Source organism: Thamnophis sirtalis, unplaced genomic scaffold, assembly GCF_051295495.1.
Source record: "Thamnophis sirtalis isolate CommonGarterSnake01/CBP01778 unplaced genomic scaffold, rThaSir2_p1.2 scaffold_8, whole genome shotgun sequence".
Lineage (NCBI taxonomy): Eukaryota > Metazoa > Chordata > Lepidosauria > Squamata > Natricidae > Thamnophis > Thamnophis sirtalis.
This window is the reverse complement of record NW_028261388.1, coordinates 49,001,619-49,268,586: the sequence shown is the minus strand read 5'-3', so window position 1 is coordinate 49,268,586 and position 266,968 is coordinate 49,001,619. Positions and strand designations below refer to the sequence as shown.

Here is a 266,968-nt window from a genome sequence, read left to right as displayed (position 1 = left end):
CTGTGAATTCTTAATCAAAATTCAAAGTAGACCTTAATTCACATTTATAAAATAAGATTATTACCCTTCCTTGGCCTGTTTTGAGTAGGCAGTTCTAGTGCTTCACTTTCTTCCTTTAAAGCAAATAGAAAAAGCAATTGAAAGCTCATGTAAAATGGTCAGATATTCTTTCATTAAACATGTTTAATGACAGTCTGTAAGGTATTTAATTCAGAACATCAAATATATTCCAGCTGCTCTAGCTTTTCAAGATAAACTAATATTGTTGAACTATTATAGAAACAATTAGGACTCTGCAACATTCTGAAGAGATATGTCAGGTTTTATTTCCTTTCTTTGATAATTTTATTTTTCTTTTGTTATTGTTTTGTATTTCGTTAATAAAAGGGAGAGGAGAAAGAAAGCGCAGGAATACAAATACATAACTTTTGTATGTTTCTTTAAAGCTGCAGTGCCTGTTCCCAGGACTCTATATCCCATGCAGGAAAAATAATCTCAAGGGAAAAACAGGTAGTGAGTTTCAATCAGGCACTGCACTCCAACTCATAATCAGTAGATCTTTCAAACTGAGCCCTAGTCATTGCAAAACCCTAGGCATAAGATTAGAGGTAGTCCTTGACTTAGAACTGTTTGTTTAGTGACCAAATTTACAATGGTACTGAAAAAAGAGACTAGTGACTGTTTTTCATACTTATGACAGTTGCAGCATCCCCATGGTCATGTGATCAACATTCAGATGTTTGGCAACAGATATACATATTTATGATGATGTCAGTGTCCAGGGATCAGGTGATCATCTTTTGTAACCTTCTGACAAGCAAAGTCAATGGGGAAGCCAAATTAATTTAACAACTGTGTTACTAACTTAACAACAGCAGTGATTCACTTAACAACTATGGCAAGAAAAGTCATGAAATGGAGAAAAATTCACTTAACAAATGTCTTAGCAACAGAAATGTTGGGCTCAATTGTGGTCATAAATTGAGGACTACCTGTAAATATTTGTGCAAAAGTTCTGTTCTAATGCAGAAATAGGGTGTGTTTTCAGACTACAGAGTGGCGCAGTGGTTAGAATGCAGCATTGCAGGCTAATTTTGCTCTGCCGATTGCCAGCAGCTCAGCAATTCGATCCTGACCGGCTTAAGGTTGACTCAGCCTTCCATCTTTCCAAGGTTGGTAAAATGTGGATCCAGATTATTGGGGGCAATATGACTCTGTAAACCACTTAGAGAGGTCTGTAAAGTATTGTGAAGCCGTATATAAGTCTAAGTGCTAGTGCTAGTGCTACTTTTGGAATTTTGGTATGAGTTGTTGAAGAACAAACCAAATTGCGGCCATATTAAGTTTGCCTACAATTGCCACAGCATGACCTCCACTTTAAATTGCATCCAAAAACTCCCTAAAGCTTTTTATTACCACAATTAGCTTTGTGTTCTTTTTTAAGGGAAAAGCATAGGCCTCTGTTCCAAAATCATCCCATCAATGTTCGAAATGTGCACATTGATTTAGTAGTGTTGACTCCTGGTGACTGCCTGTACAAGCCCCAGCAGGTTTCTTTTGGCAATATTTCAGAAGTGTCTTGTCTTCTTCCTAGGACTAAGAGACTGTCACTGCCCCAAAGTTGCCTTTGTGTGTAATACAAAACTAAAACCAATAGTTCAGAAATCAGTCTTCTGTTTTATAACCTTAATCACTGTACCATATTGGCTGTCTCTTGCAAATAAAGTTAGAGAGGGAAAACTGGTGAATGCTACTGGAACTGCATTTCTATATTCCTTCAAATGTTTTCAGAAAAACTGCAGAAGTTCATTCACATAATTCAAGCAATTAGTAGAACTTATTTCTTTCCTATGTAAAAAAAAAAAGAGATCAGTATCTAATCTTATGTTATGTGCAACGTTGTCTTTTCATTTTTATTCAGAAATAGCCAAACCAGAAAAGGAATGTGGAAAGATTTGGTTTTTTTCTGTCCTTCAGATAAGACTCTCTTAAAACAATTATTTCATGGGTAAGAGATACCATTATCAAAATTTCCAATGAGTGCCAATGGGGTTATGAAAAAAGCTAACTTTGTCACACAAAGTAATGGGAAATTCTGTTTTTATGAGTTTGGATCTTAGTAGATAGCATATTCCTTTTGATCATTAAAAATTCTAAATGTAATATCATGCAAATGATGAAAATATAATGGAAAAAATTATCAGTTCACCAACATTCTTCGGTGCTATTAGCAAGATGTCTTCTAGATCAAAGAAATGTAATTTTAAAAGTAGCCCTTGGACTTTAAAAATGAGCTGTTACATTTATGCTTCATATTTTTCATTTATATTTTAGATCTACCGTATCTTAAACATTTTAATAGAGAATTTTATACTTTAAAGGTAGAAGGAGCCCACCTTTGTTCACCTGTTTTCTGAGTGTATGATAAAAAGCATCATTTTAAACAACTGATAATTTATTATGTCATTTCTACTGTCTATCTAAAGATTTATAAACTTGATATCTTTAATAGAGCATCTGCTGGATAAAAAAAAATCCAGGGGGCCTAGACATTCTCTGAGCTTGGTTGTGTTCATGCAGACGTTTCATTACCTAAGCTCGGTAACATCATTTTATCAGTTACAAAAATGTCATTGTTATTATCAAAATTATTTCCCACCCATCTTGTGGTTCAAGGTGACTCTGACACTTTTTTTAAATCCTAAAAAAGCCTGCAGGTTCTAAGATAACAATTCAGATATAACTGTAACAAACAAAAAGGACAAGCACTGGGTTTTAAAAAGATGATCCATTTTTTTCTGAAAATGAAAAAAAAAATCTTTTAGTCATCATATGATAAACTTACAGAATATTAAACATACTCATAAATATTTTGTTTGGGGAAAATGGTTTTGAAAAAATTAAAAATGCTGGCTCTGTGTGTGTGTGTGTGTGTGTGTGTTGTGCGTGTGTCTGTGTGTCTGTGTGTCTGTGTGTAAAAGGCGGAAAAGGACAGACAGACAGTTTGGGGTAGTGGTTAAGGCACCACGCCAAAAAGCTGGAGACCTTGAGTTTTAGTCCCATCTTAGCCATGAAAGCGAGCTAGGTGACCTTGAGCCAGTCACTTTTCTTCAACCCTAGAAGGAGGTAATGGCAAGCCACTTCCCCCCCCCCCAAAAAAAACCCTTGCCAAGGAAACTGCAAGGATTTGTCCAGGCAGTCACTAGGAATCAAAACTGACTCAAATCAGACACATGTGTACTTACATATGAATTCTTAGTTTGTATGTATGTATACATACATAAAATAGATACAAAACTGGACCTCACAACTGTCATGCTAATGAGACCAAATTCTAACAATTTGCATATCTCCCCACTACTGGTATCCCTCTTGATACTGCTGAATCACAACTTATTACAGCAAATCCTAAATAGCCGAAGCAATAATTAGGGATTTTGAAACTTATAGGTCAGCATCTGGAAGTTAAAGGATTCTGCTCTGAGAGAGAGAAACAATCTCTTCCAAATATTAGTGCATATGGTTCTCCTCAAAGACATCCACAGTAGGGTCAAATCACCAAAATGGTGGATGCTTTTCTAATTGAAGCCCTGCTCAGTGACATCCAGTATGTCATCCAGTATATCAGACCCAAAAAATCAGGACCATTCGTGTAGATTGCAGCATTAAGGATTTATTGAAGCCAATACACAAGAATCTGGTCAGCGAATGGTCAGTATTATTGGAGCTAGATAAGGGTCAATGGAATTCAAGAGCACTGGACTGGATCAGTTGTGGCAATGTAAGGAGTCTAAATTAATGACACTTTTTACTCCTCCCTCCAGCTCTGCCTGGTCTTCTCCTATGTGGTGACACTCACCATTTTGATGTTGTTGGTCCATCATTTCAGCTATTGATATCTGTGGTTTGTCCTATTAAAGCCACACACAAAAAGCTGTTTCTATCGAATGTCCAGTATTTACTTGTTCATTTCTTTTGAGTGTAAAGCAAGCAAAAACAAAACACTAAAGAAATGAACATTTATTTTACACATTTATTTTGTGTTGGATTTTTTACCCTGTTCTTATAATCTTAAACCAATATCCACGGTCCCTGGTTTTACTGCTTTTCATAAATGTATAGCTAAAATTGAATATAATGTTAATTTAATGCTGTTTTTAAAACACAAGTTAAAAACAATGGATCCTATTAATATAAATCTATAGCTTATTTCATATGCACCAATTATACTGACAGAAGTTGGCAAAGCAAGATTATCGCTACTAAATGTCTGTCACAATTAAATCATGCTAAATGGCTTTTATGTAAGGAGCAATATGTTGCTAAATAGCAATTCTGCTTCATTTTAACTGCATGAATATATACCACAAAATGTGAAATTAACTTAATTCTGCAACCAGAATGAAAATTTAATAAAATATTGGAAAGTTGGTTTTAAAGTTTTATTTTTACTAAATTTGCTATTGTATAAATAGCTTTATAACTTCTTTTACATCAATAGGCAATATTTTGCACACATGTTATTTCAATAAGAATGGTTCAGAATGGCGTGCTGCAGTCCTTCTTTGCAGCTTCCCACAAGTAAAGTCAATATGAAAGCCAGCTGGGAAAGTTGGCCAAGCCACAATCATGCCATTCTACACAGGTCACCCACACTTCCTCCCCTGACCAGCAGCAGCCACCCTTGGGCCTACTCTGCTCACATTGCATATCACTCCATGCTTACCTGATAGCTGACCTGCTTGCAAGCTGCATGGGACTTGCTTAGCAACCTGCAATACTCACTTAAAAACAGAAATGATTATTTCTGTTACTAAGCAATGAAGCCATGTGACATTGTGCTTTATGGCCACATCATTTAGCAATGGAAATTCTTTTCTCATTTATGCTTGTTAACCAAGAACCATCTGAACTGGACTTCAAATATTGAAAATAGCCTCAAACTAGAGGAAAATTGTTTTAGATACCAGAACACAAGGTCATCCACATAAAGGAAACAATCCTAAAGCAGTTACATGAAATAGCTGTATTAAACCATTCTGGATTAAACAAAAGTATTACATATAATTCTTACTGCTACCTTTCAATTTAGTGTTTTCCATTCTTTCTGCCCATAAAAAATATTTGTCTATGTACAGTATGCTATAGATTAGGATAGGGAGGAAGTCTTTTTATACACATACAGATACACATAAAAAATGAAAATCTAAAAATAATTATAAAAAGGTAAGGATATAAGGCTATATAAATTTAAAAAACCAAAAGTTTTATAAAAAGTGAGAAGCTAAATGAAGTGGTAGAAGCATTAGCTGGTATATAGAAGCATAAAAGTATGTAGAAGCCTATATCTATCAAGTCATAAAGTTCTCTAATATGGCGAACTGAGTGCTCATTAGATCGAGTGAATAAAATTGAGCTCCAAGCAGAAGTCATGATCTGACAAATTTTGAGCAGTGCTTCACAGAACCTGACAGCATTGCATATTGTATCAGGGTTGATATATGAAAGTAACAGGGTGGTGTAAAATCATCTATGCACCCTGGGTATTTACATAATAGTGGCAAGATTAGATTAGCACTGGGGGGGGGTGTCACATGCTTTATTTCTATGTGTCCATAGTCACTGAAATATTATCTTTTCCATTAAGGAATATTCCTATATTGGTCTTCAAGGCCAACTGAGGGGAAGGGAGGGTAAAGGCACTTCTGGGTTTAGCCACCTCAAGTTTACTTCTTTATGCCTCAAGTGGAGGATTGGATTCATTAACAATAAAGACTGGTACGCTGGCTAAACTTGACTGGTGCCTGTGTCTGTTATGCATTATCTAACAAGGTTTCGCCTAATACACTATGCTGAATATAAGAAAGACATGGAGAAAAGCACAAGGATTAGATTTTAGATGCCACTGCTTGTTTCCATGTAGATTGAAAATACTTACTTATTGCTTAATAATTGCAGTGGGTTAAAGCTGACAGTTGAGTATGGCTACCCATACACTTGCTTCCATTTCATGAATCCTGTTTTTAGTCACAAGATGCCATTAGAGACATTATTATGGACTTGAAAGACTGTTTTGAGATATGTGATTGTATAAGCTATAAAAATCCATCACAATCAGAGAAGTTGTGTTAATCGTCTGTCTTCAAATAATTTGAGAACAGCAGGTTTATAGTGGCTACTTCTTAAGGTATTTAAGGATGGCAGTTGAACTCCACTGTGGATTTTCAACAATGACAGTAGTCCCCATGGACACTGAATCTTGTGGCCATCTGTGCTTTAGGAATATTATTTCTGACAATGAATACAAATCAATAATGACTTAGAGAACACAGACCAACCAATGTTTCTCTAATGATATCTTCAGGAAATAAGCCATGTTGATTTTGAAATGGGTCAATATATCGATAATTTGGAGACTTGGCTTGTATGGAAATCAACGGGCATGCAAGTGTATGCTTGTAGGCTTTCTCCTGCAGAATATCACAGTGAATACACAACAACCTGCAGGAAGCAAATGTCATTCAACTGAAGTTGACTGAAGGTTATCCAGTGTGATCCTTTACTGAGCATTTCAGATTATAAATGTCACTTAATAAGGTAAGCATCTCTACTGAGTAATACAAGAATTCCCAAATGGCAAGTGAAAACATGAGCTTTGCTTTATTACTGAAGCTGAGAAGATAAGAGATCCCAGGTACTTCTTAGGAAGACCTTCATTAAATTAAGTAGCAATAATTATACAAGAATCAACATTCTTTGGCTTCTCAAGTGTAGCCTTTCTGTTGTCTGTGAAAAGTTAAAACTGGGAAACTGGTATTAAAAAAGCTAAACTTTTTTCCTTTTTTTAAAAAAGTTTTTTTTTCCAAGTTTATTTCTCTAACCCACTCACAAAAAAGACAAGTTGTGTAATCTTTCATCAAAATAATGTCATTGAAAATTAATCTAAGTGAGAAAATTAACACTCAACAGTAATTATTTGTTCAATACCAGATGGGAGAGGTAAAGTTCATTCTGTTTTTGAAAATGTGCCTTAAGTTGGGCTTTCAAAATTCAAACCAAAGGGATTTAAAACAAGAGAAATTCAAGGGAATTCACTCTATTTAAAAAGATCATCATATTATGTTGTTAAAATGTTTTTATTTTCCATTTTTCATTTTCATACAGTCACATATATACTGTGCATAACCGGGGCCATACAACATTAAACAATAATCACAGCAGTTCCTCTTGTCAACAATACCCCCAGAAATATAAATAAAATAAAACTCAAACTCAAATAGAAACCCAATATACCTCTTCTGCTCTCCATACACCTCTTTCTTCCGCCCCCCTCCAACTTACTATCTTCCCTCCATCATTCCCCTCTACCCTACTTCCCTTCCCCCTCTACCACTCCTCTCTCCCAGTCCACTCCCTCCCTTCCTTCTCACCCTCCCTCCCATCCTCTCTCCCGCCCTCTCTACCCCTCTTCCTTCTATCCCACTCCTCCTCCCCTTGGTGTATTTCTACTATATGTCAATGTATTCAGCTTGTCCTATTTTTACGGAGAAATTAAAGAGAAAACAGTATACATGTGAAATCGCATTACGTTGAAATCTAACACATAGAAAAGATCATCATATTATGGAGGCCAACTAGCATTTTTATCCAAGAACTGTAGATAAATAACTTGGCAAATGACAAATTGGAGACAAGAGACTCAAAGGATTCTAGTTTATGCATTGTGGCAAACTAAAACCACAAAGATTACTGGCTTGTGAACAACCATATTGTGATTAAACAGAATTTTTAAGCCTCGGAACAGACTGATTCAAACAGAGGTGGATTCTTTGCTGGAGGTTTTCAAAAGAGAGTTGGAAGGCTCTCTGTTGAGGATTGTTTATTGGACTTTTTTCAAGGAGCAGGGGGTTGAAGTAGATGACCTGTAAGGTACCTTCCAACATAGGAGTACAGAAAGTCTCTGTCAGATATTCTATTACAAGCCAAAGAAAATAGAAAACCAAGCAATTACAAGATTAAAAGTTTTATTACCATGTCATAAATTTATTGATAACAACCATGAATAAGATGAGCAATTAGCCAGACAACACTTAAGATTTGGAAAGATCACAAAGTCCATAAGTCACCTTAAACTTGAGCCATGAGCAAGTACATGTAGGAGTAGAGCCAGGAAGGTTTTCCATGACAGTCCTGGATTTGACTCCCAGTCAGTACAAATGTTAAATTTAGGGGCCAAATGCAGGGCAAGGAGAAACAGGAGCAGAAAATTTGGAGATTCACAACAGCCAGATTCAGAGAACAATTTCCATTAGAGGGAAAGGCCTGTGGGCTACTGCCATGATTAGACACCTGCTTATCACTTTTGCTCTTTGCTCCATAGCTGTCAATGTGCTGCTGGACCAGGTTCCCCATCAAAAGCTGACTCTTCATTACCTAAATCCAGCCTCACTGGTTCCTGCTTATTGTCTCCTGGAGCTGCAACAAGCATCTGATTATTTGCAGACTCTCCAGGTTAATCTGTCGGGTCCGATTCTTCAGCCTCTGACTCATAGGATTCAGATGAGACCACAACATCATTGATTTGATTAGTGTTACAGTACATTCAAACTCGAATCTCTGATCTGTCCCCTCTTAACAAGCCAAATTCATGAATCAGATTTGGTTGTTTGATTTTAAGTTCTCAGAAGAGGAACAGTCTAGTTATCTGTATCATTCTAGCTCATGACTTGGCAGCCAGCTCAGCTTTGGAACATAAATCAAAAGTTACAAATCTAATTATTAGTTTGAGATTAGCTGTAATAAGAACGGAGATAAATTCTTTCAGTTTACATTTCAACAAAAAGCATACAATTTTAATTCTACAAGTAATTCCTTATTTTATATAACTATACACTGGAATGTAATGATGCTATGTATGATTTGCTAAATCAAATAAAATGTCAAGAGATTGAGTCTTCATTTAAGTCCAAAGGACATGCTGAATTTAAAACCAGTATGCCTTTCACTATTTATTTTATTTATTTATGTATTTTTCTACGTTCTTTGTAAATAGCATACTAAGTTCACAACTCAAGTTGCTTCATATTGCAAATAATCTTGAACATGTAATTGTACCATAGACTGTAACAGCACAATAATCAATCATCTAAATGTCTCCAGTTGTACTCAGTTCCACTAAAACCAGAAAGATATTGCTCTCAATCTAGAAGGCTACAAATCTAGACCAGCACTACTAATTTAGGACATGACATTATCAAAATTTATTAAGATGTTGCTTTTATAGGAAACCTGCTTAACTGCTAATTTCATTAATGCATTTTCTAAGATTAAATGCTTCTCTCCCTTGGGTTTAGCTAACACAGTTAATGAGCTTTTTTGCCAGGTGATTTGTAGCAAGTGTCTGCTGCCATCTATTGTCTAAAGACAGCATGACTGCAAAAAGCCATCTTTTTTGGCTGAAACTAACTACGGTACATAGTATTTCTGTCTGGTTCTAGAAACAATTTATTGTACGTTTGCAATAATTTGGGCCAATGAACATGAAACGTCTCACTTGCTTATAGTAAACTGTATGCTAAACTTTTTAAAAACTGGTTATACATCCTGTTCAAATGAGCAGAGTTGCAAAAGAGGTATGGCAGAAAGGAATATCTGACATCCTTTAATTTACAACCTGCTCTGATTAGTATCAGCTAAACTTTAGGTCGTGTTAATGTGATAGGACCTCATTATTCATGGGGTTCTAGATTAACCACACAGATAAAGAAACTGTGGAAAATAAAAAGCTCAGCAGCACATTTTGTATGTAAGCAAAGACTGCTAACAAATTTATACATATAGAAAATATAGAAAATAACCCAAGTATTCCCCTCTAAACACAATTATATACAAAAGACATGAAATACATAAAATCTTTTTCTATAGGTAATGTGGTCTGTTCTGTATTTATTAATTGTAGATACAGGGAACTGTGGATAATAAAATGTTCAATAATGAGATTCTTTTCTGTAGCTATAGAGAAGCAAATAGGTCTTAATGTCTGTGGAAATTCTCAATCATTCAGGACATATGGTAGTTGTCTCAATGGTGCTTTTTCAAAAGGCAACTGGACTATTTTTTCCTTGAGGAAGAATAACTTTTTCTTCCTCAAGGAAAAAAACAGCCTAATTGCCTTTTGAAGAAACACCTTTGAGACAAGCAGGTCTAAAATTAAATCTGTTCCAAGGCAATCCATGTTACGAGAACCGTCTTTACGAGTACCTGGGAGAGGTACTCTTAACTGAATAAAAGAAATAAATAATTTTTAACTTTAGGAAAAATGTGACATGAAAGAAGAAAACAGTGCAACAAACATATGCATGAAAACATGTGATGTGTAAGCAAATTATACCTAATTCGATCTTTATAGGTTAACAGAGACTCTTTGTGTGCTCTTTGCGCAGTTTGTTACTGTATAAGATCCTGAACTTCTGGTCTCCAAAGAAAGGGTGAATGTATCCACTAATGCAGTGGGTCTCAACCTTCCTAATGCCGTGACCCTTTAATACAGTTCCTCATGTTGTGGTGACCCCCAACCATAAAATTATTTTATGTTTTACGTATTTTTTCAAAAATATGTGTTTTCTGATGGTCTTAGGTGACCCCTGTGAAAGGGTCGTTCGACCCCCAAAGGGGTTGCGACCCACAGGTTGAGAACCGCTGCATTAATGCACTTTTCTATGTCTGTGGTCAGTACTTTGGAAAATTGCACCCTTTGAAGAGATTGGAAGAATTGCGACAGCTTCAAAAGTGCAGCCATTTCAAGAAAGGTGCAAGGCAATTTCTGCAGGAAAGCATTGGCTAGGCCCTCTTTTGGAAAGTTGTTCTTTCAAAGAGATAAGTGAAGCAAGGCATGCTGGGAAGCAAAACAGATCTAAGACCTCTGCAACTAGGCAGAGCAGAAAGGGTGGGGGAGATAAGCAGGTGGGTGTAACTGCAGTGTCCATACAGTTGGTCGTAAGGGTGGGCAGATTGCCAAGCATCTAAATTTTCATCACATGACTATAAAGGCATTGCAGCCATAACTTCAAATACAGGCCTATGTCCCTTTTGTTCAACATTGTTGTAATTTTTAACTGTCACTGAATTATTGTCCATAAATGAAGGATTACCCCAATAATTACAAAAAATTAAAAACATGCAGCATAGCCTCAAAAACAAAAGCAGTTAATAGCAAGATGATTTCAAAAAAGCTAAACCACTCAAGATAATGATTTTGGGCCTCGAGTGAAAACTCGAGTTGTTTGACAATCCTTTTGTTTTCCTGGCTGTCCATGTTATTCTTAAGAATTTTCTTCAACACCAAAGTTCAAAAGCATTAATACTCTTCCTGTCAGAGCCTCCACAATTCTGATCTTTGCGAGTATCAGAATATCTTTTCCAAGGCTTTCATGGCTGCTTCATCAATGGCTAGTTTGCAGTTTATTTCTCAACTATTTATTCCTTTACTTGAGTAGGCTATCTAGCATTTAATATTGTCATTATCAGTTCTAAGACTGTTCTACCTATTGTCAGCTTGGTCTTCTTTGCATTTAATTGTATTTTAATTTTTTCACTTTGTTCCTTGATTTTTATTACTAAAACTCATAATAATATTTAGATGCTGCTGGATGTTGGGCAGTATATGTATTTAATAAATTATTATTATTCATTAAGCATTGTTAAAACACATATTCCCTCAAATATACTGATTAGGTGGAGATGATGAATAGGACAAGAAACAGCATTTTTGTTGTTGTCATTGTTTAACTTGAAGACTGACACCTGATTGGATTTGCTAATTTTTAAACTTGATCTTTCTTTTGCCAGCCTCTCCTTCCATACCAACTCTGGTTACTTTCTGCTTCCAGAGATTTATCCTACTGAAATATAGATTCCGAAGTCTTTTATATAATTTCTGCCCAACAGGAAATGAACAAAAATATCTATTTAAACAGCCACATTTTTAAAATTTGCACTACATCATTTTTAGGAAGATGAACTCCTCTGAATACAGTTCATACAATTGAAGTAAATATTTTTTGTGTAGAACAAAACTCAACAAACCTCATTTCCCATTAGTTGTGTGTGTTTTGAAACACCAAAATGTTATTTCCCTAGTTATTGTTGAAGTATGAGAAATAAATTGTTTTAAAAGTTTAAACTTCTGTGATACCAGCAGATCTAAGAAAAGGTAAGCCTTGGATGCTGCTGATGAAAAATGAATTAGCCTGTTTTCTTACCATGCAACATGTGTCAATTCAGGAAATTCCTTAAGATTTTAGCATTAACTAAAATTATTTTCATACTGTTACTAAAATTATTCTAATACTCATAGTGGCTAAATGCAATTGTGCTTATCTTACCACAAATGGTAAAACATAGCCATAACTTTGTATCTTTTCAAAGCTTGTAAAAATACTAGCTTTTAGAAGCAGCAAAATAATTCAAACTCTAGTTTATATAGACTTCAGATTTAAGTTGCATTAATTTTCTTCAGTATTTGTAAAGCTAAGTAGTAGTACAAAAATCACTTTTGAAAATTTATTAATAGTATGTGTTACCTAATTATCCTTAATCCCTAATTTTCTCCTTACTGATTGAAAACCCCACCATAACTGAGGTCCAAAGATTTAATGTAATGTAAAAAAAATAGTCTCATGTATTTTTAAAATGCAAAAATATTTATCAGCTGTTACCAGATATTTCATTGTTTTACATCAAACTACACCTCAAATATCAAAATTCAGGCTGAATTATTTTGTTTCAAAATTTGTTGTCTCAATAGGTAAATACAGTGTTGTATTTCAACACCTTCAAATATTGTGAAGGTGCTGATTTAGGAGAAGGGAATGGAAACCCAGGTTCTAGTTTAGTCATAAAACCTCAGTCAGTCTCTCTCAGCATAACTAGCTTGCAGGATTGTTGTGGAGAAAAAAGATTGTGCTGGTAACTTCTGGTCTGGATAGAAATGTATAAAATGCCAGAGACCGAACTTGGGGCTAAAATATTATGCAATTATAATGCAAGTGCATGATTCTGGAAACAGCATAATTATATCACCAAAAGTTGGCATAGATCTGCCAAGGGAAAAAATCTTGTCAGATTTTCTTTCCCAGGCACTGGGTACATTAAAGCCATCTATTAGGGATGCTTAAAATTGGACTTCGCACCGAGCAGGAAGTTGGATTCAGTGGCCTAAACAGTCCTTCCAATTCTGTTAGTTCTATCATTGACCAATAAGCCCTTCAAAACTGCTATCCTTTATGATGATTAAGTAGTATGGTTTTTTTTAAAAAAATACTGCTTGCTAAATCTGATCTACAGAAAATGCTATACTATACGATAACTTATATACTGCTTCAATAACTTATATACCATTTCATATGCTTTGCAGCCCTAAGCATTTTATAGAGTCAGCATCAGAGGTGGGTTCCTCCTAGTACAGTACCGTATGCCAGAAGAGGTAGTGAGAATCTGATGTACCGGATAGGATCAGTAGTAATGATGGCTTGGCCACAGCCCCGAATCTGTTCTCCCATCAGAAGCTTCGTCAGAAGCTTTTTTAAAAAAAGTTGTTTTCCCCTGCCAGTTCAGGCAAGGGGGAAAAAGCTTTAAAAGAGAGAGGGGGGAGGGAGGGAGGGAGGGAAAGAAAAAGAAACTCACTTTTTAGCCGGGAGATTCAACAAAGGAGAAAAACATATGCTGTCACTTTAAATCGCAACTGAGCATGCCTGGCTGTGGCATGGCTGTGAAATTCTGGGAATTGAAGTAAAACTGCAAACTTTGCTTTAAATTGAAAAGCTGCTTGGAAGGAGGGTTGCAAAGTGACATTCAGGAGTTATTTTTTTGGTGGGGGGAGGGCTGCTTCCAACAGAGGGAAGGGAGGAAGGAAGGAAGGAAGGAAGGAAGGAAGGAAGGAAGGAAGGAAGGAAGGAAGGAAGGAAGGAAGGAAGGAAGGAAGGAAGGAAGGAAGGAAGGAAGGAAAAACAGTACAGCAATTTAGGGCTAGAAGTCTACTCAGAGGTCATCTAGTCCAACCACCGGCTGCAGCAGGAAACCTTACATTGTCTGGATTATTTTGGTGCCTCTAAGAGAGAGGAAAATTGCCAGAAAGGAGAAGAGGTTTACTAGGAGAAGACTGCCATGCAGAGGAAGGCAGAGATAGTCCTTGACTTATAACAATTGAGCCCAAAATTTTGGTTGCTAAGCAAGTGTTGTTATGTGAGCTTCACCATATTTTACCCAATCCATGACATCTCCTGCTGAGTGACATCAAGTAGGCCACACCCACCCAGTCACATGACCGCCAAGCCATGCCCACAAAATAGGTCACACCCACAGAATAGGTAGTAAAAAGTTTTGAAACCCATCCCTGGTCAGCATATGGTATTTCCCCCAACAATCTGAGTCCTCATTTTACCAACCGCAGCAGGATATAAGGCCGAGTCAACATTGTGCCTGCTGAGATTCAAACTGCCAAATTGCAGGCAGCCAGCAGTCAGCAGAAGTAACCTGCAGTACTGAATTCTAACCACTGCGCCACCACGGCTCTTAGATTGTTATATATAAATTTTGTTATATACCAAACAGAAGGTATATGATAACAATATTTGAAACTTCTGCTTGGCATAACAATATTTCTATGATGGTGTATATTAATTTAAAAGCTATAATATGAAATGATAACACTATATTTTTTGACTAACCAGTTCTGAACCATCTTAACAAGAGTTTAACAGCATAATATAAAAATAAGGTTACGAAACAGCTCAGTCAAAACTTCTAAACAGCAATTTTTCCAAATAAGAGATTGACCAAGTGAAATTACAATTGCTTCTAGCCACTTGTTCAGCTAACACAATTCCACATTGTATGAACAAAATAAATGATTTTTCATTTCTTCTCCAGATATTTCCAATTGTTAAATAAGTCAGGCTCAAAATTGAGGCTTGTAATAAATCAACATGAAATAGTTCTTTTATATCTCACATTGCTCTTAAATATGGAATAAGCAAATCATGATGATCTCAAGTTGAGATGATTTAAAAAACAGTTGTTTCATTAAAAGTATGTCCCAAACTCTTATAACCCCCAAAGAAAACAGTGAAGAAAATGTAAGAAATAAGCATGCTTAGATTTGTGTGTGCACCTCCCTATTTATATGTATTGTATAGTTAAATATTTAACTTCAAATAACCTTTAAAATACCAAATAGCACAATAGACACATTTATTTAAAAAAATGATAACTGCAAAATATGAAAGTAACCTTTTAAAGAGTTTTATTCAAAGTCAATATTTGTTTCTTTAATATATTATATAAATGTATAAATAATGTCATTTCCAGAGTTCTGCTTTAATAGTATGAATCGGTTGGTATGCATCAATTTTACAATGCCAAATTTTTACAAAAATGAAGATATCAGAAAGGATAGTTTTATTGCATTAAAAACACTGGACTATGAAAAGTTTTTTAAAAATCAACTGGAATTAAGGGTTGTTTTTATACAATTTTATGCTTTTATGGTTAGAATTTCTAACATTCTGCCCAAAATATTTAAAACTATTTTAACATGCCTTGATGCAAACATTGTTCAAAGTCAGAACTGAATTCTCAAATTTTACCTGAGTTTCTTATACTGTATATTGTAACTGATGTATTTCAAGTTGATGATTCAGTTTTTCAATGTATGCATGCAAAGCAAAAACTTTACACAATCTCCTAGAGATAACTATTTAGGTGTTAAGCTACCTCAGATTGTCCCACCCCAAAATTAGATAGTAGAAATTAGACTTTGACAAATCCTGTAAAAATGGGAATTAAACCTGGGAGTCCCATTCACAAGCATTGAGGTTTTTAATCAAGATGCAATAAAAGTTCTTTTCATTGCTTTCCTAGTCAGTGATCCATTCTTTCATTTACCTTATCAATACATTTTTGAGGGACAGAAGCCCCAACCACCAGACTATGAATTCAGTCACAAAATTAGCCAACCCAGTTATATAAACATATAATTTAGAATTTACAGCGAATACTTCTTTAGAAACAACTATATCAATTGTTTCAAAAAAGGCTTAAGTTACTTCTCCAGAACAGTTTTTATATTGTATACCCAACAGATTTGGCACTGTTAACTGATTTGTCAAAAAAAAAAAAAAAAAAAAAAAAAGAATGAGGTGGATCTAAAGAATCAAAACGTGATTCTCAGAAAAGAAACACATTTGTACTCTTCAAGAGCAAGTTTCATTAAATGCACACAACATCTATAATGCCAGCTAAAGGCTTTTAAGGACTCATTCCCTATATGATCAAAAGAGAAATGAATACATGCAAAAGAATTCATGCATATTTAGAGGAAACTTCCACAATGAAGTTAAAAGTTTGTAAGCGTTGTAATTCTTAATGCTAGTTTGTGACAAGTATTTGTGAACATCACTGCAGCTTTGAATGATCTTGAAATCACTCTATGAGGTAGTGTAGTTTTCTGTAATACATGCTGGTTGTTAGTAGCACTGTTTGGATGGTGTATTTGGCCAAATATTTACTATATAGATTGACACTATATATTAGAAATACAAACTTACTTTTCTAGAGGCTAAATTGGTTGCTAAATTTAACCAATATCTGAGCATACCAGAGAAGATTGAAGGGTTCTCAAATAGTAAATATGCTAGGCAAAAAGTTGTCACAGAAAGATGATTGTGTTCCAAACATAGTTACAAAAACTTATATGTTCTGAGGTAGGAAACAAAGAATTCCATTGGCTTTTAAATTTTGTAAACCAGAAAAAGTACTTGAGGTTCGGTAGATAAAGCTTCTATTATTAAGAGCACTATACTATTACAGAATTTATACAGACTTTCTGTAATTAATACAATGCAGTACTGGCTACAGTAAAATGTTCTAATTGCTTATTTTAGTAGTTAAAATTATTGAAGCTTTAAAGTGGCTTATTTTTATAACTGAACTATAAGCTACTGAATTTGAACAGCTACAATTAGCTTTACCCATAAAAGTAATTTATTTAAAAGAGGATTTTTCCAACATGCCCAACTTGGTCCCATAATTAATAATAAAAGTTAAAATCCTTCCAGAATATGTGATCATTTCATTTATCCTTATGAAAACCACATCAAACTAAGTAGGAAGCACAAATTAACATAGTCTATTATAAATATTTTCATCTAGAGATCATGGAAGGACAGCAAGCTGTCAAGATTAAGTACATCTCTAGCACAGTGACCTAATATTCTCAAAGATTGGAATTATCAATAAATGTGAAGTAGTGGATGAAACAAATGTTACTGCCTTCCATGGCACTGGATATCTGGAATAATAAAACTACATAGATTTCTTTCTTTTACACTAAGTATATTGCATAATTTTTACATGTCATTAGAGAAAAGCCCATAATTACATTTAGGTTTGTTTGAGGGTGATGATATGAAATGCAAAATTAATGCAGCTGCAGTTCTACCTTCTTACATGACGACTCAAGCCTCAATCATGCTAGGCTGAATTTTAAAAAGGATTATTCATCTGTAGTGCATTTATCAGTCATTTGTTGACAAAAATCTGTGATACCACTTCCACTCTGCACACACTGTTCCAAGCACAGTGTTTTCTCTGATATTCTTACAGGAACTGGGCATAATTCTTGTGCTTGATCATATCCTGCATCATAGCCTCCTTTCATATGTTGATAGCTAGAATGTTGATCATTAGATGATATAACAGAAAGACCAGCAGATAATTCAACACACAATGGTACTGTAGATGAGATATCAGAAGGTGCTGCTTGTTCCCTCTCGGGAACCAAAAATGAAAGTGGACATTCAGAGGCCGAATATTTTGCAAGAATCTGGATTTGCTCATGACTCAATGCTGCTTCCTTGAATACTTGCTGGCAAAGTCCTGTTAGATTCTGTTTTGTCTCAGCCAGTGTGGACAAAATGTGATTTTTTTCCTTCAGTAAGTTCTCCTTTTCATTTTGCTGCAAGAAAACAGAGAAGTTCTGAGTTTAGTACTGAAATATTGGGTTTCCACTAAAGCAGAATTATATTTTAGTTTGTTTTGGATTTGAAAACAGTGATAATAAAGATTGCTTGGAGTACAGGTAGTCCTTGACTTGTGACAATTGAGCAAAAAAATAATGTTGTTAAGTGAGACATTTCTTTAGTGAATTTTGCCCCATTTTATGACCTTTCCTGCCATTGTTGTTAAGTGAATCACTGCAATTAATAAGTTGATAACATGGTTGTTAAGTGAATCTGATTTTGACAAGCATTGATTTTGCTTGTCAAAGGGTTGCAAAAGGTGATCACAAGACCTTGGGGAACAGCAACAGTCATAAGTATGAACTAGTTGCTGAGCAGCTGAATTTTGATCACATGATCATGAGGATGGCTGCAAAGGTTGTTAAGTATGAAAAAGACACTTTTTTCAGTGCCGTTGTAATTTTGAAGAGTCACTAAATGAACTGTTGTAAATCAAGGACCTTGTTCATACCAATTCCTTTTCAACATAGTATTAATCTTACTTAACTGTAAAGTAAGAATATATAATATTAACACAACTAAACCATTTAAAAGGAGTAAATACTAGGCAGTACAAACCATACAGTTCATTGGTCATCAACATTTGGTGACAAGTAAAATAATAATTATTGAACAATCTTTCTCATTTTTCTTCAAAATGTTTAAATTTACTATTAAAAAAGCAAATCCTCCAAATGAGAGAAGGGCTCAAAATTTAGAATACTCTTTCCCATAATATCACTAACAGTCTCTTGCAGACCTTAAATAATGAAATTAGGAAGATTTTTTTTAAAAAGAGTTCAATAAGGTTGTATATCCCTAAATTAGGCATCCAAATTTAGACATCTAAATAATTTTAAAGCAGTAATATTCAGTCCTTAGTACTTCAATAATATTGAACATTGTTATGTATAAAAATGTATAACACCCGAGATAGTTGCTGCCAGTCATGTCAGTAGTATTGGACTACATGGATCCACGCTTATATGAAAATTTCTGAAGCAGTTCTAGAAAGCTTAGCAACCGATCAAATAAAAATGTGTTCATATATTCCGATAGAAATATGATCACTAAAAAGCTACTTACTGAAGTTTTTATATTGAAATACTTTCTCAATAAACCAATGTCATAATATGGAGCAAAGGCACTATTTCTTGTTTATATCATATTTAGTATATTATTTTAAAATGTGATGAAGCTTTTGATTAACAAAAGCACATGAAATGTTAACAATTGCTTCCTTTTTTGAACAGTCTATATTTTAACTTTGATATGGGAATTATGTATCATCAGCACCTCTTTATTTAACAGGTGTCACTTTGCTGTCAACCCCATGGAATCTGTTCCATAAGTGAATATAAAAGTTAAAAGGTAAAGGCAAACGTTCCCCTTGTACATATGTTCTAGTTATTCCCGACTCTAGGGGGCAGTGCTCATCTCTGTTTCAAAGCCGAAGAGCCCGCGCTGTTTGAAGACGTCTCTGTGGTCACATGGCCAGCATGACTAAATGCTGAAGGCACACGGAATGCTGTTACCTTCCCACCAAAGGTGGTCCCTATTTTTCTATTTGCATTTTTAGATGCTTTTGAACTGCTAGGTGGCAGAAGCTGGAACAAGTAACAGGAGCTCTTTCCATTATGCGACGCTAGGGATTCGAACTGCCAAACTGCCAACCTTTCTGATCGACAAGCTCAGCATCTTAGCCACTGAGCCACCGTGTCCCTATATAACATATAAAAGTTATGTAGGCCAAAATCTGTTTTCCCAGAAAATCTTGAAATTTCTTCAAAAATATTAGTAAAAGACAATATTTATTTACCTCAATAAAATAAAAATAAAATTATACATATTATCTAGAGAATCTGCTTTCTTAGAGCAATTTTTTAAAAGATTTTTGTCAATAAATGAATTATAAGTCAAGAAACATTTTGAAAACTCTTGTGCAAATGAAAATAATAAAACAGCAAATGAAATAGGTGCAGATACACTCAGCTAGTGCCAAGTAAGCCAAATATATTCAATATTTTCCTATAGCTTGAGATAGGGGAAGGAGAGGGGAAGGAGGAATCAAAATGTTTACTATAATTAAAGATAACCATATATATAGTCAATATTACACAGAATCAAGGATTCAAATTTTTAAATGTATTTATTTATTTGTTTTATTTTGGCACCTACTAATTCCAGGCCCACTATGGATGGTTCACAATATAAAAAACAATAGAAATACAAGAGAAACAAAACAAATTGGCAAATTCAGAAAACTATGTCAGGACATACATCACATATAACAAACATATCTTAATTGAACAAAACTATCCATACATACCAATTTTTCTATTTCTGTTTCAAGGTTTTGTATACAGTCTAGCTTTCGTTTACGACAACGCTGTGCTGCAATTCTATTTTTACTTCGTCTTCTAATATCATGGATACAATCTAGCTCTTCTGGAGTCAATTTGTGCATTTTCAGAAATGACTGGAAGTCATTTCTAGAGAGTGAAATTATCTTCTGTGGATTAAATGGCAACTTTACCTGGAAAATATAGATATTTGATTACGCTTCACAACTTAGTAGCATTCAAATCTGAAACTCTGAACTCATAATCTTTTGAAATGAGACTCAGTGTGCATCTTTCAAAACATTTTTCCAAAGTCATGCCACTAACATTCCGTAACACAATAATAGTTTTTTTCTTTTTTAAAAAACAATTCTGTTACAGGTAATTAACCCACTAGTACTTTTTTTAAATATTTGATTTGTGAAAATGCATCTCTCTGCCACAGATAAATAATTAAGTCTTGCTTATTAGAATGATCACATTGAATTGCTTCCTAACCTTGGAAGCCAAAACTGGAAAGAAATAATGTTGTTGCTGGTGAAAAAATGTGCCTGCCTCTATTTATATATTTATAAAGTCTATGTGTAAAGTCCTTAGAACAGTCACCACAAATATAAGACCAGTTGCTCCAATTTATAATTATAAATAAAAGGTATACGAATGAGGAGGGTAGACTGTATTCATATTCTTAAAAGAATGATTCAATGAAGAACATAAAATTGAAAAATCATGCAAGGGTAATATGAAAGCTGAATATGTAGCTATGTAGAAAGATTCTAATAACACAACCAATGCATATAATGTACAAGAATTCCCAGCAAAAATATTGAAAAACAGAAATTTTATTCCTTTGGATAGTTTGAGTCATAGAATGTTGCACCCTGCAAAACCATGGTGGAATTGATTTTTTTTTATCTCTGATTTCTTTTTTCATGGTATTTTTTCAATTTCCACTGTGTTGGTTACAATAATGTCAGGGATATCTTTTTTTCGGTTTCAATACATGTCAATAGCACATTTTTAACAAAGAAAAAGAAACTGCAGTCTCACCTCACATTCCTGTTCTCTTGCAGAAAAGGATTCACTGTCGCCCTCTGTATCCGTTTCAGAATCCTCTTCCAAATTTATCACACACGAATAAGGACATTGCTCAGGTTGTTGTTCTGGAATACAGTCTCCACTATTAACTTCAGTGGTGCCTTCAGTACTGAGATTACTGATGAAGGGACAAGTGACAGAGCTCAATGTTGTAAAAGTTCTTGGAGGGCCATTCTCTGGACTGTCAGTGATTCTGATTCCTAACCAAGGACATTCAGTTTTCTTTTCTGAACAGCTTTGTTCTGAAAATTCTTTTGGCAATGCAGGAGATAAACTTTGATATGCTGTATCTGTGTTGTAAACATCACTCCAAAATCCTTTTGCTAACTGTTCTGCTATCTCTCTCTCCACACTGCTTCGATGGCTAGGTGATGTACTGATCACATTTCCCTGCTCATACAAATTAGATTTTGGAGTTGGGTCCTCAGCAGTGTTTTCACTTATGGGTTTGCAATTTTCAGCTCCCACAGCAATGGCATTTTTTTCAACTACTGTATTGCTCTGCATACCATTTAAAGTTAAATTGCAGTATTGATCATATGCGTTTAAGAAAGAAGCAGAATAAAGTCCATGAGTAGCCACAGAAGAATTATGGTGGACAAAGTGAGAATCTGTCTTTTCTGCTAAACATTCAGCACTCTTAACTGGAGGAGCAATTTCATTCATGAAGTCTCCATTTCCATTTTCTTCCATTGCTACCTGAGTATCTTCACATTTTGCATCTGAATGCACAACTGTACATTCAAGATGTTTTTGTATAGCACCAGTAATATTTGATTCAGCCTGATGAATAGTAGTACCAGATGTTACCTGAATTTCATTAATACCAGGACTGGCTTCTACAAGAGGGATTTTATCAGTCTCCAAAGCTTTTTTAAATTTCCTGTATTTGGGACAGAGGGACTCTACATTAAAAATCTGATCCTTTTCTGATAATGGGTCATGGATTTGATTAGAACTGTCTTGCAGTAGGGGCACTGCTGCATTTTGTTCCGTACTGCATGCCTTCAGCTGAGAATTTTTAGCACATTCATTTTGCATGATTTCATCCTCCTCTTCAATTTCTAAATCTCTAGCATCGACACTTTCCATTTTACTGTACTGTTTCTGACAACTTGATTTACAACATTTTGATTTTGGGTATTCCTGCTGTCCTGATTTATGATCCAGAAACTTGAATTTAAGGAACTGAAAACAAGATTCTTCGATGTCATGTATTCCCAAGAACTCAGCACATTTGCAAACTTCAGCCACATTGTCCTTATCTAAAATAAGTTTGGAAGTATAAGCAAATTGCAGTAAAGGTTCAAATCCTTTCAGTGTAACCTGTTCAGTTGAAGAAAAGACATACATATTTATTATGGAAATGATAAAAGATTATGTATAATAATATTTGTACATATAAAAAGATGGAACAAATATAATACAATACAATAATTAATTTTTCCAGAAATAAGGATAGGTTTGGTCTTTCTTGGCCTGTTTTGTATAAGCTTTAAGCATAGCTAAAACTCCTCTTTCATATTGCAGAACTGACCTACGCTTATTTCAGCCAATATTAGTATGGAGAGATCCAAGAAAGTAATCAGAGATGAAAGCTTACAAAAAAAAATGAATGATACATTTTTATAGATTATTCCAATTAGGGATTCTTCTACTCTGACCTGGAAAATGAGTATGTTAATAGCAATAGCAAATAAAAACACTGTATGATTCCATAGCTAAAAATTTGGTTATAATATAAAGTATAAATAATAGGAAAATATGTCAATGAATAGACTCATGAATTTTAATCTAAAAGAAAACTTTTATAAAATGAAGCAATACCTAATTCCTGAGAAACTGTCAAAGATATGCAAAGTTATTTCAAATGTTTGTTACATAAATTGTAAACAATGTACTTGTAATCATGTTAGGTGGACTTGTAACAAAGCATTCTGGACAGATTTATACTTTAATTCAGAAAGTTTTTAAAACATGTATAAAATTGAAACCAGAAGTGTTTCTTTTAGGTTGAAAAAAAGAGAACTTTGTTATTATAAATGTTGAGTGCAGCGAGAATTGTATATATGCAATTTCCATCATGGAAGAATGGATGGAAAAACTGATAGAGTAGCAGAGATAGGAAAAGTGTGTTAATTAAATAAAAGAATGTATCTAGTTTTGTTTCTACTTGGAAACCACTTCTGAACTTTATGTTGGAAACAGAAAAAAAAGGAAACTTTGATTTTGGGTTTTGATGATTAGTTTGTTGTTATAGAAATGGCTGGCAATAAATAAATAAAAAAACAAAAGGCTGGCGATAGATAGATGATAGATAGATAGATAGATAGATAGATAGATAGATAGATAGATAGATAGATAGACAGACAGACAGACAGACAGACAGACAGACAGACAGATATTGTAACTGTACTTTGTATTTTACTGCATTGAAAAAAATTGGAAGGTGCTGCTTTTTTTCCCCTACCTTGCACCTCCTTCTCCTTTCTTTTTCCTTCCCTTATTATCTTTGTTTCTATGCATATGTTACATAATAAACTCTAATAAATATATTACATACATACATACATACATACATACATACATACATACATACATACAAGATACTTCTACTAAAAAAAATCACTGCACTTGTTTCAAGGCTCTTTAGAATAGTTTGCCAAAAAAAATATTCAAACTCTTTCTAAAGCCAATGTAGAATAAACAGTCAAATGATATTTCAAGTTTGTTTCCTTACTAGGTTCCTCCACAACATATGGAGGAGAGCTGAGAAACCTTTTTTTGGAAAAGATTCTATAAATACAGAATACAAATTAACTGTCTTTCAAATAGATAAATTGCACTATCGAAACCCAAAATAAACCTGTGACTGGAGCCTATGTATTTTGATTATATATGAATTCCAAAATACCAGTCATGGATATGCAAAACAAGATTAAAATGGAAACTTTGAGCTAAAACTTTTAAATACAGGTAGTCCTCCCCTTATGAACATAATTGGAATCAGAACTTCTGTTATAAGCAAGACAGTTAAGTGAGTCACACCTGATTTTATTATCTCTTTTGCCACACTTGTTAAGCAAATCACCATTGTTAAGCCCGTCTGGCTTCCCCCATTGAATTTGCTTGTCAGAAGCCAGCTGGGAAGGTTGCAAAAGCAATCACATAACCCTAGGACACGGCAACTGTTGTGAATACATGCTGGTTGCCAAGTGCCTAAATTTTGATCATATGACTGCAACAGTTGTAAGTGCAGGGACCAATTGGAAGTCATTTTTTCAGTGTAGTTGTGACTTTGAACGGTCACTAAATGAACGATTGTAAGTTGAGGACTACATGTAGTCTAAAAAGCCTGACCTAAACATGTTTATTTTAAGTTCGTACTGAGGAAAACTCCATACAAAATATTTATTCAAAATTAGGATTTGCTTTTTAATCCAGACCATTAAAATCTACTAAGAGCTGTCACGGAGTCTACACAACTACACATTAAAACAACTCTTTCTTTTCTAACAGAAATTATAAGTGAAACAGAAATACTCAAACATTAACACCAATAGTCCACATCCATTTTCTTATTAAGAAAAAAAAGTGACTCCAAATATTTGACTGAGGGCAAAAAAAGGAGTTTAATCATTAGTTTTCTAAACATTGAAAACCAGTAAAAGCCTTATGTGACTAAAAATAGCAGCTTATATGGCACAGAATTATGACTATATTTCAGAAGACGAATAGATTCATACATGGCACTCCAAAGTTTTCCCACAAGAACCTATGAGATTGGTTGGGCTAAGAACGTAAGCTTTCATAATTGAAAGTAATCCTGTTGCCCCAATCCTTTAAATAAAAAATGTTGGTACCTAAACAGCTATAGTATATAGGGCCGTGATGGTAAAACTATGGCATGCGTGCCAGAGGTGGCATGCAGAGCCCTCGGTAGGCACGCGCACCATCGTCAGCTGCTCTTCTGGGTTCCAGCGCATGCATGGGCGTGGCCAGAATCCAGAAGACAGCAGCTGGCCAGTGCACATGCACGCGACAGAACCCGGAAGATCAGCTGGCCGCTGCACACATGCACCTGGCCAGCTGTTCTCTTCCAGGTTCCAACTTTATACTGAAATGGTTGGTTTGCTGAGAGTAGGTATGTGGGGTATGTATTTACATTTTATGAATAATAATACCATCTGCAATATTAATTCTTTTCCTTAATTCTGTGTTGGATGGAGAACAGTAGCTTCAAAGGAACATTAATCATGGTTTTGTTAGAAATAGTATTTACCTATGCACTTCAGCCACAATTTGTGAACTTAAGTTACTAATGATATGCATATTATTCTGAGTAACTTTGAATGTAGTACAAAATAAGATTATATATTTACAAGCAAATGTACTTACCTCTTCAGGTAATATTATTACAAGATCTGATTCTAATTGACCCACAATTCTTGAACGAAAATAGACACTGCAGGCTGCAAGCACTGAACGATGGGCTCGAAATCTCTGGTCTTCTACTAAGATAGTAATATCACAAAAAAGATCTTGCTTTCTCTGTTCATCAAGACTAAGGAGAACATTGGTACTGTGTACTGAAGATTCATATGCAAAAACAACACTGTTCCTTTCACTTAAAGGCATTCTGTACAACAAACGTTGATTAAGATCTCAGAGGAAAACATGCTTCGTCTCTTCACATCTGAAATAAATAACATTTACAAATGTTAAATATATTTAAGCCAACAAAGTGTGCGACCAAGTGTTGGTGAAGGCCACTTTGCAAAAGTTTAATATCCCCCAAGTCAAAGCATACCACTTCTATTTTGAACAGTCTGGATAAACATCTCATTATTATTACCACTATTAGAGAAAATATTTTTTCTTTTCTTAGATTGTAGGAATTTGCTAATGTTAACATTTTTTATTTGGAACAGTTTTAATCTTGTTGCCTGTTTGTATATAATCAGATTGTGTCATTTTATTTATTTTAGTGCACTTTTTATTATTCTGTTGCAAGATTTTATATTTAATTATGTGGTGTGCTTTCCTCATAACATTAACCTATTCGTTTAAAAAAAAATCGATGTCATAACTATGTCGTATTTTCTATTTTTAAATCCATCTGAACACAGGCTTGTTTTTTAAACATCTCCAAAGTCTGATCAATTTTCATAAGCCTTTGTTTGCAACCCTACTTGTTTCTGAACTACCTTATCTAATACTATCAGCTGTTCCTGTTTTCACCCTCTGCACTACGTTAGTTGTGTAGCAATAAAGGGTGACATGTGCTTGTATTTATTGCCATACTAAAGATTACACTCACTTTAATACAAACAGATACAGTACTTTATACACAATTCTGAAGTGGTAACTAGAATTAGCAGAACGGAGTAATATTGGTTGAGAATACACTGAGAAGTGAAACAGTCTTTCATATTTAGTTCTACTTCAATACAATTTTACATGAGCAGAATTTTCTAGCCAAAATCGCTAATGCTATATGGGAAATGATAATTCTGTGCAGTGTAGATGCATCATTATTGATAAAATTGATAGAAACAAGCAGGCCAATTGTCATTGTAACAATTCATAAGACAGAACTTCATTTGTACAATGTAACTTAAATGAAACAACAGTAAGCCACTTTAAGGCAATTTCTTCCATCTATTCATCAGGAACAGATATTGCCAGACAGAATTGCAGAACCTAATCAGGAATTGTACCACTTGACGGAACTCTCTAAATCTAAATGAAGATCAGTGAGGCGCAAATCTATCAATAAGCTATCTAATGCCAGATACAGGAAGAGCATTTTTGCTCTATTTTCTAGTGAAGATATAAGATATAAAAGTCATAACCAATCATTTTCTTTCCTGTTCTTTCAAACATAGTTATGAAATAACACTAGTGTTTTTCCCATCAAGAAAAATTTGCACTTGCCTTTTCATCACATGAATTATAAAGACATATTTCAATTTATAGGCAAGTTGAACCACTTTTTCCTTCTGCATCATCCTAGATAAATAAATATTGCTGATACAGAACAAATTGTACAAGTGAAACTACAATGCAATGTTACAAACTGGTTTGTCAAGGGAAAAAAGGGGGGCAGCAAAATGACCTCTCTTAAATAAATGGACAAATAAGCTCAAAAAGAAAATGTTATTCTCTTGCTCTTGACTGATTATTATACTGTATGACTATTTGCAAATACTTTATACTGAAATGGTTGATAAATTTGGCATGTGGGGTATGCATTTGCTTCTTACTGATGCTGAATTTAGGGGTGCATTTAAAAATCTGAAAATACAATTTGTGTTAGTTTAGCTGGGCCCAGGACTTATGGAAACGACACTGGTCAGTACATGTTGGTAAGCTTTTAATAACCTGGTACCCAATGGGAATGTTGTGTTTTTTAATGATGTACTGTCCTACGTGTTAAATGTTTGTTTCCCCCCCCCCTTTTCGAGTTGTAAGCCGCCCTGAGTCCCCCCAGGGAAAAGGGCGGCATATAAATAAACTTCTCAAATCTCAAAACTCAAATGGGAGCAGGTTGCATGCTGTTTCACTATCCATGCTATTTATTCATTGATTCCTTTTCCGAGCCAGCATAGCAATTCCTTTAGAAATGTCAAAAGAAATCCTATATACCATAGAAATGGAAAGAAAAATCATTTGGGAGATGAAAGTCATCTGAACACAGGCTTGGTTTTTAAACAACTGAACAAAGAGAATATAATATAATGTAAACCACTGTGATTCTGTCTCATTCAGTGATAAAAAATATACTGTATTTTTCAGACTATAAGATGCATTCCTCCCAATAAAGGGGGTGAAAATGTCTGTGTGTTTTATAGAGCAAATGTTGCCGAAGCCCCGCCCGCACGCCATCCCCCACCCTTCAGCCTCTGCCCTCCAGCAATTTGCCTCCTTGCAGCAAACAGAAAACAGCCTGGTCAGTTTCAGCACAGCCTGATTTATCACAAGCACCTGATTGGCGGTTGGATTGGCCTCCCAGAATACTGATGATCAGCTGTTCCAGGCTGCAGGGATTGCCACTGCCCATCGCCCCCATCTATCATTGCCTCTGTGCACCCCAATTTTGGCTCCACGTATCCTGTTTTTAACATTTTCAGGTGGTGGTGATTGCTGCTGCCGCCTATCACTGCTGCCATTTGCCAGACTGAAAACAAGATGCATTGAGGCACAAAATGAGGCACGTGGAAGTGGTGATGGGCGGTGGCGATCCTTGCAGCCTGAAACAGCTGATCGACGGTATTCTGGAGGCTGATCCAACCACCCAACAGCTGCTCATGCTAAGTCAGGCTGTGCGGAAGCTGACCAGGCTGTTTGCAATTTTTTTTTTCTTGTTTTCCATCCCAGAAGCTAGGTGCATCTTATAATCCGGAGTGTCTTACAGTCCGAAAAATACAGTAAATAAATTAATTGAACTAGGTTCCATGTCTGAGACTATAGTTCTCTATTCTATCAGTGTTGCCTAGTATTTATGCGACTGAGTATGTTTTTCTTGTTAACTGACCTTTCACCAATTTTTCTGCAATATTACTAGGTGGTATCAGTAGTATGGATTTATAATCATAACACTAAGATTAAAAACAAGTTAGATTGGAATTTCACTGCCCAGAATCTCTAAAGTGTTTCAAGGTTTGTTCTGATAAAACAGAACAAATTCAATGTTTTTAATTTTGTTCCATCACAATGCAGCCCCAACTTGGAGCACTGCAACTTTCATGCTTATCTTCAGATGGACCTTTCATTCCTCCATATTCATTGCCACCATTATTAAAGCATTTGCATTTGTAATGCAAAATCTAGAATCTGCCCCACATCCTGCTTTAAACTGAATATTCAAAGTCTCTTAGATGCGAAAGAGAAACAATCTTGAAGGCTTTGCTAAACCACATATTCTCAAGTGATTTGATGTTTTCTGTATTTTTATATTGCTTCTACTAAGTTACAGAAAATAAAAAAATAAAAGAGAAGGCTAAGAAGAATCCAGAAAAATATGAGATCTTGCAGTTATCATTACTGAGATAAAGAAAAATTCCAAACACAAGATAAATTTTGGATGACCCCTGACAAGAGTAGGAGGAGAGTTGTGAAATTACTTGACCTATTGGCTTTTCATAACATCAAGCAATGGTATCCTTCTGAATTGGCTCAGAAGATTGGAGATGGGAGGCACGTGCTGTGCTAATGTATCCATTGAAGTTGACTGCAATTGGTGGTGACTGGGAAGGAGATATTCCACCCTTAACCTCTGTGTGCAATGCTGCAGGATTTGGTGCTCTATCCTATTTAATATTACATAAAACTGCTGGGTGAATTCATCCATCACCATGGGGTAAGATATCGATACACTGATGATAACCAATTATATGACAAATTAAGCAATTCTGTGAATGTCTTGCCGCAGTGACTGGAGCTGTGAGGGTTTGGATGGCGAACAAGACTTCAGCTGAACCCCATAAAACTGAATGCCTTTGGGTTTTGCAGCCTGATAGTTCTAGGTTTATGTCATCTGTAATGTTGGATAGGGTTGCACTGCCCCGACATATCCAATGCACAATCTGGGGCTTCTGGAGGTTAACTCACAACTCTTGCTCAAACAGCAGGTCGTACTTATGTTTAGAAAAGCCTTTTACACCTTCGTGTGCCACTTGCACCCATTCCTAGTTTGAGATGCTCTATTCACAATCACTTATTTCATAATCATCTCCAGATAGGACTATTGTAATGAACATGGATCTACATAGGCCTGTCCTTTAAGAATATCTGGAAGCTTCAACAAGTGCAGAATGTTGCTGCAGGACAGTTAACCTCCAAAACAGCGCATGCCATATCTCTGCTGTGTAAGATACACGGGCTCCCAGTTTGCTTCTGGTTCCTGTTCAAAGTGCTGGTTTTAAACATTTAAAGCCCTTCATGGCATGAGACCAGGTTATCTGAGGGACTGCCTTTCCTCAATTATAGTTGTTCATCCCATCAGATTTTACAGAGAGGGCATGCTGTAGATTGCATTGGCTAGGGGCTTACACTTGGTGGGTTCCAGGAGGCAGATCTGTCATGGCTAATGGAACATTCTCCCCCAAAGTGAGGCTAATCCCATCCCTGTTAATGTTCTGGAATTCCCTCAAGACTTGGATAGATCATCAGAAGCTCCCATGGGATAAGTAACATAAAGATGATTCCATCACTGAAGTTAATATTTACTCCCTTCTTTGCTTTTAGTTTTTTAATATCTTGATTGTTCTTATATTTTTAATAATGACTGCTTTATATTTATTGTTTTACTTCATTGTTGTATGCTGCCCACTGGCCAGAGTCACTTCTTTGGATGGTGGCCGGCCATATAAATTTTATATTATGATATATTATTATATTATTATTTGATTATAAGTATTGTACATTTTGACTATCTCTGGAAAGCTTAAATATTAGCTTTCTTTTTCGAACAAGCATGTTGCATTGCAAGATTATGCATCTATTCACCATGAATCATTCAGTTCAGAAGAAAATCTCAATCAGATATTCTGTCAAGATTAAACAATTATCAGCAGTTTCACCCTGTTTTTCTGTATAGCAGTTCTCTTTTGTTTATGTTTTACAAAGCTTAGCACATTCTTTTGTAAACTATACTGTTTTTTTAAAAAACTATTCAAATTATATTGTTTGTCCAAAAGTCAGTGGATGTTAACTGTTGATGAATTTTTAGTACTGCTGCGGGGGGGGGGGGGGAGTTCTCTCATTGCCAAACTGTGTAAAACCCAAGAAACTATTGGTCATAAAATCTTACTTAACAGTTGCAAAATTAGTAGAAAAAAGTACTTATTTCAGCAGCTTTTTAAAGTCTAAGATAAAAATATTTTCTTTGTGATACAATTTATGTTCCCAGAGAGACATAGCATATTAATTTTATGATGAGAAAAAAATGCTCATTTTATAAATTCAGATAAACAACAAGCATTAGCCTTAAATGACTGTTGAATATCTAACCCCACCTCCAACCATCTTCCCTTTTATGGACAAATAGATATGTTCCAGTTGAGTGCTAGCAGTAGTTAAGAGTTGCTGATTCATTATGTTATGCTGACACAGCATGAAACAGCATTTTACTAAAAAGAAAAACAGACTTGCCTACTGTACCACCTTAAAGTTTAAATGCAGTCAGCCAATATGACAAATAATTTGAAATAAAAAATATTTTGCTTATTTTTCTCCTTATACATGAAATGTTATAAACATATTTTTAATAAATTCCTTCTGTTACTGGAAGACAGTCACTGCATGACTGCAATCTACATTGTAAAATCTAGAATATACTAATGGATTTAAAATATCTGATTTCTCATTAGACATTACTATCTATATTTCAGATGTGTTCAATTCAAGGGAAAAATGGTGCGATAGAGTAAATAAAAATGTCCAACTCCCTTAAAAGGAAGATAGGATATCATAATTAAGTAGGGAAAAAGCACAGATTAAAATGGCAAAACTGTTATGTTTCTGAAATATAAAAAGAGACAAAATGCAATTTGTTCTTAACTCCCAAATATATATAATAACAATTATTTAAGTGACTGGAGGTCTGACTGACATGAAAAACTAGCTTTCAACTTTCATGTAAAACTCAGTGAATAACACTGGGCTAGTTACTTAACCTCATCTATTACATTGAACTGTTGTAATACAATGTATATAAATGTGGTGGTCTATAAAATATATACCACTTTAAGATCTTTTTAATAAAAGATATATGTGCAATCATAAAAATATCTATAAATTATCTCAAAATATATTAATATTTTCACATATTGGAAACATGCAGAATACTAGAAATTTCATCAGGAAATAAAAGAGTACATATAAACCCCTATTCCAGAACACAACACAGAAATTACCGTAATATAGGAGAAAAATAAGGTTGCCTTTCATATCCTGCTAAACAGTTAATGTGAAATATGGACACACTGAGCATACAATTTAAAGAATTGTAAGCACTAAAGGCCTGAACATAAGTTCTATGCCTAAAATCATTACATAGGAAGACATCATCTCATAAATGGGTAGGGGTTGTATTTTTTTGCCAGTCTCAAAAAACAGCTTTGTGTTTAGAACTGTAGTTGTAAATGTAGAAAAGAAAAAGGAATATCTATAGGAAATGAGAATAATATATAAAATGAAGACAAGATAGTTATCAGAAACTTTAACAATTGATTACATAGGCTAAAGTACAAAATAAAGCTGATGCTGGTAACAAATGCCCAAAGCAATGAAAGTCTTTATTGGATATGTCAAAAGACAAAGAAAACAAAGAGTTGTAAGGTCTATTATGAATAGAAAGGGGTATATAATGAGTAAAGGCAAAAAGGCAGAATGTCTTAACTCCCTACTTCACATTTGTCTTCTCTCAAAAAAGAAATTAAGATCTACCTGGCTGTTACTAGGCCACTGATGGGAAGAGAGAATAGTAGCTTAGGACAGAAAAAAGCATTTAATTTAAACAAATTCAGCTATCCTAAGAGAGAAGATGAACAAGCAGAGTAGAATAAATGCAATTTTTGAGAATGCCTACAAAATGGGTAAGATCCCATAATATAGCACAGAAGAATAAGCATTGTCCCAACAGGCATTAGAACTGGGGAAATTACAAATTTAACAATTTACCATCAATGGTGGGCAAGGTCCTCAAGATTATTAAACAATATATGTAAACTGTTGGATAAGGATGCATTAATTAATAAGCAACACAGATTTGGTGTTCACATATCAAACTAATCCTATCTTATGAAGTTACGAGTTTCATAAGTCGTGAACTTCCAAAGTATTGCATGTTGACCTCAGCAAAGTGCCCCCATTAATAATAAACATAAGCTACATGATTATGTGGAATCATATTTGAAGAAGTATCAAATGATACAAAACTAGGAACAGTAGCTAACATTTTAAAATATTTCAAAAATATCTAGATGGGCTTGAATAGTGGGCTAAAATAGTGAAATTTAATAGGAATAAAAGTAACATTTTGGATGTATAGAAAGAAAAAAATCTCTGGAACAAGTGTAAAAGGAGAAAAATCTAGCTTGGCAGTCATATTTATGAAAAGGATGTGGATAAGTTGAGTATGAACCTACTGTGCGATGCAGATGCAAAAAAGAAAAACAATATTTAAGGATTCATTAACTAAAACAAAAGAGATCATAGGAATTAATTGCCCTATTTCAGTCGCCTTCTGAGAACAAAAGTTTACTCTAAACAAATTAGAGTAATTTCACAGCTACCAAAATAGTGGAGACTAAAGGCAACCTATGAAGAACTATCAAAGGACAAGTTTAGCCTACAGAAAGAATTACTGAGAGAGCCATAGAAGTAGGCGTCATATATCTAGAAAGCTGTGATGCTAGATCTGATACATATTAGCAAATCTGATTGAACAATGTTGGACTAGATGTCCTCTGAAGTACATTCTAATCTAAACTTTCGATTCTACATTCTGCATAAGGATAATCCAGATGGTTAAAATAACATGAAATTCATTAGGAAGTAAGCAACATCAGTTATTAAATGGGTCATTTATTTTTGTATTAAGTAATGATATTTAGTAAAAATACCATTCTTACAAATCTTTTTTTATTAAATATTTTTTTTTATTTTTAAGTCAAACAAAAACAAAACAACACATACAAAAAACTTTCCTCAATTTCGTCAAGCATGTCGTTTGGTTACAAGCTTTTGTGCATCAGTTTTTACAATTAGAAATAAGATCGCTGGTTGTCCATCGAACATAACTAAATACATCACTATCATTGAGCATTATGTGGTCAGGTTACCATTAATATTCCTTCATTTCAAACAAACCTTATTTCCTTAAATCCTTAATTATCTATTAAGTAACAATAAATCTTTATAAAATTATAAAATCACCTATCTCTATCTATTGGCCTTACAAAAAAATAAAAAATAAAAAAAATTCCCATCGACTCATATGGTACATCATTACTTTCAATTAACCACAATGTCACCAATCATCCATAGAGTATACAATACTTATAGTGACTTATTCAAAATCTTAACTGTCATAAGCAGTTCCAGAACTTGTAAAGATTAATTGCTACACTTACATTATCTTTAACCTCACAATTTGTAATTATTTTGCTTTTAAAGAGATAATTAATGTAGCTTTTCTTAACTGATTTTATCGTGAATACTTTATAGCTTGAATTATTAGTAATCACAAATAGGGCATACTTTGAAAATGAATTGTTTCAGACCTTGTGCAAACACAGTACATCCCTGCTATTCATTAACACAACTCAACTTTTTTCAGATGTTCACATAAACCTGAAAAATGTATAGCTGCTTTAAAGAGTTGACTTATTAAATTAAGTACAACCCTTAAAGCATCTAAAACTTATAAAAACTAGTAAATAATCCTAAAAAGTATCCTGGAAGTATTGTTTACTTTATGCAAAATTCAAGTACATGGTCAAAATATCTATTCAAAACATATTCAGTTCTAATCACAGCTTTAAAAAGAAATTGCAAACTACTTTCAAACACCTTTATGTGCACCTTTATAATTTCACCTACAATTCTGTAGGTATGAAATCCCACAGAAATATAGAAATACAGTTTGTCATATTAGATCTTAGTAAAAATATATATTTCTGTGGTTCCAAAATGCACAGGTTCAAACTGAATCCTAAAGTACAGTACATTCACTTGAACCTGATTCTTCTGCAAGAATATAATACCCTCATTCAGTCCAAATTGAAAATCTATTCCACAGTGTTGACCAAATCCCCCTTTCTTATCATGATTAGCTTTCAGTTTATATTTCTCCATACAATATCCCACCATTAATTCTGGTTAATTACAACAAGTGATTTGTGTTTAATGACAGAATTGGAAGCTAATAAAAAATAAATATAGGGACAGATAATATTGGGCCATTACATTCCAAGCAACTACTTCAATTTATTAATGCACACATTGAATCTTATGCATAAAATGTGGAGTCAATTGAAACACAATTTTGCACTGAAACTGATTCTTTGGAATCAGCTTTGAAATTAATCTTCTAATAAGGCTGGTTCCCTGTTCATTCCCTGAACAGTGTCATAAATTTTCTCTCAACCAGGCAGTTTAGAATAATAAACTAATAAATAATTAGTTTATTGTCCAAAAGGCTTTTGAGATATCTAGTAGAGTCAATAGGATTAAATTCTATCTGTCAGATTTCAACATAAACTTAGACCTTTCCGTGTAATATCTGTTTATGTTATATGCAGCATATTTTCTCAAATATAGACTTGGGGAAACTGGATATAATATGGGGGCAAGGAACGGGGTCAGGAGTTTTAAAAAAATCAAACATTTTACTACCTCTTTTTTTGAAGCAGAAAGGAATTGTTGCAATGAGGAACTCACCACTAACCCTATTTATTCAGCCAGTCCACACACCGACTTTTAAAACTAAAGGAGAGCAATGGTCAAATACACATATAATTTTTCTCCAAGAACCTTGAGGGCATATTCCTGTATAAGCAGTAAAATATCAGCTGGACAAGAGAAGCCTAAAATCACATCCTTTTTGTTAATCAGTTGAGGTATTCCCTACAGCAGTGATGGTTAACCTTTTCGGCACCAAGTGCTGAAACTGGAGTGCGCATGCTGGAGTGCCGGAACCCGAAAGAGAGTAGCTGGCTGGCACACATGCGTGCAACGGAACCCAGAAGATCAGCTGGCAATGGCGTGCATGCCCACAGAGGGCTCTGGGTGCCACCTCTGGCACGTATGCCATAGGTTCGCCATCATAGCCCTATAGCATGGATACAAATTATTTAATTACAAAGTGGTATGAAATTTGATAATTATAATAGTTTGAATTTTCTTCTTCTGAGATAAAATATAATAGGATGTTAACTATTGAAAAAGCTCTGAATGACTATTCTATTAGAATGGAAAACATCAATGCCAAAAAATGATTGTAGAACCCTATTTTTTTATTTAGTCCACTGTTAAGCCATGTACTTTACAGTCACCAGTCAAATTTAGTCAGATCAAGTAGAAGAAAGCACTCATGAATTATTGTTAATTACCTGGGGCACTTCTCCATTTTAGAGGTAAACATAAGTGACAAGTAAATCCCCAATAATCAGCAGGAAGCCATTCAAATCCAACAACCTTCTGGGTAAACTATCTTAATTGGTCCTCTTGTAGTTTTGCAAATCTTAGTAAATTCAAAATGATAAAATGATAAGAGTACAAAAAAATTCCTACATATAGAGTTTATTCCTATGCAGACAATGAAGAAAATAAAACACTATGTGTACTCTATGATATGTATTTTGTGCTTTCATGACTGGACCTAGGCTGCCATTGTTTTATTCTATTGCATTTTTGTTTGGTTTTAATACTACATACATCATCCAAATGCGCAATTATGCGATATGCAATATAAGTTGATAGAATAATAGAAGAGACTGACAAATGTTATGAAGTTCATAAAATGCTGGGCAATTCACAAAAGGATTGCTATTTTTTATGTTGAATTACTCAAAGCACATTCTTTGCTTTCAAATTATGCTGTCCAGTTTGGGATGAGAGACGGTTTAATAATAAGGCAGGTAGTGTAACAGCAGACTATGTCTCCAGCACTCACCTTCAGATACACTAATTAAAAATTGGAATATTGGGCACCTGATTAGAATGGAATTATAATATATCTAGAGTAGTCTCACTGTGCAATACACAGCAAATAAATTTAATAAACAAACATTTTGCTGGGCAGATATTTGTGTTATGTACAATCACTTGTTAGAAGTTAGAAGTTATTGGCCCTCCAATATCATCCATTCAAATACAAGCCAAGATGACATGCTAATCCAAGATGAAATCTTGAATCATCTCTCTTTTCACATTTATCAACAGTCAGTACCAATTCAAGAAAACTCTTGCTGTTTTAGGATTCTTTTGTAAACAACAAAGTATTCCTTACATATTGCTTTTCTAAGCAAGATTGTATTTATATTTATTGTTTCAGTAATAATAAAAGATAGGGAACATTCAAAATATAGTTTGTCAGAATTAAATGCTTTTTTGAAACTGCTAAATGTGATATGGAAAAGTGGAGAACTGCAAGGAAGTGGTTCCTACATTTGTTTATCTTGACAAATTTTCCATGAATCTGCTTTTTTTTTTTACAAAACATACTGAAGCTTTGTGACTCAGTGATCATATAAATTAATCTGAGTCCCCACTTACTTATAAATCAACTGATATCTCCATATCATATAGCATCAGATTATTTTAAACAATCACATTTCAGCTAGACCAAACAGATTTTCTCCCACTACAGATACGTTTTGCTATTTTCTTCATAGTTGAATTAAATTGGCACCCAGGTTCTTGAATTAGTTATTGCTATATACCAATTTCTCAGAAAAATCTCCAAGCTCCAATCCCATTGCAGAGTGCTCATCTAGTATGATGGTATTTCATTTCGTTTCTTTTCAAACTTTTAAGAAAACGGCAAATTACTCCCTCTTTGTGTAAAAAAAATAATTTCTTTTCACGACAAATACGCTCACTTGGCAGCAGCCTAATTCTTCTGTCGGAACTGAAATTTAACGCGTTTAGGATCATCATGCCCATCAAAGCTGATTTGATCGTATTCGTCCCAAAGCTAGTTTAAATGGGTTGAATGAAACTTGTTTAGACAGCAATTTGCACTAATCCTCTGTTTATAAGTGGCGGGTTTACTACTTCTTTTCCAGGCTATACACAAAACAGTAGCCGCATCCGCTTCTTTTACAGCCGAAAGGGCTCCCTGTGAATTCCTCCCGCAGTTGTGTTAAGAGGACTCAAAACGGCCATACCCGATAGATATGACCCTCCGCAGTAACAAAGTTAATTTACGCGCGGTAACTCAATCCTGGCACTCAGAGCTTTTTAAAAAAAATATGAACGCGCTGTCCTACAGGTCGCTGGTGTCGTTGCTCCCAGCAGACACCCAAAAGACCACAAGCACACAAAACCTCGGACGCCGCCATCCCATCTGCTGAGAGCCGCCTTTCCCCGCCGCATCTCCCCATTCTTCAGCGGGCCGCAGCGGGGTCGACCTTTCCCTGCCAATCGAGAAGGGAGGGGTGGGAGGCAGAGGGACAGGCAGTGTAATGATCCGATAACATGCACGCCTGCGCTCTCCTCCCCTTCTCTTCCGTCCCTCGGCCATCCAGGGGGCCTGTCCTGCCAGCGCGCCAAAACTCCACGTCCCCCACTCCGGCCCAGCCCGAGTTCTCCAAAGCGAACGTTTCCTACCTTAAAACACTCCTCTTCGGACACCTCCGCCGTGCCTTCGCTCTAGGCTCTCGGTCAACCGACTACAGTCAGGTGACAACATCACAGCCTCCTCCACCCTCTCTGAGCCGATTGGACGCCGATTCCAGCTGACATCACTATTCTCAATTCCCCCCCCCCTTCCTTTCTTTCCTTGCTTCCTTCCCTTCCTTTCTCTGGCGTTAAAATTCCCCGCATGCGCGCATGTCCCTGTTTTTTGCTTTCCGCCTCCCTACGTTGGCCTTCTGGGCGTGGTTGAGACCTCTAGACTTTTTTTCTGAATGGGCGGGGTTACTCGGCCAGTTCTGCGTAAACGCGTCGGTTGGGGTTGTGTGGTTTGACTGCCTTTCCCCTCTGCGGAAAATACAGAACTCCTGGCTACTGTCAGTCAATGCAGGGGAATCAATGAAAGAGCTTTCTTCTGGGTAAACAAAGCCATGGCAGCAGTATTTCCCCCCCCCCCAAAGTTTTGTGCTCTGCGCTGATGTGATGTTCAATATTTCAAGTATTGCCAAAGGGCATTACAATTGTATTTTAGCTTGACTTTCCAACACTGCAGGTTGGTCGAGGCTTGTTCAGATTTCAGGAACTTGAAGACGATCTATATGATGGCAGCAGATCAAGAGGGAGGTTGGTTCCGGTAGGTCCGGATCCAATAAGCTGTTTGCAACGGAACGACGGAAGAATATTAATATTGTAAACAATGTAATATTGTAAACAAGGTTTGTCTGAATATATTTGTCTTAAACTGGGGTTCTAGTTTGCAAAACATGAGTAGCTATTGAAAAATTATACCACTCTGCCCCTGATCAGCTGTCGCAGAAGCTTTAAATATAATTCCAGTTTTCATAGTTATCAAAATTCTATAAAGAAAAATATGCATACAAATGAACAGAATGAATGCAGTAACATTTATTGTTTTGTAGCAGCAGTAAGCTACAAAACCATTAACAAACAGTAAGTTGTTGATGAACAGGCAGTATAATATGTGCAGGATAAATTTTATAGCCCTAGAAAACTATGTTATGACTAATGTAAGTCTCCATGGATCACAGTAGCTCTACTACTGTATAAGCATGCTTAAACTTAATTCTAACTTGAGTGTGTGACTGTGATCCAAGCATAATAAAAGTTTCAACTTGTTCAGGTTTCTGCAAGCTAACAAAAAAATATTATTTGTTGTATTAGAATGCCAATAAAGAGTTTATTGCCAACTACTTTATCAGGAAAACAGTAAAAGTAAGACAGTTGACAAAAAGAGGAAAAGGGTTTCTAAATCCTAAAAGAGAACAAAACTATTGCCAAGCTAATTTTCATTCAGTTATTAACCATATAGGAACAATTTTGTTGGTGAACCTCATTAAAAAGCCATTATCATTTTATTCTAGTATTAAATAATATTTTAATTGATCATCATCAATTTGTCCCCTGAGAGAAATAACACTATCTATAATAACACTATGTTCCCTGTCTTCTACCAGGAAATAACCAATACAAGATTCAATTAGGTCAAAATATCACCAGACTTCAATAGCTTTATGTAGTTAAGAGCTATTACAAAATTGAACAAATTCTAAAGATTATACCTATCTCATCATTAAGTGAACAATGGTTTTTTTTTTAATGCATCTTATTTCTACAGGGTAGGGTGTAGAGTTTTGCAGACAAAAGCAGATTGCTTACTAGTGAATCTTGATATTTAGGTGATATGGTTGTATGGTATAGATGGAACCCATCATAGACAATATAGTAGAATTAATAAAACTTGTTTTCAGTTAGCAATAGCAATAGCACTTAGACTTTTCACAGTGCTTTACAGCCCTCTTTAAGTGGTTTATAGAGTCAGCAGATTGCCCACAACCATCTGGCTCCTCATTTTACTGACCTTGGAAGGATGGAAGGCTGAATCAAATTTGAATCTGGTGAGATTCGAACTGCCTAATTGCAGTCAGCTGGCAGTCAGAAGAAGTAGCCTGCATTACTGCATTCTAACCACACTGCCACCACAGCTCTTTAACACAAATAAATAAAGTAAACAAAGTAAAACAAGAATCTGAGATTTCCATTATAGAAAGAAACAATCTATAAATTTTGGCTAACCTAAGAAACAACTCAATCCATTCTGAAAGATCTATAAACAAACAAAATCTTTTCCTATTAAAAGGCAAAGACCTTTCAGAGGAAAGATAAAGTATTATAATTAGTGACCACTCTATAGTGATTTTTAACTAAAAAGAACCAGGGGACATTGGTAACTGAAATATTTTGAGAATGATACTTCTTTATTCAGAGTTGGTGTACAAAAGCAATATTATCTCTAATTGAGCGATGACATTCTCAATAAATCAGGATAGAGACAAAAATGACACTCTCACTTGCATTCTGACAACTGAAGCAATATATGAGGGGTTCCTTGGTGATCTCTGAGCTTGCTTATTTTCTTGCAGATGTTTCAGTACCAAATTAGGTAACATCATCAGTGTTAGTAAGGAGTGCAGTTTGCTGTCAGTTTATATTCTGGTGGCTTGCCTGGCATGTTGGTTGGGATGGTCTTAGAGATTCTTTGCTTGGGCTCTTTCCCGTTGGTTTCTTTGACAGTTTCTTGATTGGCAACCCTAGGAAAAAACACCAGTCATCCACAGCATACAATGTAAGGACTGCAACAACCACAAGAAACTGTAGAACAAACAGGCAGAAGACTGGCGGAACACATCCACGAAGACCAATTAATAGTCAGAAGACATGATGAGAATTCTTTAATTTCACAACATATAGACAGATTTAACCATAGTTTCAATTGGGAGAATGTAAACATCCTAGACCCATGATGGCGAACCTATGGCACACGTGCCAGAGGTGGCACCCAGAGCATTCTGTAGGAATAAAAGGAAAGGTTACATAAAGACACGCATAGCAAAGTGCCATGATCTCAGTAGCTGGTTACCTTTTAACCTATGAGCTCACCTAGCAGAGACAGGCCGTACCAGGGAGTTATATGAGATTCTACTCTGGGTGGGATGGACTTAGATATTGACAAGCAAAATGTACCAATAAGATGCTGTTGCTACCCCTGCTTTTGCTTTGCTTGTTAAAACTGTATAAAAGTCAAATAAACTGCATAAGGCACACAGACATTTTGGACACAACCTGCTGTGATGGATTTCTGAGACCTACATCTGGTGCCGAAACCCAGGACCAAGACACCCTTCGGGGAAGCAACAGCCAACATACTTATCTCCCATCTGGAACAGACCCCAAAGTACACTCTCGTCCTACGGGACCCCTCAGAGGTAGGTATGGGTTGCAGGCTGTGTCTATACCAGCAACAACATGTGACAGAACTTAAATTCTTGTTACAGAAGTCAGGTGTTGCAGCACCTGAGGCATGCATAAGGAAGCTGGTGGAAGAGATAGGAAAACTTTGTTTGGGTCATCCCAAACGAGGAACGCTTTGTTTACATGATTGAGAAAAAATAGGGCAAACTTTACATCTTGAACCCAGGGCCCCAGTAGAGATATTACAGAGATATTACAACTATGGTTTCAGTGCCGTCATGCAGTGGAAAGATTTGGCTCTAAAGTTTTGGTAGGACAACAATTGACCACAGAGCCTCCACCTGATTGTGATCAAGTAAAAATTCTTCCCCCAAATCATCTTTAATTGGGCTTTCAGCTCCTCGTTGAGAGGTTAATTCTTCTGCTTCTCCACGGTCAGAGAAACAATTAGCAAAAGAGGGGGGGGTATAGAAGATATGTTTTCTGTCTGTTCGCCTAAATTGATTCCACAAGATCATTAAGTAATTGCTTAAAGGATTGTATTTCCTCTATCCCTCTCTGCCCCCCTGATCAGGAAAAGTCCTTCTTCTCTATGCCTGCTGTTTTCTCTCGCCCTCCTGATCAGGAAGAGTCTGTGCCTGTTTCTGGCAAGCCTCAGCAAGCCTTCTCTAATATCAGACAGAAGACTACTGAACCGTATCCTGATTTTGTTAACAGGATGCATTAAAACGATAGATAGACAATCCTAAGGCTCAGATGAAGTTGTTGATGAAATTAGCAATGGAAAATGCTACTTTTGAATGCCGAAGGGCAATTATTGGTCTTGGGAACAATCCTGATTTAGCAGATATGATTAAAGCATCTCAAGATATAGGAACAGATTTTTGTCGAACTAATTTGGACCATCAAAATCCAGGGGGGGTTATGTCTGCAGCTTCTCGCAGCCCTGTCCATCAAGGGTCGAAGCTAAAAGCAAAATGTCCAAAGTTATTTCGTTGGTTGATTTATGAATGATATTTTAATTGGAGCCCCTAATTGGCTTTCAGAAATAAAAAATGATTTAAGTGTTTATGAATTGCAGATTGCTCCAGAAAAAGTACAACTTTATGAAATGTTACAATCTTTTTTTGCTCCAGTTTTTCTTTCTTTAAATGTACATGAAGGTATTTTGCTAATTATTTATGGCAGTTGCTGGGGACCCTTACTTGGATTTGTCGGTATTTTTCTTTGCCGGCACATTTACCGTATATACTCAAGTATAAGCCGAGTTTTTCAGCCCACTTTTTGGGCTGAAAAAAGCCGCCTCGGCTTATACTCGAGTCAGTGAAAAATTTGCCCGAAATGGAGGAGAAAAAGGGGCGGGGCCATGCCACTGGGTGACGCTCGTGAATGGCCCGGCGCCCCTGTGAGTTTCCCCTCCCTCTGTGTCAGTTTGCCGCGCAGCGCGCACCGCACCATCCCCCCTCCTCACGTTCTAATGTAATGCAGGGCTGTCTTACGATTCCCCTTCCTCCCCCTCCTGCCGCTCTGCAACGATGTCCCACCTCCTCCTTGTTATGGCAAGCAGCCACATAGCAATGTCCCACCTCCTCTGGTACAATGATCCAATGATAGGAATCACTGTGCCGTGTGTCATAGGAGGCGGGACATCGCTCCCGCGGCTGCACGGGACATCATTACCGGTAGCTGCTGCATTTCCCACCCTAGGCTTATACTCGAGTCAATAACTTTTCCAGTTTTTTGTGGTAAAATTAGGTGCCTCGGCTTATATTCGGGTCGGCTTATACTCGAGTATATACGGTACTTAAGTTCTTTATTTGATTTATTGACCAAAGGAAACACCCCAAAGATTTGATTTCTTCTGTAGCTCTTGCTGATTAATGAGATTTTGAGCATTCAGTTTGTGGATCGTATAAATTGTTAGCTAACTCTTTTGTTTTCTAAGCTGCCCACAGGAATGTTATCTATATTAGAAGACAAAAAGACCCCATCCAAAAATGTTTTACCATTTATCTAGGTCATTGTTGATTTAATAACTTTGGAACATACCAGGCTTGTCAAAGAAATGGAACCGATTTGACTAATATTGTTCTTCCCATTCCAAAATCTGATTAATTTTATTTTCAGAATAATTTATCTCTTCAGTGTGCTTTAACTGACTATGTGGGCTGTATTTCATATCATTTGCCTAAAGATCTTCGGCTTGCATGTTTAATGACTCCTTCTTTTCCTATTCGTCTATTGCTTTTGTTTCTGCTTTTGCAAGCTTTTACTGTTTTTTCAGATGGAGGGCGAACAAGTGGAGTGATTGCTTACAAGGACTCTCATGAAAGTTTCCTACCCTGCAATACAGTTGTCCTGCAACATTTAAAATTGTTTATTGCTATTTTAGCTTTCTAAATCTTTTCTCAACAAGCTTTTTAACTAAATTTCTGACTTTCATTATGTGTGTCAACTTATTTTTGATTTTCCAGGTGCTTACATCACACCCAGGATTGATTCTTAATCTCATGGCTTTGTTTTTTACTTTGTAGCAACTATTATAAGACTGAAAGCATTTATATTTTGTTTCTCATATACAAAGTCATTTGTCTCTTTTCAGACATCTCTCTGAAGGTTCCATTTAAGCAGATGTTGTTGTTCATGTTTTATCTACTCTCTTTTCAGATCCATTTTTTAATATATATTTTTTACCAGAATGTCAGAGAGCTGGCACAAGCTTGCCATATTCCACTCGACCAGGCCAAGCAGAGTTAATCCCCGTGGTTTGGCCTCTAATCAACTATGGCAAATAGATGTCACCTATGTCACATGGAATGTACATGGGTAGCATTTACTATAGAAATGAACATCACAGATTACATATGTGATGTACATATACATACATACATACATACATACATACATACATACATACATACATACATATATATATATATATATATATATCCTACAATAGAGACAAAGAAAACAAAACTGGAAAACAGAATTTGCAACCTGTTGTTAACTCAGACACCACTTAGGAAAAAAGTGTGTTATAGAGGTGGGGACAAGAAAAGCCAACAGTAGCAGAAACAAATGAAAGCATTGCTGTTAAGAAAGCACTGATTATAGACAGAGCATCTGGAAAGATAATGGCAGAAGAGGTTTGAATTAACAGATGGACAAGAGAAAGTAAATAGAACTGGGGAAAAAATGAAACAGGAGGAAGAAAGGCTTCTAATTTTGATTACAGAAAATCTCCAGACACAACAGTAGAAAATTCAATGGTAAAAGAATCAATACAAGTTTTAGTTGAAGCAGTGGAAGAAAAAAATGTGGGATATTCTAAAAAAGGTAGACTATTAGTCATACAAAGTAGACTAGCCAGCCATAGTTGAGAATATGAAGATGACCACACAATAACTGATTATACATTTTAAACAGAAGGATTTTTTATTGGGTATTTTTAAAGAATTGCTTACAGTTCCAAAAGAACTCATTTCTCAAAAAGATGTTGAGAAATCACTTGAAGTAAAAACAGAAGGAAAAGATGAAGTTGCTACTAAGTTAAGAAAGAAGGAAGATAAAGATGATGTAGAGACAGAAATATTAAGTAAAAACCTTACGTTAAGGAAATAAAATTATGGCTGAAGAAGAAAAGAGTGAAAAACTGATTCAGGATATTCTAAGAATTGGCAAAAGCAATATGGACAGGATATTAAAGAAGTTCAACTTTATTTTGCTTAGGCAAAATTAAATTACTGAGTCCCAAACCTGAGAACTACATCCAAGTTGTTAGTCTGAACTTTGGATTTCATGGTACAAAGCTATGCAGTGGGCAGATATGTATACCTGTCAGAAGGGTTTGGAACATGTAAAACTATAGCATTCCCACATCTCTTGTCAAATTGGAAGAAAGAGGAATCTAGAGAAAGAAGAAGCTCAGCAGTGTAAACCAGAACAGGATGTCAGTGGTGGGAAATAAGATTGCAGAAAAATGTAAGATTTAAAAAAAAAAACAGAAGTGGATATATAGGAAAATTTCTTGATACTTTATTTGCATATAACATTACAGTATTTTCATTACGTTCTGGAAGGATAGAAGTGTTATATTTGGGGTGGAGAGGGGTGTAGAAGAGGAGACATGATGAAAGGATATTTTGCTATAAATAAACGAACAGTTAACTAATGAGCTAACAGGAACCTTAAGCTAGGCTCAGAAAAGATAAACAGAGGGAGGAGTTAGGGCAGAGCACAAAGTGTGAAAAGAAAAAGAAGTACTTGCATTTCCAAAACAAAAATTAGTAGCCTTTACAACAAGGCAAACTTTAATTCTGTAATTAAGCACAGTCTTTCTCTTTAAAGTGAAACAATGTATTATATTCAGCACCATCAATTCATTCACATTTATTATTAAATAAAGTTTTTAGTTGATAAACTTTTGGAAAACAGAATACAATTTTATATTTTCACACCTATGTTTCACATCTTTTCCATGGAAAACAAAATAATGTTCTAGAAAAAAGATGTGACCACTTCAATATAGGATCAAATTTCAGTATATGAAATATAGCTGTATCAGATTTTGGATAAGGGGGAAGAGATTATAATACTTCTGATCAAATCTTTGTTTTGATACATGCACGTACTGCTCATTTTTCCAAACAGCAAGTTGTATTAGTCTAGGAATTTCTGATTTTAAGTACTTCAAAATAAATTTGCTGGAAATAAAAATGTAATCGGTAAGATTTTATTTGTCACCGTATGGTAAACAACTCCTCCCTATCTAATGAAATACATTTTTCCTACTCTACTTAATTGTTACTGTATAGACAAAAAAAACCCCATCTTTCACTGCATTTGGTTTATTTATCACAAGCCTTTGCCAAAATTGTATGTTCTCTGCCCACATAATACAAAACAAAATAAAATGCAATACAGACATTGAGACGTCTTCCCAATTCATACTCTGAAATTTTTGTAGTGGACGACAGATGGAAAACAACTGCAGATGATCCAATTTAGGTTATATACTACTCATTTAATTGTATTGTAAGTTAAATTAATTTGTTAAAATTAATACTTTTAATATGCATCTTGGAGCTGAACTTTTGTTTAATTAAATGAAATCATCAAGATTCTAGTATTTGGAATAATTTAAATTCAAAATTTGCTGGCATTGAATCTACTATACATTGTAACACAAATATTTATTGGTGTCTGTCATCTCAAAATATACCAGAAATAGATTTGACATGCCAGATGATTGTCCAGTAAACCAACAATCTTTCATTTGTCCATACCAAATGTCCCAAGAATGCCACAGTGCAAACAGAAACTTTTTAATTCAATTGTTAACAAAGATGGTTGTCTAATTGGTAAAATGTTGGCCCAGGTTCATTCACTTCAATTTATTCACTCATGAATTTCACTACTGACAGTTTCACTGCTTTTGCCCCATATCCTCAAAATGATTGTGGTGAGGGTGAAAGGAAATGCTTTTTGTTATAGGTGCCAAGCCACGATGTACTATATAGGTGAACAATACCAGCTAAAGCTCACAATCAACCCAAGCCCTACACCGAGTTAAGTTATCCTCAGCAGTGCAGGTGTTAAAGTAGTGTTCTTAACTTTGTCCTGACAAGATTTTAATATAATCGGATGCATTTCATCCAAACATTCTGGCTCAAGATAATCCACTCACTATTGAGGACATGGCTTCATAGTGGAGCCTCCTTGTGGAAAGCAAATAGCTGAGATGCATAAAGAGGGATTAACCCAGTATCTGTTGAACACTTCAGACTAGTACAGAAATATTTTACTTTCCTATCCTTGAGCTGTTCTTCCAAAGCTATTCTGCTTTCAACAGTCAGGCTTTCTGATTCTTTCAAATCATACCTGCCAGATCTCTAAGATGATTCTTGGTTTATAGACCTGGATCATCTGGGAAGCAAATGACCAACAGAAGTAATGGAAGTGGAAAAGAGGGAGGGTGCTGTCCATATAACTGTTAACCCAGCCTATGGGAAACCATAGCCGGTCACAAGCCCGGATAAATGGGGAGTGTTGGTTCCCGTGGCGACGGAACCGTGAAACAAGCTGAGAATCCAATGGCAGGACAACACACAGATAAACAACTCTGTAATCCGTGACGTTCTGCCTTTGGCCTTCACAATGCAATGGTCACTGCCTTGTGGACGTTGACATTTACGAAGATTAAGTCCAAGTCCAAGTAAGTCCATATAACTGTTACCTGTTGTTTAGACTGCTTTTGAACATAGGGGGTGTGCTTTTCTGGAATAGCGATAAACCAGTATCGGAAAGCAGCCCAACTATCAATGGAATGCTTTGAATAGCAATAGTAATAGCATTTAGAGTTATATATCACTTCACAATGCTTTACAGACCTCCCTAAGCGGTTTAGAGAGTCATCATATTGCCCCCCAAAATCTGGGTTCTCAATCTGAATGCTCTTATAAAAATAACCTGTGCAAAACCAAAGTGAATTCTGACAATTTCTAAACCTCCCAATCTGGCCCTCAGTCCAAACTCACCCCCCCTCCATCTTCATCCCAAATTCAGGGATGGAGGATAGGTGATGGGTGGATGTTAAGGAGGAGAGGAAAGGAGTGGAACAAAATTGAGGAATCCATTTACTCCTGCTTATGAAGTGTTATGAGTAATAAGATATTAGTGGCATTATTCATGACAAGAAACCCTAAATATCCACTTTGCCTCACATATTTTTTTAAAAGATAAGGTCTTTCTCATATACAAATTGTGCTAGCTTGGACTATTCATCTTGCTTTGTGGGTTTTTTAAGCAGCAAGAAATAGCAGAACATTGTTTACATTTAGAGAATATATATAGAATATGGTATACTTTTAACCAGATATGAGAGGAATAAAAAAAATACAATTTCCTTTTCATTTTAAAAACAATAGTAAACTGCCAGCGGAGGGAGCTCCAATGCCACTGTGCCATATAATCTGTCCTGCATCATTAGATGTGATACTGAAGTGATAATCCTAAAATAAATGTAACTTTAATGGAAGGCAAAGGGAAAAATATAAACAAATGGAAGTCAGTTACTATTAATGCTGAAAATAAAAGATTTATCATATATATTTTGTCTAGGGATGCAGAAAAATTAGCATATTTTAAGAAATAAATGAAAATTAGGGAAAAAGGTTTGTGATCTCTGACAAGCCTAACTGGTAGTAATTAAAAGCATTTATACTGGATTATCCTGAGCATTATAACACTTGGACAACGGGATGATGATCTGGTCAACAAAAGAAGCAGAGACAACCTATTTATTTTTCTTTATGAAATGATTAATATTGATTTTTGATGTGTCTATAATTTTTTTCATTCTTTATAAAGAATAAAAATGCTAAATTTTGCTGAAGAAATACTATGCTCTAGATTCTAATTTATTTCTGAAATTGCAGATAATTGTGCTTATTCTACCTGACTGAAATCACAATTAGCACCTTACACTTTACACAATTATTTTAGCCTTGAATCTGCAAAGACCAAAAAGAATTGTTTCAGCTGTTATCTGTTTCTTTGGAGTTAATACACCATACCCAGTTTGGAACTGCTGCACTTCGCTTAATCGTGGCTTATATTAAATAACATGAATAGACAGGTAGGAAAAAAACAAGAGAGTATAGAAAACATAACTGAATTATAAACAGACCAAAGAAACAATGAGAATGGTGATTTATAAGTATCTGGTTAGAAAAAGGATATGTGGTTTTAAATATAGTATTTAGTCTAAGTATAAATCTATTTCATATTAACATGTAGAAAAGAAATAAAAAGGATGATTAATTTTCTCTTTATAGTGAAAACCTACATAAGCCATTTATGGTTCCACCACAAAAGCGCGTAGGACAAAATCGCGCTCGACAAAAGCGCGCTGTGACGTCATCACAGCGCGACGAAAAAGTTCAAAAAATGTAAAAATAAAGCGAAAACCTTACCCTAAGCCCCCCAAACCTAACCCTAAACCTAACCCTAACCCTAACCCTTAACCTAACCCTAAACCTAACCCTAAACCTAACCGTTAAAGTAACGAAAAACGTAACGCTAACCCTTAACCTAACCCTAACGCTAACGCTCTAAAGCTAACCCTAACCCTTAACCTAACCCTAACCCTAACCCTAACCCTTACCTTTATGTGAATCGGCTTGCTTTAATTTAATTTTTATTAATTTTTATTTGAATTTTTCGATCTTTTTCGTCGCGCTGTGATGACGTCAAAGGCGCGATTTTGTCGATCGTGCTTTTGTCATCCGCGCTTTTGTCGTCCGCGCTTTTGACGGGTCACGCCATTTATACAATGGTAATGAGAGGTTCTCAATGTGGGGCAAACCTAAGGTGACCAGATTTTAACATTGGTAAAGAGGGACACCATTGACTGGGGGGGTGGTGGTGTTCTTGATTAAAACATTTTTTAAAAAATCCGTATTTTTTAAAACGCCGTGGGATGTGGGACAAATTGTTCAAAAGTGGGATGTCTGGTCACCTTAATTTAGATGCTCCTCAAAGGCAAAACTCAGGGGGCTGAATTCTCTAGGGGGAGGAGTAAAGGGGGGGATTTGAGGGGCAGCCCAAAGCACTGTCTGTCTAAATTTGCATCAGGCAGGCAGTAACATTTTCATAGACCATGATCAGAAGAGCAGCTGATCCTATGGAGAGACTCCTCCTGCATTCAGTCCCAGGCCTACAAGGGGAAGTACCCCTTCCTTCCTTCCTTCCTTCCTTCCCTCCCTCCCTCCCTCCCTCCCTCTTCCTTCTAGCCTTCCTCCCTTTTCATTCTTTCTCCTTCCTTCCTCCCTCTTGCCTATCTACCTTCTGCCTTTCTGCTCTTTAGATCTATCTTCCCCTTCCCTTCCTTCCTCCTTCCATCCTTTCACCTTCCGTCCTTCCTCCCTTTCTTCTTTATTTTTCTGTTCTTCCCCTTCTCTTCCTTTCTTCTTCCATTATTTTCTTCTTTCTTCCCTCCCTCCTTTTTCCTTCCTCCTTCCATCCTTCCTTCTACCTTCCTTCATTCCTCTTGCTTATCTACCTTCACCTTATCTGTCTTCTGCTCTTTACCTCTCTTCCTTCCTTTCTCCTTCCATCCTCTCTTCTTTCCTCACTCACTCCCTTCCTCCTTTTCTCTTCCTTCCTCCTTCCATTATTTCAGCTTCCTTTCTTTTGCCTATCTACCTTCTCTGTCTTTCTGCTCTTTCCATCTCTCTCTTCCCCTTCGCTTCTGTTCCTTCCTCCTTCCATCCTTTCACCTTCCCTCCTTCCTATTTCTTCCTTCTTCCTTCCTTCTGCCTATCTACCTTCACCTTCTCTGTCTTTCTGCTCTTTCCCTGTCTTTCCCTTTCTTCCCTCCCTCCCTTCTTTCCTTTCTAGTTCCATCTTTTCTTCTTTCCTCTCCCCCTCCCTTTTCCTTCCTTCCTTCCTTCCTTCCTTCCTTCCTTCCTTCCTTCCTTCCTTCCTTCATTCCTTCATTCCTTCCTCCTTCCTCTTGCCTATCAACTTCATCCTCTTTGTCTTTCTGCTCTTTCCCTCTCTTCCCCTTCTCTTCCTACCTCCTTCCTTCTTTTCTCCCTCCCTTCCTCTTTTTCTTCCTTCCTTTCTTCTTCCATCTTCCTCCTTCTCCTTCCTCCTTCTTCCTTCTATTCTTTCTCCTTCCTTCCATATTTTCTCCTTCCATCTTCTTCCCTCCCTCTCTTCTTCTTTTCCTTCCCCCCTCCCTCCTTCCTTCCTCTCCTTCCCACTCTCTCCTTGGGAGGGGACAAAACCCAAGGGATAACAGGGTTGGGGGGGGCAGCAGAGACCAAATAAAGTCAGAAGATCTTATTAAAACTTTCCTATTTGTTGGATCGCATTGCTGTGAACATATAAACCAAATCAGGGGAACATTTTGCAACCGAGGGTGCTGCAAGGAAAGGGGGGAGGGAGGCGGCCCTGCCATTTCCCCAGTTTTGCAAGGAATGAGGAATGGTGCTTTAATCCAAAGCAAAGGATGACTGCAATTGGAACCTCAGACAGGGAAAGAAAGAAAGATCCTTCTGGCACAAAACCCACCTTTGCATGGTTGTGAGAACATGGGTAAAACAAAAAGAAAAGCACAGCGTCCCTCCGCCCTATGAATGGGACTCAGCGTGACTCCGATTTGAATACAAGCACACAGAGCCATGCGGGGAGATAAGCACCTTCATTTGCATTCTCTGGGACCACGATGCTTTGCGAGGAACAATCCCCGGGGCTCCCCGTGACTTTTTGCAGATTTTTCCTTTCGTGCTTAAAAAAAATTGGAACTTTTTTAAAACGCCACAGGACGCGGGACAAATTGTTCAAAAGAGGGACTGTCCCGTCAAAAACAGGACGTCTGGTCACCTTAGGCAAACCATTATTAAGATCAGATAGTTTATCAGAATCAGATAATACTCCAACCCACAATCAATTCTTAGCAGGTAGTCAGTTGACTGAAAACATTTACACAGGATTATGTTAACAATAACTTTCCTGGGCAACTTTTAAAATGCATTGAAATAAAATAAATAACTTGTCAAATAAGTTGTCAATCATTTGTCTCCACATATCAGAAAATTAAAAATTATTAAAATTTAGTCCTTTAAAAAGTGACATTATCATTTGAATCTGTGAAAGAATTGTGATATAAAATCTATCTGATCTGTCAGGAACTCTACTACGTAAGAACAGAAGCTATATAAAGCAATATATTTCATCATATAATGGACATTGTAGCAGCAGATAAGAGATAGATTCAACTGCTTCTGAATGTCAGAATTAAACCTTTCAGCAAAAGGAATATATCAGTATCTTCCCTCCAGTAAAGCTGAAGCACTGAATTGAGCTAAGGTGAAACTTTTTATCAAGATTTTGTATCAAATTTTGATAACGAAATATCAAGATTTTTAGCCAGGATGAATTTTGTTTAGGTTTTCTTTTTTAAAACAAAAAGGGAAAGGTTTTAGCATTCTCTATAAATAAATATTATTTATTATATTCTGATTTCTTTAGTCTGGAAACATTCAAAAATGTAAGGCGAATGTAAACATATCACTATTGATTGGTATCTCAAATTCTTGAGTGATGGTATCCAGGAGAAACTGGGCTATGATGTCCTCAGAACAGAACGTCCATTTAAGCCAATAAATGGTCTTGCTTGTTTAGGTTCTACTTCAATAAATTTTGTCTCCAAACATTGAGAACATAACAAGGAATTGTTATACAGTTATATTTGCCATTATATGCACACATGCTTGTGCACATAAACATAAAAATGTAAAAAAAAAAATAGCATTAATTAATTTCCTGGCAACATTCTGGAAATGTCTGTGTAAAGCTTTTTAACAACCATACAGGGTTGTTTTTCTGGGCTGCTCCTACAGCTTTAGAGTTTAATATATAACTACTATAGCATTCTTTAGTGAATTCCCATCTGAGTATTAACCAGGCCCGTCTTCGCTTAGTTCGTAAGCCAGGAGTGTAAGTGAGTTACTGCTACTTGTGAAGACAACTTCATAAACAAATCAAATAATTTATTACTTGCTTCCTTGCTCACAGAACAACCTTAATGATGTTCTGGGAAACTGAACAATTAAAATGCACTGATTTAAAAATGAGGATAAATTGTTTTGATATCTGCCAATTTCTTCTTTAGATCACAATGAAAGATAATTGGATAGTCAGGGTTTTTTAGCACTTTCAAGTTTAATACCACCATCATCTTATATTGTGTGGTAAATATATTACTGTATCAAGGTAGATGTTTCAGTATAAACATTATACCGCTCAGGCATGATTCAGCAGTTACCAGTTGTATCTGGATTAGGCTAATATTTATTATTTTTAAAACTCTGGTCCTTATTGTAAATACTAGAGTGAAATTATTTTACTCTCTGATAATTCTATGAAATAGATGCTAATTTAATTATCTTATTGCATCAGAACAATTAGCTATAGATTTTTAGTGATATTATAATGGCACATACAGTGGTTTGGCAGCCTGAGTCGCTGGAATCAGCAGAGACCAGACCTGCTACGCCCCTGAACCAGTTTCCCGGTCAACACCATTGACGATGCATTCTTGTTTTTTTACTTCTGAACATATGCAGAACAATTTTAATAGTACTGTGTATGCGCGCACAGCATGCATCAAGCTCGCATGCACGAAGCTCGCACAAGAGCGAACCGGCAGTAGTGCCTGCCGGAACCCACCCCTGGAGCAAAGTACTGTAAGAGTAAACTTAGAAACTATTTTGTGTCCTCAAATAAGAATTGTTTTTAATGCTTTCATTTCAGCGACAGATACATTATTCTTTTTCATCTTTTGATTTTTTTTAATGAAGTGTTATTTACTGTATAAGAAACAGTTTTCTTATAAAGACTGGCAGTTTTATTTTGTTCTTATTCAATGCTTTCTAGATTCTTTAACTTTAGCTTGATATTAAATAATGGCAACCCTTAAAATAGGAAAGTGAATAAATAGATAAGCTCCAAGGTTCAAACTGAAATAGTTATTTTTGTTTGTTCAGCTGCATGTATCATGGTAGGTCTGAGCTCATTGCATATTTGGTATATTTATAAGCCACTCCATTTAAAACTTTTTATCTTTCATAACTATGCATTATTTAGTATTGGTGTTCTTTAACAATTGAGAGTGCCTCATTTTTATCACTGTCAGAATGGTACAAAGGAAATTTCTGTAATTATTCTGATAGGAAAAGCACTTCAAAGGAAGACTTCACAGCCATTATGATTTCACTGGTTCCACTATAACTATTTCTAAACTATTTCACAGATGTGGGAGTCTTGATAAATCTAGCCCATGTGAATACTACAAATTATTCCTTCCTTCCTTCCTTCCTTCCTTCCTTCCTTCCTTCCTTCCTTCCTTCCTTCCTCCCTCCCTCCCTCCCTCCCTCCCTCCCTCCCTCCCTCGGCAAGAATTGTAGTTCTTGCTTTCATTTTCAAAAATCTAGGTCATTTTGGTTTCATGTAGATGTCAAAATGGAGTGGAGAGAGAGCCATGAGGCAGGCCACAAGATAGCGGCCAAGGCCTGGACCTGCCCCTATCAACACTGATTCACACAGGGCTTGGAGTGAGGAGGGGAACCAGCACAAAATTGTGCCTCCAGTCCCAACCCCCCCCCCCCCCGTAACTGCCCCAAAAGTATACAATGGTATCAAAAGTCGCTGAGAGAGTGACGGTGGTTGCACCACCCCATCCCATTCTTGCGAAAGATCATCAACAAATGTGACTGATGCAATTTCCATTTTGTAACTGGGCCTGAATCCTGACTGAAAGGATCCAGATAATTTGTTTCATCTAGGACCTTCTAAAGCTGCCAGGCTACCACCTTTCCCAAAAAGGAGAGGTTGGAAACTGGACAAAAGTTTAATTTGCACTTAGCATGTGTGAAACTATTCATAAACAATGGTTTGTGATTATGGTTATATGAGATTTCATTTATTTTCATTTGTTCATGACCAATGATTAAAGAAGCTGTGGCCTACTGCCATCCTCTATTGGCAGATATTCAGTTTATTTAGTTCATTTTTTTATTTGGGATATTTATGTGGCCACCCAACTCAAATAATACTTTAAGTGTCCTTTGAAATGATTGTTGTTGGAGAATAATAGCTCTCATACTAAGAACCAATAAATTAATTATTTTCCACCATCGTACCATTTTTAAAGATCAGAGTTATGTCTATTCTAGATGTTTGGATGATTGGCTATCACAAGATTTTCAGCACTGGAAATTGAAGAACAAGGAGGGCTGCGAAATGCTGGAATAAAAGTTTTAAACATTTTAATTCCTTTTTGTCTTTTGCATACTATCTCTTATTATTAAGTAGGCTCCCCCAAACTATTAAGACAATCTAGTCATCTAAATTGGGGCTTGATAGAAAAAAGAGAATGAAATAATACTTCTCATGAATTTTATAACTTTACATTCCTATAAAGACTGACTGACTTTGGCTTGAGGTTCCTTCAGAATCACTACAGGACCACTTATTCCTAGTAAAATTAAAGTATCTGATATGTTATTATTCATTATATTTATTATCAATAATACTCATTTTCAGAGTATTATTATTAGTATTATTAGTATTATCAGAAAGTAAGGGAAACAGGGAAATATCCAACTCTGGCAGTATTTGAAAAGCTCGGCTCAGCATATTATTATCTCATCCTCATTAAAATCCTGATAAGTTTTGACATCCATGTTTGTGTGAGATAAGTTTCAATGTTTATTTTTAATGTTACTATATGGATAATACTGGAATTTAAATACAATTCTGATCCATGTAGCCATGAAAATTTTATAATATAGAGTAATTCAATTTAAAACTACATTTTAAGTAAAATGTATATTTCACCTTGTTATTCCTTTGAATCAATCAGTTTTAAGGAATCTCTTAAAATTTTTGCAGTTTTTTTTTAAAAAAATGACATTTTCATGTGAATCAAACATGGCAGTATTCTTGCTGGTTTACTTAAATTGAGTAAACTTATTTGATTTATTTTGGCCCAGTGCTTCTGAATTTCCACAATGATAGTATATTTCATGTATACTGGTTGCATAAGAGAATGTTCAGTAAGGCTTGGTTACAATCACTTGGCTTTTGAGACATAACTCAGAAGATGGAACATTAATCCATATGATTTGGTCTTATTCTTCTATTGTTGCATTTTAGACTTATATAAACAAAATGGTTAACATGATTCTGGATCAAATATCATGTTAAAGATGAATATGTACGCTATAGTATTTGAACTCTGTCGAGATACCAAGAATTATGCATTTTGGGGACTGACTAAAACAGGTATTATACAGTGGTAGAAAAGGCTATAAACATCTCTGTTAAGCAATTAATTGCTTATATATGTAGTTTATCAACATTAAGATGATTAAGTTTGCATTGCATTGGTTCTTTAATATTATGTACTGTATGCATCAGTGCTTTTAGATTGTTATTACGGTATTAATATAGTCAAATAAAAACTAAAAGGTTAATATAGGCTGGCATCAAATCATTTGAAATAATAATAGAGCTTAGTACAGTTTAATCTGATTTATTTTTTAAAAAAACACTTCATATTGCAATACATTAAGCCAACTGATATGAATTTAAATGCTGGCTTAATCAATAAAATATGTTAATTTTTATCAATTTTATTTAATATTTATTACAATTGTGTAAGCAAACTATGAGGTTCAATTGGCTCTAGTAGCATCCACAAGGCTAACTAACTTGATTGCAACAATATTAGAAATACACTTCATCTGATGGCTATCTGGGCTCAACTTTGGTAAGCTTTATAAATCTTTATGAATATGCATTATGTGTCTTATCTAGAACCCGCTAGGAGAGTAATGAAATTCAGGAATAAGTTTTTAAAATTGTTTTTAATGAAAAAAATACTGTGCGAATAGAACGGCAATATAACAAAGACATTTTAGCTGATTCAAGGAAAACAAGTTTGTGGAGAAAAAGAAGGAAATGAAACATTTAAAATATTTATCTAAGATCAGCCATTTCTTCTAGAAAGTTCACCAAAATATGGATGTAAGACTAAACCATTTTTTCATCACAAACCTAAACAAATTACCAAAAAGCAAATCCCAACCTGAATTTACTTTCAAGTCATGTGTATAGGGTTGAAATTCCAATGGACAATCATATAATAAAATTATTCACTTCATATCTCTGTGTTACTTTTCTGTTGTTTTTTACAAATAATTTCTAGATTCTTGATCCTAGCCTTATATGTTTAGAAGTAAGGCTAATTTAATAGTACTGAATTTATTTTAAAAATGTGTATTCAGAATCATATACATTTCTAAACAAATTCTGGTTAGGACTAAATCCTCAGCCTAGAATTCTGGAAGGATATGATGGCATAGTGTTTCTGTACCTGACATACACATATGTATCATATTACATTTCTGCAGTTTCTGAAACCTCAGAACAATAGATTTTATAAAGTAAAACACAAACATTCTTAAGTTTGTTATTTTACAGCAACATAAGTTTTAACATCACTATGAACAAAACTGGCAAAAATATTTTCTTCAGTGGTATTTTTTGCCTATTCCAATTGTAATGCTACTTTGTGTAAACCACATTGATAATTCAGTTTATGACAAAATCAGAAAGAAAACAGTTCATAGACTGTGGTGACATACCATACTTGTCATTGGTGGAATAGAGTCCTGGCAATTTGGCTGGCAGGGAAAGGCGGGTGAGAATTTTGAGAATTCTTTCTTTAAGTAGCTAATCTTTAGCCCTATTTGACTGTATGGGGAAGAAATATGGAACAAAACTACTGAAAAAAATTGCTTTTATGAATCTTATTAATTTACTTGCATAAAAATGTATAATTCTTTTTATTATACTGTTGAAATAATTGTGTGCCTTTCATGGTCTGAAAAATAGTTTCAGAGTACAAATTGGATGAATGATCCCTATTCCTTCCAGCATTATAATTCTGATTACTTTGTGGTATTGAAGATACTTTTACAAAAAAGAGAAATGGAAACAAATTGATCCAATGTGGTTTGAACATGCATTTTTTTTGGAAACAGGCTGATTCTCACAACACATTGAGCACTGCTTTTAATTAGGGTGTGATCGCAAGCATATGTCGTTTCAAATGTATAGTGACTTTTGTATGTAGCACGAGTGTTAATAGAGATGACTTATTGTATAAAATCACAACTAAAAGAATTTTTGTTAGCTGTAGCTTGACAATGAAAGTGATTTAGGTACTATGCTGCTAACCTTTAAATATTATTCCATATTTGACTACTCTTTTACCTCTCTTGCTAGGTTTTTCTCCCAGTTTTCTTAGTTCAAATTTAGAAGACAGCATTGCTACAGCCTGTCCCATTTTAACATTCTTCCTGCCATACATCTTAGTGTAATGCACCCTCCAACAGAGATGAGTCATACCAGTTTCTAATGCACTTAAACCTTCTTAAAACTGAAAGAAATATCTTTAGAACTGAAACCTGATCCATTTGCATATATAATAGGGACTGATAAGCCTCTAACTATGCTACTTGAAATAAAATATCCAATATCCATATTTAGCTAGTGGCTGGAAAGCATTACATTAAATATAGATGCCTGTATAGTCTGCAAGTTTAAGTGTTCCAACTCTTTAGAAGGAATCTTTGAGACAGAGAAAGAAAGAAAAATCCATTTACCCAGCAGACTCAAGATTTGCATTTTTTTAATTGGCCCAGATATGTTGATTCAGGTTATGATGATCCCTGTCTCTTTTGATACTGTATTCTAAGCTTTTCCAGCTGTTCGACACATTGTGTCTGGGTCAACTTCAGTGTCCGGTTCTCGTCTGTCAGATCTGCATACTCCTTCGTTAATTGTGCAGCATCTCTGTTCTCTTTTTCAGCTTCATCTAATCTAGTGATCAACTCTTTTCTGAAAAGGAAAACAAAAATTAAGTGACTCCTATTTTTCAAGATTATATTAAAGGTGAACACAGATATCTTGACTTGGATCCAAAGATCCATGAATAAAAGAAGAAAAAGGAGAATTGCTTTCTGAAAATATTAGTTAGGGAAAATGTAGGATTTTTTTCCCCCCTGGGAAAACTCAAGTTGGTGTGTTCAATATAGCAATCAACATGCTCATCATGGTAACATATCCATTGTGTATAATTTCACTAACAGCTGTAGGTAAATCTGAATTAAAAGGAAAAAAATAGCTGTCTTGTAATGTATGTATGTATGTATGTATGTATGTATGTATGTATGTATGTACGTACGTACGTACGTACGTACGTACGTATGTACGTATGTACGTACCAGGGATGGGTTTCAACCGGTTCGCGGCAGTCCCTGCGAACCGGTTGGTCGGCGAACCCGGAAGTAAGTAACTTCCGGGAACGGTGAAGGGCCCACCCGCCCGCCCGCGCTTCTTACCTGGTTTTGACGAGTTCTGCGCTTCCACGCATGCGCAGGACGCATACAGCGCCTGCGCGATCCTCCAGGAGCAGCTGGAGCATCGCACAGACGCTAGTATGCATGCATGCACCGCGCACGTGCACGAGGACGCCGCCGGCCCCGTTCCAACCAAACCGGTTGGAACGGGGCGAGAAACCCACCCCTGGTACGTACGTACAGTATGTATGTATCAGAAGTGGTATTCAGCAGGTTCTAACCAGTTTCTGGAGAACCGGTAGCAGAAATTTTGAATAGTTGAGAGAACCAGTAAATACCACCTCTGACTGGTCCTGCCCCATCTATTCTTTGCCTCCTGAGTCCCAGTTGATCAGGAGGAAATGGGGATTTTGCAGTAACCTTCTCCTGGAGTGGAGAGGGAATGGAGATTTTACAGTATCCTTCCTCTGCCACATCCACCAAGCCACACCCACCAAGCCATGTCCCGCCCACAAAGCCACGCCCACAGAACCAGTAGTAAAATATTTCGAATCCCACCACTGGTATGTATGTATGTATGTATGTATGTATGTATGTATGTATGTGTGTGTATATATATATGTGTGTGTATATATATATATATATATATATATATATATATATATATATATATGTATGTATGTATGTATGTATGTATGTATGTATGTATGTATGTATGTATATGTATATATGTATATATGTATATATGTATATATGTATATATGTATATATGTATATATGTATATATGTATATATGTATATATGTATATATGTATAGTATTTATATACATTCTTTGTATAACCTCTTGATTTTTTCCCTTTCCGATATCTTTGCTGCAGTTGTTATTAATGGAAAGCAACTATGAACAGGTCTGAAGGATCTTTTAATCATTAATTCTAGGTTCTATTTTTAATTAACAACAGTGATAGTATGGTAAGTATTGGTAACAAATTACTCATTTGAAACTTAAGCGTGTAACTTAATATATATATGTGTGTGTGTGTGTTATTTGTGCTGATAAATAAATAAAGGGAACAAAGGCAACAGTAAAAATATTGGGTTTCTGTCGTGATGGACTCTTGTGACGAGCCGATTGACAGATGATGGAGGCAGTTAGCTTCCTCCCATAATTGGGGCTTACCAGGGGTTGTAAAAAAAATCTTATATACATACATACATACATACATACATACATACATACACACACACACACACACACATATATACATATACATATACACACTAAAGAATAAAACTAAACATCTAATGCTGAGTTTACCCAAACTCTCATTAAGAGACACAATGACATTAAAAAAAAGAATACTTATAATAACTGTTCTCCTCCCTTGTAACTAAACATCTAATGCTGAGTTTACCCAAATTCTCATTAGGAGACACAATGACATTTTTTTAAAAAACTGTTTTTATAATAGTTATACTTATAATAACTGTTCTCCTCCCTTGTAATTGTATACTTTTAGTCAGGCTCTTTATCAGAAACAAATAAAACAGGAGCTGAATTTTTATTTCCAGTGCCAACCATGAAAAAGAGAGGCAGAAGAGAAGCACTGAAGCCAGGAATTTTGTGCTGTCTCTCCCTTGCTTGCACACTTGCTCCTTGACACAGGAAAACATTAAGTGCTATGACTTCTTTTTTGTGCTGTCCTGCAAATGGGTTCACCTGTCCCATATGCTTGCATGTATGTATGTGAATAAATGGAAGATGCTCTGTGTATTTGGATTTGTGGTACTGTACTTGAGAAAGGAGGGAAGGAAGCATGCTGAACTATCTCCCACCAGGATTGTCTGCCTTCACTGCACAAGAATGTTTATTCCTACTGCTTAGAGAACAAGTTAGAAAGATAGAAAAACAACTTCACAGCTAAAAGGAGATTTCTAGTCATCTGAAGATTGTGGTGGCTCAGTGGCTAAGATGCTGAGCTTGCCAATCAAAAAGGTCGGCAGTTAGGTTGCTCGAATCCCTAGTGCTGCGCAATAGAGTGAGCTTCTGTTACTTGTCCCAGCTTCTGCCAACCTAGCAGCTTGAAAGCACATAACAATGCAAGTAGAAAAATAGGGACCACCTTGGTGGGAAGGCAACAGCATTCTGTGTGCCTTTGGTGTTCAGTTATGCTGGTCACATGATCAGAGAGAATGTCTTTGGACAGTGCTGGCTCTTCAGCTTTGAAACAGAGATTAGCACCACCCCCTAGAGTCGGGAACGACTAACACATGTGAGGGGAACTTTTACCTTTACCTTTAGTCATCTAAAACTATTTTTGAGGTCAACCTGTGTAAACTACCTCCAGAGTACTGCTGGTTCCATCCAACAACCATGATGACTCCTTCTAATACTAGTAGGTTGAGTACACTTTACCACATATGTCTTACTTTTTTCAAATTTACTGCCCTGTGAATGAGTTCTTATAGCACACAAATTCATATGTGTTTATCAAAAAGAAACACATTTTCATTAAGATTTTATTCATGATATCTCCTCTCCTATGGGTGGAAATTGGAAGACTACTACATTGAACATCATATTTTGTTTTAAATGGTTTCTTCTATATCTTTATAACTGAAAACCCTCCAACAGTCCTACATGTCATAGCATCAGGTTGAAGAAAGCTGGTTTGTCTAATTAATTAAAGCCATGAAAACTTGCTTATTTGCAAAAGCAAATCCAAGTTATTGGATGTAACATTTTTATTTATTGTTAATGTTTTGAATGCCAGCATTTCTCCAGGTTTCTAAAGCACTTTCAAAACTATTGCACTTTAAGTAAAATCAGATTAGGTGCTATCTTGGCAGAGAAACATGAAACATTGGAAAAGTACATATCTTATGTTTATTATTTGTTTAATTTCTACAGCCGGCAATCTCAACAAATGACGCTTACTACTTTCAATGCAAGTCACATGTTCCACCTATTCACAGAGATAAATGCACTGAATTTTTATTTCACCTTAGTTAAATCACTAAATCAGTTTATGACTCCATGACAAACTGAGTATTTGTGAGATGTGGGGGGAAACAAACTTACTTTCTTTCTTCAAGCAGTGCAATTTCTTTTTTGACTTCATAGTATTCTTCTGCTATTTGGCAATGCTGTTTGAACACCTGCATAGATTCCTTTGAGTCATGGCAGGGAGGCAGGGGCTTTATGAAGAAAGAAAAAAAGGTATTTAAATTTAAATAGAATTTAAATGGAGATGCCATTTGAACATAAAGGGGAGATGCTTTATTTGATATTGCTCTTGTTCCCCTTCTCCCTGGGAAAAATGATATATGATCTGTTTTTTTTGTTTAAGGAAAAAGTATTCAGAATAGCATTTTGTGCCTCATTTAACAAATATGAAATAAGCAGCAATGCAATAACCAAAACAGAAAAAAGAGAAAAACTGAATAAAATAATTCATTGTTACAATCACACTTGACACTATTGCATAGAATTTTGAATTCAAAAGTAGTACTTAATAATTTAGTACATTGAGTTAGGTGAAGAATTGTGAGTAAAAGTTTACCATGTGGTTTTTTATTAAAAAAAATATGTACTTAATTTAAAAAGTGGGCACTTTTTTTCACTGTATGTTGTTATTTAGAAAGGTCATATTAAGCATATAGATACCAAATATTCTCTGGTGCCATCCTATTTTTTCTTTTATTTATTTTTCACATTTCGAACTGCCCACCTGCCTCAAAGAGTGAGGAAAAATCCATAATTTCTGTTTGCCCTATTGCCAGTATGGGCCTCTTGTTGCTTCTGGAGGGCAGGAATAGATGGCATACATCCAGAGTCATTGAGATTCAGATGGCAACAAGTTTAATACATAATAATAAATTATAGTTTGTTGCATAGTCAGCCAGATGTTCAGGCTGGATTTGGCATTTTTATCCACCTATCAAGTTTTTCCTAAGGCCCTGACCCTGGGATATACAGAAGGAAATTGATGGTGTTAAATAAGATTTTGTCCATGCTGATAGTGTTCAAGTAGTCCTCCAGATGTTTTGGGATTGCATTAAAGGTGCCAATTACTTTTCATACTACATTTGCTTTCTTTTGCCACAGTTTATCTACTTCTATTTGCAGGTCTTTAAATTTCCTCCAGTCTTTGTCTTCTATTCTGCTATTTCAGATACTACTACTGTATGCCCACTATCCAAACTTTTTTGTCTTTCTTATTGACAATTGTTAAGTCTAGGACTTATGTGGCAGGTGCTTGTCCATTCACAGCTGAAACTGGAGCATCATCTATCTGCTGTGACCAGGGGGGCCTTTGCCCAGGTTCGTCTGGTGCACTAATTGCAGCCCTATTTGGATCGGGAGGCACTTCAAATGGTTACTCACGCCCTTGTCACCTCAAGGCTGGATTATTGCAACGTGCTCTACATGGGGCTACCCTTGAAAAGCGTTCAGAGACTGCAGTTAGTCCAGAATGCGGCCGCGCGAGTGATATTGGGTGCACTGAGGTACACCCATGTTACACCTGTCCTCCGCGAGCTGCACTGGCTACCAATTGGTCTCCAGACACAATTCAAGGTGTTGGTTATCACCTCTAAAGCCCTACATGACTTAGGGCCAGAGTACCTTCGAGACCGCCTACTGCCACATACCTCCCAGCGGCCAGTAAGATCCCACAGATTGGGCCTCCATCAGATGCCATCAGCCAGACAGTGTTGGCTGGCGGCCCCCGGAAGAGCCTTCTCTGTGGCTGCTCCGACTCTTTGGAATCAGCTACCTCCAGAGATCCAGACCATACCCACTCTCATGGCCTTCAGGAAAGCGGTAAAAACTTCCTGTTCCGGCAGGCCTGGGGCTGTTGACCTCACTGTTGAGGTCAAGCCCCGATTAGAATGAATGTATGAGGTGTTGCTATTTTAAACCGTTTTCTTTTGTTATGTGTTCGTTATGTGTCTTTTTTTTTTCCTCTTTATTTTTGTAAGCCGCCCGGAGTCCTTCGGGATTGGGCGGCATATAAATGTGGTTAATTAAATTAAATTTGAATTTTAAAGTCCCAGAACAATTTAGCTTCTTCATGATATTCCAATGCACCATTGTCGCTATTTTATCATGCCGTTGTTTGTAGTCAGTTTGTAAACTCTTCTTGCAAGAGCTAACTTTGTGAACTCTTGTTTCTTCAGCTTCTTTGTAGAAGCAGCAATTGCTGTCTTCTCAATTCTGGTTTTGTATGCATTTGTTCTTAAGTCTTGGTCTTGTGCCATCAGAATTAGTTCCTCTGTCTCTTTCTTCAATTTGTGGCAATGTAGTTACAGGCAGTCTTCAATTAACAACCATTTGTGTAGTGACTGTTTGGAGTTAACGACACTGAAAAAATGACCTATTGTTTTTCACACTTATGACCATTGTAGGTTCCCATACTCATGTGATCAAAATTTGGATACTTGGCAACTGGCATGTATTTATGACAGTTGCAGTGTCCCAGTGTCATTCAATTACCATCTGCAACCTTCTGGCAAGCAAAGTCAATGGGGAAGCCAAATTCACATAACAACACGTGTTACCAATTTAACAACTGCAGTAATTCACTTAGCAACTGTGGTAAGAACAGTCATAAAATGGGACAAAACTCACTTAACTCTGGTCTTGCTTAGCAACAGAAATGTTGGGGTCAATTGTGGTCATAAGTAGCTGTATGGTGGTCCAACAAGGGTAATAAAACAAAATAACAATGAGAGGACTGTATTAGACTCAAGAAAGAGAACGCACGAAGTGAGGGATTCCTCTGTACAAAGATGAAAAGTACAGAAAGAAGGGAGCAGCATCTCAAAGGATAAAGGAGGCAATATTTGACTAAAGCACCAAGACTAAGGCCTTGAGGCATAGATGGAATTTCTACTACAAACAACTGTCAGATGAAAGCAACCTGAGCCCAGGGCAAAACTGAAACCCGAGGGAAAAAATCTCATACAAGACTCTCTTCTAGATCTCACAAAGGTAAAAAGAGGGATTGCATTAAGATAGGCATTAAATGCATTCTGAAAAAGCTTGATGAACAATTCCAAGCACATTCAGACTTGCAAGATTCTGAATGACTTGAGGTATAATAAATTGATTGGATGAGGGGTATCTAATCTAATACAGCAATATTGTTGCATACCACAGCAATTTAATATTTTTGACAAGCACCTATTTTACCACTTTAATAAGTCATTGGCCATCTTCTACATTCTAAAGTGTGATACCATAATGCCTGCTATCTTTCAGTTTTTTTATCATCCCATTTCTTTTTTGTTGTCTTTTGTCATGAAAAAGCTCAAGCCAATTTAAAAATTATTTCTGCCTCTTATTTTGTCCACACAATAGTCCTATGAGATTGTTGGCATTAAGATACACGATTGGCTCCAAGTTACTCAGAAAACTCTTTTTGAGTAGGAGCTTGAGATTGCAATCTGAATCCAACTCTTGTCCCTATGCTACACACCTCTGAGTGCTCAGTCTATCTTCGAACAGAATTTCTAGTCTTGTACTAATTTAAATTACATTTAATCAATAATAAATAAATATCAGCTAGAGGCAAATAGTGTAATTATTGCTACTAAAAATGAACCTTTAATCTTCTGAATATGTCAGACAGAAATGCTATACATCTTGCTAGAGTGTCAGAAAGGCAGCAGCTCTTCTCATCACAACTGTGTCCTGTGTATATCAACAGTGTCTTGGAAGGGTTCATTGATTTAAATGAATAACATATTTTACATTCCAATAACAGAATATTTGGGGATGTGATAGAATGATAACATTCATTGCAGTATCTTGAAGCCATCATTCTGAGGATCCGTTGTAGGATTATTATTATTATTATTATACAATTGTATCACAGCGGCCAGTTGTTTCGCCGGATTTGGCATTCGTTACTAGTCGGGCCCCACCCAGGGGCCTAGGACGTTGTAACGTATTTTCGTAATATGCGTGCAGATCCAAGCAGTGCGGCTTTTTGCATTTGACTGATGGTGATTTTGTCAATTTTTAACTGTTTTAAATGTAATTCCAGTGCTTTTGGAATAGCACCCAGTGTGCCAATTACCACTGGAATTATCACTGCTGGTTTGTGCCATAGTCGTTGAATTTCGATTTTTAAGTCCTGGTATCTTGCGATTTTTTCATGTTCCTTCTCGGCGACCCTGCTATCACCTGGTATTGCGATGTCTATGATTGTGACCTTATTTTTCTCAACCAGTGTTTATTATTATTATTATTATTATTATTATTATTATTATTATTATTATTATTATTATTATTATTAAAAACAATGCCATAAGTTTTTAAATATTTTGTACAAACAATACCTACATGCAGACAATTGCTGACTATTGTGGGTTTTTCTTTTATGTAGTCATACCCTAGATAAAGGTATTTGGAAGATATTCACAATGCTGAAATAAATTTTAGTTTTCATACCTACTGGATAGGAGCCACAATAATATTCTGTTGGAAGAGGGCAGTTTTAGTAGGAAGTTCCATAGTAAGCATTAAAATTCATGCTACACAATCACAAGCGTGCACAGTCCAAGAGTGTTTCAGCTTTACTGAAGAACCTTAATGTAATGTAATTGGTGTGGAATAGAAGATGTTAACATAAGAATGCATTGTCTAATTTTTCTTCTGTTATCTCTTCTGTGTCTTGTTTTGTGATAGGCTTAAATCATGACCTGGGGCAAGAGAAGGTCACCATCATGCAGCCTGAGATAAAGCTAGGCTACTTGGCAAAAAAGTGCTCTGAGTTTTATAAAGCAAAAACAATTATATGATTTCTAATTTATAAAATATATTATATGATTTAGGATATTATGATGAGACTGCTTTCCTCCATAGTGTCTTGCTGGTATTTGCAGATATCCAAATAGTTCTTCCAAATTCTGAAGGTTATACTTTGCTGCTAGGAAGTTATGAATAGATGATAGTTTAGATTCTCATATTAGATTCTCATGGTAGTTATGGGAGAAAGGAGAAATGCAGATACACAGTTGTCTAAAAGGAAGAAGTTTTAAAACCCAGATAATGAGACATTAAGATTAAAAAAGAACATTCTGGGGAAAAAAGCAGGAGCTTTCTTATGGACATGATTGTAGGCAACTAAGGGTTTGATAGTGGTTAAAACTGACTTGGTTCTGATGGATGTGGAATATTATATCTTAATCTAAGAAAAAATATCTAGTGATCCTAAAGTAGATGGATCATGTTTTTTGTACTGCTGAAGGCTTATCTGTTCTTGAGTGGAGTGATGTTCATGAAATATTTGAAGGGGAGACCCAGAGGAAGATTCATGGAGAAAAGTACCATGGGACCTAACATGCCAATTCAGACAGTAAGCCTGTTATGGATGTGCCACAAAACAGACCAAAGAAAGATCAAAGATTTATTTATAGGAGAGTCATCACTAGATCAGGTCAGATGCCTGGAGACAAATGAAAGTTTGCCTATTAGTTCAGTAAGTTATTTTCTTAAATCTACATATGAATAATTTTACAATTTAATACCACAAAGGAGTATCAGGCAGGAGAGGGATTTGTTTGCAAAAGAATGCAAAACAGTCAAGCCAGAAAAGTGAAATGATTTGACTGTTTTCATTGAAGTGTAGCTGAACTTGCTTCTTGGAATCTTTTCTGTGAATAAAAAAGGGGGAAACTGCTCTGGGAACCTGAAGTTTTTAATCAGAAGCCTCAAAGATTTGTATATAGCCATAGCAGGCATCATTTCATAAATTCATTTAGATGACATATTTTTGTTTCATTTGGCTGACCATCTATACTTAGACTCAAATTGATGGATGGGTTATTTTTACCTATAACTATGTATGTAAAACACATTTCTATGATGTTTAAATTAACTTCTTGCCATACTACGTTTTGAGTCAAGTGTAAAGACTTGCTTAATTTCATCTATGGTCCTGTTAATCAGCATCAGCGTTCCTCTGTTATAAGAAAAAAACTATTTCTATCTCCGCAGCCTTGTTTTAGATCCCTCTATTTTTGGAGAAAAATGCTTAGAGTCCTTATGTGGGGAGTGGCACAGAATATTTATACTCATATTGACCCTTTTAAAATGGTGCAATATTATTCTCTAACCTTTAGCATGTCATTTTAGTAAGTTTCAATAAAAGAACAGCTAACAATTTTGACTAATAATTGGCCTCTAACAACAAACACAGATGACATCTGATATCTGCTTATAATTCCCTTTGATCCAAGTTCAGTCTTTGAATTGAAACATCGTTATTGTTTCCATAACATTTATCAGAATATGAAAGTATCTTACTAAAGTCGCTGCTTTTTACAATAACTCTAGGGAGCTGATAAATGTTCTTCTAACCATTTAATGGGTTTAATGGTTTATATGAAATGTCTCATTGTGAAGTTTTGCCTGGGAAATTGTACTGAGACTGCTTTGCCTTGGTGAATGATGTCCTATAATTTAAAATTATCAGATCATAAGAGTAGGATCCTGTTATTGTCAGTACTTCTCAGTAACTTCAAGTAGCATCAAACATGGTATCCTTTTTTGGCTGTTCTAGATGCTTTGGTGTTGGAGGCACAATTTTGAGGTAGAATTGGATGTTCCTGTTGGCACATGCATAGACTAGTGAATGAACTATGGTGGCGAAGAGTTTTATTTTATCTTCTATACTGTTTAGCCTTGGTTCCAGTTGCCCAATGGGCATGATTTAAAGGGGTGGAATTGACTTTTTTTTTAAAAAATGTTGTCAGCTAAATTTAATGGCAGGATAAATTAATAAATGGCATAAGGCTCAATAACCTTTGAGACTGACTTTCACACTGTGAATCTTCCTGGTTAGTTTACATCAGCAGGAAAGACTTTTTGAAGATGGTCCTACTTCCAATTTGAGTACACAGAAAAGAATTTTTCATCAGGAATGAAATGAATACTTACTAAAGAGATACATGTGTCAAAAGCACCGTTTCTGTAAAGTGTTAATAATTATATTTTCATGTTTTACTTTAATTTTGCATTTGGCATCAATTTCATTGGAATATTTTATAGTTCGCATTTTTTATTTTATTTTTGTAACCAATTTAAATAAATAGAATTCCCCCCCCCCAAAAAAAAATCAGCATTGTTTCTTCAGTCTACAGATTTTCCAACCCCAGAAAATGGAAAGAAATAATTACTCTTCTTCCTATTTTTATTTTTTTACAACACATTCTATTTAGTGATTTTTATCTAACTATCCTGAAGTATTTTTTCACCACTGTTGATGTAATTTTGGGTACTTTGGTTGACCCATCACAAGACCCTCACCTGATGTCACCCACACCTGACCTAACCCATCACAAGACTCATCCTCTACCTGACATGACCCTCCCATTCAGGGGTGGGTTGCTCCCGGTGTGCACCGATACACCAGAAGGGGTTCATCAAATTTACTGTACCTTTTAGAACCTGTTTGTCTGATGGGACAGTACCGGAATGCTCCCTCCCACCTGCCCTCCTTGCTCATTCCCCTCGCCTGTCCAGTTGCCGCTCACTCGCTTGCCCCGCCTGTTCTGTCGCCGCTTGCTCGCTCTCCCCACCCGTCCACACCAAGCTTGCCCTGCCCGCCGCTCACTGATTGGCTGGCTCATCAATCACCCCACCTCTAAGAGCCCTATTTAAACCGCGGCACGGGCGGCCCACTTACCTTTTTTCCTGTTTGGCTTTTGCGTGTCGCTCGCTAGCTGATCGGATCCTCGCTTGCCTTCCCTGCTACTATTGCTGCCTCCCTCAGGTAAGTAAGCTGCAACTAAGCGCGGGGCAGGGAGGGTGGCGGCAAGCCAGTTGAAGTGGCCTGCCACGGCCCTGCACTATAACCGAGTCCAGTGATCTTTTGCTATCTTGCAAGGATCCTGGGCTTACTTATAGCACAGGGCCGCATGGCTGCAGTAAGCAGTAAGTATGTATTTGAAGCCTTCTTGATTTTAATTGTCAATTTATTCATTCCTGCACATTCTAATGTTTATTCATTTTCATATCTTTCTTTTTCCACTGTTGTGCAAACACAATTCCAGCAGCTGTTAACATATGTAAAATTAAATATGTACTGTATTCCCTTTTAAATACCCAACAAAATATTACTGGTTTTAAATCCATATCTTGCTTTACCATTGCTTCTAACCATGATACCACTAACTCTTGAATAGCTACTTGGTATGTCTTAAGTACTGAACCTAATTCATATATTCCTGTTTTTTGAACTGAGCAATAAATTTCAGAGAAAGAAATCTGTATTGCTCTGTAAATCTATCTATGGCATTCATTCTTGATCTAACCTCTTAGATGAAAAACTATATCTTTCCTGTTTTGGGGGGAACATCCTTCCTGAAAAGATTGTACATTGTTGGGTGAAAACAGAGGTCTCTTCTGTTACCTGTATTGTAGTCCTCAGCTTATAACCACAATCGAGTCAAATGTTGTTTTATTTCTTTTGCAGTTAGTATCATTTAATAGGATTTAAAGGCAACAGAGTATGACCACTAGGATAGTCATCTTTCCTATGTAAGTAGTTGTTTTATTGCTTTGTGTTCTGGTTTCATCCTTAATGTGGTAGTGCATGCAATTAATGTCTTCCTTTCTGTGTCTCTTTGTGCAGGCCAGTCATTGGAGCAAGGTGGTCAGTTGGTGATGTTGAAGACACACAAAAGGACAGTCATCTTCCTTTTCTATTATTTTGTGTGCTTGTTTCATGCTAATGTAGTGCATGGAATTGAAGAGTTCATTTGTGTGTTTCTTCTTTGTGCAAGCCATTCATTGGAGCAAGGTAGTCAGTGATATTGAAGACTGGCAAGGACAGTCATCTTCCTGCTGTAAGTAGCTCTTTTATTGTTTTGTGTGCTGGTTTCATCCTAATATAGTGCATGCAAATTGAAGAGTTCATTTCTTCTTTGTGCAGCCATTCACTGGAACAAGTGTGGTCAGTGATGTAGAAGACCGGCAAGGCAGTTATCTTCCCTCTTTAAGTAGCAGTTTTATTGTTTTGTGTGCTTGTTTCATCCTAATGCAGTGCATGCAAATTGAAGAGTTCCTTTCTGTGTCTCTTCTTTGTGCAGGCCATTCACTGGAGAAAGTGTAGTTAGTGTTGTAGAAGACCGGCAAGGACAGTCATCTTACTTCTGTAAGTAGCTCTTTTATTGTTTTGTGTACTTATTTTAAGCTTATTTAAGTAGTAAGTACACACAATAATTTCCTTTTTTATATCTTCTTTTTGTAGATCATTCATTGGGGCAAAGAATTCAGTGGCACTGTCTTGGCCACTCCCACCTGGTCACATGACTGTCAAGCCACTCCCTCTCAGTCACATGGCTGGCAAGCCACTCCCACCCGGTCACATGGCTGGCAAGCCACTCCCACCCGGTCACATGGCTGGCAAGCCACTCCCACCCAGTCACGTGGCTGGCAAGCCACTCCCACAAAACAGGCCACACCTACAGAAGAGGTTCTACAAATTTTTGAAACCCATCACTACTCCCATTACAAGACTTACTGATTACATTAAGCCTTTATAAGCAGAAAAACACCAACACTGGGATTCTTTAAATTCCACTGAAGATGTTACCTAGCCTGGTAAAAAATGCTTGGAACCTCCAGCCTCACTTTGTTTGTATAGAGTGAATGAAAGAGGATCAAATTACAAAACTGTATGAAAGAATAGGGATCAGGAAAGTTATGATAGACTGACAGTATCTTTAAAAAGAGAAACACACAGGCACACACATACAACAGTGTGTAGCAGTGTGATGGATGGATTAGATAGAAAAAAAGGATGATTTGCATGCATCGAAAGATAGGAATATGGTATCATTTTCCCTGAGTCTTCACGCCGCCCGGTTTTGGTTGACGATCAGGCTCAGGATCCCAGACAGCATCCCTGAGTTTGGGGGAGCTGGCTGAGGTTTTAAAAGAGATTTGGGTTAATGTCAGGGTTCCAAGTAACACCCCCCCAATGAAAGAAGACTGTGAGACTTGAGTTTTCTCAAAGTTCCATTTTCTTAGAGATGTCATATTGGCACATCTGGGAAAACCCAAATCTGAAAGCTTCCAGGTTTTCTCCACCCAATTGAAAGTTCAAGTCCCTGCCCAGCACCCACATGTCCATCACAGGGGTCCAATCAGATCCCATCCCAACTGGAGATGCCTCCCAGTCATTCCACTGCAGGTGTAGGGCAAGCTGTCCTTGACTCTCTGAGAAATGAATGTTATTTAGACTATATATCTCCCATACACCATATAATCTCCCCTCCCATTTTCCCACAGACTAAATGTGGCAGGCCTGAAGGCTGAAAGCAAAAAATAGCTTCAAGGCCTGACATATGGTATATGATGTTAGTAAAATTACATTTTGTTAGACATAAAAAAATAACTTTATAGGCCATTTGTAGGGCACAGATGTCTATTGAAACAAAGTTGATCAAATTTGAATTTACACAAGGTACATACATTTCTATAAAATGTATGAACATTGTTCATCGTTCTTTGAAAATAATGGGCTTTGTTCTTTATTTGGGAGGGAAAGTGTGAAATCAAATTCAGAATACTGAATTTGCATCTTACCAAATTGGGTTATGGTACAGGAAATCAAGGTCCTACTGCACTGTCTTTTCTTTTCTTCATATCATTCCTTTCATTTATTTTGTTTATTTTCTTACTCTTCTTCCCTACTTTGCATAACACTGCTTACCATGAAAAGATGTTATAAGTCATCACCAAGATGATATTCATAGTATATTTGAATGAGGATTAATATGACAACATATAAAACAAAAGTGTTCAGTTCTCAGAATTGTGAGTTGAAGCAAAGCAACATCTATGGTATCAACTGCAATAATCTTAAAAATATTAAGAAATGTAAATCTTCCAAATAGTTATTAGTTATTTACAAGCAAATTAGAGTCTAGTATTCCAAAACAAATGATCAATTTTCATTTCAAAATATTTATTTAAATTGTACATTAATTATAAATCCTATAAATCAATATTCTATTTTAAAATTTGAACTTTTTTCACTCATGCTTATTTTTTGTCTCAAAATGTAATTCTTTAAGTCTCAACTGCTTAAGACATGAAATCAAGCCAATATTTCTACATGTGCATGGTATTATGTCCACTATTGATATCCATTCACATCTATAATATCTATATCAGGAAACAGTGTTCCAGAAAAGATAGTCAAAATGGAGTTTGAAAGCCAGTAATTTGGATTATTCTATTGCTGCAATCCAAGAAATAGAAAGTGAAACTAACAGAAAAATTCAGAGAAATTTTTGTAAAATGCAGGATTATCTGGATGAATTTTATAAATAGTGAATTCATTACTGAAGAGTTGGTTACTATGGTGCTTAAGAAGATTTAATTATTCTGAGAAAAATCTCTCTGGATGCAAAGGATTATAATAGAAGTCCATGGGTAAATGCCATCTTTTGGAGATGATGATTGCAAACATAGCTGTAACCTAACTATAGAAATTCTGTTAGCATATTGCTTGTCTAAAGATCTGCCTCAAAGCTTTTTAAATTAGTATTATTTAGGGAAAGAATTGGCTTGAATTATCCCAAGGACTATTCTAAATATCTATTGGGTAAGGTCACTTGGATCTGCTCAGAGATAGATTTTGGCTGGGCAGCCTAGAGAATGAAGCTGCTGGGTGAGATCATCTATCAGCAGGGGGGGAGATATCACAAGCATGCTGTTAATACTCAGGTGTACATCTCTGTACTGGATTGTACAAATGATTCAGTAAAAGTGCTTACCAGTGCTAGAAGTGATGAGAGCATAGATAGGGATGAACATTTCAACCCAAGCAGAACTGACTGTCTCCAGGTCTCAGAGTGCCATGTCCTGGAGCTGTTTTATCAATAACTCCCGATAGAGTAGCATTCCCCAGAGTTGTCGCACAATCTGGGAGTCCTCATGGATTTTCAAGTCCTGCCCGAGGAGCAGGTGATGTAATCGTTAGGAGGGTCTTTGTGCAAATCCATCTTGTGTGACAGTTGTGCCCAGTGATGGGATTCAAATAACTTAACAACCAGTCTTCTGCCCTAATGATCAGCTGGGTAGGCATGGCTGGGTGGCGTGACACGGGACGCGTGTGGTGTTAAGGCAGGACTTTCCTGAGACCCTCCCTCACTCTCATTATGTATGTTATCCTCCAGTTAAAAATGTAATACAGCCTGCCAATTACATTTATAACCTGGGGATTCGTTTGATTGAATCACGTTAAATGAACATGATCACTCCCAGCTTTCTCCAATGCATTTGTTAATTTAATATGCAGGTCATCAAATGCACATGAGGTATCTCAGGCTGGGGAACAGCATGTGGGGCCTAATGCTGAAGCAGGCCATCCAAGGCCTCTCCCAATCCACTGAAATACTTCATGCTCCCTTGGGGTCCCCACAATTGTCTCCCCACCATCCTGCCTCATCAGATCTTCACAGGCTGGGTCTGCTTTGCTAGCATACCAGATTCCACTTACTACTCCCCATCCCATTTCCCATGGATTACTTACTTTTTGAAGATCTCCAGATGTCCAGAAGAAGCTGACCCAATGGCAGAGAAGCCAAGGTGTTTTATTCAGATGATAGCAAAGCTGTAGGAACGTGAAAACTAAGGAAAACATTTTCACCAGCTTCTGAGTAAAAGACTTTCACTTGGGGCCATGTGGCCAGCAGGCCTCCTGCTTCAGGACAGATTCAGGGATTGTGATAGCAACAGCAGACAATCAACGAGGAGCTTGATTCCTTTGTCTTGGGCTGAACTGCAAGCCCCTTGTTGATTGGCTGCCGTGGTCCAATCTCTGAAGCTGCTCATTCAAAGTGGGCCCAAACTAAGCCTGCAGGCCCTCATGGCAGAGAAGCTGGTTTTTTATTCAGATGGAGAAAGCTGTTTTCCTTACATCTCGCCTTCTTACAGCTTCACCTGCTTCTCAGTAAAAGACTTTGGCTTCTCTGCCACGTGGCTCAGCCACTTCAGCAGCTCTTCGAAAAATAAGTACATTAAGCCATGGGGAATGGGGTTGGGGATGAATAAGTGGATGCGGCCCATGGAGTCTCCATTTTGGCCTGCAACAGGCCGGAGCAGGCCTCCGGAGGCCTGAACAGGGCCTCAGAGGGTTGCATCGGGCCTACGGAGGCTCCATTTCAGCCAGCAATAGCCCGGCAGAAGGGTGCAGGAGCTGTCCAGGCTAAAAACAGTTGCTCCCGTGGCACGAAACAGTTCTAGCAAGCTCAGGTGGCCAGGAGGCAAGATGAGCCTCCCGATAAGAAGAGCCTGGGGGGGGAGATGCGAAGCTTCAGCTGGTTCAGCAAACTAAGCAAACAGTTAACAACCGGTTCTAGTAAACTGGTGCGAACCGACTGAATCCCACCACTGGTTGTGCCCATTCTTGTATTCAGAGGCTTTGCTCAGGGTCACTCATACAGTATTTTACTTAGATTACTGTAATGGTCTCTACATGGGTCTGCCCTTGGAAATCCTTTGGAAACTTCAACTGATTAAGAATGTGAGGGCTTTAAGGATGGGTTATTAGCACAGCTCAATATATATGAATTTTGGGCTGTAATTTATTTGTAAGTTCCCCCAGCTTTTGTATTTATTATATTTGTTTTTAATTATACATTTTGTATACTTTTACATTGGTTTTGTATTGTTAGCCATCCAGAGTTATTTGCTTAAGTTGGGCAGTTATATAAATTTTCTAAATAACTTGAAAAGAAAGAGAAATTGACACTTTGATTCACACACACACACACACACCAATTTTGCTTTTGATAGTCTTGTTTGGACACAATTATGGAACTCACTCATGAAGCTACTAGCTTCATAGAAGGTTTAGGCTAAAATATTACCATAGCTTAATGATATGCAGTTAAAGAATATACATTAAGAGAACTTGTGCATGATCAGCAATGAGTGCAGCTATGAACTAGGTGCTGAAGATCAATTCCTGGCTCTTTATTTCTTTTTCTTTCTTCTTTTTAAAAAGCACTACAGATGAGGGATTCTCAAACCCTGAATAGGGATAGCTTGGCCCTGCTGATTCATGGTAATAACCTAACTGCTTTAATACAGTCCATGTGATGTCACCCTTGAGATTGCTCCAGAAGCTAGAGCTAGTTCCTTACATGTATTAAAATATCTTCACTGGCTGCTAATTTACTACTGAACCAGACTCGAATGAATGGCAATTTAAATACATCAGCCACCAAGATACCTACAATTTCTGGAGGGATGCATGCTTTTAATATTATAGATTACTGATTGCCAATTGTCTAAAACATAGGAATAGGCCACATCTGTGATGGTTCTGTTCAATGAAAAACAATAAAGGCTGTGAGGGAGACACTAGCCAATTCAACTAGACTAAAGCTACAGATCACTGCCATATTGTCAAGCCCATGATTGGACCAGTTGTAATTCATGATTGTGGAGTTGGGGTCAATATTTTGTGGAATAGATCTGGATACTTGAAAAAGCATCTTGAAAAAGTGAAGTAATTGAAAAAGAGCACAAGATGTTACCAGCAAGCACTCCCAACAACGATGCATAATAATAGAGAAATGATGACTTCCTGAAGAGTCAGAAGCAAATAGGCCCAATTCCCAATGTTCAGGGATAACTGCTTCATATAGTATTTCATTAATTTGATTAATTTTCAGTTCAAATGATCTTTTCCCCAGTGTTTACACTAAATGCATACTTCTGATTTGAACACTATGTTCAGCTTGTCTTACATGTTTAGGCTTTCATGAATGTTTCTATTGTTATCCACCCTGTAAATCCTGTTTCCAAAACTAGAAAACTTTTTTATTCCTGACTTAAGCAGCTCTTATCTCCCCCCCTTTCTATAAAGAGAAAGGCAGCCCATCTGTCTAACAAATCTGTCATTTCCCTCTTTCCATGCTTCTCATTCCCGTAATGTCATTTTTAGTCAACCAGTTGTATGGATTCAGTTTTTAGAATTTTAATAGCTCAAGTTGTCTCCACCAATGTTACATCTCATATCTTTAGAGTTATCCATTTGGTATAGTTTGCCCTCTCTTATGGTCAGAACTTTAATTGAGTTAGAAGATGTATACTCTTGGATCAGATTCCCATCTGTGACAAAACCATCTAAAAAACAAAACCCCCAAGAAGTAATTCCTAAAGCGTTAAACAAAAATTACTTCTAAGCATATAACTTTTTAGCTTTAGCCTTCTAATTTAATTGGTTTTTCATATGAATACATACTGCTCTATTTTCAGAATAACAGTTATCAGATGATTCTGAAGTTAACCTGTGTAAACCAGTGAATAATTCAGTGTCCTTTGTCAAAATTGGACTATAGTTACCTTAGCAGTACCTTTGTCCCTACTTATTCTTTTGTCTTCATTGCAAAACTGTCACATAGCAAAACATGAAAAAATTATACAAGAATGTGATCTTGTTTGTCTCTGAATTAACAGCAAAATAATTATATTCTAGATCTCAAATATGATTATGTACACTGTTCTTTGGCGGAACTGTCTTCAGTGTGATACAAAAAAAATGCCACACATGAAGTAGGCCAAGAATTTTTTAATATTTATTAAGAAATCTGTTTCTAGAAGTTTATACCACATTTGACCATATACGAAATAGACAGTTATAGTGCGGGTGGGTGGGTCGACCAGACATGTAGAGTAATTTAGAACATCCTTTTATTCTAATCCAAGATAAACACATTAGAGAACACTGAATTGTGTAATGAGTTTGAAATAGTAGTCCCTACATAAACTATACATCAGACTGATTTGTATATATAATGTTCCTGCATATTATGCACACCTAGAGAAGGCCAGATACTGCAGTCATCACAACAGCCTTCTTCAAATAATGCTGGTTGGGATTAAGAGCTGAAATCCATTGCATTTGGAGGATAGCAGTTTAAGAATGTAAAAAACAGTTACAATCAAAATAGTTAACTAAGAGGAGAAGAACAAAAGAATGATTCTCTGATTAATTATGCTACCTATTTAGCACCTGAAGAAAAGCAATACTAAACAAAGTGTAATAAGAACAAGCATTAAGAAGGGGAAAAAATCAAATGAATGCAAAACGTATCACCAGAAAGGAGGTGATACTACTGTACTTAAAGACACAGTTGTTGGAAAATGGGAAAATTGATCATAGAATTAAACAAAACTCATACCAGTATTAATGAAAGCCCTATGATAAATGCTTCTTAAACGCCACTTAATACATGCCAAAAGACAGAACAAGCAAAGATTGTTAGAACAGTTTAGAAGCAATCTCATATATTCTTAATTATCATTCTTCCAAATTATTGTGAATGAAGGGCATTGATATGATTATTTTGTAAATATTAACAGAACTTTACATCAAACCCTCCTTTTGCCTTTTCTCTCTTGACACTTCTCCTTATATGAATGAGAAGAAATGTCTAAATCAGTTTTGACATGTCATGATTATCAAAACAACTATTTTTGTTTTGGTTTTAGGTTAATTCTAGCAGTCTTTATCTAACTTTGGGTTGGCAAAATAGACGTCTTTAGCCATTGTGACATATAAAATGGGATAAAATTCCAAATGTGGAATTGAAGCATTTGAGTATATGTCACTTCATCTATACCAGCAGTCCCCAACCTTTGCAGCTTGGCAGCCTGGCTCAGGTGGGAAGGGGAACTGGGCTACATGAATGGAGGGCCGATGCACAAATACATGCACACAGCTCAACTTGTATGAGTAGGCATGCATGCTGCTCTTGCGTCCCAGTTGCAAATAGGCCATGGCCCAGTAGTGAGCCACAGCCCAGAGGATAGGGACCACTGATCTATACTAAACAAAGTTCCTGGTCCTCTTGGAGCTTATAAAATGTATTAATGTGTCAAATCTCAAACTAAAATGTAAACATGATAATGATTGCTTAGAGTACACAAACCCATTTGCCACAAATTATGTTTATATTGTTGGTCAGTATGTCTTGAACATTTTGAGTTGTAACTGCAGTTAAAAACCTGTTTCTTTACTGTACATTTCTTCAAAATCTTTGTCTTTCTTTTTCTCATCTGCCAACACCCAAATAACATGCACAACCCAAATCGACCTCTTTTTTTATATCTCAATGATGTCACATAATTCTCTAATCAAATGGTGCTACACAACTGGAACTAAGAGATTCTAATATCCCTTCCTATATGTCCCCCCTTTCTTCTTGGACTAAATTGTGTATTGCCATTTTTTCTCTTTTTAACCCTGTGGCACCAGAAGCTTTTAGAATTTATTTATTTACTTATCTCTGGAAGAACTCATAATTGTTCTAAGTAAAGTTTATTTATCCTTTGCCCTAGAGCAGGGGTATCAAACTTGCAGCCTGTGGGCCAGATGCATCATGTGCTGGCCATGCCCACCACTGTTTTAGCAAAGGAAAAAAAGTTGTGATATGTCATGTGACGACAATGTGACACCACACGTTTGACACCCCTGCCGTAGAAGAATACAAGGTATTGTCTCTTAAATTATCTTCCTTATTTTTTACCTATTATAAATCCTATTAAGTTATCTTTCAGAACAATTATTTAGACATTCTCCATAATGACTATTCTGTACCAAACACTATCTGAGAATATCTTGATATGTTAATTGCATGTACATATGGATTCCCATTAACAATAGTATATTATTGATAATTTTCAGAAATATGTTCCATATTATAGCTTTGAATATTAAAAACAAAACAAAACAAACAGAGGCACCTGAAGCTGCTGTTCTAGATCTGGAAAAGCCAAAGGAAAGGCATTCTCTGTGGGTGAATCATCTGAAATAAAAACATAAAGATTATGAACTCATCATATAAAGATTAGAGTTTGCTTTTCTTTGTATCCTTATATGTACAGAAATAACATTTTGATTGACATTTTATCACATTTTATAGACTGTCTCCATATCTATACAAAATATATGTATTTTTTAAAATAAAGATATGTACATGTGTCTATCCAATATAATTGATCACTGAAAGTATCATTCTTGGATTTTTTTTACAGCCAGTTATATCCTGAATCTTATATTGGATTCCTCTGTGATATGTGTTGGAAGAATGGTTAGGTACTTCTCCCTTCTCTCTTGTAATGGATATTGCTTATTAATCAAGCTTTCTGTTCCAATTACACAATTGCCAAGCCACTAAAGATGGGCAGAAGAGTGACATGAACCAAGTTCCCCTGTGATGTTACACCTTAGTGGAAAGAGGTTGCCTTTACTGCTTCTTTGTAACAATCATTCCATATTTGAGGATTCACCAAATCTGTCTCCAGTCACAGGAAACCATTTTTGTAACCCCCTTGGTACTAATGTATTTTACAATACAACTCTTAACATTTCTTTACTCCCCAAATGCTAAACACTATAGACTATAGACTATAATGCCAAACATTGCTGCCAGAGGATCAGAAGCCAAGTAGCAGTCTCTAATCCTAAGTATGGTTGGAAATGGAAGCAATGATCAGAGACCAAGAAGTATCAGTAACACAAGATCAAAGGCTTGGAAAATAGGGAGTGGACGAAGGAACAGAGATATAGTGCTTCTGCAATTACCTTAGGTCAGCTTAGTACATAACTAACTCTTAAAGAATAATGTAGCCATAGCCATTCTGAATACGTCTTGGGGTTTAACTTGTTTACATTTTTTGTCTCAAGTAACTGGTGATGGTGCTGTTAGCTGGCTCTAGTTGAAACTTGATTGACTCACCCTCTGCTTCTGTGTTCATGTGTTCTAAGAGAATGGTTTAAATAACCCACAATTGTGTTCAAAACTTGCAAAACTGAATGCAAACAATTATTTGTAAACAAATATTAGCCTGTTGGATAAAACAAAAAATTCTATTTATATATTTTGTAAAGTATGTCTTAAGAGAGAGTATCAAGAGAAGCAGCAGCCATGTAAAAAAAAACAACCAACCACTGGAACATGATATCTGACCAAGGTGATGACTGTAACTTTCCCATTAATATATGTTTTCCTCGTGTTGGGACTGCCTTTGCTCACATTGCAGATAAAGTTGTTTTTCCTGTAAAGGAAGAAACTATAAAGATTCATTAAATGAGGAATGGTGACCTCATATTTGCTTCATTATTTACATTTATTATAAGAAGATGAAGAGCTAAAAATACATATGTGCCCACTTCATACTAAGATATGCAGCAGATGTATTTTCTACTCTGGGATTATGTCGCAATACAAAAAAGCCTTGTCTGAAGGGTCCTAAGAGCTCCAGGAGGACCATGAAAGACTATTGGGATGTCAAGAATGAGCAGCTGGACAATAGTAACATCCTCTTTTTCTTCTGGAATGAGAATGGAATGAGCAGATCTCTGGCAAATTGCCATATGGCAGGCAGCCCGAAACAGTCTGGGTAAGGGGAAAACTTTGATGGATTCAATGATGAGCATTATGCTTACTCTTCCAGTGATTAGTTTGATGTATACCCCAGTGACATGTTTTTTTGCATGTTATGTGGAATTGTATCTAATCAAATCAATTCTGAAAAACCTTGCCAAGAAAACTGCAGGAACTTGCTTTGGCAGTCTTCAAGAATCAGATATGATTGAAGAGGGAAAAAATGTGGAATTGTATCCAATCTTTGGCTAACAAAAACAAGGTATTTTGTTCATCATTCCTTTGGCTTACTAAATTATTTTTATAAATAACAATGATTAGAAAATTCCTCATATATAAGGCAAAAAATATTTTTTCTTACTACCAGTGGCTTTCTGAACAGAGGTAGAAGCTATTAGTTTGTTTGCTCAAAGGAAATCTTGGTGAGTTGAATGTAGTTTATTCCAAATATGTGGATAGGACAGTAATTTGAAAAAATAGCATTTACTTGATTAACTACATCACTGAGCCGCAGTGGCACAGTGGTTAGAATGCAGTACTACAGGCTACTTCTGCTGATCACCAGCTGCCATCATGTTGGCAGATCAAATCTCACCAGGCTCAAGGTTAACTCAGCCTTCCATCCTTCCGAGGTCAGTAAAATAAGGACCCAGATTGTTGGGGGCAATATGCTGATTCTGTAAACCGCTTAGAGAGGGCTGTAAAGCACTCTAAAGTGGTATATAAGTGCTATTACTATTGCTATTGACAAAACATAATAGCAGAGATTTTGACTTAAAAATAAGGCTCCATATTTATTCTCTATGTATGCTCATCATTTTATTATTTATTTATTTATTTATTTATTTATTTATTTATTTATTTATTTATTTATACTTTAAGAATGCTCAACCCTAACTAAAAAATGAGGAGTGAGTAGGATGAGTGGCGGGGGGGGGAGTGGGATTTGTTATTAATCTATCAACCACCTCCAATGTGAAGCTCCCAATTGGAGCCACAAGCCAACTGTCAGAGCCAGGTTTTTAAGCTCTTATGGAAGTTCAGGAGGGTTGGAGCTGACCTCATTCTGGGAGGGTTGGCTCCAACTTTCCTGATCTTCTGCAAGAGCTTAAAGAGTTTTAAGACCTGGCAAGATGTTCCAAAGTGTAGGAGCAACAGCAGAGAAGGCTGTTCTGCTGGACTCTGCAAGCTGAATACCCTGGCCAATGGCGCCCGTAGCATGCCGCCCCTGCTGGGACTGATGGGACATTCCAGTCCAGGTGGGAGGAGATGGTTATCAGCAAGCCTTTTTGGACAGAAAAATAGATAGATAGATAGATAGATAGATAGATAGATAGATGGATGGATGGATGGATGGATGGATGGATGGATGGATGGATGGATGGATGGATGGATGGATGGATGGATGGATAGATAGATAGATAGATAGATAGATAGATAGATAGACAGACAGACAGACAGACGACATATATTAATTCACGACTGCACAATATAGCTCAAAACTGCTGTTTCTCAGGAAGATTCCCATCACATTTACTTTTTCCATATTTAATTATAGATATAGGTGGTGGTTCTGATTTTCAAAAAGATTAAACTCCCTAACTGACATGGACTGACTTAAATTGCCTTCTATGACTGCTGTTAGAAAACCAGTTTCCATTTGGCACCCATATGTTTTGTCTACATCTTTATTTTAGGTTTTGGTGATTATTACATATGTGGCTCTTGCCTAATAATACCTCAAGAAGTGTTTTAATGAACAAAAACATGTCACACTAATGCAGCGTAGTGAACTATCTTATGGAGCCACATCAGAAATAATCATTCATCTCAGAATTTGAGAATTCATCTCAAAAACAGCAACTTTGTCACGTGCCCGGGAAATCAGGAGATTCAGACAGTTCATATGAATATCAAAATTTATTGCAAGCTTAAGTTCTCTAAAAGAATCTGCCAACTGACCATTAAGGGAAATGCAGGAAAGATAAGAGAGGCATTCAAGGTGGGTTGGACTTAGATCTCTTGTGGGCGTGAAGGGATTCATGACTTATGATACATTTGAACCCCTTCCTTGGGCTCAGTCTGGTCATCTCCTATAAGCTTCTGCCAAAAAGTAAAGGTGCTTCAAACTTTGTTCAGGTTTCTGCTAATATTGAGAATAGGATATGTTTCAGTATGTAAGAATTTATGCCAAATTGTATTAGTTATGTCTATAAAATTAACTAACCATCTGGATGAGGAAATGATAATGATATTATTATTGTTAATAAAGATATTTATTGGATTCATAGATAACAACAACAATAATAGCAATATTCTGCTCCGATTGGGACTTGAAGAGTTAGGAGATATGGGTAATATTTAGATTTCAAGAGTCATATTGTCTGAAGGTTGGTATGCACACATTTCCATTATCTGGAAAACAGAAAGAGGAAGACACCCTCTCCCATGTCCATCTATACTTGCAACTGAATAGCAGGCTGCTGTGGTGTATTTCCATAACAGAAGACCATATAAGCAGTGCTTTCCTCACATTTTTTTCCCCTTAGGATAAATATTTTTCACTCGATCATCTGTTTTTCAGGATAGAAGCATTTGTAGCAACAGCTGGACAAGTACAAAAAGGGTATCAGGAGTGGGCTGTAAGGGAGAGACCACAAAAGCTATACATGATCCAGGAATATTTTCCCACTGCCTATGAATTAACATCATGTTTGCTTTGGTCTGCAAAGATATTACTCATATGGAAACTGTGCCTTACAGCTAAGTGTACAGAAGTTGTCTGATTAATCTTAGCAAGTTTAAAGTCTGCTTTGACCAAAAATAGATCTTCAGAACAAACGTGTATTTCCTAATAATAGTATGGAAAAATTCAGCCAGAAGTCTTAAGCATCCTAAGCAAAAAGTGCCTACCACACAAAAAAAATGATGAGTATAATGGTATTTAAATCTCTGCAACTTTTGATATGGAATAATGTAATGAATTATGATGACTAACATCATAGCAAAATTTACAATTATACAGTCTAAATCATGAATGGATATAAAAATAAATGATTTATGGGTGTAGTCTTACACTACCAAGAATTTCTGATTTCTAGAAATGCAAAATTGAGCAACTATACAAAAATATTTTCTTTCCTGAACTGAATTTTTGAATTTTAAAAAAAGTTTGGGGTAGTCAAGAGTACTTTGTTAAATGTATGATCACATTTTTTTAGTGCTCAGATAAATTCTTGGGTTTAGAATTCTGTCATTTTAACTTTTAATAAATAACAGATTAACAGAGTTGGAAGGGACCTTGTTGGTCATCTAGTCGAACCCCTCCGCCCAAGCATTTGTGACAGACGGCAGTCTAGTCTCTTCTTCAAAGTTTCCAGTGATGAAGCTCCCACAATTTCTGAAGGCAAGCTGTTCCATTCGTTGATTGCTCTCACTGTCGGAAAATGTCTCCTTATTTCCAGGTTGAATCTTCTTGCAGTTTCCATCCATTATGCCCTGTCTGGCCTTCAGGTGCTTTGGAAAATAGGTTGAACACCTCCTCTCTGTGCAGCCCCTCAAATATTGGAAAACTGCTATCATGTCTCCACTGGTCCTTTTCTTCTGCACTCTTTCTAAAGTCTCAACATCTTTTTTATAATGTGGTGACCAAAACTGAATGCAGTATTCTAGGTGTGGTCTTACTAAGGCTTTATAGAGTGGTATTAATACCTCATTTGATCTTGATTGTATCTCTCTGTTAATGCAGCTTAGAATTGCATTGGCCTTTTTGGAAGGAACAATGACAATCCCTTTGGGGAGACGTGGGTGTCGAGTGTGCCCTTGAGGGAGGTCAGCCTGAAGGAATTCAAACCACCATCCATCTCTATTCTGGTGATGACCTGGGAAGGCAAAGTCAGCTTCCCACCGTTGCGTGTCAGAATCATCCCTAAGTCTCGCTTATGGTATTTTGGAAAACCACAAACAAAGCTAGATGTGCCATATCAAGCTTATTTTGATGTGGCTGATCAATCTGGCATGGTGTTAATGGTATTGTGGGGCTCTTTATGCCCTGAATGGTATCACAGTATGAAAATCGGCACAGTGCTGCTGCTTGAAAAATACGCTGTTAAAAAAAGTTTATCTTCTAACATGCAGTCAAATTTTGAATATTTGCACATGAAGAGATTTAGTGTCAGCCTCTGCTTTGCTGCTGCTCCGGCTGCCATTGAAACTGGCATGGTATTTGGGAGTGGAATCATTGCTGTGCTGGAGGAAGTTTCTAGACGCTGCACAGACCACCTTACTGTGCATGTGGAAGAAGGGAGTTTCCTGCCAAGGCCAACGGTCCAGCATTCCATCCTGGTGATGCCTTTCGAAGTTATCTCACACCTGACATTTGGGGGGAATATGATTGGACTATGCACAGGGATGCCAAGGGGAGGGGAATGAATTATACATTATAATCTTATCTTTCGTGCCTAATTAACCAGACTCAGCTTAGCTTTGCAACTGTTCATTTATAATTAGTAAAAGTACATACACTTGATTTCAACAAATGGAGTCCAGTGGTTTTCTTTCCTGATTACTGAATGAAGTAATGCTGACAATAAGCTGAGTCTCATTTTTTCACCCATCCCGGAGCTACAACCTACCGATGGGGGTGCCCTCACAAGAAGAAAAGAAATGTCTTTGCATGTAAGTGACCAGGAGGAAGAGGAGGGGGCAACGGCAGGACCATCTTTAACCGAAAGGCTGGCCAAACTAAGAGTGGAAGAACCGGTCGTTCGTCCCAGATGGACTTGGGGTATGGGACAAAAAGAGGAGGAAGAGGAATTGGATGCTGGAGTCACAAGGAGACCAAAGAAAAAATCAGCTGATTGGGGTGACTCTGGGGAAGAGGATTACAAGCTTTCCCACGGCATGAGACTTTTCGAAGAAGCATGGACTGAACGCAGAAGCCGTGAGAGAGCAGTGGGAAGAGAGCCGACTGAAGAACTTCAGCAAAGGTACTCAATGCATAGTTTAAGGGAGGGTGAAGAAGCCGAGGGGGGTTGTGCGCAAGAAAACCCAGAACCAGCCTCCCCTGCTCCAGCTAGAGTTGCTCAAAGAGCAGGAGGGCCCCCAGACGCCGCCGAATGGCAAAAGTCCCTCCCTTAACCGTAAAATATGATGGGGACCCTAAATGTCTTGGACTTTTTTATAATTCAGGTCTGGAATTATATGGAAATCTATGGATCTGATTTAGAGACAGACGAAAAGAAAGTGAGGATGGTGTTGATGTCCTTAGAGAAGAAGGCAGCCGAATGGATGGTCGGCCTACACAAATGTAATTCCCCTCTCCTGAGGAATTTTAATGACTTTATGGCAGCCATGAGAAGGAGGTTTGGTGACCCGTTGACCGAGAGACGCGGGAGCCTGAAATTTATGGCTCTGAAGCAGGGAAACAAATCTGTGCCAGATTATGTCCAGGAGTTTCAAGAGTTTTCAGCTTATATGAGGGGGTGGTCAGAAGACGCATTGCTGGATCAGTTTGCTGAGGGATTGAATGAAAAAATTTACCAACAGTGCATAAACAGGCGCCTTCCTCATCGTGTAACTGCTTGGTATGAACACGTGGCAGACGTGGAGTTGGATTTAGCCAGGCTTCAATGCATGAAAGAGGGAGATGTGGAGAAATCTCCCCCCAGCAGCCCCAACCCCCCCTCCGCCCCAGGAGTGAGGGAAAAGGAGGATTCACAGGCAAAGCCAAGCCTTTCGCTTGTTTCCGCTGTGGAAAGGAAGGCCATTGTGCCATTAATTGCCGCGTAAAATTGGCTCAGACTGCCCCACCCCCCCGGGAGAGAGGGAAAAGCAATGAAGGCTCCGGGCAAGAGGAGGGAGGCTGCATTCGCCGCTGAAAACGTTCCCCAGCACTTCCAGCCGGAGGAGGAGGGAGGCATGAGCCCCATCTTGTCTGACGAATCGGATGAGGAGGAATCTCATCGCTGGGTACGTTCCAGAAAGGGCCCCATGCTTATCCCAATTGAACTGAGAGTGCCATCTTCTGGCACAACTGAGAAACTTTTAGCTCTCCTTGATTCCGGCTGTTCTCGCTGTATGATAAGTCCTGAAATGGTGGAGAGACTAGGCTTAAAATTGAGGACTTTGAAAACCCCTATTGTTTTTTGCCAAATTGATGGCTCAATTGCGGGAGGTGGCCCTGCTCATTTTTCTACTGAGCCTTTAGAGATGAAAATGGGAACCCATCTGGAGTTAATAACTTTTATTGTGGCACCTGGCATGGACCGGCCCCTTATTTTGGGCCTCCCCTGGCTTCGTAAATGGAACCCTCGCATTAACTGGAGGAAGGGTTGGTTACGTATTCGCACTAACATACCCCCAGAAGGGGACGTTGAGACTCCAGATTCTACCGATACTAGCCCTACTTTGGTGGCCAGGGGGCCGAGGGGAAAATCGAAGGGGAGGAGAGAATACCAAAAGAGTACTGGGATCTTAGAGGAGTTTTTAGTGAAAAATCTTTTGATAAGCTACCCCCCGACAGGCCCACTGATTGCACCATTGATATTTTACCTGGGGTGAAGCTTCCAAAGCCCCAAATATATTCAATGTCCCCTAGGGAAATGGAGGAAATGAGGAAATTCATCGATAAGAATTTGGAGAATTTCACTGAACCGGCGAGACCCAAGGTAGCGGCTCCTGTACTATTCCGAGAGAAGAAAGATGGCTCCCTGAGATTATGTCTTAATTTTAAAAACCTGAGCGCGATATCTTCTCGGAACCTCTACCCGTTGCCACTGATGAAGGATATGCTGGCCCAATTGGGGAAGGGCCGCATTTTCACTAAGTTGGACTTAAAGGAAGCTTATTATAGAGTCTGTATTAAGGAGGGGGACGAATGGAAAACTGCTTTCAACTGTCCCCTTGGCAGTTTCCAGTTTCGTGTGATGCCGTTTGGCCTACAGGGGGCACCAGTGGTCTTCATGCAGCTAATTAATGAGGTTTTACATGAGCATCTTTATAAGGGCATTATCGTATATTTAGATGATATCCTTATTTACACGGAAACACGTGAGGAGCACGTGAAGCTGGTTCGTACGGTGCTGAAGAAACTTCGAGCAGCTGAGCTTTACGCCAAATTGTCCAAGTATGAATGAAGTAATGCTAAAGTTCAATAAAATAGCTTTGAATGTTCGAGACCCTCCAGCTAAAATTAACATCATTCCAGAACATAAAATTAAACCAGAATGGAAGTTGCCCGAAGTTGAATATCAGTTTGTAACAAGATCCGAATTGGATAAGTTAGCACAAAATCAGTTATGTGATATCATTGGACTTGTACAGTATGTTGGACGGGTCAAGCGCAAGAAGAAAAAAGGTTGTATGGATGACTTTTGGACATATCATTGGGTACATGTTGTTGATGGGACCTCAGAACAGCCTTTTATAATAGAATTGTTTTCCACATCTCAGCCAGATATATTTGAGCCTCATTCCTCCCCCCTAGGACTTAATTCAACGTCAATGGGCAAATCCCACATCTGGGCCAAGCCCTTCGGCTTCAGATAAAAAATTCTTCAATGTGGCTAATGAATTGGCTCAATTCATGTCTATCCCTTCGATTGACGCTCCTGTAATTGCATTATACACTCCAGCTCAGATGCCAGGAGCCCCAGAGGATGTCCTGAAGCCGGAAGAGAAGAAAGCAGACCTCACACTGCAGAGAGGACATCAGGCCACTGCTTGGGCGGTAAGGGTTTCTATCACGGCCTCCTTTTTCACCCGACCTTGCCTTCTTTGGCTTCAGGACCTTCAGCAGTGTATCCCAATCGCAAATATACGTGCGCACCAGGACATTGCAAAGCTAGTGGCAGCGGTGCAATGCACCTCGGATGCCACCCTGTTATCTGCCAGATTTGCAGCTAGAGCCATGGCTTCATCGGTGGCATCACGCAGACTGCTGTGGCTCCGGTAGTGGCAGGCTGATGTGTGCCATAAGTGGAGGTTGGCTTCTGCTATGTTTAAAGGCAGTTCCCTCTTTGGGGATGCGTTGGATCCCTACCTGGTGGTGAATAAGGAGAAGAGGAAGGTCCTCCCTACCGAACCTAAAAAAGGCTTCAATCGTCCGGCTCCTTATCCCAGGCATCCATCCTTTCGAGGGCAAGACCTTGGTTTCTTCTTTTGGAACCAGGACTATGGTTCTTCCTTTTGGGGGGACTATGGGAACCAGGAATATAGGCAGCAGGGAGGATACTCTGCCAGACAGAGAGCCCAGCCTGACCGATATCAGCGAGGAAAGTCCTCCAGGTGTCCCTTTCAGGGACGTTATTACTGCAGAACATAGTTCCACGGGGAACAGTTATCCCATCGGGGGTAGGTTAGCCATGTTTGCTGATGTGTGGAACACAACTACCTCAGACATTTGGTTCAGGTCAACTGTTAGAGAAGGGCTAACCCTTGAGTTTATCTCCTACACGGTCTCCTCTAATCCAGCTTGCAGATGTCTCATACAAGAGGCGATTCAACATCTCATCGACATTCAGGCAATACAACCGGTACCGGCGGACGAATGTGGGTTGGGTTTTTATTGAATCCTCTTTGTAATTCCTAAGGCTTCGGGGAGCTGGAGAGCCATTCTAGATCTTAAGAAATTAAACAGGTTCATTTGTTACAAATGGTTTAAGATGTATTCTTTGCATACCATTTTGGGTTCCATCAGAGAGGGTGATTTTTTAACTTCAATTGACTTAATGGAGGCGTACCTCCACATTCCTATTTTGTCATGCCACAGGCAGTTTCTACGTTTTTCATATCTAGGGCAGCATTTCCAATAAACTGCCCTCCCCTTTGAACTGTCATCAGCACCCCGGGTATTTACAAAAGTGTTAGTGTCATTGGTCGCAGCACTACGGGAAGTGCCTATTAGAATTCAGGCTTGCCTTGATGATATCCTTATTCAATCTTCATCACCTAGACAGGCACGTAGGGATGTGGCTTCTACCATTCAGATCCTCCAGAACCATGGATTTTCGATCAACGTCCCAAAAAGTCACTTCCATCCTACCACCAGGTTGGTGCATTTGGGAGTGTTGATTGACACGGTTGAATGCAGGATTTACTTGTCTCATGAGAGACAAGACACTCTCAGGACCTTGGCAGTTCAGGCAGCTGGGACACACAGGTGCTCACTGGCTTCCCTATCTAAATTACTGGCACCCATGGTGTCGGCCATTGGGATTGTTCTGTGGGCGTGTTTGCATTTCAGACACCTACAATGGTTACTCTTGCCTTTTCAGAGAAGACTCTTAAACTGTTCCCTGGCCAAGGTGCGCATACCGGAAGAAGTCACCCATTCCCTCAGATGGTCATCTCAGGCCATCATGAAAGGCCAACTTTTCAAGGACCAGGACTTATTGACAGTCACAACAGATGCCAGCCTTTTCGACTGGGGGGCCACCCTTCAGGCGCAGGTAGCACAGGGTCAGTGGGACCAGGTAGACAGCTCCCACAATATAAACTGGCTGGAGTTGAGGGTGGTTCATCTGGCCCTACGTCATTTCCTTCCACTGGTGGCGGGCAGACATGTGCTTGTGTTAACAGACAATGTGTCTGCAAAGGCACACATAAACTGACAGGGGGGTACCAAATCACGGTCCTCATGGACGAAGCCATGAAGTTGGGGCTTTGGTCCGAGAGGAACTTGCTTTCTCTCACAGAGGAGCATATCTCAGGAGTGGCAAATGTGCAGGCAGATTGGCTCAGCCGCGAGGTTCTGGACAATGCCGAGTGGCAACTGCACCCCTTTATCTTCCAGGACATTGTGGACAGATTTGGCATGCCAGTGATAGATCTATTCATGACCCCCCAACAACAGCCAGCTCCCGCGGTCCTTCACTCGGTTCCCTGCACATCGAACGGAGGGGGTGGATGCATTGTGATGCAGATGGCCACCAGGCCTCCTATACGTCTTTCCACCATTGCCTCTTCTTCCCAGAGTAATTCAGAAGATACTTGTGGAGAAGGCCGAGGTCGTGTTAGTCACCCCCCACTGGCCACGCAGGACTTGATTCACCGACCTGTGAACACTTTCGGTGGACAGACCCTGGAGGATCCCTTGGGACAGGATCTCCCTCCATCAGGGGTCACTGGAGCACCCGGACCCTCAGTGGTTCCAGTTAACTACCTGGCGTTTGAGCGGAGTGTCCTGGGGGGGACAATTTCTCCTCCAGGGTCATCAAGACGATTCAGGCTGCTAGACGGCCTTCCACCGACAGAATTTACGATGCCACCTGGAAGTCTTTCTGTTCCTGGTGTTCCGGTAAGACAGTGGATCCTACCAAAGTCACAATACCTCAGCTTCTTGAGTTTCTGCAGGATGGTTTGGACAAAGGGTTAGCACCCAATACCATCCGGAGGCAGGTGGCAGCTATATCATTGTTTTTGACATGCGGGAGTTCCCCTTCCCTCTCTCAGCTGCCTACGGTGCATCGCTTTCTTAAAGGGGTCTCCAATCTTAAACCTCCTGCAGTCCACAGGTACCCATCCTGGGATTTGACTAAGGTACTTAATGCTTTAACTAGGGCTCCATTTGAACCTTTGAGGGAGGTTTCTCTCAGATTATTGACACTAAAAGTCTCATTTCTGGTGGCCATTACTTCTGCTCGAAGGATTTCAGAGTTGCAGGCACTTTCAACCAGGAAGGACTTATGCATTTTCCATCAAGATCGGGTGGTCTTACATTTGGACCCTTCCTTCATCCCCAAAGTGTGTTCCTGTTTCCACCGAACGCAGGAGGTTATCCAACCAAATTTCCCCCCCCCATCCTGTTCACCCATTGGAACACATGTGGCACACTTTGGACGTACGGAGGGCTCTTAAAATTTATTTGGATCGCACTTCGGGCATTAGAAAATCTGATACTCTCTTTGTATCCTTTCAGTCGGCATCCTTAGGTAACAGAGTTACATCACCTACCATAGGAAGGTGGTTGAAGGCCTGTATTTCAATGGCATATCAATCCAAATCTGCCCAGGTGCCGGGTAGGATTACAACACATTCAACAAGAAGTGCATCCACTTCAGCGGCCTGGGTGGCTCAGGCCTCCTTACAGGAAATATGCAGGGCGGCTACTTGGGCCTCTCCATTGGCTTTTATTAAGAACTACAAGATGAACTCATTTGCAGCAGCAGATACGGCTTTTGGTTGCAGGGTACTACAGTCAGTAGTTAGGGCTGACGCTTCAAAGGAATAATCTTAGACCCTTCCTGGGACAACTGCAGCTTTGGTACGTCCCAGTCTGGATGCTGCCTCCACCACTAGGGAGAAAGGGCATTGGTCCTTACCTGAGATGCCTCTTCTCCTAAGATGGAGGCAGCATCCAGCCCCTCCCTGAAATCATATTTTATATATATATAAATAAAAATAAATAAATAAAAATAAAAATAAAAAGTTGTCTTTAGGTGGCGTGAGTTGTTCCAGGGGCTTGAATTGTGTGTCTGACCAATATATTAGAATTCAGCAGGAAGGCCACCTTGATTTCCTGAGAAAATGAATATTCCAACTGAGACAGATGACACATTGGGTCTGGAGTTTCTTCGTCTAAAGCTGGGCCTACCTAGCAGGGGCGTGGTTAAACAACGTTATCAGACCCAGTCCTCGTGATGAATGGATGAAGGTTAACCAATGACCTACTTGGTATGTACCCAGATGAGAGTGGAACAAAATATTTCTGAGAATGGCTCCAGTACATCCTATTTAACAACATCTATGAAAACTCAAATGTTCATTTCAGGATGGCATAAGGGCCAGCCATATATAAAAGATCCGAAAGTGCAAAACTTTATCCAGTGGGTGAGAATGCAAGAGGAAGCTTTTTATGTGGACAAAGTCGTCATTGGGGGATACTATCGTTTCCCGCCACTTCCACGTACATTTGCAGAATATTGCAAAAATATGAATGAAGAATTAGTTTTGATATCCATCAGTAAAATTGAGAAGGAGATTGACAGTTTGCACTACTGGGAACAGAAGCACATTGCTTTTCAAGGGATAATTGGTGCTATAAGATGTGTCAGCTGCAGCAGTATCTCCCAGGATGCATTGGGAGAATTGGCAATGCAGATCGAGAAAAGGCCACCAACCTCTTTGTCAGAACACCAGCAAGCGAGAGAATCAACTTCTAAACCGAGGTCACCATCTCTGGAGCAACAAACTATAGTGACCAGGAGTTGTGCAAAGAGACAGATTTCAGCTGCAGAGACATAGATCACCCTCCTGTGTCTTCTCAGCATTCATATTTGACAAGGTCAACAAGCAAAAGAAGAAGATTGTCCAATTTTTGGCAAGATAATTTTGATGCCAATAAAGACAATGCAGAAGTGGTGGAAACAGCACAGATGCACCAAACAGGTGACAAAGAAATAGCTGATGGATCTGGAAAAGTTCATCCACAAAGGATGTGCCACAGTTCCTGGGCAAGTGTTCGCTGGACCGCCGTAAAAGAGAAATTAGCACAGCACTTGAATTTCAGCAAGATTTTCCCAGAAAGCTTCCCTTGTAAATTTAATTATGCTCACAAAGAAGTTCTGTTGAAACAATACAATCTTCAAGCAGCCAAATTCCAGCCAGAAAAATGCCTGGCGAGTGGAGAAATGAGTCACTTTAACATTAACCATCCCCTATATTATTATCAAGTGACTATTCTTGGCATAAATCATGAAATAGCTGTAGAGGTTGCCCTCCTGAATGACTCATATTTAATTGGTTTTCCAAGATCCCCCTCACAATTACTGCTATTAAACCTGGTTTCACCCAGCCTATATAGGTACTTTTGGTTTTTCTTGCCTAAGCATAAGACTTTATTTTTTTCTATATTGAATTTCATTTTGTTAGAAAGGGCCCAGTGTTGAAGTCTGTCAAGATCCATATGGATCTTGAGCCTATCGTCTATGATGTTAGCTATTCCTGCCAGCTTAGTATCATCTGCAAATTTGGTAAGTTTCCTTTCTATTCCATCTAGGTTTTTTAGGAAGATATTGAAGAATACTGGGCCAAAGAATAAATACTAGAACTTTGTGCCACCCTATTGTTTACTTCCCTCCAAGTAGATGTAGTACCATGAAGGACTACTCATTGAGTATGGTTTGTCAGCCAGCTACAAATCTGATGGTGAGGCTCTCTATCCCACTTTTTTCTAGCTTACCAAGAAGTAGGTTGTGGTCTACTTCATTGAATGCCTTGCTGAAGTATATTATGTCCAAAGTTAGTATTTTGCTGGTCTAGGCTAGTCACTGTGTTGAAGAATGAAATAAGATTGGTTTGGAATTATCTCTTTTTAACAAACCTGTGCTGACTTTTAATTAACAGTTATTTTCATAAAACTCTACTTGATAAGTACTAGGCTTGGACAGTCCATCCTTAACCCTGGGGGGTGAAAATTTATGGCCCTCAGAGAGGGCTTGCAATTTGGGAGTTGTCCTGGATTCTCAGCTGAAACTGGAATATCATCTATCAGCTGTGACCAGGGGGGCCTTTGCCCAAGTTTGTCTGGTGCACCAATTGCGGCCCTATTTGGATCGGGAGGCACTTCAAACGGTCACTCATGCCGTCACCTCGAGGCTGGATTATTGCAACGTGCTCTACATGGGGCTACCCTTGAAAAGCATTCAGAGACTGCAGTTAGTTCAGAATGCGGCCGCGCGAACGATATTAGATGCATTGAGGTACACCCACGTTACATCTGTCCTCCGCGAGCTGCACTGGCTACCAATTGGTCTCCGGACAGAATTCAAGGTGTTGGTTATCACCTTTAAAGCCCTACATGGCTTAGGGCCAGAGTATCTTCGAGACTGCCTGCTGCCACATACCTCCCAGCAGCCAGTAAGATCCCACAGATTGGGCCTCCTTCAGATGCCATCAGCCAGACAGTGTCGGCTGGTGGGCCCTCGGAGGAGAGCCTTCTCTGTGGCTGCTCCAACTCTCTGGAACCAGCTACCCCCGGAGATCCGGACCATACCCACTCTCATGGCCTTCAGGAAAGCTGTAAAAACTTGGCTGTTCCGGCAGGCCTGGGGCTGTTGACCTCACTGTTGAGTTCCAGCCCCGATCAGAATGAATGTACGAGGTGTTGCTGTTTTTAAACTGTTTCTTTCGTTATGTGTTTCGTTATGTGTTTTTTCTCTTTATTTTTGTAAGCCGCCCGGAGTCCTTCAGGATTGGGCGGCATATAAATGTGTTTAATAATAATAATAATAAAATAATAATAGGTTTTTGTAGAAAGTAAAGCATATATGGAATCCTCAAGTCTATATAATGTAGAATAAATGAAGTAACTGAAAAAAATTGGATTATTTTAGCACATTCCTATTTTGTTAAGCTAGGGACACTTATGGATGTTTGGACTAAATACTCTCTGTTGATTTTGGCTATAGGTGTAGTCCTTGATTAATGACAGCAATAGGACCTGGGATTTCTGTCATTAAATTATGTGGTCAAAAAAGCACAATATCACATGACCATGCAGCTTAGTGGTAGAAATTTTGGGACTTCTGGCTGAATGAATCACTGTTGAACATTAAGCAAGTATGTCACATGGTCACCATTTGTGACCTCCTGCCTGCTTGCCCATTGACTAAAATATAGCAACAACTAAACAGCACAAAAAAATATATGAAACACTGTCTGCATTTTAACTAATGGTTCTCCCTTTTTTTTTTTGCAGTTCCAATATGCTAATTCTACTTAAATGGAAATAATAGTTATAATGCCATTGGCTAAGGTATAGCTCGAGGACAAAAAGCTTCAGGTTCAAATTCCCCATTCCTCCCACTTGCTGATTTTATGTTAGTTGAAAAGAGAGCTGTGTATTATATTTCAAGAAGGGCAGAATATAAATCAAACACATAAATTAATATACAATAGGAATAGCACTTAGACTTTGGGTCCTCATTTTACTGACCTCAGAAGGATGGAAGGCTGAGTCAACCTTGAGCCTGGAGAGATTTGAACTGTCAAATTGCAGGCAGCTGGCAGGTAGCAGCCTGCAGTACTGCACTCTAACCATTGCGTTACTGCGGCACAATGGTTATATGTATACATGTTATATGGTTATATGTATAATATCAAACATTTAAATAGAGCATTTAATGGTGAATGAAGACAAAAGTTTACTTTTTTCCTCTCTGTTATAATCTTATGAAAATTAAACCCACTGATTCCTATCAGCCACAGATGAAAACTTGTGGCTAATAAAGCAGATGTAAAACATTTGCACTTAAATGATGGTAGTTGAGGAAACACTCAATTTTATTTTCAGTGTCCCTGTATCAAGTACTAAAAACAGCCACAGCAAAAATGGCTTATGCAAAATTAATGTTATATCTGTCTGTATCTCAACAAAAGTATTCAAAAATGTTTAGGCTTAACAATTAACTTTCATACTTGAATGCACATATTTTGCTTTACATGCCAGTGGCCTCCTACAATTTCTTTTTCAAAAGAAAGACTATTGTTCTAAAAGAAGAAAGATGAATCATAGAAAAGCCAAAAGGAATTAAGAAGCATGACTCAATCTCCTTAATGGGACAGCTGCTGTAATAATATTTGACTGGTAATTGTCAAATGCTTCAACAAAGACACAGGATCAAAACTACATAGGACTAAAGGTTGTTTTGGCAATATGAGGAACATGCCACAAGATGTGCTACTCAGAAAAAGCTTCTGTAATTTATATCTTTTATAAATACAAAGGCCTTCCATTCAAATCTCAAACCAGTCCTCCATCCTATCAGTTTATACTTCTTTACCCATTTCATACAAACATTTGTGTAGCAACCCTTTCTTTTAAACAGATATATACTGCTTACTTGTAAACTTCATAAACATATACCTCAATAGTATGAAAAACAATTTTAGTGTACTGATGGTATATTGTATACTATCGTATATTTCTTATAATGGGCCTTGTTTTGCCACTTTCAAAAGCTATAAGGCCAATTAGCTGGTTTTTTTTAAAAAAAAACAGTTTTGCTGTTTAGTTTTTCCAACCTAAGTATTATAGAATTAATCACTAATGTGGAAAACTGACACCTAGGAAATTGCATTATGACACCCAGATATAATGCTTACTTCACCTCACATGCTAAGCTAGGGATTTTCAAACAGTGGACCACAAATCCCTACAAAATAATAATTTGAGAAGGTTGTTGGGTTCTGGGCAAATTGCACATGTGAGCAGAGCCTCTGCTAAAATTTATCCCTGCTTTACCTACACAAGTTGATAGCCAGATTACCCAAGGAAAGCCTACAGCAAGTAATGACAATTTTGACTTTGCTTGCACAAGGGAAATAATGAGCAAAGCCAGGAGTATAGTTGGGCAAGTCTCTAATTTTATATCTGCAACCTAGAGGTGGGTTCCTACCAGTTCGGATCGGTTCTGCTGAGTAGGTAGTAATTCGGCTGGCCACGTCCCTGAACCGGTTCTATTGCAATGCCATAGGCACTGCCATCTTGTTTTTTGCTTCTGCATATGCGCAGAAGCAATTTTTTACTACTGTGCATGCGCACCTAGCATGCATCAAGTGCGCACGTGCACAAAGCGCGTCCCTGAGCAAACCAGCAGTAACAGAAGCTGGAACCCACCCCTGCTGCAACCTAACTTGTACTTGTAAAGCTCTCGGTTTTCTAGACAACCCTAAAACTGGGTTGTTAAAAAGAAAAGAAACAGTAGTATTTGGAATAAGTACTGATAGAGCTCCTGTTTTATGTTTGAGTATGGCTTGCTTACACAAAGTTCGATTTCTGTCCCAAATTTGACCTTGATGTTCTTACATTTAGTCCTTGACTTACAACTATCCATTCAAAGTTACAGTGGGGCTGAAAAAAAGTGACTTATAGTTCTTTTACTTACAATCATCACAGAAATCCCATGGTCATATGACCAAAATTTGAGTGCTTGGCAATTGGCTTGTATTTATTATGACAGCTGCAACCTTCCCAGCTGCCTTCCAATAAGCAAAGTCAATGGGGAAAACCAGTTTCACTTAATGACAGCAACAAAAAAGTAGTAAAATTGAGCATGACTCATTTAATGATCTTATCATTTAGTGATGGAAATTCCGGTCCCAATTGCGATTGCAAATTGAGGACAATCTATATGGCATTTGAATTTGTTTTCAGCACAGGTAATTGTCACCCTAGATCAAGAAGCATGAAAAGCAAGCTTCTTGGCCCAGAAATATTCTCCCCAGTATCTTCCTGCATCTGTCAGCAACTGCTGCCTAATATAGCTTTTTTTTCTATTGGGGAGCTGGTCCTGGCTCAACCGATTGATAAGAGCAGGAATATGATAAATCCATACATATTTGCATGAATATATAGACACTTTTATGTATGAGAAATATAAGAAAAATAAGTTATCTTTGCTGAATGATGAATGAATATTTGAAGTCCTATTCAAAAGATAAAGGTTTCTCCTGTCCAGTCATGTCTGAATCTAGAGGATGGTGCTTATCTCCATTTCTTAGCTGAGTGAGCCAGTGTTCTCCAAAGATATTTCCATGATCATGTGACCAGCATGATTATATGCCAAGCTTCATGGAATGCTGTTGCTTCTTACCAAAGTGGTATCTATTTATCAACTTGCATTTGCATACTATCAAACTGCTACATGGGAAAGAGATGGGGCAAGAAATGGGAACCCACCCAGAGGTGGGCTTCACATATTTTAACAACCAGTTTGCTCACAATTGAAAATGTGAGCACAAGCATGAGCGCTTGCTTTGGTCACTCACAGAACTTGCACCCATGCATTCTGCGTCAAAAACACAGCAATTGTATAAAACGGGATAGCACTGGAGTGAGTGGTTTAGCCCAGCTGCTGGCCATAACTACCAGTTTGCCCGAACTGGTCCAAACTGTCTGAATCCTACCCCCATCACTCAGGAACCTGGGCTGTCAGCTTTTCAGCTGACAAGCTCAGTGTATTTAACCCTAACTCTAACCATATTCATTTTCATATCAAAAGGCCTTTTCTTCAACACCTACATTGATGTTTAAATGAGCACATGCATGCCTAAGAAGTTTTTTTTTCCTTGACAGAAGATAATTACATAAATCTAGTGCCTGCTTCATTAGGCATGGAATATTGTTATGATTTAAGATTCATTACATATATAGCAGAGGAACTAATACAAAAAGTTTTATGAACTAAATAGTAATTATATCTGAGCAGGAATCATAACTGATGCATTTAAAGTGTAGTGATATGTTAATAATTGTCTTTCTGAAAATGATAAAATATATATAATGTTCAGTTAGAAAGGAACCACAGTTCAACAAGTTCGAACAGATATTATCCCTGTGGAATTTAATCATGGTGCCAACTGAATCCAAGGGCAATGAAAATAGATGAATGGGTGTTAATTCCATGGCACAAGTTGCTCTTTTAGTCAGAAAGGAAGTCCAACATGTGACTACTTTTCTATAACAGGCAAATTTCGCAGTGCCAAGTTTCTACTTCATGGAATGGTTGAAGATAGGAAGGCTGATGGCAGAAAACAATACTAAATTTATTGCCAACCATTTACATTAATACTACAATCTTAAACTTTTACTAGAGAGTCAAATCTTACCAACTATTTAGGGCACCTGGACTGCCTAAACTAAATGACCAGGGGGCAACATAGAGTTAAGAGTTCTGTGGCTATTTTTTACAGCTCCATAGGGGTAGTTCAAATAGTAGCAGTTCAAGTTAGGTACTCCCAGCTTACTTCTAAACATACATAAGATTCTGAATGCTTTGCTTTTTTATTTATAACTTTTTCCTAAAATACTTTTTACAAGCTTTTTCTTTGGTACAGTTCACATGGTTTACTTATTCTTAACAGTCTTTTTAAAATCATATCTGGATATATTAAATGCCCAGAAAGGTGTTGCCTGAAAGTTGGATTTAGGCTACTTGCAAATTCCATTTTCAAACATGGGACTCTCTAGATGGTTCTGGGCCTGAGGTGTTTATCAGCTTGGCCTTCCTTACAGGATTGTGCAATCAAAGTTGCACAAAAGGCAGGTATTGGACCTTTCAATAGATGGATTTTTGAAATTGGATGAAAATGATATATTTTAAGTACTGAGATTGATCCCATCTTTAAAAAAATAGTGGTTAAAAGTATACATTTAAACATTTCAGAAATTTTAGAGTTGAATATAATGTTTAAAATAATGTTACAGAAAATATCTTAAATATAATTTCAGCCACCTAAGAAAAATCAAATACTCTTTGAAAGTAAAGACAATATAATTGGAAGAAAAAAAAGGCAAGCAAAAGAATACTTTTGTAGATTATTACCTGGTGAATCATTTAGACTGAAGGCAATTCGTATCCGTTTATCAGCAGGTACCCTTGCTGTGGTGATCATGTGGGCACTAGAACCTATGTGTCTAGTTGTATGTTTCACCTAAAGAATAAAATAGCAAATTTTTATAGGTCATGCAAATTCATTGATGGTACATATCAGATATGTTCCTATAACATGTTTTAAATTATGTTCAACTAGAGATTTCTATCCAGATTTTTCAACAACTTCTGATGCTCTCTCAGCATATGATTTCCCTTTCCCCTAATGAAATTATGGCCCACAATACCTTGTATATTCAAATGCAAAATAGAAAGAGTTTAAAATGCAGAAAAAGTTTACTTTGATAAGAGAGTCTATTTAAATATTTGACACACTACAGAAATGCAAAACAAATTGTAGACTTGTGCTGTGTGTGATAATCATGAGCAAATTTGATTGACTTATACAAGTCAGTCCCTTCCTCAATGACCTCTGGCATTTTTTATTTTTTTTACAAAATTAAAGGCAGATGGATCAGACTTTTTTTCTAGATTAGCTCATCATTAGACAGAATAAAGCAGTTGTCTCCAGCAACTGTTAATTAGACTGCTGTATCAAGTGACACCAGCAGATATAATTCTAATGCTAGCGTTTGAATTAAATTGAAGTGCAGATCTCAACAAATTCTGTGTATTATGCTTTTTAAATTTTGGGTGTTCTGTTGATGAATATGTATTTACTTCAAAAAAGACTATCTGTATGAATCATTGTGCTGATGCAGTTGAGTTGTTTTAATTTTTAACTCTACTATGGAAGCAAGGATTAAAACAAACCACTATAATTTAGCACAAAGTGTAATCTGAGTCAATGAATGCAACCTAGCAGCTGTTAAACTGACTTTCATCATAGAATGTGGTAGAATCAAGGGCAGAATGGAGATGGGCTACGTGGATGGTTTTGATGTAGCTTTTTCTTACCTTATGTCTTTTGAGGGAGTGACTTTCTTTTTCTTAATACATTTCTGTAGTTTGCATAATGTTCCCAAAAGGGACTAGTATTATGGGCATGCATTTAAATAGATGCAACTATAATAGATAAACAGGCTAACAGATTGCATGAGAACAACTAACTCATATTAGTTCTGAATGATAGGAGCTTGCTAAACAAAATGCTTACGACATTTCAAACCTACTATATACTATGCAGACAGCTAGCATAGCTTTTCTGGAACACCATTCCAAAAATTAGGTTACTAGGTTAGGCTGATCTGTGGATAAGCTGTGATCAGAGCCTTTAATTCCTATGTAAATTATGCACTTTCATTGAGGTTCATCATAGTTACTTTAATACAAGATGTAAGAAACCACAGAATCACTCTCACGAAATTAACTATAGCTCACAAAAACACATCCTTTTAAATACAAATTAATCTTTAAAAAAGCTACCAAATCCTTTTGATTTAAGGTTACCATATATACTAACACCACTTTTTAGACATTGTCAGTAGGGTTAATTATAATTCATATGCCAACAGTGACTTATAGTAAAAAAATAACTCGTCCCTCCTAACTCCTAACTAGAGCCACACTTTTAATTTTAACTGCTGCTGGACAGAGTCATGGCATTTTAGGGAAGCTTATAGTCCTCAGTTTAACAATGGTTCAGTGTTACAATGGCCTTGAAAGAAAGGATTTACCATCTGTATTTTCATTTATGACTGTCACACCATCCCGTTCTTGAGATTGCAGCTGCAGCACTTGGCAATTAACTTGCATTTATTGCATTTATTGCAAGTTGCAGCAGCCTGTGCTCATGTGATCACAATATGATTTTTTTTACTGATTTCCAGCAAAAAAAAAAAAACAAAACCATTGGAGAATTGTGTAATGACCATGTGATTTGTTTAATGATCTTTGTAAAAATTGTCATAAAATTTGATCAGATTTACAACCAGAACAAGTTACAATGGAAATTCTGGTGGGGGAGAGAGAGAACACACCTGGTAAATGACTTTTTGACTGGCATCACAAGAAACTGACTATCTGGAAATAGCCTAAAGCCTTTCCTGCACATTCAACTGATACTCATTCATGGCTACAGTGTCATATGATAAATCATATGTTGATCCTTATAGATAACCATAGTTCTTGATAGTTCTAAAAAAAAGTCCAATCTAAGTATCTCCTTGTTCTCCCTCCACAGGCATGTCCTTCAAACGGATGGGCAGATACCCAAATATTCCTTCTCCACAATCTGTTTTCCCGAACTGTTTTTAAAAGAAAGTTATTTAACTTGGTCACAGTTGATGAAGAGAAAGTTATATAGCATTTTTTGCCTGCCCTCTCTCAATTTAACAGATTGTCTGCTGCAAAGCACAAAACAAAATACAGCTGGACACAATAGAGGTAGGAAAATGCAACTATATCATTTACCCATTCATCCTATTGTAATTTTATTTTGAAAGTGGTAATCATCTTGTAAAATGATGGCAGTACACTCTTCCAGTTTTAATTCCTAAACAAAATTCAGTCCAGTCAGACAAATGGATGCCACAGAATGAATTTATATTGCAGCCTTTACACCCTCTCTGATGCTTTGAAATCCAGTCTGGTCTCTAACATCTACTTATTTATTTTACAAAACTATATTCTCCAGTGCTTCCAAAGTAAGCCTAAAGGAAGACTGATCTTGTAATGATTGTCTCCAAATCTTAGAGCCTTCTGAAGCAGCACCTTTGTCTGAAGACCATAGCTCCCAGTCCACCATTATGGAGGAACCTGTTCTATAGGCTAGGCAGACTCCCAGCTGTTTAAGGATTTATACAAAGCACACTGAATTTGATCTGGAAATCAGTTGGGAGTCAATGCAGCTTAGGCAGAGTAGATAAAATATGCTCTCACCAAGACGTACCTGAGAAGAGTCTTGCTGCTGCATTTTGAATCTGCTGTAATTTCCCAATCTCTTTTAAGACATCCCCATGGGGCACTTTGCTATAATTGTAATGGCAAATGACTAGAGCAAATATCACAGTTGCCAGATCAGGGAGCTCCAGGAACACTCCAACCACATAAGACAAGAAGCACTTCCAAAGTGGTGAGGTTTCCTGGATCTAAAAAGAATGGGGTTGAAAAATTACACTTTTACCTTGATGTCAAGATGTACTGTTTTCCAGGAAAGGAGAAGGATATGGAAAAGACCAGATCTTTAAGTAAACCCCAAAATATTTCTTGGGAGGGGGAGAGACTTTTTGAGATACAATTTAAAATTGTAACAACTTAATCTTAGTTTAAATTTGTCTTGGAAACTGTGTCATACAGATAATTGGTAATTGGTGCAATAATTGTGTAAAATAAATCTTAGATATATTATCCTATATATTGCTCTTATCACTGAATATCAAGTATGCTTTTATAGCCATAAGTGTGGAGGTTTTCTTCTTCTTCTGGAAAATATATGCTAACTAGGCCAGTGCAATTTCACTGGCATTAGAATATAATCGTGTGTAGCTTTCTCTATTGTTTTGATAGAATAAGTCTAAAAAAAATCTAAGTAGCCAAAAATGATAGTGCATAATTAGAGTTTTCTGTATTCCTTTTCAGCTCAGATAAGAAAACTATTGTTATAGTAACACATAACTCTTCATAGAGCAGGATTCTATCCATCCAAGGTCAGTAAAATGAGGACCCAGATTATTGGGGGCAATATGTTAACTTTCTAAACTGCTTAAAGAGGGCTATAAAGCACTGTGAAGTGGTATATAAGCCTAAGTGCTATAGCTATACAGGCAAAAATATAAAACAGAATTACAACTGGTTTATTGGTAAAACTGAATAAACTGAATAAAAATTGAGCCTGACATTTTTAACTTGTTGACCAATGTATATCTAGTTTCCAATTTACCTTGTATCTGATTAGGAAAATAATAATAATAATAATAATAATAATAATAATAATAATAATAATAATAATTAGTAGTAGTAGTAGTAATAATAATAATAATAAATAAATAAACTATATACTTAATCCAGGAATCTTTGTCATAGGATAATATACTAATGTAATTTGTAGGCAGTGGAGAATTAATACTTTTGACATTTTTAACTATATTAATTATCTCATAATTTATTATACTCCATAGTATAACAGACTACATATTATTGTATTGCCTCAAGCTAAACTATTTTGTGCCTAACAAATAACAAGTGGTAAAATGCTTTTAAAATAGCTTGCTGATGTCCCTTTCTTTTTCAAAATACTGACAAGGCTACTACACTTAAGTTGCAAAAATTCAGGCTGATACTAGATGGAAAGAAATAGTTAGTGTTCTACATCTCTTTGTGCTACTAATTGGTTTCTGAACTTTTGCTGCCCATGTATGTTAGGTACTGGAATTACCTAAAATCAGTCAAAGATGCTAATAAAACAGTATTAGATCCTGTTGATTCTGAAAACAGTTTGACAAAATGTTCTACTTTGCTAGCCTTGCAAATAAAATAAAATTCAAATAAATATGTGAATTATGTCATACTCTAGAAAATATATATATAAACAAAATTTGGATTAACAGTCTTTATGTGAAATACAGTACTAGACTTCAAACTGTAAGAAAGAAATCTCATATATAATGTTTAGATTAGAAAAGTAAAATTATGTTTTGCTGTTTTATTCAGTGAAAACAAAGTCAAGTTTGTTATGATTTCATATCCCAGATTGAAGCTTCAGAGATGCTACAAATGCAGTCTCTAATTTATTCCATTACTTCTGTGGCTTACCAAAAAGTAAAAAAAAAAAGCATGAAAGTACTACATATTAAAACACATGAACTCTATCTTTAATTACATTATTTCTTAGAAAAGATTGTGCTATTAAATATTTTTAAAAATACAAAGATTTTAGTCAGAAACTTGAAATTAATTGTACATTTTTTTCTTTTAATAAAGCATAAAAGGATTTACAAACATCCATTTTTAAGCTTTCCCGAGCAATCTGTACAGCACAGATTTATTTTTCTCATGTATGTATGTATGTATGTATGTATGTATGTATGCATGTATGTATAATACATATATCCAAGAGGTTTTCCTCTTAGAAAAATAAAGCAAAAGGAAACTGTAGAAAGAACAGAGTGAAAATATAGTGTGCATGTATCATCTAAAATGAAATAAAACTGCTTCAAGCATACACCTTGATCTTTGCTTTTGTGTAAGACAGAAAGCTTTGATTGTTGTATTCTATGTCTGAAACAGTTATCTAGGAAATGGCTCTTTAGTTTGCTTATCTGTGAGTCTGCATGCACTTTGCTTACATCTAAAAAACTTTAGCTCCCGAACCCAAGTGTGGTTACAACTCAATCAGTTAGTCCGGTTTTCACACCTGTTGCCTTACCTCACTTAGTGGTGTCTGCACTTGTATAAATCCAGGGCCAGCCTCTGCCTTGACTTGTTGTTGCCTTTATGGAGTAAAGATTCAGGAAAAGAAAAGGCTGCACCTGCTACATAAGCAGTGAACTGACAAGGTCTGAGAAGTTGAAACAGCTGTCAGGACAACATGCTGCTACCTGCACTTCCCATAGGCTTTTTACACCCTCAGGACCACCCTTTTCTGTTTTCCGTCTCAATTCCACCGTCCCTTCCCTTCCCTGCAATGAAAGATTACAGCATTGTCATGCTTCCTCAGCACCCCCCCTTTCAGGAACCATATTAAAGTAGCCAATTGTCTGGAGGCCAAGATGTTTAATTCATTAGTCCTGCCAAACCTAAAATACAAACCGACTTGCTTCATAGGACTGGAATGTTTTCAGCATGACCCAATCAGTGTCTGTGTCTATTCCAGCAAACTGGAAAAGATAGTCTGACTCCAGTCAGCAAAAATGTCTGCTGCTCCTATCAGCTTGGGGTGAGGTTGCCAATTTGAGCGGCAAGCAAGCTCAAAGTTGGCTTGATTCTAGCTGTTGCTAAAGTCAAGCCAAGCAACTGGACTAGCAGTTTTCTTGCCAACTCTTGGAGCTGTCTGAACTGTCCAGCAAATTAGGAAGTAGACTTTGAAGCACTAAAGGAGACAATAAGTGGATATTAGAAATTTTATTGTCTTAAGCATATTCACCTAGGCTAGGGCAACCAAACGTGGGGTGCCTAAATCAGATTTACAGAGAGAAAAGAATTAGAGTGTTCTATTGGCTGCCAGGAGTTTTGCAGTCCAATTATAATAGCCCCCATTCACAGATGTTTTGGGATACCATAATCTAACATAAGCTTGGTTTTGAAGGGAAATTATATACTGTATTTCCTAAAATATACTACTTATAGTTAATTGTTTTACAGCAAGACTGTTGGTGGCGCAATACTGGAAGAAGGAAGACTTGCCTACAATCCAAGAATGGACATTGAAAGTCACAAATTTAGCCGAGATGGCTAAAATATCTGCATATCTTAAAGACCACTCAAATGAGAGATATAAATGAGACTGGAAAAAATGGATCGATTATATACAAAATAAATATGGGACTAAGAAATTCCAGATAGCCTATACTTAAGATCAGGAATGATTTAAATTGTTTAAAGACTTGTGTGCTTCAAATGCCAGAGTTTCTGAGCCAACATTTTGGTTGCTAAGCAAGAGCGTTGTTAAGTGACTTTCACCACGTTTTACAAGTTGGCCATGCACACCCAGTCACATGACTGCCAAGCCACTCCCACTCCATCACATGGCTGGCAAGCCACTCCCACCCGGTCACATGGTCAGCAAGCCACTCCCACAAAGCAGGCTACACCTACAGAAAAGATTCTAAAAAAAATTGAAACCCACCACTGGTAGGTAGGTAGGTAGATAGATAGTCCTACAAAACATGTTGGAAAAAAGATGGTATACATAAGCTTATATTTCAAAACCAGTATTCAAATTTGAATAGCGAAAGTCCCATGTTTTTGATACATTCTGAAATATTTAGGACAATGTCTATTATTAAGTGCTTATTTTAATAATTTCATTTTAATTTTGCTATTTGTTTTGTATTTTAGCCCACATTTTCTTTCCTTACAGTTCTAACACTAATTCTATAGTTCTTGACCTGAATTGATTTATAAGTATTATAACAAAAAAATTAGTTGCTAGAAACTGGGAGACAAAAAAGTTAGCTAGATGATCTTGGGCCAGTCACTTTCTGTTATCCTGAGGAAGGAAGCAATGGGGAGCAACTTTTGAAAAACCTTGCCAAGAAAACTGTGGAGACTTCTTTAGGCAGACCCTGAGAATTTTATATAATTGAAAAGAAGAAGAAAAAGTGTGTGTGTATTAAAAAAAACTTTTGTTGTATCTTATAGTACTATTTTGAATTTTCTTTTCATTCATCTCAGAAACATCTCTGACATCAGTTTCTCTATGAAGATGCTAAACTGGAAATAAGCTGACCTGTATGATTCTTATACGCTAATGGAAGGTTGCTTTGAAGAAAGTGAAATTAGCTTATTTGGATTTTAAAATAAGACTAATATAACATACACTTTTTGGTTTGGGTATAATAGACTTTTCAGAAAATTATTAATAACAATTAGTTGCAATTGTTCTGTTAATAGGAGGCCAATCCCAATTTGGAATGTTAATGTATGACTTGTTCTATTATTATTACTTTTGGGATGGAAATCTACATTACAGAATTAGTTGCTGTCTGTGTTGTTTGTCAACATTTGTATTAGTATTTTTTCTTCAACAAAAGAGTAAAGAAGGCTTTTGAATAATTTGAGCAATTGTGAATGTTCTAACAATAGAATATTTTAAGGTCTTTTTTTAAAGGTTATTTAAAAAAACTAATTGAATATAATAAATGTAATTACACGAGAATGTCTTCTGCTATGGGAAAGATAGAAAAGTTGCAAATTCCTATTTTTTCCCCTTTAGGCATAAGGATGGGAATGTTGTATTTCTTGCTGAAGCACTGTAGTCATTCAATATTTGGTATCCAAGAAAAATTATTTTAACCGTGGATCGGATTATGAAACTTATCTCTCTAATATACAACATATCATGTTTTAGTCATCACACATTCCAATGTTATCATTCCCTGAATTAGAAACATTACAACTTATTTACACACTAGAGTTAGAACAAGCTTGTAACTTTATTCATTTATTTACTTAGCCTGAAAAATTTAGTACCTGGAATATATAAATAAAAAGAAGTATCTTCTATATAAGAAACACCTGCTTTCCTTCGATTTAATTGCCCTGCTTTTACCTCTTTAGTATTGGCAGCATTTTGGTAAAGCAGATGATTTCGTTGACACTAAAACATTTGCTGTGTTAGCCTAAAATAAGTTTTTAAAATAATAAATGGAAGCCTGTATTTACAACAAATTTCTATTCTCCACATTTGTTAAATACTAACTGCCATCAGCTTTGCTTAGCATGTAGATGATCAGGATTATAGTTCTACATATCTTGAAGAAACATAAAATTGGGAAAAACTGCTCTACAGAATATCTTTCTGGGAGAAATATACAAGTTCAGTGAAACTGAAAAGCTCTGTTTACTGAAAATAGATTGTTGCAAAGAATAAAGTTTTGAGTAGGGGATGGAGGAGGAAATCATTCATAGTTGTTCCATAATACAGGACAAGAAATGAGAAATTTCAGCTAAAAAAATCAAGGTCAGTTAAATATCCGTTAAAAAAATTCTAATAGACAAAAGTGAACTTTGATGAAGGTGTTTAAACAGGCTGAATGGCCATCTGTCAGGGAGCTATCCTACTGGATTCATACCCGGGGCAATAAGGTTTTTTTATTTTGTTATCAATTTATGTAGCTGTCTATTTTACAATCACAACTCTGGGAAGTGAACACAAGCTTAAACATGAGCAATACCACAGAATAAATGATTAACAATAACACAATAATAGCACAATGGCCACTGAGCTAAATGCTGTTATTTAGATTAAAATTGTATGTGATTTGTGTCTCATGGCAAGTACATGAATGCATAGAATGGAAATAATTTATTATAATCCAAAAATATGGATTTTTCCAATTTGAACTCATTCTTTGTGAATCTGAAATCAATAGGGAATTTTAACATAGCAGCAATTTAGTGCCAAATTTTGGTACCTGTCATGAATAGGAAGCTATCCCTCAAAATAGTTTGAAGGACACTGCCTGAGAATGTTACATTATGTTTACATTGCTGGAAAGTCAGCAGGCTCTCCTATCATTTGACACTTTTCTGTACATATTTGCTATTACCTGTAACCGTTTCTTTAACACTACCAGATAAATAAGACACCAGAGAGAATCCTACATAATCATTCTGCTTTCCAATACTGCCACCAAGAGAACATAATATGTTTTTGATATAAAACGATAACAGAAAGCTGATCATTTTTTTGAAAGAAAGCTAAATAACTTTGCAGGTACAGTGAGTTATCCTGACCATCCTTCTTTCAGCTTGCACCCACAAATCTTTCAATCTCTTGGAACAAGAAGGAAAGAAGAGAGAAGGGATAAGAAAAAAACCACTATTTTGTCAATATTGCCTAGCTGACAATCACAGTTGGATAAAGACATTCACTAAACAGCAAGCATATATGAAAAAGTTACGTAGAGAATAGGAGCTGCTGATCAAAACTCCTCTTTTTAGTGCTCACTTTTTTCAATTCTCTGTCTGTTCCCAAGTATGCTTTTCTGTTCTGTAATTCTCACTTCTGTATATATTGAGAGATGTTCAGAGCAAACAATGTGAATTGGAATTGGAATCACAATGCAAGCTCTGTCTCTTATATACAATGGGTTGCATTTGTCCCCTGAAGATGTCTTATTTACTATTTACATATCATGGTGTTGCCTTCACCTGAGGCCAGCCAATTGTGGAGGCACTTAGAAATAAGTCCTGCCTTATAAAATATGTATAACAGCTCACTGCACACTACATTGTACTTGAGATTGAACTTTTTAGATGCTTGTTATTTGTAATGAAAACACTATTTTAATGTTAAATAATTCAAAGGAATATACAGAAATGCTCCAAAGGATACTCCACACAGACTGTTAAATTGTAATTTTATGACGTTAACATGCTGCATTATAAGCAACATACACTCAATTCCCAACTTTTAAAACATGTTTTCTTGTTTGTGTGATATCAGCATAATATTTCACTTGGTTCTAGTACTTCTTATTATGCATTATAACAGCTGAATCATTCACCTTCCTCTCATGACAGATAACTAGCATTATAGTTTCTAAATAAGTGGTTTATGATCTGATAGCAACATGTTTACCCCCAGAGATAAGTATTAAAAAAACTATATAGTCCACACATATACAATATCATATTTTATCCTGAGTGTAGGGATATTCCATATCCCAAAAAATAATGTAAATGATTGGCATACACAATGGACTTCTTTGATCTGTCTTGTAGTGTCAGTAGCAAGAAGCTATTATGCTCTGCAGTTTTATCAGCCAAGAAAAATGATGGGTAGATGTTTTCTAGTACAGTATATTACAGAAGTGAGTACACCCTCACATTTTGTAAATATTTAAGTATATATTTTCATGTGACAATACTGAAGAAATGACATTTGGCTAAAATGTAAAGTAGTGAGTATACAGCTTGTATAACAGTGTAAATGTGCTGTCCCCTCAAAATAACGCAACACACAGCCATTAATGTCTAAACTGCTGGCAACAAAATGTGAGGGTGTGTACTCTCTTCTGTGATGCAACTGCTGACATTTGATGGGAAGGCAGGCAAAACTAGGGAATTTACCAAATTTTAATTTGTCCAACATTAGAATGACAGAACCAGCATAAGGCACAGAATGAGGGCAGCACAATTTATGCCAGCATATCTTTCTACTAACATACAGATAGGATAAGCACTTGTTAATACATCTCTGAGGAAAACCTGATTGGCTAATTCAGTCGGGGGGGGGGGATTGTGCATTTCCTAGTTTCAAATTATGATAGATAACAAATAGCTGAAAAATCATGCCACATACAAGTATGTTAACATTTTCTTCATCAAACCATAGTTGTATCTTTAGGGCATAGGGTCTGTGTTTCAAGGAAATATAATTTATGCACTGTCATAATTTCATTGTATTTTTTTAGCCCAATGTTCCTGTCCGGAACACAAAGATTTCTTTTACAGAGAAATTCACAAACATTACTGTCATATGAATATTTCTTATCTTTTAAAAGAGATATGATCTCTTATCACTAGCAAAAAGTAAATGGTAATATTGTAATATTTAGATGTGTATATTATATTATTATTCATTGTCAATATTTTTTTATATGCAGTTATTATTCCATACATTTCCAACATTAAAACCTGTAGTTAGTTCTAATTCTACCAGGGGTGGGTTCTGGCAGTCACTACTTCTGGTTCGCTCATGAGTGCGCACACATTTGATGCACATTGCGCATGCATAGTGCAATAAAAATTGTTCTGCGCATGTGCAGAAGCAAAAAATAAGATGGTGGTGCCTATGGCGCCGCCCGGAGAATCAGTTCAGGGGCATGGCAGACCTGGGTCGCTGCCGGTTCCAGCAACCCAGGCCGCCAAACCACTACCGGTTCGGCTGAACCGGTATGAACTGGTAGAAACCCACCACTGAATTCTACCATGGTTTTACTGCTGCTTTCTTCAGCAGTCTGCTTTCATCTAGGTCATATTTTTTTCATGCAATTCCCCAAAGTGTAATCACAAGGATTTGCAGCACACCTTTAAAATCATAATTATATATTATTTTTAAAAAGAATGTCTTGTGACAAATTACAGTTGCATAGAATGGCATGCATTGTAATGCTAATCATGTATTTGGAAATATTTTTACTCTATCACAATTTCAAATACAGCATAACTTTCAATGTGTTTTTGGTAAATCAGTACTGTTACAAAAATGAAACTGGTCTAAATGCCATTTTATATTTTATATCTCCTGTTGTGTTTTTGTTTTTAAGTTATAAATAATTTTAAACATTCCTTCTTTGCCAAAATTGTGGAAATTTTTATTAGAATGTTAATGAATAATTCTGGAATTGTCAAAACATGGGTAGATAAATTAGGATTTTCATCTAGTAATAGGTTTTGGCTGATAAAAAAAGAGAACTATCGCCAACAATACATACAGATGGTCCTCTATCAAGGCCAACCATTCTGTACAATATAAATTATATAGCTAAATAAAGATAAAGACCAACTCAGTCATGACCAGACACTGATTCCAAAATAAGTATTCCAGGCACATACCAAGTTTGTGGGAACACATGCTTTTCAGTTATTTTAGTCAGATATTGTTAGGAAGATATTTTAAGTATAAACTTTAATATTCAAACAAGATTTTGGAAACTCAACTCTAGAACATTTGTTTAGCATTTTTACCTGCCTTAATTAATAGGATGACTTCTTTGTACAACCCATAAAATTGGGTCATTCAAAAATGATTGAGATATTTATTTAAAATATTTACTTCATTATTTACGTTAGCAGAGCTGCAAAATATTTCTTAAATTGTTGCTGGCATTTGGAAATTTTATCTCCCTGAATATTTTATCAATTATTAGAATAGGTTTTTAAACTTAGACTTCAAGAATAATATTTGTGGAAAATTTAAAATTTATGTCCTGTTTATTTGGAATATTAACCAAGAGGCTTCATTTTATATGCTTTGATTTTCTTTTAAATTCTCTTCTGATATTAATTGCACCAAAAATTATGCATTGTGCTGAAAGCTTTCTCCAATCAACATTGACATCCAAAGCATATTTTATAATTTTACCTGTTTTAAAAATATGATGCCATATGGGTAAATAATTACAATCAACATAAATGTATCGCCAGTATACTTCTAAGTTCAAAAAGGTTTATAATCAGATTGACTGTAATTTTAAGAAAGATTCTTTTGCATTATATGTTGTATGGTTGTAATGGTAAACATTACAAAAATTAGATTAATCTATAAAATATTGACAAGATAAAATAGATTAATTGAAATAATTTCCACACTTTAGTCCTCTTTAATCAGTGGAACAATTTGCCTCTAGACGTTGTGAATGCTCCAACACTGGAAATTTTTAAGAAGAGATTGGATAACCATTTGTCTGAAATGGTATAGGGTAGTGATGGTGAACCTTTTAGACACCGAGTGCCTAAACTGCACGTGTGCACATGCCCAAACTGAAAGGTGTGCAAACACGAACATGCATGTGATGACATGCGCTGACAGCAGAGACCCGAAGACCAATTGGTTGGCAGGAGGCAGGGCATCCCAACACTGGCAGTGTGGCAAGAGGTAAGATCTTTTTCTATTGTGAGCTTCTGTTTCATCATTTTCAGGGAAACAGAAGCTTACGAAAGAACACCACAGAGATCTGACCTGGGGTGACGGCACACATGCCAGCAGAGAGGACTCTGTGTGCCACCTCTGGCATGCGTGCCATAGGTTTGCCATCACGAATTTAGGGTTTCCTGCCTGAGCAGGGTTTTTTGTTATTCTGCTATTCCATTACATGTTCTTTATCATCTGTGGTATCTGTGGCCTCCTTCCACTTTCCTAATGATAAAAGCAATATTATTCCATTAACCTCATCCCATTGGAGCCTGTGTGTGATAACGTTACACATAAAAAGAGGATGAGGCTTCAAAAAAAATTTGTACGAAAATTCACATATGATTAGAAAAAATGTTAAAGCAACACATAGATTATAAACTAGACATATTTAGGTATAGTACCAGAAAAGTATGAGAAAGGGAATATATACTTAATATTGCATGTCTTAACAGCAGCAAGAATTGTATTTGCACAGCACTGGAAAAATGAAGAACTACCTACAGAAGAGAGTATAATTTAAAAAAAAAAATACTAGATTGTGCAGAAATGAAAATACAGAATATTTTTTAACATGGAATTTGTTTTATCACTGGCTTGATAATAGAGGTAAAGATTAGAAATGGATAAATATTATTATGTGTAAGCAATTTGACCCAGGCAAAACACTTTTCACAAAACACTTGTGCATGTAAAAGAAAAATGTATAAACAAACTAAAAAAAGGGGAGGTGAGGCTTGGTTTGTGATGCTTCTGTCATTTTAATCTCCTTTCTCCCACCCCTGGTGTCATCGTAACATGGATAATTGATGAGAAAGTTGTTCAGCTGTTGTAAAAAGGATTTTAATTATGAAATAATTTTAATTCAAAAAATAGATTTATTCTTAGTGCCTCTGACACACACACACCCCTTTGATCATTAACATGACCCACAAATCAAACTAGAAAACCTCGTTAGATATCCCCCCCCCCCTTACAGGCTGCAAGAGGTTTCCACCAAGGTCCCCTGTTCCGGCGGGAACAGAGGATGAATCTCATTGGCTGAGAGGTCTGATAGATCCCTTTAAAAGGGGAAGGTGCCTGACCATTCCCCAGCTGGATGTTTATTTGACCTGTAATAAAGAGCTGTTGTTCACTTAGCCTTTTGTGCCTCCTTTACCCGATCGAACACCTCTGATGCAGAGTAAACTACTACTTCTTCTGATAATCAATGATCAGAGTAAACTAATTACCTGCACAAGTAATAGCAGACAGAGAAAACTGTTTCACAATACAGTTTCCCTGGGTAAACAGGTGGCATTGAAGCCAATATATATTGGTAGGCTTACATCAAAGGGAAGAGATAGGCATACTCAGCAAAGTAAAATAAAAACATTTCCACCAGAGCTGCATATCCACTAAATTAAACATTACCAAGGGAATATTCATACATGCACCAACGAACCACAAAAAACCGACCCCTCATATATATATTTCCAGTCTGTACCCAATCTTGTAACTACTTTTGAGCACTATCTTTTGCGTTCTTGAAATAAATCTTTTCTTCTTCAAGCAAATTGTCTGATTTGTTCTTGTGCAACCCCAGCTTGGATTGGGACCAAGTATAAAAAATGGTCATAAGTCACTTTTTCAGTATTGTAACTTCTTTATAAGCCAAGGATTACCTGTATGCTCTTTAAAGCATAAAGGGGAATAGGCCTTAATACAGGTAATTATCAACAAATTCAGTAACTGTTCTAAATTCAATGGCACTAAAAAAAGGGACTTTTTCACAAGCAGACTTCCCATGGTCACATGATGAATATTTGGGATGCTTGGCAATTGGTTCATATTTATGATGGTTGCAGTGTTGAGGTCATGTGAGCACCCTTGCTTCCGAGAAGCAAAGTCAATGGGGAAACCAGAGTCACTCATTTAACATCTGCAATGATTCCAGTGGTGGGTTCTGGATCCCGTTGCAACCGGTACAGTTGCAAAGGGGCCCCGCGTCCTCCACATGAACATGCACGGTGCTCACATGCATTGTACCTTCTAGCAATGCCTCTGCAAGCCTCTATGACACTCCAGCTGCTCAGTGGAATGTCGTGCAGGCACTGTATGTGCCATGCACATGCATGGAAGCGCCGAAGGCTTTAAAGGATAGATAAGGACTTCGGGCAGGCAGGTGGGCCCTCTGGAGCACCGTACCGGAATGGTACCGGGTGCTCTGGGCAGGCTCTGGTACGCCCGTACTGGGGCATACAGTCTGCAATCCACCACTGAATGATTCTGTGGCAAGAAAAATTGTAAAATGGGGCAAAAGTCACTTAACAATTTTTTCATTTAGCAATATAAATTCTGGATTCAATTGTGATCGTATGCTGAGGACTATCTGTATTTCTATAGTTTTTATTTCTATAGGCTGGAATTTTAAAGGCAGAAAAGTACGTAAGGGGAAAAAAAACTACTCAATTTCCTCACTAATATGTGGCTATTCGTACCTCTTCATTATAAAGAAAAACATTGCTTATATCTTTTGAAAACTGTGCTTGGTATAATTATTATTGCATAAACATAGAATTAAACAATGCAATATAGTTTTGAACTGGATATCGAAACTACAGTAATTCAAATAATACGATAATTAAATGATGGAGATGGGTAACGAGAGAACGAGGCCAACGCGTTTCTCAGTACTCTTTTAGCGCCGCTTCCCGCTCGCCAGCAGGACGGCAATTTATCAAGTCTGGCGAGAAAAAGACCGTTGATTTGTCATCCCACATGTCATCCCTCCGCACCCCTCCCTTCCTTTTGTGTCAGCCATTTTGGCTTGCCGCGCCTCCTTTCTCTGCGCTTGCGTGTAAAGACACGACCAAGCGTAGGCGAGGTGCGCGCGTCTCCTCAGCCAAAGGATCTACAGGCGTGCTGTCCCTGCTCGTGGTCTGATCGGGAAGATGGCGTTGCACGTTCCGAAGGCCCCTGGCTTTGCCCAGATGCTGAAGGAAGGAGCGAAGGTGAGCGGAGATACTCGCGGGAAAAGGCAGGAGGGCGGCGCTGGAAAAGAGGGAAGATTCCAGAAGAAAAATGGCAACCTGCGTTCTAGGGTACCGGCTCCACGCGCCGATCAAAGAGGCGGAGCTATTGGGCCTCCTCGCCGTTACTATGTCGCGCTTGGGGCTGCGAGGGAGCGCCGTGGTCGAGGAATTAATATGGAGCTCACTTCCGCTCGGGGGATTGTTCTCGACTTCGTTCTCAGCTCCGAAACTACCCCAGCAACGTCCAAGGCGGCCTTTCTCGGCATGCCGGGAATTCTGGAGTTGAGTTGCAGCGCTTGCTGACAGTAGCAGGTCGGGAGAAATCTCAAGGGGGCCATGCGATCTCTGCTAGTCTTTCTAGCTGTTTCCACCCACCCGGACGTTTATGGTTGCATGATTGTGTTTGTTTCAACCTTGGAGCAAATATTTTTATTAAGAGTTAAGGAATTGCGGTGAAAATTGCAGGACGGTTGTAACTTCGAGTGGTCACTAAATGAATGATGGTAAATCGAGGACCAGATGTATTGGAAACTTCCTGTATAATACAACAGTATCTCCCATGTTTCTTGGACTCTTGTTTAGAACTCAAATGATTGGAAAAGAGCCAGTCTGATATTTGTTGGATGAATAAAACAAGCTCTCTGAGAAACAGTTGGTGATAGTCACACAACTTTTTTTTGCTTTTGTAAATTTAGCTGGAAACTGTGTAATGGAGACATTATAGTTTTAATATTTAGAACAATATTGAAAATTATGCAAAAGGAGTTTGGGATTTCTGTTCATTGGCAGAATAACTCTTAAACAAGAGACAACAGGGTTATATATGATATCATGGGGGAAAGTAGCACACAAAAATAAGAGTTTCAAAATGTGACAATCAGCTGAGAATTAGGAAAGAAATGTCTATTAAATATCTCTCCAGATGTATGGCAGTTAAATTGTCTCAGTCTTGCAACACCAAGTCCCTTTTGTCTGGTCACATTACCTGCTTGCAGCCCATATGCTGTTGTTTGCCAGAGTATACAGAGATGCACATGCACAAATCTTCACAAAGGCAAAACAAGGGAAGAACAAAAATATGCAGTAGTGATATGTTTTGAAATAATAGAAAATAATAGAAGTGATGTGTTCTATACCTGCCACATCTAATGTGAATATGCACCCAAAAGTAATCCCAAATAGACTTTCATGAGCATAGAGAATGATATATTCTCATTAGGCATTCTTTCAGAGACACATGTTATTTTATTGAACAGAATAAAATATAGAAGCCTACCATGGTTTCTGCTGAAAAATGGAGCTGCAAGAATATCATAAATCATGGTTTTTCTATTATTGTTTTAAGATATTTCCCTCTTAGTCTTCTTTTTTTAAAAAAAATCCTTACAACATTTAGTCGCTTTTGTCTTAAGATAGAATCAGAAGTGGTAGAAGAATGGAAAATGAAGAGAAACTAAGGCACAAATATATAATTTTAAGAGTTTGTATAAGTATTATATTTCATGTAATCATCTCTTAATTCTGATTTAAATTCTGTATGTCTAGCATTATTCTGGATTGGAAGAAGCTGTGTTTCGAAACATTCAAGCATGTAAAGAACTTGCTCAGACAACACGGACAGCCTATGGCCCAAATGGTAAGATGTTGATTTTTTTTAAAAAAAAAGTATGTTTAATTTTCTATTTACCTAAATAGTTCCATTAGTAGTATTAAAAATTAACTGGGATTCTGCAAAGTTTAAAATTGTTTTCTTATTTCTCAACTGCTTATAATGAATAATAATCAACACATTCAGTGTATTGGACAGCTCATATAAAAACCCAAAACAAATCTATAAATTAACATGTTTATTTTGTTAATTACTTTATTCATTTGTTATCAAACTGTCCTTAAGTACTTATTTTATATGTTTTTGCTTGTTTTAGGGATGAACAAAATGGTTATTAATCATTTGGAAAAGCTTTTTGTTACTAATGATGCTGCTACCATTTTAAGAGAATTGGAGGTAATTTTTATTGATACTCAAATTAGCATTTATGATTACATTTTAATACATTTAATTGTACATTATTTCTTCATGGATTCATTTGCTAATGTAGGCTTTTTGGGGGAAGAGGTATATTTTTCTGTGAGAGATTCTGAAATAATTAACACTAGAGAAGTGTGCTAGTAGTCTGTGAGAGTCTGAAATTACTCTTAATGAAGATTTGAAATAATTAAATAATACTGCAGATATATACTGGTGGCCCGCAAGTAGCATTTTTGTCCCATAAAAGATTCAAGAATAGTAACTGATATCTTGAATATGTATTATTAAATGTTTTTGATTGATTTTAATTGGATTTTAATATGTGTACAATTGTTTCTTCTAATATAAAATATTTAATAGGTTCAGCATCCTGCAGCAAAAATGATTGTCATGGCTTCTCATATGCAAGAACAAGAAGTTGGTGATGGGACAAATTTTGTTCTTGTTTTTGCTGGTGCTCTTCTTGAACATGCTGAAGAACTTCTAAGAATGGGACTTTCTGTTTCAGAGGTATTTTGTTAGGTAGAATTACATTTGTTAGTTACAATTGCATTTCCAAAAATATTCCATTTCTAGATCATGTTTATTACATATGAAATTTATTAAGTGTATTGGGGCTAATTTCCAAATAAACAGGGATATGATTATAGCTTGTCTTATTTTCTAGTAATTAATTTTAAAATGTGTTTGAAAATAATACCTTCTAATGCTGCCCCATACAAAATAGAGTACCACCTACATTCATAATGTATGTGGTGCTCTGACCACAAGCTTTTATGAATATTTATGTGTTATAGTATAGGCATCTGCCTATATTTAATTGCAGGTGATTGAAGGCTATGAAAAAGCTTGCAGGAAAGCATTGGAAATTCTGCCTGATCTTGTGTGCTGCTCTGCAAAAAATCTTCGGGATGTTGGAGAAGTGGCATCCTTGTTACAAACTTCAATAATGAGTAAACAGTGTGGTAGTGAAAGCTTTCTAACACAACTTATTGCTCAAGCATGTGGTAAGTAATTTTTAGTAGTGGTCTACTTAATATATATATATATATATAAGACATCTACCTCTGAATCAGTTTCCATACACATTTATTCCAAATTGCCATATAATTTAAGATAGAAAAATAGGGATTTGAAAGCTAATAAACTTTCCTAAAGTTATGTTTTTAATTCTTTCACAGTATCCATTTTTTCTGAATCGGGTCACTTCAACGTTGATAACATCAGAGTGTGCAAAATCTTAGTAAGTTGTGGTATTTCTTGTTGGTAATACATAATACAAATGTTCCAAACTTTCTTGGGAACCTTAGTGTCTAAGTAATCACTTCATAGTCCTCGTAGGCTAAAAGAAATAATAGCTGTTTATTAAATAGGTCCAAATTTTAAATATCCTATATTACCTTTATGAATTTAATATAAAATATGGAGTGCACAGTAGGAGAACTGTGGGGAGCTAAATGTATTATTTCCATCTTATGTCAAGTTGCAGGAATAATTTGAGAGGTTTTAATCCCAAAAATCCCAATTTTTTTTAAAAAAAATCTCATCCAGTGTTGTTTTATTTATAAATTGTGATATTATTAAAGTTGATGTCATACACTGGATAGGGTTAAGGTTACCAAATTGGTTTCAATTTTTTGAAGCAGTGACAAATTATATGTTGAATGAATGATACATACATGACAGAAAAATACAGTTCTAAATCAGCAAACAGTCTATATGAGCCTAATTTGGAAAAAGGAACACATGAAATGGTCCTGTTTAAATATTTATTCCTAAATAAATATATTTATTTATTCAAAATGTTAGCATTAAAACGTTTTTAATTATTTAATTGATGTGATTGTTAATTGTGTTTTCAGGGTTCTGGTATTAATGCATCCACTGTATTGCATGGGATGGTATTTAAAAAAGAAACTGAGGGTGATGTTACTTCTGTTAAAGATGCTAAAATAGCTGTCTACTCTTGTCCTTTTGATGGAATGATAACAGAAACTAAGGTATGTTATGATTAACTTTGGGTAGTAATTTTTGAGCTTAACAAGAAAAGCTTCTGTAATAGTTTACAATTAGTAACAGACAACATTTCTGGATCTCAAAGTTTACTAAAAGGAGAAAAGAAAAAAGAAAAGCAAGAAAATTCAAGTAATAATTTAAATTCTGAGGTATATATAATAACCAATTAACATAAAAAGGATTGTTTTGTTATGTGCTCCTATAGTGCCAGAAGTAATTGACATTTGATTATTACCAACTGAAGTAAAAACATTTCCATAGACTAAAGAGTTAAAAGCAACGTACAGATAGTGCTTGCTAGGAAGTGCCTCATTTAATGACTGATGGCAATAATAAAAAAAACATCACGATGGGGTTGAAAAACAAATGTTAAGAGCAATGCCCATATTTATGATTCATGGTGTGACCGGGCAGTTTGACTATTTTATATCATTCTCTCATTTTCTGTGTACCTTTTCTCTTATAAAATGTTAAGTTCACCACTAACCAACCAAAAATGGGCCATTCTTAATTTAAGTAACAATATAAATCACACTAATAATCTGTAGGGAAGAATCACTCTGTGATCTGTATCCTTGTGCCTATTATTTAATTACTTTGATAAATTCATCTCTAAGTTATTACAGACTGCTATTCATCTAGTATTTCTGGAATATTTTATTTCCTAGTTCTTTTTGCAATCACTAAAACATTGAAAGGTAGCCTCTGATTTATGGCCACAACTGGGACCAGTATTTGTCATAGCTTGGTGCAATTGTAAATTTTATTAGCATTTTTACGGCGTTCATTAAATAGATTTCACATTTCTTAAGTGAATCTGGCTTCCCCAGCTGATGTTGCTTGTTGGAAACTGGCTGGAAAGTTGCAAATTGTAATCATGTGACCACAGAAAGCTGCAAGCAGTTGCTTCCAAGACCCCAAATTACAATTGTGGCTATGTGTCCCGGGGATAGTGCAAGGGCCATAACTTTGAAGAAAGGTCATAAATCATCTTTTCTGAGGGTGAATTCTATCCGAGAACAGGAAATAATCGTCGATTATTTTTGGTAAGGCAAACATTCAGAATGCAAGTTTTATGGATGCTAGGGAAAATGCTTTATTCTTGCAGGGGACAGTACTGATAAAAAATGCTGAAGAGCTGATGAATTTCAGCAAAGGAGAAGAGGACTTAATGGAGCTACAGGTCAAAGCTATTGCTGACGCTGGTGCAAATGTGGTAATTTCAGGTGGAAAAGTGGCAGACATGGCCCTACATTATGCAAACAAATACAACCTTATGTTAATCCGGTAAGATTTACTAAAATGAAAAATCTAAATTTTTCATTTAGTTAAAACAGCACACTTAAAAAAAAATCTCATTGCCTTATGATTTCAAGATGCAATACATATATGGCTTAATTTCAGAAGCTAAGCTTTAATTTTTTTAAATCACTTTGTAACATAAATTAATGCGAAATCAAAGTAGAGGGTCATGACTTGGAAGAATCATGCTTTCTTCTGTATCACCACCTTATTTTCCTCCTTAAAATGGTCTTTCCTTTGGAAGTAAAGTTTGATGTCCATTTTCAATTAACTTGATATAAGGTTTCTTAAATAATTGAAATACAATTATAAAGAAATACACACACCCTTGCAAAATGAACAGTTATGAGATACTTATTTGGTGCTTAGTTTTCTCACTCTGAGTCATGTACATTTAGAAAATTTAATGTTACATAATACAAAGTTTGGAAAAAGTATTTCTGTATATCATGAGAATACAGTTTGAACATAGGAAGATAACATGATGAACATGATAGAAATCTGTTTACTATCCATAAAATGAACATAAATATTCCTGAAAAGTTTTATCTTGTAATAAGAATTTTTAAATTATAAAATGTTTTCTTTCTTGAAATATTCATATATTTTAAAGGCTGAATTCAAAATGGGACCTCAGGAGATTATGTAAAACAGTTGGTGCTACAGCTCTGCCTAGACTGGTATGTAATTAGCACTAAGGTCTATTTTTATTGTTATAATAATTCTCGATATAACCATCTTTTTTCTTTACTCTCACAGGTTCCACCTAATTTAGAAGAAATGGGCCACTGCAATAGCGTGTATTTATCAGAAATTGGGGAAACACAAGTTGTCGTGTTTAAACATGGTATTTTTCTATTTTTAGTGTACCAATTTTTTGGCCTTAGAATTACAGGTAGTCCTTATGACCATAATTAAGACTATAATTTACATTACTAAGCAAGGTAATTGTTAAATGAATTGGGCTTGATTTTATGATCTTTTTTTGCTGCCGTTTTTAAGCAAATCATTGCAGTTACTAAGTATATGGTTTTTCCCATTGACTGCTTCTCAAGGTAGCTGGGAAGGTCACAAATAGCAACCATATTGGGATGCTGTAACCATTGCAAATACATGACTGTTGCAGAGTATCTGAATCTTGATCAAATTACCGTTGGGATACTACATCAGTCATGTGAGGACTTACCATATTTTTCAGAGTATAAGATGCACCGGAGAATAAGATGCACCAAGGTTTTGAAGAAGCAAATTAAAACGAACTAGTTTTTGCACTCTGCAAATCTCCCCAATTTTTCGCGAAAATGGGGCCATTTTTTTTTAAAAGGGCATGAATAGCCCTTAGGAGGCTTTTAGAGTGCTCCTGGGAGGGGTGGGGGGGGGAAACGAGCAAAAAACCAGGCCGTTTTTCACAAAAATGGGCCCATTTTTTGTCAAAAAATGCACGGATAGCCTTTAGGAAGCTTATAGAGTGCTCCTGGGGGCTGTGTTTGTGTGTGTGTGGCAAAATTGAGCAAAAAATGGCCAGTTTTTCACTGAATTCTGTCTTCCCCAGCCCCCCCAGGTGCTCTTTGAAAGCCACCTACAAGCTATGTACGGCCATTTTGGTGAAGGGGGGGGGTTGGGAGGCAAAAAATGCAGTATTCAATGTATAAGATGCACCCAGATTTTCAGCCTCTTGAGGGAAAAAGGTGCGTCGTATACTCTGAAAAATACGGTAGTCTTAGGTCACTATTTTCAGTGCTTTTGTAACTGATCGCTAAATGAATGTTTGTAATTTGAGGACTACCTGTAATATTTACATTTGTAAAATGTTTCTTGAATCTTTTTTTCCGCAGAAAAGGAAGATGGAGCTATTTCAACAATAGTAATTCGTGGTTCCACAGACAACCTAATGGATGATGTAGAAAGAGCAATTGATGATGGTGTAAATACTTTCAAAGTACTCACTCGGGTGAGTGAAGACTTGGGGAGCTATAATTTGGGGTTATTATATAATGTGCATTTACAGAACTTAATATTTTTGCTATGTTGTATATAATTGGTTGACTCACTCAAAAAGTCAGTCATGTTGGGAGTGATCAGTGGAAAAAGGAGAAAGGGTTGTCCTAGTACCACTGGCTAGATACTTATAAAGGATAACACAGGGATGACCACAGTGGATCTGAAGGAGGTGGTGCAAGACAGAGGGGAATGGAGAGTGCTAATCCAGAGTGTCCGAGAGTAGGACACAACTGAATGGTTGATGACAAGGATATAATTCTATATTGATTGGCATATTATGATTGGCATTCACAAAAAATATTTCTCATTTGCATCAATTTTATATACTGTTCTATCAAAATAATGCATTCATTGTATTTTTAAAATGTCTTTAGAAATGCATACTTTTTTGAAGTTTTCATGTTTCAGGTTTTTTACTTGGCATTTCATACCAAGTATTTTACACTTCATTTTACTTTTTTGTAGGATAAGCGCCTTGTCCCAGGGGGTGGTGCAACTGAGATTGAATTGGCAAAACAGATAACGTCATATGGAGAGGTATGCTACAAACATATTTTTCAGTCTGATTTCTTTTGTAATTCAATACAACTTAACAGAAACCCCCCACCTCTGTTCAGACTTGCCCAGGTCTTGATCAGTATGCAATCAAGAAATTTGCTGAGGCATTTGAAGCTATTCCCCGAGCTCTGGCAGAAAATTCTGGAATTAAAGCAAATGAGCTTATTTCAAAGCTATATGCAGTACATCAAGAAGGCAATAAAAATGTTGGATTTGATATTGAGGTAAGACTAGCTATAAATTCACCATAAGGTAAAGTAGAAAATCTTAAATTGATTTCAATATTTTTCTAAAAATATTAAAAAGTGATGCCATTAACATTCACAGTTACTTTAATAGGCTATAGCATTTTTCATGGGTAGTTATGTATATGGAATGGGAGCATTAGGTACATATATGTTGAATGAACAAAAATAAAGTGATAATATTTAATAAATTATTAATATTTTATAACTAAAACAAGAGAGGCAATGACTGTATCACCCAAGTTATTTTTCTTGGCATCAGTAATAATACATTGTAGCAATTTTGAGGCACCTCATCTAGATCAATGGCACACTATGTATATTTCTATGATCATTCTATAATGCCATTGTTTAACACTGTGATACAATTAAGCATACAAATCTATAGTGCTAGTTCACCATTTGGGTGACACAGTAGATTTAGGGCCTGTAAATTAAAATGGGAGAAATATTAGTTTGTAATCAGAAACAATGACAGTTAATCATTCTAACTTAATTTTAACAGGCTGAAGCTGCAGTTGTGAAAGATATGTTGGAAGCAGGGGTATTAGATACACATCTTGGAAAATACTGGGGTATCAAGTTGGCTACAAATGCTGCGGTAACAGTATTGAGAGTTGATCAGGTGAGTAGGTATTATGGTGTTTTCAGGTTTGAACACTATTGGAATACTATTCCAAAAGTCAATTTTAGCATTAGATAAATTTAAAAAAAATGTATATTTGGAATCATGCTTTCATAGTCTGCATTTGTCTTTTTGGACTGTAGGTATGGACTTATACAAATAAAATAATCAAATTCTTAGGTTCATAAGTATAATTTTTCAAATGAAACATGTCAAAATGTATATGTGATATAAAATTTCTATAGATTATTATGGCCAAAGCAGCAGGTGGTCCGAAAGCCCCTAAAGCATCAGAGCACTGGGACAAGGATGATTGGAAAGATGCTCCAGAGCAATAGTGTACAGTAAGATACGGCCTTGTGTGTAATGTTGACAAGAGTGGAAACTGCATGAATGCTTTTTACACTCTGCCTGAAATGGATATGTTTTCTCCCACTCACATATGCCTAGGCCATAGCACTAATAATCTGCTTGAAGTATTAAAGCATCTTACATTAAAACCCTATTTTAACAATATTGAATTAATAGCACTAAAAGCATATGAGTTGATTGCCAAAAATCACCAAAGGATGAGTATTCACTTTGTGAAAGAAGTTTTTAGCTATGGCTTGGTAGACTGACTGGCAATATTAATATACCTGTCTACTTAAATATGCCTGAAAGAATACCCTTGCTATTTAAATCTGTAAATACAGCTGTTATTGAAACTTTTAATTTCCTCTTCTGTATGGATATAATTGTTCTGTATCACGAACACCATTGCATTTTAAAACAGCCTTGGTTGGGAACATCAGGTTTTAGACACAATTGGCCACGAAGAACTAGCTTTCACCTTACTATTAGTTTCATGAAACCTGAGAAAATTGAATAACCCTTAACTCTGCTCCAAAGACACTAATATGCACGCAAACCAAAAAGTTCATTTTTGTGTTTTAAAAATGCATTGTCAGTCTATCATGGCATTAAAAATGGTAATTAAAGTATTGATAGACCTGCATATCTTTGTATTGACAATTTGAAATATCTTAATTTCTTTTGCAGATTATCATGGCCAAACCATCTGGTGGCCCTAAACCGCCATCAGGGAAAAAGGATTTGGATGATGACCAAAGTGACTGAAATAGTTAACCACACGTAGACATTGTTATGTATCTTGCCAAATATGTTCAAATTACCTTTAAATTATGAAACTAATCAGTAATAGGTACCTTGAAGCATTTCAATAAAAGCAATTTCAGTAAACTGACTTTTTGTCTGATTTAGAAGACATGGTTATTTAAAAGGTTTCCAGGTATAAAAGTGTATCTTGTGTAGGACTTTATTTAGTATTGCTACTACCGTAAATAGTCCTACACAAGGTACTTGCTACTTTTCAGTACTGTACCATCAGACCATTGAAGAATATAATAGAACTGTTCAAAGTGTTCAAAATAGATGTTTTTCAGTGCATACGACCACAATGAGGAATCTATTTTTCACCTGTAGAAGCAGATGAATCTTTTGCAAGAAATGTGCATGTGATCCAGGTACAACTTAAACAAGTACACAAAGCTGTAAAAAATGTAGCTGTCTTAGCAATTTGAAAATAAGTCTTTCGTACATATTTGTAGTCAAGGTGGTATTTTTACTATTTTACATAGCTCTAATACTTAATCTTTTATTAAATACAAAATAATTCATGAACCTTTTTTTATGCACGAGACTTAGAATGGCTGATTACATTATGTATTACATAAAATCAGGAAGTAGATTTGAACTGCATTTTTAATTTAAAAAATCATGGCAACTGCAATATGAAGAAATGATTCCCATTATATTACAAGAAGCATGTGTGCTGTATTTATATACGAGAACATTTGTTTATTTTCTCATTTATGAAATTTACAAACAGTCCATTTCCCTCACAGAGGCACTCTTGGTGGTATACAAATAAAATGTTAAACAACCGAGTATAAAAATTAATAGAGGCAAAATAGTAAAATTCAACATGAAAAGCTAATCAAAAGGTGGGAGGACCTTCACGGCACTAACCAGCCACAGCTACTGCTCTGTCAGGGCCAAGGAAGATGGCAGAGCCAGGTCTTTATAGACATTTGTGAAAGGCTGGGAGACTGGGGCCCTCTGCCTCGGAAAAGACGATGGGTTGCAAAAGACAAGGGGTAAAAGACAAAGGACAAGACAAGGGGGCCTTGCAAAAGACAAGGGGTAAACCGTGTTTTAGCTTTTCAAATAGGGTAGTCAAATATAATTTGACATTCCTGAATTGTGTTCTGCAGGGCACCTTACCTATCATAACTTATGAAAATAAATTGATAGTAAACTTTCAAACTATTTGTTAGCTCAATTTTTCTCACAGTAATAATAATAGACTTCTATGTTATTGCATTTTTAAGGATTTTTTTTAAAAAATTGAGAATAATTGTCTGAGTTTATGGAACAAAGAACATGCCCTCTATCATATTAATTCAGGTTATGTTTAAATTCAGATTTAAGTACAATAAACTGAACATGATAAACATTTGGTGAAGTTTTCCTACGTTGGAATTTTTCCAGTTTACAATATTCTTTCATAGAAGAGAAGATATGCTTGTGACTTCAGGACCTTGGATAGGGATACTGCTTGCACATGAGTGTCACTAATATGAAACCATTGTCTTCTGGGTGACTCAGATTCTGAAGCTGAATTTAAAAAAAAAAAAAAAAGAGGAAATTTTCCTTATTAGTTTTCCACTTGTTTCATAGGAATTTAATTTCAAAATATTTTTCCAGAGTAAATTCTTTCTACTTACTTTGTTGAATTTTGTCATTGACAAGATCAGAAAGTTGGCTGGTGGTACTTGTCTTCACATAAGCAGTATAATGACCAGATCTCATAGTCCCACTATGTTCCACAATACCATATAACGAGTACAATACTTCTGAAGTCCCCTCTCTTACGTTCTGTAAAAGGAACATCAAGAGTATTGAAGTAGCCTTGTTGCTTGCCAGCAAAAAATAAAAAGTTGCACTTTAGTTTGTCCAAAGGTACTTTTTCAAGAGTCAACTGGACTTATTTTTTTTTCTTTGAAGAAGTCCAGTTGCCACTTTAAAAAGCACCTTTGGACAACCATGACCTGGATGACTGAGAATCTCCATAGACATTTGCACTTTAGTTTCTTTAAAAGTTGTATATTTTAGTAAAAAACAAACAAAAGCAAGCCTAGTATTGCTGAGTGCAAAAGAATATTAAGCATATTCATTTTGAGATCAGTAAGTAAAAACAATTATGACTAAGTAAGATACAAAGGTGAATAATATAATGAACATGGGTGATGTACTTAAAAGGAAATAAGTGATCCAGAACAGGAGACTGCAAGATCTAGTCCCATTTGAAGCATAAAAGCTGGCTGGGTGACTGAGCTAATTACTCAGCCCAAACCACCTCTGAGTTGTTTTGGAGAAAAGTAGGAAGGAATGCCACCTTGAGTTATTTATAAAAAAAAAAAGATGGTAAATATCTAAATGTTTTTCATTGTTTCTGTTTTAAGATCAAATACTTTTTTTGCCTTTTCCTCCCTCTGTTCAAGTAATCTTATACAATACATATTTTTCTCTATTCCTTATCTGTTAACAGTCTGTTCTACCTCTTCACTAGAACTTTCTGTTTCAAATCTGGTGTTACCACTGAGATTTCTCCAATTTAGGTACCCTCATCTCACTGTTGAGTTGTTTTATCAAAATCTGAAGATTAGTATGATTTCTGGTCTATTGCCTTATTTGTTGAAATTATTTGTATACTGCTTTTATTATTTTTACAAATACCTCTAGGTGATGAACATATCTAACATCTTCCTTCTTTCATTTTGCCCATAATAACCCTGAGAGATGGGTTGTGCACAAAGTCACTCTGCTAAGGTGGCTGCTGCTTTCTAGCCCATCATCTGAACTATTAGACCAAACTGGCTATAACTGAAGTCAGAATCACATACATTTAGGCAAATGGCCTGTCAAAATTGTCAAGAGTGATGTTAACATTTTTAGAAATAAAAGTAAAGTTTATTAATCTGATATCACAATTTTTACTAGTTCTGGAAGTCAGCCTACAGTTACAATTCCATGTAAGGATCGGACGCTTTTGATCAAATCAGTTTGCATACAACTATACACCTCTGAGGAATCGGAACATCTTGAACTTTAAAGAAAACCTCTGCCTGCCTTCCACCTTTCTGACATATAAGTTAAGGGAACATTGTATATCAGTCTCCTAATCAAATGCTAAACAGGACTTATCCACTCAGCTGCTTTGTTACCTGCTGTGAACTGTAACAATATAGCTGTCAAATTAATAATGGAAATAACATAAGAGTACTTTATTATTTACCTTGCACTTAGTTGAGCAGAAAGGAGCCAAATCCATAACTTCAGGAAACGATATGTGCTTGTTTACTTTTTGGAGATTATATCCAGCCTTGAAAAGAACCAGAAAATGCAAAATAAAACCAAAGCTCAGCAATAAGCTTATACAGTCCAGAAGGTAACACCCAGTTTTTCTGGCCTGTATTGATAATGTCAAGGTTCTGTGGAATTTGTAATCCCAAGCACCTGGAGATCACTCAACTGCCTACCCAACATAAAACTACAGAAGTAAATATCCTAGAAAATTAGGAAAAGAACCCACCTTATTCTTAAAGGCAAAAGCTCTAGTAATAAATTTAAGTTATTTTAAGGCTCAAATGTCATATGGCAATAAACAAGAATGTCCAATATATTGATGCTTCTCTTAATCGCTTCCTACAAGCGGCATTAAACTAAGATAATTGAACTTAAGTCATTAATTATACCTGTTGAAATCTTTTTAAATGGAGGGTTAAAATTGGAGGAGCGAGAGAAATAAGCATTTGTTTTTTGGCATTAGTGTATACATATTTCTTGGCATCTGGAAAAAAAAAGGAAAAACAAATGACTTAATATTCAGTAATATTACCTCTTATGCAATTGTTTAGGTTTACTATGTATGAAATCTCATAATTTTGAATTTCCAGCATTATACACCTGAACATTTAGCCTCAATTATTTCTATAAGAAGGAAAAAGCGAATGCTCATGTTTTATAAAATCCAGAGAAAATTTACCAAGACTGAATCATTTGCTAAGTTTCTGTCATTTTCTTTGGCATTTATGATAATTTAGGATTTTGCTTATAATTTCAAAATAGGTTCAAAATAGTATGTAAATATTTTCATAGCTTACAATAAATAAAGATATATTATCAGGCACAGATCGGAAAGCAGAAAGCCATCTTTGATTTCTTCAGTTATTGCTTTTCTCAAATTTAAATATACCTCTCAGAAATTTGCTTAGGTTCTAGATTTTGTTTGCTTCATTATACAGATACAGGGCATACAAAATTCAAAAATATTGTGCACTTATTATTCAGAATGTTATTTTTTTTTTGAAAAACTTGGCAAAAACATAAAGATATATCCTCATAGTATTAACAATTCTACCTGTGCTGCTGGGACTCCACTTATTCCAACTAAAGATATTGTCATAAATATCTAAACAATGAATTCCACTCAGTCTTGCCATACAGTCCTTGGGGTTTTCAAAGTTATATTCAAGTCATATTCACTTCAAACCAGCAATGTTTTTCTTTAGGGATACTTATGACAATGAGACAGTAACTTTTTATCCCTTTATAAAATGGTCATACATATAAATACTTCCTATCCAGTTCCATTAAAACAAGAAATTAGTCTTATTCAATGTCTTGATAAGAAAAATGAATTTAGTATTGAATTTTGAATAATTCAATAAATTGATTAAAAACAATTTTAACATACTTATTTTATTTGTCTTGATTCCACAAAGTTGATTCCGGGTGCACACTTCACAAAGCAATTTGTTGTTTTCACAAAGTTTCTCAGTATGAGTAAACTGATTCAAGCAATGAATAATTGAATTTTCTTCCATGTTTACAGTATCCCTGTCTGCAAGAGTACAAAATGCTGTTTCTGGATCTTCATTTACTACTTCATATGTTTGTGTTTCAAAACCATAAAATTCATGCAAACTATCTGTATCATCACTCGGCTCTTCCTCCTCCAGGAATAATTTGCTGAAGTCACTGATAATATCATCTTCTTCATCCTTATCTTCCTTAAGATGCAAATCATTAAACTTATTGACACACTCTGTAGCGGGAACAAACTCTTTTATAGAAACATCCAAATTGACTTCATTATTTGCCTCTTGATCGCAACTGTCTGCATTTTCAACATGTTTTTCTGTGATCTGTACTTGAACTGTACTTTCTGGCTCATCTACACATTTTTTATCCACACAATGCTCTTCACATGTGTTTAATGACTCTTCCTCTTCTGGTTTCAGACACCTTATGTCAGAGTTACTTTCTATTGCTTGTTTATTACAATCATGATCAGCTTCAGTTTTTTCAGTGACATCACTATCTGTTAGATGAATAACTTTCTCCTGAAATTTCTGCTGATGGCGTTGGTTCTGCCAAATAAAATACATTAAAAATAATTTCAAAAGAATAATTAACTCGTAATGTATCCTGAAGATATATAAGCACTATTATTGTCTTTAAAATTGGAATAAATTGAACTAATGTATGAATTATAAACAGAATTAACATGAGTTACAAGCAATATGGTTGCATCAAATGGACTTCATATTTCTCAGAAAAGCTATAACACATTGTATATAAATAACATTCAAATATGAATTTGTCACTTCTTTAGTGAATATATAAATTAGAATATAACTGAGGAAAATGCTAAGCAACATTTCAGCTCCATTTATAAACCCTCTTTAAGGCATGGTTTTATACTTTCCTATCCTTACGATTACTAACCTTTGCTTGTTTTCTGGCCATTTTCTTTGTCTTTTTCTGTAGATGCTTACTTGTAACAGGAATTTCATCTCTTTCTTTCACATAACATTCATTTTCCATGTTTTCTTCACAACTGTCAATTTCTTTTTGCTGTGATTTTTTAACATTATTTTTCTTGCTATTTTTCTTAAAAAAAGATAATTATAGATAGATTAGAGAGGGTACAAAGCCAATTCTACTATATATTTTAACATAGAGTTCTGGCTGTTATTAAAAGGAATACAGAAAAAATACCCAATATTCTTTTGATTATTGCTCAGTGTGGTTTGAGTTTTTTTTAATCCATCAAAATCTACACACAAAAGACATGCTCACTTTTTAAACCAGTTTTACAAATACTTTTCATCCATTAATGAAAATAAGCATTGAATATCAAAGTTTGGGAATTCCTCTTACAGCAGTTACTGTAGCAGGAGAAAAGAGAAAACAACTTCTGAAGTTTGAAGATTCTCAAATTACTTAACGCACAAAGCTTTTTCTTTAGTGGAAAGAAAAAGTCAGCAGCCACTCTTTAAGAACTGCAGAATATCCTTCAAAACAATGAAATCTTAAAATATTTGTTTCCATATATTTTTCTCAAGTTCATTTATAATGTGTTGGCTACTCAAAGAACAGACAAAAGTACTCTTTCAATACTGCACTTGACTATTTGACATGCAGAAAATTGGTCATTTCCCCATGCTTTCAGTATCTTGGTAACAAACTCTGAATTTTATCGTCTGAAAGTAAACTTTTTTTTTACTTACCTGATCATTTAAGACGGGGAGTGACAAATCAAGAAATGGTTCGTGTACCAAAGAAACCTGAAACGAACATTTACAAAAAGAAAAAAAATGTGTACAATGTTTCCAGAGACTAGAATATATATATATATATAACAGGGTATATAAAACATAATTTCACTTTACATATACTTTAATAATTTGAAAATATGCATTTGCACTCTTTTTAAAGAGACTATACTACATTTGCATATTTTACTTTATTTTGCTCCTGTTAGTCATGGCAAAGTCCTACATAGCAACTACTATAACTTCTGAGCTTTTTAAAATTATGCCTGGGCAGAATTTTATGACACTGATATATTTATGATTTGCATTATTTGTGTTGAATAAGCCATGATTGCCTAGATTCACACAAACGTCGTTTAGTCTTTATTAACACAATCACACCAAATCACTTTATAGTGTAGAACAATGTTGCACCCTGTCAGAAGCAGATATTTTGAGAAGATCCCTGGTAGTGACATTAGCTAGTATTACTGCCCCCCCCCATTTATATACACATAAATGCATGCATGCATAACACACACACACACACACACATAATACATATATATTATAATTATATATATAAAATCACTTACTGTTTGACACTCTTCACACATGATTGTACTTGTTAATTCGCCACCAAAAATGCGGTCCACAAAACTATGCATTAGCTTTTTCTTTTCATATTCTAAAATAAAAGATAAGATACCAACAATATACATTTTAATCTTCATTTAACCAATGATTACACTGCTACACTGGTAGAAAAAATAGATGTGTATCTATACAGAAAAGTGAATGTAAGAATTTTATATTTGAAAAAAATGAACAGAGTAAATAGCCTCTAATAAAATTTTCTTCTCAATTTGTGCTCAATTTGGTTTACAGTATCTTTGCCATATTGCCAAGTCATAAAAGTCTATAGTCCAACATATCTGTAGGATGCTCCTATATTCCTGTTTTTCCAATGTCCAGAGATACTTCAGAGAGTCCAATGATTTGGTTGTATCCAAAAAAAAATTCAAAAGCAGAGTAGCTGTTGCTTAAGAAAAACAACAAAACCTAGAATTAATGTGAGGAAATCTAGAGATCTAATTATCTTAAGATAATCAAATACAGCTAGTGCTTATTTACCAATTGCCTCATTCAACAACTTTTTCAAGTTACCACAGTGTTGTCCCTATCATGTGATTACCATTACAGTCAGTACTCATTGCCTGTTGTTTTTCTTGCCTTCCCACTTGAAGAACAGAGAGGCATACAATGGAGAATACACCTAGCTGGCTCATGACTGCCAATGCTAGTGCACTGCTTTTGATGTGTGTCCCTCATTTTCTATGCCTGTGTCCTCTCTCATAATCCCTTCCACACTGGAAGGGCAAGGAAGTGATTAGGAAGCCAACAAAAGCTGAAGGTGTGAAACTGATTAGTCTTGTCAGTTTTAGTTTCAAAATCCCTGGGGTGGACATTCCAAAAGGCAGTGGAGTGTGAAAAGGAAAGCATAGTTATACTCAGAGATTTCCCACTTAGTGACTACTTTGCTTAGTAACAGACTTGCCAGTACCAACTGTTGGGCTAAAAGTCTACTTGTATACATATATACAAGCTTCAGTTTCCATTTAATCAAATGAAACAAACAAAAAACAAACATAACAACAATTGACAGACTTCATATTGTAGATCAGTGGTTCCCAAACTTGGCAACTTTAAGACTTGTGGACTTCAACTCCCAGAATTCAGAGCAGAGCTGGCTGGAGAATTCTGGGAGTTGAAGTCCACAAGTCTTAAAGTTGCCAAGTTTGGGAACCACTGTTGTAGATTAATTAACTTTGCAACTTTATGTCTTTCTTGCAGACATTAAGTTCAAGGGAAGAATTCAAAATTTGCAAGTATACCAACACATAACATAAATGCTAAAATCAAATCAGATAATCTATAGACAAGTGTATATGGAAGCTAAACGTAACAAAGTATTGCTGGGAGAGAAGTTTAACCCTAAATTACGCTAGCTGAATATTAACTAATAGAACTCTTTACATTATTATACTATTATTTAAATGGATATCAATTTTTAAAACATCTCTTATTCAAGGAAAGACAAGTTCATTTCATCCACAAAAGTGAAAGATTCCACTTAAAATATGCAAATGGTGATAAGATTGGGCTGACTTACCTTTAACCTCTTTTTTCAACTCTTCGTTTTCTTTGTCAGAATTATTCAGTGCCTTAAAAATTGCAGCACTTGTTCTCTAGAAATAAATATAATGAAGTATTTTTAGTGCAACAATTGTATTTGTTGAAGAGAAATACTATTCATAGACAGTGACGTGCGGTCAGCTTTAGCCCTGGTGAGGCACTTTTTAGACTTGTGGACTTCAACTCCCAGAATTCCACAGCCAGGCATGCTCAGTTCCGATTTAAAGCGACAGCATTTCCCCCCCCATGCAAAATAAGTTTTCCCATTCTTTTTCTTCTCCCCCCCTCCTTCCTCCCTCTCTCCCTCCCTCCCCCCTCTCTCAAACAGACACACGCACACAGAGAACTTCTATCCCTCTCTCATTCACTCACTCTCAAACACAAACACAGAAGTTGGATTGGATATATTTTCCAAAGGCTTGAAAGCAGCTCCTCTGCCATACCCCACCTTCCCCTGCTGCCTTCTGGTCAAACTTTTTGAATTCCTCCCCCCTCCTCCCCCACACCTTTTCCAGCTGTTTCAGAGACGATTTCAACTCTGCTTCTCCCTGCCCTGCCCTCCCCTCTTGAAAAGCCAGAGCTCTGTCAGACTGAGCTAGTTGCTCCCAGAGAACTCTAAAAAGCCTCTAAAAATGCCCTCTACAGGAGGCGAGAGAATACGTGCCTCATTTGCATAAGGAATTCTTTGCTTGTTAACCCTTGCTTAACTCTTAAAAGGCGAAAACTTCCTTATGCAAAAGAGGCCCCTAGTTCTCTGGCCTCCTCCTAGTTAATACTGAGAGCAGACACCAAGCCACTGTGACTTGAAATTTGGTAGCAACTACCCTGGCTTTAATTATTTTAAGAAAATTATTTAAAATCCTTTCCTTTCCCTGAGGAGACTGGTGAGGCCCCGCCTCCCTTGCCTCTAGTGACTGCATGTCCCTGTTCATAGATAAGTTTATTACTCAATAGAAAATATTAGCTTTAGTATTAGTGTGTATCTGCAAAATAAATAAACAAAAATGATATTCCACATTTTCTATTCTATACTTGTAACAAGTTTGAAGCTTCTCCAATTTTCTGGGGAAGATTTAAAGGAGCTGGATGGGGAATAAAAATGAATAAAGTCATCAAAATATTTTCTCATATTTTTGTACAAACCAGATTTGGGGGAAATATATAACTTTCTTATGGTTAGAGGACCAATGGCTTATGGTAGTCCTTCTTGTGAATGATTAAGGGAATATTCCATTAAATTTAGTAGAGCCGAGGTGGCGCAGTGGTTAGAGTGCAGTACTGCAGGCCACTTCAGCTGACTGCTATCTGCAGTTTGGCGGTTCAAGTCTCACCGGCTCAAGGTTGACTCAGCCTTCCATCCTTCTGAGGTGGGTGAAATGAGGACCCAGACTGTGGGGGCAATATGCTGACTCTGTAAACCGCTTAGAGAGGGCTGAAAGCCCTATGAAGCGGTATATAAGTCTAACTGCTATTGCTAAATTTAGCGTATTGCTTATATTGTACATAAAAGTTCAATAAGCATTCTTCTTAATTAGAATGACAAAAATTGTGTTTAGCCAACATGAATCACAGATCCACTAAATATGTACAAAATTGAAACCTAGCTCATATCCATTTTTTAAAGAAGACTTAAGTTACTTAATATATAGATTTTGTCAGCTGATTTTCAGAAATAATTGAGTTTCATGCTCATTAATCTTTTTTGTATATAAAGAAGAATGTGTCTTTCAGGATAAAATTACAATAATGATTCATCATGAAATATTTACTTGGATTTCTTCAGTTCTCATCCCATCCAATAGATATCTAAGCAACTCTTGGCTGTCCTGCTGCTGATATCCTTTGAATCGTGTTGCTCTATTGTAAAATATACACAGATTAAGGAAAGTGCAATGCTGTATAAATATTACAAAAAGCAAAAAATGGTACAGAAAAATTGCACATTAACTTAATATTTCCAAACAATGGAGGGCAGGTTGTAAATCAGGTGTTATAAGAACAAATATTGTTGAAATTATGAAACAGATTATTTCATTGTACTATTCCTGATATAATCTGACTGTCAGAAAAATATTGCTTAAAAAGAGATTCACAATATAATTTTATGCATATCTTTCTAAAATGCTGCATTAATTCCTTATTAAATGCATACAATACAAAAACCTTTATACTGTATATTTATAAGTAAATTGTCACCTTGAATGTCTGAAAAAGGTGTGTGGTGTGTGTGTATATATGTATAAACTGATAATTTAACTTCAATATTTAGCTGATCAGTTAGTTATAACACTTTAAATAAATTAGCATATTATCAAAACAATATAATACAATTATGACTAAGACGTTGAGTATAAACTATAATACATTCTACATACAGATATCTCTCTTAAATGGACATGCTGGCTTAGTATGTAATACTTCCCCAAAATTTAAGGTCCCAGTCCATTCTTATAATTGGATAAGAAACTGATGTTGAATTAGATTCAAATATTGGTTTAAGCTAATTGTAAATAAAATAAATAAATAAAATGATCTGCTAACTCTTTTAATCTGATCCAAATCTTTCTCTCTCATTTGGATCTGCTCTAATAAATGATAAATATATAAATATATAGATAATAAAAATGTAAATACTAGTTTTGTATTCTGATCAGTTTAAAATTAAATAGATATAAAATTACACAAAATATATCTGCTGAAACTGTACTTTTACAATTTTATAAATAAACCACTCACTTTTTACAAATCTGAGAGAAAAGTTCTCTAGGGGTCACAGATCCTTTTTTTGTCTCTTGCATTTCTGCCAGAAACTGGCACATTGCTAGTGTTAGAGGTCTTGGAGAATCAAGCATTACTACCAAAGGTTCCTAAAGGCAATATAAAGAGAATATTATAAATTCATGCATATTTAGGCATTCATTTATGCTGCTTTTGTTTGGGGTTTATGCATTTATATTTAGGATTTGGTGTCATCCACATGCTGCTGATACCTAGTTATATATTCTGACCTTGGTCTAGCTAACTAAGGCTGTCAAGTTTGTCTGCATGGATTTGGACAGGGAATCAATGTCTCCAACTGAGTCCTAACAAGACTGGGTCGGTCTGGGAATTTGGGCCACTCAGATCCGGGAATATTCCACCTTTGATGTTGGGTGAGTTAGCACTTCCGTCTTCTTCTTTTTAAAAAAAAAAATACCCCCCCCCCATTTTTATTTGTTTTTGAACAAGGACAAACAAACATAAAAATAAAAAACCCATCTTCCATTACAAATTGTAGAAAGTGTGTCAGCTGCTTACAGTATTTCCATGCATCTCTTCCATAGTCACCACCTGCTTTTCATATCAAATCACATATTTTAAATTCACCTATATTCATGTATATCACAATTATTATATCTCAACCTTAACTTAACTATTATTGTTTTTACGTCCTTTTATATATCATATTCAAAATCTAGAATAGGATTATATGATAACATTCCATTAAATCATCCTAAGGTCATCGAATCACAATACATCTTTATAACATATTCTAGATAAAGCTTTTAAACCTCTCATAATCTCCATGTGTTTATATAAAATTTCATATTATCAAATTAATATATCTATATGTATTGTTAACATTATTAATCATTATTTAACTATAGCTATTGTCGCTTCATTTTATACATACTATTAGCAAACTAAATTTAGCTTAATTTTTATTATACATTTTCATTGTATCAATCTGTATCCCTCTAGCAATAGTACGGTCTTATATCTCTTGCCATTTGTAGCATTAATTTTCTAGTTACTTTCTTAGTAAATCTTGTATAAACCTCCCTTGGAAACATGATGTTCCTTTCCATCAGTTCATTTTTTGGTTATCACTAGTGCTTCTATCAAGTTTTTTCTCCTTATTTCCGTCAATTTTTCTCTCTTTTCTTCTTCTGTGCTTTGAAGTCTGGGGTAGAGTTCCAATCCATCCACCTCCCCTTTCCATATTCCACTCTTGCCATTACCAACCACACTCACTTTGCTGTCAGTATCCACAGTTTTCTTATCTCTTTGCTCATTTTTTTCTTTCATCTTTTGAACTCTGTCCTCCTCTTTCTTCATTTGGTAAACATCCTCAGTTTCTCCATCAGATTTTTCTGTTTTGTATTCCATATTCTCTGATCTCTCTTTCACAACTAATAGATTTTGAATTTCAAACATAATCATTTGCAATGTTACAGTTTCTTTTTCCTGCTGAGCCATTCTTTCAATTTTGCAGACATTGCCACTATAAGGTTCAAGGCTATTTTAATAAACTTCAAACAGGTTCATTTATTATCTTTCAAATCAAAATGTTGTCTTCCTTCCAATAGCTAGTGATAGAACTTCCAAAAGGCACCTGTATAAACAACTTGTGCTCTTCCTATTATCACTGTCACTAAACAAACTGAATCTCAAGTGATCAAAGAAAAAGAAGAAAAAACAATGTATCCAACCTCCAGCCTCTAAGTGGCAGTGTAACTGCTTTTCCTCCTGTTGTTACAACCCTCTTTATAATCCTTTTTATTTTCTTCTTTATATTCCAAGCTTAAGAAAGAAAAAAACCCTTAAATGGAGATCAAAAACAATCCAATCAATCCAATCAAGCATTATAAAAAAAGGAGGAGAATTTTAATCTATAGGTGTAAGCAAAAGTGAAAAAAGAAGAAGAAAGAATTAATCCATTCAGTTTAAAAAATAGGGAGCCCCTGTAAAAGTTCCATCCGTAAAAAACAACAACCAGAAACTGGATAACACACTAAGTTCAATGCAGATCAATCTCACCGCTTACAGTCTTCTGTTTTCAATCTTAACTTAATTTTTTTTCTTGGGTAGTTTCTTCCTCTAATAATAAAATTTCCTCACCAATTCGACACACTTTCTCTTTCCTCTTTCTTCCCGTTCTGGAACTGTCCCAAGTTCAGCAGCTTCATTAGCTGCGTTTCTGTCGCCGGAAAAAAAAGGCTATTCCTGGTCATTTCAATATTGCAGCGTTGACGGACTTGATTAAATAATGTCATCTATTGGTCTTCTGGAAATGCACCTTCTCTGTAGCAACTTCTGCCCTTTGGAATGAGGTTCTCCGAGAACTAGATGCCTCCCACACCTACAATTCAGAACAGTGAAGACCTGGTTTTTAACCTAGGCCTTTGGTGAGAGAGAGTGAGAACGCTTGCTTCATTCTATCTGATGTGTCCACCTACCATCTTTTACTAATTTTTTTGTAATTCCATTGATTGTTGTGAGCCTCCCAAAGTTATTGGGAATTGTGTGAGTATTAGTTTGATAAATTATTGTTTCTTCTGATGTAAGCTGAAAAAGCCAATCTGACTCTCCAAAGAAAAAAAAGCATACATTTTTGTAGGAATAATGGGCTGAACACAAAAAAGGATTAAGAAAAACTCCAAGCTCTCTCCTCATTTACACTGGATTCTCTTTATGATTATCAGGTATTTTAATATTTAAGTTAACTAAGTTTAATGTTACTTTCTGGTACAATTTAAAGTACTGTACTGGCTTGACATTACAACTTCGTGTCAGAGAAAATAAAGCATATGCAGTTACATGTGTTATAGCCCTGTACCATTTCTCTTCCCACCCCTAAGAACTTAATGTTTTTGACAGGCAAAGAGATAAATTATAGTTTACTTTGCCTAAAAAGGAAAAGCCAGCTTCAAAAAGCCAACTTCAGGGCGCTTTCTCTGGACTTATATATAATAAAAAGATCCTGTTATTCAACATTTTTAGTCTCTCCTCACCCATTTTAAAGAATGAGTGAGAGACATAAGTCTTTGTTCACATAAACAATGCAAATCAGTACAGTGCTCGAATAAGATCAAAGAATCAACATCCTGATTATTTTCTGTCTTTAAAAACTATATATGAAATACATTTGCTTAGTGAATTTAAATATATCCATAATTAGTTTTAATACATTTCAAACACCAACTTACATACCATTATTGAGAATTCTGGTGGTTTAAGTGTAATTGTTGAATCAGGCATTTTTACTTCTTTCAGCAACTCTCTCAGAACTGATGTTTGTGATAGATTCTATGAGAAAAAAATGAATTGTTTGCAAATTTAAAAACTCAAAAGATATATCTTTTATTTATATTCAAAAGGCTATGACACAATAATTTATTATGTAAATGTAATAGAATTGGCTGAAAAAATGTCTTGCTCATCATAATGTTTCCACATTGCTTTTACAAATGATTCTACTGATAGTCTTTGACTTATGACTTTCAAAGGTTGCTTTATGACTATTGAAAATTACAGCAGCCATAGAATAGTTGCTTTATGGTAAATATCATAAATATACTAAGCACAATTGCATGTTAATTGGATCAGCTTAATGGCCAATCGCAGTGTTCTGTGGACACATGACTGCAATTTTCCGTTTTTAGCGGGCTTCTGGCAAAAAAACTATCCCATTGAATGTCCATGGTATTCACTTAATGACCCCAGAAAAAAAAAAGTTGGAAAATTAATTCTGGATTGCATTTAAATAAAGATTGGAATAAAAGTTTGTGACAAGACTTATGAGATATACAAATTATCAGGTTTTATATATAAAATGGGATATACATTTAAAATAGAATTAAATGAAAGATGACCCAATAAACATTACATGTTGTTTCTCAAACCTCTATAAATTTATGAACACCCAGCACTCTTAACACACACAAATAAAGCTCTCCTATATGCTGATATTAAAAGGGCTCCCAAAATTAAAATGGAAAAGAAACTGAAATGCAATTTTAAGGATTTCCACATCAAAATTAGTAAAAAACGCTAGTAAGTAGCAATATCTTACTATTGTATTTTTTCCAGTACAATCATAAGGTATGACACAATAAAGTTCTGAGAAGTTGATTAATTTATATCACACCTGCAAAACCGCATTAAAAAAACATGTATTTCCTAGGTTGCTAAGACCTTTCACCGTCATTTCTGAATTGCCATTTAATTGATTTTTATTGTCTTTGAACAAGATTTCTTTCTTCTCCTTTTCTTCCTCATTTTTGTGGTCTTTAAGTTTTTTGTTTTCCAAAGGTTTTTCTTCATTTTTAGAAGCTAAAAAATATTTTTTAAAAATACAATAAATAAAAAGCAATAAAAATGTTCAGCATCTCAAGGATAAAGTAGAGCAATTGCAAATGTTATTTAAAGCAAAAACAAGTACTATAAAACATATACTTTCATCAAGTTAGCCCTCAAACAATTGATTTATTCGTAAAATAGGCTAAGTTGTTGGATTCATAGATAGCTAATCAAAGCCGATACATTTAACTTTCAGCCGTATAGCTAACACAGAAAAAACAGGCTCTTTAAATAAGTCCATCAAGTTTCAATTAACAGTACCAGCCTAAGACATTTTAATTATTTTAAAATCTTTAGTATATTACTTTAATACTGTATACATTTATATTACAGATTTTGTCCTATAGCATTATGAATAAGTGATAGTAACAACGGACATTTCCTGCATGCTAGTAAAAACAATCTGACATCCCAACGATGCTATTTAAAAAGAAAGTATGTCAAACACTTATAGCCTGTCCCATTGTTTTAAGAATCTGAGTCAGAGAATGAAATGTGAAAAAAGAGAATTGTAGTATTTACAGTAATTATTTGTCAAATTTATGACTCCAAAAAGTGACTATGGATGGTGGCGAATAAAACCAGCAATTGAAACTCTACAAAACTTAAAATAGATTAAAACAAGACCACGAGAGTAAAAATAAACATAAGCCAATATTACAAGAGAGACAATTTGGTGTAGTGATATAGACACAAGGCTAGAAACTGGAAAACTGTGAGTTCTAATTATGCTTTTGGAAAGAAGCTATTTGGGTGACTTGGAGCTAGTCACTCCTGCTCAGCCACAAGAAAGGAAGCACTGCCAAACCATTTCCAAAGTCTTGCCAAGAAAACTGCACAGACTAGTCCGGGCAATTGTTTGGAGTCAACAGAATTTCAAAGGCACCCCCCCACAAATTTGTCTTGAGTCAACAAATATAATTTTTGAAGGCAAGAAATGTATGGGACTTTCAAATGTAGAATATATAGAATAAGGGATACTAATACTTACAGGTGAAACTCGAAAAATTAGAATATCGTGCAAAAGTTCATTTATTTCAGTAATGCAACTTAAAAGGTGAAACTAGTATATGAGATAGACTTATTACATGCAAAGCAAAATAGTTCAAGCCATGATTTGTCATAATTGTGATAATTATGGCTTACAGCTCATGAAAACCCCAAATCCACAACCTCAGAAAATTAGAATATTACATGCAATCAATAAAACAAGGATTCTACATAGAACAATATTGGACCTCTGAAAAGTATAAGCATGCATATGTACTCAGTAATTGGTTTGGGCCCCTTTTGCAGCAATTACTGCCTCAATGCGGTGTGGCATGGAAGCTATCAGCCTGTGGCACTGCTGAGGTGTTATGGAAGACCAGGATGCTTCAATAGTGGCCTTCAGCTCTTCTGCATTGTTCGGTCTCATGTCTCTCATCTTTCTCTTGGCAATGCCCCATATATTCTCTATGGGGTTCAGGTCAGGCAAGTTTGCTGGCCAATCAAGCACAGTAATCCCACGGTCATTGAACCAGGTTTTGGTGCTTTTGGCAGTGTGGGCAGGTGCCAAGTCCTGCTGGAAAATGAAGTCAGCATCCCCATAAAGCTAGTCTGTGGAAGGAAGCATGAAGTGCTCCAAAATCTCCTGGTGGACGGATGCATTGACCCTGGACTTAATGAAGCACAGTGGACCAACACCAGCAGATGACATGGCTCCCAAATCAACACAGACTGTGGAAACTTTACACTGGACTTCAAGCATCTTGCAGTGTGTGCCTCTCCATTCTTCCTCCATGCTCTGGGTCCTTGGTTTCCAAATGAGATGTAAAAGTTGCTCTCATCAGAAAAGAGGACCTTGGACCACTGAGCAACAGACCAGGTCTGTTTTTCTTTAGCCCAGGTAAGACGCTTCTGACATTGTTTGTTGTTCAGGAGCGGCTTGACACGAGGAATATGACATTTGAAGGCGATGTCCAGGATCCATCTATGTATGGTGGCTCTTGATGCACTGACTCCTCAGTCCACTCCTTGTGAAAGTCCCCAACACTTTTGAATAGCCTTTTCCTGACAATCCTCTCCAGGCTGCGGTCATCCCTGCTGCTTGTGCACCTTTTTCTTCCACACTTTCCCCTTCCATATAACTTTCTATTAATGTGCTTTGATACAGCACTTTGGGAACATGCAACTTATTTTGTAATTACCTTTTGAGGCTTTCCCTCTTTATGGAGGGTGTCAATGATGGTTTTCTGCACAACTGTCAGGTCAGCAGTCTTTCATGATTGTGATTCTACTGAACCAGACTGAGAGACCATTTAAAGGTTCAGGAACCCTTTGCAGGTGTTATGGCTTAATTAGCTGATTAGAGTGGGACACTTTGAGCCTAGAATATTGCATCTTTTCACAATATTCTAATTTTCTGAGATTGTGGATTTGGGGTTTTCATGAGCTGTAAGCCATAATCATCACAATTATGACAAATCATGGCTTGAACTATCTTGCTTTGCATGTAATGAGTCTATCTCATATATTAGTTTCACCTTTTAAGTTGCATTACTGAAATAAATGAACTTTTGCACAATATTCTAATTTTTCAAGTTTCACCTGTACAATTCAATTTCAACCTTAGAGTAGTTGCTACAAATTTAAATGCAAGTATTAGTCCAAATTTTCTCTAGTTCCTTTCCCTTCAGTCACTGAAGACTACAGAATTCCTGATTTCCTCTAACATGTTAATATACATTTTTAAATGTACATTTTAAAAATCAGTTTAGTACTCCCAATATCACTTGGTGTAAGTGAATGATTATATCTTCTCAAGTTTGTGTTGACTCTTGATGACAGTTTCCCTTGAGAATAATGCAACTAGTACACCTTAAAGGGAACTGACCTGTATTTGCAATGTTCACACAAGTTTGTTTTCTAATAAAATCCACAAGCTGGCCCAGTCGAGTAGATGAACTATATTGTATTTCCTCATCACATAAGTAGCACCTAGTTTGATTAAAGAGTCCAGAAATGCACAATTAATATATTGGTTTACATCAAACTAGAACAATATGTAGTAGAACATAATTTACACATTTTTGAAATGCAAATATATTACTTTAACAGTCCTTAGAAAAATACCTCATTCTATTTTGTGCTAAATATTTACCATTAGTCTAGTGGTTAAGGCATCAGGCTAAAAAGCAAGAAACTGTGAGTTCAAGTCCTGCCTTAACCATGAAAGCCAGCTGGGTGATTTTGGGCCAGTTACTCTCTCTCTCAGCCTAAGCCATCTCCCAGGGTTATTGTTGTGAAAACAGGAGTTGAAAACAGGAATAGGAAGGTATAGTGAGCATGTTTGTTGCCTTGAGTTATTTACAAAAATAGCAAAGGTGGGATACAATTGAATAATAAAAATAAATTGTTATTTTTTATATTGATAAAACTTACCAGACACACCAGTTTTCCACATTAAGAACCAAACAGTGAGGTTCTGATCTTGGTGTTTCATAGTGTTTTAAGGCATGTTGCTCTTGAGAATTTCTGCCACAACCCTGTAATGTAACATCACAAACATGAAATTTTAGCATTCATATACAATGTGATTTGGACAGCTAAGGGAAACATTCAGAAATAATTGCATCTGCCCTAAGAGGTGTCATAAAATACTGGCTGAATGACAGTACAAATTTATGTGTTTGTTCATTTACTGTTTTCTTTCTTTTGGATCTGGAAATAATTGTGCATTCCAATTTACAGAAAGAAGCTATGCTTAAATTTTCTCTCATGTAGAGGATGTATTGCGATGCTCGGATGTGATTGTGTGACACAATTTTTTGGGTTTTATTATTTTCCTCAGCAGGAGTAAAATGAAATCCCAATTTAAAACATTTGCAATATATTTTCCATTGATAGTAATAGTAACTGGGACATACCCTATGGCCACATTTTAAACATAACCATATTGATGGCTTGTCTTCTGCACTATCAGATTTTTCATCTGTCTTATTGTCATCTATCTGGCAATCCTGACAGGAATTCAAGTCCACAGTCTGCAACACTTTTTTGAGAAGACCTTGTTCCAATCCTTTGCGAAGGTGCTTGCATGTTGGTCCTGTGAGAAATTTTACACAGAATAAGAATCAACATTAAAGGGCCTTTAAATATATATTATTTAGAGTCCATAAGATATGGCCAAAGATCAGTTGGTTGTCAGTACCAAACCTCTGAGAAATGGACTACCCTATACATATACACATACACATATACACATAGAGAAGAAAAAGTAAATCCGTTTCAGAAATCTGATCCATTCATTTTGTGATCTGGTTTGTCAATGGCTCTTAGCTACAGTACTTATCTGAAAAGTAGTTCCTGGATTTTAATTTGATGAAAACTAGATTACCTAAACATATGGACTAAGATAAACATGTTTACCCATAAATATGGGCTTATGCCTTATATATGGACTAAGATAAACATGCTTACCCATAAATACTGTTTCACTTTATAGAAGTTGAACCTTAATTGGATAAACATCTTCAAGGCCACATTAAGCATTTTGCTAAGGAGTAAAATCTTACTGTTCTCCATAGCAGTGTAACTTAAACAAATTATCTGTATATGTTATGCATACCCAGTACATCTGGTGAGACATCTGCAGGAATATTTTTTCCTTTTGTTCGCTTCTTTCCCATTAGAGCAATACAGGCTTTAATTTCACATCAAACTATAAAAGAAAACAGATTATTTTCCAATAAAATTTTAAAACCTGTAAATAGCAACTAATTTATTATATTATATACAAGAAATGATGAAATTTACATTTCTGCTTCCTTTCTATTGTGTTTATCAATGGAACTAAATATTTTATATATATATCTGTTCAAAGCAAATTGTGACAAACTGTTTTAGAAAATATTCCATTATTTTAATAATGTCTCCATTGTAGCTTTTAAATACTAATCTTTGTGATTAAGCAAAGAGAATTTTAAATTCAGCAATAGAGTTTAAAGAAAATATAATTTTGTGTATATTGAATGGGATCAAGCTACAATCTCAACATATTTAATTCAGAGCTAAAGATTGTTTAACTCTGGGAAAATTAATAAACCTTATCAATGATACACAAATTTGCAAATGTAATTGTACTTCCATAAAGATCATTCAAGGACAATAACTCCACCCTATCCTACTTTAGCCAATTGTTTTATGAATTTCTTTTTTCCCAGGGAAGTTCTTTAATTCAATCTGGCTTTTATTCATTTTTTCAACAGCTTAGAAAATTAAATAGCTGCTTCTTTTACTAGTGAATTTTAGGTTTCTCATACTTGACTAATATGAAGATATGAGTCGAAAGCATTTGACAAAACACTTTATAAAGTGAAAACGTAACATTAAACACTGCTGTTTGCGTATCTCTGGACATACTTCATTTTTCTTATGCTTGCAAAATGAAAAGATAAAAAAAAACAACGAAACCCCAAACCCATTATTCTTAAATAGGGGTAATAGTTCTTTAAATGGGCTAATTTTCTGCGTTTTCAAGAACAACCTGAAATATTCAATTAATTGCTCCATGCCAGGAAAAAGCTAGCATTTGCCTGTTGAGCATTAATTAAAAAGAGCAAAAATCAGTTGATAATAATTTAAAGGGCACGTCCGACCAAGCTCTCAGCTCTTGGATTGACAAGCAAAATTACTGAATTGCTGCACTTTCAAATATAATGTCCAGTCTTTTGCAGTGGTTGGCAACTTTTCTTTCTCTCAGCCTACACCTGCCTCAGTCAAAGGGCGGAGACAGAGAAACAGCTGGAAATGCCAAATGCCAGCACAAATTCTGTCAGGAAAACAAATATGGCACCAGAAACGCTGCGGGCAACCGGCTTCAGCCATTTCTGCCCGAACGAGCCGCAAGTGAAGCAATCCAGCCGGCCTTTGATTGGCCACTTCAAGTTTTTCTCAGCCCGCCTATTCGCCCTTTACTGACAACAGCAGAAACGAATAGTGAAGCAATTCTTACCTTCTGCGAGTTAGAGACAGAAGTTCAAGGGGCCGCTGAGGGGAAAAAAAAAAGTTCCACGCAGCGAGTTGGAAAACATCTCCTGTCACTGCGCCTCGAGAAGAAACTTCCCGAATTTAAATATTTTACGACACATCCCTGCGACGCCAGTGGAGATTTACGACTCTCGGGCAATCCTGTCCAATATTAGTGACATAGAGCGCTGGCTCCGGAGAGGCTCCTTTATTCGGCAAAACTTCCGGTCCGTTGGCTGTTGGGTAAGAAGTCTCGACGAAAATATAAGGCAAGGCGGCGGTGGCGGAAGTGTGTAGTCAGCGGGGAGTCGTCGCTCTCCAGCTGATGACGCGGCGTAGCAAAAATGGGAACAACGCGACAAAAAGCAGGATTTTAAGCGCAGGGGCTTGCGATCGAGCGGTGGTGTGTGGCGTTTTTCGTTTTCCGTTTTCCAGTGGAAGCAAACTAGGCTCCCTCATCTCCGTCTTTAATATAAAAAAAAGAACATCTAAAACCAGAATAGTGACATTTCATTAAAACTAGTATTTCTGTGTTTTTAGAAAAGCCGTGTGTTCCCATGTAATGTAGCAGACACAGTGGTTTGCAAGCAGTTTTGTGTTTACATTTGGGCTATGAAGGTAGAAGTTGATGGTTTTTCCTATGTAGGAATTTGGCTTGCAATCTAAATTGGGCTGATTCTCACTCCAGCTTTCGATATTAACAATTACTATATTGCAGAGCTTCATCGTCAGGCTTACTGTATTTAGGAAATAAGCTCTGTATCGACTTCTTCATCGTTTAATGTGTTTTATATTTGTTAGTATATAAAATAATTGTAAAAAAGACTTAAAGGTTAACTTGTAAAAATATCTTCGTTAGAGTTAATAGTGTTCAGAAAAAGAAAAGTTAATATCTTGATTTTGCTACTCCTGCTGAGTGCTGCTTCGTTGGCATAGGAAGGGAAAATATATTTTGACCAAGTTGTTTGCATTGTGATTTCACATTTTATCTTACCAGTTCTAAATTCCAACCTTCAGGAGAACATGTGCTCATATTTGGTCATATTTGTATCAATAATTCACTTTTTTTCTGCCTCTACTGTTTCATATATTACGGAAAGAGGTCAACTTTCAAAGCATACTTAAACATGTTCATGAATTCATGTACTCTAAGTAGTAAGTGAAGCCCCGAATGAGATTGTACATCCTGATCTGGAACTTAATACTGCTAAAAACAATGGGTTTCTACATCTGCACATAACAATAGTTCTATTTCCTTTTGGGAAAAGCAATTTAATTTTATTAAACATTATAACTTTAAGCTGTTAAAACAGTAAGCTAAAGAAATTAAGAAAAAAGATAAAAAATAGCAATAAACTAACAGTTCAGTAGTTCAACACTATTCACTGTATGTCTCTCTACCTTTGTAGTAGAATGCTACATAATTTCCCCCCAAAGTCATTATATTATCACCATTCCCTAGATTGAATGTGCAATTACTTGTTTGGTCTAGTAGCTAAGGCACTGGCAAGAAACTATGGCACTAGTGAGTTTTAGTCCCACTTTAGGAATGAAAATCAGTTGGGTGACTTTTGCCCAGTCACACTCTCAATACAAGCTACCACCCAGAATTATTGTTAGAAAAATAGGAAGGAGAGTTAGTTATATGTACTTTAGCTTTTGGCTGTTCCGGCAGGCCTGGGGCTGTTGAATTATCCAGCCCCATTCGATGTTATGACTGTTGCTGAATTTTTAATTATTGTTTTTATTTTTGTACCCCCTTCCCTTCTTATTGTTAGCCGCCCTGAGTCTCTCGGGAGTAGGGCGGCATACAAGCTAAATAAACCTAACCTAACCTAACCTAACCATATTCTCTGCCTTGAATTATTTCTAAAAATAATAAAGGTGGGATAAAAATAAACATGAAGAAATTGTAATTTGTAAACTACTTGCAATTTTCTCCGCAACAATATCAGGACTTACGTAATGCTCTTGTCTATTGTTTTCACAAATGTATAGCATATCCATTTTTTCTATTTATTGATTCATATTCTTGACTATTTACTTTTCCTCAGTCTCAATTTTTAATATGCCAGATTTTCATCAGATAACCTGATAACTTCTATTACCCATCATGGCTTTGGTCAATCAGGGCTTCGGCATAATATCTTTCAATAAGATAATGAAAATACAGATTTGGTTGCATCTGTGCTACACAGCATTCCCCGCTACCCTATTTCCCCCAAAATAAGTCCTCCCCAGATAATAAGCCTAATCGGGCTTTTGAGTGCATGTGCTAAAATAAGCCCTCCCCCGAAAATATTGCAACACAGCAAAAGCCATGAAGTGACCACGCTCGCTGCCTCCTGCACCTCAAAAATAATAAGACCTCCCTGAAAATAAGGCCAAGTGCTTATTTCAGGGGTCAAAAGAAAATACGACCCTGTTTTATTTTCAGGGAAACACAGTAATGTTACACATAATGCTAATTAGTTTAATACACTTTGGGCCAAATGCCCCAAATGTAAGAAAAGCCCAAACAATCAGGGTCACTATTCTTTGCAGGATGGGAACTTTAATCTAGAGATTATCTTGAAAGCCAACATACTGTTCCTCTCCACCAGTTACAAGGTATACACATTCAGAACTTATTTTATATAATGAACTAGATTCTGATCTTCCAGCAATAGGAAAGCAATAGGAAATTTGTTCATTATTAAGAATACTGTAAATATTTTTTTCCTAATAGATTGTGTCATCATCTTGAAGCTATACAATTATAGTATACCATTTAGGAACTGAAAATGTTTGACTCCATAGTTGTTTTTAAGAATTTAAAAGTGTACTCAACATTTTCTTTATATCTTTATAGGAATTACATTAATACACCAAAAATGAGCAATTTGGAAGAAGCTGAACTACAACTTTCTGAATTAGATTTACTTTCTAGTATGTTTCCTAATGAAGATGACTTTAAGGTGACTGATCAGTTGGCTTTAGCAGAACTGAAAGAGTATGTTGGAAAATGTACTTTAGATGTACCATCTTCGAAAATACAATTCATCTTATATTTAGATGTAGAAACTCCTGATGAAAATAAGGTAATGTATTCATAAATAAAAGAAAAGTTCACAAATTGATTGCTAGTAGAATTTAAAGAATTTATTTTTTAACTTAAAAAAAACTTCTTTCTAGGTACCACTTACTTTGTGCTGTGCTTTCCCATTAAAATATCCAACTATTCTTCCAGAAATCACCATAAGGTACATTTTGATACATACAGGATGAGTAGGCTGAAATATGAAATGCAGTATAATTTTAATAGGATACTATAATTCTCATATTGGTAAATAAGAGTGATCTAAGTTACATAATAAAATCTCAAGAAATATATGTTGTTAAGTTCATATGATCTGAAAAGTACGATATAAATCTAATGGATTTTGTGGAACTAATTCTTTATACTAAACATGAAATGCATATATTTAATTAATTTGATTTTGTTAATAAATATATGACTTCGACCCTTGCAATCATCAGGACCATTTTCTTCAGCTTACGTTACATGATCTATTCAGAAAAGGCTGCATTGGAAACTAACCCTTAGTGATTAACCACTGAAGTTAGGTTGGTTCCCACCTTTTTATCTTTTGGGAAACAGTAAAAGATTGCACTCTTGTTATATATGCTATAAATGGTATAGGTATATATATGCTGGTCTTGTCGTATTCGGGTCTTTTCCTGTGTAAGATTGAGATTGTCTTGGCAACATTTCGGCGAGGTCCCACTTGCCATCTTCAGGCTGGTGTTTTCGGCTTCGTGCCTGTGCAAATGAAGCGTTGTCGGAGCTGCTATCTTTCTATAAATCTTGGTGGGGGTGTGTGGAGTGCTGGCTTTGTTGCTGTAAGTGGGTTGATTGGCTGTGTAGTTGCATCCTGATTGGTAGATGGAGTTGATGTTTGAAACGTTGCCAAGACAATCTCAAACTTACATGGGAAAAGACCTGAATACAACAAGACCAGCATACCTACCCCCATGAAAATCTACGAAAACACACACACACACATACACACATACATACATACACGTGTGAATACACACATATACATATATGCATACATACACATACATACATATATACGTACAGTATATATGTGTGTGTATATATTTTACACCTGAGTTGCCTTATCAGTGACAGGGCGAGCATATAAGTTAACAAACAAGTAAATGTTATGAGCTATGCCCCAGTTGATCGTGATTGACCTATTTTAGACCTTCCTGAATTGAGCCATATTTTTACCATGGTTTTTGATTAGGCATTTAATATATTTCTTCCTGTTGTCTGGGATACTGTGAAATATAGTTAAATAAGTTTTTGAATGCCTTTGACTTCAGTTGGCAAACTGACTTTTAATTAGTGGGCACCTGTGGGCAATTAGATCATTCTTTACTCTTTGGCTATAACATTTCTTGCTGCATTTGTTATGATTAAATGAACACTTGTAATCTACATGTAATCTGTTACTGTCAACATAAAACAGTTAAGTATAATTGAGAACAAGTCTTGCTTTATATGAAAACAGATTTTTTTTACTTTATCTGTAAATGATGCCCTTTTTTTAGATCTCCAATGTTAAGCCGATCACAGCAAGTTCAGATGAATGCAGAACTCATTACTTACTTGAAGAAACATTGTGCTGGTGATGTTTGCATATTAAATGCAAGAGAATGGGTTAAAGACCATACTGCCATGTATATCAACAAAGGACCCTTACTGTCTACTGTTGAGAAATCAGATTTTCAGAAATCAGAATGTATTCTCACTAGACTCTGGATTTATAGTCATCATATTTATAACAAACAGAAAAGAAAAAATATAATTGATTGGTCTAAGGAACTCTCTCTTTCTGGATTCAGCATGCCTGGGAAACCAGGCATCATTTGTGTAGAAGGACCACAAAAGAAGTGTGAAGAATTTTGGGCAAGGTAACATTTTTTCTCTTAAGTAACAAAGGCTTCTGACTCGGAAAAAATATCTTATATTTATTTGCATTGGAGAGAAGATTCTGTTTAGCAGGGTGGAATATTTCCTTACGAAGATAAGAGATTGGATTGGAAAAATATTTTTTCTCTTTAAATTAGTGGACATATTTACTTTTTTATTCATTCAATTTGTAAGTTGCCTAACTCAAGGCAGTTATAATAATACAGAATACAAAAGTAACAGTAAACATGAAATTAATTTTAAAATTCTTGGATGCTTTTCCGAAAGCAGAGATATTGGGAGTTTAAAAGCAGTTATTAAGGAGAGCAGTTTTCAGTGTGGGAGTGGAATAGAAGACATATTTCCTTGTGTACATAAGGCTTATAATAGCGGGAATAATATTTTCTCCTATGAACTGTTATCCCAGTGATCATCATCTTGATTTCAATGGGAAATCATTACTACGGTAATTGTAACCTATACTTCCTGTGCTTTGACAATTTATAATATTCTCATTGTGTTTAGAATAAGAAGATTAACATGGCAGAGAATTTTAATCCGTCACAGAGAAGACATTTCCATAGAAGGAACTGAAGTTGAAATGGAGAAAGAAAAGAAGTTTTTGATTTTTGAAGAAAAAATATTTGATGCACATGGTGCTAGGGGGAATCACATGGATTTGGGACAATTGTATCATTTTTTAATTGACAAAAGTTGTGGTGAAATATTTCAACTCTATTTTGGAGTTGAAGGACAATAAGTTAAGGTGGGAAAAGCATTAAGGATATAAACTAAGGATGTAGGTTTTTTTCCTTTTATTTTATTGAAAGAACATAATTATATTATACTTGAAAAATAAATCAATGGAATTAAAACTGGATGGTAGAAAATGTTATTTGCTTTGGTAATTTAAGTAAAGTTTCTGGATATATTACTAATACCTCATTGCTGTTTCTACTTCAGAAATAGCAAAGTTCTGTGCTTATATTACTCAGGGCTAGAAAAAGAGGCCATGTACAGTATCTGACCTTGGCTAAAATTAAGACTTTTGCCAGCTTTACATTAAAAATACTTTAGTACTTTTATAGTATTATGTGGATAAATAGTTCAGTTTGCTATTAAATTTGTTTGTATAGCAAGTTGCCTGAACATGATGTTCTCTGGAACACTGGCCAGATGTTTTAGGGCTTAATTCTGTCTTGAACCAAGAAGTGCAACTCAATTATCTTGCAATTGATCAAGATTCTACTGAACAGCAGGTAATACATTTGCAAAGAACTCCATAGTTCACAAGTGTATCCATGAATCTAAACTGAAAAATTACTTCCAAATCTACACTATGCTCATTGGAAAAATGATATGGAAAAATAGGATGGCAGTGGGGATACTGAATTTTGATTGATTGAAGATGGATTTCTAACATATTCTGGGCTTTCCTGCATCAGGAGTCCCTGTGCTCGGTCTTTCAAAACCCTGATCATGTCATATCTGACTACTGCAAGGCGCTCTACATGGGGCTACCCCCCTGAAGAGTAATTAAAAACTACAACTGATGCAGAGTGCGGCAGCACGGGCAGCTTCCGGGGGCCCTTGGAATTGCCCATGCAGTTCGTGAGCTGCACTGGCTCGTAGTTTGCTTTTGGGTGCAATTTAAGGTGCCTATATATTACCTATAAAGCCCTGCATGACATGGATCCAGGTTACCTGAAGAATTGTCTCATCCCAATGGGAGAGGCCCATTCTATCTGTGCCATCAATGCTGTAGATCCCATCATTCAAGGAATTTCAGCTGGCAGTGTCCAGAAGAGCCTCCTGTGTCATGGCTCCTGTTCTTTAGAATAACTTGCCCACTTGGGGTGAGACTTCTCATGCTCCTGACCTGGGCCTGAAAAACGTGGCTCTGCCAGTTGGGTTGGGAGCTGTCATGCTGGAGGTGCTCGATGGACTAATAACAGATCTCATTTCACCCCTTCCACTCTTTTGTTCCCTCCCATCTGTCTGTCCGTCTATCCACCTATCCATCCATCCACCCACCCTAATTGCAACTATTTACAATTAAAATACTTTTTTGTTTGTGTAATTTTTCACTTAAAAAAAATCTTTGCTCAATGTATTTTTATCCCTGTATTGGGGGTTTTGGGGGGGGGGAGGGGGGTTGTGTGTTTCTGCCATGCTAAAAATATTAAATGAATAAAAAAGTTATCCTAAATAAACCTTGGCATATACCAATAAATGTTTTGGTTGCATGTTTTTTAAATCTAGACAATCATGATTTTTCCACTTGAAGAACGCCTTTTGAGTTTTGGCATAAAGAGAGCATAAATTCTGTTGTTACCACAACGTACTGCAAACGCGGTTAACAACCATCTTCAGCAGTGTAAAACGTAATTGGTGTACAAGCGTAATCAGAAATGAGGGTGGGGGTGGAAGGATACGTAGTCACCAAAACCAAGAGCTGACATAAAACCATCATGTTAAAAGTGGCAATTTAGAATAGTTAAGAAAGCGTCCACCAAGTATAAAAGCAACAAAAATATTTCCGTCGGACTTCTTTCAGTAAGTTCAGTAACTTGTTCAACAATCATTCCCTCGCGCGCGTTCTTACCCCTCCCCCCACCACGTGCAATACTTTTTGTACCCTTCCCTAAGATGAAGGCGGAGCACTAAAAGGAAGGAGCTTCCGGACTTTGACGTCCCTTCCGCCATTACCTTTACTTCCTTTTAACCCGGAAACAGCCTCTCCACCCTTCCTGTCCGTGGGACCAACTATAACCTCTGCCCTCTGTTTTCCCTTCCCTTTTCCCCCAAGTTTCTGACGGCGTTGCGGGCGCTATCATGGGAGGCAAGAACAAGCAGCGAACTAAGGGCAACGTACGGGTAAGTGAGTTGATGCCGCCGGGAGGGGATTTGGTATTTCTGGAGAGCGGCCAGATAGGGTTGCTTTTCCAGGGCTTTCGAACACGGAGGGCAGCGCCTTTGCCTAACGTTTGGCTAAATAAAAAAGCAGCTTATTCCGCACCAAAAGGGACGCTGTATCTAGACACTAGTTTCAAAGGTGTTGCTTTAATTGTCGCTGGCCAGAGGGAAGCATTGGTTAGTGACTTCTCTAACAAGACTTCACGGGACCCGCCTTGCAATCTTATTTCCCTGTATAGCGAATCCCTCCTTTTAAGATATACGAATTGCTAAGTGTGCCTGAACTTCCAAGAGGGGAAAAGAACCAGTAATATTTCAGCTTCTAAAAAGTACATGGCTCGGAACCGTTTGAACTGTCAAAAAATGAATTCAGATAACAAATTATTCCCATATGGGGTTGGCTTTCTTGGTTGTGGCAGTGTCATATGCACATTTTTAATTCTTGGTTGTGGATGGTGTCATATGCACATTTTTTATGCTGTAATCATTTATACCCTTTCTGTTTTAAATAGGGTTACATCCTTGAAGTTAGTGAATCTTGTATCTGGAGTGCCTTGTGTGAAAATAGTTAAAACATTTAGCAGCTACTGTATCTTCTCAAAACTTGACGCACTCTTACGGCTTCCATGTTTTCAATGGCAGATACTGTGAATATGTGGGGCCGTGGCTTGTTTGTTTTCTGTTAAATCACATCCTAAATATTTAAGAATGAACACTTTGTAGCATTGTGAAGGCCCTGAGAGATTTAAATTATGATAGGAATCTTAACTTTGCTCTACAGTAACATTTGTTCAGATAGGTTTTTGGGAATTCATTCTCAATACAGAACTCAGGTTAAAAGTGATGAAAATAGGGAAAAAGTGATGGATGAAGATAGGAAGAAGAAATGATGGTTAGGAATTAGAAAATCAGTTTATAGTGTAGTTAACCAATGAGAAGTTCATTCAGAAAACCATCCAATTCTGATACCTAGTTAACTTTTTAAATATAGCACTTTCTTTGGGAATCAGTTCCACTCATCTATATTTGTAATTGCCTTCAGAAATAGAGGTGTTGACAGCATGGGAAAATTTGGTGACAACATATTAGTAATAGTTCAACTGTGAAATTGTCACTAGATGTTGTTACCTTATATTTTGTCAATGAGTAATGAGCTTTCTTAAAAATTAATCTGCTGTAGCTTAATTTACAAATTGTCCAATTACTATTACTATTTTACTTTAAGGTAACTTTATTGTAAATTAATAATTTTAAAATATTTTGTAAGCTTTAGCTTGTTTTTTGGGGGGGAAAGGGGGAGATAAAACGGTATTATTTGCTTTAACAATGTAAGGAATCAAGAAGCAAATCACACAGTTAACAATTTGATATGTATACCATCTTGAGTTTATAAAAATAATAAAGATGGAATATAAATAATTAAAATACAAATTGCAGTTTCAGACATAACAATGATTTCCAAGGAAGTTTGTTTAGGATTTTACAATTCTCAAACAGCAGTTTTTCTTTTTCTCTCTTTCAAATATAGCCTTCCAGCAGTGGAAGAACAGCTGAACTTCTAGCTAAAGAACAAGGAACTGTTCCTGGATTTGTTGGTTTTGGTACCTCTTCAAGTGACCTGGGATACGTTCCTGCAATTCAGGGAGCTGAAGAAATAGATAGCCTTATAGATGCTGATTTTCGTATGGTGCTAAGAAAACTTTCCAAAAGAGATGTCACAACCAAGTTAAAAGTAGGCTGCTACTATTATAGTTAGAGGATCATTATATATTTATTTAAAGGATTAGTAATTGCTGTAACATTTTTGATACTTGGTTTGTTTCTTCCTAACATTTTCCTGCAAGTGCAGAGATCTCTTTTTTCATATCAGTTGAGTGTTGATCCATTGGTTGCATCACGAATTGACCGACTGGCTTGTCAGTCTGAGTCTGATATGGACTGAGAGAGAGTGACTGGCCCAAAATCACCCAGCCAACTTTTAAGGTTAAGACGGGACTAGAATTCACAGTCTCCTGGTTTTTCGACTGGTGCTTATTCACTAAATCAAACTGGCTCTCAACTATAATATTTTTGATCTTATAATTTATTTGTAATTTTTATTTTTTTAAAAAATAATTTTATAATATGTAAAAATAAAATATCAAAAAATAAAAGCAGAAAAATAACACAAGCATACACTGCATATAAAAGTCATTCATCCAAGTAACACACTCATTTGCATGGAGTATCATTGTTCTGCTCTTTTATTATATCAATAGAAAGCAGTTGAAAAACAAAGTGTAAATTTAGCAATATTTCAAGGTTTAAGTAATCCTTTTTGTTCTTTCCCAGGTTAATCTATAATTATTTATTTTATCACTTACAGTCCCAGATTCTAGAAATAAAATTCAGTATTGCAATATATTTTTACAACATTAATTTTTGTCATACCATTATGGATAGTATATCATGACAATGGGGCAAGGAACTTCCTGTTAGAATTATAAAATCATTGTATGAATTCAGTAAATGTTGATATAGAAAATGCAGTGTGTATTATATGTATTAAATCAACATAATTGACATACATTAATATATAGCACAATTATAATATATAGCTGCACATTTCACAGTAGTAACTGAACAAAGTTCACAGTAGTAATCTTGTGCAGAATAAGAAATTGTGCTTGGGAAGGGTGAGTTGGACCCTGAAGATTATTGTATTATATGAAAGTGGCTGAGATGCCAGGTTTTTCTTTCTTTAATTTTAAAGCTGCCAAGAGTTGTGCTTCTTAAAATTGGTGGCCATAGAAGTGTAGTAAACTAAGAGATTAAAAAAAATCAATACTGTCTTGTATACACAGTATCAATTGATAAACAGGAACTTTTTTTAATAATCACCATAACAGAAAGCATATAATAATAGTTAATAGTTCAGCAAAACAGTTTTTTGCTTTTATACTTGCTAGATGTTTTCATAGTTATCAATTGTCCAGTCATTGCCACTTTTTAAATTGATGATGCTTTGTACCTTTGAAATTGGCTCAAAGGCTATCTAGGTGGTTTCATGCCTGAGGCAAGACTACCACTCCAGTCTCCCAGTTTGTTGCATGATGCTGTAGACTACTACTTTAAATATTATTTAAATCATAATAAATACACAAAATGATATATGTATCTTCTTAATTAACTTTTTCTGAGACCACAATAATGTCACTTAAGACCTATTACAAAGTTAAGCTTTAAAAAAAGTAATTATTTTCTATTTTAGGCTATGCAAGAATTTGGGGTAATGTGCAAAGAAAGAGAGACGGAGATTGTTAAAGGAGTTCTACCTTACTGGCCTAGAATTTATTGTAAAATTTCTCTTGTAAGTACTGAAATTTATATTTATATGGAAACGCTTGAACCAAGCCTGCTTTTAATCAGCTGCCATAGTGGTCAGAGATGAATGCAGAGTTCTGTTGTACCTCTTGGAAGGTTGATTTGTTCTGCAGAAAATTGAGAATTAGATAAAGCAGTGATAGTGTGATAGCCATACGGAAAATTGGACATTAATGTTATTCATATTTTTAGCTGTAAGATATGACTCAGTAAAATTTGCTTTAGAGAAATAGGTAATCTAAAATTGTTCATGTGTATAGTGAAATTATATAATTATTTTTGTACTTGCCAATGTTTATGGTAGGATCATGATCGCCGAGTCCGGGAAGCTACACAGCAAGCTTTTGAACAGCTTATTCTGAAAGTCAGAAAACATTTAGCTCCTCATTTAAAAAACATTATGGGATATTGGCTTATAGCTCAGTGTGATATTTACTCTCCAGCAGCATCAGCAGCAAAAGAGGCATTTGAAAAGGCCTTTCCACCAAGCAAACAATCTGAAGCCTTAATGTTTTGTAAAGATGAAATTTTAAATGTAAGTTTTCAAGTTTGTATGTTTTTTAATTTTTGTTAAATATATAATTAAAAATCAACTGAAAAGGATACACTGTGACTACCTAAAGGAGTTCAGCAAAACAGTTTTTTGCTTTTATACTTGCTAGATGTTTTCGTAGTTATCAATTGTCCAGTCATTGCCACTTTTTAAATTGATGATGCTTTGTACCTTTGAAATTGGCTCAAAGGCTATCTAGGTGGTTTCATGCCTGAGGCAAGACTACCACTCCAGTCTCCCAGTTTGTTGCATGATGCTGTAGACTACTACTTTAAATATTATTTAAATCATAATAAATACACAAAATGATATATGTATCTTCTTAATTAACTTTTTCTGAGACCACAATAATGTCACTTAAGACCTATTACAATTCACATATACAGTTAAAACCATTCTTTCTGAAATTATTTTGAATTTATTATATGATGTGAAACTGAAATTTAGAAATAATATTTTATCTTCTTTATGTATGTCCCATATATATGTGTGTATGTTACATATTTCCCAACCTGTTCATTTATTTGGCTTTTTTGTCTGGGTGGAGTCCGTTAGACATCATTAGATAATCTTTATAAGCAGAATAAATATGCAAAGTTCCACTTATTTGGATTCATACCACAATAAATTTAAATTAAAGAAATGTACATTTGGCATTGTAATACTGCATTATTGTACTTTTTAAAAAAAAAAACACTTTTTATCTATAAATTGAGTATTTTTCCATTTAAGGATATCTGACTATTTTTGTCCAGGTACTACAAGATAATCTTTTGAAAGAAACTCCTGATACACTAAGTGATCCACAGTATGTACAGTATATTTTTATTTCTTTGGAAAAGTAAATTTCATTTAAGTACTTAAAAAGATATTCTTGAAATAAAGGAAATGAAAGATGTTCAAGGTCTATCATGTCAAGTGACATGAAATGTTCTCCCAGTTAAGTTTTCTTTTTGGAGATATTATCCAGTAGTTTTAATAGATGGAAGAGGTTTCTATGCAGAGAAACGTCTTCTGGCCATTGGTACTGCTGGTCAGAGCTTAAGTCCCTCTTCAAAATGAAGGTTGTTGCCTTTACACATTAACGAGAATTGTGTTGTTTCTGCACAGCAAAAAACCTTATTAACAAGGTTGACTCACCCATATTTTGATTTCTTGGAATGTGCAGATTTTCTAAATGTGTTAATAAGAAATTATATGTATTAGGGTGGTATGGAACTCCAATTGCCACTGACGTGCACTCAATTCTGTGACTTTCAAGGGGAAATTAAACCTGACAAAATGGAAATTTTGGAAGTTTCCTATTATTTGCAGTAATAATATAGCTGTGTAGTTGATGCATACCATTAAGATTCTGGTTCTCAAGATGTATTTAATGGAATATAAAATCAAATATGAAAAAATATAGTGAAAATTGAATTTATAAACCATGTTCTTGTGTTTTTTATTCAGAGCAGTTCCAGAAGAAGAAAGAGAAACTAAGTTTCATCGAATTATAACCTCTTCTTTATTATCTTTAAAGAAATTGCTTTGTATGATTCCTGATAATGAGGTTAAATCATTGGAAGAGAGACTTAAGACACTTCTCTCTCAAAACAAATTTTGGAAATATGGGAAACATAACATAGCACAGGTATCTTTACCTTTTTGCTTTCCGCAAAAAAATATTCTGAAATATAACAAAGATAAAATAAACATGTTTATTGTAGGCATGAAGACTCTTTTTTGTTTTAAACACAAACATATGTTTCATATTTAGTGGATTTAGCTGAAAAATGTTCAAAAATAATTAATTATTAATTATTTAATGTCATTAAAATAACATCTAGCATTTTTACAATTTTTAAACTGGCAATATTGTTTAAAATCCTTTAACAATGGTGAAAAAGATTGCATTCCAATTTCCTAATGACTTAAGTAGTATCTTATATCCCAACATCTCAAATATTAGTCCTGGATGAGAATTATGTAAAGAAGTTTTGAAGTATTAGTTCAAATGAAAGTACAACTATTACAATTATTAACATGGTTTCTTATTTTTCTACTGTATGTTATTTTGTATTTTAAAATGCAACCTTTATTTTAAATAAATCATGAAAATTGAGGGAGGCGAGTCCTTCTGCAGTAAGACTGTGATTTGGTTCTTAAGTGAGGTAGTTGCTAAGTTAGAATTACTTGATTGCAAGTGCTGTTATGACTTTACTTCAGCTTTTCTTTGGTTTACAATGTCACAAGATATGATGGTATGTAGGAATGACCTTGGGAAGCAGGGCAAAGGGAACAATCAGATAAAAGGCAATTTAGCTAGCAGCAGGAATATGGGCAGGGTAAGCAGCTCATAAGAAACTCTTCCTAGTTTCTTTGGCTATAAAGGATGTGGGAGAGATGTCAACTTGTCAGACTTTGGGTTTCTAGCGCACATGCATGCATGTGTGTTCCGGTTTGGGCACTTGGTGCCAAAAAGGTTCATTATCACTGAATTAGGGTCTTATGGCTCTTAGAAAATTGGTCATAGAATCAGGGTTGGTAGTTGGTTTTCCATAATAATTTTAAGTGATTGTACGGTATAGAGATAATGGGGACATGGTGACTCAGTAGTTAAGATGCTGAGCTTGTCAATCAGAAGGTCGGCAGTTCTGTGGTTTGAATCCCTAACACCGCGTAATGAAGTGAGCTCCCACTACTTATCCCAACTTCTGCCAACCAGCAGTTCGAAAGCATATAAAAAATGCAAATAGAAAAATAGGGACCATTTTGGTGGGAAGGTAACAGCACTCCATGTGCTTTCAGCATTGAGTTATGCTGGCCACATGACCATGGAGATGTCTTTGGACAGTGCTGGCTCTTCGGCTAAGAAACGGAGATGAACACCGTCCCTAGAACCGGAAACAACTAGCACACATGTGCGGGGGAATCTTTACCTTTATGGTATAGATATAGTACAGGTAGTCTTCTCTTAACAATCACGATTGGGACTAGCAACTCTGTCACTAAGCAAGCAATTGGTAAGTGAAACGTGACCACAATGGATGTATGACATTACTTCCCATTCAGTCATTATGCAAGTCACAGTGGGTTATTAATGAGACATCACGTGACTGCGAATTGTGATTGTATTGCTGCCTTCTCAATTGTTTTGTTGGAAGTTGGTTGTGAAGCACACAAAAAGATGCTGCAAGAGTCATAAAAGCCCCACTGGTTGTGAACTTCCAGTCAGTTATGTGGTCAGGAGGATAATGCAGCAGTCATAAATGCAAGGACTGATCATAAAGTTTTTCAGCATTGCCATAACCTTGAATGGTTGCTTAACGGGACAGTCATTAAGTGAGGTCTACTTGTATTGTAATCATATCAAAAATATTCAGGTTTCCTTGTTTCTATTTTAGGTTCGCTCGGCTTTCTTTGAGGTAATTACTACTTTTTGTCAGCGTATTCCTGAGTCCATGAATGAAGAAGCACCAAGAGTTTGTCCAGCTGTTCTTCTTAGCATTGATGATAGTGATGCTATTGTATGCCTTGCTCTTTGGGAAGCTGTACTTCATGTCCTTACTACTATTGAGGTAATCTGGAAGCCATTATGTCCTTAAGTCATTATACATTGAAACCATTATTTAACTCATAGGCACCTTTCAGATTATATACCTTTTTAAAATCATTTTTTATTCAAACTATTAAAATACAAACTTCAAAAAAGGAACAAAACAAAATTTGACAAAACTACACAAAATAATACATAAAAAGAAAAAAACACACATAAACATACCTTCTCCCCCGAATTGAATACTGATAAATATACTTCGAAGATAATAACTCTTCCCCCCTTGAGAAGCAGGCATCCCACAATTTATAAATTTCTACCACACGGTTTACCCAAGCCAATTAGTTTGGAGTCTATCTGCTATCTAGTTGACAGGTAAAATCAACAGCTAAATTAAACTTCAAAACCCACTGTTAACAGTCTATTTATTGTATTTCACTTGCAGAAAGTCCACAATGGCCTTTGGTCTACCATGAGTCATCACAATCATTGCTTCTGATCTGTTCAAGATCAAATATCCTCGATTGGTTATTAATAATAAGGCTTATTCTTAAGATAACAGTTGGATTTTATTCCCTAAAGTCATAAAGTCTCTTGTATGTATTTCTATAGCATTTGTGGTACATCACCAGTCATTTCTATCAACTTTGAATCTTTAAAATCCATATCTTTCTTGGAGTTCTCTAACCAACTTTCCAAGTCAACCTCATCTTTCATGTCGCCAGTAGCAAATTACATTTCAATACGTCTAGTTGTAAACCTTTTAGTACTTTACTTGCATGTGGTTATCATCTTTGAGTTGATTTAAAATCATCGTTACTATATCAAACTTTTTATCCAAATTTTCAAGTTGAACTTCTAAGAAAGTATTGCTACCTTCAAGGTCCTGTTTTCAGGTAGGTTCACAGTTGACCAAGTGTCATCTCTGAGTCCCCTTCGGGGGAAAAGGGCGGCATATAAATAAAATCAACATTCAAAAATCAACATCTCGAGTCATTCTTAGTAGCTCCCATTCAAATCTGGGAAAGAGTCAACTGAAAAAAAAATATTGAGACTGCTTAATGAATAACCATACCTCAATTTGATTATGTTTTTATCTAATACAGCCAACATGCATTGACTTTTCACTGATAATTTGGCAAATTTAAATGGATAGACAGAATCTTTTCAGATCAACATTTTACAATTTTTCCCTTATGAACCAGTATAAATATGTTTTATTTCTATTTTGTTTATTTTATTATAAAAATTAGTTATGGATACTTTAATGTCTCTGTCTTCAGATACTTTATTTAATATCAAGATAAGGAAGTAGGATGCTTAATTTTCAGTGTCAAGAAACTATGTATTCTTTAATTTATTGCTTCACATTTATTATTCTGCAGGATTGTTGGAGCCATGTGAATGCAAAAAAAGGAGTTCTACCAAAATTATGGACAGTGCTTCGAGAAGGAGGAAGAGGACTTGCTACTATTATATATCCTAATATCTTGCCATTTATTAGTAAGGTGCCTCATAACGTTGCAGATCCAAAGTTAAATTATTCAACAACATTCTTCACTTCTATAATTAAAGGGTATGATAATTAGCTCATGCTTTTAAAATCAAATAATGGTTATGTGTTTAAAGTTTTTTTTAAATTTATATTTTAAGTGTGTATGTGTAGGTAGTATTTGTGTTTTATTTGAAGATGAAGAACGAGATAGTTGAATTTGAAAGCTGCAAATACTAGGTTTTCTGAGAATTTTAATGAAACTGTTGAAATAATATTTTGATGTTGAAGTTTGTAAACTTTCCTCCATGTAGCATTTTGTGGTTGTTATGTTTTTAAGTTAAGTTTCTGATGCTAATTTTTCAGTAGCTGTCACTAGAAACACCATATAAATCTAATTATTGATTATAGCATTTAATCCAATGTGACTATGGAAATTAACTTTAATTAATTAGTTAATTAATTCCTGCCTTTACTATTTTTACAAATAACTCAAGGAGGTGTTCATTCTGATCCTTGATCTTCTGTTTCCTTAGGCTATTCACCGAAAGAGCGATGGTTTGTCGTTCAGAATCTTCAGCAATCATATCAACTTTTATGGAGTGTTTACAATTTACAGTCCTACAGAATATTGGTGAAGAAGAAGATGAAGTTAAAATACAAGAAATGCTTATAAATATCCAGGTATATTAGCATGGCAGAAATAAAATATTGGATTATCTTTGAAGGTTTTAATTGATTAATACTAGATTGGTGAGTTTACTTTGCACCAAATATTAATGTTTTGAACAGTTTCAGTTGAAATATGCTCTTATGAAAAAACAAAAATGTTATCTGTTTTTCATAAAATTTGCTTCTGTTTGTTCCTCCTATTAAAATTTTCCCCTTTATACAGCAATGAGGCTTCTATTTCTCTTATTATATTATTGTTGGATAGTTCACAACATCGATCTGGATACAGGTAGTCCTTGACTTAGAACCATTTGTTTAGTGACCGTTTGAAGTTACAATGGCACTGAAAAAAGTGACGACTGTTTTTCCCATGGTCACATGCTCACAATTTGAATGCGTAACAATTGGCATGTATTTATGACAGTTGCATTGTACTGGAGTCATATGATCCCCTTTTATGTCCTCCTGACAAGCAAAGTCGGTGGGAAGCTAGATTCACTTAATAATGTTACTTAACAAATGTAGCAATTCACTTTGACAAGAAAGGTCATAAAATGAAGCACTTAACAACTGTCTTACTTAGCAACAGAAATTTGTGGCTCAGATGTGGTCATAAGTCAAGGACTACCTTCACATACCAATTCCCTCTGTCCCACTTCTGCTCATGAGATGAACTTTATCCATATGGGCTTCTAAAAATAACTAAAAATAAAAGGAATATGCTGCATAGGTTGAAACAGTTTTCAGAAAAGGTATTAATTCATATTGAGATTAAAATGCATTTGTTTTTTTCTTTACAGTTAATTCCTCTCATTGATACAGTAATTAAAGAGCCCAAATTACAAAATGGACCTCTGTTTTATGAGATAGCAGACATGCTGAATGTTTGGAAAACAAAAGCAGAAATAACTAATGATGATAGAACATCCCTCACTTTTCAGAGAATGTTATCTAATTTTTGGGATGGCCTTTCAAATATATGTGTGGGACATGTTGCTGTAATGGATGCAGATGAGAAATCATTGGCTGCTGTGTCTTCTTTGTTGCAAATTCTTCAGAACCCAGAAAACAAGATGAAAACAAATAGAAAAAAAGCTGTAAATGTAAGATTTGCAGAAGACAGAAAAGTTGAAATTAACGCCGAACATGAGAATTTTGTTGACATGAGAACTAGCAATGAATCCAGTAATGTCATTCATGAAATTCATGGAAAACATACTTTTCCTCTACAGAACAACTCTTTAGAAGGTTTAGTTTGTAAACTTGCAGAACTAAGCATAGGGTACACTAACCAACAGACATCTGACCAACACTTAAAGTTCCTCTCTGCTCTACTCAGCACCTTTGCTTCTCATAAAGTTTTCCAGGTGCTTATAGAAGAAAGTGATGATGTTCGGTATGAAAATCCATCTATTCAGTTTCTGCACGAAAAGTTAATTGTTTGGCTGAAAGAAGATTGGAGAAAAGAGACAGACTTCCTGGTCAATATTTTATATAGCATTCTCTATTGCTGCAGCAGTCCCATAGAGAGGGAAAATATTCTCAATGATTTAACAAAGGTACAGTTTTCTTATTCAGTAAATTGATTTCATTCAATTTGTTTTAACGTATTCTGTTAGACTAATTAGAGTTTGGAATAGTAATATTTGTACTTGCACACTGGTTGCTATGGCCTATCAAGTAACATGCATTCATTTCTTAATATTTGGAAGTAGAATTGCATTAGGACAGTTATAAAATACTTTTAATTATCCTTTAAAAGTATCTTTTTTATCTGTTGTAAACTTTTTTATCTGTTATAAATTGATTTTAAACATTATTTGAAACAAAGAGCAATAAACATATCATAAACAATATTTGAAACAATATTATAAAGAGCAGCACAAACACAACTGCTGCTTCATACCATCTTGCTAACTAGGGAAATTGCAAATCAATTAGTATTGAAGTCCCACTGAAATCAATTTTATATATCAAACTAAATGCATTTCCTAGATTTTGGAAGGTCAATTAAGAGAGAGCCAACATCTGTCTTCTGAGACATACTATTGTGAACATTCATTTTTTGTCTATATTTTCACTAGCCATACTTTCTGATGATCAAACAAATAAAGTACTATGCTTAAGGGGGAAGATTAAGTTTTCTTCAAGTACACCCTTTTCTGACTAAAGAGTCCCTGGTGAGGCATACCCAATGAAACCAGATCTCATGCAAATCTAGTCTAGTTTTCATGTTAAAGAAAACAGATGTTATTCGTGGGCTATATGTATATACATGTTTCTTCAGAAAAGAAGTACTACTCAAGACTGTGTTTACAATATTAAGTAGAGCTATGCAGCTGTCTAATTTGCGCAGCAAAGGGGATTGAGAGTGTATGTAGATGAAGGCATTGCACATGTTAGTACCTCCTTAGATCAAATAATTATTTTCCCGTGATTGTGCAGCTAATTTCAAAGCCAGGAAAAACCAGAGGTTTTTAAAGGAGTGGCCAATAGGTATACCATCCATGGCCATTCATTCCCAGATTTCCTTTGAATCCATATCCCTTTCTAATATTACATGATTCTGAGAAATTGTCCAGTTTTATTGTCATGTTTTGATGCTATTTCTTTTTCTTTTCAAGATGGATCTAAAATGGAGTATTCTTCTTCAAATAATCCAAAAGGTACATTCAAACTCCTCTCCCCCAGTTTTCATTCGTGTTAGTCTGGGATCCAGAGATGCACTAAGTTCCTTTGGTATACATGGGCATTTTAGTTGTTCCTAGTTACGGCTTGCTGGAATGTTCCGTTGGAATGAATGAGCTCATGTTGCTTGGGAGCAAAACCAGCTGTTTCCCCTCTTTGGCCTGTTTGTGGGTAATTTTTCATTGCATAAATCTTTCTGACTACAAAATATATCTGTCTTATTATATTATATGTTTTGGATACGTATTATATAGGTAGATGATTTGGAAATAAACATCTAACAAAAAATAGACGAGAACAGCCAAGAGTACATTGCTTGTTTTTTTTCTTCTGTGGAGCCTGTGAGAATAGTGAAATGCTTTGGAAAGGCAGCAGATTGGTTAAAAAGAAGAAAGTGCAAAGTATGATCTTTTCCATTTAACCTTCAAGACAGACTGAGAGAAGATAGCTGACAGTGACATTGGGTCAATCACTTGCCCCGACCCACCTCGTAGCGCTGTTTCTGTGGGGAAAATAGGCTGGAAGAAGGAGTATATATCTGTAAACTGCCTTGCTTGACTTATAAAGGCAGGGGAAAAATTAATAAGTGAAACAGATACAGCATGACTTTTAGCTGAACAAAAGACATACTTTCTGTGCCAAAGTCTTTCGAATGAATATGGCTCTACAGAATGTTTGAAGGAGCAATGTGCTGACATAAGCAAAGAAGCTTTTACAGCAGCTTTTTACTGAGTCCTCTGGAAAATCTATGGCAGTTTGCTTTAAAGTGAAACAGTGGTTTCAGATGGTTTGAACAGGCATAACAGGGGAAATTGCCCTTTTTAGAAATTGATTAATTGCCTGTTTTTCAAGATTCCTTTCAAGATGGAACATTGTAAGTATCTTTGATTTAACCAAGTCTTTAAACTGAATATCTAGTATTTTTTATTAGAAATATTTCTCTGCAGGGTGCGGGTGGCAGGCATATGCGCACATGCTTCTCTCTCTCTCTCTCTCTCTCTCTCTCTCTCTCTCTCTCTCTCTCTCTCTCTCTCTCTCTCTCTCTCTCTCTCTCTCTCTCTATCTATCTATCTTATCTAATCTTACCTTTCATATATAATGTTTTCATGGATCTTACTGATCTGATACTTTGAACAGTACATGTTTTTTTTATTTAGATTTTTATAACAAACCAAGAGGTTTGTTATAAGATGAATGAATGTCCCACTTTTATGATTATATTGTTGTAAATTTTGTGTTTTTAACTATTACGTGGGGACTGTTTGGGGGAGTGTATGAGTATGTGTGATTCGGAGGACCTGCCGGGAGTTGCGGGGGCTATGGGGGTGGTTGAGGGACCAGAGACACGGGAGAGGGTCGGGGTATTGCGGTCGTAACAGGGAGAGGCAGATACGGTGGGGACTTCAGGGCAGGCCATTACCGGGGAAGGAGGGTTCGCTACATTACAGAGATCCCCCCTTCCGGCCCTGGGAGCCCCACTCCAAGACCAGATGGCGTAAGTAGTCAGGACCCTGGTCTCAGGCTGTTGTCGCTAAATGCCAGGTCTGTTGTCCATAAAGCTCCTCTCGTCCGGGACTTAATTACAGACGAGAGGGCAGACCTGGCATGTATTACTGAGACCTGGCTGGGCCCAGAGGGAGGAGTCCCCCTTGTAGAGCTGTGCCCAGAAGGATTTCAGGTGCTGCATCAGCCGAGAGCCCAGGGAAGGGGTGTGGGTGTGGCCGCCGTTATCCGGGAGTCGTTAGTTCCTCGTAGGGTCCCTGCTCCGGAGATTGTCGGGTGTGAGTCTTTGCTGTTAAAGTTGGACCGCAAGGGTCAAGTGGGTTTGCTGCTAACGTACCTGCCTCCCAACAGCGTTGCAGCAGCCCTCCCCTCGCTCCTCGAGTCGGTAGCCGAGCTGGCAGTTGAGTTCCCTAGGTTGATGGTCCTGGGGGACTTTAATTTGCCGTCGCTCGGTGAAAACTCTGATGGGGCGCAGGAGTTCATGGCTTCCATGACAGCCATGGGCTTGACCCAAGTAATTCGAGGCCCAACCCACTCAGCGGGACACATGCTTGACCTTGTATTTCTCTCGGAGCAGTGGATTTGTGATCTTGGTCTGAGGGGGAGCGACATCATACCCCTGTCATGGTCAGACCATTGCCTACTGAGGCTCGACTTCCGGAGGCCAAACCCCCACTGTAGGGAGGAGGAACCGACCAGGTGGTTCCGCCCCAGGCGTCTTATGGAGCCGTCAAGGTTCCAGACAGAGCTTGGGGTCATTCCTGACACTTTCGCCCACAGCCCGGTGGAGACTCTGGCTGCTGCGTGGCACTCGGCAGCGTCGGAGGCCCTCGACCGGATTGCGCCACTGCGGCTCCTCCGAGGCGGCGGATCCCGGAGACCCCCTTGGTTCACCGAGGAGCTCCGGGAAATGAAGCGCCGGAGGAGATGCCTAGAGCACCGTTGGAGGTCCGATAAGTCCGAATCGAACCGAGCAATGGTAACCACCTGCACCAGAGAATATACCAGAGCACTTAGGGCAGCAAAAAGATCACACATAGCCACCCTGGTCGCATCCGCTGAGTCTCGTCCAGCCGCCCTGTTCAGGATAACCCGCTCCCTATTGAACAAAAGGGAGACGGGGGAACCCCTGCAGGGCAGAGCTGAAGAATATGCCCAATTCCTAGCGGACAAAATTGCTCGGTTTCGGTCGGACTTGGACTCCACACCTGCAGTTCCAGCCGAGGCACAGGGGGACCAATTAGAACAGCGCTGGGTTGAGTTTCAGGACGTTACCCCCGGGGATGTGGACAAGGCCATGAGAGCTGTAAGTTCCTCCACCTGTGTTCTGGATCCGTGTCCCTCATGGCTGGTTACTAACTGCAGTGAGGTGACACGAGGCTGGATCCAGGCGGTTGTAACCGCCTCCCTTCGGGAGGGGAACTTCCCCGCCGCGCTGAAAGCGGCGGTGGTGAGACCCCTCCTGAAGAAACCATCTTTGGATCCAGCTGTTCTTAACAGCTATCGCCCGGTCTCCAACCTTCCCTTCTTGGGGAAGGTTGTTGAGAAGGTGGTGGCCTTCCAGCTCCAACGGTCCTTGGAGGAAGCAAACTATCTAGACCCCTTCCAGTCAGGCTTCAGACCCGGTTACAGCACAGAAACCGCTTTGGTCGCATTGATGGATGATCTTTGGAGAGCCAGAGATGAAGGACATTCCTCCATCCTGGTCCTCCTTGACCTCTCAGCGGCTTTCGATACCATCGACCATGGTATCCTTCTGCGACGACTGCGGGGGGTGGGAGTGGGAGGCACCGTGCTACGGTGGTTCTCCTCCTACCTCTCGGACAGGTCGCAGTCGGTGTTAGTGGGGGGGCAGAGATCGTCCCCTAGGCCCCTAAATTATGGGGTGCCGCAGGGCTCGGTCTTATTCCCCCTACTATTTAACATCTACATGAAACCGCTGGGAGAGATCATCCGTAGGCACGGGATTAGATACCATCAATATGCGGACGATACTCAATTGTATCTGTCCGCCCCGTGCCAAATCAATGAAGCGGTTGATGTGATGAGCCGGGGCCTTGAGGCCGTCATGGACTGGATGAGGGTTAACAAGCTTGTGCTCAACCCAGAAAAGACCGAGTGGCTGTTGTGTTTTCCTCCCAAAGATTTGGCCAATATTCCAACACTCAGGCTGGGGGGTCAAATTTTACACCCCTCAGAGAGGGTTCGCAACTTGGGAGTCCTCCTGGATCCACAGCTGTCATTCGACCACCATTTAACGGCTGTGACCAGGGGGGCATTCGCCCAGGTACGCCTGGTGCGCCAGTTGCGACCCTACCTGAATCGGGAGGCTCTCACAACAGTCACTCGGGCCCTTGTGACCTCTAGGCTGGAATACTGCAACGTGCTCTACATGGGGCTACCCTTGAGGAGCATCCGGCGACTTCAGCTAGTGCAGAACGCAGCCGCGCGAGTGATTGCGGGTGCACCTCGATTCACCCGCATAACACCTATCCTCCGCGAGCTGCGCTGGCTACCTGTCGATCTCCGGATGCGCTTCAAGGTGCTATTAATCACCCATAAAGCCCTACATGGCAGTGGATCTGGATACTTGAGAGACCGCCTTCTGCCAATTACTTCCCTGCGACCTATAAGATCCCATAGACTAGGCCTCCTCCGCATCCCATCAGCCAGCCAGTGTCGGCTGGCAACTACAAGGAGGAGGGCCTTCTCAGCAGTAGCCCCGACCCTTTGGAACGAGCTCCCCGTGGAGATTCGTACCCTCCCCACCGTCCAAGCCTTCCGCATAGCCTTGAAGAACTGGCTCGCCCGTCAGGCCTGGGGATAAGGATCGTTACCCCGCCCGAATGATGAATGAATGTTGCCTATTATTTTATTATATGTTGTTATCTTAATGTTGTATCCCCCCCTTCCTGGTTTTGTGTGAGCCGCCCTGAGTCCCCTCAGGGAAAAGGGCGGCCTACAAATGCTAATAAACCTAAACCTAAACCTAACCTAGGTTTATTTTGAGATTAAAAGAGTGAACAACTACTTTGAAAAATATTTGTGTACTTTCTAAATCTTAGGCCTGTTCAAGCTCTGAGAAACATTCGTTAAGTTCTGCATGGCTAAAAGGAGATGTATTAGGTGAGAAGCTTGTGACTCTGGCCCATGATCTGTGTAACATCAGCTTGAAGATGACAGTAACTTCAGCCGAATCATTTCATTCAGAACAATGGACTCTCCTAAGCTTGGTATTATCTCAGTTAATTAAAAATGGTAAGTGGTGCAGACTTCTATAATGAGTAATATACTTCTAGGAGAATTAGAGGCTAACTTGCCATGGATAGAAAAGTTGAGGCACTGGTGTAGGTGAGTTAGACAGTACAGTATTTATGTGTGGTAATAAAAAGCCAGAGTTTTTTCAGGACACTAAAAATGAGGACTCAGATAGTAGTAGAGCTGGTGGTTTTATGATTATGTAATAAAATGTCACTTTTAATCCACAGAGTCCTTAATTGGTGAAGTTTATGTTAAAAGAATAATTGACAAACTTCAAGCCGCTCTGTCAAAAGCTAAGGATCTTTCAGAAGCTGGAAATACAGAACTATCAGTGTCTTTCATCTGTGACATAGCCTCCAGTTTTTTCACTTCGGTTAAAGGATGTTTATTAATGCCATCCTCTGAAGATTTATTATTCACTATTTTCCAGTTATGTGCACAGACCCAAGATATAACATGTTTATCAGGTACAGTTGCCTAGTATGTATGACTAATTCCATGTCGATTTTTTGGGTATATTTCTTACCACCTATTTGTAACTAAAAATTGCAAGTTATTTGATTCCTTGTATACATACACATTTACTTACTTACTTACTTATATACATACATACATACATACATACATTTACATACATACACATAATATACATGTATATATACACATGTTATATATGTAAGTATACATAAACACACACACACATACAGAATCAAATATTGCAAAAATGGTGATCATGTTTTCAAGTAGAAATACTGAGAAAACAGAATTTCTGCATTTAAGTTTATGTTTGAATGTACATAACAAATTGTTTAAACAGGAACTAGAATCACACCTTTTTCAATTGAGAAATATGCAGTTTCTTAAAAAATGCAATCTTGGCAGAAACATTAAAAATTTAATTCTATAAAACAATAAGGATGAATCAGGCATGGTACTATTCAGCAAGCAGATATAGCAATGTGTTTTTTTCATGGTTATGACATCTAATCTGTAATTGAATGCGTATTAATTTTTACGAAGTATAAGTTGATAAACCTTTTTATCGTTTATCCGTAAAATAGTTTCATTGGAAAATAAGGACATAGCTTTCTTACTTAAGTGATGAAAACATCATTCTGCTCATAAGCTTTCGGTTTTAAAGCATGATTAATGTGTATCATTCTGTTTAATAGTTAAAATTTGGATCCATTTTTTCCTTCATGTAGATTTCCTTGTAAATAAATTGAAGCATACTTGGATGTGTGGTATCACTTCACTTGTGCGTCAGCGTAGCATTCTGCATAAGGAGAGCAGCTTTCTACAGAAATCTGCATTCTGGGTCAAGAACCAGCTTCAAACATCAGTATTGGACATTAAAAGGTAGTTTTAGAATGCCCTGCATAATTTATTTGCTCAAAGCTAGTCATCATTCAGACTACTAGTGATTTTAAAATATCCTGTAAGTAGGATTTCAGATTTCATTCTGAGATCAATATTTATTTTGTTTGAAAGCATGACCACAAAGGGAATTGGACGTCCATTACTAAATGATGCAGTCATTAAACAAATTATCACTTGACCGTTCACAGCATTATGGTTTTTTTTTTGCTATGGTAGTTATACAAATCATTCAGTCGCTAAATGAATCATTGATTTTGCTTGTTGGAAGATGCTGGAAAGGTTGCAAATGGAGATCTCATGACCCCAGGATGCTGCAACCCTTGTAAACATATATTGGTCGTCAAGTGCCAGAATTATAATCATATGACTGGGGATGCTGCATTGGTCATAAGTGCAAGGACCAGTCATATGTCACATTTTTCAGCAGCTTTATAACTTCAGACAAAATGAATGATAGTAAATAGTGGACTTCCTGAACTTCATTTTCCCCATCCCATTTGGTTCTTGTTCTTTTTCCTATAAAGTAAGTTTTATTGAGATTAAGGTTCTAGTAATAACTTAATAAACTTTACCATTGCAGCTTTTGTTTTACTACACTGCCTCGTCTTCCATGGATATTCTGTATGTTCTGTTGTGTTGTTAAAATGCGTAGGCTGCCAAATCATCCAGATTTACCTTCCAAATTTTTACAGAAATAAATTTATAATAATTCATTTTATATGAGGTTTGTTGAGGCTTCTTATACTAAATGATTGTTTCATTGTTAATCTTGGTCAGATTGTGTCTATATACAGTTTGCTATTATCTAAATTCTGTATCAAGCAAAAAGTTGGTTTATTTTCAGTTTGCAGGTTTTGATCTCTGTGGTCAGTGATTTGTTGACTACATTGCTAGAAGCTGAAGATGTTTCTGCTTGTGTTCTGAATGATTACATTGAATGGCTTACTCCAACTCAGACTGAATGGGAAAAGATGCGGGAGTCTCTGTCCAGTGAGGTATGTAAACTAAAGCAAAATTGATACATGGCAGAGTAATCTTCAGTGTTTTCATATTTTACTTGCTTAGATTTTTTTTCATTTAAGGAGCCTGCATTAATTATTTTAAGCTTAAATGGAAGGTGTAAGAAAGATATTATTATAAAATATACATTATAATAATTGCTTTCAACATACTAATTTGAAATATATTTTAAGTATAGCAATATTTCAGATGAAATATACATTACATATATAATTATACATTATATTTATAATAATGTATATTTTATTTATGTGTAATGTAAATATATCCTTTGACAATTAATGCCATATCTAGTTTTAATATTATTAATTAAATGTTAAATCTTCATAAAATTTTATATCGATATGGAATGAAATATTTGAAATTTTGCTTTTCTCAAAGGAAGATATACTTTACATGTTTTTTATATGTCATTACAGTGGTTGAGGAAGCCACTTCTGGAAGGAAGACTAAGTATTAATTGTGAATTACCTGGAATAGATCATAAATTTTCTATCCCAGCTAAACTTCCAAGTCATCTTTGTACTACAGCTCTGCTTAGTAGAATGGCATTATTGATACTGGAAAAGGAGTCTGCATTTGAAAACCCTGAAGTAGAAAGAAGAAAAATTGATAATATCAGTAAGTGATAGCAAAATTAATAATAATTAAACCTGTGTGTGACAATCTATTATATTCTTTTTTTCTATTATTGCCGTTTTGCCAAATGTGGCGTATGTTACATTAAATGTATAATAAAATTATATTAAAACTTCAGAGGTTAATAATGACATATTGGGATAAACAATAGAACGTCACAACCATATGTTATGATATGTTTTGTATAATTAATAGGTGCCATCCACAATGATATTTCTAGGTTCTAGGCCAGCATTCCTCAACTAGAGTTTTGTGAAACCCAAGGGTTCTGCTACAAGTCACTATGGGTTCACCAAGAGAACATGATTGAAAAAAAAATATTTTAAACTATCTACGCCATGTAATGCTCATGCTTGTGGCAGTGGAATTTTTATACCCCATGACTTGGCTGTGGGCATATTGCTTTGCTATTGGGACATGAAAACAATTCACTTCTAACCTACACAATTCAAAATGTTTACAACCTGAGTTTAGAAGTGAATAGTTTTGAGCAGTTTTAATATTTTTTTCCAATTTTTATACAAGGGTTTCCTAAGATCTGAAAATTATTTTAAGGCTTTCTCCAAGTTAAAAAGCTTGAGAAAAACTACTCTATGCCATAAACTATTTATATTTGTTGAAATACCACAATTAACTCTCATTATTGCATCTCATTTTCAATTCTTTATTGATAATTAAAATTGTCATAAATTATTTATATTTATATTATTTATATAAATTATTATAACATTTATTATTATAAAATTATAGATGAACTATAAACAATTATTTTTTAAATAATGAAAGTAAGCTTTCTTATAAGTTTCTTAATGTATTATTATACCAACGTATCTTTATTTAGTGAATTAATAAGTCAAAATCATAATCTAGGAGAGGAGGGGAGAAGAGCGGAGCAGCTCGCCCTCCATCTGCACACCATTGTCTTACATCACACTAGCGCAGTGCTCCGTGAATTTTAGGAATGTAGTGTGAATGGTATGCTTGGTTGATGTTTGCACCCACTTTTTTTAAATTCATACTGTTGTATTTTCTGTGTTTAACTTATTTCGTGGGGACTGCATGGGTGAGTGGCTGCGTGTGTATGAGAGGGTTGAGAGTATTGCCTGGTGTCTCCTCCACTGAGTGCCACTGCAGAAGTGGTAGGGGCCCAGACTTACTTCCCGTCCTAGAATGAGTGTTTATGAGGGTCTACGGTAGCGGGGGAGGGCCGGAGCATTACGGTCACTATGGGGAGGGGCAGGTATGACGGGAACTTCAGGGCTGGCCATTACCGGGGAAGGAGGGTTCGCTACATCACAGAGATCCCTCCTTCCGGCTCTGTTAGTTCCACTCCAGGGCCAGGTGGCGAGAATTGTCAGGGCCCTGGTCTTAGGCTGTTGTTGCTAAATGCCAGGTCTGTGGTTCACAAAGCTCCCCTTGTCCGGGACCTAATTTTAGACGAGGGGGCAGACCTGGCATGTATTACTGAGACCTGGCTGGGCCCAGAGGGAGGAGTCTCCCTCACTGAAATGTGCCCAGAAGGTTTTCAGGTGTTTCACCAGCCACGACCCCAGGGAAGGGGTGGAGGAGTGGCTGTCATCGTCCGAGGGTCTTTAGTTCCTCGTAGGATCCCTGCTCCGGAGTTTGTCGGGTGTGAGTCCCTGTTGATGAAGCTGGACCTTGGTGGTCAAGTGGGTCTGCTGCTAACGTACCTACCTCCCAACAGCGTTGCAACAGCCCTCCCCTCGCTCCTCGAGTCAGTAGCCGAGTTGGCGGTGGAGTTCCCCAGGCTTATGGTTCTGGGGGATTTCAACCTGCCTACACTTGGTGAACGCTCTGATGGGGCGCAGGAGTTCATGGCTTCCATGACAGCCATGGACTTGACCCAAGTAATTCGAGGTTCGACTCATTCAGCGGGTCACACACTTGACCTTGTATTTCTGTCGGAGCAGTGGAGATGTGATCTAGAGTTGAAGGGCATTAAAACCTTGCCCTTGTCATGGTCTGATCACTTCCTGCTGAGGCTTGACTTTCGGAGGCCAATCCCCCACTGTAGGGAGGAGGAACCGATTAGGTGGTTCCGCCCCAGGCGCCTGATGGACCCAATGGGGTTTCAGACAGTGCTTGGAGAAATACCTGACACTATCGTCCACAATCCGGTGGAGTCCTTAGTCGCTGCTTGGAATACAGCAGCGGCGGGGGCTCTAAACCGGATTGCGCCTTTGCGACCTCTCCGAGGCGGCGGATCCGGGAGGGCTCCTTCGTTCACCGAGGAACTCCGGGAGATGAAACGCCAAAAGAGACGCCTAGAGCGTCGCTGGAGGACCAGTAAATCTGAGTCAGACCGAGCACTGATGAGAGCCTTTATTAGAGCCTATCTCGTGGCAATACAGGCGGCGAAATGTTCGCATTTTGCCGCCCTTATTGCATCCGCCGAATTGCGCCCAGCCGCCTTGTTTAGAATAACCCGCTCCCTCCTGAAAGGGAGGGATGCGGGTGACCCTCTACAGGGTAAAGCTGAGGAATTTGTTCAGTATTTGACGGATAAAGTCGCTCGGATTCGGACAGAGCTGGACTCCAGTTGCACGATACCAGCCGAGGTACCGGGGGAGGGTCTTGAGCATGCTTTATGGATTGAGTTTCAACGGGCTTCTCCTGATGAAGTGGACAAGGCCATGGGAGCGGTGAGTGCCTCCACTTGTATACTGGACCCGTGTCCCTCCTGGCTGGTCTCGACCAGCAGGGAGGTGACACGCGGCTGGATCCAGACGATTGTGAACACCTCTCTCCAGGAGGGAATCTTCCCACCCCTCCTAAAGGATGCGGTGGTGAGACCCCTCCTGAAGAAATCGTCTTTGGACCCATCCATTTTGAGCAACTATCGCCAGTCTCCAACCTTCCCTTTGTAGGGAAGGTTGTTGAGAAAGTGGTGGCCTCGCAACTCCGACGGTCCTTGGATGAAGCCGATTATCTAGACTCTTTTCAGTCGGGTTTCAGGCCTGGTTACAGCACGGAAACTGCTTTGGTCGCGCTGATCGATGATCTCTGGTGAGCCAGGGATAGGGGTCACCCCTCTATCCTTGTGCTTCTTGACCTCTCAGCGGCCTTCGATACCATCGACCATGGTATCCTTCTGCGACGGTTGCGAGAGGTGGGGGTGGGAGGCACCGTTTTGCAGTGGTTCTCCTACCTCTCGGACAGGTCGCAGTCGGTGTTGGTCGGAGGGCAGAGATCGACCCCAAGGCCCCTCAAGTATGGGGTGCCGCAGCGTTTGGTCCTGTCCCCCCTCCTATTTAACATCTACATGAAGCCGCTGGGTGAGATCATACGCCGGCACGGGATTAAGTATCACCAATATGCAGACGATACGCAGCTGTATCTGTCTGCCCCGTGCCAACTCAGCGAAGCAGTAGAAGTGATGTGCCAGTGCCTGGAGGCTGTTAGAGTCTGGATGGGAGCAAACAAGTTGGCACTCAATCCAGACAAGACCAAGTGGCTTCTGATGTTCCCTCCCAAAGATTGTCCAACTGTTCCATCTCTCAAGCTGGGGGGCGAAATTATACGCCCCTCAGAGAGGGTTCGCAATTTGGGAGTCCTCCTGGACCCACAGCTGACTCTAGAACACCATCTGTCGGCTGCGACCAAGGGGGACCTTTGCCCAGGTTCGCCTGGTGCACCAATTGCGACCCTACCTGGATTGGGAGGCCCTTCAGACAGTCACTCACGCCCTTGTGACCTCAAGACTGGATTATTGTAATGCGCTCTACATGGGGCTGCCCTTGAAGAGTGTTCGAAGACTCCAATTAGTCCAGAATGCAGCCGCGCGAGCGATTGTGGGTGCACCAAGATACACCCACGTTACACCTATCCTCCGCGAGCTGCACTGGCTACCTATCAGTCTCCGAATCCGCTTCAAGGTGCTGGTCGCTACCTATAAAGCCCTACATGGCATCGGACCTGGGTACCTGAGAGACCGCCTCCTGCCGATTACCTCTCTCAGACCAATTAGATCGCACAGGTTGGGTCTCCTCCGGATTCCATCTGCCAGCCAATGTCAGCTGGCGACTCCCCGGGGGAGGGCCTTCTCTGTTGCAGCTCCGGCCCTCTGGAACGAGCTCCCTGTTGAGATCCGGATCCTTACTACCCTCCCAGCCTTCCGCAAAGCCACCAAGTCCTGGCTGTTCCAGCAGGCTGGGGGGAGCTGAGAAGCATCTACCTCCACAGAAATTGTGAATGTTGGTTTTGTTTTTAATATGTTGTCTTTGTCTCATTCCCTCCTTTCCCTTGTCTTTTGTGAGCTGCCCGGAGTCCTCCGGGAGTGGGCGGCATACAAGACAAATAAATAAATAAATAAACAAATAAATAAATATACACTAAATACAGCGTTTTGTTATTTAATAAAACCAAAAAGAGTTACCATATTTTTCGAAGTATAAGACACACCAGAGTATAAGACATACAAAGGTTTTGAAGAGGCAGTTTTTTTAAAAAAGTAGGTAGGGATAGAGAGGGAGAGAAAGAGAGAAATACAGTAGGCAGGAAGGGAGAGAAAGAGAGAGAAAGGTAGGTAGGTAAATAAAGGGAGAGAGAGAGAGAGAGAGAGAAATAGAGATAGAGAAATACAGTAGGTAGGTAGGGAGAGGAGAGAGAGGGTAGGTAGGTAGGTAGAAGGATAGAGAGAGAGAAATAGATAGGGATACAAAGAGAGAAATACAGTAGATAGGGAGAGAGTAGGTAGGTTGATAGGTAGAGGGATAGTGAGAGAAATACAGTAGATAGGTAGGGAGAGACGATAGGTAGGTGGAAAGAAATACAGTAGGTAGGGAGAGAGAGAGAGTAGGTAGGTAGATGTTTCCAGATGTATTTATCCATGTGCTGGAGAAGGAAATCGCTGACAATCAGCAGCACCTAAAACTTTGTTTCTGATGGCACAGTACTTGATCAACGTAATTCTCATCAATCAGTTAGAGTGTTTTTGCACTCTGAAAACCTCCCCAAAACGGCATGAAAATGGACCTTTTTTTTTTTTTTAAAGACATGAATAGCCTTGGGGGAACTTGCAGAGTGTTCCTGGGGTTGGTGGGGACAAAAATGAACAAAAAAAGGCCGTTTTTTGCCAAAACAGGTCCGTTTTTTGTCAATACCTTTATGGTGGCTTATAGAGTGCTGTTGGGGGAGGGGCAAAAAAGGCCTGGTTTTTGCTGATTTCTGCCCTCCCCAGCCCCCAGGAGCTCTCTAAAAGCCTCCATAAGGGTATGCAAGGCCATTTTGATGAAGGGGGCGGGGCTTCGGGAGGCACAAATTGCTGTATTCAGTGAATAAGATGCACCCAGATTTCAGCCTCTTTTGAGGAAAAAAGGTGCATCTTATACTCCCAAAATACGGTAAATAAATGTATATATCTAACTAGTAACTGTTAAATTATAGAAATAAAATATATATTTGTGTTTTTTTAGTTGTAGAACAGCTGTATGCCTTACAGTGGATTGAAGAATTAGCAAACCCATCTGGTCTGCTACTTGAATTTCTTCATAATGCTGAAGTAATGAAAATTTCACATGAAAATTTCTATCTACTCAATAATATTTCCCATCTTTTACAAATATTGTTCAATAGGTAAATATTGAAGGAAAATATGCATTTCTCATAAGGATTTTATTAGAGATTATCTTGATTTTTTTCATTATAAATGTATATAAGTGCCTTTATATAAACAATTCTCACCTAAAATAAATACAAATGATTTTTTTGTATTCATATGTATATAAGCCATGTTAATCTTAGAAATTTTGAATTCTTTGTAGATCAAAAGAGAGCGGACGACTTTGGGCTTTAACCATGGCTAAATTGATAAATGCACAAAACTTTGCACCCTGTGAGATTAAAGCACTTTTTGATTCATCTGAGAGGTATGATAGTTAACTGGGAGTGCATGGAAACTATAATTTTTTGTCCTACTATTACAGTGATTAAATCAAGACAGGAAAAAAAGGCAGTACAAAATGTCTTACATTGCAAACAGAAATTATGTTGCCATCACCATTATTGGTCGCAGTCAGAAGAAACTTTATCCTTTTCTGTAGGGCAGTACATGTGTGTGCGTGTGTGTGTGTGTGTGTGTGTATTTTTATATGTGTGTATGTGTATACACACCACACACACATGCATGATAGTAATAGTTGTCTATTGAATCTGAATCTTATATTAACTAATAGGTAACATGCACACATCCCTTCAATTCTCTAATATCCTATATTACTTAAAATTTCTAACCCTAGATCCATAACTTTCGAATAAATGGTGCAGCTGTCCAAAATGTCTTACTTTTTTGAAGTTAAATATGTTTTGTTACTCATAGAGTTCTGTATATAACAATCTCTGTCATCCTGATTTTTTAAATTTATCAATACAAAAATAATTTTATATTGATTCCTTGATTTTCTTTTTCTTGTGAACAGCTTTTTCCCATTAACTGAGGGAAACCTGCATACACTTCAGAATCTGTCTACAGTTTTACCTGACGAAGATAAGGAAGAACTTGTCATTAGGTTCACAGCTAAACTAATGACATGCAATGGAACTGATCTCTTTGGTCCTGAGGGTCAGTGTCTTAAATAATTTCTACAATGCTACATTGAATTGGAATAGGACGTTTAGTGCACATAACAACATTTTTTTGCAATTGATAATTGCAAAACTATTTTAATGGACCTTGTTACTTTACTAGAATAGTCAGTATTCAGTTCTGATCACTAAACACTTTTTTGTTTTCTTATTATACTCAAAGACATTTAATAACATTTATTAAACTAATATTTCACACTGTTCAGGAGCATTTGGATATCTTGGCATTTTAAATTCCTGCTTGAATACTCAAGATACTGATTACGGAGAACTAATGGCTGGAATATTGAAGGTCATTGTATCTTGGCGCAGTGATTATGAAGATAGTTTTCTTTTCAGCTGGTAAATTATTTTTCTTATTTTTCAAAAATAATTCATAGAATAACTAAAATAGGTTTGCTCCCACTTGAATTTTATGTATTTCAATCTATGATTTTAGTCCAATAATTGCAAGCTTGTCTTTTGTATCAGCTTTGACAAACTTGTCCTCTAGAGGTATTCTAGCATTTGAATGCATTTTGTTTTAGAAAAGACATTGTGTGTAACAGGAATAAGAGTGCATCTTAATATACTCTTATTGTTCACAATTATAATGAGTGTTAACACTTTTTAAAAAACTTCTAGAATCAATTATTTTATTACATGTATTCATTTTTCTTATTGGAAGCTGCCATTGCAATATAAAACAACTTAATTGCAGTATATATTTTTGTGCTTTGAGAATGTTGGTTTTCACCAAAGAGAAATAGCTTAATATACCTCATAAGACAAGCTGAGCTGTCCATAAATCAGGTACTGTTTGTGAGAGGTCTTGGTGCTCTCTAAGCTTGATTGTTTGCTTCTAGACGTTTCTTTACCCAACATCATGTTTTTCTTGGTCGGGTATTGAAACATCTGCAAGCAAACAATTAAGCTAAGAGAGCACCAAGAATTCCACAGTGCAGTGCTGAACTGCTGATACTTTTTTGTATTGGAAATACATTTTTGTTCTTTGCATTTTTGTTTGCTTTCAACTTTCTCACCTGAATGTTTTCTTTAGTAAATGAAATCTTGAAAGAAAAAAAATTGAAAGTGTTGGTTGTATTGTAATACAAGCATTTGCCCTTTCATTTTAGTTTAGATTCTAAACATATTCTTAATTTTTTGCCTCAGCAATCTACAAGAAACAAATCCACAGCTGCTTGGTTTAAATATAGAAATGATCCGTTTCATTTCTCTGTTGCTGAAGAAGCCTGTCTCCTTATTGGAGAGTGAATGGGATTTTGTCATGTGCTCTATGCTAGCATGGTTAGAAGTAAGTAACAAACATAAAAAGAATGATATAGTTTCTACATTTAAAGAATTTCACATTCCTTGTAGGAAAATTTTAAAATTTGCTATGAAAAATAATAATTTAATTTAATTGTTTACAGACAACCTGTGAAAACCCAGAGGTCTTTCCTGCTGCCCAGGTTCAAGTTTTTGCTTCTGTTAGCTGTGACCTGAGTGCTTCTCTAAGTGCATACTTCCAGGCAACAACTCCTGAAATTGTTGAAAAATTTCCAAAAAATCTCATGTCTGAATGGCAGGAGTTCTTTTCGGAAGGCATTCATAGCTTGCTTTTGCCTCTGTTGGCAAAAATCACCCGTAAGTTTTTGACGGAGGGTAAATACACAGACAGGCAAGTTTTTGACGGAGGGTAAATACACAGACAGGCAATGTAGAGCCATAACATAAAAATACCTTGACAGGCTATTTAACACGCCAGGATTTTGTTAGTAAATATTTGATTTTAAGATTTGCAGTATAGATTTATATAGGTATATTTTGTGGTTTCTAGGATGATATAAAGAAAAAAATCTGCACATAATTTTCCTTCATAGTTTCCTTCATAGTTTCCATTCTACCATGTTGTTTCAGAATTCTTTGAATGCATTTCAGTTTTTCTATTTCACTGGTGGCATCATGTAAAGCTATTATTTTGAATGTACAACTGAATATTATTAATGGCACTTTAGATGAAAATCATTCTTTATAATTTCTACTTGAATATTTGTTATAATAATTTCAGGCTGTGAATTATCTTGTACCTTCTATACAGGAAAAGAACAAGATGTAATGGAAACATCATTTCAGAACTCCATATTGAAATCTTTAGGTAAAGCTTTAACATATATATCAAAGGATCAGTTACTGAACCACAGGCTTCCTGCCAAATTTGTTGCTGGTCAGAAAACAAATCTCCCTGACAATCTACAGACTTTGTTAAATACTTTTTCTCCGTTATTACTCTTCAGAGCTAGACCTGTTCAAATTGCAGTGTACCACATGCTAAACAAGTAAGTTATTTCCAATTTCCTTAGAGCATGCTGTGATCTAGTTCTTTTTAATTTTCTCAGTATAAGAGATACTTTAAAGCTAAGGAATATAGAAGTACTATCACAATAAAATAGTATATATTTTCTATATACTAATAATTTCTTAATCAACCTAGGTTTTGTTTTCAGTGGAAGATAACAGAACTAGTGATTATAACCTCAAGCCTATATAGTTCAGATTTTTTATGAGCTGGATAGGGTAGTACACTATAGAGATATTTACGACTGTAACCTTTTGAGCTTCCTTTAATAACTTCTTCATAGATATGGTATGTATAAAAATTTGCTGGAGGAGGGAGCAAAATTAAAATTGACTTCTAGTTCATTGTACTCTGAAAGTACACTGATTGTATTCTAGATATGTACAATATGAATCTTATAGGCACCAGTGTGACTCAGTTAATCATCTTGGCCATTGCGTTCCTTGATCTGCCTGGTTTATTTTTCATTCAATAAGAATCTGGCATTCTTCAAAGCCAAACATAAGCATCTAATCTAATATGTATCAGCAGATATATCTTTCTACCTGATAGAAATCCCCACCTCCTGGAATGTAAATAGTATCTAAAATGACTGGTGAATTGGTAGTTTGCGACTGGCCCTGCTCACCAAGGCAACTATTTGATAAAAAACCAAGTTTGTCAGTGTAGTCTTTTAATTAATGTTTTAATATGAAATCATTTTATTATGATTACTTCTCAAAGTCAGATAAATATTTATGCTATAAAAATGTAAATAGGTTCTTCTCATTTCTTTATTTCATATTCTAGGTTAATGTCTGATTTACCTAAATTTGACAACGTGGATCTCAGATCTTATGGTGATGAAGAAGAGGAATTATTATTGTATGTTTCATTTTATATTTACGATGATTTATAGAGCTCCTTATCTGGATGACTTTCGGTCAGTCACTCTCTCCCAGCCCATCCCACTCATAGGATTGTTGTTGGGAAAATAGGAGAAGGGAGATGTGTTGGATATGTTCACCACCTTGAGTTATTTGTAAAAATGATAAAGATGAGATACAAATAAATACATAAATAGTTTCAACTATTTGCCTTGAGGCATTTGTAAAACTAATAAAAGTAAGATACAAATAAATAAATACCACATTTACCCCAAAATAAGACCGGGTCTTATTATCTTTTGGGTCCCAAAATAAGCACTAGGGCTTATTTTTGTGGATGTCTTATTTTTTCCCCCATGTACAAGAGGCCACTGCTTCTGCTTTCTCATGTGGGAGCAGGGAGCCATGTGGTGTGCTACTGCCATCACCACAAGGCAGGGCAGTGGAATTCTCTCACGCAGCCCACACAAGCTTACCTCAGGGCCCCTGCACGCCACCCATGCACCCTTGCTTTGCAGAGGCGGCTCCAGCAGCTCCATCCAGAAAGGTCCAGCATGGCCACAGGCCCACTTCTTTTGCTTGCTTGCAGCCACAACAGAACAGGAGGCCGAAGATCACACCAGTGCCATGACCACGAGGCGATGCGGGGAGTGGAGCTTCTCCATGCACCAGGCTTACTTCAGAACCCCTGCAGCCAGGCCATCCCCTTGTGGCACGGCACCAACACCAGCACACCACTCTGCCTCCTGTTCTGTTGTGGCTGCAGACAAGTAGAAGTGGGCCTGCGGCCAGGCAGGCTCCTGCTGCACATGGCTATTGGTGCTGCCACCATGAGGCAGGTGTTGGAGCATGGATGGCCTGGCTGCAGAGGCCCTGAGGTAATCTGGTGCAAGATGGCTCCCCTACTGCTTGACCACAGCACTGCAAGCAGCCAGATGGAAAGGGCGGCCGGGCGTCTGTGCAGACTCTTAAGTAGGGTTTATTTTGGGGTAGGGCTTATGCACATGTAAAAACATTCCAAGGCATATTTTCGAGCTAGGTCTTATTTTTGGGGAAACAGGGTAGGTTCAACCACTTGCCATGTTTTTGCTACAGTGTTTTTGTTTTTTTTAAGAAACAAAAGTAGAAATTTTTAATATCAGAAGTTAGAAACCAGCGTAGTCGGGTAAAACAAATAATATTTTAGCAATGATGAGTTTTATATATAGGAAAAATCATAACATTAAACATTTTGTAAATTAAGATGTTTATGTAAATAAGTTAAATTCCTGTTACCAAATTCCAGAATGGGCCATGAAATCACGTTTCTGAACATGAATTTAAATCAGATTGAGATTTTTGAAGACTTAATTATATTTTATGTATTAAAAAGGTATGCAATCATCAGTTTGATCACTTATCTTCTAAAGTCCTAGCTCTCTCTCTTTTTAGGCTGGAGGAAATTATGGCCATTAGTCATGGTCACTAGAGACAAATAGAGGAAAAATATTTTATTTGGAAAGAAATATGAGATAAAATAAACCTTCCTTACACTAATGCATTTTGGAACTTCCTGTTGGATATCTGCACATTAAGAAAAGTATGTGCTGTAGAGGAAGATATGAGCTTTTAAACTCATAAATGAAAAGCTATATGTGTGAGAATTATATTAGTCTATATATGGATGTCATGGATGTCCAAGGATTGAAAAGAATAAAATAAAATACTATGTCATGAAAATTACTCCTACTATTACTGAATCTATTTTAAGCAATAAGGGTCTCAATGTATATATATCTGTACTTATGTATATAGAAAAGTTATTTTTTCTACATACAATATTTCCTCCCTTTATTTTATTTAGGTCCCCACCAGCAGCACTTATGACTGTTCTTACCGCTCAGGAAGATTTATTAGAAAACATCCTAGAATGCATTCCAGTAGGAGAATTTGCAGAAATTCAGCCAATGAGTGATGAGTTTTGCCTTATTTTAGGATATCTTCTTACCTGGAAATTAATTCTTTCTTTCTTCAAAGGAGCTTCTTCCCAGGTAAAATTATTTATTTTCCACTCACCATCCTATGAACCCTTCAGATAGCAAATCAGTTCCATTAGAGTGCTGACCTGTGTACCTAAACATTTTCCTATTAGCAATAAAAATAAATTCATTGCAGATTGTTTGGTCAGGAATTAGGAACTAGGAATTTAAAATCAAAAATATTCTTATGTCTAGCCATAAGAGCACGGAAGAAAATTATTCCACACCTAGCAATAGGAAAGCAATATTGAGCTCCTGGAGCTATTTTTATTATTGCCTTGTTGTTAATAATGAAATGTAAACTGATAGACAAATAAAATGAAATAAAAATAAATTTTGATAGGGAGATTTTAAAATAAGATTTGATAGTCTGTCTGTAAACATGACACATAATCTCAAGATGCTTAGAAGATATAAAGGTATGTTGGTATATTATATATGGATGTACAGTTTGTCCATCATCTGTACTCATGGTAGTACCTGACAATTTTACCTGTTGTAAGGAATAAAATGCTACCAATGTTCTCTAGTATGATGTAGTGCTTTTTGCATGGGTCTTTCTACAGGGGCCACAAGGGCTCACTAGGTGCTGAGAGTAGAAATCAAATAAAATGAAAAGTTACTTTTAAATGAACCTTTCTCTATTCCATGAGGGGCTTTAGGGGCATTTTTTAGTAAGAATCCTTATCTTATTGAAATGTTTCATAATTCATGGGAATTATTTTACATGTTATTGTTCCTCCAGCTTCGAGCTCTTTATTCACATTACCTTCGAAGAACTAAGAGTTTGAATAAACTATTATATCACTTGTTCAGGCTTATGCCAGAAAACCCAATTTTTCCTGCATCAACACCAGAACTTTCAAATAAAGATGTAAAAACATATTTTACTGAAGAGCTTGATTTAGACATCAAAGGCAAGTCAAAATATTCTTAATTTTTCTGTATTTCAATATATAAGATATTTTATTTTGTTAGGACTCCTGTAGGGTAGTCATTGTCCTCTAAAATGTTGCCCTATTTTCAGGTAGTTCAATGGCAGAACAAATACCTCCTAAAATATCCTTATTTTATATTGCAGTAATATATGAACAATCAGCACAAAATGGCTGACACTCGATGCTGAATAGGTTCCAGTTAAAGCGGTTTCTTTGATTTGTCAATCCCTGCAGTGTTTTCATAGAATTTTTTTCCCTTTGAAATTCCAAGCTGAAAGAATCTCTGAATGCTTCTATATGGTCACCAACCAATGTTCAAAGCAAATTCTGGGATGATTGCCAAAACTGTCTGTGAATGATTGTGAGGCATATCACTGCCTCTAACCTAGGAAGAAGTCAGAATTCTTAATATGTGCAGTAAAAGGTTAATGCCTCTAAATGTGTTGGAATTCCCAGGCCGTGGGAATGTGGATACCATTTTGAGATATAGGCAACTTGGAATTAAAATAATTTTGAAAGCAATTCTCTAACCTTAGCTTAGAATAAGCCCTAGTGAATTTAGTAATTCAAGTAAGAATGTATACTATTTTACTCACATTACTAAGAAATGGAAATACTTTCACTGAAAGCATGAAACTCCAGCACTTTTTAAACTGGCTTTATTTCTATATTTTTTCCATTTGTCCTATAGACACACTAGCAATGTCCTCACACATTCCACATTTGGCTTGCACTGTCTATTGTATGACCTTAAAAGATTTGCCAGCTATGGTTCGTCTTTGGTGGAACAGCTGTGAGAAGCGAGTCTTCAACATTGTAGATAAATTTACAAGCAAATACGTTAGTGGTATACTGTCTTCCCAAGAAATATCTTCTGTACAGACCAGTACCCAGTTGTTTAATGGCATGACGGTTTGTATCATTATCTTTTTATTATCTCACTGTCTGTATGTACTTGTGTGCATTTCATTGTGTGAGTGCTTGATTAAATACAGTGATACAACTCTTTTCTGAGAGTTGATGGGAAGCACTGAGGTGATCTTAGGGTTGCTCTCAAAATGCAGTGAAATCTGCAACCTAAGCATTCTTCTATGAAGCATTTCTCTTCTAAGAAGTACCTAAATTGATTAAATTAGTAGATTAAAAACAATGCCTTAGAACAGCAGTCTCCAATCTTGTTGGTAACAGGGACCAGTTTTGTGGAAGGCAGTTTTTCTCCTCCGCAGGAGGGGAGGGGGCGCAATCTGGATCCTGTGTATGCACAGTTTCACTCGCCTGCCACTCACCTTCAGCTGTGCAGCCCAGTTCCTAACAGGTCATGGACCAGTACTGGTCTGCAGCCTGGAGATTGGGGAATCCTGCCTTAGAATATATGCAGAAATCTAGGTATTATTGGGTAGCACCTCTCCTTCAAATAATGGCTTATCTTGCAGAAATAAATTCCAGACGACAATACACACGTACCTACAGTATTTGGGATTATTTGATACATGCTTTATTAAATATCTAGATGCAATTAAAAAGAAGCAAAAAAAGTTTATTAGTTAGAGCCCACATTTACTTATAAGAAATAAGTTATGATTACTAAGCATATGAATTATGCTGTGATTTTTCTTCATAGAAAAATTAAGCCTATTCATAACAATACAGAATCCATTCTGCTTTTAAAAACTTTTCAATATAGTATTTACATAAGTATCTAAGCATCTTCTATCTTATAAACGTAAGAATATAAATACATTCGACATTTTTTATCATTTGTATAGATTTGTGTTCTAAACAGTCTTAATGTTAGACTCAGATTATTAATTAAAATATTGAATAGTGCATACAGGTAGTCCTCGGCTTACCCAAATTTTCTGTTGCTAAGTGAAACATTTGCTAAGTGAGCTTTGCCCCATTTTACAACTTCATGCCTCAGTTGTTAAGTAAATCACTGTAGTTGTTAAGTTAGTAACACCATTGTTAAATATATCTGGCTTTCCTTGTCAGGTCACAAAAGGGGATTGCCAAGCGGCTGAATTTTGATCACATGACTATAGGGAGGGTACAATGGTTGTGTGAAAATCTATCATGAGTCACTTTTTTCTGTGCCATTGTAACTTTGAATGGTCACTAAATGAACTGTTGTAAGTTGAAGACTACCTGTATTATGGAATAGAAAGTATAACTGACTATCTGTTAATACTAATTCAGCCTTATTTAACCCAGTTTGAACATCTTTAGGTGGAAATATGTTCACTGTGCTATATTATAAACATGGGTTTCATTGTTGCTTAAAAATAAAATTTGAAAAAAAATCACATACAGGTTGTCCTCACTTAGTAACCATTTATCCAGCAATTCTTCAAAGTTATGACAACATTGAATGAATGGTAAATATGACTGGTCTTTGGAGTTACAGACATTGCAGTGCCCTTGCGGTCATGTGATCAATATTCAGTGACTTGGCAGTACACCTTATGACCACAGTGTACATTTCAACTGTTCTTTCCTATCTCTTCCATCGCTGCCCTTTTAGTTGTGCTGTACTCCCACCTGTTCCTACCAACCTTTGCCATTTTCTTCTTGCTGCTGCTGCCGCCAAGGCATGCCCAGTCAAGGAAGGTGTTGGGTCTTGCATGGCCTCCATGAAGCCTTGTAAAGCTTTAGGAAGGCAACACAAGGATTAACCACTACCTCAGCTGGGTAGAAGGAAAATAGCAAAAGTCAGTGGCAGGGGTAAGGGGGTAGATCGCAGGGCAACCAAAAGGACAGAGATGGGGCAGGAAATAGATGAATGGAGTTGAAGTTCAAAGTCAGACAAGGCAGCAAAAATGAAAGGAGACCCTTATCTAACTACTTCAACTGGAACTGCCATCACTAAAAGGTAGGGTCATGTGATGGTTGACCCAATGACTACTTTGCTTAGTGATGGAAATGTCAGTCCCAATTAGGGTCATTAAGCTAGATCTTGAAAGTAAACAGTAGGATTGAAACATTGTTGCTAAAATAAATGGTAACATTTTTGTTTTTACAGGTAAAAGCTCGATCTGCCACTCGAGAAGTCATTGCTACTTACTCCGTTGATGATATATTCATTGAACTGATTATACAGCTTCCCCCAAATTATCCTTTGGGCTCCATAGCTGTAGAGAGTGGGAAAAGGGTTGGTGTAGCAGTTCAGCAATGGCGCAATTGGATGCTGCAGCTTAGCACCTACCTCACTCATCAGGTACTTTTTCATATACAGTCTTGATTCTGGTCATATGAATTAGATCTGCTCTAAATAAGGTACTTGAACTACTTGAAAGGTTAAAAAAATTGTCTGTGACTCAAAGCAGTACTTGTTGGACAGTTTATAAAGCAGTTGCATTCTTTCCAGATCACATACCATATTTTTTGGACTATAAGGCGCTCTGGACTATAAGACACACCTAGCTTTTGGGGAGGAAAACAAAAAAATCTGCCTCCCAGCAATTTGCCCCCTTGCAGAAAACAGCAAACAGCCTGGTCAGCTTCAGCACAGCCTGATTTAGCACAAGCAGCTAATTGGCGGTTGGATCCGCCTCCCGAAATACGGACAATCAGCTGTTCCAGGCTGCAGGGATCGCTGCCTCCGTGGCACCCCATTTTCGGCCTCCATGCGTCCCATTCGGCGTCAACAATCCCTGCTGTCTAGAATGGGCCAAAAACGGGTCGTGCAGAGGCCAAAAAGGGGCGCGTGGAGGAGGCAGTGATCCCTGAAGCCTAAAACAGCTTATTGTCAGTATTCTGGGAGGCCGATCCAACCGCCAATCAGCTGCCCGTGCTAAATCAGGCTATGCTGAAGTTGACCAGGCTGTTTGCTGCAAGGAGGCAAATTGCTGAGAGAAGAGGTGGGTGGACGGGGCTTCGGCAACATTTGCTCTAAAAGCCGTACAGACATTTCCACGCACTTTTTTTTGGGGGGGGGGGTGTGCATCTTATAGTCCGAAAAATATGGTAACTGATCTTCAGTGCTGCAACAATATCCCAGGAAAGTATATAGTAGATCAAATTGATTATTCAACACATCAACACTACATAAAAATCTTACTGTATATATTATATATTCTGTTATGAATGCATTACATGCATTAACAGGAAATTGTAAACAATAAGATGGAAAATTGGGATAAAAATTTCACTGAATTGTGAAATGCATTATTTTCCCAACAGAATGGAAGCATTATGGAAGGGCTAGCATTGTGGAAAAACAATGTAGATAAACGATTTGAGGGCGTTGAAGACTGCATGATCTGTTTCTCAGTTATACATGGCTCCAACTACTCCCTCCCCAAAAAAGCTTGCAGAACATGCAAGAAAAAGTTCCATTCAGCCTGCCTGGTAAGTATCTTAACTAGTTATTATTTCTGAAGGAAAACAAGTCTAAAATGTATATGGCTTTAAGGTTACTAGTATTCATATGAACATTTAATAAATAGCTTAATAAAATAGTTTGTTAATTTTGTCTAGGGAGCTTTTAAGCAAATTGTAGGAGCCTTTAAATTGAAATGATTTGCTGTTTTCGGAGGGGCAATAGAAGTTTTTATTTTTCAGGGTTTTTTTTATACCTTCGATGTAGATCAGAGCTTAAAGGAAACTGGTTTGTGAAAAAGAGTTTCTATTTCATGGAGTGGCCTAGTATTGTAATGAAAATACTTCATTACAAATAGCACTTAATATTTATCTTTAGAGATAGATTTAAAGATGCCATAAAGTATTCAATCTTGACTGGCTAGTGTTTAATTGTAAATAGTAAATGCTAGGCTATTCTTAATATTTGCTTTCTAAATTTCTCTAGTACAAATGGTTTACATCTAGCAACAAATCCACTTGCCCTCTTTGCCGAGAGACTTTCTTCTGATACACATCATTTTTCTGCTTCAGTGAGCCTAAAGAAGCAATTGAAAACCACCATATTTGGACCGAGCAGTAAAACCTTAATTTTTTCCCCTTACAATAAAAAGTTCAAACAGACTGATCATTTATTAGTATTACTTACTATCTTTGCTTTAAAATATTCAGATATGAAATGTTGAAATGGGTGACATGTAAGTTTTTGACCTCTAGCTGTTTCGTAGTATATTCTGTTTTACATAAGTCCTGTTAAGGTCAAAAGATGTTTAGCAGCATGAAGAGCAGTTTAATAGTTTGTTCAATTAGAGAACATGATTAGAATTGGTGTTAAGGTTCAAAATGAGAGTGATATACACATGCTAGGGATACCCACATATGCACCTGTGGTACTGATCCTTAAACTGTATGTTGAATTTGAAGTAGCGGCAAACAATATTTCAACCAGCTAGTGCAACTTACAGCAGTTGCTAATGCTGTAGTAGGGAACAGTGATGTGCAAATTTTTTTGAATTTAAACAGTCAAGTTTGAAACGGTTCCAATCATATTTTATCTATTGATATTCTAAACCTGAGACACTGTGTGTGAAACTGAGTTATTTCAAAGTTGAAACAGCTGTTTTTACTTAAAAATTTCACGTGCTTATTCTTATTTTTATAAAGCCAACATGAAATACCAATAAGTATTCTAAACTTGAAACATTTCTCGTAACTTTGAAAAAGCGATTTCAAACTTGAAATAGCTATTCCATGAAGTTCATCATTCAGAATCTCAGATGATAAAAAGAAGCAACTTAGGACAACAGCCACAATTTCTCTACTAGATATCTATATGATAGGAATGTAACAGTTTATGCAGTATTTTATTGCAGTACTCCAAGTAAAATGTTTACTTTATTGTCAAAATTTTGATTTTACACATATGGAAATAATATGCATATTTTTGAATTAAGATATGTTAATGTGTACTTGTTGACAACATCTAGGATCTAACCTTAATTAAATGTAACACATTAATCCAAGATAGCATTTTAAAGCAAAGAGTTTACTATATGAAGATTCCTCCAGAAGCCAGCTTCAGGATTTGTAGAATTTCAGAACTGAGAGATATTCCCTCCCTGCTTGTCTGGAAATTACTTTACTGCCATTTAAACCACATTCCTGCAATATTTTAATAATTTCATCTGCAATTTAAAACAAGAGATTATCATTTACTTTAGAACCATCAACTAACTTTACTGTTAACCTAACTGAATCTTTGGGGTGGGTGGGAAGAGATGACAGTGCACTGGAGCCTTTTCCATGTATTTTACCTCTATATAATAAAAAGTTAGCCTATTTCTTTAAATCTTAATAGCCTGTCATGACTACAACCTTGTGTATTCAGTGCAGGATAAATAAGTTAATCTACCCAATGTATGAATGTCAGAAAACTAGTCCCTGTGCTTTATTTCATTTTATAATTTCTCTCTACATTTAAAAGGGAATCTATAGTAATATAGATAATAAAGCTCCTGCATCTACTACAATCAATTTTTTACCCAGGACTTAAAGATTATACATAATTATTAAAAAGTATTTTGCACGACAACCACCCCAATATTTTAGAAGAAATTGAGATATGGCTACCTGGATTATTTTCTTTAATTGTAACTAAATAAAACAATCCTCTTGCCGATAGTAAGTCTGACACAAGTGGAAAGAGTCTATCCATAACCTCTCTGCCATTTTTACCTCCAGCCCAGGCTGCCTCTAGTCCATGAGTTTGTATCTAGAACAAATAAAATATGGAAAATTGAGCTGAAAGGTCATACAGAGAGTAGACTTGTTCAAAGTTATTTCAAAAGACAGGGCAAGGAGAAATAATAATGCATATTTCTATTAGACATTACACATATTTAAGAATTTTCTCCAGTTCTTGTTCTGTGTTTCTTGGGAAGATTCTTCTTCAGTTGTTAGATGCTGCAATAGTGGATTTTTTCAATGGATAGGGAACTAGATTAGATCATCTTCAAGATATAGTCAATGATTATATTCTATGCTTCTATGGAATTGGGATTAAACCACAAATATCAAAAGATGTAGAAACAAGCAAAAGCATCGGTGAAGGATAATGTTCTATATGTAAGTAGTTATTTAAAATGCAAAAGCTGGAGTGTGAAATAATTTCCAACTAATCGATCTTTTTCAATACTAGTGATACTTTATAGAAGCTGTAAATTATTGGTAATTGGTAAATTGTTAATTGGTATTCTTAAATCTCATGATCATACCTCAGCAGAAGGGGTTACCACATAAGGTGGGTTAAATAACAGCAAATCAACTTTTCCATGTAATCGTGGCGACAATCCTGTTACCTGAACATAAAAATATTAGCATTTATGTAATGCATACCATTATGCAGGTTCACTACAAAATATATTGAAAGACACAGATTCCTTTTTACAGATGCATAATCTAATTCAAAGAAGAAACAAGGAAGAAAGTGAAAAGCAGGTATTGGGAGAGATTTTACCAAGCATATAAATTTTGCCAGGCATCTTATTCCCAAACCACTTGTCTACCAGTGCTTATTACAGGAAAACTACAATGTTTAAAATATATCTATTCAATAACAGCTTTCTGGTCTTTAAGTTTAATAAAATTAAAATTTATCATGTAGCCTAAAATGGTTTATTATCCATTATATAATGGATAAAAGACCCTGCATATAATAACTTTTTCCTATCATTCACATGCTTTAGATAGCTCTACTGCTAAGAAGTTTCACTCATTCTACACCCAAGCTAGAATACAGAGGTACCAAACAACAATAACATTATTCAAGCTAACATACAGCGAGTCACTTGAAAACAGAGCAGCACAGATCACAACTTGTATTATAAAATCAGCTGTGTTGTGGCCTGCCGCTGGCCCCTCCAGCAGCCAAATCAGAGGAGGAGGAGCATGGGAGTCGGGGTCAGCATAAAGGCAACCTGAGAGCTCCAGAGGGGGAGGAGGGAATGGAGCTGGCAGAAAGAGAGACAGAAGCGAAGTCTGGGCTGTCCGTCAGGCCTCAAATGAAGTCAACAGCCCCAAGGTCTGGAGGTGGCTGATGAGGAAGTGGAGGAACAACTGGGTCCAGTGCCTGACACACAGATGCACAGAAGGCAGAGGAGGAGAGCAGTGGAAATCTGTGCGCTGATCCTTGGGAAAGAAGAGCCACCGCTACTAGCAAAGCCTCACTCTAGCTCTGGGGATAAATGCAGGGGGAGGAGATGAATAGATGTGGCAGGCAGCTATTCATCTTCCTGCTGGACTGACTTGTTAGCCTGCAGTGAGAGAGAAACTTTTTGCCAGGGCTGCTGGCACTCCTAATAAAGTAATATTTGAGTTAACTTCAGAGGGTTTGTCGTGTTTGGGGAACTGGGTCAGAACAAGCTGACTAGTACAGTCAAGCAGAAGAGCTCCATTACTTCTAGACATTCATGTTATAAATAGCCATTCTTACCCTAAAATGTAACATAAACAATGTTTGAATATTGATAATGTTTTCAAATTTGTTGACCAAAACAATTAATTATAATTTGTCTTACCAGGTCAGTAATTACTGGCTGAATGTGAACACTATTTTCTCTAGCTGTCTCTACTGTGCATAGACCAGCCACAGGGTTGATATCAGTACACCTGTATGCACAAAATTATATTTTAGTAAACAAAAGCTATCTTTGGTTACCTTAGAAAATAATTGGTCAAATATAATTTTGATCAGATATTTGATTGCACTGCCATCTTGAGTTTTCTGATGCCTTCCACAGATACCCCCCGTTTCTTGAAATACGCAAGTCCTTGGTTAACAACCACTTGTTCAGTGATCAAGAGGCATGGTTTCGTATGCTGCCTGCATCTCACGGATAACACTTTTCTTATCTGCACAGTCTGGTTTCTGGCATACTGCAGACCAATACAGTCTGCAGACCAGGGGTTGGGGACTCCTGATTTGCAACAGCACTAAAATTGGAAATTATGACTGATTTTCAAAGTTCCAACCATCTGATTCAGTGTAATGCCTTTTATGTGCTATACCTTAAATGTACACGACTGCATGTCAGAAAGTGCTACTGTATACATATGGAGGACACATTAAAGCAGATAAATATTGGTTTCTAAAACAACAGTGAAACACAAGCAACAGTTCTTAACTGAGCCATTATCTTGTAGAACTGTCAGATATACTATTTAACACCAAATTGTATTTCTTTTATCTAATGTTTTTTCCTGAGTGAATAATTATATCATTGACATAATCCAAATTTACATTTAATAATAGTTCATATTCACATTCCAAAGATTATGCTGCATTATTTAAATAACAAAAATTATGTATCAGAAGCACCTTATTTCTTGCTTACTTATATAACTCAACTGGCATATAAATACTTACATGTAAAATGCTTTGGATCCAACAATTGAAGCTAAAAAAGTTGAAACTACTCCAGATCCAGATCCTACTTCAAGGCATATATCAATGCTAAATGAATAATAGTTCAGAGATTAAAATGAGAATTACAATGTAACATGCAAAACATACATGGTTTAATGTATACATTTTTGAACTATCAGTTTTCAAATTAAAAATTAGATCCAGAAGTCAATGAATGATGTCAGTTATAAGTTTAATAAATGTAATCTGAAACTCTAAAATAATTACAAGATCCAATCTGGGTCAACCTCTGGTTCCAGTGACTGACTCAGATTGAATTTTGCAACATTATCCTGGGACAAGTATGGGATAAGAGCTGAGGTGGCGCAGTGGTTAGGGTGCTGTATTGCAGGCCACTTCAGCTGACTGTTATCTGCAGTTCAGCGGTTCAAATCTCACTGGCTCAAGGTTGACTCTGCCTTCCATCCTTCCGAGGTGGGTAAAATGAGGACCCAGACTATGGGGGCGATATGCTGACTCTGTAAATCGCTTATGGAGGGCTGAAAGCCCTATGAAGCGGTATATAAGTCTAACTGCTATTGCTATATTTGCTTTCATTTGTAAAAAGTCATTGCCATAATTATAATTTAAATTAAATAACTATTTTTGTATGCTTCCCAGACCTGTTCAGTGTTGGGTGGCATCCAACCTTTAATAAATTATTGTATTATTATCATTATTCAACTTTGCTGATTTCTCAGATTGATTAAATTCTACCTGCAATGCTATTTTACACATCAATAAGGAAGCACGTTATATTTACGGATAACCTATGCCTAGAGGCTTTATAGATTTTATTCTATTTCTGTCTCGATTTTATTTGGACATTAATATTTTAGATATGCTTATTTGCTTTATTCTTAGTCCCTGCAGCTAGGTGCAGTTCTAGCAGAATCAAGCAGTTGCGTGTGCGCGCACACACACACACACACACACCCTTTCTTTATAAAGTTCATCTGAATTCTTCTCAGCAAAAAATATTTTCTGTCACTTGATGCAATAATGGCCAAAGAATTTTTCTGCAACAGAACAGAATGCAGTATGTACAGTAGATGGTATTTGCAGCATACTACTTTGCAAAAGATACAGATAACAGGTCACAAGTTAACCAGAAAGTTTATACATTATGGTGAGTTCTATGTTATTTAATAGATTACAAAAACCTCCTTTTAAGTGAATTGGATTCCATGTAGCTTCTTTGTCCAGTCTTTCCCCATCCCCTTTTCTGTCAAGCCCTGCCTTTTCCAGATGGTTTCCCTGTCAAATGTTCGTCCCTGACGAACCCTATTTTAGCTTTTCAAGACCAATGATAACTGGCTGGTCTATTTACATATATGATGAGTACCAGTTTAATTCTCAGGGACGTTCATTTCTAGCTGTTTTTATTTTATTTAAAAAAAAGCGGTTGATTCAATGTGCACACCTCAGGCCAAGTTTACACATTTCATTAAAATCGACTATGTAAATTGCAATGCGCAGCAATGTTTCCTATCGCGCCCTTGCCAAGCCCGCCCGTGCGCAGTTCCCTGAACTCTTCTCTTGCTTGCGCAACGCCGCCGATCGCCGCCTCACCCGGAGCTTCTCAGAGCTTCGGCATCCTGCTCGAGAGCGTCTAGCAGCAAGTAAGTGTCTTCGGCGGGCTCATAAACCGCGCTGAAGGGACCCTCTGGACCCACGTGCTGGTGCCGCGGGGTTGGGATCATCACCGCCGCGGTTTTTCTCTTGGCCCCGAAGGTGAGCCTGAAGCAGCCATAGACTGCAAAACAAAACCAAAAAACAATATTTCTTTATTCCCGACTTCGCGAATCGCACGCCTCGGCCAAGAGAAAGAAGGAAAGCCGGCCCCCCGCTCCTTTCACGCCTGCGCTTGGTCAGAAATGCCCAATGATCGAGGCAGAGACACTTAAAGCCCGCCCCTTCCAAGGAACAGTAGCCACCGATTCGTCGCTCTTAGAGATGGAAAGGTCGCGTGCAGTTAATAGCTGCTGTTCAGGCTCGCTCTTTGAGAGAAGTTCCCTTATCTGTCGTGTAGCAGTTTTATTTGTTTTTATTTACTTATATGCCATTTTTTAAATTATTTTTATAAATGACTCAAGGCAGCAAACATACCAACAACACATTGTGATGGGTTGGGCTGAGAAAGAACCAACTGCTGGCACAGTGGCTATTTCTCCAAGCACTAGGACCAGGATTTTAATACAACTCTAGTGTGCTAGTGTGTCTGTTACATTGCTACTAGTGTTTATTTAGGAGCCTTGGATTTGTGTGTGTTTGTGTGTGTAATGGATTGTGAAGTTTGGTGGGATTTTTTTTGTACCTTTGTTCAAGGTCCGGCATGCTTTTGACAGGTGGATGGCCTTATAAATATATTTAATAAATAAATAATAAACAAATCCAAGCACAACACACCCACACACAATATTAATGTGTGCAAACTTAAGATTAGAAAAAGGACATACACACACACACACACACACAGAGAGAGAGTTGGCTTTGTGCTTAAGACACAACTAGAAGTCAGTCTCACAGTTTCTAGTCTGGTATCTCATTACATCAAGATTACATCTTATTGTGTTCTTGCTATGTTTTTTTATGTTCCCTATCTTGAACCACACTCAATGAAAAATATGTTCATATGTTTATATGACCAGTTCATGATTTCTTGATGGAAACTTAATATATACTATTTATGAGTAGTTTAAAGCTGATTCAGGATGTTGTTCACACTTTAGAAAAGCTGGAAACCAATGACACAATGTGGGAAGGATGTGTTCTTTCTTTATTTTTTCAGGCCATGTTTATACTGAAGAGATGCCAGAGAATGTATATATGAGCAGGTGATCTAATATGAATTGCTCTCCTAGCCACAACTGTTGCCTGCTCTTCAAGCAGGAGTTGTGAGTCTAGGAGGACCCTCAAATTGTGCACCAGGTCTGTCTGTGGCACTGTTATTCCATCCATAACTAAAGATGTTATACTCCTGGATTCAAAAGCTCCACTTAACCAGAGCCACTCAGGATAGTAGTGAAGTTCTTGGAAAAATTATTCAGATGGCATGATGTATCTATATTTACAAAGATCAAAATCCTGTAGGCCACAGTGCTATCTATGAAGTTGTATGGAACTAAAAGTGAATTTGAAAAAGTAAAGTAGAGGGAATATTGACACTTTTGGAACTTTGTTGTGGGAGAAGACTCCTAAGAATATAAAATTATTTTATTTTGTACACATTTATCAAAATCTGCCTTGTGAAGTCTATAATGCTGGAGAAGAGAAGTGGATGATCAGCAGCAAGATGGATGGACCAATTACATTTTTTATGGGTGTACCTTTGGGACATCTGAAGTAACGGTTGGGAATAGATCATTCTGGAGAAAGTCTACCTGTGTAGGTCCTAACAGTCAACACTGTCAATGTGTACCATCTATATTTTGTATGTCTATAGATAAAAAGAAGCAGTATAGATAGTTCTTGACTTATGACCACAATTGAGCCCAAAATTCCTGTTGTTAAATGAGACATTTGTTAAGTGAGTTTTGCCCCATTTTATGACCTTTCTTGCCTCTGTTATTAAGTGAATCGCTGCAATTGATAAGTTAGTAACCCGGTTGTTAAGTGAATCTGGTTTCCCCATTGACTTTGCTTGACAAAAGGTCGCAAAAGGTGATCACATGACCATGGGACACTGCCACCGTGATAAATATGAACCAGTTGCCAAGCATCTGAATTTTGATCACATGACCATAAGGATACTGCAAAGGTTGTAACTGAAAAATGGTCATGTCACTTTTTTCAGAGCTGTTATAACTTTGAATGGTCACTAAATGAACTGTTGTAAATTGAGCACAATCAGCAATTGCTTATAAATAATGCCCATTCATCACCCTAGAATTCTACAACTAGAATAATGTCCTTAATATGTTTAAGTGTTCTTAGTGATTTTAGCTGAAATGAATAATAAATAATATTCTGTTCTTTCTTCTAAGTCTGTCTTGTAAATTATTTTGAATTTGTTTGGGATATTATAACTGGAGAAAGGACTGATCTGATTATGCGGTGTCTGACGTTTGTCTTAGGTAAATACCTAGGTTATCTAACTACATTTCATTGCCTATTCATCAGGAAGCAACTGTGTACTGTATATATCACTAAAAATGTCCAAATATTTATTTTCCCTAAATGTGCCCAAAAATGGAATTGAGTAACATTAAAACATATTGTGCAATTATTGTATGGCATTCTTTGTTAGCAGGAAAACCTGTTTTGCTTCTGATGTAAGGAATGTTAAAGTAGTGCTCATAAAACTGAATATGAAAATGATTTAGGGAAGTACATTTTCTCAGGAATACCTAATAATTGGATCTTAGGTAAAAGTAAAAAGTGTTTTTTGTTAAATGCAGAGTCAAGTGGTTTTAGATTTCACTTAAGTCTGCATTTGCAGAAATAACTGTATTATGGTTTTTGCCCTTCAGCAAATTATTGTAGTTAGTTTGCATATTTAAAGAGTCCAACAATTTCATTTTGTTCAGTAAAATATTCCAGATGGCGAACATTAGAAATTTTAGAGCTTTTTGGACAGAGAAACTCAGTCAGGAAAGCCACAAGAATGTAGTGTATCCCTAGAATGTCTTCATCATAATTGGTTTGATGAAGTGGCTTGTTTTGGGTAATATATATTCAATTGTTCTGTCTTTAAAAAAATATGCAAATGTTTTTAAAATTATATCCAGAGTTCCTACATACTTTTGGTTAAAGTATGAAGTTAAATATAAACTACTGTATATGTTATGTGAAGTCATCATAACACTGTACTTTAAAGGATACAGCTAAAATATCAGCATATATATTAGTTTACTTTAGTGCATTTTTAATAAACTTGCTTGAATTCCTTTAATAGAGGCACAGTTTACCTTTGGTAATATACTTAATACATTTTCACCTGTCCCCAATGACTAAATACATAAAATGGATTCCAATCTAGATTAAAATCACAGCTAAATTAATTAACTCATGAGTTAAATTCTTTTATGTGATCCTGGTCCACTTGTAGAAAAAATATTTTTAAATGTATAAATCTTTAATGCAAACAAAGAAAAAAAATATTCACCAGCAAAATAAATTACTTACTTTTTTTGTTAGATTATTAGCTGTGAATTGGAAGAGGATATTATTTTATAGTGATTGTGAATTTAATGGTAAACAATACTGTTGGAAGTGTGCATATGTGCAAAAGCAGAAAATAATGAAGTGATTGAATGTGATTATGGAAAATGATATAATTATAAAACCTTGCTTCTTTCTTGCTAATTTTCATCTCCATTTACAGAAGCTGCACCTCTGCGGCAGTGGTGGGTTTCAAAAAAATTTGGAACCTACTCTGTGGGTGTGGCCTGCTTTGCGGGAGTGGCTTGCCAGCCATGTGACTGGGTGGGAGTGGCTTGCTGCCATGTGACCAGGTGGGAGTGGCTTGGCAGTCATGTGACCGGATGGGAGTGGCCAAGACGATGTCACTGAATTCTTTGCCCCAATGGATGATCTACAAAAAGAAGATATAAAAAAGGAAATTTATTATTTTGTGTGCTTACTACTTAAATAAGATTAAAATAAGTACACAAAACAATAAAAGAGCTACTTACAGAAGGTAAGTAGCTTACTACTTAGTACTTGTATTTCAAAGGGAATACAATACATATATAATTTTACACATGTTAACAGCTGCTGGAACTGTGTTTGCACAACAGTGGAAAAAACAAAGATATGAAAATGAATAAATATTAGAATGTGCAGGAACGAATAAATTAACAATTAAAATCAAGAAGGCTTCGAACAAATCGTGGGATTTGTTTTAACAATTGCTAACTAACAGAAACAGCAATTAGAAATCTAAAAGTATGAAAGAAAACAGCAATTATGTAAGGAAAGGTCACTAAAATGTATAAGGAAATTTTATTAGTACTTGATAATTATTAATGTGTAGATAACTGGGACATTACACACCCACACACACAAACTATGACAGTGCCAGGAAAATACCCAAAAATAACAATTTCTCCCCAAAAGACTGCAGATGAAACCAGTTTTTCCCCTAACCCTAAGAACAGGAAAGACAAAGCCACTGGAATAAAAACCATCAAGGCATTGTGAGAAATTATAAAGGGCAGTGCCAGTGCCAGGAAAAACCAGCAACCACCTCACAATTACCTAAACAACCAGGTATCACACAGAAACACACAAAATCTGGCAAAGCTGCCTTGCACCAACCTGGCCTGCCCACAGAAAAGCAGCCACCTTGAGATACATAAACCATGCACCAACCTGCACATTTAAAAGCAACATATTGCATCACAAATAAAACATTTGCAAAAAGGAATAACATTTCTTGTAATAAGCATTCTATAAACAATAAATAAATAAAAATTCCCTAAAAATAATTAAAAAAAGATATTCTACACACAAAAATTAAAATAAAACCATTAAAATATTCTATACATAATAAAATAAAACCATTAAAATATTCTATACACAATAAATTAAAATAAAACCATTAAAAATATTCTATACACAGTAAATAAAATTTGAGATTGTGGAGATGTAATTCTGAGGCCGGTCATTGTGGAAGGTCCTGATGAGGAGTTTGTGATGACCATGAGGCAGGAGGCATATAAATTTAATAAATGAAGAAATAAATGCCCTGTGGTCTTGATGGTTTGCTTGCAGATATTTTATTGTCATTGGTATGAGATACCTAGCTGGTTCATGAAATGTCTGCAAGAAAACCACCAAGCTCAGGGAACACCAAGGACCCCGCTGTCATCTCCCTCCCCCCTCCTCTTCCTCCTCTCAATATATCCCACTTTTCTAGCACTGATGATGATGATAATACCTGCTTTGGGTAATGAAACATCTGCAAGAAAACAAGCAAGCTCAGAGAGCACCCAGGAGCACACAGTCGTTGCCGCCCTCCTCCTCCTCCTCTATATCCCATTTTTTCTAGCACTGATGATACCTGGTTGGGTAATGAGATGCCTGAAAGAAAACCATCAAGTTCAGAGAACACCAAAGGACCCCACAGTCTTCTCCCTCTTTATCTTTTTCCTTTTTGTTCTTCTACTTCTCCTCCTCCTTTCCCCACAATCCCATTCCCTTCTAGCACTGATGATGTTACCTAGTTTGGTAATGAAATGTCTGTAAGAAAACCACCAGGCTCCGAAAGCAGCAAGAATCCCACTATCCCCCACCTCCTCTTTCTCCCCCTCTTTCTCCTTTTTGTCCTTCTATCTTTCTCCTCCTTCCCCCTCCCCAACCCCACTCCCTTCTAGCACTGATGATGTTACCTAGTTTGGTAATGAAATGTCTGTAAGAAAACCACCAAGCTCAGAAAGCAGCAAGGATCCCACTATCCTCCACCTCCTCTTTCTCCCTCTCTTTCTCCTTTTTGTCCTATATTTCTCCTACTTCCCCCCCGCAACCCCACTCCCTTCTAGCACTGATGATGTTACCTAGTTTGGTAATGAAACATATGCACCAAGCTCAGAGAGCACCCAGGACCCCTCATTACAACCTCATTACAAACTACCGTCCATCTCCCCCCATGCTCAGAAAAGGAAGCCCATGCAAGTCCTAAACTAGCAGTGGGTTTTAGGATGCCTGCCGCCACCAAAGCACCTTCCCGGAGTTGCTTTTCTGAGCATGGGGAGACAGATGGTAGTTTGCGTGGTACAGCCGGCACCTAGGAGATCCTAGGAGACCGGCCGTGCCGCGTAATGTCCTGCTGCCATCTCCACTCCTGTGCCTGTACTTTCTGGTGGCCAGGCATCTTAGGCAAGTCCGGGGACCTTGCAAAGGCCTTGCAAGGTCCCCAAACTTGTCAAAGACACGGGCCACACCGCGTAAGCTCCTGCCGCCGTCCCCACCCCTGTGCCCATGCTTTCTGGCAGCCAGGCATCTTAGGCAAGTCCGGGGACCTTGCAAAGGCCTTGCAAGGTCCCCAAACTTTTCAAAGACGCCAGCCGCGCTATGTAAGCTCATGCCGCCGTCCCCACCCCCGCACCCATGGTTTCTGACAGCCATGCAGCCCTGCGCTATAAGCGATCCTGGGATCCTTGCAAGGCTGCAAAAGGTCACAGGACTCATTTATAGTGCAGAGCCACAGCAGGCTGCTCTAAATGGCCTGCCGCCGCCCCCTGCCCCGTGCTTAGTTGCAGCTTTCTTACCTCCTCGGAGTCAGCAGGCAGCAATAGAGAGCCAAGCAGGAAAAAAGGTAAGTGGTTTTAGATATGGTTCTTAGAGGTGGGCGGGGCTATTGGTGAGCCAGCCAATCAGTGAGCGGTGGGCGGGGCTAGGATAGTCCAGACTGGCGGGGGAGCAAGTGATGGAGTGGCTTCCGGATGGGCAGGGGTGAGCGAGCAAGCGACAGGGCTGGGGCAGGTGTTCCGGAAGTTATTTCCGGGTCCACCGGTTGAACCTCCTCTCACCGGACCGGTAAATTTCACCAACCAGTTCTCCCGATCCAGTGCGAACCGGCAGAAACCCACCACTGCTCTGTGGAAGCTTTCCAAGTGAGTGAGGATTGTGCAACATGATCTTCATTTACTAGAGAATCCCTCTGACTAGAGCTGTTCTTTTTGTAAACAATCATCCTTTATATGTAAAAAATAATGAGCTAGTAAACTATACAGTAGAGTACCAGAATTTCTGGAAGTAAAAGATACTAAACTCATTTGAATTTACTAAAGAATAAAAATTGTTTGACTTGTGATTGCACCATTAAACAAAAGGACCTATAGACCTATTTCAGCTTTGCAAAGAGAAATGAAAAGAACACCCCACCCCCACACACATAAATGTTTCATACAGACATATTTATGTGGGGGGAAAACCCACAGGGTTTATGTCAGTATCATTGATTTGACTGATTATCTCTGCAACCTTTATTTTTGAATGGAACAATTTAAATTCAAGATAGTTTTGCCATTTGGAATACTGTATTTACAGTAAATAAGACAGGAAAGAAATAATTAATATACTGTAGAGCTATTAATTGAACAGGTGGGAAAAGTATATATGGAATCCAAGAATTGAATATGGCTCTCTAACCTCGTGGAGATTGACTAACCCAACATGCTTTCACGACCATATTGACAACACTTTTGATGTGATAACCTTCATATTAATAGTTATTCAAGGAGAAGCAAATGTTGCTTATTAAATATAGGGTCCATATTTTACTTTTGACATTTGCAACTGCTTTTTATTGCAGCTTTATCAGCATTTCTCTGCAACAGATTTATGATCTTAAGCCTACCTTTTAAAAATCACTGAATATTTACTATTAAGTCAGCACATTCCATTGTTTGTGGAATACTGCAAAACTGTATACCATTTATTCTCCTGCTTTATTTCTTTTTCACTTCCATATAAACAACATTCCTGGCATAGAAGTCAGACACTATTAAATGAGCTTCTAATATGTTTCATATACGCTTAGATAATTTTCCATTGCTGTAAATAACTTTCAGTTGCTAGGAAAATATATGATCTCCTTTCTAAAGGGAGACATTGGATGTTATGTATTCAGAACATAATAAACATTTTCATAAAATAAAATTTGACAATTAACTCAAGTCTCTTTTTCCTTCATTCCAAAATTTTATATAAATGCTTAAGAGGATAGAGCAACTAGTAAAACCTTACAGTAAATTTATTTGTTTTCCAATTTGACTCTGATACTGTATATCCTCAAAGACTTTTTGTGATCAAGATCCCCCACCCAAAAAAAGTCCTATGCAAAAAAAAGACCTATGCAAAAAAAAGACCTATGCAAAAAACCTATGCATGGTTTTTATGTATAAGCCCTACCCCCCAAAAAGCCTTAATTAAGAGCTTGTGCAGCCGGCCAGCCAGCCATTCCATCTGGCTGCTTGCAGTGGTGTGGCCATGAAGAGAGGTGGGGTGTTGGTGGAGCTGCCCCATACCCCTGCACTGGCTTACCCCCAAACCGGCTTACCCCCATGCCAGCTTACCTCAGAGGCCCCGCAACCAGGCCATCTATGCCCTGACACCTGCCTCATAGTTGCAGTTCCAGAAGCCATGTCCAGCAAGAACCCATGTGGCCGCCAGCCCACCTCTGCTTGAGGCCACAACAGAGCAGGAGGCTGAGTGGTGTGCCATGGCTCTGAGGCAAAGCAGGTCCCGACACCTGCTCTGTTGCAGCCACGAGCAAGCAAAAGAAGAGGGCTGGTGGCCATGTGGAGTCCTGCTGCATGGGGATGCTGGAGCCAGCACTGCAAGATGAGGCAGGTGTCAAGGTATGGGTGGCCTGGCTGTGAGGGCTATGAAGTAAGATGGTGCAGTGTGTATGAGGGAACTCCCCCCCTCCCTTGTAGTGGCAGCACTGGTGTGTCATATGGTCTCTTGCCCTTCTGCAAGCAAGCAGAAGTGGGCCTGCTATCCATGGAAAAAAAATAATACACCCCCCTGAAAATAAGGTATAGTACTTATTTTTGGGCCCAAAGAAAATAAGACCCAGTCTTATTTTTGGGGAAACATGGGTATTTGGGGCTTGGGGCCCATTTTAAGTACTTAAGCAAGAAAATTATGATTAGCATATGATATGATCAGGATTAGTAAAAAACAGGTTCAGATCCCACATATAATGAAGGCCTCTGAGCAATCACTAATTCCTACTGAAACCTAGATAATAAAGTTGTGAGGAGAAAATGTGAAAGCTAGGGAAAAAATCATGTATTTCTTAAACTTGAAGTAAAGAAGGGATTTAAAAAACGAGTAAAATATAGTTATGTAAGGTGCTTAAATCAATCAGTATAATGTTTGTATATAAATTATATGTCTTAGCAGAATAATTTGTTTTAGTCATTATATTTTCTTATTACAGGAATGAAAGAACAGTCACAACTTCTAATTTAATTGATATTATTAGCAAAATAGTTTAACTGTTTCTTAAACAGGTTCCATAATCTGATAATTCTAGTTCCTTCAGGCTAATTCATTACTCACTCCAGGAGTTTGACTCTGATCATCTCAAGGTTGACTCAGACTTCCATCCTTCCAAGGTCAGTAAAATGAGAACCCAGATTGTTGGGGGCAATATGCTGACTCTGTAAACTCTTTAGAGAGAGTTGTAAACCACAGTGAAGTGGTATGTACCGAGTTTTCCCGAAAATAAGACATGCCCTACTAATAAGCCCAATTGGGCTTTTCAGAGCATGCGCCATAATAAACCCCCTCCTGAAAATAAGCCTGTCCCAACTATTTAAGCGCATGCGCAACCAGCCCCAGCCATTACCATTGTACCACCTACCAGTACAGCTTGTGGGGTAAAAAAAGGGCTCGTCACAAAAACAGCAGCAGGTGAAGGTGGGTTCCTACCAGTTCGCACCTATTCGGTAGAACCGGTTCGTCAAATCTACTGAACCGGTTAGAAGAGGTTCCACTAGTGGACCCGGAAAGCAGGCCACACCTACAGAAGAGGTTCCAATTTTTTTTGAAACCCACCACTGGTCCTTGGATATGATTATTCTACACTATCATGCTCATAGTTATAAAACTCAGTGCCTCTGTGAAAGGTACGGATGACTACTGCATTTATGGTGCAATCAGAACATTGCGTGTGTTGAAGTTGTTTTAACGCATGCCAGTGCTGTGTGTGAGGCAATTTAAGGTGGTTCTGACAAGTGTTGTCAGCATCTTCATATCCGGTCACATGGGCAGCAAGCCACTCCCACAAAGGAGCCACATCCACAGAGTAGGTTTGAAGAATTTTTGAAACCCACCACTGGGCGAAGTCCACCCCCTGCCCTTCCCTCCCGTGTAAAAAGAGCCTGCCGTAAAAACAGCAGCAAGCCAGCAATGCAATCACCCCCTCCCACCTGTTCCTTCTTGCAAAAAAAAAAAACAAACCACCGCACCTCGCTTCTCCCCCTCCCACCTGCCACCCCTCGCTAAAGGGACAGCAGAGAAGGGAACCAGGCAGGCTGCCTTTACCATTGGAGCAAGGTGGGCGGTATTGGGCCACAAGGTGCTCCTCTTACCTTTCCAGGTCCATTGCATTCCTCGCCCTTTCGCCCATTGAATCCCCTTGTAAAAAAAAACCTTGCAAGTTGAACTCATGAGGTTTTTTTTACAAGGGGATTCAATGGGCGAAAGGACAAGTTAAGGGATGGCGGGGAAGGGAACCAGGCAGGCTGCCTTTACCATTGGCAATGTAGGTGATGGATCGCGAGGCGCGCCTCTTACCTTTTCAGCTCCGTCGCGTTGTGTTCAGGGAAGCCCCTGGTAAAAAAAAAAAACCCTTCTCGTGACTTCAAGAAGTTCGATTGAATTTGCAAGGTTTTTTTTTACCAGCCGCTTCCCTGAATACAATGGCGAGGAACACCTGGAAAGGTAGAAGGTGCGCCTCGCTTCTCACCTGTCCCAGAAAATAATAAGCCCTCCTCTATAATAAGCCCAAGGCCATATTTTGTGGGGCAAAAGAAAATAAGACCCTGTCTTATTTTTGGGGAAGTAAGTATAAGTGCCATTGCTATTTCTAGTTTTAGGGAAATTTAGTTATCTATAGTAGTATCAGGTTATTTTATATATTTTTTATATCTCATGTTTTTGCTTCTAATTTTCCACTTGGTATTTTAATTCATCAAGGTAAACTAGTAAGATTTTTCAAGTTGACCTAAACTTCAATAAATTTTCAATTAATTACTTAATTTAAAACATTTACAAACCACTTATTATGATGAAGCTTCAGCAGTTAGCTGATCTGGATAGGAGAGCTACACATTGTCTTGTAAAAACCTTTACCTTCACCTAAAAAGTTGGAGTTCATTCTTTGTTATTGGAAGCTAGTTGATCTGGAATTGCTAGTTCGGTTTGGTTGAGGTTTTTCTGTATTTAATCACCTGTCACTCAGTAAAGTAAGAAATTTAAACAAACCACAGAATAAACATATGTACTTGTCTCTGGCTTAGGCAGATTAACAAGGCATGTGTCAGACTTATATGTTACTATTTATCTGTAAAAAAACAGAGATAAGAACATTATAAAATATATTTGTCATCTTGGCTTGAATGATTCTCTGAAGTGTTCCCCAAAGAACTAAATTACCCAAGTTATTATCAAAAGAATAATTTAACAAGTAGTATGGGCACTGGCCAAAACACCCTTTAGTGAAAACTGCATTAAGAAGTTGGGCAACAAATGTAGACAATTTAAATACTTTGTCTTTTAAGATAACATTATTTGGCAGTTAATTTTGGAAATGTTCCTGCATTCAAACTAATATTTTACCATTGAAAATACTTAAATGCTTTTTTTTGGTGGTGGTGGTGGTGTAGAATACAAAACTGGACAGTTTTACATACAGTGTCTTCTATTTAGATTTATCATATATTTAACTGGACTTAAACTTATCACTAAACTTTCTTAAAGTACAGTACAATATTATGGTTTATTAAGAGCTGTTTTACCCATCCATTGGTATTATATTATGGTAACATACATCGTACAACCAAATAATATATCATAACTGATAATAGTGAATAAATCCCCCTCTATTTTAAGTATATTACCATTGAAAAACATACATGATATTTTTAACATTTGTGGACTGGCTTAAATAACTGCACCAATTTCATTAGGAGCATCGGTTGATGTTCTCTGAACAGCTTAACAAAGTCCATTTGAAACTAAGGTAAATCTGAAAACAGATTCAAGCAGAACAGGAAGATTTGCTGCTCAAAAAGTTTATTATGAAAACTGTATGTAAGTTCTAAGATATATACTATTTTTAGTTTGCACAATTTTAGCATAAAGCAGCATCATTTTTAAAATACCACATTGCATAAATTTCAGATTACTCATTGGATTATATTATTATTATAATTTAGAAATACTGATTTTTTTGTATTTAGACCCAGCGATGGGTCAGCGGCTCATTCATTGTATTTCTTTAAATAATTCCCAGATCTGACAAATGAAAGCTCATCACATGTGAAATGGGAATGTCTACTTACAAATATAAGTGTTCATAACAAGTCATAATGAAATCAAAGTAATGATCTTCTGATTGTGTGATATGTATCAATGATGTTATGATATTTGATGCAAGTTCTTAAGTAGCATCCTTTGCACTATGTTGGCATTTGCATTTCCTTGCCCCCCCCCTCTGCCACAGGTATCAAAATACTAAAGCAAATTAAAACTTAACACAGTGATTAGGCATTGTGCTCTGAAATGCACAAGTCTAATAATACTTTTATGTTTCCTGATTATTTTACCTTTCATAATAGCCCTTCAAATAGAATATGAGCTTTTGGCTCTGAGTATTTCCGAACAGAAGACTTCATATCATACTTATCCTTAATGGCGGTTAACTCCATGTAATATGTGTGGTATGAGGACAGCAGCACCTAGCAAGTAGAAATGTAAAATGCCGTTTCAACATAAATCCCCTACCGACATATTTGATCTTACTTTAATTTTGTTATATCTGTGTATACTGTATATGAGAGCAAATAATGGAGAACATCAAGTAGTAAAACTTCTTTAGTAATAAATAGAACAGCCAGAAATCGGATATTCCCAAGTTGTAGTATGCTGATGTAATTGGAACATAAACTTGCCATTACATTGCGGTTTTACAAAACAAGTTCTTAAATTCTGAAGTGCCTTGTAAACACAAAAGTATTTTCCAACATAGTTGAAAGAATATCAGTTTTGCCTTTGGCTTTTCTAATTTTTAGATGATATAATTTTCATATTTTCAATGTTAAATAGGGTTATATGTTACTTTTATGGAAAATATAACTGCCTGGTTTCAGGGATCTGAATAATGTCTCTCTGGAAGTATTAATATATCAAACCCTAAGCTAATATTTTGCAAGTCTTAAATGAAAGATCCAAGATGGGTGGGATATTTAAAATATCTAAATTACTGAGGGGCATTCCATTGATAACAATGAAAATATTATGGAAAGCTGTTCCAGCCATCTCCCCTTCAGTGAGTATGAACACAGCCATTTTGCTGGAAAAATAATTGAAAATTGCTGGGCATGCATATCTATACAGATAAGGCAAAGAACAATCTATGAGGCCTAGAAAACAGCTGCTTTAACAATTCAAGAAGAGGTGCTTCATATGTCCCCTGGGTGTTTCAAACGATTTTTACAACCTGATTTCCTAGCTACCTGCATATAATGTAGTGGTTTTCAGATTGAAGTTACTTGGATTCCCGTGTGACTAAAACAAAACAAATACTAAATGAACCTTTGACTGTAAGGATTGTCTTCTTTATGAAATGAATCTATGTGTATCCTTGTTTATTTTATGACAAATTACATGCTTGAGATGCTAATATGTGATCAAGGAAATTATTGCTCATTTGGAATTTCTTAGTACGTACAAGGTGAGAGTATCCATAATTAAATATATTTTCATTACAAACAAGTATCAGTAATGAAATTATGCAGCATAGATGTAGTATGCATCAGCATCTCAGGAGTGGAGTATTCTGATGCAATTTTCCCCACAGCTAAGCTTATTTGTAATAATCATAATTTTATCTGTGAAATGTTAGCAAGAAAGCACTATAAAATAGCTTAGAAAGAACAATCACTGATGAACTGGAAAAAGAAATTCGTGCATCTGTAGAATTTATTCTCTATGGACCTGAGATTGTAGACTGAGGTGAAACTGGACCATGGAAGCCAGAATTATAGGAACAAACACTATGTTTTTTTAAAAATCATACACATTTTATCATATACTCATTATTCAAACATGAATAAAACAAAGTAAGATATATGAGTATGAAAGGAAATATGCTGAACTGGATTTCTTCTCAAATGGAATACAGGAGAAATTGGCAGATAGATAGACTGGGCCCTATTAAATACAGCAGTGATATCAGGTTGTTCCAATAGTCCGTATATATCAGTGTATATATAGTATATATCTCACTTTGTTTAAACTGTAAATGTGTAACTGAAACCCAGCCCTTTTTGTTTGTGGCTCAGTTGCCCATGGCTTAATGTATGGTTTTAATTCCCAGATGGAGATTTTATTATGGCTGGGGAGTACTTAGAGCTGGATTGCTGAATTTTCTGTGGTTTCAAAAGGAAACGGAGGTAAATTCATACAAAAATGAAACATTAGAACATTACACTGTTTTGGTGAGACAGAGCATGCTCCTCCCTACTGAACCTGATTTCCATTTAAAAACTGCTCTTACAAAATGCTCCAGTAAAATCAGAATATGTTCTGTGGCACGTTAAATAAAAACATAATTATTCTTTCAACTTATGCTGTATTTTAAAATCCTTTTCTAGACAAGTTGATATATTGTTAAGCTGATGTCACAATATTGGAAAGATTGAGGATAAACAAACAACAAACAAACAAACAAAACAGTACATTCTGTTGAAACTTGAAATTCAATTCAAGTTGAATTTTATAAATTATAGCAGAAGTTCCAAATCCAGATTCAAAGTCATAGATCCAGCCATTTCAGTGTTAACCAAAGATGCTATTTTGTCATAGGCATGGGAAAAATAGTTATACAAATTTACCTTTATTTGCAAAATAGTTTTTCTTCTAAGAAAAAGCCTGTTATTTCCTGAACAAGCCACTTGATGGCAGTCTCACTACATAGATGTAGAATATGATGTTAACATTTTGATTCAAAGCAAGTTTGATTTTGAATGTTAGGATATGACTGAACAGTGTGCTACCCACCAAGCATATATCAGATGTCCAATAACATCTGAAGTTGTTAAAACAAGGGATATTATCAAGCACTGGTAGTCAGAATTATTGTCTAGTAGTGTCTACGGAGTTTAATCAGTCACGGGTTTTGAAAATGCCGCAATATCTAGGTTTTCTGTTTGCTGTTCTGACTTAGCTTTCTGTAACTTACTGCTTTCCAATTGTAAGACTACCTCTTCCAAGAGCATTTGCAACATGGATATTAAAGACTATCCCATTTTCCTGCAGACTGTTTAAGAGATGAATCAAATGTTTGTATTGTATCTCTGATCCTGATTGGTACATGAATCTGGACCAATCACTTCATCTCTGGCTTATAGTTAAGAGTCAATCAATATGCTGAATTTTATCAGTGAAGTATCTCTTGGATTTAGTTCAGTAACTAGTTCCTGAGAAATATTGCCTCTGTTATTGTGTTTAAATGGTTTAAGATTACAGGCTAATTTATTTATTCATAGGCTAAAGTTAGCTGCAGCCTACAATAGCACACATTACGCATTGACTATGCTGGTATTTAACATGCCTCAGGCTGGTAGTTCAGTAACTCTTTACAGACTTATAAGGTAGTAAGTTCCATTGAAATTCTAAGGCTCTCACTGAACTATGTGACAATAAATGTGTGTTAAGACTAGACATTGCGGAATTCGTACTGACTTATTTTATTGCTGAAGACAACCAAGTATGGGAACTTGCTTCAAAATTTGGCATCCGTGAAATGCTGCAGAGGCAATAAGACCTAATTTACATGTACAGATGCTGTGGTAGATAAGCCTTCAGTTCTTTAACATCCTGGGCCATTTATGATGTTTAAACATGCTTATGTTTATGATGTTCAAACATACTTATGACTTATATATAATCACAAATTTTTAGAGACTTATAGTGTTATTTTATATGTTAATGCAGATGCTGTATACACTTTGTATAATTCTATTAAGGTTTAATAATATAACTTCTTAAAAAAGTAAATATGTCTCATTTTTATTATAGAAAATTGTTCTTGTTCTCTCTAATTTATTCTATATCCTAGCATTGTAAATTTTCTGTGAGCTTTTCCATTAAAATAAATGATTTCATAAATGGAAATGCATATAGAAAAATACCAGAGTGAATCTTGAGTTCACATTATAGCTGATCACAGTTAATAAACAAACATTTATCTGCAATTAATCAATAGTTTTATATATTTTTCAGTTTTTTATAGTGTGCAAGTTCCACCTTTGCTCAGTTTGATATCACTGTATAAAGTAGGGAAGGATGCTAAGTTTCCATATACTTTGATAGTTCAAAATAGTTAAACTATATCAGTGGTGGGTTTCCAAAAAGTTTAGAACCTCTTCTGTAGGTGTGGCTTGCTTTGTGGGAGTGGTTTGTCGGCCATGTGACCTGGTGGAAGTGGCTTGCTGGCCATGTGACTGGGTGGGAGTGGCTTGCCAGCCATGTGACCGGGTAGGCATGGCCAACTGGTAAAATGTGATGAAACTCACTTAACAACGCTCTTGCTTAGCAACCAAAATGTTGGCTCAGAAACTCTGGCATTTGAAGCACACAAGTTTTAAAGCTGTCAAGTTACAAGACCCTTGCACCCCTAACCCTTTAGAAAAAAAACAACCCCAGGGGTGTTCAAACTTGACAGCTTTAAGACTTGTGGACTTCAACACCCAGAATTCCTCCTCTCGCTCTTCATCTTGATGATGTGCGGACAGGCAGGGGGAGGGAGCTGGAACTGGTTCTAAATGGCACTGTAGATTTGTGGAACCTCTTATATAGAAGAGGTTAGAATTGGCAGGAACCATCCCTGAACTATATGGAAATCTAGCATCTTTCTCTGCTTTAAATAGTAAGATTGAACTGAACAAGTGTAGAACTTGCACACTAAAAATTAGTCGAAAATAGTCAAATGAAAATATCCTGTGAGTGAAGAAGAAGGTGAAATTCAGTAAATTGTGCTTAAAATATCCGGAATGGCTGGTTAAGTTACTAAAATTAAAGCACTGGTTGTCACTAAAATATAGTTTATAGCAGTGATATTTCAGCACATATGTGTAAAATTCTATAAAACATTTTACTTGAACATTGTAAAGATAATATATTGAGACAAAGAGGTAGAGATTGAAAACACCACTTTATTTATAGTAACACTCTGCTCTTTACTGCATGTGATCAATATGTAGCCAAGGGCTTTAGGAAAATTATACTGGGTTCTCCTTAATAAAAATTTCCAATTCCTGTTAGCAACCAGAAATATATTCATCATATACATATTAAACCTTTTTATGGAATGTCACTGACTTAGTAATAAGGCATTTCTATAGGGAATAATATTCTGGATTTACAATTCATCAAGTTCTTTCAATGTTGTGTTTTCTAGCCTTTCTCTTTTCTAACCTTGACTTTTATTTCAGCACTTTTATTTTTTTTCTAGTTGTGAAAGGGACGGCTGAGACATTTTATAGACTGGCCCACACATACCTCATCTGGCAGTGACATTGCCTATGGAGACCTCACAGTATGTTGATTCAAGTCCACTGCCACTCTTCCATGACAGGAGACAGGATCTTTTACAGTACACTTGAGTATCAAAATACCAGTTACCCATCAGCACCACATCTGGACAATTTCTGTTGACTTAAAAAAAACTCTTTAAATACTTAACACTCCAGTTGTAAACAAGCTTGCTTGAAATTACGTTCATCTTTCTAGTAGAATTTACTTTAAAGTAAACATATCCTTAGGATTCTAGCCATGCGTAAGACTGATGGATATTTGTTTAAAGAAGCAATGTATTTTTTACGCATTGGGATATATAGCTGTTTCAATGGTTGGCTGACCTAACCAAACATTATGCAATTCTTATATAATCTCTTATTCAGAGTTCTGATTTAGGAGCAAAATAATAAAACATTTGGATCAGGAAGGAATTATTCATTTATTCTCCAGTTCCTACCTCTGTGCTCCTATATGTGGTAATCATGGCTATCAGTTAGTCAGCTTGAACTCATGCAGCTAGTCAAAAAAGTTAAATTTAATGGAGCTGTCAGATATGTTTGTGGCTGGGCTAAATGTTTCCATGTCTGATATCAGCAGTATGAAGTACATGCCATTTTTAAAAATACAAATATGCGAACGGTAAACAATATTACCACTCTGAGGGAGATGGGTGGTTCAGAAATATGAAATATAAACAAATAAATAAATAAATTTATAAATAATGCCTCAAAGCATTTGACTACTGGTTAACTGGTATTGACCTTTTCTTTCCACAGCTGTGCTAAGAAATATAACAGAGGCCAAATGGCTATAACATGAGAGATAACTGGCTCAAAGCTTTCTGGCCTTATTCCACCCACTATCACCAATGGGCTCACAAAAGGGGATTGAATAAGGTAAATGGTGCTTAAAACAAAATCTTACTGTATATGTAGAATATCCACTATCCATTTTTATGCAAAACATTTTTTAAACTATGTTTACATAATACGTCCATCTGGTGTATAACTGAAGATGGCAGTAGAAGACTGAAAGAGAGGGCATTTCTATAAGAGAGGAGGGAAAATATATTCTATCTCAGTCTTTTGTTTCACCATTTTATTCATTTTTCCTTGGCATTGTTAAATTTCCTGGAACCTTATTTTTATTATTATTTTCATCACCGTCATCACTTATGAGAAACATTACTGTATTATCAAGCTTTTGTTTGTGTAGATTCTGATATTTGCTTCTATGGTCATATTACTTTCGCTTGCAGCAATAATAATTTTATTTATTTATTTATTTATTTATTTATTTATTTATTTATTTATTTATTTATTTATTTATTTATTTATTTATTTATTTATTTATTTATTTATTTATTTATTTATTTATTTATTTATTTTTGTGACCTCATTTGGGTTCCTGGAAGTTTATCTGTCATCTACTTTTGATTTGTACTTCCATTAGCCTTTTTGTGATAATGCCTATCTTAAATTGTGAGTATTTAAATCAGCTATCCCAAATCCTAGATCTGTGAGGGGTCAAGATAATGCTAAAGAGAGGGAAAGGGGAGGGGGAAAATCCTGGCAGATTGACCTGAGACAATGACATATTTAATCCATGACCAGGAAGCACAGAATTCAATCTATGGTTTGGACACATCCTATATTCTAGAAATAATTTTGAAATGGCTCCAAACTGCAAGCATGTTAGATGCTTACTTTGCTTTCTCATGGGCTGGCAGAGTAACTGCTCATTTAAATTTTTAATCCAGATTATCTTTTCCAGTTTTAAGAATCTATGCACAGCAGTTCTAAAACTTAACTTTGACATGTACTGTATTGCAACTGATGTGACAAAGGAAAGATAAGGATTACTTCACTGTTGAAAAAGAGGTTTTTTTTTTAAAAAAAAAACATTTTGATGCTTTGATATGCTGGATTTGATTTATAGCAATTAGTTCATTTATGCATTCATGACTGCCACACTATCTTTTAAACATCCTTTCTCTCTAAAGATGTTAAGAGATAGTAGAATCTCTAAATGCTCTGATACACTGTTCCGCAGGGTTGCTAAACATCTGTTCATTTCTTTCATATTCCTGTCACTTGGAATGTTGTTTTGATTTTAATTTCCTTTATTTGTTAAATTTATTTGCTACCTATCTTACTGTGGGGCTTGGAACAATAAAAATGGAGAAATGAAAGGAAGTGTAAACACAATATTAGCAGAATAATGGAACGATAGGTTAAATAATGAAAAAGAAAACAACGAGAATACAGCGAAATGATAATAAAGTATGGGTGGGTGGGGAAGCAGAGAGAAAAGGTAAGAAGGGATTTGCTATCAACCTTTCAGCCACCTCCATTGTAGTACTCCCCTGTTGGATCCCCTTTATCAAGGTCTTTCAATAATAATAACAACAACAACAACAATAATAATAATAATAATAATGGGAATGAGATCTACAGAATGGTTAATATCAAGCGAGGAATTTTCCAGGGTGATTCACTTTCACCTCTTCTCTTCATCATCGCAATGATCCCACTATCAGTAATCTTAAAAAAAATGAAATTAGGCTACCAAACAGCCAAAGAAGCTGAATTTTTTTTGCATTTACTATATATGGATGATTTGAAACTCTATGGAAAGTCAGAAATGGAAACCCAATCACTGACAGACACAGTCCGAGTATTCAGCACCAATATTTCAATGCAGTTTGGCATGGAAAAATGTGCCACTATATCCATAAAAAGGGGCAAAATCACTGCATGTGAGGGAATTGAAATGCCCAATGGCCAACTAATTAAATGCAATGAAAATGAAGCCTACAAATACTTAGGCATTCTGCAGTTGGATAACATCAAGCATGGAGAAGTAAAAACTATTGTCAGGCGAGAGTACACCAATAGAGTTAGGAAAATTTTGAAATCTAAATTGAATGGTGGAAATACAATCAAGGCCATAAATACCTGGGCAATACCAGTTATAAGATACACAGCTGGTATAGTTAACTGGACACAAGCTGATTTGGACATTTTGGATAAAAAAACCAGGAAATTAATGACAATGTACTACAGTTTACATCCACGTGGTGATACTGATAGACTATATCTGCCCCGAAAATCAGGTGGCAGAGGATTATTACAAGTGAAGCAAACAGTTGAAGAAGAAAAACATGCACTGGCTGATTATTTAAAAGAAAGTCAAGAACATCTATTAATCGAAGTAAAGAACAAAAATCTACTGAAGGCCCAACAGACGAAACAAGAATACAGAAAAGATGTGATAAAATCAAGAATGGAGAGTTGGCAGAACAAAGCACTGCATGGCCAATTTCTGGAAAAAATAAAAGATAAAGTGGACAGTGAACAAACTTGGTTATGGTTAACAACAGGTACATTAAAGAAAGAAACAGAGTCACTAATCCTGGCTGCGCAAGAACAAGCTATCCGCACAAATGCCATTAAGGCCAAAATCGAAAAATCCTCTGATGATGCCAAATGCAGACTTTGCAAAGAAGCTGATGAAACTGTTGATCACATACTCAGCTGCTGTAAAAAAATCGCGCAGACTGATTATAAATTGCGGCAGAATTTAGTAGCACAAATGATCCATTGGAATTTGTGCAAAAATTATAATATTAAAACAGCAACAAACTGGTGGGAACATCAGCCTGAAAAAGTCACCGAAAATCAGATGGTCAAGATCTTGTGGGATTTCCGTATACAAACCAACAAAATACTGGCGCATAATACACCAGACATCACACTGGTTGAGAAAAATAAGGTCACAATCATAGACATCGCAATACCAGGTGATGCAGGGTCGCCGAGAAGGAACATGAAAAAATCGCAAGATACCAGGACTTAAAAATCGAAATTCAACGACTATGGCACAAACCAGCAGTGATAATTCCAGTGGTAATTGGCACACTGGGTGCTATACCGAAAGCACTGGAATTACATTTAAAACAGTTAAAAATTGACAAAATCACCATCAGTCAAATGCAAAAAGCCGCACTGCTTGGATCTGCACGCATATTACAAAAATACGTTACAACGTCCTAGGCCCCTGGGTGGGGCCCGACTAGTAACCAATGCCAAATCCGGCGAAACAACTGGCCGCTGTGGTACAATTGTATAATAATTTTAATAATTTGATATCTAGGATGCAGGGAGCAACCTGTGTCAACCTTCAGTGTCAGTCAATGATATTTGTGACACATTTTTAAATGTTCAGTTGACTGAATTTCATGTTTAATGAATAAAAGGATAATAATAATAATTTTAGTAAATATTATTATTTCTCAAAATTATTTGTATGCAGATACAGTTTATTTAGAAATGGAATTTTGTATATTTAATAAAACTTTTTAAAACATGAAAAAGGTCTTTCAGTTTTACTTGCCTGCATTGCTCTGTTAATTATATTTCCACACAGTGGCAGTGATGCTCTTAACAGTGAGGGACAGTGGCCTTTGCTCTGAAAAAGTGAAAATGTATCTAATTTAATTTCTGTGAGGAAAATCAGGCAAGGTGTAAGTTGAACTCTCTAGCCCTGACTGCTATTGCACTTCTCTTGAATTTGCTTTTCCCTGCTATTCCACCTCTCTACATTGTGCTACCATTGGCAAATACTTGGGCTTCTCTCTGGAACTCCACTATCTATGCAGAAAACTGACCTGTTGTTTAAAAAAGACTGCAGGCTTGGCGATCACTCTCTGCAGGCCCAAAGCATCCACCAGCTCTGATTTGTGCTTGAGCCTCATGTCTTACTAGGGGGGATGCTGTGGTTTTAACTGCTACTTTTTCTTCTTTTCCTTCAAGGTCTCAACTGGATAGCGTTCCTGTTAGCCCTTCAAAGTAGCTCAGACCAGGAAACCAAAACAAACCTTATTTATTATAAGGTTACATTAGTAGAATCTTGTAAGTCTGGAAGCTCTTCCCCAGTGAATTAGAAAGAGTAAATTCTGAGACATTTTCTCCACCCTACACATTCTAGCTTTGGATTCAGATTTCCAAATCCAAAGATATATGTCATTCTCTAGGCTGTGGCTCTTCCTGATACCTCTCAGTTATTCTTACAGCCATTAGAATTCCATCCTGAGAAGAGGAAAGCCCTATCAGGCAGTCATTTTATAATAGTATTCAAGATACTCATTTGAAATTAACAATGACGTTATTGGCTCAAAGACTGCTTGTCACTCATTTAGATAGAGAATCCATACTAAAAAGCAAGAGAGGCTGCAGATCACAAGGGGCTGTAGGGAAGCAAAAAGGGGTTATTATGAGGGTCTCTGGAGAATTACTTTATATCTTTCTGGACACTAATAAGACTGAATCTTTGCTTAAATGCTTTTATTTTGTTTATTGTTTATTTTGCTTTTAAAGTGATAGACAGACCTCTTAATAATTGTATCTAGTACAATATAAACAAATGTGCAATTTTTATCCTGACTGATGAATATAATTGCAGCATTGAATGCATGACTGAATATATAGAGAAATAGTTTTCCAACTTCTTATGGAAAGGAAACTGGCAGGAGGACTATAGGATCATGCCCTGCAGAAACTGTGTAAGCCAAACTCTGCATATGTCTTTTTCTGCCTGCTAAAGCAGATGTTACCCAGATTAGTATTGCAGATAAATTTTCTGGAGGCCTCCCATGAATATGTGGGCTAGAAGTAGGGGATTTTTTTGATGTGCTGATATTGCTGGGCAATTGTTATTTTGTCAATATTTGATATCTCCAGTATCATATACCTCGATTTCACTCTTTCTCTCACACAAATGCTGCTTCTACTCAACTGTTGCATCATATTCTATTATCTGTTTTCTCTTTTTTCTTAGTACCATACTGAGAAGCAAACTCAGTGCTGCTAAGGGGCAAATGTTTAAAAGTGGAAGAAACTGCATCCTAACCAAACAGAGCAGTTGCTATAGAGCCGTAATGGCAAACCTATGGCATGCATGCTGGAAGTGGCACACATAGCCATCTCTCTGGATATGTGAGCTGTTGCTGTTGCTCTTCTGGGTTCCAGTGGCCCGGCCAGCTGGTCTGCACATGTGCAGGGCCACCGGAAACTGAAAGAGCAGCCACCTGGTGTGCATGTGCACACTGGAAAGATGATCTTCCTGTTTCTGGCACGCACATGCCCACCAGCCATCTGATCTTTGTATGCACATGCATGCCAGAAACCGGAAGACCAGGTGGCTGGTGTGCATGGGTATGCCGGAAACTGGAAGATTATCCTCCTGGTGCATGCATGTGCACTGGGCAGCTGCTCTTCTGGTTTCTGGCACACACACACATACATGCACCCCCATTTCAGCACTTGGTGCCAAAAAGGTTTGCCAACACTGCTATAGAGTTATTTGGGGAATTATGGGAGCTGCAATCCACATATCTAAAAGTTGCCAAATTTGAGAAATACTAATCTAGAGGTTTTAATGGAATATATATATATATATATATATATATATATATATATATATATATATATATATATATATATATATATATATATATATATATATATATATATATATATATATATATATATATAATATTATATTATAGTTTGATTTTTGTTTTCTTGTGTTCTTTTCCTTTTTTCCTTTTCATGTTCCCTAAGTTTTTCTTTTTTCTTTGTAACTGTTTCCTCCTTTCTACATATATTAAGCTGTTCTGACACCCATCTCTGTACAGCAAGGCATTCCAAGACAAGATTACTGCTAGACCATTTATTCACAGTAAATCAACACACTGACCAGACCTTGGCAGCAATCCAGACTTCCAAAATAAGAAATATACACAAGAGCTTCTCCAGCGTTGGTAATGAAGTTGAATCCTGCAAACAGTCTCCTCCCAAAGTCTCTCCTTATATACTCTCTTGAGAGGAGCCTAATTACAACCACCTGGGTCCAATTATCTTCTGTATCTGTGTAGTTGTTCTCTGCGTCTATCTGCTCGCCATTGCCTGTCGTCCAGGACCAACTCCCTTGTCTCCTCCCCACTGCTCCACGTCCTGATGCCCTGGGCACACTCCCTTTGACTTTCACCACTGCTCCATGCCTCAGGCACCTCCTGATGGCCAACCAGCCTCTCTGGTCCCTGCTCGGAGTCGGAACCCTGTCCAGGGTCCTCCACATCTTCCAGAGCTGACTCATAGGGCTCCTCGCTGTCAGAGTCTGTTTGCAGCTCCAATGGCTCCTGCTGGGCCACAACATTAAGCTAATTAAAAAAGTAAGAATTTTAAGCTTTTCATATGGGCAATCAGTTCTGTTGACTCACCAATAGTATCAGTCCTGGTAATAAAACTCCTGCTAATTCAATCTATAATAGGTCTCCAAACTAAGAAGAATCAAACTAATGACAGTAATCCCCCCTCCCTGCATTTTTTACTCCAACATCATCCTTCTAGAATTCGTCTTTCTTCTGGTCAGCTAAAGCTAATAGAAAGATATACTGGTGCTAGTTTCATTCCTTGCTAATTCTATAACTGCCCTTCCCCAAATCAGCAATGGAGCATTTATATATCTAATCTGTTTGGTCAATCTCACATTCTTAGCTGCAGAGAAATGAATGTCCCAAAGCCCCCAAATTTTTGACTCTATTTTTGGAAGGGCAAGGTGTCCTAGCTTCTAGTTTGTGTACATCTTAGGGCAGAAAATATTTGTACATATGCATTTTGTACGTACCCAGTGTGTAGTCCCAGTGTGTGGATATCTATGATGTCTGGAAGACATGAAAGGTTGTTTATTGTTAACCTAGATCCATCCCTAGATTGCTGGGAAGATAATCTCCACCTGAATGCTTTTGCTCCATATCAAAAATAGTGTTTTTCCCCTTTGCTAGCATAGGATAGCAGTCTGGTTCTCCTGATACACGTCATTCCTTGCTCTAGCAATGTCTCCATTTTAACTGGATGGTATGAAGGGAGGGTACCATAGAAGGTATGATTCCGCAGGTGGTGAAGCTATGACATAGCTAACACCTGACAGCAACTGTTCTTGAAAACACACTCCATTCATTCATGATCTCATGTAGCCTCCAGACCCCTTGAAAATTGTGCAAGGTGGTACTCTGCAGTGGTTTTCAGAGGCTGCAGAGGCCAAGAAGAGCATTTTCTGAAACCACTTCAAGAACAATCTTGTATGACCTGGTATAGCCTCAAATAAACCCTAGGGTCTGTCAGAAAGACAACACGGCCTGAAAGTAAGTAGTGCACACAAGATCCTGGAGATCACACATATTATTGGACTATGTTTTTTAAAATAAATCAATATGTAAAGAATGTTTTATCTTTGGTTGAGGAGAATGTGCCACACCAGAAGAGTTAGACATTTTCTTTATTTTTGACACATTAAATCCAAAAGATTTACCATCACCATCATTAGATGCTATGGAAAATATGGTTCCCCAGTCACTAGTATTTGCCTTTGATTGCTATTTTGTACTGGGCTGCTATGCTCCCTAATATGAAAATCAAACTCTTTCAGGGGAGAAAGGAGGAAGTTATTCAATAGTGGAAGAGTGAAAAGCTGGTTGTTTCTTTGTATGTGGTTTTTTAAATGTTCAGATAAGGAATGATAAAATGTTGCCTACTTATTTGTTGTTGTTTTTCTTCTTTTTTTACATAAATAAAAGAGGAATTCTGCCAAATTACCCTTTCTAGACCAAATGAGTGGAAAAACTGTAAAAAATGTGATTGTTTTCCTCCATTAATCTTTAAAAAACATGCCCACAAAGGGAAAACCAGTTGATAATTGTTTTCCTGGAATGCAAAGAAGAGAAAAGAACAAGGTCATGTTAACTGTGGTCTGGGCCAACTGTAGCCAAAGTGGATTAAGAAATTACAATGTGAAAAAAAGAATTTATTAGGCCAACTTCATTTTCCCATTTTAAGCACAGGAAATAAGAAGCTGAAGGCTGCAGTGTGGAAAAGTAGTTAGTGAAATCCAGATCTTTATTATTAATGCTCTCAAGCAAGTTACAGTAACAAAAACCTGAAACCAAACATCAATTAAAATGTTTTAATGCAAATTTCATCTTAATTCAAAGCATTCTCATTTGCTTACGTCCTGCACAGCTAACACTTGTATTTCACTTAATTTGCATTCTTTGATATTTGAATTGGATTACTAAAGTCCCCTATTAAAATGATAATAATTTGTTGTATTATTTCCATTCCCCAAAGAAAATACTTGAAGTCTGATTCTGTAAGATTTGAGACTGTCAATAATATTCAGTTAACTGAAAAAAGTTGTAGTATCTGGTGATGCTTAAATCAACAATATACACTTTTTCATTGTTTAAAGCTGTATAGTAAACATAGGATCTTTCAGAAGGTGTTCTCAGGTATGAACCAGTGGTGGATTTCAATTTTTTTTGCTACTGGTACGGTGGGCATAGCTAGGGGGAGGGTCATGCGACCAAGTGGACATGGCCAACTTGATGTCACTCATGACATCACGCCCACAGAAAAAGGTAGATTTATTTTTCAATTTCTACCTATCTACCTGCATATCGCCCCCTCCCTTTGTCAGTTGCATGCATCACACCATTTCCCCTCCTTTAGTGGCCCCAGCCCTAGTCCTGCTTCCTCCCCTACCACTTCCTCTTTGTTCGGGCTGCTTACCTTCCTCCATGGTGGCTGGTTTGGACTTCAGAAGGCAAGCTAACCTCTGGTAGTTTTCGGCAGCCCCCAACCAGCCATGGCTGCTGGGAAGCAACTGGCAAAACAGTTCTCAAAGAAGTTATTGCATTCTTTGACAAAGTGACAAAATTAGTGGACCAGAGGAATGCCGTTGATATAATTTACTTGGACTTTAGCAAGGCATTTGATAAAATAGACCACAACCTACTACTAGACAAAGGCTGGGGGGGTCAAACAGTACGCCCCTCAGACAGGGTCCGCAATTTGGGAGTCCTCCTGGACCCACAGCTGACTTTCAAACACCACTTGTTGGCTGTGACCAGGGGGGCATTTGCCCAGGTTCGCCTGGTGCACCAATTGTGTCCCTACCTGAACCAGGAGGCCCTCACAACAGTCACTCGTGCCCTTGTGACCTCTAGACTGGACTACTGCAACGTGCTCTACATGGGGCAGCCCTTGAAGAGCATTCGGAGACTTCAGCTTGTCCAGAATGCAGCCGCGCGAGCGATCGTGGGTCCACCTCGGTTCACCCACGTAACACCTATCCTCCGCGAGCTGCACTGGCTGCCTATTGGTCTTCGGATACGCTTCAAGGTGCTAGTCGTCACTTATAAAGCCCTTCATGGTATTGGACCTGGGTACTTGAGAGACCGCCTGCTGCCAATTACCTCCAATAGACCGATTAGATCCCACAGATTAGGCCTCCTCCGAATTCCATCCGCCGGCCAATGCCGGCTGGCGACTACCTGGAGGAGAGCCTTCTCTGTGGCTGCTCCGACCCTCTGGAATGAGCTCCCCATGGAGATTCGAACCCTCACCACCCTCCAGGCCTTCCGCAAAGCCCTTAAAACCTGGCTGTTCTGATAGGCCTGGGGCTAAAGAGCTTTTGCCCCCCCCCTCGAATGGTATGGTTGTTGTGTGCTTTTAAATTGTGTATTGTTTTGTTTGTCTTTTTATCCCTTATCTGTATCCCTTTCCCTGACTTGGATTGTGAGCCGCCCTGAGTCCCCTCCGGGGAAAAGGGCGGCATATAAGTGCAATAAATTCAATTCAAAGTAGAAAACTGTGGGTTAGACAGCATCATCACCAGATGGATTCGTAACTGGCTGACCAACCGCACTCAACGTGTAGTCCTCAATGAAACTGCATCTACATGGAGGGAGATACGCAGCAGAGTACCCCAAGGCTCTGTTTTAGGCCCAGTACTCTTCAACATCTTCAACATCTTCATCAATGATCTGGATGAGGGGATAAATGGGGAACTTATAAAATTTGCAGATGACACCAAGATGACAGGAATAGCCAACACTCCAGAAGATAGGCTTAAGATACAGAAGGATCTTGGCAAACTTGAACATTGAGCACTATCTAACAAAATGAAATTCAACAGGGAAAAAAGTAAGGTTCTACATTTAGGCAAGAAAAACAAAATACACAGGTACAGTTTAGGTGGCACCTTGCTCAATAGTAGTAACTGTGAGAGGGATCTTGGAATCCTAGTCGACAACCATTTAAATATGAGCCAGCAGTGTGCAGCAGCTGCCAAAAAAGCCAACACAGTGCTAGGCTGAATAAACAGAGGGATAGAATAAAGATCATGTGAAGTGTTAATACCACTTTATAATGCCTTGGTAAGGCCACACGTGGAATATTGCATTCAGTTTTGGTCTCCATGATATAAAAAAGATGTGGAGACTCTAGAAAGAGTGCAGAGAAGAGTAACAAAGATGATTAGGGGACTGGAGGCTAAAACATATGAAGAATGGTTGCAGGAACTGGGTATGTCTAGTTTAATGTAAAGAAGGATATCTCAGGCCACAAAGAAGAGGGAGCCAAACTATTTTCCAAAGCACCTGAGGGCAGAACAAGAAGCAATGGGTGGAAATTAATCAAGGAGAGAAGCAACTTAGAACTGAGGAGAAATTTCCTGATAGTTAGAACAATTAATCAGAGGAACAATTTGCTTCCAGAAGTTGTGAATGCCCAAACACTGTAAGTCTTTAAGAAGATGTTGGATAGCCATTTGTCTGAAATGGTATAGGGTTTCCTGCCTAGGCAGGAGGTTGGACTAGAAGACCCCCAAGGTCTCTTCCAACTCTGCTATTGTATTGTATTGTATTGTAGGTGGCGGCTGGCTGCAGGCTGCTGAAAAGTGCTAGAGATCACTGAAAAAGCCTCTGCTGTCGCTGCCCTGTTCTTCGCACACACACATCCCATTGCCTTTCAAGTCCGGCTCATTTTTTGCTTGTTCCTTCTTCTTGTTCCACTAACCTAGCATTCCTAGTATCATTGACTTCTCCAATGATTTTATACACATGACATGGCCAAACTAAATCAGACAAGCTGTAGTTGTGGTTTTGGCTTCTAGTGATATATCTGGTCTTATATGATTCAGTATTTCTCTGTTGTTTGCTCTGGTCATCCATGGTATGCACAATAATTTACACTAGCACCACAGTTCAAAGGCTTCAATTTTTTCTTGATTGTCCATTCTCAGTGTCCAACTCTCACACCCATAGATCATTAAAGACTATTGCTCTAACTAGCCTGCTTTTTATATTTATATCAATACTTCTGCTTTTCCAGATCTTATTAACAATAACAGTTGCAGTGCAACCTAAGGTTATCCTATGTTTGATTTCAGAAGTAGAATTGGCATCATGAATAATATTTGATCCAAGGAAGATAAATCAATGAGTTACACCAATTTCCTCCTTGATAATTTTAAACATTTCATGTCCATCTGCAGCTGTTGTCATTATTTTTGTTTTCCTAATGTTAAAAGTCATTTTTTTCACCTTGGTTCTTTGATTTTCCTTATTTTTAGACAATACTATTGTATCATCTGCGAACCTCAAATTATTTATTGTTCTTCCCCCAATCTTCACTCCAAAATCAGGCAGTTGCAGATCTAATTTCTGCATGATCACTTCAGCATGCAGATTGAACAAAAATGGTGATAAAATACATCCCAGTCTAACTTCTTTATTGATCTTGAACTCTATTGCAATGGAGTATTTTCATTGTTGCCTCTTTATCAGTGTCCAATGTGTCTAGTGTCCATTGACCTGATAAGTCTGATCAGGTGGGTTGGGGCACCAAAATCATAAAAAATCCTTCCATACTGTAGCTTATTGTGTTCTAATTACAACTTCAAAAGTTGTGGTGATCAAGAATTTGGGACATATTTTCTAACACAGCTAGAAAGAATAAGGTGGTGAAAGACTGAATTATGATTAGTAATGAGTGATGATGCATCTCTGCATAGATGAAAAACTTCATCCTGTATCTTAGAAGTGAAATAGTAGAGTAAAACAGAATCCCCATGTGCTAATTTGTCAGCCATTTTTCTCCCATGGGAAATTGTGGTTCCCAAGAAGAAAGGAATATGCAAATTTTTCTCCACTGAAAATATTAAGCTCATTGGCTACATTCTAGATAATGACAGCAATATGAGTACTACCCACTGTAGGCTATTCTCTAACTGGTACAGTTCTGACAAAAATGGAATATTGAAGAAGAAACAATGGCTTGCAAAAAAGGATCCTTATAAGTACAACATGTTTTTTTTAAAAAAATAACAACAGTATTTGTCCTAATAAGGTGTTTTGGATGCAGACTGAATACTGCATCTAGATTCTAGACATTTGTTCTTCCCATGTGAGAACCTATTGTTGATAGAACTCAGTGAACTTAATATCTAGGTCTTTATTAATAGATTACTTCAATTCATTAATTTTTACACACAAGTCTAAATAACTGATAACATGCCTTTAAAGAGTACTCAGTACTGTATGTGTCAAAAATGAGGTGGGAGAAGTAGTTTAATCTTTACTTGAGTGTATGTAATACACAATATGTCTCTGCTTTTTATTAAAGCAACATGCCTTTTTTACAATTTCCCATACTTTAAGAATTGTATTCAGTAAAGCTAATGCAACTCTTAACATTTGTGCAGTGGAAATATTTGCATAAAGGTAATTTATTCTCCCCATTGCATAATTATGTTGTTTGAAATTCAGTCTTCCAAAGGTTTTGGAGGTAATGATCTCCAAAGCTGACTATGAAAGGTAATAATACCTAGATTTGTATCAACTCAGATAAGCGTGTCATTATTCTGTTTCATTTCCAACTTAGTGCATGAGATTCTCTCTCCCTTTTATACTCACAGGGAGAAAATATTGAATATTTCTTTAAAAATACTTTTAGAAAATCTGGGTGGCAAGTTTAAGGTGGTTTTTATATAATTGAGTCTTGACATTGAAAATGTATGTCTGGATCTCAAAAATGAAGATATAAAAATGAAAACCATAACAGAAGTATAACAGGGATGACTGGGGCCAGGAAAGAGCAAAGAAAAAGAAGTAGATTGTCAGTATGTTAAAAAATATAGCACAGACACTTAAATATAGTGGTAGGTGACACCAGTAGTCATAATATGTAATGACATGAAATTGGGAAAATATAGATTCCATTTATTTGTTAAGATTTTTTAAAACAAATAAATGGAATCTATATTTTATTTTTTTCCTATTTCTTTGAGTCTTGGCCAAGTGAATAATTTTCCACCTGGAATGTTTGGACATTGCTGAGGGGATTTGTTAATCATCTAAGAAGAATTGCAAGAAAAGGTGAACATTGCTGTACAAGCCCTCTTTAAAAATTCAGGGAGTGTTCTGAGATATTGCTTGGCTTGTTGAAATGGGAAGGATATTCTTGAGCACAAAATTATGCATACTAAAATGGGAAAGGCATGTCTGAACTGAACTGATATCATTGAAGGCATAAAATATGGAGATCAGAGGGAATGTAGAAATGGAGAATCAGAGGGAACGTAGAAAATAATATGTGGTTTCAATAATATACATTCTTTCATTTTATAATATGTTATATATATATATATATATATATATATATATATATATATATATATATATATATATATATATATATATATATATGTTTTTATTTGTGCTGATAAATAATATATATATACATTATACACACACACACACACACACAATCATGTATATTTCAACATGGTTAATACTGATACAGGATATTCTTTAATTTCTTGGCCCTAGGAATCCCCTCTAATTCCTATTTTTATCATGCAATGGCTTTGATTTGTTTTGCTGCTACTCTATTATCTTAATATTTTAAAGATATTAATGGTATGTTAATATCTTTAAAATATTAAGTATTAATTGTCTCCACAGTACACATTCTTGGCTTTGCTTTAGTTTTATCGGAAAATCTTCCCATCAGTAGGTAAACCGTTTTACTATAAAATTCAGTAGACTAAAATAGCAATCGATGAACGAGCCTAAAAGTTTCAGAAGAGGCCCTTCTTTGTGGCCCCTTTTTTTGTCCTTATTGCAGCACAATTGCCTTCATTATATATTGGGAAAGAAATGGGTAAGCTCCAAATGGGCACAAGGGCACAATAAGCTCTCCCCATAATTAAGGGAAAAGGGAAATCCCTTTCCTACCTAACTTTTATTATGAAGTCCCACTTTGTATCCCAGTAAATTCAGCCTAGTTTTCTTTCTCAAAAAAATTAAGGGCATACCTTGTTTACTGTATGGTATCTAAAATGCCGAATAGATAGTTCTATCTTCTAATGTAATTCTTGCATTGAAAAGATACACATCCTACCTATTCTTCGAGATATCGTTAGGAAGATGGTTGGTAGCTGAGCTTTCATCTTCCTCTGTTGACTCTCTTAGTTTGGAAGTGGAAGGCAAGAACTATTTTCCTCAGAAAGTATACTACTGAAATTTAATAAAATAGAAATTATTAGTCTGTGTGCACCAGTGTTATGCTAGACATTTTGTTAGATAGGGTGAATGGGTGAGGCAGACTCAGGCTTCAGCAACAAACAGCTCTTTATTAAGTGACAACTATGTACAATCCAGCAAAGACTCTGTCTGGCAGCAGCCCTTTTATAGGGATCTGTCAGACTCTTCGACCAATCAGATTTGAATAATGTTCCCTCTGGAACAGAGGAGCTTGGTAGAAACTATCATACTGATTGTCAGTATGTAATCCATTTATTATAACTTACATCAGAATCAGAGGGAATGTAGAAAATAATATGTGGTTTCAGTAATATACATTCTTTCATTTTATAGTATACATTAAAGCTAATCCCAGTTTGTTTAGGAACCAAGAGTTAATAAACTAGGTAGATACCAGTTTTTCCCAAAATTAAACAATGATTTTAATGAGTAACTGTTTCTTTTAAAACTAGCCAAAACTATTAAAATATTAATGATTAAAAGAACTGAAGGAAATCTTATTATAATTACTCTTAACAGCACAAGCAAAACAGACCACCGGCTGAGAGTATCAAGAAAGATTAGGTGCCTCTGATTAGTCATTGTTACTCTTCCACCTAAAGTGCATCTTAGAGAAAGCAGAGAAAAAGCTTATAATCTGAATAAAAACTCTCCAGAGCAATATATATATCTATATATCTATATATCTATCTATCTATATCTATCTATCTATCTATCTATCTATCTATCTATCTGTCTGTCTGTCTGTCTGTCTGTCTGTCTGTATGTATGTATGTATGTATGTATGTATGTATGTATGTATGTGTATATATATATATATATAATATAATATAATATAATATAATATAATATAATATAATATAATATAATATAATATAATATAATATAATATAATATAATATAATATAATATAATATAATATAATATAATATAATATAATATAATATAATATAATATAATATAAAAATGAAGATTCTCTGCCATTTTCTAATATGTTTGTTTTCATTAATAAAATACATTTTAAGCTGTTCCAACAATTGTTTTTTTATTTCCTTATTTTTCCCAATCACCCAGAGGAAGTAAACATGGCATAGTATGCAGTAAATTTGTTATATATCTGCTTTTGGCCATTTATTCTGAAGACATACAAAATAAATATGGTAAGAGAGAAAAATGGGTATTAAAATAATGGGTATCAGACTGGTACAAATGCTGGTATTATTTGGGGACTTTCTGTCCCTTATTTGGATATTATGTATCAAAATAAAGTTCAGTATTTTTATTTATCTAGAATATTTTATTTTTTTATGGTTTGAGGACATATTGCATTCTGCTCAGATAACTATTGCTACAGGAAGTATTCTTGAACTAGAAGAACTATCAGATATGGACTTCAAAAATCCCTTAAAAGCATTTTATATTTCCTGCTCTCTAGAATTATAGAATAACAGAGTTGGAAGGGACCTTGGAGGTCTTCTAGTTCAATCTCCTGCTCAGGCAGGAAACCCTACACCACCTCAGACAAATGGTTATCCAACATCTTCTTTAAAACTTCCAGTGTTGAAACATTCACAATTTCTGGAGGCAAGTTGTTCCACTGATTAATTGTTCTAACTGTCAGGAAATTTCTCCTCAGTTCTAAGTTGCTTCTCTCTTTGATTAGTTTCCACCAGGAGTGGGTTCCGGCCGGCACTACTGCCGGTTCGCTTAGGTGCGCACTTTACGTACATACACATGCACAGTACAATTAACATTGTTCTGTACATGCACAGAACTGAAAAATAAGATGGTGGTGCCAACAGTGCCGACCAGGGAACCGGTTCGGGGGCATGGCAGGCCTGGGTCACTGCTGGTTCCAGCCACCCAGGCTGCCAAACCACTTCTGGTTCAGCTGAACCAGTTCGAACCGGTAGGAACCCACCACTGGTTTCCACCCATTGCTTCTTGTCCCGCCTTCAAGTGCTTTGGAGAATAGGTTGACTCCCTCTTCTTTGTGGCAACCCCTGAGATATTGGAACACTGCTATCATGTCAGTCCTAGTCCTCCTTTTCATTAAACTAGACACACCCAGTTCCTGCTACCGTTCTTCATTTGCTTTAGCCTCCAGTCCCCTAATCATCTTTGTTGCTCTTCTCTGCACTTTTGTAGAATCTCAACATCTTTTTTTGCATCGTGGCGACCAAAACTGGATACAGTATTCCAATTGTGGCCTTACCAATGCACTATAAAGTGGTATTAACACTTCACATGATCTTGATTCTATCCCTCTGTTTATGCAGCCTAAAACTGTGTGGGTTTTTTTGGCAGCTGTTGCACACTGCTGGCTCATGTTTAAGTCTGGTAGTTTTTCATTTGAAATGTGATAGCCTCGTTCTTGTAATCAGCAGTCTATCAAAAGTACAGGGCTTTCAAATATATGAGTAACTCTTTTCCATCAGATACATATGACAATGGATGTTACTTAAAACACAAGTAATTGAAGGGAATGAAACAAAGCATACCAAGAATATTGAAATCCATAACTCCAGTTGCAACTTAAATCTTCTTTCTCCTGGTATTCCAATAATCCAAGAAGTTCAGGTAAAGATACCTTCCTTGGCTGAAAAATCTAGATCACAATGATAACATGCATCAAGAATGAGTGACAGATCTTTAAATCCTTACATGCATTCTAGTTAAAGTAGTACTCAAAGTCAAATCAGGTTTTCTTTTAGTCACTGATTCTATGTAAAGGACAAAGGTAAATATATGTAACAAAAACTTCAGGAATAATAAATCATATCACTAAGTTTCCAATAATTTGTTAATGAGTTATTATGGACCATTGCTTCATTCATCCCGGAATACAGTAACTTTGTATAATCTCCTTGGGAAACTGCCAAAAAGAACACATTAAAACAACCTGGTGACGTCATTCTGTTATATTTAAACACTGGAATTGATTTCAATACCTAGCTGGTCTATTCCTGTAAATCCCTGCACCTAAATAGACTAATCCTGTTATTATGTTCTATTCAGTTTAATTACCTATGTTTGTTATATAGTGACAGCCAAGAGTGCTTTTTTTAATTAATTTTTTTATTTTTTATTTTCAAAACAAACACAACACATAAAATCTTCCTTCTTTACATATTGTAGAAAGTGTATCAGTTGGTTACAAAAGGCTCTTGTGCATCTCTTCCACAGTCATCAAGCATAATTCATATTAACTCAAGTATTTTAACTCAAATATTTATACATGTTACCCTTATACCTCCATTTTTATTTGACTATAATTGTTTAAACATCCTTCATCATAAAATATACCAAGATTTAATACATAACCACATACTGGCATTTCATTTAATATTTCTAAAATCCTCCAATAACACTGAATCCTTATGTCCTATTCTAGCTAAACATCCATAATATTTAATAACAAACTTTTCTAATCCTCCTTTCCAAATCACTGTTTGCAATTTTCATACAGTTTCCTTATGTTGTACACATACATACATACATACATACATACATACATACATACATACATACATACATAGGTTGTCATCATTATCCCTCCTTTATTTGACTATATCCTGTATCATAACATTTCCCCCCTAATAATCAAAACTTAACTGTATCTAACTTAGTTCTTTTTTATTAACCTTTGTATATAATCCAAAAGGATTTCTAATCTTCCTTTCATGGGTACCATTCAATATTCATATCCAATTATTACTTATCATAACACTACACATTGTATACATTATTATCATTATCAATTATTTATTTATATCTATTATCACTAAATTTCACTAAGTTTAACTAGTTTTAAGTTATATTCTTCCATCTATCAACCTGTATCTTTCCAATAACAAAACAATCTCATATCTTCTGCCATTTGTGGTACCAATCCTCTAATCATCTTCTTGATCAGCTTTGTATGGCCTTCTCTTAGCAACTCCTTGCTTATAAAATCTCTCATATAATCTTGATGCCCTCTTTCTGTTTCCTTATTCAGCTTGTCTTTGATTGTCAGCAGTGTTATCAATGCTTTTACTAATAGAATTTCTTTCTTTAAGTTCATAGATTCTTTAATTTTATCTTCTTCTATATCTTGACCTTTGGAATAGATTTCCTCTCCATTTAATTCCTCTTTCAGTATTCCATTCTTTCCATTTTCAGGAACAAACCAATTACCATAGATATCAGCAGGTTTAGTCTCTTTATATTCATTTTCCACTTCGGTTTTTTGAATTTCAATCACCCCGTTTTGCATTTGATGAACATCCTCAATGTTTTCATCATATTTTTTTTGTTATGTGCTCTAGATATTCCAATTTTTTTCTCTACTATATTTGATAATTTCTATAGTTCTGAAAATATATTTTGCAAAGTTAAGACCTCTATTTTCTCTTGACGTTGTGTCATTCTAACAAACACAGCTGCTCTAACTTGGAAGATTAATAAAATTAAAGCACAGATTCACAAAGAATGTTGTTTTCACTTTTCTCTGATTGAAAATATACTTCAAAGGGACATCTGTGTGTTTTCCTTCTTATCACTCTATAGCCAAACAGTAAAACCTTGTGGTGCCAAGTCAAAGCAATCCGTGAAAAAAAACATGTTCCATTATGAATACACAAAGCTTCAATCAACAAAACCTCCCAGCCTAGCCAGGAGTGCTTTTTGATGAACCAGGATTTTCTCCATGCAAGCATTGATGCTCAGATCATAAACAACTTTTACATGTGATGCATATTGCTAAGCTTCTTTGAATAACTATATTACCTGAAAATATCAGTGGACAAAATCAAATCCTGTTTAATTCAATATTCTTCCAAAGGCTAAGTTCACAGAATTTTCCACTTGTATATTTTAGTGAGTAAACTAATCCATAGATTTAGTATATCTGTTCTTACATAAATAGCAGCTAGAGCTTGGAAATGAAGACTGGGAGTTGAATATGACTGAAAAAATGTAAGTTTGGCATGTCTTCACTAAATCATCCATCTAGTACTTTTCTTCTACTTTAATATTTTTTAAAAAAATAATGCATGTATAATTGTGCCCTTCCTTTATGATCCAAACTTAAAAGACTGTACTGATGCCCTAGGTAACATGAGACCTTGCACTCAAAGCTGCAATAGGGTGACATTTGATCTTTAAATACATTGAAGCAACAGTTCTTATTGAAAGCAGCTCTTGGGGGAAAGCACAGTGGAATAAAAAACATGACAAACTGCATATGGTTTAAATATTGTGGAATTACATACCAATAGGGCTGGATTAATAAGAGAAGGGAAGGAGCTCATTTTCCTTGACAGATGATAAAATAAGTTGTATAGGGCCATAAATCTTAAAGCTGTAAGTATGGAATGCCATTAAATAGAATGCTGAAAATACCATTTAATCCACACATAAATAGCAATTTAGTATGTAAACATGTCTTCCTCAACACTCATTTCTTTTTTAAAAAATAACAATAAATGAACGAATAGATAGATAGATAGATAGATAGATAGATAGATAGATAGATAGATAGATAGATAGACAGACAGATAGACAGACAGACAGACAGACAGACAGACAGACAAATAAAATAATTTCTTGCAGGCAGATCTTAATGAGAAAATCAGTTTTGGAGCATGAATATAACTTCTGCTTTGAACTTGTGCATCAATGTATCTCTGTGAACATTTCGTCATGAGCCAGATATATGCAAAATCCATACTCAGCACCTCTAGAATGGCTATAATTTAGTGTTAAAGTTTTTTTTAACAGCAGCATATTTGCTTTTTTCACAGAGATGACTGACACCTTCAGCCATTGTGGAGGTTGCAATGCATGCATCTGGGATGAGGGCCACTTCTTCTTTTCTCTTTGTGATGACACCATAAGATCAAGCTAATGTCTGAAAATGACTGCATTTTTCCTTAGAGTGAAATTAACATTTGTCAAAACAGACCCAGTTTCAAGTTTTTATTTATTTATTATTTTTTCAAGATTGAGCTTGATTTAATATATTTATTAATTTTTCACCTCTGGCAATTTGGAGAAAATCAGAACTCATTTAGGTTCTAATGTAGAAGCAGCTAATCTGTCACATCTTTCCTGGAAGTCTCTAAAGAGAATAATAGAAAATTATGAAATGATGTAAATGTAACTGAGTGATACTGTCATAATTTAAGAATGTAAAGTTTTGTCATGATCCTAATATAATAATGCCCTATAGCAAAAATGTCCAAACTAATGTAGCAAATTTTCTTTTATTAACCTAAAATTTCCTGAAACAGTTCATCAAAATTACAAATTACATATAGGAGTACTCCTATATTACAAATTACATATAAAGGAACTCTTCTGCAAATGGCTGCTGAATGGTAAGAATTTTTCCTTTTCCTGCCAATCATCTGCAGATTTTGCAGCTGAAGTTTGTCTTCTGACAGTGCTTCTCCTTGGATTTGAATGGGAGCACTTAGGAATTATCCAAAATGGCTTTTGACCCATCTGGGAAGGGCAGTCTTGAAGATTACGGTCCCTGTGGGAACAGTCGGAAAGTCATTGGGTAAATCCATCTCCTTTTCAGTAGTTCATTTTCTATGCATGCTTGGCTTTCAATTGTCCCTTTTGAATTTATTGTTTTATTTTGATTTTTGTCTTTAAAAGATGACCAGCTGGCTGAAGGCTGGTTTACTCTAACCACCTGCTGAACTTTATCGGGTTTTTTTCTTTTCCTTTGATTTATGTTGTTGTCTTGGATAACCTTCACTTTTCCATATGGAAACACAGCGTGTTTTGAATGGTGAAGTGCTTTTATTCGATTTACATCAATATTGGACTTTCAATCCAGGGTTTTTGCGTTTTGTTAATTTGTAAAATATTTGGAGCTTATTTTTTCATTATTTTTCTTTTAACTTTGGATCAAAAAATATCCAGACAATATCTTCCCTGTCCCTTTAATTTATTTCTTCACTCTGCTTCAGTGTTCTTTGTTCTCTGGCTAACTCACACAACAATGTATCAAATTACAGATAAGCAGGGCTGGCTGAAAAGACCATTTGCTAATATTCAACCTTTGGTTGAATTTTTTTTTTAAGTTTGAAAATATTCAGATGCATCTAGATTTAAATAAATCAAATTCACAAGAGGAATATTATTTGGGAGCAGTTAATCTGTCACAAAGAAATTCTAAATAGATTTAGAATTAACCGAGTTGATTACATATATCTCTTTGAAGTTCAAACATGCAGTCTTTTACAGCAGCCGAAATTATATTGTGTGAAAAAATGACAAATTGGCCATCCCTAGGAGGATCAAAGAAGATGAGGAAACAATTTTATCTGGACTTGGGAAGATAGACTGATTTTGGAGATTGAATCTATTATATTTAATCAGACAACAATTGAGAAGAGATGGAGTTGGAAAAAAACAACAACCCCAAACATGGATATTTGTTCCAGGATGAATTACTGTTAACTTTTGTGATGATTTGTGATGATAAGATGCTATGGAAAATTTTCTATGAGTTGATTATAGTAACATTACAATAATTTATTAACAGAGGGTTTTGAAACATTAACATTGTCTTTTTAATCATTAATTTCTTCCTGTTAACTGTTTTGTCACGAATAAAGTATATAGATGACATGCTAGTAAATTGCAAATAGAGTAAGTAGTTTAAAACTCTTTTGGGATTGTTTCACAAGGGATGGGAAATTAATATTGTAGTAATGTATCAGTCAGTTTTCAATTGGAGGAAATATGTTTATAGTTTTTTTTTCTCTTAATGCACTTTTATATGTCTTTTTTGCTATGTGTTTTGGTTTTTTGAAATCCTTTAGAATTTTGTATTTTAACTTTTTTTGAATAAAGTAAAAATTTGACAAAAAAAAGATTACAACATATAGGTTCTCATGATCTAGTATGCATGGCTGGTAGAACATTTTGCTCAAAAGAGGAAAGTCCTGCTACTTTCAAAATTTCATTTTAAAGAAGAGAAACAGGAAGATTACTACCTCCTGAACATTGTCTTTAGTCTTTTGAATAATATGCCACAGAATACATTTCCCAAAGTAGAAGGTGCAGGACAAAACTTAATTAGATATGATTTAATTAAATTAAATTTAAAATATTATAGTTAAAGCTTAAAACTTACTATATATTGAATATATTTTTCCTTCTGCCACATGAAAAAGGCAAGATAGTGGTAACTTGATAGACATAATTTTTACGTAACCCTGTCTTAAAGAATTAAAGTTACTTGGACCCACCCTAGTGCTAAAGGTGGAGCCATTTTCATTATACTGGACAATATGTTAGCTATGGCCTTTCTGGATTGCCTACACTTGTAACACTTTGGATTAGTACAATGCACACTATGTATTACTTTTGAAAATGTGTTTGACAAAAGCATCATTAAGAGAAGCATATGAAAACTCAGCTAACTTTCTACTTGCTATCCTGGCTTAGGTTGTTACCAGCCTTCAATCAACAAAAGGCCCTCTTCTATCCAAAGATAGGACCAACATCTAATCAAGGATCATATAAGAAGTAAAAAGGATGGAGATAATTTAGTCTTTTCCCCTTCACTGTAGCATTTCTTCTACCAATGTTCTAGTATCAGAAATGGTACGAATCACTGTGCAGTGATATTTACTTTCTATCTTCTGCTAACAGAAGCAGAACTCAATTCAGAATATGTTCCTTTCATTTCAAATAAACTCCAAATCTCAGTCAGCAAATCCCTACATTCTGTTTCAAGAATGTGAAAAAGATTTTAAAAAATGAAGACCAAAGAATAGATTACTAGATGAGTATCTATATAAGCTGAATTATCTGCACTTTAGTAGGAAAAAGAAAAAAAATGGATAATTTAAGATTATAGATACCATTCATTTGATTATTTATATCATGGGTAGTATCCAGTAAGACCATTACAGCTATCAAATTCAAAAGAGTCCATGGAATTTACAAATCTTGAGAGTAGTTCATGGAAAATTATATATGGTTTAACTAATATATGCTAAACAATTATGATTTGTGGTCTGGCATTATTTATGAAAAGCTATAGTTGGTGAAAACATTGATTTTGATCAATAAATTTGTGGCTATGGTATTTTTAGAGCTAAAAATAATTAAAACCAGCATTTCAATATGCTACTGAATACATGTAATTAATGGAGCTTAATGATATAACTGAAATTTAACCATGTTGGACTATTCGCATTGACTGGGAATTATTTCCATCCGCAAGAATTAGTGCCTCTAGGTTATAGGAACTGCCAACCATAATTACTCAGATATATCTGCATGCAGTTTACCCATACACAGCATTGAATAGTGGCCAAAAACACAAGACTCTAAAATTGACTAAGATAAAAAAGGAAGATAGAACATCATTAATTATAGTCTTAAGGCCTATTTTCTTTTAGTATTTAGTTAGTCATTTTCTCAATATGTACAGTATATAAATTGCTGTAAACAGCACTGGTGATCATTGAAATGTTTTTAATGAACCCTACTTCATTCAATCGTAGAAACGTGAATAAATTGGTCCTTTATACACATTGTACTAAAATTGCCATTGAAAAGGAGCTCTTTAAATGTTGAAGTATTTTTATGTGATGGATAAGCTTGATTTATGGCAGAATCTACACTTTTAAAAAATCCTCAACATAAAATTGTTTGGAATTGTGTGACACTATCTGTTGCTGAGGCAAATACTCGAACAAATTATGCTTCATTATTTTTCTTGATCACTTTTAAAACTATCATACTAGTCCACAGTAACTAATACATTCTATATAGGAAAATTTCTATTCGTCTTTTTAAAAGAATATGATCATGTTTAGGATTGTAAGAATAGGCCTACTGCTTAGTTGGTCTGACAAATATTAATGTTGGTTGCATCTTACTAGTTCCCAACCTTTTCTATACCCCGCACCCCTAGAATGCTTCTGATATATTCTCACACCCTTACAAAAGTAAATAATTATATGCATATACACTATAATTTTTAAACTTCTAAACCAAGTTTTCGCACCCCCTGGAATATTGTCTTGTACCCCCAGGGGTTGTAAGCAGCCCCGGTTGGGAACTCCTGTATAGGAAACAAAGTCAAGAATTCAAGGCTCCAAGAGTTCATATTATATTTAAAGAAAGAACAAGCACTAATCTTAAAGGAAAGTTCTGGTTTAAAAGAAAATTGAAAGTTTCAGAAATATTTTATTATTATTTCATTGACTATGTATTTTCAGAGAAAAGAAATTACAAGAATTACAGGGGAAAGAAGAAATTAGGCTTTTAAAATTATTCCTTTTCTGCACATATAAGTAAACTTTACATAATGTGCAGCGTACAGATTGAAAAAAAAACAAGTAAAAAAGGAGAATGCATATGCTGGGAAAATGCAGTACATTATTTGTGAAATGTGCAGTAAATGTTTCTTATTGCCTGTCTGTCTCTTTTAAAAGCTGTATTTATAAAGGCCAGGAATGCAAAATTTATTTTCAGTCTATGAATGATGTGTAGATAATGTTTCTTTTAAGACAGTTTTATTTTAAGTACATAAAATATAGGAGAAACAGGTAATTATAAATTATAATCATGTTCTATAAGGGAGACTAATAATATGTCTAAAGAAAAAAGGCCATTTCTGTTCTGCTCCAACTCTAAAACTGTCTTTTGGAGAAAGTGGAAGAGTATGGGCGTTAGGAAAATATATCTCATTAAGTCTTTCCATCAGTTTAAACAAACTTATTTTATTGCAAACATTTCTACTCATGTGTTCAAGCCACCATGTAAAAATGCATCAGATAAAGGAATGGTATTCCCTGGTACTGCCTTTCATAGCTTATTGGTCAAAACATCACATTATGCTGTGTTTACCAGTGATGGCCCTAAGGTTTTTTCCATGACCTTTTTTTCCTGGACTGGATCTATTTTTCAGTTCTATTTTCTTAGCCAGGAATTGTAACCATGCTGTTGATCCAGTCTGAGAAATGCATTTCAGATTCTGACAAAGCAGCTTGCCTTTTCAAGCGCTGTTTGGCTGGCTTGCAGTTACTTGTGCACAGATGGAGAAAATATTACCTTGTAAGATTTTGCAAAATCAAATTCAGCCCTTCATGCAGCATCTACTTTAAAAAAGGCTTGGAATTGATTTTTACACCCATTCATTAAAAAAAAAAGTTTGAGAAACCATCTAGACCAGTGTTTCTCAACCTTGGCAACTTGAAGATGTCCGGACTTCAACTCCCAGAATTCCCCAGCCAGCATTCGCTGGCTGGGGAATTCTGGGAGTTGAAGTCCGGACATCTTCAAGTTGCCAAGGTTGAGAAACACTGGTCTAGATGACTCTGTATGAATTCACACTTTCTATTCTGTCATGGAACTGATGGGTTGCTTCTCATTTTTGTTTCTTCTCTTCAAACAGAACTTTTCTGTAAAACTAGGAAAAGCAGAAACTGAAGTTTTAAATCAATAGTTTAAAAGCCACTGTAGTGGCAGAAATAACTGTGGTAGAAGTCCCATGTGACCCATTTTCCTCATCCTGCAAATGATGTGTATGTGTGTGTATAATATTAAATATTGTAATATTTTAATATGGTATTAAATAATTGAATACGGTATTATTGATTTTATATATATTATTAAATATACTATATTTAATATAGTAGCCCACGCTACAGCATCAATTTTTCTGATTATACTTACATTATATTCTTGCAGAGTTGCAGACACAAATTATTACTAAAATCTGATAAAAATGATTTAAATTAGAATTGGATAAAAAACAATTTAAAAATAAATTGGAATAAAATACAGTTTAAATTGAAATTGGAATAAAATACAGTTTAAATTGAAATTGGAATAAAATACAATAATTTAATATATAAATAAATAAAATATGATAAAATTATATTTCAATGTCACCACAATCTATGCCAATCAATCCCACATATGCCGATCTCAGCTGAACTATTTTGCTTAAGTACTGTGCTGTGTTAAATGTTATTTTCAGATTATGGACACACATAAGGTACTGTAAGTTGTTTTGATATGGGGATCCCAATGGGTCATTCATTTAGTATATAGACCATGGTTCCTGTCTATCACCCTCTTATATGGGCAACAATCAAATAGGGTGTGAGCCAGGTCTTCTACATATGCCACTCCACAAACGCACAGGTGTCCATTGTAGGGTTCAGAATGGAAGCTCCCATATCTGACCATTGTATCAAGCTGTTCAAATTGCATAATTCACTTGCATAAATATCTCCCTAAGATATTTTGGCAGCTGTAACTTTAAATAGTTGTCTATTTGAAAAATATGTTTGTATTTGCTCAACCATTTCAAGTTATCCACCTTACTAAGGATAGCTATATCATTTTGTGCTTCTATATCCTTAATTCCTTATATTCTTGCACTAGACAAACAGGCAATCAAAAGTAGATAGAAAGCATTCTGGGAATAGAATGTATAACATTAACATTTAGCAAACTGGATCTAGTCCTATGGTAACAGCATTGATGACAATCACAATCACTTCAGAGTAACCTTATCTTACAGTTACACAATGAATTTCCTTTATGCTTATCACTTTGCTTCACACATCAAGTAAAAAGTACCATTATCTCAACCTAAGTAGAGATATGTAGTAGAGTACTAATGTTAAAACTTTAAAAGTTTTAGAAATTTTGTTATAGGTCCATAATAATAATTAATTATACTTGCAACCCATTGAACACAATGGAAAATATTAGTCATAACAAAATCCATTGATTTCAATGAAAACTAATATTCATTCAAAATCATTGCAGCTAGTTTAATAATTCAGGCTCGTCAAAATAACAAAAGTGAAACTGTGCTATTATGATACAAGCTCGGCCCTTTCATACATTAATAAAATAAATAAATACATATATAAATACTTAAATCAAATGTATATAGATGCGACTCTGGGCAGTGCACAAGAGATAAAACAGAAAATATAAAAACATCAGTTTCAAATATAAAAACCACACTAATAAATATCCTAAAAAACAAAAATGCAAGACATATATAAAGAGGGAAAAATGCCTCCCTCAACAATGGAACCATATAGACATCTCTGATTCCATTGGAGTCCAATGCCTGGTCTGGGGACCGTTTGGAATATCAAGAGGGATGAGACCAGTTTAATTTCAGGGAAAATGATATTCCATGAGGCGACTCATTGAGCAGGAGTATAAGAGGATCCCCAGATTATGCACTGGGTCTGTCTGGGGTAGTGAAATACCATTCAGCACCAAAGATGGCATGTTCCCTGGAAAAATAGTGGACCCCCAAAACCAATCTATTTAATCTTGTCAAGATTTAACTCATGTCTGTTGTTCCCTATTCAGGCACCAGGGTAACATATTCAAGGCATTGCTTAATTTGACAAGAATAGAGATATACGATTGGGTATAATCAGCATGGTGATGGATGAGTTCATCCAGCAGCCTCATGTAGATGATAAAAAGAGCACTTCTTTCCTTTAATACTTGCCTGTCTTTGATCCCCTCTTACAGAGGCTTCTGCCCCTTACATATTGGAATAAGAGATACAAATACAAAAGGGTGAAGCCTTTGTTGTCACGATACATTTTACAGTTTGTCATGATACAGTCTACAGTTATCTGTGGATGTATAAGATTGTGTGAAAAGCAACCCCAATTTAAAAACAACCCCAAATTCATATTGATCACTGCATAGTCATCACCAAAGCACCACAGTGAAATAGCAAAAAAACTGGTTAGTTGCTTAATTTAATAAATTTATTTATGTTTAATTACATGCTGTGATTCTCTTCATTTCGATTTGGTATCAATATTTCAGTGTGGTAACATTTGGGTTAATGACACTGTCCTTGTATGACATTCATGATGATTGGAGATTTAGACTCCTGCTGTGAACCGATTTGACATTTGTTGGAATAGTCAGGACACATTAATACTTAGGCCTCATTCCCACACATCTCCTCTGCCATGCTCCCTTTTTGTTCTAATGCCAACAGGAAATCATGCTGCCCTAAATTTTGTGCCTGCTGTCCATACAACTTTAAAGTATTAGATTCCAAACAGTTTAATTAGTTGTTGGTCACAAACACGATTATGCATAAAAAGAGGTATGTGATAGCTGATGTCCTCCAAATGTGCCTTCTATAATAATTCATGCTGACTGAGAATTTTGAATCCAATTCCTCTTGAAAACTTCAAACTGATTGATTTTTTTATAATTTACAGGTCTCATCCATAACAGTTAGGACAGATGGTTTTAATTAGGAGATACCGGCTTTCTCCACAGTTGTAATAGATGAATCTGGATTATTTAGAAAAGGTGTGGAGTTCTTTAAAATCTATTTGTTGGATGTTTTTCTTACTTAGAAAATAATCTGAAGTATTGGAAAAAGCCTATGTTCTGCCAGTAAATATGTACTGTAAGTAGCCGAGATAAAGGGAAAAAAATGAAATTTGGAGTTTTATTTGTCATAGGAATACAATGACCAAAATTAAATGTTCCACTTAAATCATGGAGAGTTATAAGATTTTGTTCAGTTACAAGTAGATTTAATCCTCAGTTATAGCTATTTGTGCCATGTATTTCAAGATCACTAAATTGGAGTAAACCATTCATTTTTAATAAGAGAAATAGCTAATTAGTAAAATTGAGTTTTATTCTTATAATATTCAGTGTAATCGTTATCTAAAATATTAAAATAGTACGGCCATGTTTCTTTAACAGGGTTCATGCTGTGACGCATTTAGTGCTTGCCATCATTGTGAAGTAATATTATTATGAGTTTAAAAGATATGCCTGCTTGTAGATGAAGGATAACTTCTATTTAAAAGAGAAATTTTGCCCAAGCCAGATTGGACATTGAAAAGCACCACCAACCTGGAGAATTCTGTTCTAAACTACACACACAAACATACATGTGTGACTATTTTTCTTTAATTCATTTCTTTAATGCATGATTTTTATCATTTACTCCTCTTACTTTGAAATATCAGTGTTCCTCACTGATCTATTCTGCCTATTGTAACATTACTACAATTTATTAGTAAGAATAGAGAATAGAGACGATATAGAGAAATGGTTAATCTTAGACAAATGTATGTATCATGCAGCTTCACATGTAATTATAAGGCCAGAACTTACCAGTTGGGACACAATTTGGATGGCATGCGACAAGTGCAACAATGGAACATGTATACTTTAAAATAGAACTTGAAAGTGATAAAAACATAAATATTGAAATATTAACATTACAGTCCATGTAAATACATGGTGTTGACATATGAATACTACCGACAGTTAAGATTAAAGAAATTCTTCTGAAGAATCAAAGGTGAGATAAATTGTTCTGTGCCAGCACTCAGATTGCTGGTATGCATGTCTGCTATACGAACTGCAAAGCCAGTTTGCATCAAAGTGAAGAATCTGCCAGGATTACTCTTTAAATTATACACCTCCTTTTAACCTTCAGTGGTTTTTTTTAAAAATGTGCTTATAGATGGACTGTTAAAAACACCATAATAGGCCAATGAAGTGTTTTGATGAAATACATTCCCAACTAGCTTGAATGAATCAAATGACCTTAATGTGGAAACTTGTATGCATGCCACTATCAGAGATTTAAAGATGCTGAAAGACAGACTGAAAAAGAACACACTTTCTTAAATCATATAGTGTCTCATTAAGAAAATGTTCAAATATTGGGAACTGTTCAATAATTTAACTATTAAGTCTATAATACAACTTATTTCAAATTAACTATTGTGGAGTGTTACAATGGTATAGGCCTGTGATGGCTAACTTTTTTGTCATTGTGTGCCAAAAACGTACCCACACCCATAATGCAATGCATGTGTGACATCCCCCCCCACGTGCCCCCCCCTCTGCATGCATACAACTCCCCCATGCTCCCATGTGCATGCACATGCGACCCCCATGCCCTGTTTTGGGCCTAGAAGGCCTCCGCGCAGCCTCCTGGGACCCAAAATGGGCTGCGGGGTGTGTGCTGCACCCCCCTCATGCTTCCCTTGCCCCATGTGAATGTACATGCAAACCCCCTTCCCCTGCACAAGTACACACAAACCCCCTTCCCCTGCACTAGCTCCCACGCATGTATACACATCTCCTGCATGCACCCTGCATATGTGTGGCAGAGATCCAATAATCAGCTACTTGGCAGAAGGCGCGTGCACATGCACGGTGGAGCTGAGCTGGGGTGATGGCTCACGTGCCCGTAGAGAGGGCTCTGCCAAAGGTTTGCTATCATGGGTATAGATGGTTGTACAACATCATTAGCAAGGATTATTTTCTCTGCATTCTTCTAATGTGATTATCTTTATAAGAGAATTAGGCAGTTGATAAAGGAGAAAGTTATCAACAGATATTAATCCTGATAACTGTATGCTACCTTTTTTTCCCATTCTGATGTATGAATTATTTCTTTGCAACTATTTCAGAGGATAATCTCAATGCATTCTGGGGACTGACATTTGGATATTATTATCACAATCTCTTGCTTTTTAATTTCCCATAGGTAACTGTCTTTTGGTAAACATTAGAAACAAGCTAGAACTCAGCAGAACCTTTTATCAAAAGATGCTGCATTTATGGTCCAGTCAGAATTTCCTATGATCCATACTTTCCCTCAATTATTTTTAGAGATATTTAACTATAATCCATCAAGATGGGCATAGCATCTATTAAGCATATTAACAATTAGCTTCAAAAGAATGTACTACAAGAATGAAAGTTTCACAGTCTTCACTTAAATGTCCCAAAGGTGCTTTTTCAAATGGCAACTGGATTTTCTTTGTTTTTCCTTAAGATGTTTCACTTCTCATCCAACTGAAGAAGCTTCTTGGATGAGAAGTGAATGTCTTCAAGAAAAAGGCGCCATTAGGACAACTATGACCTGGATGACTGAAAATCTCCATAGACATCTTCCCTTAAATAAAATTCTGCATTTGAGGTAAATTCCTTCAAAATGATGCACCTCTATTTGAGGAAACAATCAAAGCTAAGATTTATTTTGGGTTTTTATGACACACAACATTAACCTAACCAGCATTGTTCCTCTCTAGCAAAACTCACAGATGTTTAAAGTAAAGAAACAAATTACTCTGGGTATTATGATACATACTTTCATGGGAAGCCATTAAAATGTCCTCAGACAATATACCAACAAATGCCTTGAAACGTTTTTCAAAAATAGCAGACTATGAGAGGTACCAGCACTTGTTACTGTTCAGTAGTTTAGCCAGTAGACTAAACAATCATGACAAAATAGTAATGCATGGCTTCAACTGGAACTGTAAATTAATAAGTGAATTTGTGAGACCAGACTGCCCTGCCCTTTGTCAAATAGCACCTTGTGACAATATAAATATTCTTTAAAGGTATTATAAAGGCACTCCTCTTCTTTGCTATTATTTTATACTATAAGTATTGTAAGCATAGAAATTTGAAGGTAAAAGTTTTTTGTTTTTTTTTTGCAAATTATCTATTTATTGAGTAATAGGCATGGAATATGAAATTTTCTTCCTATTCAGATGCATTCATTTTGCTTCTTCACAGCTTTGTAGAGGACAATCTAAATGCTTATATGAATAATGTATTTGTTATTGCCAGCATTAGTCTGTGTCATATATGAGGACTTTTGACGTCAAGCATCAGTAGGACATCAGCAATAATTTATAAAGATCATTTATGAAGATCTTTTTTAAATGCCTTGGAAGAAAGACTAATGGCACTAAAAGGAAAAGTTACAAATATTTTTTTATATGCCAGCATTTGTAGAAGTGTTTCATATGTATTAAGAAGAACTCGTGGACCTTTCCCACTGCTAAAAGCTTGAAGGAGAAAATTACGATGAATTATGTTTTAATTAAATTTAATTTTACACAGTGGAAAATTAATAAATTTGTTCATTTATGTTTTCTGGAAAAACTATGGACGGTAGAGCCAACTCGTTAGGGAAATCACAAACAACTAGGAAACAAATAAATGCAGAAATTGCACACTGTAAAACTATTGAAATTTACTTAGAAATGAGAAAAACAGATCATATTCACTAGGATTCTATGAATTGGAATCCCACATACATTGAGGGAACCAGGTTTTGTATCATACCTTTTTGTATTACAGATTTAACTCTTTATAAACCCATTCGGAGTTTCTTGATGAAAGGTTTTACAATTTATGAAAATATATTCCCCCATTTGGTAGTTACTAACCATGAAACAAAAGCAAGGTTAAGAAGAAGGTAGTTGGATGAAACATTGGTTAGTCTTACAACTGCTACCAGTGGCCAATCATATGGAATTGCAAGAAGGGTTTGAAAATGGCAGTGAGAATGGTATAGAAGTATTCTAAAAAAATGTTTTGTGCAGTTTGGTCTTTCAAAATGTGCATTGCTCTCTCATAAAGTATATTTCCTAAGTTTAAGCTACAGAGCTCAGAGGACTGGCATTTTAAAGTCAAGCAAAATAAGGTTATTTTGGTCTTAGACATAGATATAGACATACATTCCCTGAGAATTGGTACTATAACAATAAAGGAGAATCCAAAAAACAACTCCTGAATATCTGATGAGTTTGCTGTTCTCAGGTTTTACATTTCATTCTATGAAAAGTCTATGAAAAGAAATCTCTGTAAAAATAAATCTCTACTCTGATAAGTCCTTTAGCACCTTGATATGGTGCCAAAGGAAGAAAAAAGCCTCATTTAGTCCACAAAGGGATTTAGGAGATTATTTTTTCTCATAACAGAAGGCTCTATTGTTTCAGGAATATAAGTTATCCTGACTGTACCTCAAAACAAATGAAATATTTTATGATGTGTATTAGTGGTTTCACTAACCACTGTGTGCCTCTTCAGGAAGTGAAACATCACAATGCAAGTATGAAAAGAATTAAAAAACAGGATCTCAAATAACATGCATGTTAATGTTAAGTAATGTATTATTATTCTAAGTATGCCATTTCTCAGATTTACTGGCATACTTTAACATAGCCCTCTATAATTAATTAATTAAAAAATATTGCCAAAAATAGACAAGAATGGGATATCCAGATACTGTGAACAAAAGGAGGATGAAGGAGATATCATTAAATAATGTTTAGAGTTCCTTCCCATTGATGATGCTGGTTGGGGAAGAGGGGAATACTCTGAAACTACAAATACTTGACTAATATTCAGCTGCAGTTACTGAAGCAGACCATTTTGCTATCTAACAAACTTTCATAGAACAATTTTCTCCAACATAGGCTTAGTCATAATAACAAATAAAACCTTTTTTTTAAAAAAAACAATGACTATATATTTTTTCCTAAAGTTAATATTATTTCTCAATTAATTTGATCTCAGATCACCAATCTGTTGGAAAAAGTTGTATCTAAATTTATGTTGATAAGCTTATGAAAGTTTATCCTATTAACAGAGATGTATATGTTGATTGAAAAAAGACGTTTTTTATTTAATGGAAAATCTTTATACTAATAGTATCTTATGATTTATGATCTATGACTTATCACTTTGTTGTTTGTATGTACATTGATAGCTTATGCACCAGAGGCAAATTCCTTGTGTGTCCTGTCACATTGGGCCAATAAATAATTATGTTCTGTTCTATTCTATTCTGTTTTATTCTGTTTTATTCTGTTCTACTTTTATTCTACTTTTACTCTACTCTATTTATAATTACATGCATATAGACTGCACCATCTCATAAAAGAGCTGCTTCAGCAGCAGATATTGGGGCACATTTGCATAACAAACCTTAGCTATTTCCTTCTTTTAGGAAACAAAGCTATGATCCAGGCAGATTGGATTATACCCCATAATCCAAAGGAGCCGAGGTGGCACAGTGATTAGGGTGCAGTACTGCAGGCTCTTTAGCTGACTGTGATCTGTAGTTCAGCGGTTCATATCTCAGCGGCTCAAGGTCGACTCAGCCTTCCATCCTTCCGAGGTGGGTGAAATGAGGACCCGGACTGTGGGGGCAAATTGCTGACTCAATTTGCTAAAAAAAATTGTAAACCGCTTAGAGAGGGCTGAAAGCCCTATGAAACGGTATATAAGTCTAATAAATAAATAAACAAACAAACAAACAAACAAACAAATAAATAAATAAAGTAGTGTTGGAAGAAATGTCCATCTGGGTCAGAGGTGGGTTCCTAACAGTTCGCACCTATTTGGTAGAACCAGTCAAATCTACCAAACCGGTTAGAAGAGGTTCCACCAGTGGACCCAGAAAGCAGGCCACATCTACAGAAGAGGTTCCAAAATTCTTTGAAACCCACCACTGGTCCTTGGATATGATTATTCTACACTATCATGCTCATATTTATAAAACTCAGTGCCTCTGTGAAAGGTAAGGATGACTACTGCGTTTGTGATGCAGTCAGAACATTGCGTGTGTTGAAGTTGTTTTAACGCAAACCAAAGATGCCTTTTAAAAAACAAGTTTACATCATATTCTTATGCATGCCAGTGCTGTGTGTGAGGTAATTTAAGGTGGTTCTGACAAGTGTCGTCGGCATCTTCATATCTGGTCACATGGACGGCAAGCCACTCCCATCCGGTCATATGGGTGGCAAGCCACTCCCACAAAGGAGACCACACCCACAGAGTAGGTTCAAGCAATTTTTGAAACCCACCACTAATCCGGGTTCAGTTCCAAGTGGGGAAAAAGATACTGGAAACATGGAGAAACTGCTTGGAAAGGTAGTTTAATGGTGGACAGGACCACTTGGTTTGAGGCAGTGGTGGGATTCAATTTTTTTTACTACCGGTTCTGTGGGTGTGACTTTGTGGGCATGGCAGGGAAAGGATACTGCAAAATCCCCATTCCCTCTCCACTCTCAAAATTTCTGCTACCGGTTCTCCAGAACCTGTCAGAACTGGCTGAATACCACCTCTGGTTTGAGGGCCTGGGCAAAAAGAGCACCTGGGTGAAAGGGGGGGGGTAGATTTATACCCTCTCTTGGGCCCTGCCTTGGAGCTTCCTGTTCCTGTGTAAGAAATATATTCTGATTGGTTGTCAGACTTTCATGGGGCCAGGTTGAATCTTGCTGGGTGATGATGTATTGAAGGGGCTTTGGGCAATTCCTATTGTGACTTAATGGCTTTGTCCTGGCTTGGATCTTGAGTGAGAGCTAATCCTATCACCTTGGAGAGGAAGATCTTTTGTGTAGATAAGCTGGTCCAGTCTTTTGTCTTGTTAGATAACCAAAATATCTCCTGGGGGCAGGGAGCTGGGGCTGAGTGTCTGTCTTAAGATATCTATTTCTCTTTTAGAGGAAATATTCTATTCTGCCTTTTAAGTATTTCCTAGAATATTCCATTTTCATAGGAGATGGGTGGGTATTCTAACTTTCTACAGTAGCTATTATTGTGAAGTGGATAATTCTATCACTAGAATTGACTACAGGAATGTGTCCCAGCCATGATGCAGAGACTCTTCTTGTGACACAGAGACCTAAATAACTGCCTCTCTGATCTCTCTCCTTTCTCCAAAGTATTTGCAATATTTGGTGAGTCGCTTTTCTGTTTTTACTTTACTAATTGTTTTTGTCATCACTGAAAAGAAATGTTAATTGCCTTGTAAAGTGAAGGCCAGAAAATGATGGGGAGAACTTTCCCAGTCCTTGTTCCATAGAAGAGTTAGTCTTGAAGGTAAAAGATCTAGTTGAAATAATGCTTCTAGAATACCTGGTACTCAGACTTTGTCTAAGTTATAATTCAGTCTGAGGTCAAAGTTCTTTTCGGAATGAATTTGTTCCTCGAGTGAAGAATAATGTTAACCTTATAGAGACTAATTATGGCAAATTATTTTCTGAAATGACTAATTAAAGTTTATAATGTTCAGTGACATATTGGATTAAATATTGCTGCTTTGGATTGCAATGAGAAGACATGAAATCTATACAGGTTCAATTTAGCAAGTTCCAATAGCTATTGGAGAATATTAAAACTGTGTTGCAGTGCAGCTAGGTTTATAATTATTCATTGCCCACAAGCAACTGTTACATAATGGGTCACAATCCCAATTTATCAAAGCGTTGCTTAAGTTCTTTTGTAAAATCAACTCAAATATGTTTTGTTAATTTGTAATGATAAATCTGTGCTGTGAAATTTAGACTGCAATTAAGGATCAATCCAGCTACAGCAGTAGTCTGCAATCCAATCACCTTTTAGAGACTTTTCTACTTCTTTTTCTGGAAAAGTTTAATGCATGAGAACATGTGCACACACATACATTCACAAACTGGCAAGCAGTTTTATTCAGAAATTTATAGTAGTGTGGTTGAAGGGAACTTTGGGGTTGCCAAAAAGTGAGATTTGGAGCTGCAAGCAGCCACAGGACAGCACTGGTTCCATCTCTACATTCAATTTGAGTGCTGAAGGTGTGTTTCTAATCTTTCAGGAATACTTGGGAAGAGCTAGCTATTGTGAATCCTAATTTCACAGGTCTTAGAAAATATCTCTTGTAAGGTGTTGGGTCAAGAGTGCAATGCCATTGGCAGGTTTGAGGAAAAAACTGGGAAATGGGCTGTCTCCTTTTCTGCATTGCAAATTATGTCCCAATCCTAGGGGGATTTTCTCAATTTAGAAATAGCAGCGGTATGATTTGGGTTTTGTTAGGTTCCCCAAATCTATGTTGCCAGTTCTTCCTTCAGATTTATACATGTGTGAATACCATATGCCAACATGTCTGCCAATATTAAATCAGTCTAATATGTGAGAAAAGAAGCCATGAAACAAAGCTAAATTTAGCCACATACCTACGCATTGTCAGAAAGCTAATGCGAAAAGGAGTCACTTTTAAAAACTGAAGTCATTATAGAATATTTCTCATAATACATACCATAAGTTGCACCATGTGGAAAGAGTTTTCTTTCCATTTCTCTCACATATTTAATGGCAACATTTATGACAAATAGTTGAATACTCAACTGCTCTGTGGCATATACTATATATGTTTTTTATTATCACCCACTTCTCTCCCTTTCTCTGTCTAAAATCTTAGGTTACCATGGTTTCTTCAGGAAATTTTCAGTACACCACATCATATTTCCTGGTTGAATTCTAGATTGCCTGGTTTTTAAGATAGGTTGTTGTTAGTCACTGCCTGAAGTAGCCTGAAGAGCTACAAATAAACAACACTATTACACTAAAACAACAATCTCCCTTCTTCTAACAATAACCATATTGTAAGAGGAGAAAATTAACAACATGTAGATAGGGACAGAGTATAGAAAGTTTATCAAGAGACATAATTTCATAAGGGCATACAACTTTTCCCCCGCATGGTGAGTTATTTGTAATCACCCTTTGGAAGAATTCAACTCTTGAAACAGCGAAAATGATAGATACATTTTGAAAGGGATGCAATAAACATGCTATTACAAATCAGATATCCACATTTTCATCTTGCTTTCATCTCTGTTGAAAATGTAAACGCTTCTCCCAAGATCTTGTTAATATTACCAATGCTCCATTGGGAAAGATTTCACATCTGCTTGCTTACAGACTATGACGTCAGCATATCTTGAAGCAAGATTTCATAAGAGATGTTCAATAGTATCTCTATCCCTATGGTGCCAATCTTATGAAGGATATAATTAATGACATCCTCCACTGCTCCATTTACAATGAAATCAGGAGAAAATTGCAGATATGTTTCAAACTTTTAGTCAGGTTGCTTATTTTGTTATGTCATCATTTAAACTCAGAAATAAATTATTAAATTCATAATAGCATCAGTGACCTTGTTTTGTGTTCTTTGTAATCTAACCCTCTTTTTATAATTCTACTTTATTGTGATTTTGTTTTATTGCATTTTATGCTATGAGTATGTACATCAAAAACTTATTTACTTCTGACAATATGTATCTCACAAAACATGTGTCTCACAGAATCAAAATTTGAAAATTGTATTAAATTAATATTTAATTTCCCAAGGCTTCTTCAGACCTGTTAGTTTGGAAAGATGTACACAGACCGGAACAAGATCCCAAGGGCAATTTTGGATGGAAATTCCCCCAAAACTGTATTTAATACCAAAACTTGATTTAGTGGCAATCAGCAATCTAATCCCAGTGGTGAGATTCAGCCAGTTCGCACACTTTGGGAGAACCGGTTGTTAACTTTCTGAAGTTTGGTGAACTGGTTGTTGGAAGAAATCATTAGGGCAGAGAATTGGTTATTAAATTATTTGAATCCCACCACTGTAATCCCATGGGTATCCAATAATTAATTAGTCTGTGACTCTACTGTAGTAGTGAGTCACAGAGATCTCCTTGGAGAAGCTGCAGAAACTTCTAAAATTAAAAGTATGCTTTCAGCTCAGGAAACACAGAAAACATTAAAAAAAGAAGCTCAGACTAACACTTCTATCAAATAAGAAGATAAATTTGTAGTACTTAAAGAAAAAAATTAGGTGCCTGTCTTCAAATAAAAATGTCTCTTCAGGGGAACTACTGTATACAGAATAGTACACACAGATTTATTTTATTTTGGCAAAAGCCATCTGTTTGATCATACCCCTTAACTCCATTTTACACTATGTCATATCTACTCATTTGTCTGTTCTATTGATTTTTTAAAAAAAATCATGTTCTTCTATCTCCAATTTGATTTTACTCTATAACTGAAGGATATAAGATGCAATAATAGTCATCCTCATGGGATTCATTTTAAAAAAGGATAGTATACTACTAGACTGCCCTTCTGCCAGATGGTCTACTTATAATTATGTGGTGAGGTTTTTTCTTTCTTTCTGAATTCATAAGCCAATTTCTCCTTACAAAGGCTTACAGCACATTTCCCCTATTAAAGGTTTTTTGGGAAGAAAATGAAGTAATTATTACCACCCATGAACAAGAAATGGAGAAAAAAAAGATAGACCAAAATAATCGGGAATAAAGCAGAAAAGTCCTTTGCCTCAGGGCAGTGATTTAACTGGCTGATATCTCGATGTGTAGGTGGGCATGGTTTACTGATAGGCTGCATTTGGTTCCTATTCATATGAGAAAATAAACTTTGTTCTCTATGGAAGAATTCTCTACTGCACTGTGGTGAGAAGAGACACAGAACAGGATTTGTTTTATTTGACTGTGAAATTCAGGGATGTAGACAGAAGAATACTTGTATTGAGCAATATCTCTTTACAATCTTTTGGTGGGAGAAGAAAAACCCTGAATATTCCCAGGAGGAAGGCTGTTTGTTTGTTTGTTTGATTGTTTTGACTTTTAGAGAGGTAACCTATTCTTATTTGTGAAGACAACTAAATTAAAAGAGAGTTAGGAAACAATGCTTACTTTCTAAAAAAAGAGGATAATTTTAGCAATTTTTGAAATTTTATCTTCATGATGAAATATATACAACACAGAGAGAAAACAGAGATAAAGATTAAATGTACATAACAGAAGCTAGTATCCGGAACATACAAAGAGGCAGCAAAGGCAATTCCCAGCAAAAAGTAGTAGCAGGTTTCTTGGCTCAAAACTGGTTCTTTGGCCGGTATTTTGTTCTTGTGGAAAACTATGGACTACCATCATTACCACCAGCTTTTCAGTATGTCTTAATACTGCCACTGTTTGACTCTAGCAGCACTGTGAAAGAAATGAGATTGTTAAAAATAAATAAGTTTTTATAAATGGCTTGACATGTGATCTAAAATATCAACATAGTTATTTCTTCATAGTAATATCACAGCAGTTTGCTGTATTTACTTCAGTGATATTTATATCAAGCTAAGAAAACTCAAACCTGGACAGAGTCTCAGTGGAGGCTACCAGGTAATCCCTGGGTTATTGGCTGGACTGAGATATTGAAAAATATCCAGGCAGAAGGCAATGGCAAACCACTTGCACCCTGTTGGCAGTTAAATGACATGGATGTGTCCAGGAGGTCTTCAGCTGAGATCAATTCAAGAAAGATTTTATGTACTCATTGTAATAGGTTCTTAGCTGTCTAGACCCTGTATCCTTTAATGCAGACCTAGATTAGGCAAAGCCTGTCTTTAAACTTTCTGTGGTTTTGGGTCTTCTTCCCTACCAATTAAAGATGAGTACAGAATCAGCAGACTGATCTTTCTGCCAGCCATCCACTTTACAACTAATCACAGGGGAAACTCTCTGTACACATTCCAAGATACTGAAAGTGTGACATATCCCAAAAGGCAGGATTACTAGATACATGAACAGCCAAAGGAGGACAATTGAAATTGAAAAGGAGGACAAATCGATGGAAAAGGCACACACATTAAGTGTTGAACTTTCTCCACAGCAAAAGTTACAGTGGAATAACTCTCCCCTCAGTACTGAGTTCTACTTCTGCATGAAATTATCTTTTCCAGCATCAGAAAGACTGTTTTTTATGTCAAGGATTAAAGTCTTGTCAATTTCAAGCAGCAAGGCAAGCCTACTGCAGGGTACTGATAAGCTAATTAAAGTCACAGAACTGAATTTGGTAATGTATTGGCATTTATTAGGGAAGCACTGCATAGTGCAGTGGTTCCCAAACTTGGCAACTTTAAGACTTGTGGACTTCAACTCCCAGAGTTCTCCAGCCAGAAGAGCTAGCTGGAGAATTCTGGGAGTTGAAGTCCACAAGTCTTAAAGTTGCCAAGTTTGGGAACCACTGGCATAGTGGAAAAAACTGCTCAGGAAGACATATTCAAAAAGCCAGACAACATTTGATTTTAAAGTGATACCTGCCAGGTAAGTCTATTAATACATAAAGGAGAACATGAGGTAATCCTACCCAAAGAGAAGCTAAAGCTTTGGGTAGGGTTAGGTCATACAGGTATGTAAAGTTTTCCCATCATTGGGAGGGCTCATATTTTCCATGAGCTTTAAGTTATCCTTGCTAATTTCTCAGGCTCATATCTTTCTGCTTCCAAAAAGCAATGAGGAATTGAATGTGCTTGATATGTAGTAGATTTTCTTATGCAGTCTAAAGTTAAATAATGTACTCTTACTGTGATTTTCCTGCTTCAGAATCCTAGAAAAGGCATGCTAAGAAAGTACTGTAAATGAGTTGACCCCAAGGGGGAACATGTCTATATATAGAAGTCAATGGAAAATATTATCCTAGTGTCATTTTTATCTCTCATGTTTTCCATGTATGGGAATTATTTTTGTGAGAAGCACCCTCTTTGATTACAGTTGTAAATAACATCACTGGAGAATTTTTAAAACCACATTATGAATTATTTGTTGACATAGATTTGTGTAGAGTTTCTGAAGAATTATCTCAAATTTTAATGACAAATCAAATAAATCTGCAGTACAGAATTTCAGCTCTGTACATTAATATTTGGTCTGTTTTAAGATTTGAGTTCTTTGGGTGTATTTAGAAGAGACAATACAAACAAAAAATTCTCGATGTATCCCAGAAATAAATCCCTTTAAACCAGCAGAGCTTTATCTCAGTTAAGTGGTTTTATGATTATATGGCATTTCATAACTGGTTTTTTTTTACACAGGCTAGTAGTTTCAGGTTTGGTTAGGAGTAAATTAAAATTGTAATTGTTCCAAACTACTGTATTTTCTCTCTTGAAATAATCATAATGATTTCACAATTCAGATTATATGAGAAGTACTACATGAATGAATAGTGCCAGGTATCTACATTTTTGTGTTAATGAGGGGCATGATTTCAAGAAACATCATAAATTATTATGATGTTTATAGTACTATACTATGGTATAGTATAGCTTTGGTGCAGTGTCTGATATAGTATATTGGCTCTGAAAATACAGCTGTTTAAATGGTAACAAAACATACGTATGGTATTACAGTAAGTGATAACTCATTTTGGCTGGGATTAAATTATGATAAAATTATTAACAGAAAACTGAGAAACCCACAGTCAACAGGACAACTAATGACAAAAATAATTAAAAATGCATATTGCATAGAATGAGAAAAAGGAACATGAAAGAGGATGAAGAATGAGCTTTCAGGGGAAGAATCTATGAGAAATGACATTACAAGAAGAGGATAATCAGAGATGAAGAACTGAAACAAGATAAAAATAAAACAAGAAAGATGATTAAAAAGTAGGAAGAAGTCAGTTGAAAATAAAAAGCAGAAGGTCTGATTCAACTATGTGTACCAGAGAAAATAAAGAAAAACCACAAAAGAACAGAATTACGTATAGTATGGGCAGTTAGGACAAAAAAAGGGGAAGTACAATCTAGAGCAGGTATGTCAAGCTTTTGGCTTGCTTGTACTGGAGGAGAGGATTGCGTGGAGAGGTTTGTCTTGGACCACATGTAAAATACATAATATAGTTAATGTACACAAATAACAAACTTCCTTTAATTTGGGAAGGGTGTTGTGGGGCAGCTTTACAAGTCCACAGCTGTATGTCACCCATGGGCCATAAATTGGACACATCTGATCTAGAGGACAGAAAGAAAGAGCTTCCCATTTGTGCTTACATTTACAGAAGACTTCTGCATAAGGTGAAGAAGTGCTCATACCTACAAAGAATCAGCCTATTGGAGGGTTCATCTGAGATAAGAAATGGTCACATAACAAGCCAGTCCAAATTTCCCTGTGCATTACTTTTTCCTTTTTGCTCCTCTCTCTGCATAATTGGACATTTTGTGTAAAGCTATTTCTGGTTGTTTTTTTTTAATTTCTCAGAAGTTTTTTTTTAAAAAAAAATCAAGGACAATATGTGAGAGTGACAGAATAGCGGAATCTGGCAATGTGGAGGAGAAAAGCAACTACAATTACAAACCCTGGGGAAAGCCTTTTTGGCACAAGAAGGTTACTGCTGTGTAAACATGAATTTTATTTATACTTTGGCAGCAATAAGAAGAGACAGACCCAGACGACTACAAAAACAGACCTATTGAGCAGTAACATACAATGACTTCAAACATTTTACTTTTTTAACTAGACCTCTCTATCAGGGTAGTCATGAATATTAAAAACTAATTCTGCATATTAATCAGACAAAAAAAATTTCAGGCAGGAGCAATTTAAACAAATTTGAGGGCTTAGAAAAAGATGCAGAATTCTATGTACATTGTCCCTAGCATTGTTAAATAAAAATTGCTTCAAGATATTTTTATCAACATTACAGTCTTAAACTCAGCCCATGAATATATTGCATGGAGAAAAAACTTCATTGAAATCTAATCCTTAGTATTATCCCACCATAATTAAATCCAGCTGATTAATTTGGGGAGGAGAAATTTAAGCACGTGTCCCTTCCTGTTGTTATAAATGTAACTTTAAAAAGCTTCATTTGAAAAGGGTCATTGCTGAATAATCTCTCTTGTTTATGGGAAATGTGGATAAGTAATTTGAAGTACAGAGCCAACATTAATTTGTTTCACATATTATTTGCAATTTGACAGGAAAGAGGAGGAGGAAGTGAAGAGGAGGGAAGGAAAGAACAGCCTGCACCTTACCCCAAGATGCAATGAGGAGCCAAATGAAACTTGGGAGTTGTTCATCTAATTTTTTAAAACTACATTTTAAATTAGGCCCAGGCCTTTTAAATATTCCATATGTAGTGTGCCAGGGAGCTATCTGTTTCAGTGTAAGTTTCTAACTTTATATCAGTTCATGAACATTTATTTATTTATGACATCTAGTCTGTTTCATTCCAACATTTCAAGGCACATTATTATATAAGTGAATTATTCAAGGAAAAATTGGATTAAATGAAATATGTAATAAAGCCTTGAGTCGTAGAAGTTAAGGAGATTCAGACCAGCAAGGTGGAACACAAATTCTGCCATATAGAACAATAAGAACTTTCCACATCTCTTCTTTGAAATATCCAATTTTCACACTATGAATATTTTAATTGATGAAATCAGTTAAAAGTAAAGGAGGAAAAACACATAACACCAAGTACTAGTCCAGTGGCAGCAAAAAGTTCACTTCAGATGAAATTCTCTCGTCTATCTTTAAAAATGCTGCACTAGTTTAAATTCTGTATAATCTTCGGTAGAAAATATAGAAAACCATTCTGCTGATGTATCTTCAAGTTTATCCAAGGGATGAATAACTAGTGGGTTTATGTAATGTAGAAGAAGCTGCTTAACAGACATTTCCAGAGCATATTTCCTTGAAAAATTCTCATAATCTGTGCTTTTCCTCCCAATTTATTATTTTTTTCAGTGCAAAAACTGATCAAAAATACATCACCAAAGAAAGGTAGAGATAGTCCTTGACTTGCAATCATTTGTTTAGTGAGTGTTCAAAGTTACAATGTCACTGAAAAAAGTAAGTTATGACCATTTCAAACATTTATGACCATTGCAGCATCTCCATGGTCCATGGTGGAAGTTCGAATGCTTGGCAACTTGTTCATAGTTATGACAGTTGCCATGTCCCAAAGTTATGCGTTCATCTTTTGCAACACTTTAACAAGCAAAGTCATTGGGGATGACAGATTCACTTAACAATCTTATTACTAAGTTAACTCTAGTGATTCACTTAACAACTGTAGCAAGAAATATTGTAAAATGGGGCAAAACTCACTTAACAATTGTCTCACTTAGCAACAGAAATTTTGGGCTCAATTGTGGCCATATGTTGAGGACTACCTGTATCTTCAACTGCTGTATGCAGTGAAACGTTCGTTCCATTACATTAATTCCAGATACCTCTGATATATTATTATGGAATCATAGTTCATTACTAAGAGCCTGAAAATTTGCAATGCAAGTCTTACAATAATTTAAAATGGAAGAACAGCTTTCATAAGGCTAAATGTTGCCAAGCCATCCTTCTGTCCACAAAAATAACTTATTTAATATATTTTGATGACATGGCTTTTATCTAAAGAATAAACAAGTTTGGATTAGTCAACATTGATCCGAATTTTAGATTTTAAAGGTGAGAATATTTGCAAACAATCCATCTCTGATGCTACAGCCTAATTTGGTATAAATTATGAGTTGTTTGTAGTTAAATCTAAAAGAGAACTAGAAATTGCTTTGTTGCAATCCAAAATGGGGGATTGCAACGTCAGTTGGAAGCTAAACTTCTTAGTCTGTTAGACGTTTAATTATGTATTAAGACTGTGACAGTATCCAAATAAAGTCTTAGTGGATCCAAAAAGAAAGAATACTTTTAAAAAATTTTCAACAGAAAAATAGGTAGTGTGGCCTATAACTAAGACTATGAAATTATCCAAAGGGACATCGTACCAAACCTAGGATAGTCTATGATTCTAAGTCACAATAGACAAACAGCTGTTAATATCTCCCAGACTGAAAGTCACTAATAATTCTGTATTGGTGCCATTGACTGAAGAAATTTCTTACATAACCTATATTCTTATCCTATACTTGAAATATACAGAGGAATTGTGAAACAATTTCCAAAATGATGTCTGCATCTCATCATTCACGCTATGAATGCAAAGGAAAATCCATGACAAGAAAGGAAACTGGGCTGTGATCCAAATCATGGTAAAAACATATTCATGACAAATCTAGATTCATCAGCCTGTTCCTTTCCTACTTTAAGCTGTTTTTATGTATTGCATAATTGGCCAAGGAATTTTTTCCTGCTTCAGCTAAATGGCTTGCCATAAATTGGATACTAGAATTTTTGCCATTTATCAAAAACATTTGAGCCTGATTATGAAATTATTGCATAGCCTTAAATAACAACAATTATTTTTGCTACATGTCTGAGATTTTTCATAAATACTTCCATACTCTAAAAGCATCTACTATTACCCTCTATTGATCTCATTCACAACAGTCAAAGCTGCAAAATGATTTATGTGAATCTAATCAATCATGGTATCTTATATTGTGTAATCAATCATAAAATCAAATATTGTTCCAACTATCTCAATATTATTGACTATAAACGAAAATGTATTAAAAATAATAATAGGCTTTTTTGTTATTTAAATATAACAAATGTATCTCATATCTTATGTCAATGGAAATTGGTAAGGTGATTGTCTGGACTGCTCATGTCATAATAAATGTTTGAATGAGTGTATTGAGATGTATTTTAAGTAGTTTAAAAAACTCTTAATTCATGTGGAATACACTCTATTGTCAATATTTTAAGTCAAACCTCTTGGAGATCTTTATTTGATGGACTTCCTAATTTGTATACTGTTACTAACCTCAAAGCTATAAATTGCTGAGAGAAGAGAAATATTGTATGAGCTGTTAACTGGAAGGGGCAGAACAAAATCTAGAAGAACACATTTTTGGGGAAACTCAAAATAGAAACTATCTGAATCTAATTTTTT

At 36.4% G+C, this 266,968-nt stretch overlaps 7 protein-coding genes, 1 long non-coding RNA gene and 1 pseudogene across 18 annotated transcripts; 4 read left to right on the top strand and 5 right to left on the bottom strand.

Annotated features, from left to right (window-relative positions):
- Positions 1–15,284: 15,284 nt before the first annotated feature.
- On the bottom strand, positions 15,285–39,000 carry BACH1 (BTB domain and CNC homolog 1). 2 transcript variants are annotated; one of them, XM_087721572.1, is made up of 5 exons: positions 38,837–39,000; positions 25,895–26,192; positions 21,449–22,822; positions 20,386–20,592; positions 15,285–18,013 (listed from the first exon to the last, which is right to left on the bottom strand). In XM_087721572.1, exons 2-5 carry the CDS (start codon positions 26,132–26,134, stop codon positions 17,552–17,554), a joined length of 2,283 nt encoding a protein of 760 aa, XP_087577698.1. In that variant the 5' UTR covers positions 26,135–26,192; positions 38,837–39,000; the 3' UTR covers positions 15,285–17,551. The 2 variants fall into 2 exon arrangements, with proteins under 2 accessions (XP_087577698.1, XP_087577699.1); XM_087721573.1 differs by lacking the exon at positions 38,837–39,000 and adding an exon at positions 36,616–36,639.
- An 18,548-nt stretch (positions 39,001–57,548) lies between these two features.
- Positions 57,549–107,602, bottom strand: MAP3K7CL (MAP3K7 C-terminal like). Of its 2 annotated transcripts, XM_087721570.1 has the most exons (6): positions 107,192–107,602; positions 104,717–104,915; positions 101,818–101,926; positions 80,850–80,911; positions 63,150–63,265; positions 57,549–59,605 (listed from the first exon to the last, which is right to left on the bottom strand). In XM_087721570.1, the coding sequence occupies exons 2-6, from the start codon at positions 104,738–104,740 to the stop codon at positions 59,425–59,427; spliced, it is 492 nt and encodes a 163-aa protein (XP_087577696.1). In that variant the 5' UTR covers positions 104,741–104,915; positions 107,192–107,602; the 3' UTR covers positions 57,549–59,424. The 2 variants fall into 2 exon arrangements, with proteins under 2 accessions (XP_087577696.1, XP_087577697.1); XM_087721571.1 differs by lacking the exon at positions 104,717–104,915 and having other exon boundaries at positions 107,192–107,586.
- On the top strand, positions 82,378–97,214 carry LOC148044395 (RPA-related protein RADX-like; annotated as a pseudogene).
- A 10,349-nt stretch (positions 107,603–117,951) lies between the features above and the next one.
- Positions 117,952–128,158, top strand: CCT8 (chaperonin containing TCP1 subunit 8). Of its 3 annotated transcripts, none has more exons than XM_087721567.1 (16): positions 117,952–118,119; positions 119,686–119,776; positions 120,066–120,145; positions 120,530–120,679; positions 120,996–121,176; positions 121,351–121,412; positions 122,032–122,169; positions 123,294–123,472; positions 124,101–124,167; positions 124,247–124,334; positions 125,323–125,438; positions 125,954–126,025; positions 126,106–126,270; positions 126,797–126,916; positions 127,162–127,255; positions 127,958–128,158. In XM_087721567.1, exons 1-15 carry the CDS (start codon positions 118,060–118,062, stop codon positions 127,252–127,254), a joined length of 1,662 nt encoding a protein of 553 aa, XP_087577693.1. In that variant the 5' UTR covers positions 117,952–118,059; the 3' UTR covers position 127,255; positions 127,958–128,158. The 3 variants fall into 3 exon arrangements, with proteins under 3 accessions (XP_087577693.1, XP_013913480.2, XP_013913481.2); XM_014058005.2 differs by having other exon boundaries at positions 127,162–127,260; XM_014058006.2 differs by lacking the exon at positions 127,162–127,255 and having other exon boundaries at positions 117,953–118,119.
- Positions 123,580–125,986, bottom strand: LOC148044394 (uncharacterized). The gene is made up of 2 exons (XR_015697501.1): positions 125,873–125,986; positions 123,580–123,722 (listed from the first exon to the last, which is right to left on the bottom strand). It is a non-coding gene; the product is annotated as an uncharacterized LOC148044394 (long non-coding RNA).
- Positions 128,159–128,519: 361 nt separating the features above from the next.
- Positions 128,520–150,034, bottom strand: USP16 (ubiquitin specific peptidase 16). Of its 2 annotated transcripts, XM_087721566.1 has the most exons (18): positions 149,894–150,034; positions 148,508–148,600; positions 147,807–147,985; positions 147,322–147,425; positions 146,774–146,877; positions 143,687–143,871; positions 142,750–142,845; positions 139,513–139,643; positions 138,546–138,633; positions 136,754–136,829; positions 135,177–135,268; positions 134,557–134,613; positions 133,772–133,936; positions 132,738–133,413; positions 131,737–131,831; positions 131,277–131,363; positions 129,706–129,856; positions 128,520–129,595 (listed from the first exon to the last, which is right to left on the bottom strand). In XM_087721566.1, the coding sequence occupies exons 2-18, from the start codon at positions 148,566–148,568 to the stop codon at positions 129,471–129,473; spliced, it is 2,472 nt and encodes an 823-aa protein (XP_087577692.1). In that variant the 5' UTR covers positions 148,569–148,600; positions 149,894–150,034; the 3' UTR covers positions 128,520–129,470. The 2 variants fall into 2 exon arrangements, 1 of the variants encoding a protein (XP_087577692.1); XR_015697500.1 differs by lacking the exons at positions 128,520–129,595; positions 131,737–131,831 and having other exon boundaries at positions 129,794–129,856.
- On the top strand, positions 149,996–155,745 carry RWDD2B (RWD domain containing 2B). Of its 4 annotated transcripts, none has more exons than XM_014072995.2 (5): positions 149,996–150,150; positions 152,759–152,987; positions 153,082–153,149; positions 154,510–154,872; positions 155,396–155,745. In XM_014072995.2, exons 2-5 carry the CDS (start codon positions 152,781–152,783, stop codon positions 155,628–155,630), a joined length of 873 nt encoding a protein of 290 aa, XP_013928470.1. In that variant the 5' UTR covers positions 149,996–150,150; positions 152,759–152,780; the 3' UTR covers positions 155,631–155,745. The 4 variants fall into 4 exon arrangements, with proteins under 4 accessions (XP_013928470.1, XP_013928469.1, XP_087577695.1 ...); XM_014072994.2 differs by lacking the exon at positions 149,996–150,150 and adding an exon at positions 150,157–150,310; XM_087721569.1 differs by lacking the exon at positions 149,996–150,150 and adding an exon at positions 150,324–152,517.
- A 1,854-nt stretch (positions 155,746–157,599) lies between these two features.
- On the top strand, positions 157,600–195,638 carry LTN1 (listerin E3 ubiquitin protein ligase 1). Of its 2 annotated transcripts, XM_014072990.2 has the most exons (30): positions 157,600–157,747; positions 159,315–159,518; positions 161,037–161,135; positions 161,454–161,684; positions 162,458–162,510; positions 163,155–163,335; positions 165,089–165,262; positions 166,626–166,816; positions 167,269–167,416; positions 168,205–168,963; positions 170,029–170,070; positions 174,661–174,853; positions 175,084–175,323; positions 176,062–176,215; positions 177,081–177,231; positions 177,676–177,877; positions 183,331–183,490; positions 183,679–183,783; positions 184,333–184,475; positions 184,705–184,840; positions 185,651–185,792; positions 185,911–186,124; positions 186,579–186,816; positions 187,626–187,700; positions 189,546–189,732; positions 190,466–190,637; positions 191,350–191,570; positions 193,678–193,872; positions 194,838–195,005; positions 195,463–195,638. In XM_014072990.2, the coding sequence occupies exons 1-30, from the start codon at positions 157,706–157,708 to the stop codon at positions 195,523–195,525; spliced, it is 5,283 nt and encodes a 1,760-aa protein (XP_013928465.2). In that variant the 5' UTR covers positions 157,600–157,705; the 3' UTR covers positions 195,526–195,638. The 2 variants fall into 2 exon arrangements, with proteins under 2 accessions (XP_013928465.2, XP_087577689.1); XM_087721563.1 differs by lacking the exons at positions 157,600–157,747; positions 159,315–159,518 and having other exon boundaries at positions 161,593–161,684.
- A 721-nt stretch (positions 195,639–196,359) lies between these two features.
- On the bottom strand, positions 196,360–201,764 carry HEMK2 (HemK methyltransferase 2, ETF1 glutamine and histone H4 lysine). 2 transcript variants are annotated; one of them, XM_087721565.1, is made up of 6 exons: positions 201,550–201,764; positions 199,939–200,025; positions 199,091–199,181; positions 197,789–197,872; positions 197,145–197,286; positions 196,360–196,699 (listed from the first exon to the last, which is right to left on the bottom strand). In XM_087721565.1, the coding sequence occupies exons 1-6, from the start codon at positions 201,678–201,680 to the stop codon at positions 196,593–196,595; spliced, it is 642 nt and encodes a 213-aa protein (XP_087577691.1). In that variant the 5' UTR covers positions 201,681–201,764; the 3' UTR covers positions 196,360–196,592. The 2 variants fall into 2 exon arrangements, with proteins under 2 accessions (XP_087577691.1, XP_087577690.1); XM_087721564.1 differs by having other exon boundaries at positions 201,401–201,551.
- Between the last annotated feature and the right edge of the window lie 65,204 nt (positions 201,765–266,968).

Bases quoted from the DNA above. Each gene is read 5' to 3' on its own strand.
- HEMK2 (XM_087721565.1), bottom strand. From the start codon at position 201,680: ATGATCCCAACCCCGCGGCACCAGCACGTGGGTCCAGAGGGTCCCTTC. The intron at 199,182-199,938 runs GTAAGTATTTAT...TTGTGCATACAG, and splicing joins GGATCCAAAGCATTTTACAT to GTGTACTGATATCAACCCTG. The intron at 197,873-199,090 runs GTAAGACAAATT...TTTTATGTTCAG, and splicing joins AGCCAGTAATTACTGACCTG to GTAACAGGATTGTCGCCACG.
- MAP3K7CL (XM_087721570.1), bottom strand. From the start codon at position 104,740: ATGCAGCAGCAAGACTCTTCTCAG. The intron at 101,927-104,716 runs GTACGTCTTGGT...TTTATTCTTTAG, and splicing joins AGCAGCAAGACTCTTCTCAG to GTGAAACATACAACTAGACA. The intron at 59,606-63,149 runs GTAAGTTTGTTT...TTTCCTTTTCAG, and splicing joins GCACTGCTTGAAGAAAGAAA to AAAAGAGTTGATCACTAGAT.
- RWDD2B (XM_087721568.1), top strand. From the start codon at position 152,691: ATGTTTGACTCCATAGTTGTTTTTAAGAATTTAAAAGTGTACTCAACA. The intron at 152,988-153,081 runs GTAATGTATTCA...ACTTCTTTCTAG, and splicing joins AAACTCCTGATGAAAATAAG to GTACCACTTACTTTGTGCTG. The intron at 153,150-154,509 runs GTACATTTTGAT...CCCTTTTTTTAG, and splicing joins CTTCCAGAAATCACCATAAG to ATCTCCAATGTTAAGCCGAT.
- CCT8 (XM_087721567.1), top strand. From the start codon at position 118,060: ATGGCGTTGCACGTTCCGAAGGCCCCTGGCTTTGCCCAGATGCTGAAG. The intron at 121,413-122,031 runs GTAAGTTGTGGT...TTGTGTTTTCAG, and splicing joins TCAGAGTGTGCAAAATCTTA to GGTTCTGGTATTAATGCATC. The intron at 126,026-126,105 runs GTATGCTACAAA...ACCTCTGTTCAG, and splicing joins AGATAACGTCATATGGAGAG to ACTTGCCCAGGTCTTGATCA.
- USP16 (XM_087721566.1), bottom strand. From the start codon at position 148,568: ATGGGAAAGAAGCGAACAAAAGGAAAAAATATTCCTGCAGATGTCTCA. The intron at 143,872-146,773 runs GTCAGTTCCCTT...AATATTTTTTAG, and splicing joins TGTGAACATTGCAAATACAG to CTTCTAAAAATGAAGAAAAA. The intron at 131,364-131,736 runs GTATAATTAATG...GTTCTTTTCAAG, and splicing joins ATTTAAAAAGATTTCAACAG to GCTGGATATAATCTCCAAAA.
- LTN1 (XM_014072990.2), top strand. From the start codon at position 157,706: ATGGGAGGCAAGAACAAGCAGCGAACTAAGGGCAACGTACGG. The intron at 170,071-174,660 runs GTACATTCAAAC...TCTAAATCTTAG, and splicing joins TTCTTCAAATAATCCAAAAG to GCCTGTTCAAGCTCTGAGAA. The intron at 184,476-184,704 runs GTCAGTGTCTTA...CACACTGTTCAG, and splicing joins TGATCTCTTTGGTCCTGAGG to GAGCATTTGGATATCTTGGC.
- BACH1 (XM_087721572.1), bottom strand. From the start codon at position 26,134: ATGCCTTTAAGTGAAAGGAACAGTGTTGTTTTTGCATATGAATCTTCA. The intron at 22,823-25,894 runs GTAAGTACATTT...TCAACTGAACAG, and splicing joins TAATAATATTACCTGAAGAG to GTTACACTGAAAGGATTTGA. The intron at 18,014-20,385 runs GTATGTATGGAT...GTTTTCTTGCAG, and splicing joins AAACAGAAATAGAAAAATTG to CAAAATGAAAAGGAGAACTT.